General features: G+C 42.8%; 3 protein-coding genes across 5 annotated transcripts in view; 1 reads left to right on the forward strand and 2 right to left on the reverse strand.

Moving 5' to 3' along the window:
• Positions 1–23567, reverse strand: part of LOC126291979 (uncharacterized) — a 63886-nt gene extending 40319 nt beyond the window's left edge. Inside the window, exon 1 of one of the 2 annotated variants that reach the window (XM_049985734.1) lies at positions 23422–23567. In XM_049985734.1, coding sequence (XP_049841691.1) covers positions 23422–23490 — 69 coding nt within the window. In that variant the 5' untranslated portion in view covers positions 23491–23567. Of the gene's footprint in view, positions 1–23237 lie in introns of both variants that reach the window. The other variant, XM_049985736.1, reaches the window with a different exon arrangement.
• Positions 23568–56619: 33052 nt separating this feature from the next.
• LOC126291807 (uncharacterized) lies at positions 56620–165371 on the reverse strand. 2 transcript variants are annotated; one of them, XM_049985504.1, is made up of 8 exons: positions 165111–165371; positions 157371–157433; positions 125476–125589; positions 108952–109065; positions 99386–99470; positions 73515–73600; positions 61995–62092; positions 56620–57291 (listed from the first exon to the last, which is right to left on the reverse strand). In XM_049985504.1, the coding sequence occupies exons 1-8, from the start codon at positions 165111–165113 to the stop codon at positions 57222–57224; spliced, it is 633 nt and encodes a 210-aa protein (XP_049841461.1). In that variant the 5' UTR covers positions 165114–165371; the 3' UTR covers positions 56620–57221. The 2 variants fall into 2 exon arrangements, with proteins under 2 accessions (XP_049841461.1, XP_049841460.1); XM_049985503.1 differs by having other exon boundaries at positions 61939–62092.
• A 35433-nt stretch (positions 165372–200804) lies between these two features.
• On the forward strand, positions 200805–257278 carry LOC126291513 (uncharacterized). The gene is made up of 6 exons (XM_049985018.1): positions 200805–200878; positions 211524–211699; positions 223345–223472; positions 232250–232425; positions 234475–234686; positions 255813–257278. The coding sequence occupies exons 2-6, from the start codon at positions 211642–211644 to the stop codon at positions 257276–257278; spliced, it is 2040 nt and encodes a 679-aa protein (XP_049840975.1). The 5' UTR covers positions 200805–200878; positions 211524–211641.
• The last annotated feature ends 31080 nt before the right edge of the window (positions 257279–288358 follow it).

The raw sequence follows: 288358 nt of genomic DNA on the forward strand, positions 1-288358 counted from the left end.
CGGCATATCCCACACGATCAGCAAATTTAGATCCATCAGTGTAAAAAAAAAGCATCCTTAATCTCCCATAAAATTCGGCGGAAAAACAACAGAACGCCATCGGGGAATGAAGTGTTTTGAACCTTGGCAGAGATCCAATCGGAATCCAGGGCCGATGAATTAACCAAGTGCGGTTGTTGGGGAGGGAACATGGGGGACAGGACAAAGAAGGAAGCTGAAAATCATGGAGGTGCAAGGTGGAGTACAACCAGTAAACCCATCTGAGGGTGGGAATCAGGTGGGCCACGTCCTTGGCTTCAGAATAGGATCGAATAGGAAAGGTGAGTGGGAGCGGAACAGACAGTGATTGCATAAGAAACCAGAAGCTGGGGCCGCTGAACAGAAAGGGAGTTATCCCAGCTTCAACCAGCACACTAATCAGGGCTAGTAGGGAAGTCACTAGTGGCCAAAGAGATACCACAATGGTGGACGGGATCCAGGAGGCACGGTGTGGAAGGAGCAGCCAAGCCATAAACTTGATAAGCATAGTCCAAGTAAGATTGCACTAAAGCCCAATAAAGCCAGGGAAAAGTGGAACTATCCGCACGCCAAAAGGTGTGGGCAAGAAAGCGAAGGTAATTGAGTTTACAGAAACATCCCACGTTCAGAAGTCAGATATGAGGCAGCCAAGTGAACTTTATCGAAAAGAAGATCCAGGAAACGAAACTGTGGGACCTCAGGTAATCATTGTGCATTGAGGTAGAGCTCTGGATCAGGGTGGACCATAATATAGCGGTGGAAGTGGACCACACGCGATTTTCAAGGAGAGAATTGAAGCCTGTGTGAGAGGGTCCATGCAGAGGGACGCCGTACAGCACACTGGAGTTGCTGCTCTGCAGAGGCCATCGAAGAGAACTAACCCAAGTACAGAAATCTTCCACATACAGACCAGGGGTGACCGAAGGACCGACGGAGGCGCCAAGTCCATCTATAGTAATTAGTAAAAGAAATACACTGAATACAGAACCCTGTGGGATGCCATTCTCCTGGGTCTGTGGAGAACAAGAAACAGTACCAACCCAAACCCTGAACGACTGATGGAACAGGAACTGGCGGATAAAAATCTGGAATGGGCCCTGAAGACGCTAATCATGAAGTGTAAGTAAGATATGATGCCACCAAGCCGTGTCAGAGGTCGTGTGAAGGTCGAAAAATGCTGCAGGCAAATGGCAGCGCTGAGAAAAAGCCTGCTGAACTGTGGATTCCAATCGAAGTAAATAATCGATCAGAGACTGTCCCTCTCAGAAGCCACACTGGTAGACACTAAGCTTCGAGGACCCAATTGAGCCAACAGGCTACCATCCTTTTAAGTAATTTTCTAAAAACGTTTGTCAGACTGATTGGCCCATAGCTTTCAACAAATGGGGGATTTTATCAGGCTTAAGGATGGGAACCACAATCCTATCCCTCCATTGAGAAGAAAAGTCACCCTGGAGCCAAATATGGTTAAGCACATGGAGAAGATGTTGTGGAGTACTGAGATGCTGAACGGAGTCTGGGCCAGGAGAGATATCATGAGAAGAAGAAAGAGTGAAAGAAGTTTCCATTCAGTAAAAGGGTCATTGTAAGACTGACTGACAAGGGGAGAACATAAGGCAGAAGCTTTGGCCTGCTGTTTCTAGAGAAGGAAAGCAGCTGGATAGGAGGTTGATACTGACACTGTAGCAAAATAAGTCTCAAGATGTTCTGCGAGAACCAACAGGTCTGTGCGAAGGCCATCTGGGAGGGCAAGGCCCAGGAGGGTAGACTGGCAATTGCAACCTTGGAGAGTGCAAAGTTTAGCCCATACCCGTGACACATGGACAGTGGAACTGAAGAAAAAGCATTCCCAACACACCTTTTCTCCTTTTGATGAAGTAACGATCTTTAGCGAGAAGGCATTTAAAGGTAATTAAGGTAATAAAGGTGGAAATGGATGGGCGCCTCTTAAGGTGTTGCAAAGCTCGACGACGATCATGGATGGCAATGGATGTACTCCAACACGGGACTTTCTGGCCTCCAAATGGTCCAGATGAGTGTGGGATAGCAAGGCTAGCAGCGTGAACAATCGCATCAGACACGTCACACAGGATGTTATCAATCAACCTGAGAAAGAGTGAGAAACTGCCTGTGCAGTATATAGAGGCCAATGGGCGCGTAATCCGTCCATTGGGGAGCAGGAAATGAGCGAGATAATCAATGGGAAATTGTGACTATCGCAAAGGTGGTTGTGTGACGACCAGTGTAAAGAAGGGAGGAGGGAGGGAAATGAAAAATATCAATGGCAGAAAAGGTACCATGACGAGCACTGAAATGGGTGGGGGAGCCATCATTAAGAAAGACAAGTCGCCGTGTGCAAAAAACTGGTCTGTGAGAAGACCCTGACTAGATGGAAATGCACTGCCCCCACAAAGGATGACCATTGAAATCCCAAGGAGGAGGAAGTTGCTCAAGAAGCGCAGTTAAATCAGCAGGTGTAAGACTCCTGTCAGGAGGGCGATAATGATTGCTAACTGTGACCCCAGAGTCCAGGTGGACCATAACAGCAATCGCTTCCAATGTAGTTTGAAGAGGAACCCATGAGCTAGTATTGTCTGTTTGGACCAACATACAAACGCCACCAGAGGCCCATAGGGGGCCAACCAGATTTCGACAGAAAGCACGGAAACCACAGAGGGTCGGTGAGTAATCAGTAAAATGAGATTGCTGTAGAACCACAGAAGTTGCAGAGTAAAACGAAATAAGAGATTTTAGCTGTGGAAGGTGACGGGAATATCCATTATAATTCCATTGGATAACCACAGAACTATCATTCAAATGGGGGGTGAACAGGCTAAAGCCAGTCATGGCACCAGGTCACGACCAGTCACCAAGGAGGAGGGGAGCGGGGGCACATCCATGAACAGCAGGTCAGAGGCAAGGTGTTAAAGTGGGGATGAGACCCCTGGCAACACCAGAGGGTCCTTGTTCTGGGACTTACGTTTCTTTCCTGTTTGAGATCGAGGAGGGCTGTGCTGCAAAAAGGAGCCAACTGCAGCAAGATCTGGAACAAAAAGAGCAGGCGACCTGCAGGCCCACAGACTGTCGTTCTCATGGTGGTCGTGTGCCAGTAGACCTTTGACCTGCAAGGCCATGGTAAGGGGGATCCAGGAGGGGCGCCCTTAATCGGCAGACGTCGAAGAAATGGGACATTTCTCTGGCTGTAGAGGGGGAGTGGCTCCCAGAGGGGAGGGTGTGGGAACTGCAGGGGAGGGGGAGAGGAGACGAGTTCGGGACTGAGGTAAGGAATGGGAATGAAGGGGTGATTTAACTAAAGCACATCTAGACATCATGGACACAGGATGAAGACCTGCATACTTCTTATGAGCCTCAGTGTAGGTTAGACGATCCTGTATCTTTTCCTTCTTATAAGGCAGGCAATCTGGTGAACGTGGAGAATGGCTGCCATGACAATTAACACTCACATAGAGGGGGGACACAGGAACACCCTCATGGAGTGGACGTCCAGTCAACACAGGGGGTTTGTGAACACTGAAGACATGTCCAAAATGCAAGCACCTCTAACGTTTCATAGGTGGTGGGATATTCAGCTTCACATCGATAAACCATAATCTTGACCTCTTAGGATAAAGGCACCAGTACCAATGCAATGGTCGTTCAGGACCTTCTGAACACACCAAACAAAGTGAACATCCTGCTGTCCTAGGTTGCCTCTTAGTTTATCAGTTTGAAGGATGAAGTCCCTGTGAAAAATTACACCTTGAACCATATTCAAACACTGGTGGGCGGTAATGGACACAGGAATTGTGCCAAGATGGTCACAGGCACGAAGGGTGGCAGCTTGGGCAGCTGAAGCAGTTTTCATCATCAACAAACCCAACCATATTTTGCTCAGAGAATATACTTCGCTAGACTTGTCTTCAATGTGTTCCACAAAAAATAAAGGTTTGGTATTGGTGAAAGTATCTCCATCAGTCATGGTGTAAACCAAATAGCAGGGGAAAGGTTTTGTTTGCCCCCAGCCTGATCCTCCTCCCAGGAGGAAAGGAAGGCCAAAGGGGCAGAAGAGCCAGCACTAAAATATTCATTTCCACTCAAAAACAGCTGTAGAAGAACAGCCAGAGTTCTTAACCTGTATGCATTTCATTTGCATAGCATCTGCCCTGATACCACCCACTCTGATCAGGGGCTCTCCCCACAGGCTCCACCCAGACACAGCAGGGGGCCATCTGGCACAGTGGCCATTGCCAGGAGTTGAAGTGGTCTAGGATGATCAACCACTCACAGCTCAGGTTTCAGAAGTGTGGTACCTGTGTTTTCTGGAGGCTCAATGGAGAGGGTACATAGCAACCCCACCACATGGGCTGGCTACCGTGCTGCCTATGTACCCTAGCATCAGTCAATGACGAAGTGGAAGATGGAAGGAACTAGGAGGGCACATGATGGAGAAACTAGGTAAGGTGCTCTTCCCCAAATGGCTCACACTACGGAATAGAAATTTAGTAATAGAGCTGAAGCCCAGAGGGGGACCACAGAATGCCAAGAGGATGAGGTAATTGCTCAACAAAACCAAATCACAAAGCAAACATAACCAGGATGGTAGCGGGGCCAGCATTAACAAGGACACCAAGAGGGGGAGAGGAGAGGGCGGAGGGGAAGGAGCAAGGACAGGAAAAGAGGGGAAGGGAAGTGCAACCCAGGAAAGAAGGTAGGCTGCAATAGCTCGGGGCCCTGTGCTCGCCACACACTTTCTCACAGGACTGTTAGCCCCCTGGGGGTTCAGCATTGTATTCTATCTTGCCCTTCTTAGAGACTGCTGATGCCGTATGGTCACCAGCAGGAGATGACAGTCCACTTCATTGCAGATCATCTGCCCTGATGCCACCCACTCTGGTCAGGGTGTCTCCCCACAGGCGCCACCGAGGCACAGCAAAGGCCAACTCGCATGATGGCCGTTGCCAGGAGTCCTGATGCCCCAGAAAGACAGGCATCTACTCCTTGGCATATGTGGGGAGTTTACAGCTCAGTCATCAGCAGTGCTATCCGCGTGTTGTCAGAGGGCTACCACCAAATGGGTACATGACTGGCCCACCACAACGAACTGGCTACTGTGCTGAATATGGGTGCAGAGAAATCCAATATTGTCGCAAGGGTGAAAGAGGATAGGAGACAACATAAGATGACATATACCAGAAAGTGTCCTTATCAAAAAAGTTGAATTGCAGGTGGAGACGCAAAGCCATGGCAAAGATGCAGGAGATTGAATCTAAGGGCAGTCATGCACCACGTAAGGTGTCCTTTCCCATATGGCCCGCACTTTTATGGAATTTCGAAAGTGGCAGGTCAAACTACAGAATGGGACCTGAATTCGTAGAGGCGAAAAGTGAGACTAGTCGCCGCTTGCGACAGGCAGGAATACTTCGCGCCTATTCTAACCACAGACCTGCAGGGGGTGTGCGCATCTTTGGTTATCATGTATGACGAAATACGAAATGAAAGTGCCAGACCCACGATTCGGGATCGAAATACATCAAGAAAGAATGCCGGAGAAGGAACTGGCAGGGAACTAAACAATTGTTGTGGCAGTTTGGCAATAGCTGTGAGTGGTTGATCATCATCCTAGACCACTTCAACTCCTGGCAATGGCCACTATGCCAGATTACCCTGCTGTGTCTGGGTGGAGCCTGTGGGGAGAGCCCCTGATCAGAGTGGGTGGTATCAGGGCAGATGCTATGCAAATGAAATGCATACAAGTTAAGAACTCTGGCTGTTCTTCTACAGCTGTCTGAGTGGAAATGAATATTTTAGTGCTGGCTCTTCTGCCCCTTTGGCCTTCCTTTCTTCCTGGGAGGAGGGTCAGGCTGGGGGTGAAACCTTTCCCCTGCTATCTGGTTTGCACAATGACTGATGGAGATACTTTCACCAATACCAAATCTTTATTTTTTGTGGAACACATTGAAGACATTTCTAGCGCTCTGATTAGAGGAAACCAGCTCCATCGAGTGAACTGTCAACTATGACGTCATTTTAATCACATTATACGGTTGATTGCAGCATTACCGATGGCTACCAGGAACACCCACAGGGGAGGGGGGGGAGGAGGGGGGGGGGGAGGAACATATTCTGATGAATGCAGCAAGGAGACAGTTATGTCCACTGGCAGACGCGGCGCGCGAGCAGGGATCCAGTAGTTACCCTAACCAGGCGGAATGAGCTAATTAAGCACAGAACTGTGTACCAAGTGCTAACCGGCCGAAAAATGAACCCCAAAAAGGTAAACCGACAAAACACAGATCATAGCACATCAGAGAAAACTGAAAAATTCTGTTCTATTACAGCCATGGCGATTTGTTCTCAAACTATTAGAAACAACGCTCTAAGTGTTTTCATGTGACACCCTTTAAAACGACGGCGTATCACGATTTATTTTCACCGATCAGTTTAAGCTGAGCTTTTATGGTGCGTTTAGCATATGGCTATTATACCTTGCATCGTCACCAAAATATTTCGCCGCAATGTTGCCTGGTCACGCCAACTGCCGCTGGGGATGGCGGTCATCGCCGATACAACCGGTTTTCGTTTGTATCTTTTTTTCCACGCCATATTAAGCTATTTAAATTATTCAAATTTCTGAAATGAGAATCAAAATATTAAATTCAATAGGTAAATAAAACATAGTCCATCACCGTTCACTGCTACTCTCGAAAAGCGTTAAGCGCTTGAGTACAAAAAACCACCAGCATTCTCCTGTTTCAAATTTTTTGAACCGCTGTTCATCATGGATATCGGGGATTGTATCCAAATTTGGGTACCACGAAAGTTCAGTGCTAAAGGACGGACGGTGAGGTTTAAGGACTTTTTGGTATTAATTTGTCCTTTTTCAGGGGTTACAAGCATATATAGCCGTATTATATAGACACACGCAGCAGATTAGCTACTTTCTATTATTGTATACTAGAAATTTTTAATTTTTTAATTTATTACTGTTACCATAATTTACTTCCCCTTATTTTACAGAAATGGCAGACAAATCTAATCTTTTAAAGCAAAGTAAGCATTGTATTTCAGTGCTACGTCATTTCGTAATATTTCGAGATTAAGGTTGGTGCCATTCTTCAATACAACGGCAGTGGGGTGGGAGGCTACCATGTAGATCAATTGCGGGGGGGGGGGGGGGGGAGGGAGGGACAGTAGACGCTTAACTTAAGCAAAGACATTCGGCAACAGGGGCATGACTGCCTGGGCAGTGCTGTCCCAATTCTTGTGCCACGTGGATGTTGCTCGTTTGTTATTAAAATACGTCTCTTCCCTTATTCTATAATACAGCACCCAACTCAAATTTAACGAAAAAAGATACTTTTTAAGAAACATTTAGAAACGAAAAATTTTAACACTACTGCTATGGCTATCGATATTTTGGTTTTAACTGTGTTGCTAGTAAAAATTAGTGTTATAACCAACAGGAAATAAATATCCAAAAATACCACTCGTTCAGAACTAAAGTACCAGTATCGATCTTAACCGGTCAGTTTTCCCCGTCCCTAATCGCAGCCGTGTATAGTCTGTCACCCGGCAATGTCTGCGGCAACAAATTTACGGGCCAGAAGTGTATGAGCTACACTATGGCCGGAAGGACTAAAGCCAGTTATACAGAGGAAAAGAGCGCATCCTCTTGTCACATTTCACAAGAAAAACGGCGAAACAGGGGTAAATCGGGTCTTGTAGGCTCTTTAAGTGAACTGCTTCCCAAACTGATGCTAGGCGCACACCTGTTCCACAACATTTAAACACGATTTTTAATTTATCGTAACGTCAAGTGTCAAGGAGTTGAAATATCAGGATGAATCACTATAGCAGTTTACAACCATACTGGTGACAATCACTGTTTTTGCCTACTGGTGGTTCATGTAGAAGTTTGATATGTCACTTTGAAGCGCACTTACCTATACGCTTCTGGGACCCAGATGTTTGCTACGCTTTGGAAGGACGCAAGGAATTCACAAATGAAATACTCCAGAATTCCATTCTGGAACTGCCAACATGAGTAACTTAGTAGGTATCGTCGGTGTAGCGGAGTAGCTTGTGATATTTAAGGAAGGCAGCGCTTGGGGGTGCAGATTGCATACAAGTAATGTCTTTCGGATTATGCTGATACAGTAGCCCCATACTTAGGCCTGTGTTACACTAACATATTTCTTTGTCGAAGTTGATATGTCAAATATTTGTCAGAGAAATTTGATGCTTTAATAGGAAACGCAAGTCTCGCCTGTCGTCAAATTTGATCAAATCTAGGACCTCGCATTAGATTCGATCAAAAGTAGTTTGTCTTCTATTCACTGCAATGTGAGATGTAATCGCTTAGGGAGCTGGCATCGTTACAGCTATTTGACGTCTAAGTAAACATGGTTTCGAAGTTTGTGTGTTCCTTTGACTCTTAATGAACTTGTTTCGACTAGGGTGGGGGAAGTGAGCAATGTGCACAGTGCATGCTAATAATTGTGTGTTGTTGAGCGGGTGGAATATGCTGCAGACGACATACAGTATATCCACAATCAAAACTACGGACACTCACCTCTACATTTTTTCATAAAGCCAGATTAAACTACGTGGTCACACTAAAATAAATTCTTTCTTAGCTTTCCAGTGCGCTTTATTTTTTTAACTCTGGATGCCACAAGCTAGAAAGCGCTTCATCTCTTTCGTACTTTTTATTAATTTTGTGATTGTTGGAACAGATTCCATCTATTATTCAAAACCAAAAATAGTTCTTACTGCCCATATAGTATACTAAACATTTATTTACCTTCACATAATCCCTTCAGTGCTTTATAAATCGCTTCACACGTTTTTGGAATTTTTTGGTTATGTGCAATGTGATATTCGAGTGCTGTGTTGTATGCTGGAGTAGCTCTCATGTATCAAGAAATCCCATCATCACAGTTTGCCTGTCTTCTGCAGGTATAGTTTTATGAAGAGTATTCTATTTTGTAATTCGAGAAGCCACTTTACTGAGCAAATACTGAAATATATGCATCCATTCGTAAGTAATCTATATATAGGTGTCAATGTCCTCCACTGGCAGCTCTAAAATTTTGCTGCATGCTTTTACTATCTAGACGTAATACCTATGGCTTCATCAAAGTGTTTCCTTTTTTCGTCGCTTTTCTTCCAAATACACAAAATTATGGTACTAGCAACTGCAGCACATAAGTTATCGGCAATCTTGAAAATTGACAAAAAATATGACGACGGTGTAATAGCCATTTTTAGCGGTCCCTCAAAGGTCTTTGTCAAAGACATCATCGTGTAATACCGGCCTATGCAACTACTCGCTCGTAGCATGATCCGCACCTGAAGTTGCCAAACTCACAACAATACTCAAGAAAGGAAATAGGATTAATCCGCTGAATTACAGCACCGTTATCACTAACGCCTATTTGCAGTAGCATTTTGAAACGTACTGTGCTCTAACGTTTTGAATCTTCTCAGGAAAGCATTTGTAGAAAAATAGCCAACACGGATTTAGGAAGTACCGTTCTTGTGAAACAGCTAGCTCTTTATTCTCACGAAGTAATGAGTGCTATTGACAGGGGACGTCAAACTCATTCCATATTTTTAGATTTCCAGAAGGCGTTTGACACCGTCCCTCGCAAGCGAATTCTATTTAAACTGGGTGCCTATGCAGTGTCGTCTCAGTAAAGTGACTGGATTCGTTATTTCCTGTCTGAGGTCACAGTTCGTAATAACTGATGGAAAGCTATCGACTATAACATAAATACACTCCTGGAAATTGAAATAAGAACACCGTGAATTCACTGTCCCAGGAAGGGGAAACTTTATTGACACATTCCTGGGGTCAGATACATCACATGATCACACTGACAGAACCACAGGCACACAGACACAGGCAACAGAGCATGCACAATGTCGGCACTAGTACAGTGTATATCCACCTTTCGCAGCAATGCAGGCTGCTATTCTCCCATGGAGACGATCGTAGAGATGCTGGATGTAGTCCTGTGGAACGGCTTGCCATGCCATTTCCACCTGGCGCCTCAGCTGGACCCGCGTTCGTGCTGGACGTGCAGATCGCGTGAGACGACGCTTCATCCAGTCCCAAACATGCTCAATGGGGGACAGATCCAGAGATCTTGCTGGCCAGGGTAGTTGACTTACACCTTCTAGAGCACGTTGGGTGGCATGGGATACATGCGGACGTGCATTGTCCTGTTGGAACAGCAAGTTCCCTTGCCGGTCTAGGAATGGTAGAACGATGGGTTCGATGACAGTTTGGATGTACCGTGCACTATTCAGTGTCCCCTCGACGATCACCAGAGGTGTACGGCCAGTGTAGGAGATCGCTCCCCACACCATGATGCCGGGTATTGGCCCTGTGTGCCTCGGTCGTATGCAGTCCTGATTGTGGCGCTCACCTGCACGGCACCAAACACGCATACGACCATCATTGGCACCAAGGCAGAAGCGACTCTCATCGCTGAAGACGACACGTCTCCATTCGTCCCTCCATTCACGCCTGTCGCGATACCACTGGAGGCGGGCTGCACGATGTTGGGGCGTGAGCGGAAGACGGCCTAACGGTGTGCGGGACCGTAGCACAGCTTCATGGAGACGGTTGCGAATGGTCCTCGCCGATACCCCAGGAGCAACAGTGTCCCTAATTTGCTGGGAAGTGGCGGCGCGGGCCCCTACGGCACTGCGTAGGATCCTACGGTCTTGGCGTGCATCCGTGCATCGCTGCGGTCCGGTCCCAGGTCGACGGGCACGTGCACCTTCCGCCGACCACTGGCGACAACATCGATGTATTGTGGAGATCTCACGCCCCACGTATTGAGCAATTCGGCAGTAAGTCCACCCGGCCTCCCGCATGCCCACTATACGCCCTCGCTCAAAGTCCGTCAACTGCACTTCGGTTCACGTCTACGCTGTCGCGGCATGCTACCAGTGTTAAAGACTGCGATGGAGCTCCATATGCCACGCCAAACTGACTGACACTGACGGCGGCGGTGCACAAATGCTGCGCAGCTAGCGCCATTCGACGGCCAACACCGCGGTTCCTGGTGTGTCCGCCATGCCGTGCGTGTGATCATTGCTTGTACAGCCCTCTCGCAGTGTCCGGAGCAAGTATGGTGGGTGTGACACACCGGTGTCAATGTGTTCTTTTTTCCATTTCCAGGAGTGTAATAATTGGTGTTTCCAAGAAAATGTTAGAGGCCTTTTGTGGTTTCTGAGCTACATAAACAATTTATGAGAATCTGAGCATCCTTAGACTGTCTGCAGATACTGTCATTCACCGTCATGTAAAGTCAGGATAATGAAAATGAACTATAGACATATCCGTATGCTGCAAAGAGCGGAAATTGAATATGTAAGGTGTGGAGTCCTCCACATGTGCACTAAAATGAATGCGCCAAATTTCAGTTACAAGGTAAATCTGAAGGCTGTAAACTCAACTACGTGCTTAGGGATTACAATTCCGAACAACATAAATTACAGAAATTGAGAGGAAAGCAAACCAATGACTGCGATTTATCGGCAGCACACACAGAAAATGCAGCAGGTCTAAGACTACCTACACTACGCTTGTTCGTCCTATAATCACTGTGCGATGTGGAATCAGCATCAGATAAGAAACGGCGGACATCGGGAAAGTGTCAAGAAAGGCAGCCGGTTCTGTATAATCGCGAAATAACAGAGCGTTATGGATTGTTTGTTGTTGTGGTCTTCAGTCCTGAGACTAGTTTGATGCAGCTCACCACGCTACACTATCGTGTGCAACCTTCATCTCCCAGTACCTGCTGCAACCTACATCCTTCTGAATCTGCGTAGTGTATGCATCTCTTGGACTCCCTTCTCTTTACCTTCCACGCTGCCCTCCAGTATTAAATTGGTGATCCCTTGATGCCTCAGAACATGTCCTACCAACCGATCCCTCCTCCTGGTCAAGTTGTGCCACAAACTTTTCTTCTCCCCAGTTCTATTCAATACCTCATTAGTTATGTGATCTACCCATCTGATCTTCAGCATTCTTCTGTAGCACCACATTTCGAAAGCTTCTGTTCTTTTCTTGTCCAAACTATATCGTCCACGTTTCACTTCCATACATGGCTACACTCCATACAAATACTTTGAGAACCGACTTCCTGACACAAAAATTTATACTCTATGTTAACAAATTTCTCGTCAGAAACCCTTTCCTTGCCATTGTCAGTCTACATTTTATATCCTCTCTACTTCGACCATCCTCAGTTATTTTGCTCCCCAAATCGCAAAACTCGTTTACTACACTCCTGGAAATAGAAAAAAGAACACATTGACACCGGTGTGTCAGACCCACCATACTTGCTCCGGACACTGCGAGAGGGCTGTACAAGCAATGATCACACGCACGGCACAGCGGACACACCAGGAACCGCGGTGTTGGCCGTCGAATGACGCTAGCTGCGCAGCATTTGTGCACCGCCGCAGTCAGTGTCAGCCAGTTTGCCGTGGCATATGGAGCTCCATCGCAGTCTTTAACACTGGTAGCATGCCGCGACAGCGTGGACGTGAACCGTATGCGCAGTTGACGGACTTTGAGCGAGGGCATATAGTGGGCATGCGGGAGGCCGGATGGACGTACTGCCTAATTGCTCAACACGTGGGGCATGAGGTCTCCACAGTACATCGATGTTGTCGCCAGTGGTCGGCGGAAGGTGCATGTGCCCGTCGACCTGGGGCCGGACCGCAGCGACGCACGGATGCACGCCAAGACCGTAGGATCCTACGCAGTGCCGTAGGGGACCGCACCGCCACTTCCCAGCAAATTAGGGACACTGTTGCTCCTGGGGTATCGGCGAGGACCATTCGCAATCGTCTCCATGAAGCTGGGCTACGGTCCCGCACACCGTTAGGCCGTCTTCCGCTCACGCCCCAACATCGTGCAGCCCGCCCCCAGTGGTGTCGCGACAGGCGTGAATGGAGGGACGAATGGAGACGTGTCGTCTTCAGCGATGAGTCGTGTCTGCCTTGGTGCCAATGTTGGTCGTATGCGTGTTTGGCGCCGTGCAGGTGAGCGCCACAATCAGGACTGCATACGACCGAGGCACACAGGGCCAACACCCGGCATCATGGTGTGGGGAGCGATCTCCTACACTGGCCGTACACCTCTGGTGATCGTCGAGGGGACACTGAATAGTGCACGGTACATCCAAACCGTCATCGAACCCATCGTTCTACTATTCCTAGACCGGCAAGGGAACTTGCTGTTCCAACAGGACAATGCACGTCCGCATGTATCCCGTGCCACCCAACGTGCTCTAGAAGGTGTAAGTCAACTACCCTGGCCAGCAAGATCTCCGGATCTGTCCCCCATTGAGCATGTTTGGGACTGGATGAAGCGTCGTCTCACGCGGTCTGCACGTCCAGCACGAACGCTGGTCCAACTGAGGCGCCAGGTGGAAATGGCATGGCAAGCCGTTCCACAGGACTACATCCAGCATCTCTACGATCGTCGCCATGGGAGAATAGCAGCCTGCATTGCTGCGAAAGGTGGTTATACACTGTACTAGTGCCGACATTGTGCATGCTCTGTTGCCTGTTTGTATGTGCCTGTGGTTCTGTCAGTGTGATCATGTGATGTATCTGACCCCAGGAATGTGTCAATAAAGTTTCCCCTTCCTGGGACAATGAATTCACGGTGTTCTTATTTCAATTTCCAGGAGTGTACTTAAAGTGTCATTTCCTAATCTAATCCCCTCAGCACCCGATTTAAATCGACTAAATTCTATTGTCCTCGTTTGCTTTTGTTGATCATCTTATATCCTCGTTTCAAGACACTATCCATTCCGTTCAACTGCTCTCCGAAGTCCTTTTCTGTCTGATAGAATTACAATGTCATCGGCGAACCTTAAAGTTTTTGTTTCTTCTCCGCGGCCTTTAATTCCTACTCCATTTTTTCCCCTTTACTGCTTCCTCAATATACAGATTCAAAACATTGAGGATAGGATACAACCCTATCTCACTCCCTTCTCAACCACTGCTTCCTGTTCGTGCCCCTTGATTCTTGTAACTGCCATCTGGTTTCTGTACAAATTGTAAATAGCCTTTCGCTCCCTGTATTTTACCCCTGCCACTTTCAGAGTTTGAAAGCGTTATGGGTATGACACACGAATTGGGTTGGCAGTCTTTAAAACAGGCTTTTTTCGGTGCTCCAGGAACGACCTCACGAAAATTCAGTCTCAGTGACAAAGTTTTCTTGGCGCTCACCTACATAGGGAGAAATGGTCAAAGTAAGAGAAATCAGAGTTCGCAGGGAAAGATTTAAGTATTCGTTTTTCCTGCACTCTGTTCAAGAGTGGAACGTTAGAGAAGTAGCTTAAAGGCAGTTCGGTGAACCATCTGTCAGGCAGTTATTTATCCAGTACCGGTAATCATGTGGATATAGTTCGAAATGTTATTTTACTGAGGCCGCTAGCACAAAGAGGGCACTATTTCATAAATGCAATGTACAGTCGTTGGCCGTGTGCACGAAGACTAACGGTTAGCACAAGTTGTTTATATGAACACGGAAACGCGTGTGATGAAACAAAGAAGTCTACGTATATAGAACAGATTTGTGACTCACTGCTGCAGATCTATTACGATTGTAGCAATGAACACTGTTTCAGATTGCTGGCTTCGTACACATTTTATGTTTCATAACGCTGCGTTCAGCTGTAGTTATGAAATTTACCCACTTTACGTTCTTCCAGAGAATGCTAGTAACTGCTACGTTCGCTCGTCGACTTCAGAAATGAAACGAAATATTGTTTCACCGCCCAGCTTACTCATCTACTCTCGCATTTTTATTAGAGAGACGAGTTTAAGCTTTTATTACAAGTGAACCAATGTACCTTTCGCAAAATGACATTTTTCTGCTATTCTGCTTTAGGCTATGTAGAGCAGTTCGTTTTTAATATATATTACTGTAGCAAGGATCGCTTTGTGGCGTCTCCTATGAACTTCTGCCCACTTTCCAGCTACCAGGTGATCAAAAAGTCAGTATAAATTTGAAAACTGAATGAATCCAGGAATAGTATAGATAGAGGTACAAATTGACACATGCTTGGAATGACAAGGGGTTTTCTTAGAACCAAAAAATACGAAAGTTCAAAAATTGTCCGACAGTTGGCGCTTCATCTGATCAGTATAGCAATAATTAGCGTAACAAAGTAAGACAAATCAAAGACGATGTCCTTTACAGGAAATGCTCAATATGTCCATTATCATTTCTCAACAACAGCTGTAGTCGTGGAATAATGTTGTGAACAGCACTGTAAAGCATGTCCGGAGTTATGGTGTGGCATTGGCGTCGGATGTTGTCTTTCAGTATCCATAGAGATGTCGGTCAACCACGATACACTTGCGACATCAGGTAACCCCAAAGCCAATAATCGCAGGGACTGAGGCCTGTGGACCTGGGAGGCCAAGCATGACTAAAGTAGCGGGTGAGCACACGATCACCACCAAACGACGAGCGCAAGAGATCTTTCACGTGTCTAGCAATACGGGGTGGAGCGCCATGCAGCTTAAACATCGTACGTTCCAGCAGGTGTTTATCAGCCAGACTGGGGATGATGCGATTCTGTAACATATCTACGAACCTCTCAACCGTCACGGTAGCAGTTACAAAACCAGAATTACTCATTTCCTCGAAGAAAAAAGGCCCGATAACGGTATATGTAAAACCAACCCATACCGCGACTTTCTCGTCGTGCAATGTAGTTTCCACGACAGTTCTAGAATTTTCGGTAGCCCAAATTCTACAGTTGTGGGCGTTGATACACCCTCTGAGCGTGAAATGAGCTTCGTCGGTCCACAACACGTTATTCAACCAATCATCTTCCGCCATCTTTTGAAACGCCCACACCGCAAATGCCCTCTGCTTCAGTAAATCGCCAGGTAACAGTTCATGATACCGATGGATTTTGTACAGATAGCATCGGAGGGCACGCCTAAGTGCCAACCAAACAGTAGTGTATGGAATGCCGGTGCGACGTCCGACCGACTACACGAGCGCTGACTTTCCCGTGCATAGACGAACCCGCTACAGTCTCCATTTCTTCCTGAACTGTCTCAGCAGCGTTACGCCTTGTGCTCGGTCGGCTACTACGGGGTCTATTGTCCAAACCGTGGCTTCGAACTTCGAAATCATTCTCGCCACAGCTGCATTAGTCGACGGACCTTCACCCATTCGAATCCCCCTCCTATGGAGATAGGATCGTAACGCTGAACTAGCACATTTCCCATTCTGATAATACAGCTTCACTAAAAGCACCTTTTCAGGGAACGTCAACATGCTGTTGGCTCATCTGTTTTTTTCTTTATTGATTTTCAATTCCCCCGAAGGGGGGCGGGCTGGCAGCAGCTTAGTACGCTGCTCTACAGCCTACAGGCTTTTTGGTAAGAAAATGAAGAAAGAAACAAGGAAAAACAGGCGATAAAATGATGACTTAAAGTTTAAAACGGCGAAAAATGCGGAAAATTAAAACAAAGCAAAAGGGGTTGGCAATGTCGATAAAATACACTGGAATCGGAGAAGTAACATAGTAGACACACAATTAAAAAACATGGCGACCGTCTGGTTTCTGTTCGCAAGAGAAAAAAATCACTCAGCGACAGTATGATGGATGTTCGCTACAAGTCCCTATAGACACCACGGAACACTCAATGGAAAACACACACTGTAAAACACTGCACGAAAAACTGTGGCACAAATACGACACTCGCGAGCCAAAGGCAGATGGGGGGTGGGACCTGGAGGAGGGGAAAACCAAGGAGGGAGGAGAGGAAAAACGAAAGGGGGGAACCAAGGAGGGAGAAGACTCATAAGGGAGGAGAGGGGCAGGGCAGACGCGAGAGAGAATAAGAAGAGGCAGAGGAGGGAAATGCAAAAGGACTCAGGGGAGAGGAGGAGGCAGCGAGAGGGGAAGTGGGGAAAAAAGAGGAAGGAAGGGGGGAGAGGGAGCCCAGGAAAAGGACAGAAGACAGGAGGGGGAGTGAGGAACAGAGTTGATAGGAGGGATAAATGGAGGAAGAGAGGGCATCATCTGGGGGGGGGGGGGAGTTTATGAAAGCCACCTTGGGAAAGGAGATGTAGGGTGTAGAGATGTAGGGTAGGGGGGATACAACAGTGAAGACGTGGTAGGGGACGGGGATGGGAGAGGAGCAACCAGAGGGTGAGGGGTGTTCAAGGCGGCGGGGGGTGTAGAGGATGCTGATATGTTCGAGGAATAGGAACAGATGGGGGAAAGGGATGAGATCAGAGGAGCCGCATGGGGACGGGAGGCGTATGCGGAAGGCGAGGCGGTCTGATTCTCTCATTACAGCTCCTTTTTTACACAACTGTCATGTGCAGTCACTGACGTTTTGCTATCCAGCGCCATCTGTCGGACATTTTGTGAACTTTATTTTTTTTCTTGTTTTAATAGAACCTTATGTCATTCCAAGCATCTGTGTAAATTTTTACCCCTCTATCTACATTATTCCGTGGTTTATTAAGTTTTCAAATTTATACTGACTTTTTGATCACTCAGGATATAGCGTGAAATGTTTTTGCCCAGTGTTAAATTCTGATACGTTATTGGGACGTACATTGATAGCGGAAATCGCGAGTCAATTTTGTATTACCGAACAATGATTTTTCTGAATTAACCTTTTTCTTAGTGTAGGATAAAGATGTACCAGAGAGGGTGGGTTTGTTTTGAAGGTCTCGTGGTTGTAAGAAGCTACAGCCATTGTGACCGTTGAGTGATAGGGATTTTATAAAGAGTGATATTTAATACTGGTACTGTGCATGTTGGGCCGTGGGGATAACAGCAGGTGCGGGGGTGGAATCTGTTGTCAGCCACCGGCAAAGCTTTTTCCAACAGCCTGGGGGTTCGTAGCTATTAATCGCGAAGTTCAGCACGCACTGAACCTATCAAAAATTACTGTTTATAAAACCCGTATCACAGTACGGTCAATGGCTGCAGCTTGTTACAACCGCAAAAGACCTTCAAAGGAAATCCACGCTGGGACGACGGAAGCGTCCGATCCCATGCGTAAGGGTGTGGGAGACATTATGACGGCGCAGAGTTTGGTTTGAGTGTGGCGTGTTTGTAGATATGTGTTGTTTTTGTGCGCTCTGGTGGTTTATTCAGGGTTTTCGTGTATGTGGTGTAATGGGCTCAGTTTACTTTTGCTCATTATCCAGAATTGTTCGAGTGTCGGCTGTGTTTGTAGTGAAATTCGTTTCAGTGAGTTAACGATTTTGTGTTAAGGTTAATATAGTCTTGTTCGCTGTACGTCGTGTGGTAATTTGAGTAAAATTAATCGGTTGTTTTTGTTCAGGAATGGAGATGACGGATAAAATTAACAGTGCGCAAGTCAAGGGAAGCGTCGGATTCCAGATGATATTGTGTTTAGTGGTATTTGGGGAGTTTTGCGATGTCTTTTCTTCGTTTGTGTGGTTTTGTTTGGGGGTGGGTCCCTAAATTTGTTTATATTTAGTTTCCCCCCAACCAAAAAAAAAATTTCTCGCCCTTGTCCCGTTACTGCCATTAGGCTTTTTGTGGAATTTTGCGTGCGCGTGTTTTTGCGTGCGCGTGTTTTTGCGTGCGCGTGTTTTTGCGTGCGCGTGTTTTTGCGTGCGCGTGTTTTTGCGTGCGCGTGTTTTTGCGTGCGCGTGTTTTTGCGTGCGCGTGTTTTTGCGTGCGCGTGTTTTTGCGTGCGCGTGTTTTCGTCCTCATGATGTGTACGTGACGACTTTATAGGCGCCATATTGGAATCTTAGTTTATGGTCGTTTCCGCCATATTTGTGACGTTAAGGGTCAAAGCAGACGGGCGGGCACGGACGCTTCCGTATTTCCCCCACGCTTCCTATTATGTGTTTCTTTGACAGAAGTTACTTTAGCGAAAGCATAAGAGCTTTTTTGTGGGTGATTGAAAATTCTATAACTATACATGTGTATATCCCATTTAAAACTTCATTAACACTTTACAAATCCATTTCAAGTAATATAGTTTTGAAGTGAGCAGTTCGTAGCGAAGACACTAAAAACCGGAAAATCCTCACTACAGTCTAAAACATTTAGCTTTAAAACAATTTCTCCGTGTATGATAACGTAGAATATGACAAAACTATTGAAATAACTCATTTTGCAGTAGAGGTACTGGTTTGCTTTTAATTAAAAATTAAGCTCAAGTCCCCACAATAAAAGATACAATAAAAGATACCATAGTAGGCACTGCAGCGCTGTCTGACAAACGAAAACTGAGGCGAAAGGGGATTATTTACAGAAGAATGCTAAATAAAGCGAAATAGCTTCCACCAGTGGTGAAAGACCACAAATAACAGGTTTTCCATACTATGGTAAACTACCGAAATATTCGCAACAAAGTGGCAGAGTTTGAGGCACTCGTAAAAAGCGGTTAACCTCACAATACCAGGTATAGGAAAGTGGTTGAAACCTGAAATTGATAACAGTGGGGTTTTTCGGGAAAGTTTGTATCGAAAGGATAGGCAAATGGAAAATGGAGGTGATGTCTGTTGCAATAGACAGATCCACTGAGGTAGACATTGAAGCTGCAAATGAAACAGGCAAGATTCAGTATCAGGGAGCCTTCTATTTTCCACCAGGCTCATTTCCTGATGTTATCTAAAACTTCAGAGAAAACCTAATTTCACTTGTACACAAATTTCCAATTTTACTATAATCACCAGTAATCATGCAACAATAAATTGGGAAAATAAAATTTTGGTAGTTGCGGACATGATACACATCTGATGAAACTTCAGTAAATGCCTTCTCAGAAAACTACTTAGAACAGGTAACAAGGAATCCTACTCATGATGGAAATATATCGGCTTTAATGCAACAAAGAGACGTGACGTCTGAGGAATTCCACATTGAAATGTATCAGTGAGCCTGATTCATTTGTGGCTACAACGGTTATCGAACTACAAAGGACAAAAAACAAGCAGAAAGGTATGTATGGTCCGTAAACGAGACAAAAAAATAGTGTCACGTCAGTGAGGAACTTAAAACTTTCAGCACAGGTCAGGAACATGTAGAGGAACTCTGGCTCAAGTTTTAAAGAATCGTTGACCATGCACTGGCTAGATCTGTACTCTACAGAACAGCTTAGAATGGGAGGAAACTATGGTATACAGTCCCTGAAGAAACTTCTAAAAAACATACTACATAATGTATAAAACAGAGCGTAGGGCTATAGACCTGGTGGATGACATCGGAAGTTCACTGAGGCTTTTTGCAGATGATGCTGTGGTGTATCGAGAGGTTGCAACAATGGAAAATTGTACTGAAATGCAGGAGGATCTGCAGCGAATTGACGCATGGTGCACGGAATGGCAATTGAATCTCAATGTAGCGAAGTGTAATGTGATGCGAATACATAGAAAGATAGGTCCCTTATTTAGCTACAAAATAGCAGGTCAGCAACTGGAAGCAGTTAATTCCATAAATTATCTGGGAGTACGCATTAGGAGTGATTTAAAATGGAATGATCATATAAAGTTGATCGTCGGTAAAGCAGATGCCAGACAGATTCATTGGAAGAATCCTAAGGAAATGCAATCCGACAACAAAGGAAGTAGGTTACAGTACGCTTGTTCGCCCAATGCTTGAATACTGCTCAGCAGTGTGGGATCCGCACCAGGTAGGGTTGATAGAAGAGATAGAGAAGATCCAACGGAGAGCAGCGCGCTTCGTTACAGGATCATTTAGTAATTGCGAAAGCGTTACGGAGATGATAGATAAACTCCAGTGGAAGACTCTGCAGGAGAGACGCTCAGTAGCTCGGTACGGGCTTTTGTTGAAGTTTCGAGAACATACCTTCACCGAAGAGTCAAGCAGTATATTGCTCCCTCCTACGTATATCTCGCGAAGAGACCATGAGGATAAAATCAGAGATTAGAGCCCACACAGAAGCATACCGACAGTCCTTTCCACGTACAATACGAGACTGGAATAGAAGGGAGAACCGATAGAGGTACTCAGGGTACCCTCCGCCACACACCGTCAGGTGGCTTGCTGAGTACGGATGTAGATGTAGTAGATGTAGATGTAGATAGACGCAGAATGAAATGCATTTAGATGAGAATACGTGATGCCGTCAATGACTGCCATAGCAGAACATTGTCACAGAACCCAAATAAATTCTGGTGATATGTAAAGGCTGTTAGTGGCACCGAAGTCCCTAGTGAGTGAGACAAGAAATGAAACTGGGTAGCGACGTAAACGCTGAAATGCTTAACTGTTTTTAAATGTTCTTTTTCAAAGGAATATCCTGGAGAACTGCCAATTCCACCTCTGTACCAGTGAAATATGAATAACGAACATTAGTGCGTATTGAGAGAAACAGCTGAAATCGTTTGAGCTTAAAGCTCCAGGGTTCCTATGCTGTCTGATTCTATACTGAATTCCCGGCTGGGTTAGCCCCTTTTCTAACTAATGTGTCGTTCTAGGGAGAACAAAAACAGTTGCCAATTCTTGGAAAACGCACATGTAACACCAGTCTGCAACAAGGGTAGTAGAAATAATCTACAAAATTACTGTCCAATATCTTTGACTGTTTTGTAGTAGAATCTTAGATCACATTCTGAGCTCAAACATAATGAGGTTTAACAATGGCCTCAATGCCAACCAGCAGGGATCTCGAAAAAACATCGACACTGAAAGCAAACTTACTTTTCTCACATGACATACTGAAAGCTTTGGCCCAAGGCAACCATGTACATGCCATATTTATTTCCGAAAAGCATTTGCCTCAGTACCGCACCTACGCTTATTGTCAAAAGTACGATCATATGGGGTATAAAATATTTCTGACTGGATTGCGGACTTTTGTAGGGAGGACACAGTATGTTATCTTGTACAGAGAGACATCTTCAGACGTAGAAGTAACTTCAGGTGTGTTCCTGGGAAGTGTGCTGGGATCCTTGCCGTTCATATTGAAGAGAGCGGACAATATTTATAACCCGAGTCTCTTTGCAGATTTGCAGTTATCTACACTCAAGTACTATCTGAAAAAAACTGCATAAATATTCAGTATCAGTTTCAACGTAGTACAGAAATTGGTAACTCTGCTCTACATGTTCACAAATTTAAAACTTAGCACTTCGCAAAACTAAAAACTTTATTATCCTAAATGAATAGGAACGAGTTACTGTTGTAAACGGCCAGCCCATACAAATGCCTGGGTGTAACTCTTTGTAGTGATAAAAGGAATGATCAAGTTCAGTCTGTGTGAAGTAGGTGGTAGACAGATTTATTGGTAGAACACTGAGGAAGTGCAATCAGTCTACGAAAAATATTACTTACAAATCACTTCTGGAATATTGCTCAAGTGTGTGGAACCCTAACCCAATAGAGTAACAGCGGAAATTTAATGTATTCAGAGAAGGGCAGCACGAATGGTCACAGGTTTATTCCCTGGTAGTGTCTCATACTGAAGGAATTTAACTGGAAGGCACTTGACATGTAAACTATATCGAGAATAACTATCAATATTTCAAGAACCGGTTTTAAATGATTACTCTAGGAATATACTATAAACCCCTATGTATCGCTCACTAAAGGATCGTGAGGATAAGATTAGAATAATTACAGCAAGCACAGAGCCATTCAAATAGTCACTTTTTCCCCGCAAACCATACTTGAACGAGTGAAATACGTATCCATCTCTGTACCTAAACCTGTAAGAGCCAAAACAAAGCTGTGAAACAAATATTGTAGAATATTTCACCACTGTGTTTCGTTCATAACTTCACTTTATCTTACATAATCCACGGAAGTGCAATGCGAGGGAGGTCCACTATGTAGCTTACTAAACTTGTGACAGCCAAGATTATGAATTTCATTTCAGCTGATCACAGTCTCAAATCAGCGACTAACAGTAGTAATACACATCAAAATATTTGAGACACTCAAATATAAGACTGAACACGTCACGTTGACTACCGTATACTGTCACTTGATTTATCAAGCAAGTTAAGTGTCCCCTTTCCTCTGAAGAAGTATTTGTACTCCACGTTCGTATAAATTTTTCCTCTCTTAATCGTGGAACAATTAAATCAGTTGCTTTTGGATGTCCCTTCAGCTTAGTAACTTAATGTGAGAAGACCATTTTCCTTAATATGTGTACCAGATTATAACGTTTCCTGCATTTCAGTTTCTCACCTCACAGCGCCAACACCAACGGAAAGGAACAAACCTCCGTCTTGCGAACTGCATTTACTACTAAAAGCACGAACTAGTGACTGCAGAAGCATGCAGTGACTGGGCGTGTCTGCCAATAAACTAACTGACACATTCGCTTGACTTTGATTGTGCAGTCAAACTTAAATCACTAGAAATTACTTACGGCACCCATCCCGCCGACCCCAACTTTGATATCATATCCTAATATGTAGGCAGCAAGTATGGAGCACATGTTGACAGAATCAGACGCGCCGTAGCCCTCCCCTGGTTGGCTAGTAGAAGAAGTAAACAGACTCGTTCCACACACCTGTTTATGGGCAGCTTTCCAAAGATAACGCCTTCGCCATCTCACGGCTGGAGGAATAACTTCTACCAAACAATGTCCTATACTTCTGTTATTTGCTTCATTGAAAATTACTACCAATAGCTTAGTATAAAAAAACGTAAAAATCTTATCAACCTATATTACGGAAACACTACCCCGGACTGCCAATACCTTAGTACAAAAAAATGTAAAATCGTATCTATATTGCTAAACGACTATCCAGAGGAACGTTGACGTACCTACAGAGGCACCAACTGACCGACCGACCAACCGACCGACAAACTGGACGAGCGCAGCCTTTTGGAGAGGTAGGCCAAGGGACTTTCCTTGTCGAGATGTCTGGTGCGTAGGACCACCAGACAGTCGACTCCCCCCTCCACCTCATCCCTCCCCCCCTTTCCACACCACCCAACTAATGGTGTCGTGTGTAACGCTGTTGTGCTGAACGCTGGGCAAAAATTCATCTTGATTCAATGCTGTTCTACGAACGAAACTTTGAAAGGGTTTTTGAAGAAATTTCAAGACTAGAGATGGTTGGGGGTCACGTCATGCGAGGAATATGGCAATAGATAGGCAACAAATAAAGCACTTGTGTAATATTTTAAGGAACCCATAATGGTTTATGTGGCACATAGAGTGAAAGTTAAATATTTTAAGAACTGAAGTCCGTCGGCCTCCTCTATTTTGGTTTTAGGCCGGCGAGTGTGGCCGAGCGGTTTTAGGCGCTTCAGTCTGGAACCGTGCGACCGCTACGGTCGCAGGTTCGAATCCTGCCTTGGGCATGGATGTGTGTGATGTCCTTAGGTTAGTTAGGTTTAAGTAGTTCTAAGTTCTAGGGAACTGATGACCTCAGATGTTGAGTCCCATAGTGCTCAGAGCCATTTGAACCATTTTTTCGGTTTTAGGTTTTACTTCCGATACTTGCAGGAAATGAAATGTAAGGATCGAAACACAGACCGATTAGATCTTAGATTTCATTTATGATACGTATAGGAAGTAAAACGAAAATACACAGAGCAAATGGATTTTTATTCATAGAATAATTTCGTTTCATTGTTATAGGAATTACAAAAGTCCACCCTATATCCAATCCTTCTGCCTTGAAGAGCAAAATGTTGGTCTTATTTTGCAGTTATTAAATGCTTCATTTTTTTATATATCTGTTCTATATCTACAACCATACTCTGCATGTGGCGGAGGGTACCTTGAGTACCTCTGTCGGCTCTCCCTTCTATTCCAGTCTCGTATTGTTCGTGGAAAGAAAGATTGTCGGTATGCTTCTGTGTGGGCTCTAATCTCTCTGATTTTATCCTCATGGTCTCTTCGCGAGATATACGTAGGAGGGAGCAATATACTGCTTGACTCCTCGGTGAAGGTATGTTCTCGAAACTTCAGCAAAAGCCCGTACCGAGCTACTGAGCATCTCTCTTGCAGAGTCTTCCACTGTAGTTTATCTATCATCTCAGTAACGCTTTCGCGATTACTAAAGCGCGCTGCTCTCCGTTGGATCTTTTCTATCTCTTCTATCAACCCTATCTGGTACAGATCCACACCGGTGAGCAGTATTCAAGTGTAAGTAGGCTGTTTAGGTTTTCTTATTGGTAACGCCGCTTAGCGCTCGGTATGAAAAATCACTGGCTGTGCTGTGCACAGTGTGTGTTTAGTTTGCATTGTTGTCTGCCATTGTAGTGTTGGGCAGCGGCAGCTGAATGCTAACAGCGCGTAGCGTTGCGCAGTTGGAGGTGAGCCGCCAGCAGTGGTGGACGTGGGGAGAGAGATGGCGGAGTTTTGTAATTTGTAAGACTGGATGTCATGAACTGATATATATATTATGACTATAAAGGTAAATACATTGTTTGTTCTCTATTAAAATCTTTCATTTGCTAACTGTGCTTATCAGTAGTTAGTGCCTTCCGTAGTTTGAATCTTTTATTTAGCTGGCAGTAGTGGCGCTCGCTGTATTGCAGTAGCTTGAGTAACGAAGATTTTTGTGAGGTAAGTGATTCTTGGAATGTATAGGTTAATGTTAGTCAGGGCCATTCTTTTGTAGGGATTTTTGAAAGTCAGATTGCGTTGCGCTAAAAACTATTGTGTGTCAGTTTAAGCACAGTCGTGTATAAATTTTTCAAAGGGGACGTTTCATATGTCGACCCTTAGCCAAGGATACCTCACTGGAATCTTCTGATTTTTTCTTGTAGTTTGTGTAGTTAGTGTAGCCTTTGTTTATTGCTAACGCGTAATCATAGAGAGAATTTCCTTTGTAGTTGCAGTCTTTCATTGTTGTACAGTAAAATAGTTGCGGCATGCATGTAGTTTTGCACGAAGTATTTCGCAGCTGCGCTTGCAATTAACTAGATATTATTTTCAGTGCAATGTTAATGTGTTCTCTTATTTTTGTTCTTCCAATTGTGTTTTTCTGTGTTGTCGTGTGAAAAATTGTGACAATAATGGCGTGTGAAAATGTAACACTAGGCTTCCTAAGTAAACTGAGAAATGACAGTGAAGACGAAAGCAGTGTGTTAGCGTCACCATGTAATGAATTCACTAACGTTCAAAGTAGTAATTTGGTAATAGCGCATAGGGAAATGGAGCGGGCTGCAAATAATGGTGTAGGCAGTGAAACAATTAGTGAACAGGGAAGCATTATCGATCGATCGGTCGGCAACAGCTCGCCTCACGATTCCGAAATGACAGGACACAATCTTGCAAATACTGTAGATTCAGATTTTGCGTCCTCACCGTTTTCTCAAATAAATCAGGACACATTTTCTGTTTTTCAAACTGCGAATATTGGCGGTTCAAATGCATTGCCGAATAGCACTAAGGAACATGTTTCAGACACCAGTGCACTGTTATTACAATTAATGCAACAAATGGGACAAAAGCTTCAAAAGTTAGACACAATGGAACAAAATCAGAGACAAACACAGCAACAGTTGGACACAATGGAACATAATCTTCAAAAGTTAGACACAATGGAACAAAATCAGAGACAAACACAGCAAAAGCTTCAAACGTTAGACACAATGGAACAAAAGCTTCAAACGTTAGACACAATGGAACAAAAGCTTCAAAAGTTAGACACCACACTTGAACAAACACGTGAAGATTTAACTAATGAGTTACATAACATCGAATCGAAATGTCAAAAAGTCTGTAATGACGTAAAAACACAAATTTGTGAGCATTTCCAACCTATTTTTTCGCGGCATGAAAATGCATTACAGAATCACGAAGCAGCCATAAAAGAACTGCAAACTATTGTTCATGAAAATCATGAGACCTTGCAAGCTAAAATTGACTCAGTTGCATCTACCGATTCGGTTACGCAACTTGCAAAAACTCAAGCGAACTTAAAGGACACAGTAGATACTCTGAAAATTGGTTCAGAAAGACACACAGAGTAAATAATTTCACTGTCGGATAAAGTAGCCGAACTTTCAGATCAGTTCACTAACTTATCTACGAAGGTAGATGATGATCTGAATGACACAAAACCTGTAGCCTTCACTGACACTGAAGAGTATGAACAAATTAGGAAATTCAAACAGAATCAAAATCAAATCAACACACAGTACAAAAGAGAAATGCGGGAAGTACAAGATCAGTTGACTCAAGTAATACAAGAATTACATATTTCAGAGTACACTCGCGCCCCAGTATGGGAAGAGGGACATAGCAATACAGAACAACCACAAAATAATAACACAGGGCATTTCGGAAATCATGAAAGTAATTGACAAGGTGCACCGAATTTTGAGATGGAACCGCCAATACGACGTAACAATGACCGATATGCTACCCGCCGACACGATGATTTTGACTATAAGCTGTTCATTACTGCACGTAAATTCAAAACATTTAAGAATTCTGGCAACGACATTCATCCACAAGCGTGGCTCCATCAATTCTCTCATTGTTTTCCTCCCAACTGGTCATTAGAACACAGATTAGAATTTATGTGTGGCTACTTAGAGAATGAACCAGCTGTAAGAATGCGATCGGTCATTCACGATTGCCACAGTGAAGGAGAATTTTACCATGCCTTCCTCTCAGCATATTGGTCCCAAGCCACACAAGACCGAGTAAAACATAGCATCATAATGATGAAACATTTCGAACAATCTGAATTTTCCAGTCTTGTCAAATATTTTGAAGACATGTTACATAAGAATCAGTATCTTTCAAACCCATACAGCCCCTCAGAACTCATCCGCATTTGCTTAATCAAATTACCTGAACATTTACGACAGATTATTTTGGCAGGACGATGCAAAGACGACATTGAAGCTTTTCAGGGACTGTTACAAGAATTAGAAATTGACACTGACAATCGCGGAACGCGAAAACAGGAACACAACAATTACAGGTCACATCCGTCGCAATTCCGCGATGAAAGAAATAATAACTGGACACGACAAGGCTATTCTTACAATACAATTCGTGACCAAAACAGACACCACCCTTATGACAACCGTTGGCAGAGTAGTAATAATTACAGGGAAAGGTCACCTCTCCGCGGTAATGACTATCACAGAGACAATCAGAGAAACAGACAAGATGGAAACCAAAATAATTATTATCAAGGGAGACGGAATAACTTAAGACGCAACGGTCCAGCGCGCAGTTACGATTCCAGGAGAAATTCTCCACCACATGACCGACAAACAAGAAACTATGTAAACTACCTACAAAACGACAGAGCTGAATTCCATCAGAACTGGGGAGCTTCAAACAGGTCAGGGCCTTCTCGTCAAGGTGAATTTGTAGAAGCTAGGTCTCCTAATCCCAATAACGGCGCGCGCCAACAAAGAGACAGACAAAGACTCGCACCGCAGGCAGCCGCGTGCGCCGGCTGGCTCAGAGAAAAATAACATAAGTTAACCTTGAGCAGAATTCCAGAGTTCCTTACCGACGTAACCACATGATAATTGCTTTTCAGTTGCCAGTCTGCGTACTAGGAAGAGTAAAGGTTTACAGCACATTTTACATGTAAAACCGTTTATTGAAAGATAATCTGCTTTTTAACTTTGTCTTTGCCATAAAACATTTCACTTCACATTTCTAGTATGCTTTGTCACACTTAGAAACTGTTAACATGCAACAATGTTTTGAAGTTCACTATCCAGTCTAGAACCTACGGAACATATTTAGACAGTATTTACGAGTGCATTGTTATAGTGAACAGACATCACTGTGTTATTTCGTGTGTACATTCTTGCTTGTTAGTTGCACGATTACGTAACGACTATAAGGCTCACATGCTTAGAACATTTACCAGTATTGCTAATGAGATTTTAATGCAACATTTTGGTTTACTTGAAAATACATTCTGGATTTAAAGTACTTTCTGTGAGATACCAGATGATACAGTGGTTAGTTTATGTGACAGCTACACGATTTTATCACGACGCTACTAATGAGTGACAATTTACAATGTTGCTTTTGCAGTTTATCTGTTTTATATCTGCACAGTTTTTCTGAATTTTTCTGGAAAGTAAAACATGTTTTAGTAGTAACTTTTGTGGTATAGCTACAATGAGACAGCCTTTTCTGTAGCACAACAATACGTACAGTACAGTACTTACTTCATCACGGCAATAAGCGTAATAACTAAGATATCTATACGCAAAGCATTTCAGTTTCGTTTATCATGAGGTAAGTACATTGACTTCTGCAGAACTTAGCTTTCGGAGGACAATAACTACGACACTTCCACAGAGATTGTCTTACAGCAAGACGCACATTTAGCGCTACAGGACACGCATTAAACTATTTATTTTTCAACATATTTGAATTACAAAGAAAGTTTTCCGTGATACATTTCATTCCATTGCTGTAATCTGTAACACCTGAGGATATAATTACATTAATCCTCAGGGGGGTACACGCTTACTTTGTGTACCATGTGTTTGGCAAGCACAAGGAGCCCTAGCTAATATGGTAATTGTTTATACAACTTTACACATCGGTACCATATTTATCTAACACATAAATTACACAGCTATCTGATCATTTAACTGAGAGAGACAAACATTTACTTTACTACATCAGTGACAGATGTTTACCTAATTACAGCATTGGATAACTTCACACTTACGAAGTTGTATTTTGTGAACTGTTCATATTTTTTCGGAACCATTGTGATACTATGAGAGCTTTGAATGACATATTTGGTATGGGATCACGATTTTTAAAGTACGTTTGAGGCAGATGACACTTTTGACATGATCAGAGAATTTGTTTTTAGGTTTTGAAATTATTGGAGGAAGCTACGGAGATTTTGAGAATTTGACTGTGGTGTTATGACGTTATTATTACGACGACGATGTGAATTATGCTGCTGAAGTATGCTTAAGCTGATGCTATATGAGTTATTTGGTTATGCTACGTATCTGTTATGATGACATATTGAAGAAGTGTCGACGAATATACGTATGTGTAATAAGGTAAGGAATAATGAGTAGTGGTTAGGGACTCTGGTTTGTGAAAAAGGATGTTGGAAACCAAGAATCGTACTTTAAGAGTTATGAAATGTGTGTATACGCGTGAATGTATCACAAGGCCGCCAAAAATTTTTGGACACTGTTATATTAATAGAATTTTGTTTCTACAGATGTGTAACGCAAATTCTTGACCTGTGAAATTTTTTACATGAGACTGCCACTGTAGCGGAAACTGGTGTCGTAAATATTTCGTTAAGACAGTTAAGTGACCGCCTGCACGTAATGCGTCGTGGGCACCCAGCTGCGCGACAACCACCTGACAAAAGAAAGCCATGAGTGTGTGCCTTTCAGAGGCACAGGTAAAAAAAAAGGGGGTCATTATCCTCGCTATTGACATTTCTTTGTAGAAAGCGTCGCAAATACGACACGCCCAAACTTGAAAACATATGATTACACTTTGGAGTTCTTAATTTATGATATTTACTGAAATGAAATGATGAGAAACATTTCATGTCTATTGTCTTGCTAGTTGGAAGATTGTTTACTGCATTATGAAATGACTTATGGCTAGCGAATGATGTTTCACGCCTTGCTTTGCCTATTTTGTTTAATATCTAGTTTCTAGCTGCACTGCAGCATTGGTTACAATAAAATTTAATGGATGTACTAATATAGATATTTTATGCCTACAGATACAGTAAATAATTATGATGTACTTAAAAAAAACGAAGGAGCACAAAAAGACTTCCCTTCACAGGAACTGCATACATAATTTTCTTTTCAAGTACTTGGTAATTTTTATCGTAGAATAAGTTGTGGTGCACCACTTTAATTATATAGACATTAAGATGTGAATCGACCTCTCCCTTATCTGCATTGTTGTCTTTACTGTAACATTTTTTCTGCTTGAGCTTTGTCATGTTTAGTTATAAGCTGTTGCATTTGCTTCTACTGTGTGCCAGGCATAGTGCTACTGAATTTGACTTTGTATTACTCTGTTAAGCCCGTTTTGTTATGGATTTATTTTTCTTGTTTGCTGTGCATTGCCTTATATTAGTTATAATATTGTGTTTACTTTGCTAATTTATGCTGCTTGCTTTGACAATTTGCATTTTTTTGTCATTGTTGTTTGTATTAACTGTTTTGTGCTGCTGCTGCCTTGTCCCTTAGTTAAGCATCTGAGGTCAGTAGATTTAAGTTAGCTTAAGAGGGGGTAGCCTATATAAGAGAATGAGTTGTGATGAATTTCAAGAAATGCACTGAGAGGTTATACGAGAAAAGTACAGAAAGCAGGTATAGATAGGACTTTTTGGAAATAATGAAGAACAAAGGGAGATCTCCGAGAAGTAAATAAAGTTTTGTTTGCAAAATACTGCAGTAAAACAAACCCTGTCCTTTCCTTGTGTTATCCCACTATGTGTTTGTGTACCCTTGTGTATTTGTTTTCTTCCTATCTCTGTGTGCTGTTTCATAGAATTTTTTCTCTTCTAATACTAAGCTACATTCACTATGATGAGGAATACTGTTATCGTCAAATATAATTTGCGTTAATAACATGTTATCTACTTTCGTAAACATGTTTACACATAATTTATTCTGTTTTGTTTTAATGCTCATGTGTGAAGTTGATGTTTCAAAAGTTATTCTGATCGTTTATGTATTTACTTGTGTCATAATTCCCGTAACACTGATGTATATGTTAATTTCTATTGTTTTGTAAAGCCTGTATTACTGCAAATGTTATCTGTACTGTCATGTTCTTTAATGATGTATTTTGTACCTTTGTTATTGCATTCTTATGTTATAAAATTGTAATTGACACCAGTTCATAAAATTAAGTAACTTGTAACAAGTTTCTGTTGGTCATAGTATATGAACAATATGTGAGAAGTAGGGACTGATAGTGTTTGCACGTGTGTTAATAATTCAGTAAGGGACTGGATAACCGCATTGCTGGTTCTAAGGACATTTCAAAAACAATTTTTGTGAGTGCACAATTGGTGGTCATATGGACTTGCTATATTATCCGCAAGACTCTTCAATGGTGATTGTGCGCCTGCACAGTCAAACAGATGGCTGCTGGTCATCTCTACAAGGACTACAGTGGGTCTACACCTTTGATGACCCACCAATACGATTATTTCTACAAGGCCTACAGTGGGTCTACACTTTTGATGACCCACCAATACCATTATTTATACAAGGACTGCAGTGGGTCTGCACCTCTGGTGGCCCACCAATACCGTAATCTGTACCAGGACTACAATGGGTCTACTCTGTGATGACCTACCTACCAATATTCTTCAAAACTTCGACTGACTCTGCTGTGGGTTTGCTCTGTTGTGGCCCATTACCTGTCTGCATGTCAAGAGTCAGCACTGTCTTTCGTTGGAAGGACAACACTACTTCTTCAAGACTGCTTAGAAATCCACTACTTCCGTGTGCATTTTCTTTTACTACTCAGACTTTGAGAAAAACACTGCAATTTTACATTGATGAATGATCATGATTGTCTTTATGGACTGTGAGAAAATTTTAGCTTTTGATCAACATTGTATCGATAAGTGTGTGCATTTCATTTCTTTGTTATTGTAATTATGAAAAAAATTTTTAAATCTGTATTGGCCACTGCCCAAAACCATTTGTAAAAATTTTTTTGTGGGGAGCATGGGGGCTATGTAAGTAGGCTGTTTAGGTTTTGTTATTGGTAACGCCGCTTAGCGCTTGGTATGAAAAATCACTGGCTGTGCTGTGCGCAGTGTGTGTTTAGTTTGCATTGTTGTCTGCCATTGTAGTGTTGGGCAGCGGCAGCTGAATGCTAACAGCGCGTAGCGTTGCCCAGTTGGAGGTGAGCCGCCAGCAGTGGTGGACGTGGGGAGAGAGATGGCGGAGTTTTGTAATTTGTAAGACTGGATGTCATGAACTGATATATATATTATGACTATAAAGGTAAATACATTGTTTGTTCTGTATTAAAATCTTTCATTTGCTAACTGTGCCTATCAGTAGTTAGTGCCTTCCGTAGTTTGAATCTTTTATTTAGCTGGCAGTAGTGGCGCTCGCTGTATTGCAGTAGCTTGAGTAACGAAGATTTTTGTGAGGTAAGTGATTCTTGGAATGTATAGGTTAATGTTAGTCAGGGCCATTCTTTTGTAGGGATTTTTGAAAGTCAGATTGCGTTGCGCTAAAAGCTATTGTGTGTCAGTTTAAGCACAGTTGTGTATAAATTTTTCCAAGGGGACGTTGGACAAGCAGTGGGCGAACAAGTGTACTGTAACCTACTTCCTTTGCTTTCGGACTGCATTTCCTTAGGATTCTTCCAATGAATTTCAGTCTGGCATCTGCCTTACCGACGATTAATTTTATATAGTCATTCCATTTTAAATCACTCCTAATGCCTACTCCCAGATAATTTATGGAATTAACTGCTTCCAGTTGCTGACCTGCTATATTGTAACTAAATGAAAAGATCTTTCTTTCTATGTAAACGCAGCACTTTACACTTGTCTACATTGAGATTCAATTGCCATTCCCCGCATCATGCATCAATTCGTTGCAGATCATTCTGCATTTCAGTACAATTTTCAATTGTTACAACCTCTCGATATACTACAGCATCATCCGCAAAAAGCCTCAGTGAACTTCGAGTCTCGGTCGGCACAAAGTTTTAATCTGCCAGGAAGTTTCATATCAGCGAACTCTCCTTTGCAGAGTGAAAATCTTATTGTCGAAATATTTTGTTTTGTTTATTTTGCCTTAACATGATGTATTTCCTAACATAACCATGAATCATGTTGCAGGTTTCAGGAGTTATGTATGTAATAATTGTAGGGATAAAACAGCACTGACTTTGAGGTTCTCATAAGTTCTGCCACAGGGTAGAAACTGTAATGCAGCCAACAGCCTCTCCTCATAGGTTAGAGCCTCTCGCATGACTGTTTTCTTTTCCCATAAGAATAGTTTCTTGATATTCAGCAGCTCCGAAATGCATGTTCTATCCATTCTTAAATAACTACGAACATCATCGGGTCGCATCTCCTTGCGTAATAGAGAGCAGGTGAATTTCTTTCTTTGCATTAGCCACATCTTTTCCTACAGCTTTCTCTAGGCTTTTTTGGCCTTCTTATCTCTAAAACAGCTAAGGCAACAAGGCAAAACCAAATTTTTGTTTCTGTGTAAAACCAAAGGCGATCTCGTAAAACAAAAGAACTCAATGAGCTTAAGATAAACTAATCAGGACAACAGAGCGGTGCCGGAATCGCTGAGTGCAATTGGTCGGCACGTGTGTAGGCTGACACGAAATTGATCGGTCGGACGGTAGGTCGATAAATTGGCCCATATCCATTTGTAGATTGGGTATCTAAAGGGCCCTATCACGTACCCATCGACAAATTGGTACAGTTTTTGGCCAATCTACCGACCGACTATTCTCGTCGGGCGTTCGATTGTGAATCACTCAGGAAATCGTGCCGTGTGCAGCATTGTCGTGCTAGCCGCCCGACATAAGTTCATCTTCTATAATTTCGCGCGAGAGTAAACGCTGTTCAAATGTGGCTAACACGACAGAGTGCGAGACGGGCGAAACTCTCAGCACGCACTTTCTGAAGTTGAAAGATTGGAGATGCTTGTCAGACATATCGTGTGAGGAGTATGGCAATAGAGATGCAAGAAGTAAAGCAGTTGTTTCATTTTTTAACGAATCCTCAGTGAAAGATACAAATTTTATGAATAATAATCCGTCGACTATCTGTATTTCGATTTTAATTTTTGTTTCCGAAATTCTTTGGAAATGAAATCTAAAATCCGAAACACAGACAGATTTTAAATTAATGTCGATTTTAAATTAATGTCCGATAAATATCGCGAAGGAAACACAAAATCCCGAAATACAGCCTGTTCACTGACTTGATTCATAAAATATACTTGCACTCTTAGAAATGTTAAAAAGATCCAGATGATCTCTGTGCCCTCTGCTGTGGAGAACAAAGTGTACGATTTTTTTTTACAGACCTATGAGTTGCATGCTACACACTCCATTACTTGTACGTCTTCTGCTGTCTTTACTACATAATGTGTCACCACCATTTTTAATCTTTCTTTATCTAATTTTAAATGAGTTTCTTAAGCTTTTAGGGGACATCTGTTATCCTAGACAGAATGTTCATAAGAACGTAATTTTTTATTTCCTTTGCTTTATTGAAGGGTATTTCCTCATGCAACTATAAATTACTTTTTAGATTTCCAGAATCATTTTAGATAATAATTGTCAGGGTACAACTGCTGTGAATTAGAGGTTTTCGTAACTTCTGCCAGCAGGTAGAAAGCGTAAAGTATGAGAGCGAATTGAAAGGAAATTCCTCCGAATTATTTATGTGAAAACCCTTAAAACTTTTTTAATAAATAAAATTTAACTAAAATTCTACATCTTTATTCTTCATGTGTACATATTTATTTCTCAACATAGCCACTCTGCTGGCAAACACATCCTCCCAACAAGAGACCAGTTTGTTAATACGTCGCTATAGAATGTTTGATTCGTTGATGGAGCAACAATCACATCTCTGCTTACATTGCTTCATCACTATCAAAGCGAAGTTCTCGAAGGTGTTCTTTAAGTTTTGGAAGCAGGCGAAAATCTGTATGGAGGATGGTCAGTGACAGAAAAACTATTGCATCAGATTGTTGCAAATGTCTCAGCGCTTGCATGTCGTCTGGTATTGTCATGGTGAAGTACAGGGCGCGCCATGTGTGCACAAATTTTCACATTATCTTTTAGTTTTCTGAGCTGTTTCACACACACGAACATGGTTACGTTACACACGACCATATAACACGCTACAATTAGGAACTCTCTACTGTCAGAGGGATGAAAATATCTTGGTGCCAAGAGAAAAATTAACATGTTAATAATGTTTGTTATATTTGAAAAGCTTCGAGTTTTCACATAAAAATTTGGAGGCATTGCTTTTCTGTATGACCTCATAGCTAGATTTGTAAAGTGACTTTTTTATATAATAATAATAGAGAGACTGATTTTTGATTGTGATTTGTACTTTAAGTCGTAACTGGTACCTGAATTTTGGTTGCTGCCTCCTTGAATGATAAGCTTCTGCACCAGTTGTTGACATTTTGCAATTTGGAGGAAGTTATTGTTCTTTAAGGTTTAAAATACGACTCTGTTAGTTACTTGGCCGTATTGCGGGTAGCTTTGAGCCCAAGTTTTCATAGCTTTTCATACCTAAGGGACCACTGTTGTAAGTAAGTAAGATCAAACAGCAATCTGCTTTTTGTGGGAAAAGGAGAGTGCTTGGCACACGATCTTCCTTCAAACTACATGTCCCGCTACATCAAAATTTGTCAGTGGAGTTCAGCACCATACTATTTTACAAGAACACAATCCAATTACTGTAATTAAGCAATTATGAGAGGTTGTTACTTATTGAATGAAAACTATGTAGAATGCATTTCTTTTCCTGTATTTTGGTGAACTTTGTACACATTACAAGTCTGTCAATTGATAGATACCGACGACAATGAAGTTCACCTCCTTTTCCAAAAACAAGATATTTCTATTCTTCACTTCCAGAAAACTTGTATACATTAATGTTTGGCAACTCTTACACATACTTCACTTCGTTTTACCACTAAAATATAAAGTTTTATTAAATGTAACAATAGGTTCTGAGCGATGGCCTAGCAACATGTCCTCTTTCCACAAGATACAGATTAACAGTCCTTTTTTAATGAAATCAATTGACTTTTTTTTTAGATTCTCTAATACTACCGTTGCGGGGATTGTGCACTAAAGAGTTTCTTGCTGTCCAGCTGTGCTTCACTTCACTTCAAGTACTTTTGAATTACCTTTACATTTTAGGTATTTCGATACATTAATGAGCTTCTCAGAATAAAATCAGGCACAAATTAGTTAAAGAAAAAAATCAGTGGGGCACACATAACATCACAGACTCTGCACAGAATAACATGGCCAGTACACACGTAATCGGTAGGGCATATGTGGGGAGAGCGATGGTGGTGGGGGTTGAGAACAAGAACTGTAGGCGAAATGCCGAGTGCTGGAGGGAAAGTGCCAATCTAAATGGAAGCATAAGTTCAAATCTCTTATAAATATTAAGTGGAGAACCTCCACATCCACAACTACATGTTGACTATTCAAGAAGATCTGCTTTGGTTAGTACCTAAAAAGAATTTCACTAGTAGTGAGTGGGTAAATTAAGTGCAGTTCGGGGAGAAAAAAAAGACTATCCCTTGCGGTAAAGATAATGATTCGGGGCAGCAGACCAGCAGTGATTAAGTGTAACGACATTAAAAAAATTTCAGTTAAGCTAAAATACCAAATTGTGAAATTCGTTATTATTATTTTTCATTTTCCTCACTACATTGAATTTCAGGTTAAGCTGTTGTAATGTCCCCTTTGCCCTTTTGTTGTCGCTGTTGATGTTGAGCCACTACTGCTGCAGCTCAGTCAGTGGAATGGAGACACGACAAGCGGTGGTGGTTGTCCCTGTCGGATAAAGTGGAACAGCACCTGAAAATCTCTAAAGAAAATTGTTCCTCGGGTACTGTATGAAATCTGTTTGCGAGTCCGCAAAGTCTTCTGAGCAATGCAAACTGCTGATTTTAATTGCTGTTATGATTTTATGAAGATTCGCTATGCCCAGTTACTTAGTTATTGCAGTATTGAGTGAATCATTCATCACTGGTGTCGTTTCACACCATTGAAGCGAGGAAAAATTCATTTGCGGTTCAGTATCAGTAGTTGTAGTTACGTTGCTAGGCAGAATTCTTTACTATGGCACGACGCAAATCCAGAGATAATCTATAATACTATCTTGCTTTTGTGTGTCATAATATTATTTCGGCAAAACGCTCCTTTCAGTGCTCAATGTTCATCAAGACACTCTTTCAATTGAAATGTTCACATTTAATTAATTTTGATCTTCAACTATCACACAGTTTAACTAGTGATGGAGCCAACACTTGAGATTTTCATAACTGATGGACAATTTTTATTGTTCCTTCTTAGCAGTTAGTTTGTAGTCATCACACCACACACAGTTCGGTGATCGTGACAATTGTGACAACTTTTACAATCGGCGTATTTGCATTATCTTCGTGTGGTCATGTTAATGTTTCCTACTCAAGGCTAATCCAGTATTGCAATCTTTGATAATTTGTCCATTCTACGCTGTAACTGTTCACTTTGATGAAGGTTGAGTCCAACAATAATATCTCCAATTATTAAATTTCATTAACTCGTCGTACGCTATAAGAATATCACTTCAGTTCAAGTTCTCAGGTCAGAATAACTGAGAACAAAGTCCGCGCATCTCTATCATGCAATAGTACTTTTTTTGAATATAAACAATCTCATAGTGTTCCGTTTGTAGTACTATAATAAACGGTGCTCTCTCATGACTTGACAGCAAGCAAGCTAGCAAGCGACTGACATATCCATGATCGAGCATTGTAGACCTATCGAATTTCCTTTTCGCCACGTTTACAACTCTCTTTAACAATAAATGTTATCTCTGACTGACATATTACTTTGGACTTAATTTTCATTGTAATGATTTGCAGTTATTACTGAGATGTTTGATAGTTAATTAAAAATAACCTTCTTTCTTTCTACCTTTATATCATGAGATACTCAGTAATTATTGAAACTGGTGATCATCAAAACTTTAAGATGTTATATTATTGTCAAAATTGTCATATCTGTCAGGATAACACTGTTCGCTACTTTCAATTATCATGACATTCTTATTAGGATTTTCGGGTTTCTTGGGGTGTTACACTGTCTTTCTTCAAAAATTTGAAAATCCCAGTTAGTAATTAATTTCAAATAAGTGTTTGGTAACAAAATGTTAAAATTGTTAATAAGTCCCATACAAGTTTTTTCTCTATATCAAGTATTAAAATATTCACATCCAGTAACGTCATACAAAAAAATTAACCTCTACCTAATTCATATTTTAAACAAATTAGAATTGATTGCATTATTGAGATGGGATTCCATTTAGATAGAGCATATTTTTATTAAGATTAAAAAAAAATATGTTAAAACACTGACAGCAAATACAAAATTACTCAAGCTATTGACTTGATTTTTTTAAAAGAAAAATTATTCAAATGTAAAGGAGAAAATAATTGCAACCATACATTGTTTAAAAAAGAATTGTGCTCCAAAACTCTGATAAAATAAACAAAATAGAAAAACTTTCTTATTCTCATATAGAACAGAAAAATGATTATAGGAAATGACAAAAAAACTTCAGAATAACCAAACAAACTCTATATGCCAAACATTAATATTTGTATAATAATTATATGTTTGTTCATTAGATGAAGAAGAAAGTAAACATTATGTACACTTAATATAGCCTGATATATTTAAAAAAAATATTTGTTTTAGGTTAGTTACTTTCTGACTGATTTCGATTCTTCATGTGATTCTCAAAATTATGAATGAAAAAGAAAACTAAAGAGGAAACAGATTTGGAAAACAGAGACTACAATAAAGCATTACTGCATTTATATAATTATTTCAAAGAAATTCCTTTTAGAATTTTTATTTTTGTGGTGGAAGATACAGAAAACTTAGTTTCATTTTTGATAGCCAATGTCACTTTATCATAATTTTCTAGAACTTCTCTTTTATGGTACTGAAATAACAATTCTTTCTTAACTTACTTGTTAATTAATTTTTTTGATGTTAAAGTCTCTGGTTATCTGGTCGTACTCTAATTGAACTTTTGCTTTCACATCATTCACAGTCAATCTTATCATAGATTTGCTAATCAGCTTTTGAATACTCTTATACTCTAAAGCAATCTCCTTCATCTTCATTACAGTAGTTCTATCATTTTTCTCAAAATAGTAAATTTTAGGTCAAGTTAATACCCAATTTTTAATCCACCATTCCATTCACTCAGCATACAACCTGTTTCCAAAGCATTTTAACCATCATTGGCATATACTATGCTGTCTGCATCCTAAATATATGACTGATTCTCCTAGCTGAAATAACATATCGTAAAACCTAGGACATGCATTTGATGTAGCGAATGTTGCTATAAAAAGTTTTGTAGATTTGTTATTTTCCACATAATAATCCTTGAAATTGTATTTCATCTGCACCATATTCTCGTCCATAAGATTGATATCTGTGTTATCTGACAGAATCTCATAAAACTGTTGTAAATCTGTAACAAACTCTGTTTCACTAATACTTTGTTATTTTTCTCCATCTTAGCAATAATTCATTTTCCCAAATTTCACTTTATCTTATCATAATCGAATTTAATATTCATCTTTTGTTCTGCAATTTTGATAAATAACTGTCTGGATTCAGAAGCATGAGAACAGGTTTCTAATTATATTTTCATAAAGTCTTTTACATAATTTTGAACAACATGTTACGTTTCTATAACTCCACAGTTCATAAATGTCTCTATTTTATATCCTTTTACCAGAACTTTTTATTTAATCAGTTGCCCAGGTTCCAGTAAAATGTCTTTTGTCATCATTTAATTTTTATCTGTCTTTATTTGCACTGGCAAAACTGGATGATCCAGTCCTCTAGATGCCAGTACTTAAAATTTTATAAACCTATCCGTTTTTGAGTATGATAACTTGACTATATTTTTGTTTGATGTCGCTCAGGATAAAAATTCTAATATTGTGCAGACTACACACACTAAATTATTTTTTTTCTAGTAATGCTGTCTGCTTTGGCTCTTAATTTTATTGTTTTGATGCAACCACCATAAAAGGCATCTCTTGCATTCGAAGTTTCAATAACTGTAGGTAACTGTTTTAATTTCTTAATTTTTTATATTCTGCTGAATTAATCCACTCACATTCCCAAATCTCTACTAAATTATATTCAGAATTTCGTGTCTTTGTAACTCTCTTCAGTGTCTTTCGATACAGGTCGTCTATTGATTAGTTATTTATGTTGTTAATCTTTTAATTTGTACAACATTTTTACTACCATACCAAAGACAACCATGATACTAATAAACAGTATTGATTTCTTTATCAAAACCCTTTTTATGATCTCTTCCTACACTTGCTTCACCGCCATTGGAAGTGTGTTGAAGATTGTTACTGTTAAAACTGTTTAGCCGAGTATTAAACACTTTACTATAATTTTCTCTTTATTCTCTATCCAATACAGCAATTCTTACATTAGGCGAGTTTTTAGATATTCATACAGCTATACAAATTCCAAAAATTGTTAAACAACGGAATGGCCTATATTATCTGTTTCTAGGAATTGTTTTATTAGTCCTGAACAACCTCTTTTCAATGTATATACATCAGAAATACAGTAGTCACTAATTTGTTTCTTTACATTGAATACATAATTTTCTTGAACTTTTTGATTATGTCATTCAATAAATATTTCTCTATCTATTGGTTTATAGTTTCAACACATTAATATTTAACACCAGGAATAGATCCTGTTTAATTTTCGTTTTCTTGGGTATTGAAAAAATGTGGAAAGTAAACTCTCTTCATTTCTTTCAAATCAAATGATTCTGGGAAGCTTCTTGTACCAGATTCCTGCTATCTATAGATTTTAGTTCGAAGTACTTTACCTCCAATAACATCAGCTTAGTAAACAAGATATGGTTTTATTGTATTTTCAGCACAGTATTTCAGAAATTTTTACGAATCATAACCTTTAGCATGATTAGCTACTAATGTATAATTCTGATGATTATCAAATACTTTCAACCACCTTTTTGCATTTTGTGTTGCATGTAAAACTGATGTTTTTTTATTTTTACTACTTATTGCAGTTTCTACATTTTGAAATTTATGTCCTACAGATCTCAAACACATGTGCTTACATACTTCTCATTTATAACCTGCACCAAAAACTTCTTGGTTATGTAACAATTTGGATTTCTGCAGTGTTCTGTTCTACCCTTTTGTGTAATATACAAACTTGGCTTTCCGTTTTGCGCATATGTTTCTTCTTGTTGTTACATTTGTCAATGAAATACCATGCAACTAAGAAAACTGACATACTGTTAATTACATAAAAATGGTTTTGATTTTTATACAGATATATTTTATTGTAGTCACGTGACCGCTATATAGATAAGTGAATTGGAATTCTCAGATCATTTCTTTGGATATCTAATAGTTGCTCAACTTTTTTAATATTGTGAAAGTAAATTCTTCATCATTGTATTCTACTAGTATTTCCATAATACGTCAGTTAGCTCTCTTTGTTATTTGTATTTATGTCCTTCTCTAACTTAATTAATCTCACCTGTAGCTAGTTCCATATCCAAGACAATATTTGTGTGATATGATAGAGCAACTGTTATTGCTCTAAAAAACACAAACTAGAATTATTATTAAATCTTCTAATACGTCTTTTAGTCTGTTTGTCATCAAGGAATTGCTAACATCTGCATATCAAATGTGGTAGCTGCAATATCATTGCACTCATCACATGATAATATATCTTTGATTTTATTGTTGAGTGGGAATCGTTTTTAGAGTTCTAGTTGTTATATTTAACTAATCTCCTTTTTTGAAGTTCTATTACAAAATTAAGTGCTTTCATTACATACTCTGTTTTTTAATTAATGGCATAGAGTTTACTAATATTAGTATCATGAAATATAATATTGTACTCACAGACCATGCCTTAAATTTTTCATTAATTGTTGATTTTGTTTCTTAAATATCAAATACTTCCTATTTCGGTGGTTTATTCTATTAACTTGTTCAAATGGCTTACTATTGACTGAAAAATCTAGTCTCACTATTTTTTCTTTTCCTTATGGTCTAGATTATGCAGAAATATCATCATCAGATTTGTAATAGGTAAGAGGTTTGGTCTTGATGCAGTCTTATTGGAACCATTTTTTCTGAAAAGGAAACTCCTGTAACGTAATTGAATTAACTAATTCAGATTTATTTAATTTGTTGTAGCCTCTAAAGCCATTATTTTTAGCTAAAGTTCCAACATCCACTAATTTCATGGTACTGAGAATATTTACATTTGTAAGGATTGATTGAATTGTTATATGATCCAATTGTTATGTGATCCAATTAAATTAACTAGACCATTTTTCTAAGCTTACTATATCCTCTTAAAGTATTTCTTCTCCAAGGATCACAAAGTTGGGCAAGTGTAAATGGTCTCACAGCTTACTCTATTTAAGTAGAAAAATTATTATTAAGTTTGTGCAAAAATTAAAATTAAATATAAGAAGAATATTTACTTGTTACTTGTATGTTTTTAAGTAACAGTAAATGTTTTTGATTTCTATTTTACTTATTTCCTTCCCACAGAAAAGAACCCAAACTTTTAATTTCTTAACATTTAATTCATTTTTACCCCTTATTTGTTATTAATCATCATCATCATCACCATTATCACGAATATCATGTTTCATTGATACAATATTTTAGAATGATCACAATTGAAAACGCATTGAAATGCTTCTTATGATAGTGAGCAGAAACATATTTACCATACGCATAAAGAAGTTGTTGATTATTATACATATTTTATGGTGACTTTTATCACATTCTTTACAAATACAATAATGCTTATCCTTTGTGTAAATGTGTGAATTAAAATTATCAGTTCAATTCTCCAGGTCAAATTTTTTACATTTTTTGAATTTGATGCAATCTGTATTTTCCATTTATATTGAAACAATTGTATTTAGATTTAAATAAAATTAATGTTTAATAAATACAGTAGAATATGTAACATTGTTAGAGTTGTTAGAGAACAATCTGAGTACATAGAAATTAAGACCACATCATTGCGTTATCGAAGAGAAAGAACTCGTAAAATATTATGAGAAAGAATTTGGAAAAATAAGAAAAGCTGTTATATCAAATATTCCTCAAGAGAACATTAAACAATATAAAAAACACTAAATTTTGTGAAAACGAAAATGAAAATTATTTTAATTGTTATAAAACTGTTAATTATTTAACTGGATATTTTCTAAATGAAGCAAAATTGCTAAAATTAGAAAATTTACAAAATTCCTATCGTCAACCAGTAATTATTATAGCTTAAAAGTTATTCGTGAATGTAGTGTATCATTATACATCAGCTTCATGCAATTTACGTGTATAAAATACACCTGTAAAGTGCTACGTTAACAGATAGACACCTGTCACGATTTCCGCAAGTTCTTCATCGATTAGTGTGTGAATTTATTTGTATATTCAATTAGCCTTTACCCCTGGCTGCAGCCATATATCAGAGGTATTGTTATGGTGAGTAAGAACCGGGGAGCACAGTTCACTATGTGCGCCAAGCCTCTGCTGCTCCATCGCAGGAAGTCAGGTGTCACAAGCTTTTCCATGTGTATGGCATCACAGCACCTACACAAATGCATCGATTTCCAGGCTGACGTTTTATTAATTTGAAATGTAGTCTAATCAGAACTGTCTTGATGCATTTAAAATGAAATTTTGTTCAGGCGTTTAAAGATATTCTGCTGCATAAAATAAAAAGTTTGCTAACAGAAACACGCTGCCTAATCAATATGTGGTACATAATTTGATGCCATACCCGACTGGGAAAGTGTGCTGCTCCCCACCATGAATCCGCCCAGCGGATTAGTGCCAGCCAGCCTGTGGATGGTTCTTAAAGCTATTTTACATCTGCTTCGCCGAATGTGGGCTGGTTCCCCTTATTCCTCTTAAGTTACACTGTGTCGCCGATTGCTGCGCAAACACTGCCTCCACATTCGTGTACACCACAATTACTCTACCATGCAAACACTTGGTTTGGTTGGGGTTACACTCGTCTGCTATGAGACGTTCTATGGAGGGGAGGGGGGTCCACTGGAGGACTAAAAGCTCAATAACCTTGGGTTCTGTGTGGGGCGGCGGTGGGGTGGGTGGACTGCTGTGGCCTGTTGTTGGGTTGTGAATTACTGAGCGTTTCGCCGGGACGAAGACTCTCCGTCGGTTCTAGGTCCCCAGTTCAATATAAACAAAACATGACACAAGATGGATTCTTTATCTACATCTACATGACTACTATGCAATTCACATTTAAGTGCTTGGCAGAGGGTTCATCGCACCACATTCATACTATCTCTCTACCATTCCAGTCCCGAACAGCGGGCGGGAAAAACGAACACCTAAACCTTTCTGTTCGAGCTCTGATTTCTCCTATTTTATTTTGTTGATCATTCCTACCCATGTAGGTTGGGCTCAACAAAATATTTTCGCATTCGGAAGTGAAAGTTGGTGACTGAAATTTCGTAAATAGTTCTCGCCGCGACGAAAAACGTCTTTGCTTTAATGACTTCCATCCCAACTCGCGTATCATGTCTGCGACAGTCTCTCCCCTATTACGTGATAATACAAAACAAGCTGCCCTTTTTTGCACCCTTTAGATGTCCTCCGTCAATCCCACCTGGTAAGGATCCTACACTGCGCAGCAATATTCTAACAAAGGACGAACGAGTGTAGTGTGAGCTGTCTCTTTAGTGGGCTCGTTGCATCTTCTAAGTGTCCTGCCAATGAAACGCAACCTTTGGCTCGCCTTCCCCACAATTTTATCTATGTTGTGTTTCCAGCTGAAGTTTTCGTAATTTTAACACCCAGGTACTTAGTTGAATTGACAGCCTTGAGAATTGTACTATTTATCGAGTAATCGAATTCCAATGTACTTCTTTTGGATCTCATGTGGATCACCTCACACTTTTCGTTATTTAGCGTCAACTGCCACCTGACACACCATACAGCAATCTTTTCTAAATCGCTTTGCAACTGATACTGGTCTTCGGATGACCTTACTAGACGGTAAATTACAGCATCATCTGCGAACAACCTAAGAGAACTGCTCAGATTGTCACCCAGGTCATTTATATAGATCAGGAACAGCAGAGGTGCTAGGACGCTTCCCTGGGGAACTTCTGATATCACTTCAGTTTTACTCGATGATTTGCCGTCTATTACTACGAACTGCGACCTTCCTGACAGGAAATCACGAATCCAGTCGCACAACTGAGATGATACCCCATAGACCCGCAGCTTGATTTGAAGTCGCTTGTGAGGAATGGTGTCAAAAGCTTTCCGGAAATCTAGAAATACGGAATCATCTTGAGATCCACTGTCGATAGCGGCCATTAATTCGTGCGAATAAAGAGCTAGCTGCGTTGCACAAGAACGATGTTTTCTGAAACCATGCTGATTACGTATCAATAGATCGTTCCCTTCGAGGTGATTCATAATGTCTGAATACAGTATTTGCTCCAAAACCCTGCTGCAAACCGACGTCAATGATATAGGTCGGTAGTTCGATGGATTACACCTAATACCCTTCTTAAACACTGGTGCGACCTGCGAAATTTTCCAATCTGTAGGTACAGATCAATCGGTGAGCGAGCGGTTGTATAGGCTTGCTAAGTAGGGAGCTATTGTATCAGCATAATCTCAAAGGAACCTAATTGGTATACAATATGGACCTGAAGACGTGCCCGTATCAAGCGATTTGAGTTGCTTCGCAACCCCTAAGGTAACTACTTCTAAGAAACACATGCTAGCAGAAGTTCGTGTTTCAAATTCTGGACTATTCCATTCGTCTTCGCTGGTGAAGGAATTTTGGAAAACTGCGTTCAATAACTCTGCTTTAGCGGCACAGTCGTCGGTAACAGTACCATCGTCACTACGCAGTGAAGGTATTGACTGCGTCTTGCCGCTTGTGTACTTTACATACGAAAAGGATTTCTTCGGTTTTTCTACCAAATTTCGAGACAATGTTTCGTTGTGGAACCTATTAAAGGCATCTCGCATTGTAGTCTGTGCCAAATTTCGCGGGTCTGTAAATTTTAGCCAATCTTCGGGATTTCACGTTCTTCTGAACTTCGCATGCTTTTTCCGTTGCCTCTGCAACAGCGTTCGGACCTGTTTTGTGTACCACGGGGGATCAGTTCCATCTCTTACCAATCTACGAGGTATGAATCTCTCAATTGCTGTTGCTACTATATCTTTGAATTTGAGCTACATCTCGTCTACATTTGTGTAGTCAGTTCGGAAGGAATGGAGATTGTCTCTTAAGAAGGCTTCTAGTGACACTTTATCCGCTGTTTTAAATACAATTATTTTGCGTTTGTTTCTGGTGGGTTTGGAAGAAACGGTATTGAGCCTAGCTACAACGACCTTGTGATCACTAATCCCTGTATCAGTCATGATGCTCTCTATCAGCTCTGGATAGTTTGTGGCTGAGAGGTCAAGTGTGTTTTCGCAACCATTTAAAATTCGCGTGGGTTCGTGGACTAAGTGCTCGAAATAATTTTCGGAGAAAGCATTTAGGACAATCTCCGAATATGTTTTCTGCCTACCACTGGTTTTGAAAAAGTATTTTTGCCAACATATCGAGGGAAGGTTGAAGTCCCCACCAACTATAACCGTATGAGTGGGGTATTTATTTGTTACGAGACTCAAATTTTCTCTGAGCTGTTCAGCAACTATATCATCGGAGTCTGGGGACCGGTAGAAGGAGCCAGTTATTAACTTAGTTCGGCTGTTAAGTATAGCCTCCACCTATACCAATTCGCACGGGGTATCTACTTCGACTTCACTACAAGATAAACCACTACTGACAGACACAAACACTCCACCACCAATTCTGCCTAATCTATCTCTCCTGAACACCGTCTGAGACTTCGTAAAAATTTCTGCAGAACTTATTTCAGGCTTTAGCCAGCTTTCTGTACAGATTTCAGATTCTGTGCTTTCTATTAGCGCTTGAAGCTCAGGGACTTTCCCAGCACAGCTACAACAATTTACAACTAAAATTACGACTGTTACTTGATCCAAGCACCTCCTGTATTTGCCATGCACCCTTTGAGATTTCAGCCCACCCCGCACTTTCCTAAGGCCTTCTAACCTAAAAAACTGCCCAGTCCACGTCACACAGCCTCCGCTACCCGTGTAGCAGCCAACTGAGTGTAGTGGACTCCTGACCTATTCAGCGGAACCCGAAACCCCACCACCCTATGGCGCAAGTCAAGTAATCTGCAGCCAACACGGTCGCAAAACCGTCTAAGCCTCTGATTCAGACCCTCCACCCGGCTCTGCACCAAAGGTCCGCAGTCGGTTCTGTCAACGATGCTGCAGATGGTGAGCTCTGCCTTCATCTCGTAAGCAAGACCGGCAGCTTTCACCAAACCATATAGTCGCTGGAATCCAGAGGGAATTTCCTCAGATCCAAAGCGACACACGTCATTAGTGCCGACATGTGCCACCACCTGCAGCTGGCTGCACCCTGTGTTCTTCATGGCATCCGGAAGGACCCTTTTCCACATGAGGAATGACTCCATCCGGAATGCACACGGAGTGCACACTGGCTTTCTTCCCCTCCTTAGCCGCCATATCCCTAAGGGGCCCCATTACGCGCCTAACATTGGAGCTCCCAACTACCAATAAACCCACCCTCTGTGACTGGCCGGACCTTGAAGGCTGAGAATCATCGACTGAAACAGGGCAGGCAGCTGCATCTGGTTCAGCCAGAGACAGTGCCTGAGACCTGTTTGTCAGACGCACTGGGGAGGCTTTCTGATCAGCCTCCGGGGACGCCTTTCGCTGCCTGCCACGCCTTGGAACGACCTCCCAATCAACCACAGGCGAGGGCTCATCCCCACTGCGGGCAGCAACCGGGGCAACCACAGCGGCAGACCGATCTGGGGACAGACGGGACGAGGTTGACATCCCCGTGATACCCAAGTCCGGCTCCCCACAGTGGTGCCCAATGGCAACAGCCTCAAGCTGCGCGACCGAAGTCAGCGCCTCTTGCAAGTGTGAGCGAAGGGATGCCAACTCAGCCCTCATCCGAACACAGCAATCGCAGTCCCTGTCCATTCTAATCGATGTTTAACAACAGTTACTGAAACACGAGTCCGTGCCTAGATAACGCAAGGGAAACACGCAAAGAATGTATTAACTAACCTGTACAAATGCCTAACGACTGCGCTACAATCTGCCTGAATTTACGATTACAGTAACTAAAAGTCGAAACTACACCTCCTATACGAAACTCACACGCAATTTAAGTAAGAATCTACGAAGTAAACACTAAAGCGCGATTTAACAATGCAAGTACCCAAAAACACGCAAAGAAATTAAGAATTGAACTATGTAACAAATAAGTAAGCTAGGGGTATACGACTTGTTGCTGCAGCTGCTTATCCAAAGGCGGCAGGGAGCACACTTTTATGGTTTACCCACAGTCACGGTTTTTAACTCTGTCGAACTCGCTAGGCTATAAAAAGACGAAAATTATTGTACGAGGGTTGCCCAGAAAGTAACGCACCGCATTTTTTTTCACAGCCGAAAACAAAGCTACTAGTGGGAAACGTGACATATGTATTACTTAAAGTCTCCTGAGTGAGCGCGCTAAGCTTCTGTCACTTTGTACAGATAGCCTAGCTTCAGGACAGTGTCAAAACGACGTCTGTAGGCGATTTACGTTACAAAAAACTTGCCGTCATTGCATTTCTCACTCCAGAGAAAGAAACTATGGGGAATATTGACAAAAGCTTGTGCAAAGTCTATGGAGCATCTGCTGTCGACAGAAGTATAGTTAGTCGCTGGACACGGGGGGTGAGGTCATTAGAACGCTGAGCTCCACGATTTGCAGCGGTCGGGGAGACCATCAAAGGCGAGGAAGGCCATAGAACGGGATGGAGATTACGAGGGAAAATGGGATGTGTGGGTAAAACACCATTCTGTCGTGTGTGTAGTTCTCATTATGTTCAATAAAGAACTGTTGATGAAAAAAATGCGGTGCATTACTTTCTGGGCAACCCTCGTAGTGAACCGTAAAAGCTAAGCATACGCTCTCATGGACTTTCCAGTCTGGCGTAGCTCTTATCGTTTGCTCCATGTACAGTGAGAGAGTGCACTGTCAACAAAGATTTTACAGCCTTGATTCACTACTATCGCTATTGTCGCCACTGTCCAGTGATTTAATTTTTTTTAAGCAGCTCAAGTTCTTTCTCAGCGTTTAAGCTATCTGCGAAACAAACTTCATCAAATTAGATTTAGTCATTTTGCCGTGAAAAAGTGACTGACGAGTTACTTACATTTATGATATAAGTGCCCTATTGATTACTCACTGTCCCTTTCAACAATAAGTGAAGTTCTGTATCATGACTGAAATACACTGTCTCCCAATGAAAACGCCAAACACCACATACGGTGCTATTTGACAACAACAGAACTTTGGCGAAAGGTCAAGGCACATGGAACAACAATATACTGACTGGTGGAAGCCTGACGATAATGGAAAATCGAAACGTGCAGCTTCAAGCAAGAGTTTGTAGTAGTAACTCGTGGCAGTACCGTATCCTACTACCTAGGAAAAGAACCCCGAGAGATCAAATACTTACCGAAAATAATTGAATGTGTGAACCAGAACGCAGGCCTAGAAATGTACAGATTTTTCACAGATTAAGAGATTTAACGCAATAGCTGGCTTATCAGCTAAGCAGTCACAAAATGATAAACGACGTCATGTTTTATTGTACTTTTATTGTGATTTCTAACAAAAAAAGAAAAACAAGAAGACATAACACAACAAGTCATACGTTCCATTAATTTCAGGCTTTCTGCCATTTTTAAACTCACAGTTACATACTGCTCGTAAGTAAAAATTTTGATTATGCCGACATTCGCTGTCGCTGCCTTCGCCCTCTCTCTCTCTCTCTCTCTCTCTCTCTCTCTCTCTGTCTCTCTGTCAGGCGGAGGGGGGGGGGGGAGGGAGGGAGGGAGGCACGTGCCCCCCATGCCGCCCCCTCCCCTCTAATCCGCCCTTGGACAGCATCACACAAGATCTGACGGTTTTAATGGTGTTTCAGAGTGGTGAGAAGAATACTGGATATGTGTCTCTTTCTTTAGATGTAGTTATGTAACACACAGCAGTATTTATAACTGAAATGTCGTTTAAAATATGGATGATGAAAATCAGGTTTAATACTGAAACCCATGTGAATCTTTGCTAGCTGATTCTTAAGTGATTTATGTTTTGTATTATAGTACATGTCAAGTAACTTTTCCCTTATAGCTAGTAAGTAATTATTTAGCTTTCTATACTCTCCAAGCTAGAAACGTTTGCCGTTCTTACACAAAGTAAGGGGGCAATGTAGACAGCCATCTGAAGTCTATGTAACCAAGAAAGTGTATGGAAGATAATAGTCTGCTTCTCTTAAGAAAAGTGGCTGTTTCTTTCTGAAATCCAAAGCTCACCTTAATAAAACAAGTACTCTTCCTAATAATGCAGGTTTCAGAGCAATGTCTACAAATTACTTTTAGCGCATCTAATAAAACTGCATATTTCTCTTGTCTAATGATGGTATTTGCTATTGCTACTGTTCCACTATTAGAGTTTTATTTGAGAAGTGGGGACAGACCCACGTCTGCCTACATGTGTTCAAAGTAGTAATACTGCAACATGAACTGTTCTGTAAAGCAATACGGACACTATAGCCGCAAGCCGCGTGTGTTGTACTTGCGGTCTCGTTATCGTGTTCTTGTCCGCAGCGAGAGTAAGACACGCGCGACGTATAATTCTTTTCAACATTTTATTTACACGAGAAGTTTATTTTAAGCTCACATAACAGCAGAAAAAACATTATAAAACATTTCCAGTGCAACTAATGTTACCAGTTTTCGGTAAATAAGTGAAGAAAACAGAACGGTAACAGGAATACTAAAAACACCAAAGCAAATTAATGAATTTTATGTAGATAGAAAACAACAGCGGACCTACCACACTTCCCTGGGGCACTCCAGATGATACCCTCACCTCCGATGAACACTCACCATCGAGGACAACGTACTTGGTTCTATTACTTAAGAAGTCTTCGAGCCACTCAGCAATCCCATATGCTCATACCTTAGTTAGGAGTCGGCAGTGGGGCACCGAGTCAAATGCTTTCCGGAAGTCAAGGAATATGGCATCCGTCTGATACCCTTCATCCATGGTTCGCAAGATATCATATGAAAAAAGGGCGAGTTGCGCAGGAGCGATGCTTTCTAAAGCCGTGCTGGTGCATGGACAGCAACTTATCTGTCTCAAGGAAATTCATTATATTCGAACTGGGCATATGTTCGAGAATCCTGCAACAAACTGATGTTAAGGATATTGATCTGTAATTTTGAGGATCCGTCCTTCTACCCTTCTTATATATAGGCGTCATCTGCGTATTTTCCAGTCGCTTGGGACCTTACGTTGGCAAGAGATTCGCGATAAATGCAAGCTAAGTAAGGAGCAAATGCAGTAGAGTACTCTCTGTAAAACCGAATTGGAATCCCATCAGGACCTGGCGATTTATTTATTTTCAACCCATTCAGCTGCTTCACAATCCCAGGGATGTCTATCACTATGTCCTCCATACGGGAATCTGTACGAGACTCAAACGGCTGTATGTTTGTACGATCCTCCTGCGTGAAACATTTCTCAAATGCTAAATTTAAAATTTCAGCTTTCGTTTTGCTGTCTTCCGTTGCAGGCCAAACTGATCAGTGAGTGACTGCATGGAGGCATTAGATCCGCTTAGCGATTTCATGTAAGACCAGAATTTCCTTGGGTTTTAAGCAAGATCTTTTGCTAAGGTATGACGGTGGTAGGCTATAGTTGAAGTTATAATAATAGTCGTTTATCGCATTATTCGACTTGTGAGCTGTGTTAAACCATTTCATTATATGACGATGTCAACAGTGAGTAAAAACTCGGGAAAGTGCATAGTTCGAATATCTCCTTATCTCCAGCTTTCACAGGTGAATGTTCAACCACCTGAAATAGCGAAGCACGAGTCAAGACAGAAAGGTACTGGCAGGATCCAGGCTCTTTGGGCAGGTACTTGGATAGGTAGGTGAGTGAGCACTTGCCGGCGAAAAGCAAAGGAGCGCGGCTTAAGTCCCGAACCAACAAACTGCTGCAGTCAACAGGAAGATGCCCACTCCATTGCAGTGTGAAACTACATTACGGAAATAAGTCCCCCATAAATGGCTAGAAAATTTTCAAAAAAGATAGAACAGCCACCATTTCAACAATCTGATCAACATCAGGAGTAGGAAGTATTCAAGGCTCATTGCAGAAAAACAGTCGCATGCAAGTAACTGACAAGTACATACAGTTGGTAATAAGTACTTTTTTGTTGAGTTACGTGTTTAATACACTGAAGACCCAAAGAACACCTGCCTAATAACGTGCACGGCTCCCGCGAGTGTGCATAAGTACCTCAACTCGACGTGGCATGGAGTCGACTGATGTCTGAAGTAGTGCTGGAGGGAACTGACACCATGAGTCCTTCATGGCTGTCCATAAATCCGTGAGACTACGAGCCGATGGAGATCTCTTCTGAACAGCACGTGGCAAGGCATCCCAGATATGCTCAATAATGTTTATGTCTGGGGATTTTGGTGGCCAGCGGAAGTGTTTAATCTCAGAAGAGTGTTCCTGGAGTCACTCTGTAGTAATTCTCGAGGTCGCATTGTCCTGCTGGACAACTGTTCGTCTGAATGCACAATGGACATGAATAGATGCAAGTGATCAGACAGGACGCTTACGTCCGTGTCACCTGTCAGCGTCATATCTAGGGCTCCCACATCACTCCAACTGCACACGTCCCACACCATTATAGGGCCTCCACCAGCTAGAACAGTCACGTGCTGACATGCAGAGCCCATGGAATCATGAGGTTGTCTCCATACCCGTACACGTCCACCCTCTCTACACAATTTTAAACTAGACTTGTCAGATCAGGCAACACGTTTCCAGTTATCAACATTCCAACGTAAGTGTTGACGGGCCCAGGCGACGCATGTAGTCATCAAGGGTACAGGAGTGGGCTTTTCGTTCCGAAAGCCCAGATCGGTAATGTTTCGTTGAATGGTTCTCACACTGACACGTGTTGATGGTCCAGCACTGAAATCTGCAGCAATTTGCGGATGGGTTGGTCTTCTGTCACGCTGAACGATTATCTTTACACGTCGTTGGTCCCATCTTGAAGGATCTGTTTCCGGCCGCAGCAGTGTCGGTGATTTTATGTTTTAGCGGATTCCTGATATTTACGGTACTCTCGTGAATTTGGTCGTACGGGGAAAGCCCCACTTCATCGCGACCTCTGAGGTGCTGTGTCCCATCGCTCGTGTGCCGACTATAACACCACGCTCAAACTCACTCAGATCTTCATAACTTGCCATTGTAGCAGCAGTAACCGATATAACAACTCGCCAGACACTTGTTGTCTTATATAGGTGTTGCCGACCGAGCGCCGTATTCTGCCCGTTTACATATCCCAGTATCTTAAAATGTTATGCTGTGAATTGTGCAATTCAAATAGCACTCATACATCGTTCCTTCTGTTTGAAGAAGCAGCAGACGAGAACCTTCCACCAGCTTCTATTTTATATTTTCATCTTTTCTGACAAAGTCTGACTTGCGTATGACACTTCTCTCCACTCCACTAAACGAAAGTCATGGTCATTCACAGGGTTCATCCATTTACCTTTGGTTTTTTTAAGAACACTTAGTTATCTGATACACCTTCAGAACCAGTAAGCATCTGTTCCCCCCTGATTGTATCTGGAACATTCCACAGTGTTTCCATCTGTATGCTATTAACTGACTGCTTATCTCTGTTCCGGAACTCACTTTTTATGCACAATTAAGTGTATGGTATAAATCACATTAATCTCCATCTTAACGTTTCTGCAGAGTACCAGAAATTTTATTTTTTATTTTCAGAAGCTGATTATAAAAGAGTACTATGCCTGTCTACCTTAGTCTTTTATAACGTAAATTCAGAGTTACTATTGGGTAGTGTAGATTGTTTTGCCTTCTTCTATGTATATGTGAATCTGAAATATATACATTATTTTAAAGTGTGTTGTCGAGAAAAAATTACACCAAACCCTAATTGTGTGGTGAGTCATTTGTTAGACTTAAACAAACATATAGGTGAGTATTGTAGAGCAAATATAATAGTCTGACTACAAATGTGTTATATGTGATGAAGAATAGACACATGTATAAGAGACATGCAGTTCATAATGCTTAAAGTGTGAAGTAATTAGTTTAGAAAATGTTGTCGCTGTAAAACAATATCCGTCTTTTTTTGACGCACTTCGGTTGTTACTTCCCTCTTCATTTTTTCTCCTGATAACCACAATCTTTTAAGACACATGTATCGATGTAGGTTTCTTTAAGTCAGAATAATCACTCATTATTGTTACAGAAGTGTGGTTTTGTTTTATTTTGTACCATGAATACTCTTGGTATGTTATAGATCGGTTGTACTGTGGAAGTATCTGTGAGACTGATTATAAGAAGGCGAGTGTGCGGCCATCATCACGGCTGTCCCACTAAGAGAACTGTAGTAATTTATTAGAACCTGCCTGCTATTTAGTTTACGAAGTCGGATTTGTTGGTGCGAACAAAACTGGTACACTTGAAATTCGATGTTGACACGGTCACGAAAATAAGACACCAGGCCAGTTATTCCGGTAACTTACGGTATTTCGAGCAAATTGAAGAACTTCTATTCATCGTCAGTTTACCTCTCCAGCAGAGCTAAAACGCCATAAGTAATTTTAAATCTTAAAATTTATTCGAATCCGTTGTGGTGAGGTGCTGCAGCAACCTTCTGTTGTGATAAATATTAGAGGACAGTCGTGTGTTGGAGAATGCTCTTATTGGCTGAGAAACAACGCTTTTTACCCGCTTGTAGCATCATCAGGTTATCACGTGCGATGTGGGTCATCACACATAACAGTGCGGAGTAAGACCACTCTCACAAAATTGTAAACGTGTCCGCGGCAGTTGGTTCCGTGGCTATATTTAAAGTTTCGTGAGGGTGGTCTTACTCTGCGCTGTTGTGTGTGGCGACCCACATCGCACGAGATAGCCTGATGATGCTCTACTTATGTCAAACGCGTGGGGTTTTGGCCAGTAAAGGGAATTGTTAGCCTTGTATTTCTTTTAATATTAATAATTCGAAATTCTTTATTTTGCACAGTGATTATGTTGCGCCTTACTGAAGAACTGCCTGTGTTATTTTATTCATTTATATGTACCAAAACTAGGCAACTCTCTTACACTAGAATTAGTTCAACCTCCTCGTTTTCGCATAAAGAACTGCTGACTTTATTGTTGGTGTACCCCATTTACCAAATATTATTTTTCATGGTTCAAAGTTAAACCAAGTTCAGCCAAGATACATACAACAAGAGCAATAGAAGATCCTTGATCAAACCTTATAATTTCTTCCCTTGCAAATAATGTGTGAATTAACTGAATAACGTAACATTCTTTAATCTACTTCTTACACCAGATGACTATACACAGAATTTTTTTAAAAATTTCTAATAGGTGCTTGACTGGTTTTATTATTGAGGTACAGTACTATTAACTTGAAGATAAAATAGCTTATATTGTGCAAACACCGTAATTGTTTGTCAGTTCCTTCTGTTCTACTGTCTGACAGATGACTGCTAATTACTTACAAAAATCAGTAATTTCATGACAGAGACTTAATTATAGAAGGAAATTAGCAGATTAGCGGAATAGAACATTTTCATTTAATAATTTCAATGAAAATACATTTAACCATTATTCTTCAGTTAACAACATCATACAGTAAAATAGTCTTATTTTTTACTTACAGATTACACAACATGGGATGAAGATCATTGAGTTACAAAAATTGAAATTCAATGGCGGAAATGCACATAATGAAAATAAATATGTATCTTTTATCCAACCACATTGAATAGCAAATACTGAACTATGCTTTGCTAGATTCAACAGTTGAAGGTTATATATAAAAAGTTCCTTGCGAAACACTGAAAAATAAGTTCTTGTACACTTCAGTAGTCTCTCGAATTATTTATGAAATGCTCCGTTTATGAAAACAGAAGCAGTAAGTTCAGTCGGAGGTATAAAGCGCAGACACTGTTCGTAGTAACTATAGTACCTGGATACAAGATTCCCTGTCAAGATCAATAAATAATAATGACAACCTTTCTTCCTTCAACATTGACGGATGTCCGAAGCGGTTTCATGAGCTAAATGTTCCACAGAATTAATGTTGATTCAAACTGCCAACAGTGACAATCCTGCTTCACATCTATACATTCACACTATCAGGTACCAGCCTGTCAGATTCTTGTTTCTTTCGGAGCGTCCAGTAGTAGCTGTACACGACTCGCAGGAAGAACACGTTGGGCACTGGTAGAGAAAAGTGAGAAATACACAGAGGCTGTAGGCAGATGTTAAACAATTCAAATGAAATGAGGTATTACTGAGAAATGAAACAGAAGCGCCATATATGATAAAATGAAAGGTTTTGTTTAACCAGAAATACACTGTACCGTACAGCAGAATGTCAAATCATACATCAGTTACGTTGTGCACATCCTATCAGGTAGCAGCACCTTCAGGGATACCTTAACACAAAGACAAATCGTAGGAATTTAACCCATATGCTGTATTAACTGTACTGTTTTGCTATACTATTTAATGTTATTCATGTTATTCATGCTTATGATAGCTATATTTATTCAACTGCATTAGAAAGAAAACTGCTACTTTTGAAGAGGCCATTGCCTCTTCAGTTGTACTACGTAACTACTGTTTACTTCCTACTGACAGCTCAGAAAGAGTTACAAAAATGGATCAAATTTCTCGAAGGACTATGGGACATAACATCTGAAGTCATCAGTCCTCTAGGCTTAGGAGTAACCTAAGGACATCACACGCATCCATGCTCGAGGAAGCATTCGAACCTGCGACCGTAGCACCAGTGCGGTTCCAGACTGAAGCACCTAGAACCGCTCGGTCACAACGGCCGGCAGCAAGAGTTACACACGTAGTCCAGCTTTGCAGTTACTGTGGGAAGTATGTATGGAGGTTCATACACAGCAGTCTGTTTAATAGCATGGTTACAGGGATTTGCAAATCCTGATTCAACAATTCCGTTCATTTTACAAGGTATGACTAATAAGGCCTCACTTCACGTAGTTTTAATTATCTGGAGGCTCTGCATTTTGTACTGTGTCTATTGATAACTTTTTAAATCAAACAACGGAAAATCCAGAATAGAATAATGAAAACATTATAAAAGCAAAGACTGCTACTCACCATGTAATGGAGATGGTGAGTTGCAGAAAGGCATGGCAAGAAGACTGCTAAACAAGTAAGCTGTCAGTTAAAAGGTGGTCTTCTGAAGAAGCAGATGACACACAACCCTCCCCCCCCCCCCCCCCCCCCACACACACACACACACGCACAACTCACAGGCACATGACCGTTGTGTCTAGCAGCTGAGGCGAGAATGCGATCATCTGTGCATGATGGGAGAAACATCTGGGTGGCGAGGGTAAGGAGGAGCCTGATGTGGGGAGGGGGAGGGATGGCAGGGTAGGGGTGCAGGACACTAAGGTGCTGCTTATGGGAGCACACAAGGATGTGGCGGGGAGGCGTAAAGCAGGCGGTTGCAGAAAGGAGGTTAGATAGAGGGAGAAAGGGGAGTGGAAAAACAGAGAAGAAAACGGAGGTTGCAGTGGTGGAATAGAAGTCTAGATAACGCCAGAGTGACGACAGGAAGGGGATAGGTGGATGAAGGATAATGACCAACGAAAGTTCAGGCCAGTGAGATTATGGGAAAACAGGGAGAGTCTCTACATGTGCATTTCAGAAAAGATGGCAGGGAGGACCAGCTGGCACAGGCTATGAAGCAGTCGCCGAAGTGAGGAACGTTATGTTGCGCAGTGTACTCAGCAGCTGGGTGATCCAGCGGTTTCTTGAACACAGGTTGCCCTTCATGTGGACAGACAGCTTGTTGGTTGTCATGCCCACGTAGAATGCAGCACAGTGATTGCAGCTGAGCTTGTAGACCACATGAGTGCATTCACAGCTAGCCCTGCCTTTTATGAGATAAGTGATGCTTATGACCAGACCAGAGTAGGCGGTAATGGGAAAATGCACAGACTAGATATTGTATCTTGGTCTATTACAGGGACAGGAGCGATGAGGCAAAGACCTGCGATCAGGTGTGGAGTAGGGATGGAAAAGGATATTGCGTAGGTTCTTCAGTGGATGGTGGTGTAGCACTGTGGGAGGGCATGACGAGAGGTAGTTAAAATCCTGGTGGAGAATGCCATTTACTTGCTCTGGTCTTGTGTGGTACTGAGTCATAATGCTCCTTTGCGACGTGATGGTGAGACGTTTGGTGATGGCTAGACAAAAAATGTGTACGACTTATAAAAATATCTGCCAGTCTGTTAACAATACAACTGCCATTGCAACACCATCTCGTGTGAATATATCTCATCTTGGAATTTAAAATAATAGAAAGATAAGGTCAGTTGCAACAACTAAATAGTTTTCTCAATTTCGGCTATTTCTATTTTTTGTGTTTGAGTAAGTTCTTTTTATAATGTATATTATTAGAACACTGGTGAGTATATTTAATACATCAAATCGTATAAATTTTCCTTCTCTAGATGTAGGTATATCTTTAATCTGGGTAACCCTGCATCAGTGGCATTTTGAACTTCATAGCCTGTTTGAAAAGTGTAATATTTTTTTTAATTAGGGAATGAGGTTTCTTACTAATTCTGCATGCAGGACTATTAATGTAATTCACTACAGGATGTGTGGTATATCTGATCTTAAGGAGGTTGAGCATGGAGTGCGGGTGTTCGTGAGTTCACAACCAAACATTCATTAACCTCCCTCTATGAAAGGATGGAATTACACTTTTTAAAGCTTTGCTGATTAAAGCATTAACTCTATTGGTAGGACCTCTATTTTATTTAGTAATACTATTAGTAGTAATAAAGCGTTTTACCTTACTAACATAATCATTCTCATTTATATTGACTGCACTAGCCTTCTTACCTGCTTTCAGGGCAATAGATTTGTCTAATGATAATTTCTCGTTAATTGCACTTATGAATGTCTAGAGCTATTTGTATGTTACAAAAGCAACAATGTTTTTTATGCACTACCGTTCATGACTGGTGCTACATTGTACTTTAACCCTTTTTCATAAATATTCATTTCAGCTGTAGTAAAGTTAATATTAGTTAGTGTTGCATGTGAGTTCCACATCTCCACGTTAACTACTGGATTGGTTTCCACCAAACTTCGTATACAGACCACTGTGGGGTTAAAATTACCTACCTATCAACGCGCAAATACCAATACTTTATTCATCTAGTATTTTAGAATGAATGCATTAATATACTTCCAATAAACTTGATAAACATTATTTCCAATTTTAAGGAAACTTTCCCTTTGCTGGAAACTGCCACCAAATGATGAAAGAAAAACACTTTATCGCTTAGTACACTTTCATGGAGTAAAACTGCTGCAAGAAACATGACGTTATAATTTACTACTTCTTTACATCTAACTGCATTCGTAACCCATTTTACAGACAATATTCATTGTATATCACTGTACGGCAAAAGTTCAGAACGGGATCCATGAGAAATACGGGTCTGCAACAAACTTGTGACATCAAACTAGTCGTCTTGTCCGCCATACTTTGCGAACACTCAGCTCCTTGAAGGACCCGTAGGAAATCAAGTCGTCAATAGAAAGGTACCCACTAAAGGCCTTAGCCTCCCCATTTGCTATAGAGAACTTGTATGCATTTAAACGTGCATTAAATAATTAAATAATTATTAAACTGGTCTGAAATAGTTGCTGTGCTGTGACGTACGCATCACAGCCTATCTTTCTCGTGGGCCTCGGTTTAGTAGATACAACATAACGTTTTTATTTATTCTTTTCTTACTGCAGACTCTATTCACAACACATTTCGCAGACATTTGCCACATATACCACTACATGTGCCTGCAAAATTATAACATTTTACAGCACATTTCAGAATAGACAACGTCATAAACATTGAACTGCACCAAAATGAAACTGCAAGGCGAAATTCGCTAATAATACAGGTTAAAAATATGTGCAAACCACATGCGAAATATGTTAAATATATGTAATATATATTTGGCGTACGTGTGCACGAGAAAAGCAACGGTAAAAAGCTCATCCTCAACCCCTGATCGATTTAAATCAAATTTGGTCACGTATTGGTAACAGTGTGGAAAGAAATACTAGAAGGGCAAGAACAACCAACCTCCAACTGGGGCAAAAATTGTAACATGGAGATAGTAGAGGGGAGGAGAAGATGGGTAAAAATAGGGAGGGGAGGAGATGGATAGATAGAAGAGAGAGGAACAGAGGTAGAAAAATGGCAAAAAAGGGGTGTTGGACAGAGTAAGGTCTAGGAAGAGATGGACAGAGAAAGGAAAGAGGAGGAGACAGAGAGGGCTGAGTGAGAGGTGGACAGAAGGAAAGTAGAGGAGGGTGATGAATATAGGGAGTGGGAAGAAGAGATGGGCAAAGCAAGAGGGAGGCCAGATGGATTTAGAGGGGGAGGATTAGATGAACAGAAGAGGGAGCAGAGGGCCATAAGGGGCAGGAGAAGATGGACAGATGGGAGAGGGGAGATTGACAGAGAGATGGGGAAAGTGGAGTAGGACAGAGAGATGGGCAGGAGAGGGCTGGGGCAGATAGAAACAAAGAGGGTTTGGGGGAAATGGTCAGACAGGGAGTGAAGGATGAGATGGACAGAGAGCGCTGATGGAGGAGATGGACTGATGGTAGATTGGAATAAATGCTCAGCTAGTTAGGAAATAAAATTTGTGTAAATAAAGAGATTGAATTAGTATTGAGTGCATTGTGAAAATGGATTATTTGGATGTTTGCAGCACCATAGGCAATAATTAAACACGAACATGAATAGCTGTAGCTAGAGCTGAGCGTCTTCTGCACCAGTCAGTATAATAGTATACTTACACAAGTAGATGACGCACATAAAAAATATAGTAATGGCGGCGGAAGGACGTTCATACCAAAAAACAGCAGACCAGGCGATAACAGCTATTACAATCACTGCTACGTCCGTCAGGGCTTTTACAATCAACCATGGTAAGAGCATGGCAGAGCTTCCCTGAAATGTATAAAAAGAAACTGACATTAGAAGTACAGATCTGATTTCTTAATTTAATGCATGTTTTGGTGGTAGCTCATCATGAAAATAAGCTCACCTGAGATACACTGATAAGTCATTTGAACAAAACTAATGAAACGTGATTCTTACCAAAATCGGATACTGTAAGTGGATGCTACGCTGATTCTGGTCCAGTGATTTACAGTGAGTCATCCTTATTTCTTCAACAATTTGTGTCCCTCAACCCGCTCCCATTCTTCTCTTGCGCTCCCCTTCCACACTACTACACCTCAATTATCTTCCATATTAATGGTGCACTGTTATCCTGTGGGATAGGGGATAAATAAGAGGCTTTATTTGTGACAGTTATTCTTATTCCTGATATATTACCCACTTAGGATAATCTGTTATCCTGGTATTCCTATGAGGATAATTTACGGCACAATAAGACAATCTAAGAGGGTTGCTACTATCCCCAGTCACTGTTATCCTTATCTCTCACTTAATTAGGATAATTTATTACCCAACATGGCGCCCTTCTCCACGCCACAGCCACACAGGGGAGACTCAGCGAGGTAAAGTAGACAGAGGCGCAGCCACAACCGTCCATAGTTAAAGTCAAGGCGGGATATGATAACCAGAAACGAAGTGTGTTACACAGCACTGGATTACCACGGTCATATTCGTATCAGGTAATATAGCTGCATAATACATTCCTATTTGCTGGTGCTCGGGTTCTGTAAGGTTCTGATCTGCTGCCACACATCTTGCACCAGGTCTGAATAAGAACCATGTTTGTACGCCTTTGTCCTGTGGTGGATGGCACTCTTACCATGAGCATTAAGAGTTTCATTGCCCCTTATACCATGGCATCACATTATCCACAGCATAGTGATTTTCTTGTTATGACACGGTAATGCTACAGTACAGTCTGTGATTTGGTACATAAATTAATTTTTTGCGTCATTGATGAAATGGCTCTATATGAGGAGTAATGGTGATTGTGAGTCTGTAGCTAGGACACCAGCAAATTTGTGAGCCTCTAGAATTGCGGCGAGCTCCGCTGTAAGTACTGAGGTTTCTGGAGGGAGCTCGAAGTAGGCATTATGTTCTATCTGTTCGACGTAATTTATCCTTTCAACGCCATCTGCATCACTGTGTAGAGATGGTGTGCATGTTCCCAACCACTTAAAAAGTTTTTTAACAGTTGCGGTATCATATTAACTTCCATGTGTTGTGTAGCCAGTTGAATGCCTAAATCTGTTATCAGATTCTTATAATGTGTCATGCAACATGGATGGTGTGACACAGTGATTTATTGACACAGTGGTGAAACATCGTAAAAGAGTGAAAGTTCCTGACAGATTAAAACTGTGTACCGGACCGAGACTCGAATTCGGGTCCTTCGTCTTTTGCGGGCAAGTGCTCTACCAACTGAGGTACCCAAGCACGACTCACGCCCCGTCCTCACAGTTTTAATTCCGCCAGTACCTGGTATCCTACCTTCCAAACGTCGCAGAAGCTCTCCTGCAGACCTTGCACAACAAGCACTCCTGGAAGAAAGGATATTGCGGAGACATGGCTTAGCCATGAGTGATTAAAGTTTCTTTATAAACCAGTATCTACCAGTAAAGCGTTTCTCTGCCAACATCCAAATTTTCGAAAACAAATTATTTTGCCAAAATTATGCACATTTGAGCAGAGATCCAATGTATTTTATTCTGAATTCTACCAAGGGGTCATTAGCTTCGACAAGAAGAGATTCGTAGGGGTTTACTGCAGAGCACCCAAGCTGTACCTGATGGCTTTGTATTGGCATCTGCCAAGCATTTGTAGAGCAGAATGAATGGCCAAACTGTAGAAAATGAAACCGCAGTCCATATATGGCTGGATTAGCATATGATACAAAGTCGTAAGCTGATCACCCACAACATTATGACCACCTACCTAATAGCCGGTAAGTCCACATTTGGTAAGGGTATCAGCGGCGACGCATCATGGCATAGAAGCAATGAGGCCTTGGTAGGTCGATGGAGGAAGCTGGCACAACTTTAGCACACAGAAGTCTCCTAATTCCCGTAAATTCTGGAGATTGGGACGATGAACTCTGAGGCAATGTTCAATCACATCCCAGATGGGTTCAATTGGGTTCACATCTGGCAAGCTGGAGGGCCAGCACATCAACTGGAACTCGCCACTGTGTTCTTCGAACCACTCAATCACAATCCTGGCCTTTGAGTCATGGTAAGATTGCCATTGGGAAACGTGACCGTCCTGAAGGGGAGTACGTGGTCTTCTACCACTGTGTGATACTCCCTAGCTGTCATAGTGCTTTGCACATGCTCCTATGGACCTATGAATGCCCACATAAATGCCCTCCTTCCCCCAGAGGATAACGAAGCCGCTGCCAGCTTGTCTGTCCCACAGCACAGGTGTCAAGGTTCCCCTGGAAGACAACTGCTTCGCGCTCTTCCATCAGCATGATGGAGAAGGCACCGGAATTCATCAGACTATGTATCGCTCTGAAATTGTGCCAACTTTCAATGCTCCCATATCAGTTGTAGTTGACAATGTTGTGGTATTAAGATTTTGTCGTTGTTGTGGTGTTATCATCATTGGTATGTACGCGGATCGTGAAGTGTGGAGACCCATCGTTAGGAGTGTTCCATGCACTGTCTGTTCAGACATACGTTTACTCTCCTATTCATTAAACTCTGATGTTAGATCCGCCACAACTCGCTGCGTGTCCTGTTTTACCAGTCTGCCCAGCGTACGACTATCCAAAATCTGTAATGATGGGTGGCTGCTCAACCCCACAACATCTGGACGTGGTTTCACCTTGGTTTCATCAGATGTTGAAGACACTCACCGCAGTCGTGCTGTTTCCAAAATGCTTCTGCCAAGCCTCCAGCCATGACAATCCGCTCTTATTCAAACTCGGATATATAGTGCACCTTCCCCATTCTACACACAGACTGCACTCTCACTGACTGTACATCAGTCACACATGGGTCTGACTAGCAGTTATTCTCTTCAGATGACGCTGCTATCGCCTTGATGGCTTTATGTCGATAGTAAGTCAGTGGTCATGACGTCCTGGCTGACCAGTCTACATACTCTTGGGTAGGCACCCCACCAACATACCTTGATTGAATGTGTGGTATTAATGGACTTTCACTTTTTTGTAGGAAGTACTTCAGATGCTTTGATCAAGTAATCTTCTGGTCAATATAGGGGCCGAGATAATTGGTGATTTGTTCAAGTGCTGTAGGAAAACGACCCAGTAACATCGTTGTTGGCGCTTGCCATCTATGTCACTTGTATATTGTAGCTGGAGATTTGACTGGTGATATTTCCAAGGAATTCTCATGCCACCAATCTTGAAATTTTTCCATGGCGAGAGATAGCTGGAATTATATTCCATGAGGTTCATGTATTGTAGAGGCAGAGATCATCACGTGTTGTATCACTTTGACATTACTTAGCAAAAGTGAATGAAGATCAGCAATGTAAAAATTGAACAATCGATAAGAGCATGAAAGGGATCTAGGCCTTTCCTAAAACCGTACTGTTCGTTTGGAAGAACATTCTGATGTTGCACCCAACATTCCAATCTGTGTTTAATCATGCGTTCTAAAGTTCTGTAAAAGAATGACAATTTTGAAACTTCCTGGCAGATTAAAACTGTGTGCCCGACCGAGACTCGAACTCGGGACCTTTGCCTTTCGCGTGCAAGTGCTCTACCATTTGAGCTACCGAAGCACGACTCACGCTCGGTCCGCACAGCTTTACTTCTGCCAATATCTCGTCTCCTACCTTCCAAACTTTACAGAAGCTGTCCTGCGAAACTTGCAGAACTAGCACTCCTGAAAGAAAGGATATTGCGGAGACATGGCTTAGCCACAGCCTTGGGGGATGTTTCCAGAATGAGATTTTCACTTTGCAGAGGAGTGTGCGCTGATATGGAACTTGAGTCGTGCTTCGGTAGCTCAGATGGTAGAGCACTTGCCCGTGAAAGGCAAAGGTCCCGCGTTCGAGTCTCGCTGGGGCACACAGTTTTAATCTGCCAGGAAGTTTCATATCAGCCCACACTCGGCTGCAAAGTGAAAATCTCATTCATGACAATTGCATTCGCCTTTATGATGTGGCTTCTCCGCGTGGCTTCCCATTTTTGTAACAGGGGAAAATTCAATCAATTTTCAGCAACAGAAAGTCAGTATGAGTGAACCACACTGGGTGATATAATCCGAGCATTAGCCGTTTTCCCACCTCTAGATGCAGTTAAATCATAGTGCAGAATATGCTGCCCAGTCTGGGAGCAGTTTTCGTATGCTGTGCTAATGTCCTATGGAGATACTTTTCGCAGAATCCCCCTCCTCGCAGAGTGGTTCATTGAGAAGATGAGGTAGGTCATCCTCTGGTTGGCCGTCTTCCATATTGTGTTCCACTGAATCCGTCGCGACAGAATGTAAAATAGCAGTCAGAACGTGCGGTGAGTTCTTGACGAATGTGTCAGCATCAGGGTCAACGCTTTGGGTGTCATGTAATATTTCCTACTCGCCAAGTGAGACATCAACATTGCTGATAGTCTCTCGCTTTTGTAGTCACTCTTCGGAATATTTGCTTCCAAACTTCGCTCTGTCCACATTTTGCTATCAAGTAGTTTGTTCGCCACTAATCCTGATTTTGTTCCAGTTTGTGCACGACGTCTCCCAGCAATAGCCATTTCATTTATGTGCTAACAGCGATAATTAGCGGTTTCTGTAGCACGACTGTAGGCGACGGAGTGTAGAACTGGGTCTCTTGCAATACATCATCCTGGTTAGTGTCTTCACCCATACATACTTCCTCCAGTAGTGGTGTATTCCTGAGCTGGTACTGAAGCATTTCGTCCGTCAACATCGAGTCTGGACATTACTCATGAATGGCAGAACTGATGATCTCTCCAGTGTCTGGGGGGTCGTTCATGGCAAGGGAAGTTAGTATCCACCGGTCGTTTTCGCTATGTGTTGATAACACCAGTAAAGTTATTTGAATGAACACGAAGCATCACACCTGTCGCAGAACATCAACTCGCGACCGCGTGGAGCGCACCGCCTAAGACGTCCAAACTCCACGAGAAGACGGAAGTAAACTGCTAAACAGATATTTCGTGAGTGCATTAAAATAATAAACGAAATATCTGTTTAACAGTTTACTTCCATCTGTCTTGGAGTTTGTAAGCCACGTGTGACGACTTCCCAATGCTGTTTACGGTAAATGTAAATATCTTGTATTCCCGAATTGTACGCAGAATTTTCCATACGCTCTGTTTAAAGTTATCTGTAAGCTGTGCTTGCATCTCTGCAATGGCCTGCTCTTTACCCAGAAGCAATGTATGTTCTTCCTTTTTGCGACGGTTGTTTCCGCCATAAACTCCAGTCTTCGTTTGTCGACTCCAGTTTCCTCCATTTCTTATTTTCTTCCTTGTACACAACATTAACTACTTCTAAAGGAGTTATTTCTTCAATTGGGAATGGCTTAAGTCTGTCTGGCACAGTGGGTCTTTCTGTTGATTGTCTAGAAAATTTGCTTGTACATACATGTTTCGTTCGTATTTTCACATTAGACTTATTGCAGAACAGTGTTAAACACAACGCAGCAACTCATTTGTAAGCGATCAGTAATTTATATTTGACACAGGTTACTGTGGAGGTGACTGTAAATACCACTTGTTGACATTTGATACATTTAGATAATCTTCCAAAGTATTGCACACACCATCCGTTTCACAGTTATAAATCGTAGCTTCTAGCCTGGTAATATGTTCTTTAGCCAACGAGGTAGTAAAAATTTCTAACAACATCGTATCAGAGCACTTAATAAATTGGACAAGATACTCACAGATAACTTTATTCATACCTACGCATGTGATTTGACATTTAAATTTGTTTATTGTACACCTGCAGCTCATCCATGTTTGACAGCGCATTACAATTCTCTTTTCGTTCACACTGCAACAGTGTGCGATGATATGAAACTTCGTGGCAGATAAAAACTGTGTGCCGCACTGAGACTCGAACTCGAGACCTTTGCCTTTCGCGGCAAGTGCTCTACCCACTTTTTTTTTTTTTTTTTTTTTTTTTTTTTTTTTACCAAATCAGCTACCCAAGCACGACGTACCCGCCGTCCTCACAGCTTTACTTCTGCCCGTACCTCGTCTCCTACCTTCCAAACGTTACAGAAGCTCTCCTGCGAACCTTGCAGAACTAGCAGTCCTAAAAGTTTCTCATCAGCGCACACTCCGCTGCAGAGCGAAAATCTCATTCTGGAAACATCCCCCAGGCTGTGGCTAAGCCATGTCTCCGCAATATCCTTACAGCAGCGGTCGGCTACATTTTGATATAAATGTTGAGTCTTTAGTTGATGTTTAACAATGCTCAAACTTATAACGTTTAAGTAATGTAACAATGCTCAAAGTTAAAAAGTTCAAAAAATGTAATAAAAATACACTACTGGAAATTGAAATAAGAACACCGTGAATTCATTGTCCCAGGAAGGGGAAACTTTATTGACACATTTCTGGGGTCAGATACATCACATGATCACAATGACAGAACCACAGGCACATAGACACAGGCAACAGAGCATGCACAATGTCGCCACTAGTACAGTGTATATCCACCTTTCGCAGCAATGCAGGCTGCTATTCTCCCATGGAGACGATCGTAGAGATGCTGGATGTAGTCCTGTGGAATGGCTTGCCATGCCATTTCCACCTGGCGCCTCAGTTGGACCAGCGTTCGTGCTGGACTTGCAGACCGCGTGAGACGACGCTTCATCCAGTCCCAAACATGCTCAATGGGGGACAGATCCGGAGATCTTGCTGGCCAGAGTAGTTGACTTACACCTTCTAGAGCACGTTGGGTGGCATGGGATACATGCGGACGTGCATTGTCCTGTTGGAACAGCAAGTTCCCTTGCCGGTCTAGGAATGGTAGAACGATGGGTTCGATGACGGTTTGGATGTACCGTGCACTATTCAGTGTCCCCTCGACGATCACCAGAGGTGTACGGCCAGTGTAGGAGATCGCTCCCCACACCATGATGCCGGGTGTTGACCCTGTGTGCCTCGGTTGTATGCAGTCCTGATTGTGGCGCTCACCTGCACGGCGCCAAACACGCATACGACCATCATTGGCACCAAGGCAGAAGCGACTCTCATCGCTGAAGACGACACGTCTCCATTCGTCCCTCCATTCACGCCTGTCGCGACACCACTGGAGGCGGGCTGCACGATGTTGGGGCGTGAGCGGAAGACGGCCTAACGGTGTGCGGGACCATAGCCCAGCTTCATGGAGACGGTTGCGAATGGTCCTCGCCGATACCCCAGGAGCAACAGTGTCCCTAATTTGCTGGGAAGTGGCGGTGCGGTCCCCTACGCACTGCGTAGGATCCTACGGTCTTGGCGTGCATCCGTGCGTCGCTGCAGTCTGGTCCCAGGTCGACGGGCACGTGCACCTTCCGCCGACCACTGGCGACAACATCGATGTACTGTGGAGACCTCACGCCCCACGTGTTGAGCAATTCGGCGGTACGTCCACCCGGCCTCCCGCATGCCCACTATACGCCCTCGCTCGAAGTCCGTCAACAGCACATACGGTTCACGTCCACGCTGTCGCGGCATGCTGCCAGTGTTAAAGACTGCGATGGAACTCCGTATGCCACGGCAAACGGGCTGACACTGACGGCGGCGGTGCACAAATGCTGCGCAGCTAGCGCCATTCGACGGCCAACACCGCGGTCCCTGGTGTGTCCGCTGTGCCGTGCGTGTGATCATTGCTTGTACAGCCCTCTCGCAGTGTCGGGAGCAAGTATGGTGGGTCTGACACACCGGTGTCAATGTGTTCTTTTTTCCATTTCCAGGAGTGTATGTAGTAAGCGTTTTAACAAGGAAGCTGTTTTCTAGTTCTACATCTACGAGGGTTGGAACTTTAACAGTGGCAATTATTTATTCGCAACTGATACAGAAGTGTTACATGTTTGCAGCTGTTACTGTCCTTCAAAGTAGTCACCCACGTTGTGTAGAACCAGTTGTCAGCGATGTGGAAGGCGTAGTGTACCGGTAGCAGAGCCTGTTCTGTTGATGGTGCGAATGGAGCGGTCTACTGCCTGTCGAATCTCTGGAACATTTCTGAAGCGAATACCACGAAGTGGTTCCTTCATCTTCGGAATCAAAGTCACAAGGACTTAAGTCTGGAGAGGATGATGGATGGTACAGCACTTCCCAGTCCCATAGACCGAACAGAGCAGCCAAAGCTTGCGCTGTATGCGCCAGGGTATTCTCGTGCAAAATGATGAGTGGGCTGCACAGAAGTGTCGCAGCTTCATCCGCAAAGCTAGGCGCAGGTGATGCTCCAAAAACGAACAGTAATACTGGGCACTGACGGTCTGCCGTGGAGGAACGTAATGCGTTATGGTAACACCATCACAGTCGTACACGTGAATCACCTTAACTTTCACCATACTGGAGCTCTGACGCGCTTTCAACTTTAGCGGCGACCCATAGTGACGCCATTCGTTGGATTGGCGTTTCAGTTTTGGCTCGTGGCTCGTACGACGTGGCCCATGTCTCATCCAGTGTTACGATACGGCGTAAGAAAGCCTCTCCTTCTTCTTCAGAGACGCTAGGACGACCTGCCCGATGTATGTCTGCCACAGTTTGCTGACATTCGCTGAAGGCTTTTACCCAGCGTGGCACTGTTCTGTACGGCAATGCCGAATCCGCCCACGCCTCTTGAACACTTTGATGACACTATCGTGCTGCACGACCTCTGGCACATTCAATCTTGATACAACTCCATTATTCCTGATTCGGAATTATAGCGACACCGTTGCGTTAGACTGCTCGCTCACAAGTGACTGTGTTTCCCTCGATTGTGGCCACGCCGGTGACGTGGGCAGGAGAGTCCATTTGCTCAGAGGTAAGGCAGGTATGTCAACAAAGAGTGCTTTCAGCGACAATCATAGATTCCGTTGCATAGTGTCTCCACAGCAGTGTTGCCACTATTTAAGTAGATACTATTACATGGATGCTCTGTAAATCATATTTAAGTGGCTGGCAGAGGGTTCATTGAACCACCTTCGTAATTCTCTTTTCTTCCGATCTCGTATAGCTCGCGGAGAGAACGAACACCTCTATCTTTTCGTACGAGCTCTGATTTCCCTTACTTTATCGTGGTGATCGTTTCTCCTTATGTAGGTCGGTGTCAATAAAATATTTTCGCATTCGGAGGAGAAAGTTGGTTATTGGAATTTCGTGAGAAGATTCTGTCGCAACGAAAAACGCCTTTCTTTTAATGATGTCCAGTCCAAATCCTGTATCATTTCAGTGACACTCTCTCCCATGTTTCGCAATGGTACAAAATGTGCTGCCCTTCTTTGAATTTTTTCGATGTACTCCGTCATTGCTATCTGGTAAGGATCCCACACCTCATAGCAAGGTTCTAAAAGAGGACGGACAAGCGTAGTGTAGGCAGTCTCCTTAGTAGATCTGTTACATTTTCTAAGTGTCCTGCCAGTCTTTGATTAGCCTTCCCCACAACATTTTGTTTTGTTGGTCTATTCATTTTAAGTTGTTCGTAATTGTAATTCCTAGGTATTTAGTTGAATTTGCGGCCTTTAGATTTGACTGACTTATCGCGTAACCGAAGTTTAACGAATTCCTTTTAGCACTCATGTGGATGACCTCACACTTTTCGTTATTTAGGGCCAGCTGCCAATTTTCGCACCATTCATATATCTTTTTTAAATCGTTTTGCGATTTGTTTTGATTTTCTGATTATTAGTAGATAAACGACAGCATCATCTGCAAACAACCTAAGACGGTTGCTCAGATTCTTTCCAAAATCGTTTATATAGATAAGGAACAGCAAAGGGCCTATAACACAACTTTGGGGAACGCCTGAAATCACTTTTGTTTTACTCGATGACTTTCCGTCGATTACTACGAACTATGACCCCTCTGGCAGGAAGTCACAAATCCAGTTACATAACTGAGACGATATTCCATAAGCACGCAATTTACTTACAAGCCGCTTGTGTGGTACAGTGTCAAAAGCCTTCCGGAAATCCAGAAATACGGAATCGATCTGAAATCCCTTGTTAACAGCACTCACCACTTCATGCGAACAAATTGCTAGTTGTGTTTCACAGGAAGTATGTTTTCTAAACCCACGTTGACTGTGTCAATAGACCGTTCTCTTTGACGTAACTAATAATGTTCGAACACAATATATGTCCCACAATCCTGCTGCGCATCGAAGTTAATGATATGAGTCTGTAATTTAGTGGATTGCTCTTATTACCTTTCTTGAATATTGGTGTGACCTGTGCAACTTCACAGTCTTTGGGCACGGATCTTCCGTCGACCGAACGCTTGTTTATGATTGTTGAGTATAGAGCAAATGGATCAGCATACTCTGAAAGGAACCTAGTTGGTATACCATCTGGACCAGAAGACTTGTTTTTATTAAGTGATTTAAGTTGATTCACTACTAGGAGGATATTTACTTCTTTGTTACTCATGTTGGCAGCTGTTCTTGATTCGACTTCTGGAATATTTACTTCATCTTCTTTGGTGAAGGAATTTCGGAAGGCTGTGTTTAGTGACTGTGTCTTAGCAACACTGTCTTCGATAGTATCTCCATTGCTATCGCGCTGAGAAGGCATTGACTGTTTCTTGTCGCTAACATATTTCACATACGAGCAGAATATCTTTTGATTTTCTTCCAGGTTTCGAGACGAAGTTTCGTTGTGGGAAGTGTTATAAGTATCGCGCATTGAAGTTCGCGCTAAATTTCGAGCTTCTGTAAAAGATCGTCAATGTTGGGGATTTTGCGTCTGTTTAAATTTGGCAGGTTTGTTTCGCTGTTTCTGTAACAGTGTTCTGACACGTTTTTTGTACCAAGGAGTATCATCTCTGTCATCTGTTAATTTATTTGGTATAAATACTATTTTATATTTAGCACAAGTGGACTATGTAAGATTGTGACATCATAGTGTCTGCCATCTTGGGCCTGACGTATTGGGGGAAAGTTTCCAAACTAACTCACTGGCAAGGTTAGGGGTCATTAATCATGTTTCTTATCAATTCCTCAGCAAATATGATGGGAAGTGGGAGGGAGACGGTGGAGGACAGAAAGGGAGGGGGAGCGGTATCAGGAATAACTGATAATGGAAAATAAGGATAGTGGGTCAAAAATAACTGGGCCAGAATCGGTATAGCCCCAGTACTACTGTAGAGTAAGTGGTAATAAGGATAATATAAAGATATACACTAACGTTATTTTATTGCAAACAGCAGGAATGGAATAAAAAGCTTTAAAGAGCTGAATGTTATTCCGCTTCTGATGAATATATAGTATTTCTGTAAACACTTTACCTTAACAGCCCCAATGAAGAGAAATATGTCACAGATAGCCTCGATAATGTGGTATATAAGGAACACAGTCACCACTATGTCAAGAGCTGAAATAGACACAAGACAAAGTTTTAGTTTTCTTCCTCATAACTAAGTTATTAATATAAAAAGGAATTAAGAATTCACAATGAAAATAAACTATAGTGCCATTCATTCCATTAAAACAGTGAAGACTCTCGGTTTGTATTGTATAAACCCGCTGGGTTTCAAGTTCAATAGACGGCATTGATTACGCTTGTTCACACATCTGAGCTCATAATTGTTTCGGCATATTACTTATTTGACATTTCGCTCCATCATTACAAATGACTTCTCCATTGTGGTAGCTATGGTCTTTTATTGAACTTTAGAATCTAGGTTCATATAAACGTCAGGAGAGACGAAATGGATGGTTAAGTGGTAAGAGGAGAGTGGGAAACAAACACAGATTATTTAGGAAAGTTTGGTGGAGGAACTTGAAAAATGAACTACATAGAACTTAGTAATGTAGCTCAATCCAACACAAATAATGTTCTACAGTATAAGGACTGCAGTGACGCTTCCTTGTGATAAGCGGCAAATCCTGATTTGAGTCCTGCTCCGACACAAAATTTCTTATGTCACTATTTGTGAGTAAATCATGCATGAATTTCTAGACGACTGTGCAGCACAGCATCCCAGCACCTCGCTTGAGGACGATGAGTACAAAACTTATAGAAACGTTGCCACCCGTCGGCTGATCACCCGTGAAGAGATCATAACTGTCTTTTCCTTCCTAGTTTCAGGTGTATACTTTCCCAGTCGAACTTCATGTTGTTACCACTTGAGACAACTCACCATACGACAGACAACACACGTGATCCATATAAACAGAACCCAACGTCTTGAAACGGACCTCGTTGTACCGTTCCAATGTTTTATTAAATTTCTAGCACGCAGAAATTATTAGCAAGAGTTTCTTCTCTTGCAGGTAGTACTCCAGCTGGTGTCCAAAAGGAGAGAATGGACTAAACAGTGTTATTTATTGAATTTTTTCCTATTGTGTACCACGTTTCCCATTTTCCTTTGCTTTGTGCGGCCTGGACGGCATAAATGAGTGAGTGTGTGAACTAGCAGAAAGCTTTAGGCACAGATTGTAGCACTACATGAATGGTCGTTCTGGGGTAGGGTAGTGCCAACCCCCCAAGCGTGAACAAGTTTAGGACACACCAAGTTTGCAGATCAGGGCAAAGATGACTCGTAGGCGCGCGTATTGGCTCTGTCAGGTTGACGCGCCACCCCCACCACGTTTGTAAGCGGAACGGTTAGGCGAATTCGGTTGGAAGAGCACTTGTTCCTGGGTCGTGGTGCTGGACAGACATGCAGACGCAGCTCTCGTTTTGGTAATGTTAACATAGGTATTAGATTGTCTGAAATCTGCTCTGTAATGAAGTCCAGATGTTGAAATCAGGTGCGAAATTACCACTGAACCCCATAAGGGAATGGATTTTCTTAATTTACTCGAAGTTCAGTAGACCTTGCGTTAGTGCCTTGTTCAGGCAACGCACCATGTGCCTTAAGCTCACGGTCACGTTATTGCTCTGTGCTTAACGGAAATTCACTCATTCAATGTATTTTAATCTGCTCTTCCATTTACACTAATATTTTGGGGATTGTAATTTATTTTCCATATGTTTTCTTTGTGAACTTGCTTTCGCGCCACGTGGCCGGTTGGAGCAACAGCCGCATTGATAAAGTGTAGTTTCGGTCTGAAAATATATTGTACACGATGAAGAATCATACGATAGTGAGCAAGTGTAAAATAAGGAAGGAATAATCGTGAGTGTCCATATTTTTCTGGGTTTCTGTTGGCTACTGAAACTTGGCCATGTGGGTTGAACAGCACTGAAGTGATGTTTCTTGTGCACCCCCATAACTATTTGATTTGTTGGCGATGTTGTGCGTTAAATAAAATACTCGTTACGATGGGAAAAGTATCGGATTTTAATGCCCAATGTTTGATAAAGATTTGCGAAATACTCTTCCACCCTGACCTAGTTTTGCTTGTAGCGTCTTTGCGGAACTTGTTCTGAGTAATCTATAGCAACTGAATGTAATAACCGTGAGTTTAGGTATAATTGTGGGGTTGTATAAAATTACAAATCTTTAACATAATGCAGCGCGTACAGCAACCGTGAAATGTACAGAAAATAACCAAGTTTTCCAGCCTTCAGTTGCAAGGTAATTTTTACTCGTTTACCTAGGTTTCGATTCCAGTAATGGAATCGTCTTCAGAACCTATAAATTAAACAACATACGGACGTATATTACTCACTGAAATGCATCATCAGTCTAATGATTGAATAATAAAGAAATCGTGATACTTACAAAAAATTAAATTATTTTGAGAGCCAAACACTGGCCATGTCACGGATTAAAAATTAAAACAAAGACGCATAATAAGATTATGTCTGTCAAAATTAAAACCATTAAGGCGAACATGGAGCTACGCCGGCCAGATATAAGGACCACACGTGAGCGGCACGGAAACTAGGCGTCGCGAGCAGTTTCGCGGCGAAGCTCGGCCGAAACCTAGGTAAACGAGTAAAAATTACCTTGCAACTGAAGGCTGAAAAAATTGTTTATTTTCTGTATAAAATTACATTGAAGCCAGGTCTGCGCTCCTCTGTCCCATTCCATAATTACGTGGCGAAACTGAACTATGTTAACTAGAGACCGGTTTTGATGATGTAGATTGCAAGAGAAACACGACTAGTTGTTGAAATACCATCGATCCTGAATAAATATCAATTAATCTTTACCCTCGACCGATTATTTACTCCGTCCATCATAAAGAATAGGTGGCAGTCAGTACCACAGTCGAATTATGGGCCATAAAAGCAAATAAAAGCTGTATACTGCCTATTAAGCACTGTATCGGTGCCTTCTGTAGTGGTTCAACAAAATAAATAAATAAATAATAAATAAATAAATAAATAAAAGCGTTATCCGTTGCGTTCAAACTTTTACCAGTTCGTTAAAACCTTCCGCTAGAAATTATTAATACCCAGCAATAACTCGCAGGGGCCAGTAATTTGGTGGACCACACGAATTTAAGAAACCAATTACTACAGACAGTAGCTTGCAGGAGCGGTAGGACATTTCAAAGCGACGGTATTCTACCTTCTTGGGTAGACTTTTGCCACCACCAGTACTGGAAGGGTACGTTGCAGTCTAAATAGAGTAATTCAAATTGACTGGAGCTCCGCACCCGGATTGTCTGTTCATGACGTAATATTCATGATTTACCAAGTATCCAAGGAACGAAATGCAAGTGGCGACGTTTAGAGGTCTTCAGTTGTGAATGTGTATGAGGTTAAAGCTAATCCGTGTGGTATTTCTCGCCAGGTGGTACACAGGATACCTGTATATAAACAGCACCCTGCTTCATATAATCGTCTCGTCCACAAGCAGCCATGCACATGAATTATTCAGTTTGTGAGAAATGTAAGACTCTTGCGTGTCCACTAGTTAACAGTGGATTTTAACATGGCCACCGCCTAGTGGAAAAAAATCTACAGATCAACCTCTAATGCTTATTGATGGCGTAAGTGAGCATTTAGCCACTTCAACATGCTAAGTTGACCAGTACACAAGAGCTGGTAAGTTTAAATACGGTCTGAGTTTTAAGCTTTAATACGGCCAGGGTGTCATTTCCACGAATACACTTAGCACCAGCAGGAGACAATGATATTACAGTATAGGTCATCAGTTTCCTAGTCAGTCCAGTATTTTCCAGAACAATGGACATTTTTATCCATCCTCAGACCTTTCCAAGAATGTGGATTCACGGACTCTTAGAACTATCACTCAAAAAGGAAATACAAGCTGTTGTGGGTTCTACCAGTATTACCCTAGGATAAAGATTACATAGTTCTTGGTATAATGAATCTTGGCTGCAAGAAACTTTGTAATTCAATGAAAGTGTTCGAGTCTCTATAAATTTAGACCTGGCGTGAATAAATTTTAATACTTAAATTATATATCCCACAACTAAACAGTTTTGCGTACATTGATCACCAAAAACTATTTTTCTAATAATATAATTTTATTTTTCGTATCGATCCATTTAGCAACATTGGTCTTGAACCATGAAAATTAGTGATAACCACTGTTAACTTAAATGAGTCAATACCATTTTACAGTGAAACTAATATTAATATGCTTTAGTTTTCACAAGCAAAATTTATGCTTTCAATTATAACTTTTCTAATTTCATTATCGATAATTTAATCGGCAATTAGACAAAGACAGGAAATTTTCAACCTTCATTATTAATTATTAGGCACCTAAATCTTTATATAAATAATTTTTTCCAGAAAACATTATGCAAATTGTATCTGTAAAGTAATTAAGATCGCCATGATAAAATTCATTTGAACTACATCCTGTTCTAGAAGGATCTAAAAGCTATGAACATAATAATTATAGAAATTTTAGGCGACAAACGTGATGTAATAGCTTCAGTTGTCGAGATTGGTCAATGAACTATCAAGTTCTTTGTTGTGTTGAAGTGTTGCACAATGCATTTACTTTACAAGTAGTATTGTATAAAGTGTCAATAATTTACGAATAACTACTGATGATGTCAAAAATGAACAATATTCCAGTGATTTTTATTGAAAAAAGCCTTTGACCTATTAACTGGGAAACACAAACAGTAACCAACATCCTAGATAAGAATACAGCTATAACAAGATAAGTAACATTTATCTGTTAAATTAATGTTTCTGCAATTATGAAATTATATAATCATTGATAACACTTGAATTGCTAGTTCAAAGTAGGGTATTTACTTGCCATACATCTATGAACATTTTGATAGTAAGGGATATGTAACATTATACTGTAGAGCATACTAAGTACTTAATATTATATAACCTGTGAAATGTACACCAGTCTGGATTCTGGAAAAAGCATAGCATGATGACTGCTTTGATAAAAGCGGCTGACCAATTGAAGTACACATTAGACAAACAAAGAATGACTACTCTGCCATTTTTGGTCTTCAGCATAGCTTGCAACACTCTAATTTGACATTACACTTGCTAAACTTACAACTCAAAAATTGTCTTCAAATACTGTACAACAATCACACCTTACATCTTACCAGTAGCGCATAAGTGTCAGAACTAAAGGTTTTCAGTGGGGTGATAGTGACCGACTTAATATTTGTCTGAGTAGTAGTCTTTTTGATTCTCGTTGGACGGAGAGTTTTGCTTTATTTTAATCTGGGGTGTCGGGGCCAGGCGAGTGCACATCTGATGGGGTAGCAGGCACGCAAAGCCACATGCCGAGGCGTGTGGTACGGCCAAGTTAAAACACTGTCGAGACGTGTGTCAGATCCGCGTAGTAGCGTGCACAGAGGGATAGACTGTATTGGAAACAATTGAGAATATGCAATGCAAAATTTTGTAGCTACTGCAAAGGTCGACCCATCATGTTAAGAACATAATAAGATGCTTCTGTGGATATGTAGATATGGTTCTGAGATGATAAGGTAGGGAAGTTAAGGTGGAAGGAAGATTTAATGAGCAGGAAAATAGTAAATTATTAATGACCATTACACTTTTCATTGCACAAAAGAGATCAACATATCAAACTATAGTGCTGGTCCATACACAGACAGATAGCCATATGTTTAATTAATTAAGTAATCTGTGAGATATATTTTAACTGAAATTTGGATTGAAATTAGTGCTTTTTTAAAATACAAGACAGCTATACTAATAGTAAAGGAGTAAATGTTGGCATAAGTAAGTACACAACAATCTAAAACATTTAGTTTTTAAGATTTTTGGTTTTGTTATTTTCAATTAATTGTTTATTAATTTGTACAATTTTATATAAAAGTCAATAATGGTAAGAGATACATTAATTATGATTGTAGCAGTGGAAACAGCAGGACATTTCCTATAAAACACTAATTGCCATATTAGTCTGTACAGTAACTATTGAAAGCACAGTTTTCATGAACTGATTTTGAACTGCACAACAAAAATTTACTTTTGTTTTCTATTAATTTGTATGGACAAACGACTATGACATCGCAAATCTGTTTAGATTTTTAGCATGCATAAAATGGCAAATTCAGATTTATAGTTAGATACATGGACTTTCCAGAGAACAGAGTCACTGAGGGAATATTTAGATGGTGGCCCTTTTGCTCATTTACACTGTTCTGAATGGAGTTGGAAAGCCAACACCTGTTTCAATTCTGGCTGTGGTTTAGCCATGAAGTTTAGTACTTAGCAGTTTTTCAGTATTGTCGGTCGTGATACCAAAGAATGGGATGGTGAGTGCTGGGACCAAAGTCTCCAGAGGAAGTGCCGTTAATAGTTACAAATGACATTTATTGACTTCAATACATCACATATTCAGGTCGGCATGCCTCTTCCCATTGTCCCTGGCTTGGGCCGATGAATGAGTGACAACTTCCACCTGGAGATGCTGAGCCACAGCCCTGTGAGGCCAGGTAGTATTTACAGGAGACGTCAGTGGCGCTGTGTGTTGTTCTTAAGAAATCGCTCCTAATCTTCACATTTGGCCATGGTGGCGGTGTTTGGAGTCTGCCTTGTATGGGGTACAACCCGCTGCCTTCAGGCAGAAGTTGGACAGTGGCTGATGCTCTGGCGCAATGTCTCAATACAAACTCAGCTTTGCTGGTAGCAGGATGCAGGGCTGTCACATCATGTACCACGAAGGACTTAGTGCGGACAGCAAGCGTCGAACCCATGGTTGCTGCTGGCAGAGCCCAGTCATCTCACAGCCTGGAGTTGCTCTGGCATCGTGGTGATGCTGCTGGTTTCTGGTGACGAGAAGGGATCGCTGCCCTAAAATCCAGTAATACTGATATTCTGTGGTGCCCATTTGTTTAACTAAAACTCAGCACTTACATTGCTACCACAGTAGACTCGACCTGGTATGGTGGCTATGCACCACTTGCTAAACGGTTAACAATGCTCGGCGCCATGTATCAGTGAGTTCTGTTATCCTGGTTTCGCTCGGGCCGTTGTGACCGAGCGGTTCTAGGCGCTTCAGTCTGGAACCGCTACAGTCGCAGGTTCGAATCCTGCGTCGGGCATGGGTGTGTGTGATGTCCTTAGGTTAGTTAGGTTTAAGTAGTTCTACGTTCTAGGGCTGATGACCACAGCAGTTAAGTCCCATAGTGCTCAGAGCCAATTTTGAGCCCTGCAAAACCCTACATTTCAGCAGGATAATGCACGACCGCATGTTGCAGGTCTGTTTTATGTGTTGGGAGCTCGAGCATTTTGCAATTCACTTAAGTACATAGCAAAATTTGTCACTAGCCTACGAATTTTAGCATCATTCGAGAACAGTGAACTTAGTTTGTTTAAATTTAATCTGTATTTGGGGCATGTTATTTATATTTTGCTGCACCTACCATAAACCCAACATTATTTTAAATCTGATTAGTACATCACAGATAATTCCAGCACTTTATCGATTTGTTATTAACGTGACAATAAGTGGAAAAAAAGTCATGCGTGCACTAAGATAACTCAAGTACAAGACTGTCACAGTTGTGGCCTCAGTTCTTGGACTTACTTTGCGTCTTCAGCGAGCCATAGCAGCAGCCAACTCGTCATCCCATCAACACGCCTCCAGAGCAGCAGCACAATCGATGTACTCTCCAAGGGCCCAGCATCTGCTGCAGCTTGCTATGTGCTGTCGATCGGTGAGGCCTGCCGCGAAGTCGGCGTTCGAAAAAGTTCCGGGGGTGTTCTATAGGATTTAGGTCAGTCCATTACAGCGATGTTACTGTATTTTAACCACTCAGCCGCAGCCCGTGCATTGCTAACAGGTGCTCGATCGTGTTGAAAGATGCAGTCACCATCCGCGAATTGCTCCTCAACAGTGGGAAGCTAGAGGGTGCTTAAAACATCAATGTAGGCCTGTGCCACGCAAAACGACAAGTGGTGAAAGCTCCCTCCAAGAAACACACGACCACACCATAACACCACCGCCTCCGAATTTCACTGTTGGCACTACACATGCTGGTAGATGACGTTCACGCTGCATTCGCCATACCCACACCCTGCCATCGGATCGCCCTATTGTGTACCGTGATTCCTCACTCCACACAACGTTTTTCCACTGTTCAATCGTCCAATGTTTACGCTCTTTACATCAAGCGAGACGTTATTTATCATTTACCGGCGTGATGTGTGACTTACGAGCTGCCACTCGACCATGAAATCCAAGTTTTCTCATGGCCCGCCTAACTGTCATAGTACTCGCAAAGGACCCTGATGCAGTTTGGAATTCCTGTGCGATGGTCTGGCTAGATGTCTGCGTATCACACATTACGACCCTGTTCAGCTGTCGGCGGTCTCTGTCAGTCAACAGGCGAGATCGGCCTGTACTCTTTTGTGCTGTACGTGTCCCTTCACGTTTCCACTTGAGTATCACATCGGAAGCAGTGGACCTAGGGACGCTGAGGAGTGTGGAAGTCTCGCGTACAGACGTATGACATAAGTGCCATCCAATCACCTGACCACTTCGAAGTCCGTGAGTTTGGCGTAGCGACCTATTCTGCTCTCACTCGATGTCTGATGATTCCTGAGGTGGCTGATATGGAGTACCTGGCAGTAGGTGGCAGCGAAATGCACCTAATATGAATATGGTTTTGGCGCTGTCCGGGTACTTATTTTTTACCAAGAAACTACCAATGTTGTGCCAGTGCAGCGCTATGTGTGGTAGAAATGACAACACATGCTCCTAGTTCTTAATATTTATAATGTCATCTCAGTTATTTTGAAGTGAAACTGATGACTAATTGCAATATTTTCTAACAATGTTTTTGGTAAGGAATCGATTACGAAAAAAAAAAAAAATAACGAACAGGACGAGAAAATCCAGCCGGCCGCGGTGGTCTCGCGGTTCTAGGCGCGCAGTCCGGAACCGTGCGACTGCTACGGTCGCAGGTTCGAGTCCTGCCTCGGGCATGGGTGTTTGTGATGTCCTTAGGTTAGTTAGGTTTAAGTAGTTCTAAGTTCTAGGGGACTGATAACCATAGCAGTTGAGTCCCATAGTGCTCCGAGCCATTTGAACCATTTTGAGAAAATCCAGAATGTTTTGAGGAGCTTAGCTCTAAGGTTAGTTATGGTTCAAATGGCTCTGAGCACTATGGGACTTAACATCTGAGGTCATCAGTCCCCTAGGCTTAGAATTACTTAAACCTAACCTAAGGAGATCACACACATCCATGCCCGAGACAGGATTTGAACCTGCGATCGTAGCAGTAGCGCGGTTCCGGACTGAAGCGCCTAGAACCGTTCGGCCACAGCGGCCGACGGTTAGTGATGTCGAAAAGCAACTGGCAGACCGCTTTAATGAGATGGAGAGGGATCTTGGGGAGATAATAGATTCTGTGCGGACAGGGTCTGGTAACACGACGGCAGAAACGGAGAACGCACTAAAATCAATATCTACCAGTGAAAGGCAATGTGGCGTAGTGCCAGACGAAAGTTAAAGCAGACCTGGCCTCTGTGAAATCAAAGGCGAGTACTCTGAACACTGCTGTATTTAAGGAGGCAAAGGTAATGAGTAAGGGATGGGCAGTGGAGGACATGTCGGTTGATGACCAAATTAAATTGGTTGAGTGGACAGCCGAGGTCAAACCAAAATTCTGCAGCGTTCTGGGATTATGCCACGTCTGCAGTATTTTCGCCTGACAAAACGTCGGCAATAGAGAAGCACTTGCAACTGCAGAATGCCTTTCTAAACGGACAATGTTATAATAGCAATAGAGGCAGTATGAGTGATTTTTGTCAGTCGATTTGCAGAAGTTAGTTCAGTTTTGGTTATGAAATGTAGATTAAACCTAAAGAAACTGCGAGAAGGTGGGAATTTCACGAGGTATGATCTGGATAAACTGAAAGAACCAGAGGTCGTAGAGAGTTTTAGGGAGAGTATTAGGGAACGATTGGCAAATACAGGGGAAAGAAATACAGCAGAAGAAGATAGGACAGCTTAGAGAGATGAAATACTGAACGCAGCAGAGGATCAAGTAGATAAAAAGATGAGGGCTAGTAGGAATCCTTGGGTAACAGAAGAGATATTGAACATAATTGATGAAAGGAGAAAATATAAACATCTACATCTACATCTACATCCGTACTCCGCAAGCCACCTGACGGTGTGTGGCGGAGGGTACCCTGAGTACCTCTATCGGTTCTCCCTTCTATTCCAGTCTCGTATTGTACGTGGAAAGAAGGATTGTCGGTATGCTTCTGTGTGGGCTCTAATCTCTCTGATTTTATCCTCATGGTCTCTTCGCGAGATATACGTAGGAGGGAGCAATATACTGCTTGACTCTTCGGTGAAGGTATGTTCTCGAAACTTTAACAAAAGCCCGTACCGAGCTACTGAGCGTCTCTCCTGCAGAGTCTTCCACTGGAGTTTATCTATCATCTCCGTAACGCTTTCGCAATTACTAAATGATCCTGTAACGAAGCGCGCTGCTCTCCGTTGGATCTTCTCTATCTCTTCTATCAACCCTACCTGGTGCGGATCCCACACTGCTGAGCAGTATTCAAGCATTGGGCGAACAAGCGTACTGTAACCTACTTCCTTTGTTGTCGAATTGCATTTCCTTAGGATTCTTCCAATGAATCTCAGTCTGGCATCTGCTTTACCGACGATCAACTTCATATGATCATTCCATTTTAAATCACTCCTAATGCGTACTCCCAGATAATTTATGGAATTAACTGCTTCCAGTTGCTGACCTGCTATTTTGTAGCTAAATGATAAGGGACCTATCTTTCTATGTATTCGCATCACATTACACTTCGCTACATTGAGATTCAATTGCCATTCCGTGCACCATGCGTCAATTCGCTGCAGATCCTCCTGCATTTCAGTACAATTTTCCATTGTTGCAACCTTTCGATACACCACAGCATCATCTGCAAAAAGCCTCAGTGAACTTCCGATGTCATCCACCAGGTCATTTATGTATATTGTGAATAGCAACGGTCCTATGACACTCCCCTGCGGCACACCTGAAATCACTCTTACTTCGGAAGACTTCTCTCCATTGAAAAAATGCAGTAAATGAAGCAAGTAAAAAGTCATACATGCGTCTCAAAAATGAGATTGACAGGAAGTACAAAATGGCTAAGCAGGGAAGACTAGAGGACAAATGGAAGGATGCAGAGGCATATATCACTAGGTGTAAAGCAGATACTGCCTAAAGGAAAGTTAAAGAGACCTTTGGAGAAAAGAGAACCACATGTATGAACATCAAGAGCTCAAGTGGAAAATCAGTTTTAAGCAAAGAAGGGAAATCAGAAAGGTGAAAAGAGTCTATACAAGTGCGATGTACTTGAGGGCAGTATTATGGAAATGGAAGAGGACGTAGATGAAAATGAAGTGGGAGATAAGATACTGCTTGAAGAGTTTGACAGAGCACTGGAAGACCTAAGTCGAAACAAAGCCCCGGAAGTGAACAGCATTCCATTCGAACTACTGGTAGCCTTGGGAGAGCCAGCCCTGACAAAACTCTACTATCTGGTGAGCAAGATGTATGAGACAGGTGAAATACCCTCATACATCAAGAAGACGATAATAATTTCAATTCCAAAGAAAGCAGATGTTGACAGGTGTGAAAATTACCCAACTATCAGTTTAATATGTCACGGATGCAAAATATTAACACCAATTCTTTACAGATGAATGGAAAAAGAAGCCGGTTTCAGGAAGGATCAGTTTGGATTCCATAAAAAATGTGGGAACACGTGAGGCAATACTGAACCTACGACTTAACTTAGAAGATAGGTTACGGGAAGGTAAACCTACGTTTCTAACATTTGTAGACTTAGAGAACGTTTTAGACAATGTTGGCTGGAATAATCTCTCTCAAATTCTGAAGGTGCAAGGGGTCAAATACCGGAAGTGAAAGGCTATTTACACATCGTACAGAAAACAGATGGCTGTCATAAGAGTCGAGGGGCATGAAAGGGGAGCAGGAAGGGATTGAGACAGGACTGTTATTCATTCTGTTTATTGAGCAAGCAGTAAAGAAAACAAAAGAAAAAAACAGAGTAGGAATTAAAATCCATGGAGAAGAAATAAAAACTTAGAAGTTTGCCTCCGACATGGAAGTTCTGTCAGGGAGAGCAAAAGACTTGGAAGAGCAGTTGAACGGAATGGACAATGTCTTGAAAGGAGGATATAAGATAAAGATAAACAAAAACAAAACGAGGATAATGGAATGTAGTCGAATTAAATCAGGTGTTGCTGATGGAATTAGATCAGGAAATAAGACACTTGAAGTAGCAGATGGGTTTTGCTGTTTGGGCAGCAAAATAATTGATGATGGTCGAAGTAGAGAGGATATAAAATGTAGACTGGCTGTGACAAGGAAAGCATTTTTGAAGAATAGAAATTTGTTAACATCGACTATAGATTTAAGTGTCAGGAAGTCCTTTCTGAAAGTATTTGTGTGGAGTGCAGCCATGTATGGAAATGAAACATAGACGATAAATAGTTTAGAGAAGAAGAGAATAGAAGCTTTAGAAATGTGGTGCTACAGAAGAATGCTGAAGATTAGATGGGTAGATCATGTAATTAATGAGAAAATTCTGAATAGAATTGGGGAGAAGAGGAATTTGTGGCACAACTTGACTAGAAAAAGTGATCGGTTGGTAGGACACATTCTGAGGCATCAAGGGATGACCAATTTGCTATTGGAGGGCAACGTTGAGGGTAAAAATCGTAGAGGGAGACCAAGAGATGAATAACCTAAGCAGATTCAGAAAGATGTAGGTTTCAGTAGTTACTTGGAGATGAAGAAGACAACAACAACAGCAACAGTTCATTTACACAAACAGTTGGCACTCTTACAAAGTTTTACTGTCAGTGGGACCTTTTTCACCTCCCCAGGGAAACAATACATGGTTTTCTTGGTTTTTTGAAGCCAACGGACGATGTCTTATGTTACTACAACAGAGGAAACGGACCATATCAGATCATAGAGATGGAACGTCAAGTTGCAGCTGCCAATGGAAGACGCTCTTGAGCATGAAGGAAGTGTTATGCTATTTAAAGGAGCTATGGACGCCTTGCCGCAAGTACCAATGTCTTTGCCAGTGCAGTAAGTTGAGCGAAGGAGGAAAGGAAGGAGGTCGAGTGGAAGCGATAAACGAATACAAAACGAGCCTTTTGCGATCACATCGAGCCGTGGAATGACTGAATGACATGAGTCTGTGAAATGTTGTTATCCAGTATACGTGAGATAGTTTTGTATGTCACTGTTCTGATATATGCATAACATACTAAGTCGTTATTTTCTTATAGTGGAATGCTGAGTTTTGAGTTATTTTTCTTTCCTGGTAGAGTTATAAGCTATAATGATAGGATGTAGGATATTGTCAAGCAGTTTGATTATGACAGTAACTGGCAAGCACACACTTTTTGAAAGAGGGAGGGAAGTGAAAGGATTCTTTGCTCCCAGGTGGCATACCTTCAAGAGCACGCTGTACGGCTGTCAAAATCCTTAAGATTCTACATCTATGCGTGGGAGGAGTGGTGAATGCATTACAATATCAGCCACCAGAAGCAGGCAGACGTCCTATTTAGTGGCCACAAGTGGACACAGACAGTAGCCTAAAATGAGTGGAAAGTAAGAAATGATGTATAGTTACAGGAAACTTTCACAGAGCTACAACTGGAGGTAGGGAATGGAGCAGTGTTGACAGAAGTACCAGGGGTATATCAAGCATTACTCATTTTTGTAGGAGACGTTGAAGGGACAGCTACGTGACACAGCAGACATGGCTCCATAGACGTTGGTATGTTGGTAATGAGGATGGTTAGATACAGGCAGAAAAGTAATAAAGACAGTATTCGGCGCTGCAGACAGTGAGGTCATTCTGGACTTGGACAGTACTGTGGGAAATGTACAAGCAGTAGCAGATGAAAATGCAGAAATTGTGGAGTAGCATACGGCACACTTCACGAATCTGGACGGCAAAGTACTGAACAGTGCCAAGGTACTATCAGAGTTAACTGTGGAGGTAGTACTACGTATAATGAATACCATGGGAATGGTGAACAGCGACTTGCTTGGAATACAAAATAGAATTGGCTAAGGAGAGAATGGTTGCAAAAACATTGTTATGGTCGTTAGCAGGCAACCTACGAGTAAGTGACAAGAATTGGATTAGTGGCGTTACGAAAAGCTGTGTTTCATGCAATATGTCGGCACTTAAATCAAACGTTGCCACAACCACAATTGTTTTTAGTCGGACTACAAAATGTACAAAGAAGAATGACATCAGAATTCCAGTATCTGGTATAACCGATGAAGCAAACTTTTGTCGCTATTCTACCACTTGATAACCTTTGGAATTCGTTCGAATGAGACTACATGTGCTGGAATTATTTGCAGTACCTAGTGTTGATCCACACCACCATTGATTTACAGTGAAGTGCAAACCAGAGAGAAAATGGGTATGAGTAAAGTCACGAAAGTGTTATTGGTGCAAGAGTAATGTGATAATGTCATTACAGGAGTTACAGAGTTGCTAAAGTGAGAGTCTTATAGATGTCTACAGATCGACTGGGTAGCACGTGGTATTATGTTGAGGTGCTCTGAGGTGAATGGAGAAAATGTGACAGTGCAAACTAGTGACACACACATATACACTTTATTGTGCTGTGATACTTAACTAAACTTTAACAATAACTATTTATGTGCTTGTGGACTGATACAAGTAAGCAGTGGCTTGTGAAGGCATGCGTTACTGAATACAAAGTCAACACGACTGTGTCTGTCCTGGGCGCCACACTGCCGATCACTCTAATAAACACTATGTGAAAGCTACAGGCGACTCCACTTGTAGACTAAATTTCGCATATCCGAAAGAACAGACACCGTATCCATGTAAGTATATAGTTCTGGCAATACCGGCCATGACCTTCCTCTTTTGTGCGGATGCACACACATATTATCCGAACTCTTACGGGATTTGGTATGAATGTCTTCCACCAGTAATGAGTGTGTTGGGTAGGGACACTACGAACGTAGTGTGTGAACATATAAGGTCAGAATGTGGGTCACGCGGGAGGCGTGCGCGAGATATCCCTGCAGTCGCACTATCCTCTGTGCCCTCGGTGGCTCAGATGGATGGAGTGTCTGCCATGTCAGCAGGAGTTTCCGGGGTAGAGTCCCGGTCGGGTCACACAATCTTTCGGGCATGTTCGAAAGAACAGACACCATATCCGTATAAGTACACAGAAAGTATGTCTATCATAGCTGTTGCCAGAAAATGTGACTTCTGTCTCCGAATTTTTCTTCAACCATGTAAATAGCAAAGACGATGTGTAGTACCCACCTACTGGCGTAAAGCTTAAAACGGTAACCGGATGTCACAGTTTTTTGTTGTGGTCTTCAGTCCCGAGACTGGTTTGATGCAGCTCTCCATGCTACTCTATCCTGTGCAAGCTTCTTCATCTCCCAGTACCTACTGCAACCTACATCCTTCTGAATCTGCTTAGTGTATTCATCTCTTGGTCTCCCTCTACAAATTTTACCCTCCACGCTGCCCTCCAATACTAAATTGGTGATCCCTTGATGCCTCAGAACATGTCCTACCAACCAATCCCTTCTTCTGGTCAAGTTGTGCCACAAACTTCTCTTCTCCCCAATCCTATTCAATACTTCCTCATTAGTTATGTGATCAACCCATCTAATCTTGAGCATTCTTCTGTAGCACCACATTTCGAAAGCTTCTATTGTCTTCTTGTCTAAACTATTTATCGTCCATGTTTCACTTCCATACATGGCTACACTCCATACAAATACTTTCAGAAAAGCCTTCCTGACACTTAAATCTATACTCGATGTTAACAAATTTCTCTTCTTCAGAAACTCTTTCCTTGCCATTGCCAGTCTATATTTTATATCCTCTCTACTTCGGCCATCAGCAGTTATTTTGGTGCCCAAATAGCAAAACTCCTTTACTACTTTAAGTGTCTCATTTCCTAATCTAATACCCTCAACATCACCCGACTTAATTCGACTACATTCCATTATCCTCGTTTTACCTTTGTTGTTGTTCATCTTATATACTCCTCTCAAGACACTGTCCATTCCATTCAACTGCTCTTCCAAGTCCCTTGCTGTCTCTGACAGAATTACAATGTCATCGGCGAACCTCAAAGTTTTTATTTCTTCTCCATGGATTTTAATACCTACTCCGAATTTTTCTTTTGTTTCCTTTACTGCTTGCTCAATATACAGATTGAATAACATAGGGGAGAGGCTACAGCCCTGTCTCACTCCTTTCCCAACCACTGCTTCCTTTCATGCCCTCGACTCTTATAACTGCCATCTGGTTTCTGTACAAATTGTAGATAGCTTTTCGCTCCTTGTATTTTACCCCTGCCACCTTTAGAATTTGAAAGAGTATTCCAGTCAACGTTGTCAAAAGCTTTCTGTAAGTCTACAAATGCTAGAAACGTAGGTTTGCCTTTCCTTAATGTTTCTTCTAAGATAAGTCGTAAGTGTTTCAGTATTTCTACGGAATCCAAACTGATCTTCCCCGAGGTCGGCTTCTACTACTTTTTCCATTCGTCTGTAAAGAATTCGTGTTAGTATTTTGCAGCTATGGCTTATTAAACTGATTGTTCGGTAATTTTCACTTCTGTCAACACCTGCTTTCTTTGGGATTGGAATTATTATATTCTTCTTGAAGTCTGAGGGTATTTCGCTTGTTTCATACATCTTGCTCACCAGATGGTAGAGTTTTGTCAGGACTGGCTCTCCCAAGGCCGTCAGTAGTTCCAATGGAATGTTGTCTACTCCGGGGGCCGTGTTTTGACTCAGGTCTTTCAGTGCTCTGTCAAACTCTTCACGTAGTATCGTATCTCCCATTTCATCTTCATCTACATCCTCTTCCTATTCCATAATATTGTCCTCAAGTACATCGCCCTTGTATAGACCCTCTATATACTCCTTCCACCTTTCGGCTTTCCGTTCTTTGCTTAGAACTGGGTTTCCATCATGTCACAGTAGGCGGATTAAAAGTGAAGCCATTTTAGGAATGACTATTAACATGGTCATTTATGTACACGGTGTTTTCATAGTGCGAAGTCTGTGTTCAAATATGTTAATAGGAACTCTTTCTCTCGGTGGTAACATTTATCAGCATAAGTTTATTGAATTAAACTCTGGAGCCAATCAGGACCACATTGATTTTGAAGGTTCACTTGCTAGTGAATGACTGGTAACTAGTATGCCTAGTATGTACAGATGTATGTTGCAATCATGTTTTATTATGGTATTTATGTTTATTACCTTCACTGTGAAGTTAATCTAGCGAATTAATTCTGGTGCAAGGAAGCGGCTGGATTTTATGATTTCACTGAATTGTGTTAGTTTAAGGTGATAATTAGGTTTGTTTGTCATTATTGTGTTTTTTCAATTGATGTGTCTTTCCATTTGTTTGGTTACGCTGCAAGAGCCTTCTTTGACATATTTCTATTCTCTTACGAGTGCAGTGTTGTGGCCTGTTCTTTTCTAAATGAAAATGCAGATAACAGCATCAAAAGTTAAAATTGCAATTGTATGTCTTGTTCTTGGCACTTTGTTGCACATTTATTTGGTACTCTACCCTAATCATGTTTAGGTCATGAGAGTTTGGTCTGCCAAGTGTGGGTTTTCTTAGCCTCACCTTTAGGGGACGCACTTAGGTTAGTGGATAAACTGACTCATGGTTTGCTTGTGTTTCTTCGTCAGAGAATGGCCCAGCCGGAAAGATGTAAGTGCAATGCAGCAACGCTGGTGTACTGGGGCTGTCACCACTGCGTGAATACACCCACGAAAGCCAAACTCAGCAAGGAGTTCACGAAGCCTTGCGTTTCTCTGAGTGAGTGTTATGTAGTAATAACACTTTGGGTAAACAAATTTCAAAGTACTCCAAACAGCAATTGTGCACCAAACTGTAAGACAGAGGCCCTTAATGGGGAGCTATTTATCTCTTGTACGTTCATCTTCTGCAGTTTATAATCACTTCATTTGGGGCACAGGAACTGGTTTCTAAAATTTAGTGGTTGATCTGTACTTAAAAACTAACTGAGTACCCCTCGTTGCCCGGGTATGTATTTATTCCCGTCTTCTATTAGTCCTTGCCTTCCTTCTCCGCCTCCGTGTCTGTCTCTTCCTCCACCACTGTCCATCTCGTCTTTTCTTTTCTCTTTGTCATCTCCTCCTTCCTCCACACTCTGTCCATGTCTTCTTCCTCCTCTCTCTGTCCCCATCCTTCTACCTCTTTCTCTGCTTATCTGTTCATCTCCCCTGTCTCTGTCCATCTGTTCCTTCCCACCTCTTTTCATTTTCTCCTTCCCCATTTAATTCCGTCATCTCCATCTCCCTCTCTTTGTCCATCTATTCCTGTCCTCACTTGCTGTCCATTTCTCCTCCGTCTCTCTCCGTCCATTTCCACTTCTGTCCATTTCCCTCCCTATTCATCTCCTCCTCCTCTTCTCCCTTCCCATCTCATCCTCCCATATCTCACCCCATCTCCTCCTCTTTCCTTTCTCTGTCTGTCTTTTGCTCTCCCCTCTCTCTGTTCATCCCCCCCCCACCTCCTCTCCACCACTCCTATCAGTGTCCAGCTCTTCCTTCTCACTCTTTCTTGGGCCATCTCCTTCTCCTCCCCCTTTTCATCCCATGTTATCACATCCAACCCAGTAGGCGGCTGGTAGTTCTAACCCCAAAGTATTTTTTGCAGCTCGTAAATGTGTGTATCAAATTTGGTTGAAATAATTCCAGAGTTTTCAGATGAGCTTCTTACCCATGGCTTTGACCGCATATGCACTTGTCAAATGTATTTCATATGCAAGTACAACACTTCACATAGATTTGTACATTTATTTCACCTGTAACTCTAGAGAATGTCTCCCTGCTGTTTCATTTTCTCGCAGCTCAATGTCTGTACGTCGAATCTCCTGAACTGCGTGTTGTACAGTTATATTATTTACCTGGTACGTTCATGGATATACTGTCTGAAAAATGTACCACGAAAACATTTAGCACCAGAGAAGATAATAAATGAAAACTTCATACTTCAAGCAGCAGTTTACTGCATGAACAACGAAAATGTAGTAAGCGATAAACTTTTTTCCTTTCATCATTTTTTACGGGTTGTCAGCGAGAAAAAATTTAGTAAGCTTTGAAACAAGGCGTAACGTTTGTTACAAAAAATAGTTCAAATGGCTCTGATCACTATGGGACTTAACTGCTGAGGTCATCAGTCCCCTAGAACTTAAAACAATTTAATCCTAACTAACCTAAAAACATCACACATCCATGCCCGAGGCAGGATTCGAACCTTGACCGTAGCGGTCGCACGCGGTTCCAGACTGTAGCACCTAGAACCGCTCGGCCACTCCGGCCGGCAAAGTTTGTTACAAGGTACTAAGTGCTCTCATTCTCAAATAATAGATTAATCAAGTTCGGTTAATCACATGTCGAGAGTTACAAAGTTTTCTACGCTCCCCCCCCCCCCCTCACTTCTTTGATTGATAGATGGTTTTTAACTCCACAGTGATTCTTCCAAGGCAGTAAGTGATACACTACGTGACCAAAACTATCCGGATACCTAGCTGAAAATGACTTACAAGTTCTTAGCGCCCTCCATCGTTAACTCTGAAATTCAGTGTGGTGTTGGCCGATCCTTAGCCTTGATAAGATCTTCCACTCTCGCAGGCACAAGTTCAACCAGGTTTCTTGAGGAATGGCAGCCCATTCTTCACGGACTGCTGCACTGAGGAGAGGTGTCGATGTTGGTCGGTGAGGCCTGGCATGAAGCCGGCGTTCCAAAAGATCTCAGATGTGTTGTATAACACTCAGGTCAGGACTATGTGCAGGCTAGTCCATTACAACGATGTTATTGTCGTGAAACCACTGCGTCTCAGATCGTGCAACATGACGAGGTGCTCGATCATGTTGAAAGATGCGGTCACCATCCCCGAATAGCTCTTCAACAGTGGGAAGCTAGAAGGTGCTTAAAACATCAATGTAGGAATGTGCTGTGATAATGCCACGCAAAACAAGGGGTGCAAGACTTTCCACGAAAAACACGACCACACCATAACACCACCGCCACCGAATTTTACTGTTGGCACTATACACGTTGGCAGATGACGTTCACCAGGCATTCGTCATACCCACACTTTCACATCTGATCGCCACATTGTGTGCCGTTGTTTGTCACTCCACACAACGTTTTTTCCACTGTTCAAACGTCCAATGTTTACGCTCCTTACACCAATAGAGGAGTCGTTTGGCATTTACCGGCGTGATGTGTGGACTATGAGCAGCTGCTCGACCATGACATTTCTCATCCCCCACCTAACTGTCATAGTACTCGCAAAGGACCCTGATGCAGTTTGGAATTCCTGTGTGAAGATCTGAACAGATGTCTGTCTATTGAACATTACGACCCTCTTCAATTGTGTACAGTCGCTGTCAGTCAACAGACGAGGTCGGCTTGTACGATTTTGTGCTGTACATGTCCCTTCACGTTTCCACTTCACTATTCCATCGGAAACAGTGGACCTAGGGATGTTGAGGAGTGTGAAAATCTCGTGTACAGGCGTATGACACAATTGACACCCAATCACCTAGTGACACCCAATCACCTGACCACGTTCGAAGTCCGTGAGTTCCGCAGAGTGCCCCATTCTGCTCTCTCACGATGTGTAATGACTGCTGAGGTCGCTGATACGGAGTACCTGGCAGTAGGTGGCAGCACAATGCACTTAATGTGAAAAACGTATGTTTTTGATCACATAGTGCATGTGACGCAGGTTTCCCTGAAATCGGTCCATTGGTTTAGTTGGAGATGTGGAACATACCGACACACATACATACATTTTTCTAATATGTATGCATTTTATTTTGCGTACAAAGTGTTTCTCTGTCACTCGCGAAAAGGTACACGTGAGCTTAATTTCGTTTTGAACGCTGAAAACGCAATGCACATGCTGACCGCGTCAGTTCACAAAATGTTACACTTTTATATTTATGTATTTTACTCTCGCTCATTTTGGTGCTGGTTTCCATACCTGAGCTTTAGGTACTGTCTATTAGTGTTTGACTTTGGTCAGACAGCGCATTTGGTTTGCACGTGCTGCGGCGCTGCCGCCGTGCTAGGGGACATCTGACGGCAGGCTCGTAGTGATGGCAGCTAACATGGCACCATGGCTGGACCATGCGGAACAGTCTGACTTAGACAGTCTCCACACATGACGACAGATCCGTTCGGTAGTGAGCACAAGGGAATAGATTCACTTTTACACGTCTGTGCATGTGCAGCGCCATCTCTGTCGTTACTGCAGAGCACGAACCGGCACGCAAAAGATCAGAAAAGTCAATTCTTTGTATACGTAGATATAAATAATTAATACCTATTACAGTTTTAATTGCACAAAAGAGATCGTTGTATCAGTCTGGAGTGCCAGTCGATATGCATCTTGTGAGCTAGCCACAAGTTTCACTATTTAATTAACCTGTGAGAGACATTTTAATTGAATTTTTTGATCAGAATCAGCACATTGGCAACGCATGACAGCTATTCTAATAGCAAGGCAGTATCTGCTGTCATAAATGTAAAACACTTACAAAATTTAGTATATAATTTTTATATTTGTAATGGTTATTTTTAATTGTTTGTTTATATCTTTACATACATTCTGTATAATTAAGTTTAATTGTGGCAGTGGATACAGTAGGGCTGTTACTATGAAATACAGCTGCCTGTAAGTGTCTGTACACCATTTATTGAGGGCACAACAATTATGACCCGATTTTGAATACTGAAACAATCATTTACATTTGTGGCGAAATTACTGCACGTAGAATCAACTGTGATATTTCAGTTGTATTTACATTTTTAACATACATCGAATGGCAAATTCAGATTTAAGATTTTAGTGTTATATAAAAAGTGGTAAGAAAGCTAGGTGATTGCTTGAAGTCAGTAAGTGATGTAGAGATATAAAAACTCTGAGGAAGATGGCGACCAACCTGCCCAATGACACTGTTGTGGATCGAGCTGGACAGACAGGAACTATATCAGATTCCACGGTGGTTTAGTCGTACGGTTTAAGACATAGAAATATTTCAGTGACAGTGTCACGATACTTTAAAAGTTTTAGTAAATAGTTATTGATGATTAAGACCTATCTGCTACGAGTCAGATTTCAGTTCAGTTTGTGGGTGGTGATGTTCATTAATTTTCTTAACTGATTGGCTCTTGGATTATGATATTGTATGTCTGTCAGGCTCTTATTTATTTGCATTAGACTGAAGGCAACATTGAAAACTTAGCCTGGACACGGCATGTGGTTTAGAGCTATTTAACTTTTAGGCTTTAGGGGCTTGCGCTATTTCCATTTCACTTAACTCGGTAGCCGAGTTTATCACCTCTCTACGAACATTTGCGTAATTTAATAACAATAAACTTTCTTTGCAATATATCGACCGTCTTTCCTTGACATTTGTTAGGTAGATTTGCTGCACCTATGATAAACCTACTATTCTGTTGAATCTGATTAGTACGCCAGACAGAATTGCAGTATTTGATCTGTTTATAACTGTAGACACACCACTGAACCTCTAACACGATTCAGTTAAGAAAGTCGCCAGGTGTAGTACCAGATGTTCCGCAACGATCACTATTGGGCCCATTACATTTTCCATTATACGCTAATGATGGGTGACTGTTCTCTACCACGCATATGTTATTCATATGCTGAAGACTATCAGTTATACACAACTGCCACTCCGACAACCTGTGGACAGACATCCAGCATGTAAATGCTGAGATACATGCTTTATCAGACATGGCGAAAAACAAAGATTTGAATGTTAATGCACCTAAAACACAAGGAGCCTTAGTAGATTAATAAAGATATGTTAACCCTAAATTCCACCCTCAATACTAGACTGAACGTGATGGCTCTCCATCTTCCACCATATTCGAGTCCATCAACATGAGGTGGCATTAAAATTGCTACACGAAGAAGAAATGCAGATGATAAACGGGTATTCATTGGACAAATATATTGTGCTAGAACTGATATCTGATTACATTTTCACGCAATTTGGGTGCATAGGTCCTGAAAAAATCAGTACCCAGAACAACCACCTCTGGCCGTAATAACGGCCTTCATACGCCTGGGCATTGAGTCAAACAGACCTTGGATGGTGTGTACAGGTACAGCTGCCCAGGCAGCTTCAACACGATACCACAGTTCATCAAGAGTAGTGACTGGCGTATTGTGACGAGCCAGTTGCTCCGCCACCATTGACCAGACGTTTTCAATTGGTAAGAGATCTGGAAATGTGCTGGCCAGGGCATCAGTCGAACATTTTCTGTCTCCAGAAAGGCCGTACAGGACCTGCAACATGCAGTCGTGCATTATCCTGCTGAAATGTAGGGTTTTGCAGGGCCCAAAAATGGCTCTGAGCACTGTGTAACTTAACTGCTATGGTCATCAGTCCCCTAGAACTTAGAACTACTTAAACCTAACTGACCTAAGGACATCACACACATCCATGCCCGAGGCAGGATTCGAACCCGCGACCGTAGCGGTTGCGCGTATCGAGACTGTAGCGCCTAGAACCACTCGGCCACACTGGCCGGCTCGCAGGGATCGAATGAAGGCTAGAGCCACGGGTCGTAACACATCTGAAATGTAACGTCCACTGTTCAACGTGTCGTCAATGCGAACAAGAAGAGACAGAGACGTGTAACCAATGCACCCCATACTATCGCGCCAGGTGATTCGCCAGTATGGCAATAACGAATACACACTTCCATTGTATGTAGCCAAACACGGATACGACCATCATGATGCTGTAAACAGAACATGGATTCATCCGAAAAAATGACGTTTTGCCATTCGTGCACCCAGGTTCGTCGATGAGTATACCATCGCAGGCGCTCCTGCCTGTGATGAGTGTCAAGGGTAACCGCAGCCATGGTCTCCGAGCTGATAGTCCATGCTGCTGCAAACGTCGTTAAACTGTTCGTGCAGGTGGTTGTTGTCTTGCAACGTCCCCATCTGTTGACTCAGGGATCGAGAAGTGGCTGCACGATCCGTTACAGCCATGCGGATAAGATGCCTTTCATTTGGACTGCTAGTGATACGAGCCCGTTCGGATCCAGCACAGCATTCCGTATTACCCTCCTGAACCCACCGATTCCATATTCTGCTAACAGTCATTGGATATCGACCAACACGAGCAGCAATGTCGCGATACCATAAACCGCAATCGCGATAGCCTACAATCCGACCTTTATGAAAGTCGGAAACGTGATGGTACGCATTTCTCCTTCTTACACGAGGCATCACAACAACGTTTCACCAGGCACCTCCGGCCAACTGCTGTTTGCGTTTGAGAAATCGGTTGGAAACTTTCCTCATGTGAGCACATTCTAGGTGTCGCCACCGGCGAGAACCTTGTGTGAATGCTCTGGAATGCTAATTCCTATAGTACCCGTTCTTAGCAAAGTAAATTCCTATTCCTGCCATGTTGTCTAAACTATTTTCTGTACTAGGAAAGCGACATTTGAACAATCTTCCATAAAATACTAGAAAATTAATTTCCTTTCAAACTTCAAGGAACAGCTTGCGGTCCATCTTCTATGACACTAATACATCTTCTATATTCATGTCTGCTGCTCATTCTCGTCTGCCCTCCCTCCCACACCACTTTTCCCTCTCCATTATCTACAGAGTTCTCTACTGTTCTTTCTTATCAGCTACTGTCACAAATACTTCAATCTTCTCTTTTCCACTATCCCTTCCACTGCTAAACATGGATAATCAGTATTTTCAAAATGCCCTTTATTATTACTGTTATTAATAGAAATTATCATCATTGTGAACATTATGTAGTACATTTGGTTTATGTTGTTCGTGGTGAGAGGTACGACGGGGGCTTAGGGCCTTATCTGAGTAAGCTACATAAGCAATAAATAAATAAAGAGAAAAGAGGTAAATTTGTAGATAATTGCAGTAGAACATTAAAAGCGATGCAGAACCTTGGAAACGAATACTGTTGGTTCATGTGATCATACTAAGTGTAAATACAACGCAAAAAAGAGAATAACCTCTCAGTTTCTTGATATTCACCCCTTGCCGAAGTGAAAAACTGATATAAGAGGCAAGTGAATGCACGAAAGTCTGAAATAGAATCATGCTTGCCATTTAAAATTACATGGGAAGAGAAAAGTGGAGGAATAATTTCGAGAAAAGAAAGAAACAAAACAGAAAAGAATTATGATAAGAAGCCAAAGAGAAAAATCAATTAATTGAGAGCGTGAAATAGAAGAAGAAGAATAAAAGCTGAAACTGTATTAAGTCAAAACAATACACCAACTGCCACTTGACGAAACAAAGAAAAGCAGTAGAAGAAACCTTTTGCACTGGCTACAGAAAGAGCTTTGAATATTGTTGAGTGCGGACAGAATCGGCAATGACAACACGAGATGTGTTCTAATTGTGCAGGCTCAGGACTTTATGTTTTTGGTCAGCGTTGAAGTTAAAAAGTTGCACAGTTCTAACTGTACCCTCAGCTGACAAGGCAGGTATGACAACACAAATGTAAACTTAAGAAAAACTATTAAAACAAAAAATGTTTGTTGGATTTGAGTTTTAATAAACTTGATAAAGTGAGGGTATTGGATAAATTGCATATTGACTAGGTTATTTCTTTTTGAATAAATTTGATTTTTCGTAGCATAAAAATATTAAATGAGGATTATTACCTGACCCGTTCGTATATAAAGGGACAAAGATGCCCAGGGCGAACAAAAAGAATGACGATACCGCTATCTGCACGAGGCTCCAAAGCTGTATTAACAAAAAAGAATGTACATTTGTACTCAGACAATTTAAGTTGTTCTTGACACATTGTAATAATATTTTTTATTAAAACATAGTGTCTAGTTGCTTACTATTCTAGATCCAGTTGTTTAGTATATTAGATGCCTCGCACGAGGAAGTTAAACCCTCTATGTAAGTGTGACAGGACATAGACTCACCTCGTCAATCAGCACTTTGCGTGTGGATATAAATAGCGAAACAATTGACGGGAAAGACAAGCAAATGGCAAACAATATGATTTCTAGTCTTGTTGAGGCACTTCACAAACCACGGTACTCAGCAAGCAGTGGGATTCAAGGAGACACTTTATATCATCTACTAAAGTACAATATTGAGCTAAACTAGAAATATTTTCAGGCTGGCCTAAGGAGAACAGAATGCGAACGTTCATGTCTAACAAATGGTGGGTAAGTACAAGAATCAAGTACCAGATATTTAAGATACCAGCCAGTATGCTGTGGAATGTTTTAATGGGTGGATATGAAAACCTTCTGTAGCTCCTGGGCAATCAAATATTTATCTGATTGAGAGCTTTGTATGGTACTGACTATAATGAAATAAGCCCACAGAATAAAACGATTTCGCTAGCACGGCGATGTACGAGGGTCGTTCAGTAAGTAATGCTCCATTTTTTTTTAAAGTCATCAATATACACAGACAAACGTCCTTGGTGCTGCTTCACATTTGATATTTGTACGGTGCGCTGGTCAAGTTTCGAACCGTTCTGGCAGATGGCAGAGCCGTAGTACAGCATCAAAATGGCGTCTACATTCGACTACTCACGTTGGTAGCAGCATGCCATTATTGAATTTTTCTATGCAGAAAAAGGAACCATGGTGAACATCCATAAATATTTGTGTGCACTGTATGACAATGCTGCAGTTTATGGGAGTACAGTTGGGCGGTTGGTAAAGAAAGTTACTACGTCAGCAAATGCAGAGACAGAGTTCCATGATCATCTACGCTCGGGACGTCCTGTCACAATCACAGCTCCAGTCATGCTGAATCGTGTGGATGCCATTATTAGTGCGAACTTTACGAACTTCCATTTATTTGGGCTGCTTAAAGACACTCTACGGGGAACACACTTTGAAGATGACAACAGTGTCAGTCATGCAGTGAAAACATGGCTATGCCCTCAGGACCAGAGCTTTTACCAGCAGTGAATGCACGCTCTTCCACAACGTTGGCGCACGGCCATCGAACGTGACAGAGACTACGTAGAAAAATAGGACATGGACAATACATGTTGATGTATATTGTCATCTAATTCTGACTCATAATAAATATGTTCTGAGAAGAAAATGTGGGGCATTACTTATTAAACGACCCTTGTAAATTAAAATCAAATGAGGAACATGACCAGCATGTCCAGAAATAACAGCCATAATACGATAACCAGCATGTTGAGACTGCATGGGGTTGAGACTGGTGGGGTTGTTGACATTGCACTGAGAACTGCACAATGCCGCCACAGACCGGAATGGATAATCAGTTGATGTACATCTTCAGACAAGCCATGGCATTAAAGAGAACTGAAATCGTATTTCTTACTTCTATAATGTACGTAGTCACATTAAACCTCTGTCATTATTTAGGCGAGAATAAACAGATGTTAGTTAAAGTGGGCCTGGCACAGTTCCTTCGAGCACCTACCACGACGAATCCTGAATTTAGTTGATATTTCTATAGCAACGCCCCGTGCTGCCGAGGGTTGTCTGCAACTATGGCCATACTGGCGCCGCCTGAAAACTGGCAACATTGCTTCCAGATATCAGAGACTTTCTTCCGCCAGTACAGCTAGGCTCAAAAACCATTTACCCACACTCCAAACATTCACGAAAAAGCAATGAAACAGCACTTGTCTCACGAAATCGAATACTTTGACATCCTTCAAGTTAATGTGCACTTCTCATATAGTTGTATATAGGACAGACTTGTGACATATATCAATGTGCATGGGGAACTACATTTGGCAGGATGTAAGAATGACTTTGGAGAACTGTGGAAAGGGATGGAAAGCAACACTTAAAACAGAATACAACTTGAGGGTAAACATAACAAAGACGGAGGTGATGGACTGGATGAGGAACAGTGACTTTGTTAACACCAAACAGGGAATGACGAAGCGATGTAAGCTAGATGATACACCTTTCCACTGAAGTATGGAAGATTAGCTAGGACACTCAAAACAAAGGAGACCGCCTTGCTTAAGTAAAATAGCTTTTTTGCACAAGGTAATGATCAAGAACTGAGAAATCACAGTACTGAAGAATACATGTGCAAATCATAAGAAGTACAAGACTTCTATTAAAAACAGCTGAAGTTCAAATTGGACAAGTGTGCTCTGAAAAGAATAGGAGGGGAAGGAAATCTGCTGAAGCACTGAAACAAAAGAATCGAATGGTTGGTGGAATATCTGACAGATAACCGAGGAGTAGTTCATCTGGTACTGCAAGCAGCAGCGGAGAGAGATACGAAGGGTGTCTGAAAAGTCCATGTAAAAATGAAAACTACTTAGGTGTTTGGGGTGAACCTTGTTTATTTTTCGACATAGTCTCGTTTTAAACTTATACATTTCGCCCAACGCTGTTCTAATTTGTTGATCCCTTATGAATAATAGGAATTGTCCTAGTCTACAAAATAGCTATTAGATACCATCATCACATGTTTGTCCCATCAGCCATTTATTCAAGTTGGGGAACAAATAATAGTCCGAGGCAGCCAAGTCTGGAGAATAGGAGGGATGTGAAACGAGTTGGAATCTTATTTCCATTAATTTTGCGACGCAACTGCTGAGGTGTGTGCTGGTGCGTTGTCGTGATGGAATAGGAATTTTTTGCGGTCCAATCACCGGCGGTTTTCTTGCAGTTCGGTTTCCCAACGGTCCAATAACGACTAATAATATGCACCTGTAATAGTTGTACCTTTTTCCAGATAGTCGGTGAAGATTATCCCTTCCGAATCCCAAAAGACAGTAGCCATAACCTTTCCCACCGAAGACATGGTATTCGCCTTTTTTGATGTACATTCTCCCCTCGTAACCCATTGTTTAGATTGTTCTTTAGTCTTAGGAGTATAGTAATGTATCCATGTTTCCCCCACAGTGACAAAGTCCTGCGGATTCTTCCTGAACAGTTGCATACCATCCTTGCAACACTTCACACGATTCCGTTTTTGTCAAGCGTGAGCAATCACGGAACCCATCTTGAGAACAGCTTTCTTATGTCCCAATGTTTATGCAAAATATTATGTACCCGTTCATTCGAGATGCCCACAGCACTAGCAATCTCACGCACCTTAACTCTTCTGTCATCCATCACCATATCATGGATTTCATCAATGATTTCTGGAGTCGTAATCTCCACAGTGCGTCCAGAACGTTCAGCATCACTTGTGCCCATATGGCCTCTCCGAAAATTTTTGAAATCACTTATAAGCTGTTATAATCGAAGGTGCAGAGTCACTGTAATGTTTATCAAGCTTTATTTAGTCTCCTGAGACGTTTTGCTTTGATAAAATAATATTTAATCACCACACGAAACTCTTTTTCGTCCACTTTTTGACAATCACCCGACTTTCTGATTCACACGAATGTCAAACACAAATAAATAGACCAATATGGCTGAAACTTGGTGTGCATTCTTTCCAAAGATGTTACTAACTAAACATGACCTCGATATGCGCCGGTGGTGCCATCTCTCGAACTTTGCACGGACTTTTCAAACGCCCCTCGTATGACTGAGGTGACAAGAGTCATGGAATAGTGATGTGTATTTATGTGAATGGCGGTAGAACGTCGTATACAAGATATAAAAGGTCAGTGCTTTGTCAGAGCTGTCATTTGTACCCAAGTAATTTATGCGAAAAAGTTTCCGACGTGATTATGGCCGCACGGCAGGAATTACCAGACTCTGAAGGAAGAGCGGTGGTTGGAGCTACACTACTGGCCATTAAAATTCCTACACCAAGAAGAAATGCAGATGATAAACGGGTATTCACTGGGCAAATATATGTGATTACATTTTCACGCAATTTGGGTGCATAGATCCTGAGAAATCAGTACCCAGAACACCAACTCTGGCCGTAATAACTGCCTTGATGTGCGTGGGCATTGAGTCAAACACATCTTGGATGGCGCGTACAGATACAGCTGCGCATGCAACTTGAACACGATACCACAGTTCATCAAGGGTAGTGACTGACGTATTGTAACGAGCCAGTTGCTCGGCCACCATTGACCAGACGTTTTCAGTTGGGGAGAGATCTGGAGAATGTGCTGGTCAGTGCAGCAGTCAAACATTTTCTCTATCTAGAAAGGACCTGAAACACGGGGTTGTGCATTATCCTGCTGAAATGTAGGGTTTCGCAGGGATGGAACGAAAGGTAGAAAAACAGATCGTAACATATCTGAAATGTAACGTCCACTGTTCAAAGTGCCGTGAGTGTGAACAAGAGATGACCGAGACGCGCAACAAATAGCATCCATACCATCACACCGGGTGATACGCTATGGCGATGACGAATACACGCCTCCGAAGTGCGTTCACCGCGATGTCGCCAAACACGGTTGTGACCATCATGATGCTGTAAACAGAACCTGGATTCATCCGAAAAAACTGACGCTTTGCCATTCGTGCACCCAGGTTCGTCGTTGAGTACACCATCGCAGGCGCTCCTGTCTGTGATGCAACGTCAAGGGTAACCGCAGTCATGGGCTCCAAGCTGATAGTCCATGCTGCAGCCAACGTCGTCGAACTGTTCGTGCAGTTGGTTGTTGTCTTGCAAACGTTCCGTCTTTTGACTCAGGAATCGAGACGTGGCTGCACGATCCGTTACAGCATTGCGGATAAGATGCCTCTCATCTCGACAGCTAGAGACACGAGGCCGTTGGGATCCAGCACGGCGTTCCGTATTCCATATTCTGCTAACATTCATTGGATCTCGACCAACGTGAGCAGCAATGTCGCGATACAATAAACCGCAATCGCGAAAGGCTACAATACGACCTTTATCAAAGTCGGAAACACGATGGTACGCATTTCTCCTCTTTACACGAGGCATCACAACAAGGTTTCACCAGGCAACGCCAGTCACGTGCTGTTTGTGTATGAGAAATCGGTTGGAAACTTTCCTCATGTCAGCACGTTGTAGGTGTCGCCACCGGCGCCAACCTTGTGTGAACGCTCTGAAAAGCTAATCACTTGCATATCACAGCATCTTCTTCTTGTCGGTTAAATTTCGCGTCTGTATCACGTCATCTTTGTGGTGTAGAAATTTTAATGGGCTGTAGTGTATATGCACGGAGCATACCAGTATTTACGAAATTCAATACCCCGAGCTAAACTGTGTCTAGAGTGTGTCGATAATACCAAATTTCAGGCTCATAGACAAGCAACACTACGTGAAATAACCGCCGAAAGCAATGTGGGACGCACGTCGAACGTACCTGTTAGGACAGTGCGGAGAAATCTGGCGTTAATGTGGTATGGCAGCAGACGACCGCCGCGAGTGCCTTTGTTAACAGCACATCAGCTGCAGCGCCTCTGGGGCTTGTGATCATATCGATTGGACCCTAGAACGACTTGAAAACAGTGGCCTGATCAGATGAGTCCCGATGGTAGGGGTCGAGTGTGGTGCAGGCACAAATCCATGGACCGAAGTTGTTAACAAGGTGCTGTGCAAGCTGGTGGTGGATACATAATTGTGTTGGCTGTGTTCACATGGAGTGGACTGTACCTTCTGGACCAAATGAACCGATCATTGACTGAAAATGGTTATATTTGACTACTTGGACAACATCTGTAGCCATTCATGATCTTCATGTTCCCAAACAGTGATAGAATTTTTATGGATGACAATGAGCCCGTCAGCGTGCCACAGTTGTTCACTGTTGGTCTGAACAGCATTCTGGACAGTTCGAGAGAATGGCAAGGCCTGCCATATCGTCCGACACGAGTTCCATTGAAAATTTACAAGGCATAATCGAGCGGTCAGTTCGTGCACAGAACGCGGCACTGGCAACACTTTCGGAGTTATGGACGGCCATAGAGGCAGCACGGCTCAATAATTGTGCACGGAACTTCCAACGACTTGTTTGGGGTCTATGCCGCATTGAGTTGCAACACTACGCCAGGCAAAAGGCGGTCCGACACGACACTAGGAGGTACCCCATGGCTTGTCATCTTAGTGTAGTACTCAACTGAAACAATAGAAATGGTAGAATTTCAAAGGTACTTTGTAAACTGTATTGCGTGTAGTAATTACGTGGAAATGGAATGGGTAGCAGAAGATAGGAAAAGATGGAAGAGCGTCGAACAAGCGGAAAGGCTGACGGATTCAAAACAATTATAAGGTTGTGTACCACAATATTTCGGGCGATCTGCCAAATGTTTGCAACTTCCTGCACTAATATTTTGGCGCAGAGACTTCTGGCCATCTTCAGGTGACAGTGGCGAAAATCTTTTTTTTTTCTTTCTCTTTATTTGACTCCTTACAATAAGGTGGGCTGGCAGCAGCATACTACGCTGCTCCTCAGCCACAAGTTTTACAAAGAAAATACAACGGAGACACAGAAGACACAGAACAAAGAGGGGGGGCAAAAAACAGTAGACACAGAAACATATAACATGAAGCCGTTCACACTAGACGAAAAAACGCTAAAAACGGTCGGTACTGCGCACAAACACTGACGACTTAGGTGGTACAAATGGCTCTGAGCACTATGGGACTTAACATCTTAAGTCATGAGTCCCCTAGAACTTAGAACTACTTAAACCTAATTAACCTAAAGACATCACACACATCCATGCCCGAGGCAGGATTCGAACCTGCGACTGTAGCAGTCCCGCAGTTCCGGAGTGCAGAGCCTAGGCCACCGCAGCCGGCTTAGGAGGTACAGCTGAACGAAGGAGCGTGACGGCGAAAAACACTAAACCACAAACACAATGGCACACACTCGAGAAACTGATGGCGATGATCTCCAGCGCGCGAATGTCCACTTAATGTGTGCAAGTCCGGGGACCTGCCAAGAAGGGAAGAAGGGGGTGGGGGATGGAGAGGGGTGAGCAAAGATGCCAACAGCAGAGGAGATGGTAGGAGGAATGAAGGTATGGGGGTAGGGTAAGCCCGGGGTAGAAGTGGGGAGAAAGGGAGAAGGGAGGGAGAAAGGGAGGAGGGAGGCAATGGGGAGAGAAGGGAGAGAGGGTGCCCATAGGAAAGAAACATAGGAAGAGGGAGGGAGTATCAAAGATGTTAGGAGGGGTAGATGGAGGGGAGAAGGGCATCATCAGGGGGGGGGGGGGGAGCTGGCGGAAGCCACCTTGGGAGAGGGAAGGAAGAGTGGAGAGATGGAGAGCAGGTGGGACGTGGGAATACAGGCGTGGCAGCAGTTGGGGATGGGAGAGGATGGGAGAGACAAGCGGGTGAGGAGGATCGAGTTTATGGGAGGTGTAGAGGATCCGTATCCATTCGAGAAAAAGGAGGAGGTGGGGGAAAGGAATAAGGTCGTACAGGTATCCGGGTGGGGGAGGGGAGACGGGTGCGATAGGGGAGGCGAAGAGCATGGCGTTCTAGGATCTGAAGGGATTTGTAAAAAGGTAGGGGGAGCGGAGATCCAGGCAGGGTGGGTGCAGCGAAGAGTAGGGCGGATGAGGCATTTATAGGTGTGGAGGATGGAGGGATCCAGACCCCATGTGCGGCCAGAAAGGAGCTTGAGGAGATGGAGTCGGGAGTGTGCCTTGGCTTGGATTGTCCGGAGATGGGGGTCCAGGAGAAGCAACGGTCAAGGGTGACGCCAAGTTACTCAAGGGGTTGGGGTGAGGGCGATATGACGGCCATACACGGTGAGATAGAAGTCGAGGAGACCCAAGGAAGGGGTGATTTTACCTACAGTGATCGCCTGGGTGAAAAGTCCCTGAGCTCTGGTATTTAAGGCCCCTGCAGCACATGCGTGATGGATTCACTTGGCGTTGCGCGTTCGATTCTGCTGCGCCGCGCGCCCTACGCGGTGGGAACTCGCCGCATCGATATCAATTCGATTGTATTCCCGCGGTTCCATCACAGAACTACGCCGGATACGGAGGACACGAAGTTTTTCGACGACTGGATTCCATGCCGAATTCAGTTGGTAACCGCCGTCACGATTAATAAGAGACTCATTGTCAGACAGCCGTATTTCCACGGATTCATCAATAATAGAACTCCAAAAGTTATACGTATGGGCCACAATTTTTGTCTAATTGTAATTCATGGCATGACCAGTGGAAATACAGTGTTCGGCGATGGCAGACTTACAAGGCTGAGGAAGGTGAGTATGCCGCTGATGTTCTACAATACGATCGTGCACAGTACGCGTCTTTGCCCTATATAAGATTTGCCGTATTCACACGGAATCCTGTGCACACCTGCCTTGCGCAGCTCTAGGTCGTCTTTGGCAGATCCCAACAGCTACGAAATTTTTGAATGAGGGCGAAAGATTGCTTTCACTTTATGTTTTCTTAGTAATCTGCCTATTTGCGCTAAAATATTAGCAATATATGGTAAATAGGCAGTCGTTTTAAAGGCCTCTTCCTCTTCTTTGCTCCGTCGTTTACAGGTCTGCAGCGCTCTCTCCACTTGCTGAGACGAATACCCATTCTTCAGAAATACAGTCTGCAGGTGCTCCAGTTCGGTTTGCAAACTATCAGTGTCAGTGATGACGTGGGCTCGGTGAATAAATGTCTTCAAAACAGCCATCGTTTGTGCCGGATGGTGGCAACTAGCGGCTTGCAAGTAAAGGCCTATGTGAGTGGGCTTTCTATATACCGAATGACCAAGTATGCCATCTCTCTTAACGTCGCACCAATACGCATAAGAACGGCAGGCAACCCTCCTTCTCCAACTCAATAGTAAATTTTATGTTTTCATGTATGAGTTCAGATGTTGTAGGAACTCTCGCAGACGATGCAAACCATGAGGCCAAATCATAAAAGTAGCATCAACATATCGCTAAAATACTGTTATTTTAAAAGTGGCTGAGGAAAGTGCTCGCTCCTCATTATCTTCCATAAAAGATTGGCCACCAGGGAAGACAAAGGACGCCCCACGGTGACGCCGTCTGATTGCTCATAAAACTCGTTAAATGAAAAATATGTAGAGGAGAGGGTGTGCTCAAACAGCGCTGTAATGTCAGCTCCAAACCTATCGCCAATGAGGTATAGTGAGTCCACAAGAGGTACATTTGTAAAAAGTGAAACTACGACAAAACTGACCAACAAGTCATAACTTTGCAGCTGCAATAACTTAAGTCCGAGTAGTTCGCCCGAAATTTTGTGGAACAATATGTAGGCCGGGAAAGTTTTAAATCTCACAATTACCAGGTGAAATTGGAAACTAGATCGCTACTGAAGTACAGCACCGAGGTGAACTACTCTAATCGCTATCATGGTTTCTTTTCCAATGCACTCACCAAAAACAAGACACCTGCGATGGTGGCGCCCGTCTCAAGGGACAGTCCACAGCAGCAGTCGTTCAAAACTACCACCTCTGCTACAGTGGTAGGTTTTCTGGCTCGGGAGCTGCTCTGTAACAAAGGGATGATGGTCACATTTCAGTCAAAAGCTTGAAGCACGTTCAGGAATTAATGGCCAAATACAGGGTGACACACGGGAGATGGACAGTTTTTAATAAAATAATACTCAGCCAACATTAAAATGAATGCATGTTTATTTACAAAAAATCAAAGCTCACTATTAGCCATTTTAGTTAACACTGTTACTTGTGAAAAATAATGTCGTCAAGGTGATGTCATTTAGAATGCAGGACTCAAGTCTCTTCTTAAAAACCTCCATCACACGGACTAAAGTCTCTGAGGGATGGCAGCAATATCTTGAATGACTGCATTCTTCAACTCGTCCAAATTTCGTCGTTTGTGGTTTTAGACACAGTTCTTAAGGTACCCCCACAGAAAAAAGGCACATACTGACAAGTCGGGAGACCTGGGAGGCCAAGGAACATTGCCAAAACGTGAGGTAATCCGGCCAGGAAACATGCGTCTAAGAACTGTCATTGAAGTGTTTGCGGTGTGCGATGTTGCCCCATCCTGTTGGAACCAAACGCGTTTTAAATGGATTCTTCGTCTTCTTAGTTCTAGTTTCAAGGATGTTTCAAGTATACGAATGAGAAGAACCGAATTAACAGTAACTGCGGCCACGTTCTCTTCAAAAAAAAAAAAAAAATTAAGTCAAATAGTGCCAACAGAGCCAAGAGCACATCGGACTCAGTGTAGAGGACGCTGGCGGATAGGGTGTGGATGCTCTGGAGCCCAGTAACGTAGGTTTTTCTTTTTCACGGTTCCGTTTAAGTGAAAATGAGCTTCATCGCTCATCAATATAATTTCATTCGATCCCAAAATTACTTGCATTCAGTAAGCGAAGTCTTCTTGTACAGCAAAATCAGTTTCTTTAAGTTGTTGGACAATGAGCATTTTGTAGGGATGGAATTTTAATTCTTTATGCAAAATTCGTCTAACCGATTCGTAACTCACTAGCATGACGTCTAGCTGACAGTCCTGGGCTTCTGACTGCCGCTTGCCTTCGAACATTTTCTGGTGTCGTTACTCTACGTCTCGGGCCAGGATGCTTCTTATCCATTATGCTTCCAGTTGATCTGGAGTTTTCCACCCATCTGAGGATTGTGTTACGACTCGGAACAGCTCCACGTCGGCCGACATTAAACCGCGCACGAAAAAATCGCTGCATAGCAATAATAGACTCAGCACTTTTCACGAAACTGTCATAGAAAAACACTCGGCGTTGCAAGTCCCACTGCTCCATAGTGACTGAGTAAATGAAATGACGTCTTGTGTGGATCAGAACTCTCCCCACCACCACCATCTCCCACCACCGCGCCCTCAGTACTACGCAGTTTAAAACCGTCCGTCTCCCGTGTGTCACCCTTTACTTATGAGACGTGATTGGCCACACTGATTATACTGCACGTGCTTAGAAGCTTTGTTATTGCTCTCATTGTTATCGATCTAGTATTACTATTTCTCTGAATGAGAACTATGACGTGTGTGAGCACAAGAACGCTGCCTTTGTGTAGGCACAACGCAAACAGGAAAAATAATCTGCAGTACTAGTAAATCTATCTTCGGCAAAGAAAGGAGTGCAATATTGTGGCATAAAACTTTTTTAAAATCTGCTGTCGGTTTAAGAACTGACACCTCGACAGATGGACCCATGTGACATTGTAAATATTTATAAAATAATTTACTTGGCTGGATCGTCTATTTCTTAGAAATACAAACATTATTGGACTGTTCAGACTGTTTCTCCAGTGTGACACTATGGTGCATGTTTTACTAGTGTGAATTATACTATTTTCATTATAACGAATAGCTTATACCAGGAGTTTGTATAAGGGGCAATAAAAAAGTTTGCGTTTAAGGGCGTTGTTGCAGCGTGTATGCAACACAGCACGACTGAGATGCAGAGCGTGATGTTTTACCAAATAGGTACATCTACGTCTACATACATACTCCGCAAGCCACAGTAAGGTGCGTGGTGGTGGGTACTATGTACTACAACTAGTCGCTTCCTTCCCCATTCCACTCGCAGAAGAGCGAGGGAGAAACGACTATCTACGAGGTGCGACAATATAGTAATGAGACTGATGTGAAAAAAAAGTTACTTACCGTTTTAGTCAAGTTTACTGTTGTGTTCTTCAAATTAATTCCCTTCTGATTGCACACACTTTTTTCAGCGTGTCTGCATTGATGGTAACATTTCTGGAACACGTCTTTTGTAAAATCCTCCAAGATCCTCATCACAGCTTTTTGGACATCTTGTGTTGTTTGAAAATGGAGTCCCTTGACCACCGTTTTCACTCTTAGACATAGAAAAAAGTCGCATGGAACGAGATTTGGTGAATAAGGTCACTGTAGTAGTACTGAAAATTGTTTTGAGGTTAAAAATTGCTGTACTGACAGGAGTATGGAGGAGGAGATTTGTGTTTATCGTCCCGAGGTCATTAGAGACAGAGTGCAAGCTCGGGTGAGGGAAGTATGGGGAAGGAAATCGGCCGTGCCTTTTCAAAGGAACCATCCTGGCATTTGCCTGAAGCGATTTAGGGAAATCACGGAAAACCTAAATCAGGATGGCCGGAGATGAGATTGAACCGTCGTCCTCCCGAATGCGAGTCCAGTGTGCTAACCACTGCGCCATCTCGCTCGGTACAGAGCAGTATGGGATGGGGCATTATCATGATGCAAAATCTAATTATCAGCAATGTTGGCACGGACACTAAGAACTATTTTACGAAGTGTTGTGTACGTAGTTCCACGTAGTCAGCACGTACACAACTTTCCCACTAGAGCGTGCCCCGCTAAGCACAGCAGCGCCGGCGCAGCGCTCGTCCGTCTCCACACTACAAGATGGCGCTGTCTTAGAGACGGACCAAATTCTGCTTCTGCCGCTCCATGTATTAATATGTAATGCAGCCAATGAGATTGCTGCTAACGTAGAACCTTTTCTCCTCGCGGATCACACTCGCGCTGTGATACCTGAATGCGTGAGGAATTATAACGAGTGTACAGACCTCCGATTAGTCAGTCTGCATTAGTCTACATTTGTCAGTACCAGTCTATAGTCAAGTTTCCGTCTGCCACAGTAAGGTAAATGTATAGACACTTTTTCAAATATCAGAGGTATGTGAGAATAAGATAAATGTACCAAGACCAAAGGAACTTCAGATTGTCAATTGTAAATAGCATCCAGAATCAAGTTAAGTAAAGTTTATGATTGTTATTATTTTAATAAATGTGTGTGAAAATTAATGACGTTCTGTTTAAAGTTGGTCACTGTCAATCTGCTACTCTAAGAGTGCAAGTGGCATTTCTATCGTCTGACCTAATGGCAGAAGATAATCACACCATGACAAGACCACGAGCCATATTGCTGACACTTGCCTACTTCGCTAGAGCGACAAGTCATGTAACCGAAGGTCTTACAGACGCACACCACACAAAGTGTTTTTAAAATTTCTTTGTAGTAATACTCGTTAACTGTTTGTCCAGGAGGCATCCACACTTTATGAACAATTCCCTTGGAATCAAAGAAGCACACAAGCATGGATTTCACTTTTGACTTTGACATACGACCTTTTTGGTCTGGGTGATCGCTTTGAACACCATTGCGAACTTTGGCGTATTGTCTCTGGATCGCATGTAAAAACCAACTTTCATCACCAATGGCAAAACGGCTGAACAATTCTGGACTGATTTCCGTTTGCTCTAACAGATCGGCTGCCACATTTTCCCGTGTTTGTCGCTGTTATGGTTCGAGATTTTTGGGGACCATTTTTGCACAAATCTTTCTCATACCAAGATCTTCAGCTATTATTAGACGAACCGTGTCTCTATTGATGTTCAGTTCTTCTGCAATCATTTTCACGGATAATCTTCGATCAGATCGTACGAGTTCACGCACCCTGGCCAAGTTGACATCCCTCCATGAGGTTGATGGTCGTCCACTGCGGTCTTCATCTTCAATATTCTCTCTGCCTTCACTAAGCTTTTTCTTATAAATCATGCAGCACAGAGTGGCTACCAAATCACGATATGCACATTAAATTTCCTAAAATTCAATCGGTCCAAATCCTTTGTTGCGCCGGTCCCAACACCAATCTGAGACCATTGTCTTGAAATAACCTCCTCTCCAAAACCCTTCTGAAGCTTAACGTAACTTGTCGTCGCGTTTTCACCACATTTAACGCAAAAAGAAATGGTATACCATTGAGCAACATTATGCGGTTCCATTTCCGTGACGAGAGACACAAACATGTGTTAACTTACTACAGCACAACTGATCACTGAGCAGTTGCATCGATGTGCCACTTGGACTAGAAGCGGCTTATAGTCCAAGGTCAAAGATATTGTGCTTACGCAAGCCTGCAGGGTTGCCACGTCTTGCAAAGAAAATTAGTCTCATTAGTTTCTTGTCGTATACATACCTCCATATGAGTCCTTGTTTCTTGTATCTTTGTGGTCCCTACACGAAATGTATGTTGGCTGCAGTAGAATCGTTCTGCAGTCAGCTTCAAATGCCGGTTCTCTAAACTTTTTCTGTAGTAGAAATGAATGTCTTCTTCCTCCCTCCAGGGATTCCAACTTTAGCTCTCGAAGCAAGTTTTGCATCATATATATGGTCTACTTTTCATATGAACCACACCTTCCCAAAATTCTCCCGATAAACCGAAGTCGGCCATTCGCCTTCCCTACCATAATTCACAAATGCTCGTTCCATTTCATATCTCTTCGCTACTTATACCCAGATATTTAAACTACGTGATTGTGTCAAGCTGGACACTACTAATGCTGTACCCGAACATTACAAGTCTGTTTTCCCTACTCATCCGCATTAACTTACATTTTTATACACTTAGAGCTAGCTGTCATTCATCACATGAACCACTAACTTTGTCTAGGTCATCTTGTATCAGACTACTGTCAATTACCTTTGGCAACTTCCTGTACGCCACAGCATCATCAACGAACAAAAAATGGTTCAAATGGCTCTGAGCACTATGGGACTTAACATGTGAGGTCATCAGTCGTCCTAGAACTTAGAACTACTTAAACCTAACTAACCTAAAGACATCACACACATCCATGCCCGAGGCAGGATTCGAACCTGCGACAGTAGCGGTCGCGCGGTTCCAGACTGTAGCGCCTAGAACCGCTCGGCCACATCGGCCGGCGATTGAAATAGAGAAGGTAAAAACGCATAGTGGTAACAGCAAGATCTAAGATAAATTTAAATATTGGGAAGTATTTTCTGCACGTATTAGTCTAGATTGCACTATTTGACGGAAATGAAACTTGAATAATAAATAATTCAGACAAGAAGAGAATGTATTTTTAAATACTGCGCCAAAGAGGATGCTGGAGATAAATATGCGCAACAAATTAGGTAGTGCTGAATCTAATTCTGGAGGAGAGAAGTACGAGGGCTTCCAGAATAGTATTGTCCCTGAGTTCTCTATGTCAAAACCCATAACCCATTTTTTAAGTAAAACAAACTTCATTAACAGTCTACATCTTTATGCTTGACGTCTACATATTTATTTCTCAACATAGTCATCCTGGCGAAGAACACATTTCTCCCAAAGGAAGACTCTCACTACAGAATGTGTCGACTCTGTTGACGGAGCCACAGCCTGACCTGTACTGCACCACTTCAGCACTATCAAGATGATGTCCTCGAGGAGCCGGCCTGGGTGGTCGAGCGGTTCTAGGCGCTACAGTCTGGAACCGCGCGACCGCTTCGGTCACAGGTTCGAATCCTACCTCGGGCATGGATGTGTGTGATGTCCTTAGGCTAGTTAGGTTTAAGTAGTTCTAAGTTCTAGGGCACTGATGATCTCAGAAGTTGGGTCCCATAGTGCTCAGAGCCATTTGAACCATTTTGTCCTCGAGGGTGTTCTTTAAGTCCTGGAAACAGATGAAAGTCGGGTGGAACCAAGTTGGGACTTGTATTACCCCCTTCCTAAACAACTATCTTTTGTGTAAAACATTTATATAAAGATTGCGACCACAGAGTCGATGTTCATATTTGTGCTGCCTGTGTAATGAAAGAAGATGCAACCTTTCAATCATTTGAGAGCAGCTATACCGAGCGAGGTGGCGCAGTGGTTAGCACACTGGACTCGCATTCGGGAGGACGACGGTTCAATCCCGTCTCCGGCCATTCTGATTTAGGTTTGCCGTGATTTCCCTAAATCGCTTCAGGCAAATGCCGGGACGGTTCCTTTGAAAGGGCACGGCCGATTTCCTTCCCCATCCTTCCATCACCCGAGCTTGCGCTCCGTCTCTAATGACCTCGTTGTTGACGGGACGTCAAACACTAATCTCCTCCTCCTCCAGAGCAGCTAGGAGAAGCTTGGCTGTTCGCACATGTTCTTTTTGTTTTCAGCTATGGGCGAGTAAGTACTGTGAAGAATAATTGTAATGATTTCACAATAGACTATCTTGAGTTGCTTAAGTGCTTCTCTGTTATTTAACCACTCCACATACTTATTCCACTATTCATTGTATTACGAGTTTTATTTTTCAGCGTTTCTTGCAGAGAGGACGCAACACTTTGATGTGACACCAATATAGGGTGATCAGAAAATGTGTGAAATGTTAAGCAAGGGACTCAATTTTGCACCTACACCTACAGCACCGCCATTAATAAGTATTTTGAGTGGTGGTAAAGAAGCTGTACGACGTCTTCCTTTGCATGGTGCACACGAAATAAGAAGGGGAAACTTGCCGTGCTCTGTTGAAGGCTCCTACTCAACTCAGTAATTTAACCTCTGCAGAAAGGGCTGCATTACGAAATCTGAGAGAGGACCCTGACGTAGTGGTATTGAAAGCTGACAAAGGTAATGCAACTGTTTTGTTACCTCGTGGTGTGTATAAAGATAAGATGTATGGTCTGCTAAGTGACTCTACCTATAGGAGGATTGATTACGATCCTACAGGACGTGTGCAACGAAAAACTTCTGCACTATTAAATTCCTCCTCCTTACCGCAAGAGACCAAGAGGTTAAGACCACATGATTGTGTACCTCCAAGACTGTATGGCCTTCCAAAGATTCATAAAGAGGGTCTTCCTCTACGTCCAATAGTGAGCAACATTGGAGCTTTTACATATGATTTAGCTAAACATCTCGCTTCCTTACTGAGACCTTTCGTAAGCAAGTGCTGACATCACATACGAAACTCAGCTGATTTTATCAATAGACTGGGGGCTCTTCGTCATTGCAATGTAGACCTTCTAGTAAGTTTTGATGTGATCTCACTTTTTACAAAAGTTCCTCTTGCAGATTCTTTGACACTGATTGGTAACATGTTTCCTATTGATATCACTGCTTTGTTCAGGCACGCCCTTTCCTCAACTTATTTTATGTTTAATCAAGGATATTTTGAACTGACTGACGGTGTCGCCATGGGTAGCTCCCTGTCTCCTTTGGTGGCCAACCTTTTTATGGAGGATTTTGAAGAGAGAGCGCTTGAATCAGCTGCCCTGAAGCCAACAGTTTTTTGGCGGTATGTGGATGACACTTTCATAGTGTGGCCTCATGGAGAAGATAAATTAATGGAGTTTCTACATCATCTCAACTCCATTCATAGCAACATCCTGTTCACCATGGAAATAGAGAAAGATGGTTGTTTGCCTTTCTTGATGTCCTGGTTCGAAGGAAGAATGATGGTTCTCTAGGGCATTCAGTTTACCGGAAACCCACTCATACTGATTTGTACCTGCAAGCATCGAGTTGCCATCACCCATCGCAAACCATGAGTTTGCTTAAAGCACTTGTTCACAGAGCTCATACTGTCTCAGATCTAGATAGCTTACCTCAAGAACTTGCCCATCTAAAGACAGTATTCAGCAAAAATGGGTATTCCATCCGGCAGATTAACAGGGTACTAACAGTTAAAACTAAGAAGCAGGAAGTGAATAAAGAGGAGAACATGCCGGAGCAATCTTTAGCTTTTCTTCCTTTCGTTGGCAACACTTCGTTTAAAATAGCAAGAATCCTCCGAAAATTTTAGGTAAAAGTGGTTTTCCGCCCACCATCAAAGATTGCGGCCCTTGTGGGATCAGTTAAGGACAATCTGTTACTACGAAAGGCCGGAAATTAACAAGATACCGTGCCAATGTGGTATGGCTTACATAGGTCAAACCACACGCACCGTGAAAGTACGCTTCACTGATCTTCAACGTTACACCCGCCTTTTGCAGCCAAGCAAGTCCGCTATTGCTGAACGTTGTATTTCTACTGAACATTCGATGGAGTATGAGAAAACAATGATTTTGTCCACAGCAACGTCTTTCCGGGACTCCATTATTAAAGAATCCGTAGAAATACGACTGGCGGAAAATCTGTTAAACCGTGACAGCGGCTACCAGCTGGACAATGCACGGAATCCCATCGTCTCCACGATTTGCTCAAATCGAAGACGACAGAGTGCGTCGACGGCCGTGGCAAACAGCAACGCGGAGGGCGACTGAGTTCTGCTATTCCACCAGCGAGGGCGCTGCCGGCGGGAAGTGTGGTTCATCTATGAAGTTTTTGACGCATGTACAAAATAGTTACAGTACTCTATACATTGCGGAACGGAGGACGTTTTCGCCAGTCTGCGACGGCTCACCTGAAGATGACTGGCAGGTGCCCAGTTGAAATATCGTGCGAAGTATTGAACGACGACCGGTTGCAAGCCCGAAATTTGTTTGAACAATGTGTGAAATGCTTGTAGGGATGTTACAGGGCAGGTTGTACTGAGACAAATGTTAAGAAAGAAATTCGATACGCTGCTCCGTTTCCTAGTTATTTAGCGTAGAACTTAGCCAATCGGGACGTCGCGCGCTCACATTCAAGCGGCCTGCCAGGGGCGGTGTTGCCCAACGAGTGCTTTGTCTCGCTACTGGAACTCTAATTTACGCGTGCGACGATCTGATTGGCTAACTTCAATGCTAAATAACTCGGAAACGTCGCAACGTATAGATTTTTTTTTTGTAACATTCGTATCTCAGTACAACCTGCCCTGAACATCCATACAAGCGTTTCAGACATTTTCTGACCACACTGTATATATATACTAATTTTCAATGTCCGTTCTCGCTTATTGTATGTGTAAAACCTGGAATCATTCAGAAAAGAAGTCTGAAATTTTTTAAAAAAAAAATCAGTCATGCAGCAGAGAGTGGCTACCAAATTAAATTTCCTAAAATTCAGTCGGTTCAAATCCTCTGTTACGCCGGTCCCAACACCAATCTGAGACCATTGTCTTGATTCTGGTAACGAAATTTTAAAATATTTGAGTTGACGGAGGTGGGAGCTGAGTTACAGACTATATGGTGCATCGATCTATGACAGTGAATGAAGTTGTGGATTGTTGGAGATGTCCCAGCAGTCACATCTTGTCTGATATTGTCACGGTGAAGAAGAGGGAGCTCCGTATATGGACTAAACATTGGAATTCATGGTTTCAGTTTCCTAATCTAACTTAACATGAGGACTGATGGTCACGAAGTAGATGAAGTTACGGAATTCTGCTACATAGGCAGCAAAACAACCAGCGACGGACGGAGCAAGGACGACATCAATAGCAGACTAGCACTAGCAAAATAGACATTCGTGGGCCATGAGAAGTCTACTGGTATCTAACATAGCTCTTAATTTGAGGAAGAAGTTAATGAGAATGTAAGTTTTGAGTACAGCATTGTATGGTAGTGAAACATAGACTGTGGGAAAACAGGAACAGAGGACCATCGAAGCATTTGAGACGTGGTGCTACAGACGAATATTGAAAATTAAGTGGACTGACAGGGTAAGAAATGAGGAGGTCCTGCGCAGAATAGGAGGGGAAAGGAATACGTGAAAAACACTGACATGGAGAAGGGACACGATGATAGGACATTTGTTAAGACATCAGGGGATGACTTCCATGGTATTAGAGGGAGCTTGTGAGGGCGAAAACTGTAGAGGAAGACAGAGATTGGAATACATCCAGCAAATAATTGAGGACGTGCAGGTGCTGATGTGAGGTGAGAGGAACTCGTGGCCGGCCGCATCAAACCAGTCAGAAAACTGAAAAAAGAAAAGCTATTCCTCACGCGACGACATCGTTAACTTACAAACCGTCACGTTACAGGCTACAATTAGATGCCCTGTAGCAGCAGAGGGTTGCAGCTTGCGTCAACGAAGTGGAAAGACGACCGAGTAATATATACACATAAAAAAAAGGTTTTGCGTCACCCCAGTTCGGAGAACTGCTGAAGATAGACGTTGACTGTGGATATTGCATCACAGACGTAGTCCCTTTGACTGTTCAGGGATGTCACTAAACCCGGCCAAAGGTGTAAACAACCATGAATCAGCAGAGCCTATTGGACGGAAGGGGTCCGAAATCCGATCAGTTCCAGTCATTCCACAAGGAAGGAGGTACACGACTCGTTTTGTCTGTAGTCAATGCCGCGGTTAGATCGAGTCCGCGCCGGCCGCGGTGGCCGTGCGGTTCTAGGCGCTGCAGTCCGAACCCGCGGGACTGCTACGGTCGCAGGTTCGAATCCTGCCTCGGGCATGGATGTGTGTGATGTCCTTAGGTTAGTTAGATTTAAGTAGTTCTAAGTTCTAGAGGACTGATGACCTAAGATGTTAAGTCCCATAGTGCTCAGAGCCGTTTGGACCATTTCGAGTCCGCATTGTTACCATGTGCCAAGAAGGGCTCTCAACAAGGCAAGTGTGCAGGCGTCTTGGAGTGAACCAAAGCGATGTTGTTCGGACATGGAGGAAATACAGAGAGACAGGAACTGTCGATGACACGCCTCGCTCAGGCCGCCCAAGGCCTACTACTGCAGTGCGCCTACTAGTGCAGTGGATGAACGCTGCCTACGTGTTGTGGCTCGGAGGAACACCGACAGCAATGCCACCATGTTGAATACTGACATATGTTTTTTTATTCCAGTCTTTGATGACAATATCAATTCCTTAGGCGATGACCGGTTTCAGTCCGTAATGACCATCCTCAGATCTACAATATACAAATATATACACCTAGTGAGCAGTGTGTCTTTCAACATAATACAGCAACACGTATCACAATATACTATCATACAACAAGGGAAATGTACAGATAAAATACGGTGAAACGTACCTTTTTTACACCATGTCCTAAAGTGATAAGGCCATAATGGCATAGTCAAAACATAGACATATAATCAGCACAGCATCGTCATATAGATCTAAAACAAGGTGTAGAACAAGCCACATCGTTTACACAGTGATTATTGCAACTCGCTATTGAAGTAACGGTAGTTACCAGAAATCTGTTTGTCAACATCCTCCCTAGATGTCGCTACTGTGAGCTTAAATTAGATTAGATTTTCGTTCCATAGATCCGTGTTGAGGAGATCCTCGTGGATGTGGAACATGTCAACTTTTTTTTTCCTTTCTCTCTCTCTCTCTCTTTTTTTTTTTTGAAAGAAAGCTGATATAACAATACAATACAATGAATATATACATCATTTGTTTCTATTAAAAAATTTGTCAATGGAGTAGAAGGAGTTGGCCACTAGTAAGTCTTTCAGGCTCCTTTTAAACTGATCTTTGTTTGTAATGTATGTAGTTATCATTTGCGTAATAAACATACTTGGTTCAAATGGCTCTGAGCACTATGGGACTTAACTTCTAAGGTAAAGAGTCCCCTAGAACTTAGAACTACTTAAACCTAACTAACCTTCGGACATCACACACATCCATGCCCGAGGCAGGATTCGAAACTGCGACCGTAGCGGTCGCGCTGTTCCAGACTGAAGCGCCTAGAACCGCTCGGCCACTCCGGTCGGCTAAGAAACATAATCTGATAAAAACACATTAGGTAAAATTCATGTAGCAGACCTTTAAAATTGATAACTATCGTAGAAACCAATTGTGATACATTAAGAAACGAATACAGTCACCTACATAAAATTATTGAAATGAATTATATGAAGAGAATAGGGCCGACCCATGTTATGGTGAATTTACGGTCAACAACTAATACACGTACTACATTGCCTGTAGCAACCTACAAATTGCCTATGAAAGATAAAACGTCTGTATGACAGCTGAAAAAAGACCAATGATCAGCGTCCTGTGTTGGGTCGGCCGCGTGGATGTTAGGTAGGGCGCACCGATCGTAAGAACTTAACCACTAGAGGGCTTACATACATCGTGGCCAGCCGGAGTGGCCGAGCGGTTGTAGACGCTACTGTCGGAACAGCGCTTCCGCTACGGTCGCAAGTTCAAATCCTGCCTGCCTCGGGCATGGGTGTGTGTGAAGTCCTTAGGTTAGTTAGGTTTAAGTAGTTCTACGTTCTAGGGGACTGATTACCTCAGCAGTTAAGTCCCATAGTGCTCAGATCCATTTGAACCATACATCGTGATACGTAGCTACTGTACGTCAGTAGCCAGTTGCAATAATCACTGTGTGGACAATGTGGCCTATTCTACACCTTGTTTTAGATCTATATGAAGATGCTGTGCTGATTATACGTCTATGTTTTGACTATGCCATTATGGCCTTATCACTTTAGGACATTGTGTAAGAAAAGTACGTTTTTCCGTATTTTATCTGTACACTTCCCTGTTGTATGGTAGTATATTGTGATACGTATTGCTATATTATGTTGAAAGCCACACCGCTCACTAAGTGTATATATTTCTATACTGTAGATCTGAGGATGGTCATTACGGACTGAAACCGGTCATCATCCAAAGAATTCATATTGTGATCAAAGATTGGAATAAAAACATTTGACAGTATTGGATCACTGTTCGTATGCGCGACTATGTCGCACTTGGTGAAATGTTGAATAATGCTTTTCGTACTGCCACAGGACTTCGTGTGACGACTTAAACTGTGCGCAATAGGCTCCATTATACGCAACTTCACTCCCGACGTCCATGGCGATGTCCATCTTTGCAATCACGGCACCATGCAGTGTGCTACACATGGGCCCAAAAACATGCCGAATGGAGCCTTCAGGATTGGTATCACGTCAACTTCACCGATGAGTGTCACATATGCCTTCAACCAGACGTCGGAGACGTGTTTGGAGGCAACCCGGTCAGGCTGAACGCTTTAGACATACTGTCCAGCGAGTGCAGCAGGGTGGAGGTTCCCTAATGTTTTGGGGTGACATTATGTGGGTCCGGCGTACGTCGCTGGTGGTCATGGAAAACACCATCCTCCTACCGTTGCGCAACCATATTGGCAGTATACTGGCGAGGCATTCGTGTTTATGGACGACAATTCGCGCCCCTTCGTGCAGATCTTGTGAATGACTTCCGTCAGGATAACGCCCACGCTCGACCAGAGCGGCCAACATGTTCTCCAGACATGAACCCTATCGAACATGCCTGGGATAGATTGAAAAGGGCTGTTTATGGACGACGTGACCCACCAACCACTCACAGGGATCTACACCGAATCGCCGTTGAGGAGTGGTTCAGAATGGTTCAAATGCCTCTGAGCACTATGGGATTTAACATCGGAGGTCATCAGTCCCATAGAACTTAGAACTACTTAAATCTAACTAACCTAAGGACATCACACACATCCATTCCCCGAGGCAGGATTCGAACCTGCGACCGTAGCTGTCACGCGGTTCCGGTCTGATGCGCCTAGCACCTCTCGGTCACCGCGGCCGGCTTGAGGAGTGGGACGATCTGGAGCAACAGTGCCTTTATGAACTTGTGAATAGTATGCCACGACTAATAAATGCATGCATCAATGCAAGAGTACGTACACTTGGGTATTAGAGGTGCCGAAGTGTACAGCAATCTGGACTACCACCTCTTAAAAGTTTCGCTGTACGGTGGTACAACATGTAATGTGCGGTTTTGATGAGCAACAAAAAGAGCGGAAAATATGTTTATGTTGCTCTTATTCGAATACTCTGTACAGGTTTCGGAGTTCTCGGAACCGAGATGATGCAAAAACTTTTTTTTGATGTGTGTACATGGCATGTACTTCAACCGACATTAAGAACAAAACTGAAAGACGAAGGAATTACTTTTCAGCACGCCATTGTATATGTTACAATTTGACTAAAAGGAGGGGTCAATAGATAGAATACATCCCAAGGCAGAAATGAATTGTCAGTTTGGTAATGGCACGAAGCGTGTCAATAGGAAAGGCGGGAGGTCGGAAGTAAGGTACCAGTACAGTAAGCAGGTTGAACTGGACGTGGGCGGCAGTGGTTTTGCAGCAGCCATGGGGCTTCCACAGCTGGGAGAGCTGCGTCAAACCAGTCATCGGACTGTAGACCACAGTAAGAGCCGGCCGCTGTGACCGAGCGGTTCTAGGCCTTTCTGTTCGGAACCCCGCTGCTTCTACGGTCGCAGGTTCCAATCTTGCCTCTGGCATGAGTGTGTGTGTGACGTCCTTAGGTTAGTTAAGTTTAAGTAGTTCTAAGTATAGGGGACTTATTACCTCAGATATTAAGTCCCATAGTGCTTAGAGCCATTTGAAACATTTTGAGCCACAGTAAGAAAAAAAATTCTTCTTACTTGGTCCTACCGTCATAACCTGTACAGTGGCAGTGTTGCGTCCTAACAGTTGACATCCTAAGGAGGGTACACTACTGACAAAATTGCTACATCAAGAAGAAATGCAGATGATAAACGGGTATTCATTGGACAAATGTATTATGCTGGAACTGACATGTGATTACATTTTCACGCAATTTGGGTGCATAGATCCTGAGAAATCAGTACGCTGAACAACCACCTCTGGCCGTAATAACGGCCTTAGTATGCCTGAGCATTGAGTCAAACAGAGCTTGGATGGCGTGTACAGGTACAGCTGCCCATGCACCTTCAACACGATACCACAGTTCATCAAGAGTAGTGACTGACATATTGTGACGAGCCAGTTGCTCTTCCACCATTGACCAGACGTTTTCAATTGGTGAGATATCTGGAGAATGTGCTGGTCAGGGCAGCAGTTCAACATTTTCTGTATCCAGAAAGACCCCTACAGGACAACAACATGCGGTAGTGCATTATCCTGCTGAAATGTCGGGTTTCACAGGTGTCAAATGAAGGGTAGAGCCACGGGTCGTAACACATCTGAAATATAGCGTCCACTGTTCAAAGTGCCGTCAAAGCGAACAAGAGGTGACCGAGACACGTAACCAATGGCATCCCATAGCATCACGCCGCGTGATACGCCAGTATGGCGATGACGAATACACGCTCCGAATGTGCGTTCACCACGATGTCGCCAAACACGGATGCAACCATCATGATGAGGTAAACAGAACCTGGATCCATAAAAAAATGACGTTTTGCCATTCGTGCACCCAGGTTCGTCGTTGAGTACACCATCTGAGGCGCTCCTGTCTGTGATGCAGCATCAAGGGTAATCGCAGCCATAGTCTTCGAGCTGGTAGTCCATGCTGCTGCAAACGTCGTTGAACTGTTAGTGCAGATGGTTGCTGTCCCCATCTGTTGGCCCTGGGATCGAGACGTGGCTGCACAATTTGTTACAGCCATGCGGATAAGATGCCTGTCATCTTGACTGTTAGTGATACGAGGCCGTTGGGATCCAGCACGGCGTTCCGCATTACCCTCCTGAACTCACCGATTCCATATTCTGCTAACAGTCATTGGATCTCGACCAACTGGAGAAGGAATGTCGCGATACGATAAAACGCAATTTCGACTGACTACAGTCCGATCTTTATCAAAGTCGGAAACGTGATGGTACGCCGGCCGGGGTGGCCGAGCAGTTCTAGGCGCTACAGTCAGAAACCGCGCGACTGATACGGTCGCAGGTTCGAATCCTGACTCTGGCATGGATGTGTGTGATGTCCTTAGGTTAGTTAGGTTTAATTAGTTCTAAGTTCTAGGGGACAGATTTCCTCGGAAGTTGCATCCCATAGTGCTCAGAGTCATTTGAACCATTTTTGTGTGATGCTACGCATTTCTCCTCCTTCCACGAGGCATCACAACAACGTTTCCCCAGGCAACGCCGGTCAACTGCCTTTTGTGTATGAGAAATCGGTTGGAAACTTTCCTCATGTCAGCAATTTGTAGGTGTCGCCACCGGCGCCAACCTTGTGTGAATGCTCTGAAAAGCTAATCATTTTCATATCACAGCATCTTCTTCCTGTCGGTTAAATTTCGCGTCTGTAAACGTCATCTTTGTGGTGTAGCCATTTTAATGGCCAGTAGTGTAGAACAGAGAAAGTACATTATAGAGTATGTTCAGCGTAGTAGTTACGCGGGAACTCAAGTGATGACGAAAAATAGGAAATGGCGAAATAGCATAAAAACATTATCAGGTGACATTGGAGATGAGATCTCTACTGAAGTACAGCGTGTGGGTGAGGTTCTCAATGCAAGAGAGCTGTCGAACTTTAAACACCCACAATTTGTTTTCTGAAGTACTCACCAGACACAAGAGAGTATCGATGACAGCGGCCGTCTTGAGAGAGAAATCACAGCAACAGTCTTTGGGAAGTGCCCCCTCTGCATCAGTGATTGGTTCTCTGACAGGGAAGTTCATCTGTAACAAAGGGATGATGGTCAGATTTCACTTTGAAGCTTGAAGCACATTCAGGAAATATTTGCCAGATACTTATGAGTTGTGACTGACCACACTGATTACACTGCATATGCTTAGTACCTACAGCTGGACATCCGATTGTGGAGCTTTTTGTTGTTATCGATCTATGTGACATGAGAAGCGTAGGCCCGTTTTGCTATTTGTGCAGGAAAATAAATTGTGGTGGTCGGAATAGAGAGGATAAGATGCAGAGTGGCAATAGTAAGAGAAGCATATCTGCAAAACGTAAGTTCGTTAACATCTAATACAAATGTTAGGAAGTATTTTCTGAATTTGTAAGCCTAGAGTGCAGCCATGGAAGGGAGTGAAACGTGGGTAATTAACGATTCGGACAAGAAGCGAAAAGAAGATTTTGAAATATTGTGCCAAAGGTAATGCTAGAGATGGATAGATTGCATAGTTAATGAGTAGTGTATGAATCTCACAGGGCTAGGGTATGCTGAACAGTATTGCCTCTGAATTTTGTAAGTGAAAACCCATAAAAGTTTAAAAAATAAAATAAACTTTATTAACAGTCTACATTCCATTAGAACTACTGACAGCCTTGGGAGAGCCAGTCCTGACAAAACTCTACCATATGGTGACCAAGATGTACGAGACAGGCGAAATTCCCTCAGACTTCAAGAAGAATATAATAATTCCAATCCCAAAGAAAGCAGGTGTTGTGAAAATTACCGAACTATCAGTTTAATAAATCACAGCTGCAAAATACCAACGCAAATTCTCTACAGACGAATGGAAAAACTGGTAGATGACGACCTCGGGGAAGATCAGTTTGGAGTCCGTAGAAATGTTGGAACACATGAGGTAATACTGACCCTACGACTTACCTTAGAAGAAAGATTAAGGAAAGGCAAACCAACGTTCCTCGCATTTGTAGACTTAGAGAAAGCTTTTGACAATGTTGACTAGAATACTCTCTTTCAAATTCTGAAGGTGACATGTGTAAAATACGGGAAGCGAAAGGCTATTTACAATCTGTACAGAAACCAGGTGGCAGTTATGAGTCGAGGGGCACGAAAGTGAAGCAGCGGTTGGAAAGGGAGTGAGACAGGGTTGTAGCCTATCCCGGACGTTATTAAATTTGTATATTGAAAAAGCAGTAAAGGAAACAAAAGAAAAATTCGGAGTAGGTATTAAAATCCATGGAGAAGAAATAAAAACTTTGAGGTTCGCCCATGACATTATAATTCTGTCTGAGACAGCAACGGACTTGCAAGAGCAGTTGAACGGAATGGATAGTGTCTTGAAAGGAGGATATAAAATGAACATCAACAAAAGCAAAACGAGGATAATGGAATGTAGTCGAATTAAGTCGTGTGATGCTGAAGGAATTAGATTAGGAAATGAGACACTTAAAGTAGTTAAGGAGTTTTGCTATTTGGGAAGCAAAATAACTGATGATGCTCGAAGTAGAGAGGATATAAAATGTAGACTGGGAATGGCAAGGAAAGTGTTTCTTAAGAAGAGAAATTTGTTAACATCGAGTATGGATTTAAGTGTCAGGAAGTCGTTTCTGAAAGTATTGGACAAGAAGAGAATAGAAGCTTTCGGAATGTGGTGCTACAGAAGAATGCTGAAGGTTAGATGGTTAGATCACATAACTAATGAGAAGGTATTGAATAGAATTGGGGAGAAGAGCAGTTTGTGGCACAACTCGACTAGAAGGAGGGATCGGTTGGTAGGACATGTTTTGAGGCATCAAGGGATCGCCACTTTAGTACTGGAGGGCAGCGTGGAGGGTATAAATCGTAGAGGGAGACCAAGAGATGAATACACTAAGCAGATTCAGAAGGATGTAGGCTGCAGTTGGTACTGGGAGATGAAGAAGCTTGCACAGGATAAGCATCGAAAGCTGCATCAAACCAGTCTCAGGACTGAAGACCACAACAACAACAACAACATCTTTAATCTTTTCGACTACACATTTAATTCTGAACTTAGTCACCCTCGCGACGAACACATTTCTCTCAAAGGAAGACCATCACTGCAAAATGTTTGACTCTGTTGACGGAGCCACAACCATATCTCTGCTTGCATTGGTTGAAAACTATTAAAGTGAAGTCCTCGAAGGAGTACTTTAAGTTCTGTAAACAGATGAAGGAGCACCCGTGTGTGGTCTCACATTGTCATGCTGAAGGAGAGGGAGATCCAAGTGTGGACGAAACCTTCGAATTAATTAGGAGTTCTCCAGCAACAGAGGGTTGCTACTTTGATCAGCGAAGTGAGCAAGTTGACCGAGTAAAAGGCATGGCACGTAATACTTCGATGGATATTGAGAACAAAACAAAAAATTTGAAGGCATTACTTTACAGCCCCCTCCCCCCCTACCCCCTCTCCCCATGTATGTTACAATGTGACTAAAAGGAGGGATCAGTAGATAGAACACCTGCTGATGCATCAGAGAATTGTTAGCTTGGCAATGGAGGGAAGCGTGTGGTGGAGAAGGGAGGAGGGTGGAGGGAAGGAGGGGAAGAATTAATAAGGCAAGCAGGCTCAAATGGATGTGCGCTGCAGTGCTTCCTCAGAGGCGAAGAGGCTTCCACAGGATACCCTAGCCTGGAGAGCTGCATCAAACCAAGCTTAGACCTGTATACCACTTCAATGAAAAGTAACAAAACCTTTTGCTCAGCCATACCGCCGCAGTCCGTACTGTGACATTGTTTCCACCTACATGATTTCAGTTGACACCGTAATGTGACAGCGCCACAAGTGTTTTGGCCTGAAAGGGCAGCTCCTGGAGCCACTGGAGTTTGGGACGTCAAGCCACCCTGTTGAAGTATCAAGTTGGTCGCAGGTAGAAACCATGGTTAACTGTTGGTAAGGTTCTGGGAACGGAGACATTTCACGTTTCTGCACATGAAAGATGGGCAGGCTATCTCAGACGGTTATTTATTGTGGATGGCTGTACGTCGTAGGTTACAGAGTGGGTTATTCTCTGAACAGAGGCCCCAGGTGTTTCGCTTTCGCGGTACGTGTGCAATACGGTGCGCGCCGCGTACAGCTGCTGTCGGCCGACTTACTTTCTTTCTGCATCTACATACATATTCCGCAATCAACCATACGGTGCGTGGCGTAGGGTATGCACCTTCTCTCCCTGTTCCACTCCCAAACAGAACGAGGGAAAAATAACTGCCTATATGTCTCTGTACCAGCCCTAATCTCTCTTATCTTATCTTTGTGGTCTTTCCGCGAAATGTAAGTTGGCAGCAGTAAAATTGTACTGCAGTCAGCCTCAAATGCTGGTTCTCTAAATGTCCTCAGTAGCGATTCACGAAAAGAACGCCTTCTTTCCTCTAGAGACTCCCACCCGAGTTCCTGTAGCATTTCCGTAACACTCGCGTAATGATCAAATCTACCAGTAACAAATCTAGCAGCCCGCCTCTGAATTACTTCTATGACCTCCCTCAATCCGACCTGAAAGAGATCCGAAACGTTCGAGCAGTACTCTAGAATAGGTCGTATTAGTGTTTTATAAGCGGTCTCCTTTACAGATGAACCACATCTTCCCAAAATTCTACCAGTTAACCGAAGACGACTATCTGCCTTCCCCACAACTGGGATTACATGCTTGTCCCACTTCATATCACTCTGCAGTGTTACGCCCAAATATTTAATCGAGGTAACTGTGTCAAGCGCTACACTACTAATGGAGTATTCAAACATTGCAGGATTGTTTTTCCTATTCATCTGCATTAATTTACATTAATCTATATTCAGAGTTAGCTGCCATTCTTTACACCAATCACAAATCCTGTCCAAGTCATCTTGTATCCTCCTACAGTCACTCAACGACGACACCTCCCCGTACACCACAGCATCATCAGCAAACAGCCGCACATTGCTATCAACCCTACCCAAGAGATCATTTATGTAGATAGAAAACAACAGCGGACGTACCACACTTCCCTGGGGCACTCCATATGATATCCTCACCTCCGATGAACACTCACCATCGAGGACAACGTACTGGGTTCTATTACTTGAGAAGCCTGTCTTGGAGCATTGAGGATACAGGCCACTCATGAGGTCACTGTCTTGAAATATGTCGATCACCTGACTCGTACAAGCCTACACTTTACGGACTACTTCTGAATTACTGCTCAAGATTTTTAACATGGCTGCGCTTCAGCCGTTGTGCGTGCAAGAGCTTCAGTGAGTTAGAAAACTGCCAAACGGTTGCAAAAAACGTTTATTAAAGCTTGACAATGGTTTCAACGGTTTTAAAATCGTTTTCTTCAGAAAATGTAGGACATAAAATCACATTACCTACAGTCAATGGCGGAGTCTTTTACTCTATTTAGTACATCCCACCCACTTAATCACCATTTAAATGTAGTATATAAAAATGTCTTCAGTGTTTACTAAAGTTATTGAAAAGGCTGTGTATGTAAGGATAATTGACCATTTTATGTCACACGATTTACTATCAAATGTACAGTTTGGCTTTAGAAGTGGTTTAACAATGCTATATTCTATTTTCTATGCGAGGCACAGGATGCGTTAAACAAAAGAACGCTAGGCATATTTTTTGATTTAACTAAGGCGTTTGATGGTGTTGATGACAAAATGTTGCTCCATAAGTTGGACCATTACAGAATACGGGGAGTAGCTCACAATTGGTTCACCTCTTACTTTAGCAATAAACAGCAAAAGGTCATTACTCGCAGGGTCTGAGTGGGGTACAGTACATGGCTCTGAGCACTATGGGACTTAACTGCTGAGGTCATCAGTTCCCTAGAACTTAGAACTACTTAAAGCTAACTAACCTAAGGACATCACACACATCTATGCCCGAGGCAGGATTCGAAACTGCAACCGTAGCGGTCGCGCGGTTCCAGACTGAAGCGCCTAGAACCACTCGGCCACTCCGGCCGGCTATTTATATGAATGATTTGCCCTCTAGGATTATGGGTAACTCTAAAACATTTCTGTTTGCTGAAGACACTAGGCCGGCCGGTGTGGCCGAGCGGTTCTAGGGGCTTTAGTCTGGAACTGTGCGACCGCTACGGTCGCATGTTCGAATCCTGCCTAGGGCATGGATGTGTGTGATGTTCTTAGGTTAGTTAGGATTAAGTAGTTCTAAGTTCTATAGGACTCTTTACCTTAGAAGTTAAGTCCCATAGTGCTCAGAGCCATCTGAACCATTTTTTGAAGACACTAACTTGGTAGTAAAGTATGTTGTGTGTAACATTGGCTCGGTTACAAATAGTGCAGTTCATGACCTAAGTTCATGGCTTTTAAGAAACAGACTAAGTCTAACTCACATTAAGATTCAGTTTCTACACTTTGTAACACACGATTCAACAGAACCCTTACGTTTTAATTTCATTGAATGGTCATATGATTACTGAAACTGAACAGTTGATATTTCTGTGTGTTCAGATAGATAGCACACTGTCGTGGAAAGCCCACGTTCAGGATATTGTTCAAAGACTTAATTCTGCCGTTTTCACTATAAGAACAGCATCTGAAGACAGTGATTGTTCGACAAGAAAATTAGTCTACAATTTTCATTCGCATATGTTGTATGGTATTATATTTTGGGGTAACTCTTCCAGTTCTAATAGGATATTTTTGGCTCGAAACGGGCGGTTTGGGCATAAGTGGTGTAAGTTCACCACCTTCTACATCTCCCTTTACGTTTCCACTTCACTATCATATCGGAAACAGTGGACCCAGGGATGTTTAGGCACGTGGAAATCTCGCGTAGAGACGTATGACATGTGACAATCACCCAACAACTCTCGAAATCCTTGAGCTCTGTGGAGAACCCCATTCTGCTCTCTTACTGTGTCTAATGACTACTGAGGTCGCTGATCTAGAGTACCTGGATGTAGGTGGCAGAGCAGTTCACCTAGTATGAAAAACGTATGTTTTGGGGGTATCAGGATACTTTTGATCAAACAGTGTACATTAGCGTGAAGACAGTGTAAGTGTGATTCGCATCAGTTTGAGTGGAGTGACAGAAAATATAAAGAATTCTGCAAAAGTAATTAAGGGAACTGTAACCACCGAAGTCAGTCAGCTTACCAGGAGGATTGAACCCAAACTAAAATAGCAGTGTGACTGGGATAAGAGAACATTGTCATTAGGGAATGTGATGCAGCAGGCTGCATCGCTGTTGACGTGGTGTGTCAACAGAAACTCTGCAGTCACTGATATTAATGCATCACTTAGAGGTAAACATTATAACTATGTGGGCACAACGAAAAATATTCCAATGGGTTACGTCTAAATTTAATCTCGCAAGTGACCACAGTGGTTAACAAAAGTAGACGAAGTGTTGTTGATTTGCAGGTAAAGGTAGTAGCTGGCAAAAGAAAATACGATGTTGTAGCGTTGCAGCAAATAAAGTATGAATACCAACCTCAGAGGGCATTGCACCTTTTGAAAGCTAGTATCCGATGGCTATCTAGCGCTCGAGTTATTGGCAACATTATTTAATCTGCTTTTCCTACTGCCAATCATCCTACTCTTTCGTTCAGAACTAAATCTGTCATACTGACGAAATCTTCTGGGGCTTCCATGCGGGTAGTTGGGTCGAAAATCGGCGACGTTTGGATGAGTGTCCTTATCATCTTCTGGCGAAGTGTCGATGGACTGCGGCCGTTACCTATACAGGGTGTTACAAAACGGTACGGCCAAACTTTCAGGAAACATTCCTCACACACAAATAAAGAAACGATGTTATGTGGACATGGGTCCGGAAACGCTTAATTTCCATGTTAGAGCTCATTTCAGTTTCGTCAGTATGTACTGTACTTCCTCGATTCACTGCCATTTGGCCCAATTGAAGGAAGGTAATGTTGACTTCGGTGCTTGTGTTGACATACTACTCATTGCTCTACAGTACTAGCAACAAGCACATCAGTACGTAGCATCAACAGGTTAGTGTTCATCACTAACGTGGTTTTGCAGTCAGTGCAATGATTACAAATGCGGAGTTGGCAGATGCCCATTTGATGTATGGATTAGCACGGGGCAATACTCGTGGCGTGGTACGTTTGTATCGAGACAGAACGAAGGTCTCCGGACAGGAAGACGTTCGAAGCAACTGACCGGCGTCTTAGGGAGCACGGAACATTCGCGACTGGGGAAGAGCTAGAACGACGAGGACACCTACAACGGACGAGGCAATTCTTTGTGCAGTTGACGATAATCCTAATGCCAGCGTCAGAGAAGTTGCTGCTGTACAAGGTAACGCTGACCACGTCACTGTATGGAGAGTGCTACGGGAGAACCAGTTATTTCTGTACCATGTACAGCGTGAGCAAGCACTATCAGCAGCTGATTGGCCTCCACGGGTACACTTCTGAGAATGGTTCATCCAACTATGTGTCATTCTTAATTTCAGTGCAAATGTTCTCTTAACGGATGAGGCTTCATTCCAACGTGATAAAATGGTAAATTTTGACAATCAACATGTGTGGGCTGACGAGAATCCGCACGCAATTGTGCAATCACGTCATCAACACAGATTTTCTGTGAACGTTTGGGCCGGTATTGTTGGTGATGTCTTGAATGGGGCCCACGTTCTTCCACCTAAGCTCAATGGAGCACGTTATCGTGATTTCATACAGGATACTCTACCTGTGCTGCTAGAACATATGCCTTTATAAGTACGACACAACTCGTGGTTCATGCACGATGGAGGTCCTGCACATTTCAGTCGAAGTGTTCGTACGCTTCTCAACAACAGATTCGGTGACCGATGGATTGGTAGAGGCGGACCAATTGCATGGCCTCCATGCTCTCCTGACCTCAACCCTCTTGACTCATTTATGGGGGCATTTGAAAGCTCTCGTCTACGCAACCCCGGTAGAGACTCTTCGTGCTCGTATTGTGGACGGCTGGGATACACTACGCCATACTCCAGGGCTGCATCAGCGCATCAGGGATTCCATGCGACGGAGGGTGGATGCATGTATCCTCGCTAACGGAGGACATTTTGAACATTTCGTGTAACAAAGCGTTTGAAGTCACGCTGGTACGTTCTGTTGCTGTGTGTTTCCATTCCATGATTAATGTGATTTGAAGAGAAGTAATAAAATGAGTTCTAACATGGAAAGTAAGCGTTTCCGGACACATGTCCACATAACATCTTTTCTTTCTTTGTGTGTGAGGAATGTTCCCTGAAAGTTTGGCCGCATCTTTTTGTAACACCCTGTGTATAGCTGGTCAGCGGCACGCCGCGGCCGTCCCTCCCCACCACTCCAATCGGCGCTGGGCCAGTGAGGGGGAGGGGGGGAGGGGGGTGCACCGCGCGAAGCTAGGCGAAGCCGGCCGTCTGCCACATTAGTCTAGCTTAGAATCGCGAAACGTTAGCAGGTGAGCACGGTCTCAGCATATAGCTGCTATCGAAGGGTTCCACGCAGAGCTTAAATGGTAGTCCTCGTCCCTGTTGACGAGATTCGAATCCTGCCTCGGGCATGGATGTGTGTGATGTCCTTAGGTTAGTTAGGTTTAAGTAGTTCTAAGTTCTAGGTGACTGATGACCTCAGAAGTTAAGTCCCATAGTGCTCAGAGCCATTTATACCATTTGTTCACGAGATTGTCATGTAATCTCATTTCGACTGATTCCTTGATGACGCTCTCCCTGAAGCCACTGCCTACGCACAACATTTTCGTTTCTTCACATTGAAAGATGAGTCCCTCATCGAGGCTCTGTTCTGCCACGGCCGATTTGTCCTTGTGCCCCGGCTGTACGCATGTAATGTGTTCCTGGCAGCGGTGCGAGATGCAGCGTTGTGTTTGCCCAAAGGAATCGAGCCCGCATTCGCACGGTATACTACACTACTACCCATTAAAATTGTTGCACCAAGAAGTAATGCAGATGATAAACGGTTATTCATTGGACAAATATATTATACTAGAACCGATATTTGATTACTTTTTCACGCAATTTGGGTGCATAGATCCTGAGAAACCAGTACCCAGAACAACCACCTCTGTCCATAGTAACGGCCTTGATACGCCTCGGCATTGAGTGAAACAGAGCTTGGACGGCGTGTACAGGTAGAGCTGCTCATGCAGTTTCAACACGATACCACAGTTCATCAAGAGTAGTGACTGACGTATTGTGACGAGCCAGTTGCTCGGCCACCATTGAACAGACGTTTTCAACTGGTGAGAGATCTGAAAAATGTGCTGGCCAGGGCAGCAGTCGAGCATTGTCTGTATCCAGAAAGGCCCGTACAGGTCCTGCAATATGCGGTCGTGCATTATCCTGCTGAAATGTAGGGTTTTATCAGGGATCGAATGAAGGGTAGAGCCAAGGATCGTAACACACCTGAAATGTAACGTCCACTGTTCAAAGTGCTGTCAATGCGAACAAGAGGTGACCGAGACGTGTAACCAATGGCACCCCATACCATCACGCCGGGTGATAAGCCAGTATGGCGATGACAAATACACGCTTCCAATGTTCGTTCACCACGATGTCGCCAAACACGGATGCGACCATCATGATGCTGTGAACAGAACCTGGATTCATCCGAAAAAATGACGTTTTGCCATTTGTACGCCCGGGTTCGTCGTTGAGTACACCATCGCAGGTGCTCCTGTCTGGTATGCAGCGTCAGGGGTAACCGCAGCCATGGTCTCCGAGCTGTTACTCCATGCTGCTGCAAACGTCGTCGGATTGTTCGTGCAGATCGTGGTTGTCTTGCCAACGTCGGCGTTCCGTATTACCCTCCTGAACCCACCGATTCCATATTCTGGTAACAGTCATTGGATCGCGACGAACGCGAGCAGCAGTGTAGCGATATGCTAAACGGCATTCGCGATAGGCTACAATCCGTCCTTTATGAAAGTCGGGAACGTGATGGTACGCATATCTCCTCTTTATAGGAGGCATCACAACATATTTTCACCTGAGAAATCGGTTGGAAACTTTCCTCATGTCAGCACTTTGTAGGTGTCGCCACCAGCGCCAACCTTGTGTGAATGATCTGAACAGCTAATCATTTGGATATCGTAGCATCTTCTTCGTGTCGGTTAACTCAATGCCCAGGGGTTTCAAGGCCGTTATTACGGCCAGAGGTGGTTGTTCTGGGTACTGATTTCTGAGAATCTATGCACCCACATTGCGTAAAAATGTAATCACATGTCAATTCTAGTATAATATATTTGTCTAATGAATACCCGTTTATCATCTGCATTTCTTCTTGGTGTAGAAATTTTAATGGCCAGAAGTGTATTTTGCTGCAGGATTCGGCCTACAAGAAGCTGAAGAAAGATACAACACCGAAGATAGCAAGGAAACCCATAGCTTTGCTCAGCCAATCGGATATAACAAAAGAAGATGTGAGACGACTCTACCCCTGGGCCCAGCAGCTTCCCAAGGTTCAGAAGGATGGGGTGCCTCTTCGCCCTATAGTGAGCAACATTAATGCATCTACATACGGACTAGCGAAACATCGTACCTCGCTTCTAAAACCTATAGTGGGCCACTGCAGTCATCACGTGAAGAATTCGGCCGTATTTGTAACTACGCTGAAGCAGATGCGGCTGCAGAAATAAGATCTCCTTGTGGGCTTTGACGTAACATCCCTCTTTACACGTGTACCACTTCAGGACGCCTTGGTACTCTTGGAAGAGCACTTCGAGCCCAAGATAGTAAAATTGTTTGAACATGTTCTCATCACAACCTGTTTCCAATACGACGGAGAATTTTATGAACAGGTTGATGGGGTAGCCGTGGGTTCGCCACTTGCTCTAGCGATTGCCAATCTCTATATGGAGCACTTCGAGGAGTTGGCACTAGAAACGGCACGGCTTAAACCTAAACACTTCTTCCGTTACGTTGATGGCACGTTCATTGTGTGGGAACATGGAAGAGAAGCCCCAAATGAAAGCACCTGAACAGCACTCACAAAAACACCCAGTTCACTATGGAGTTAGAACAAGAATCATGCCTTCCATTTTTGGATAGTCTTATAAGGAGAAAAGCAGACGGCCCTCTAGGACATGCAGTATAAAGAACGAAGACCCACACAGATCTTCATCTCCATTCTTCAAGCTGCCATCACCCAGCGCAGTGGCGCACTCCCCTAACGACGCTGGTTCACAGAGCAGGAGCCATCTGTGACAAAGACAGCCTTCCAGCTGAGCTGCAGCACCTTGAGGATGTGTTTCGTCAGAGTGGTTACAGCGAAGCGGACATTAGACATGTATTGAGGAAGAAAAAGAGTGACACACCCATCCGTAAAGAAGAGGAATAGGAAAAGAAACTCGCCTTTTTGCCCTGCTTTGGGCCCCCATCAGCGAAAATCGCGAGAATAATGGGGGAAAACAACATTGAACCGTGCGTGGCTCGTGTTTGTGCCATTTCTTATATTACATCTTCTTTTTAGCGTACTGCCACCTCGTTATGTTAATTTTCAATTACTACTGCTACTGAGTTGCTACCTTGCCTGCTCGTGAACGGCAGCAGCAGCCTTTATCGATATAGGCCCTGCCGTATTATCTTTTCTGGACTGCTATTACTTCTCGGTCGTCGTGTGTTGTTTGAGTTAGTTCGGACCTGGCAGTGTTTGAATTGGCATGCGGCACAAGTTCAGTCGGGGCGCGGCATCAGTGAGGTCCGGACCTCCGTGACTCGTCTGACGGTTGCCGACACACATGACTGCAGTGGCGACGACTTTGGTTGGTCGTCGGTCGGTCGTCTGGCCGGACGACGTGTATTTGGCCGGCGATCGCTAAAGGTTGGCTGTGTGTGCTGAGTCATGATTGGTCACTGTTATTGTACAGTCATTGCCTTTAGCAGTGCAAGTGTTCGTGTAGTTTGTGTGATTTTAATAAAGTTCTTTTAAATGTTGTCGGCGTATTGGTTCTTAGGAGTCGGTCGGTTGGGGTGGAGCAGGGAGGAATTCTCGACGGGGCGAAGATTGGCTGGGCCCGCTGGCGGTCTCTACGCGGTGTCGGAGAGTATGGCGCTGATCCCATTGCTATGAGGTCCGTGGTTGAGTTTTGATTTAACCTATCAGAAAGACAAGAATGTTCATATTGTGCCGTTTGGAGTTCGTTGTCGGCTGTTGGATATTCCCGCGAGCATCAACGTCGTTTTCAAGTTGGAAAATTCTAGCCACCCTCCGGTGGAGTTTCACTGTATTTGGTTATTTGAATTGAAGTGTACCAGCGGAATCTTCTGCCTTGTGGCCGTTAACGTTCCGGTTACATGCCTGGCCGTTGACGTAAATTTCAGGCAGTGTAGTTTTCCAGTACGGTGTGTAGTTTGACAGCTCCGTGTACGATTGGTTGTGGGCGGCAAGATATTCTACGTTGTTGTGTTGAACTCCCTATTGTGCCCTGGTCGGGTGTAGTGGAAGTTATCTTGTCGGTGGGTCCGATGACTGTCAAGTCGTTCGGTTGGGTTGTTGTCGGATCGTGAATGGTCGGCCCGACTGCCTGTCTCACCTAAGAGAGCCTTAGTGTTTGAATTACAGGCCGACCCTCGAACATCTGGGCGCCCTTGGGTGTACTGCCTTATTTTTTAAAATTTGTTCTTGTTGTTGGTACCTGGATGGCTTCTAGCCGTTTTGTGTTTTACATTAGAGTTAGTTTAAAATACTGTTTCACGTAAGTCCTCTGGCACTAAATTTTTTTTTGAATTTTTAAGTATTCGGCCTTCAGCCAGTTTGAGTTTTAGTTGTTTGTTCTTAAGGCCTTCAGCCAAAATAAAGAACTGTTTCACGAAAGGACTTCGCTAATTTTTTTAAAAAAATTATGTTTTGGAGTTTTAAGTTTTCGGCCTTCGGCCGATTTCAATTTAACTTGTTTACTTCAGCCTAACCAAATAACTGTTTTAAGATAAGGCTTTCCCTTTAAATTTCTAATTATTCTTACATTTGAAGTTATTGAACTTCAGCCATTTTGAAATTAAAGTGGCTTTCAGCCGGCAATTAAGTACAAAACAATAAAGCTGTGTGTTTAAAAAAATTTTTGGGCTTTTGTAATGTTTGATCAAATAATAAAGTTGTATCTTAGAGTGTAACTGACAGCCCTTTATTATGGCCCCTTTTCACAATTTATTCTATCTCTCCTGTCCTGCTGGTAAAGGAGGGCGTTTCAACATCAAAGCAATTTTTCGACCACCTCCAAAAACGAAAGAGTTGCTAGGCTCGGTGAAGGACAAATTGCTCAAGTTCCGGTATATACAGGATGGTCCATTGATAATCGGGCCAAATATCTCACGAACTAAGCATCAAACGAAAAAACTACAAAGAACGAAACTCGTCTATCTTGAAGGGGGAAACCAGATGGCGCTATGGTTGGCCAGCTAGATGGCGCTGCCATAGATCAAACGGATATCAACTGCGTTTTTTAACATAGGAACCCCCATTTTTTATTACATATTCGTGAAGTACTTAAAGACATATGAATGTTTTAGTTGGACCACTTTCCATCTTTGTGATAGATGGCGCTGTATTAGTCACAAACGTATAAGTACATGGTATCACGTAACATTCATCCAGTGCGCTCGGTATTTGCTGCGTGATACATTACCCGTGTTAAAATGGACCGATACGAATTGCGGAAAAGGTCGATATCGTCTTGATGTTTAGCATTTGTGATCAAAATGCCAGAGGGGGGTGTGCTACAGTTGCTGCTCGGTATCCTGGACATTCATATTTCTTTACATACTACACGAATATGTAATAAAAAATGGGGGTTGCTAATTAAAAATAAAAACGCAGTTGATATCCGTTTGACCTATAGCAGCGCCATCTAGCGGGCCAAACATAGAGCCATCTGGTTTCCTCCATCAAGCTAGACAAGTTTCGTTCTTTGTAGTTTTTTCGTTTGACCCTTATTGCGTGAGAACACGATCAATGGACCACCCTGTATATAGTACACCCTGCGAATATGGGTTCCAGTGCATGGTCAAACACAACGCTGCATCTCGCAAGGCTGCCAGGAACCCATTAGATGCGTACGACTGGGGCACAAGGACAAATCGGCCGTGGCACAACACACCCTCGACGAGGGACTCACCTTTCAATTTGAAGAAACGAAAATGCTTTGCCGAGCCAGTGGCTTCTGGGAGAGCGTAATCAAGGAATCAGTCGAAATGAGATTACATGACAATCTCGTCAACAGGGACGAGGGCTACCATTTAAGTTCTGCGTGGAGCCCTGCAATTGGAGCTATATGGCGGGACCGTGCTCAGCTGCTAACGCTTCACGATTCTAAGCTAGACTAACGCGGTAGATGGCCGGTCTCGCCCATCCACGCGCGGTCCCCTCCACCCCTCCCCCCCCCCCAGCACCCAGCGTCGGTGGAGGGGTGGGGAGGGATGGCCTCCGCGCGCCGCTGGCCGGCTATATATAGATGACGGCCGCAGTCCGTCAAATACATTGGTGTCTGGCTGGACCGGAAACAACTCTGGGGGGGGGGGACCACATTCAACACGTGACCAACAAAGCAAACGCGAGGCTCAGACAACTCTACCCTAAGCTTAACGGACGTGGTACACTGAATAGGAGGGTGTCTAGATCCATGTACATGACACTTATTCGACCTCTGATGACGTACGCAGCCCCTGTTTGGGGATAAGCTGCCCGCACACGCCTGCGCCGTCTCAAACAGAACGAAGTACTCAGAATTATAAGCAGAACTCCGCGTTGCACATGAGCCGCGGATCTTCACCGGGAAATCGACTAGATACCATCTTGCAGGTATTCCAAAAACTCTCCACACTACTGTAAAAAGAAAAAAACGTCGCGCAACCCGTTTATCCTTTCTCTGGGTAACTACGACCACAACCATGGATGGAAACATAATAGACCAAAGGCACTATTGGCGAGGAATTAAACATCTATCCTCCACTGTACGCTAACTCGACAGTACTGGCGAGCCCTTGCAACACAACTACTACTGGTAACCCCAGATGCTCGACCGGAAAAAAAAAATAAAAAAACCGGCAACCGCAGGGAAACCATACTGTACACAGCACGCAAACCAGCCACACACACCCCCTACACTGTGAGCAGATCTATGACCGATGGCACACTACTGTATGACGACCTTCAACTGTTACAGTGACGCAGCAACTGCAGCAAGCCCCACAACGAGCTCCTGCAACGAGAAAGGTAACGATGCACGATACCTCGCACTAACATAACCTCACCTTGCATGCACTGTCGTAGACACCAAGCCGCTACTGCCCTTACTACCCGTCCTACAGTCGCAGAGGTTTGTTTCCCTTGGCGCTTGCCTTGGCTCTTTTCTTCATCTGCCCTTACAACCGCTACCCTTCGATCGCTTGCCTCCACTTTCTATCTCCTGATGGACCATGTTAATGAGTAATCTTGTTGTTGTGGTCTTCAGTCCTGAGACTGGTTTAATGCAGCTCTCCATGTTTATCCTGCGAAAAAAAAGGTGCACATGGCTCTGAGCACTATGGGACTTAACATCTATGGTCATCAGTCCCCTAGAACTTAGAACTACTTAAACTTAACTAACCTAAGGACATCACACAACACCCAGTCATCACGAGCCAGAGAATATCCTGTGCAAGGTTCTTCATCTTCAAGTACCAACTGCAACCTACATCCTTCAGAATCTGCTTAGTGTATTCATCTCTTGGTCTCCCTCTAAGATTTTTACCCTCCACATTGCCCTCCAATGCTAAATTTGTGGCCCCCTGATACCTCAGCACATGTCCTACCAACCGGTCCCTTCTTCTCGTCAAGTTGTGCCACAAACTCCTCTTCTCCCCAATTCTATTGAATACCTCCTCATTAGTTATGTGATTTACCCATCTAATCTTCAGCATTCTTCTGTAGCACCACATTTAGAAAGCTTCTATTCTCTTCTATTATCGTCCATGTTTCACTTCCATACACGGCTACAGTCCATACAAATACTTTCAGAAACGACTTCCTCGCACTTACATCTATACTCGATGTTAACAAATTTCCCTTCTTCAGAAACGCTTTTCTTGTCATTGTCAGTCTTTTATATCCTCTCTACTTCGACCATCATGAGTTATTTTGCTCTCCAAATAGCAAAACTCCTTTACTACTTAAAGTGTCTCATTTCCAAATCTAATTCCCTCAGCATCGCCAGACGTAATTCGACTACATTCCATTATCCTCGTTTTGCTTTTGTTGATGTTCATCTTATATCCTCCTTTCAGGACACTGTCCATTCCGTTCAACTGATCTTTGAAGTCCTTTGCTGTCTCTGACATCGGCAAACCTCAAAGTTTTTATCTCTTCTCCATGGATTTTAATCTTACCCAGGCTAAATCAGAGCCCGCATCCTGTGACTCCTGATTCAAAACTAACATGTTATACGGAGGTGCTAGTAGAATTTTTGGTTTGGTCACCACGTAGGTGTGGGAGTGGAGGGGCCCCATCCCTTATGGAAAGTCCATTCCTGTCTGGGTCTGCACGCCGCGCACCGCACGCACGCACCGCTACGCTCGCTTAATCCACTAGCCCAACGGCGTGTCCGAACGCGGAATGGGAGGCAAGTTGGCTCTTGTGGCCGAGCTCCTGCTCACGCTGGGGGGAGATGGCCGGGGCAACAAGAAGAGGCGAAGCAGACCGCAGCAGAATGGAGAATGTTGCCACTGCCAGAAGGTCGGGCACGTCGCCAGGACGTGCAGGGGCACAGTCGCGTGTTTGAAGTGTGCCAAGGCGCATGACACACGAGACTCCGAAAGACCGCGACACGACACGCCCACGTGCGTGAACTGCGGTGGCGCGCACGCTGCAAACTCGCGCAGCTGCGCGTACCTGAAGCAGCAGGCATCCACCAGTAAAGTTTCTTGCAAGGAAGTCATCACCTTCTCGTTCAAAGCGCAGAAGAAGTTCTTGACAAGCATCAACACGTCGTTCTCTCATTTGAGGAGTCATCTGCGGTGACACCCATGTTTCAGACACTTTGTGAAACTGGAGCACATCATGTACAATGTAGTGTGGTGACCCGTGACTAATCTATAAACATGCTGCAATGTCATTGAGTGTCACTCGGCGGTTTTTCTTCACTATGGCTTCAACTGCAGCAACGTTCTGTGGAGTCACAACTCTACATCTACATCTACACGATTACTCCAATTCACATTTAAGTGCTTGGCAGGGGGGTTCATCGAACCACAATCGTACTATCTCCCTACCATTCCATTCCCGAACAGCGTGCGGGAAAAACGAACATCTAAACCTTTCTGTTCGAGCTCTGATTTTATTTTGTTGATCATTCCTACCTATGTAGGTTGGGCTCAACAAAATATTTTCGCATTCGGAACAGAAAGTTGGTGACTGAAATTTCGTAAATAGATCTCGCCGCGACGAAAAACGTCTTTGCTTTAATGACTTCCATCCCAACTCGCGTATCATATCTGCCACACTCTCTCCCCTATTACGAGATAATACAAAACGAGCTGCCCTTTTTTGCACCCTTTCGATGTACTCCGTCAATCCCACCTGGTAAGGATCCCACACCGCGCAGCAATATTGTAACAGAGAACGAACGAATGTAGTGTAAGCTGTCTCTTTAGTGGGCTTGTTGCATCTTCTAAGTGTCCTGCCAATGAAACTCAACCTTTGGCTCGCCTTCCCCACAATATTATCTATGTGGTCTTTCCAACTTAGGTTGTTCGTAATTTTAACACCCAGGTATTTAGTTGGAGTGACAGCCTTGAGAATTGTACTATTTATGGAGTAATCGAATTCCAACGGATTTCTTTTGGACCTCATGTGGATCACCTCAGACTTTTCGTTATTTAGCGTCAACTGCCATCTGCCACAGCATACAGCAATCTTTTCTAAATCGCTTTGCAACTGATACTGGTCTTCGGATGACCTTACTAGACAGTAAATTACAGCATCATCTGCGAACAACCTACGAGAATGCTCAGATTGTCATATATATATATATCTCAGGAACAACAGAGGTCCCAGGACGCTTCCCTGGGGAACACCTGATATCACTTCAGTTTTACACGATGATTTGCCGTCTATTACTACGAACTGCGACCTTCCTGACAGGAAATCACGAATTCAGTCGCACAACTGAGACAATACTCCATAGACCCGCAGATTGATTAGAAGTCGCTTGTGAGGAATTGTGTCAAAAGCTTTCCGGAAATCTAGAAATACGGAATCAACTTGAGATCCCTTGTCGATAGCAGCCATTACTTCATGCAAATAAAGAGCTAGCTGCGTTGCACAAGAACGATGTTTTCTGAAACCATGCTGATAACGTATCAATAGATCGTTCCCTTCGATGTGATTCATAATGTTTGAATACAGTACATGCTCCAAAACCCTACTGCAAACCGACGTCATGATATAGGTCTGTAGTTTGATGGATTTCTCCTACTACCCTTCTTAAACACTGGTGCGACCTGCGCAATTTTCCAATCTGTAGGTACAGATCTATCAGTGAGCAAGCGGTTGTATATGATTGCTAAGTAGGGAGCTATTGTATCAGCGTCTCCGACCGCGTCAATTGCTTAAAACTACACCAACTTTCGGCCAAGGACTCCTTGGCCACTGTCAGGTGTTATGACTGCCAGTGGGCTGTTGGTGCGCCCTTATATACGCTAGCTGCCGACTGTGACGTCACTGGTGCCCGTGACATTGCCATATATGGGCATGTTTTGAGTCTGCGTTCGATGTGCCCTCTTCAACCGCGCGATCGCTGGATCCCACGCAGCGCTGAGCTGCAAGCCACCGTCTCTATTCAGGGTGTTTACGATAGCTTCCTTTATTAAGCTGTCCCAGAAGCCGTTAGTGCGAGCCACGACAATCGTCAAATTTTGTGTGGTGATCGTTTTCTAACGCAAGCTCAGATAACGCAGATTTCTCTGGATAGCGTAGGCAATGATACCTCTCGTGTTCTTTCCTGCCTTGTTCCACAGTACGCACTGTTTGTGCGATGCACTTCTGGCCACACTCACAAGGTATTTAGACTCGAGGTGTTCTGAGACCTACTGCGTCTTTAACTAGTCTCAGTAACTGACGGATTTTCGTTGGAGGCTTGAAGATTGATTTGATCTTGTCTCTTTTCAACAGGCGGCTCGTCTTGCCCGACACAGAGCCACAGATGGACAGCAAAGCAAGTTCCATTTCCTGCTCTTCGTCGGTGGTCTTATTCTGATACTTCCCAGAAATCACTTCTTTCACTTGATGGGCGGTGTAGCCGTTATTCCCGAAAACCTTGCATAGGTGGGTCAGTTCATGGGGCAGGTTATCGTCGTCTGAAATTACTGTTGCGCGATGCACCAAAGTTTGTAACACTGTGCGCTTCTGTGCTGGACGATGACGGCTGGTGGCGTGCAGGTACAGATCTGTGTGGGTGGGTTTTCTGTAGACGCTGTGGCCGAGGCACCCATCTCGTTTACGGTGGACAAGGACGTCGAGGAAAGGCAATGCATTATCTTTTTCCACCTCCATTGTGAACTGGATATTACTGTTGATGACATTGAGGTGTTCCAAAAACTCGTCTAGCCGGCAGCTAGCGTATATAAGGGAGCACCAACATCCCAATGGCAGTCATAACACTTGACAATGACCAAGGAGAGCTTGGCCGAAAGCTCACGTAGTTTCAAGCAATTGACACGGTTGGAAACCCGAGAACATGTTATTAAATCATGCTCTAATTCGTCAGGAAAAGGGACCTGCACACCGTGAACACGAACCCTTTCTTCACGCCGTGCGACTGGAGGAAGCAGTCGCCCGGTTACGAAAGGAGATCTGCGATGGCAGAAAATCCTAAGAAATTTTGGTCTATGTCGAAGCGGTAGGTGGATCAAAACAAAACGTCAAGACACTCTGTGACTAAAATGGTACTGAAACAGAGGATGACAGGTTAAAGGCCGAAATACTAAATGTCTTTTTCCAAAGCTGTTTCACAGAGGAAGACTGCACTGTAGTTCCTTCTCTAGATTGTCGCACAGATGACAAAATGGTAGATATCGAAATATACGACAGAGGGATAGAGAAACAATTAAAATCGCTCAAAAGAGGAAAGTCCGCTGGACCTGATGGGATACCAGTTCGATTTTACATAGAGTACGCGAAGGAACTTGCTCCCCTTCTTGCAGCGGTGTACCGTAGGTCTCTAGAAGAGCGTAGCGTTCCAAAGAATTGGAAAAGGACACAAGTCATCTTCGTTTTCAAGAAGTCACGTCGAACAGATGTGCAGAACTATAGACCTATATCTCCAACGTCGATCAGTTGTAGAATTTTGTACGAGTATAATGACTTTTCTGGAAACTAGAAATCCACTCTGTAGGAATCAGCATGGGTTTCGAAAAAGACGATCGTGTGAGACCCAGCTCGCGCTAATCGTCCACGAGACTCAGAGGGCCACAGACAAGGGTTACTAGGTAGATGCCGTGTTTCTTGACTTACGCAAGGCGTTCGATGCAGTTCCCCACAGTCGTTTAATGAACAAAGTAAGAGCATATGGACTATCAGACCAATTGTGTGATTGGATTGAAGAGTTCATAGATAACAGAAGAGCAGCATGTCATTCTCAATGGAGAGAAGTCTTCCGAAGTAAGAGTGATTTCAGGTGTGCCGCAGGGGAGTGTCGTAGGACCGTTGCTATTCACAATATACATAAACGACCTTGTGGATGACATTGGAAGTTCACTGATGCTTTTTGCGGATGATGCTGTGGTATATTGAGAGGTTTGAATAATGGAAAATTGTACTAAGATGCAGGAGGATCTGTAACGAATTGAAGCATGGTGCAGGGAATGGCAATTGAATCTCAACGTAGACAAGTGTAATGTGCTGCGAGAACATAGAAAGATAGATCTCATATCATTTAGCTACAATATAGCAGGTCAGCGACTGGAAGCAGTTTATTCCATAAATTATCTGGGAGTACGCATCAGGAGTGATTTAAATGGAATGATCATATAAAGTTGATCGTCGGTAAAGCAGATGCCAGACTGAGATTCATTGGAAGAATTCTAAGGAAATGCAAGCCGAAAACAAAGGAAGTAGGTTACAGTACGCTTGTTCGCCCACTGCTTGAATACTGCTCAACTGTGTGGGACCCGTACCAGGTAGGGTTGATAGAAGAGAGAGAGAAGATCCAACGGAGAGCAGCGCACTTCGTTACAGGATCATTTAGTAATCGCGAAAGCGTCACGGAGATGATAGATAAACTCCAGTGGAAGACTCTGCAGGAGAGACGCTCAGTAGCTCGGTACGGGCTTTTATTGAAGTTTCGAGAACATACCTTCACCGAGGAGTCAAGCAGTATATTGCTCCCTCCTACGTATACCTCGCGAAAAGACCATGAGGATAAAATCAGATTAGAGCCCACACAGAGGCACACCGACAATCCTTACCACGAACAATACGAGACAGGAATAAAAGGGAGAACCGATGGAGTTACTCAAGGTACCCTCCGCCACACACCGCCAGGTGGCTTGCGGAGTATGGATGTAGATGTATATACTTCGTATGAAAGTGACGAAGTACTTTCTAAAAGCTCTACTTTTATCGCCTATTTTTGATGAGAACTAGGTATTATTTTTCGTTTACTTACATTTTGTGAACAGAGACTGCATATCAAAAACACGTAAATGTAATTTTGAGCATCAAAATTAAAATTAAAATTAAAAACAAAGGAAATTATGTCGAAAGTGAAGTATGTTACCGTATTAACTCTAATGGAACCGACGACACAACCATCTATTAACACAATTTGGAATTAGCGCGTGAAAAGCGAGCTGGACGTATCAGGAATTCAGCTAGTGTAAAGAGGTTGTGCGACACTTTCTAATTGCCACCGCTGTTTGGAGATAGCGCGTTGAGCGTGGTCAGTTATGTTTATCTCAAAGTCAGAGGTCACACGTAATCAGCTCAGCTGCAGCCGCTGGCGGCTAGCCGGTTCATTCAGAGCCTCTGAGAGAGGAAGATCTCTAAAAATTTTCTATTAGTAGTCTGTGTTGTGCATCGTATGTCAAATTTCTCTTTCCATACATCACAACATATGAGAGAGGGTCATTAGGAGGTTTGTAGATGAAAGTCGCATGGTAGTCTTCTGTGAAGTGACAACGTCCTTTTTACGCGCCATGTTAATGACATAAATCGGATAATTCATTATAAAACTAAATGGGCCGATATCGATGTCTGAATTTAGTACAACTCGTTTAAAACCGAGAAATGCGTCGTATGCTTTGAGAAACTTATCTGGTGGGTTCCTGTTCCACATCTCCTGCGGAAACACTTCATTTCGACTATTTTTCAGGTATATGTTCTGAAGTTTAACGTGATCGAATATTGAAGAGTCAACTAACTGATTATTTTTTCGATTTGTCTGAAATGTGACAAAAACGAAGTAAGGCATGTCGAATTCTACCGAGTTACAGCAATTTGTGATACCGAGTTCAAAATTATTTTTGGCAGATGAGCCAGATAAGCCTTCGACAGTATGAAGCTCATAAAAAGAAATAGGAATTTTCTGGTTTTTCAGAATGTTTTCTCGCTTTTCTAGCTCGTAATTTGGTTCATATTTGACAATTGGAACTCGAATTGCCTTCGATTCTATAACAATTTTTCCTTCTTTTGGAAGAGTGTCTTTTATTTCAATTCCAACATCATTTTTGTCAGCCCATCGAAGAATTACTACATGTAAAAATTACAGTTAAATAACCATCGATATCGGATAAAGGACTTCTCTTAAATTTTTATTTTTCCATTATTAAGAATATGTCCTTCTAATCTTATTTTGTCAGTAACAGATAAAATCAGATGCAGTAAAACTAATGAGGAAATGAAAGGATATTCAATTCTAGACAAAATATTATTGCCCATCCTTATCGTTACGAAGTGAAACAGTTTTGCTATGCAATTATCGATTAACCGCTTGATTTCCCGTCGTACGTTGGATAATCCGTTCCATCAGTTCCAACAACACTGAAAGTCATATAAAGTTGTGCATGATTCGGATGAAGCCATCCATCACCAATATTTATTTCCAATTTCTGTATCCTTATATGGCACATTTAAATTATTTTTAGTCTTCTCATTCATGGGGAATAAGTAGAACTGATATCTCTCGATTTTATTCATGGTCGCTGATTTATTAAGCAAAATTTTTAAGCCGTTTCGAAAAGAACATTCACATTAGCTCCGTTAAAGTCGATCAAATTATCATTTTCGTCAGTTACAGCAACGTTTAAATCTTGAATTGGATCAAAAATTGGAACATAAACAGGAAAATGCGGTTCGTGGATTATTGGTCCACCAAATTATGCATTAGGCTTGAATGAGGCGCTAATATTAGTTTCTCAGTGAAAATGATCAGTAACCTTTACAAACATCCCACCAGCAATGTTTTTTGGGACCGTTTTTAGCCACATATTTTTGTTTTAGTCTCAACAACTTGGTTACTAAAACCAAACATATTTCCAATGCTGTCTTTTATGTCCATGTATAATTTTGCATCACTTTCAATAACAACTGTTTAAAATTTCATCTGCTGTGATGCGAATATCTGGCTTCTTCGAATGAATAAACTTTTCCAAGTTTTTCAAACTATACTGACCAGTTGGAATTTCTACCGTTTCTCCATCGCAGCAAAGTTTATTATTTCTCGATGTGATATTCGGAGCTAGAAAAGTTGAAATAAGACTTACAGAAAAGAAGTCGAAAAATAAACATGGTAAACTTTTACTAAATTCTATTCGATATGCAATAATTGGGCCAAGCGCATGCGGAAAGACTACATTATTGATCGACAGTTATAGTCTACCTCCAGGGTGGCTGAACTGGAAAAAAATTAATCATTTGCATGTCAATTCCAAAAGCTTATATCAGCCAAAATACTTACAATTCATAAAAAATGTGCAAAAAATTGAAATCCGGCAACAGCAGTCCGAAAAAATTGCTACATTTGTCGAGAATAACGACGACATCGTTTCATTGGATCAGTATCAAGACAATTAAGTTGTTGTTTTCGATGACTTAATTCTTGAGAACCATGATATCGTTAGAGAATATTTTACGAGAGGCAGACATAAAGAAAAACCTTGTTTTTAATGAGCTCAAACGTATTCAAAAATACCTAAACAGTTAGAGACAATCTCAGGTTGACACAAATCTAAATCTCATTTACCACGAGTTCGTTAGTGGTAATTTGAAGAAGTTTGATGAGTTTAAAGAAATGCGCAGTACGTGTTGGAAAGATGACTTCGGATTTTTTACGAAAGGCATGACTAGGAAACCGAACAATGGCAAGTTTAGGAACAAAATGCAGCATTTTATTAAATTTTAATTTATCATTATATGAGAGGTAAAACTGCATATTAGACCACCGCGGCGATGTTTCACCGGAACAAGTAAGTGAATTTAAAGAATCTCTTGATTATTTGCAAAAATATGAAAAATTAGATGAAGTTGGCGAACATTACAGCAATTGCGTATGGTCTGATGAGGATGCTACATGCGGTCCAGACACATGCGGTTGTTATAACTTTAATAAACTTATGGCTAGAATACGCCAACTAATTAAATTTTATTATGAATGTAATCGTTCAACACAAACGTTATCGTTCCTCTAGAGCGTTTACTGTTTTTTCGTCCTTAGTAAATGTTTGCAAAATACGGTGAGGAGTTTGTTAAAGAAGCCAAACGCAACCGAAAGAAAGCTGAAGAACTGGAAGAACACTACAGGCTTTGGAAAAAAGCAGCCACGTACAGAATATGAAAAATATAATAAAGAAGACTAACCTGTTATCGACACAATCCAACAAGTGAAACAGGGAATCGAAGGATTAGGTGATAATGTTCTGAAAGCGATCGAGGAAAACAGGTTGAAAAACAGATGAGTCCTTATCGTCAACACACAAAAAGACTTTGGAGATGTATCCCCAAAACAACTACACGATTGGTCTGACGACGTTCCTGGCAAGTATGACTACACATTAAGCGTATCAGAAATTGAAGACGCGTTGAAAAAATCTGAACGCAGTTCAAAGCCTGCTTCAGCTGGCGCTGACGTTAGAAAAATAAATGTTAGTGAAAGAATGTCAAAGTTCATTAATCACAGCGAAGGAAAATTTTTCGGATTGAAACCTGTTGGTACACAAATTCGTTTGGCGTTTTCCTGTTGAATTCGATGGCGATAAATTAAAAATTGGTGGGAAAGAGTACGATGGCAGGGATTGATTAATTAATCTCTTAACTAAAAAACAAATTACAATGGATGATTTGAATAATAATTTCGATGGTGAAGATTTGTCAATTTATGCGGATATATTATTCTGTTCAGGAGCCTTGTATTCTGAAACTAACCCGAATACAGGAAAATCAAGTAGAGGCAAAAAATTCGATAAACTGATAATAGAAATTGTTAGCGTCTATTTTCCAAAAGTGTATCAAGTACCGTCAGATTCAAAATCAAATTCGGCTGAAAGCAGTTCGCCTGAGAAAATGGGCGAAGGCTTAATAAAAAAGTATACAGGTAAACCGGTTGAGTATATTTGGACGAAGGATGTTCGGCAGTTAATCGACAGATTACCAGTCACTCATGGCGAAGAACTAGCGCGGAATAATTAGCGATTTCATCATCAACAATCCTAAAGGGATTCCTTACTTCATCGGATTTTTTGACGATCTTCCACACACGTCCTGGACAAGTGAAAAATATGGGAAAGGCCTCGTAAACACTTTGATCAACAAATTACCGTTAGAAATGCATCTTCCAGGCTACTCGTTCTGTGGTCCGGGAACTAAATTGGATGTGCGACAAGCTCGCGGTGATCCGGGAATTAATACGCTAGACGAGACCCGTAAAAAACATGATATCGCTTACAGAGATCATAAAGATTTAGAAAAAAGACGTGAAGCAGATAAAGAACTTCAGCTAGCCGCGAAAGAAAGAATGCATGCGAGTGATGCTTCTGTACGTGAAAAAATTGCTGCAACTGCGGTTAGAGGAATAATGTATGGAAAGAGAAAGTAAGGAATGGGCGTCGCTGGTGCTGGTTTAGGCGTGGATGAAAATGGTTGGGGAGTTTAATCTTTATAAATTATTTAATCTGTGTAAATGAATAACTTTTCGATCGATTATACTTCGCTGCCCAGCGGCAAACCAAGCCAAGATCAATTAAATTTAGGTTGAATAATGACCAGCTAAATGCGATTCACCCATTTTTAACTGATGCACAAAAAAGAAAGAAAGCTAAAGATGATGGTAATAGTTTAGATGGGCACAGCCTTACGGATGAAGCTCTGTTGAGAGAATAATTAATGTCATTTCATTTCAGCTAACGTACAATCTCAAGACAACTGGCGCGTTAAGTGACGAAATATTAAATGCTATGAAGAAACCTAGATGCAGTGTAGAAGATTCGTTTGGGTAGCTATAGAACTACTATGTATGAATGGAATAAGAAGAATATAAAGTGGTTCTATAAAGGAGCAGTTAAAGTCTTAGAAATAACAGAAAAAGCATTCCACGTATGGGAAAAATATACTGATATTAAATTTCACCTCAGCATTAATAATGCCGACATATTAATTTCAAATAAAAGACGGCTACATGAAAATGAATTATACGGTCATCGTTGCCCAAATGATCTGGACGGAAACGGAAATGTGTTACGTCATGCACTTTTTCCAAATAAGAATATTGATCCGATAGAAATTCACATGGATGATGATGAGTTATGGTACATAGAAATTGACAAAAATACGCCAAAACATCTGACAAATTTATTTGAAGTCTTAATTCACGAAAATGGCCACTCGTTAGGTCTCTATCATTCGGATGTTTACGAATAAACAATGTATGCATATTATAATGGCTCACACATAGAATTATTTCAAGATGATATTGATGCAATCCGAAGTTAGTATGGAACTACACGGCCAACGATACCGGCTCAGCCAGAATCAACACAGCCTTCTATACCAAATGAACGAATTGAGTCATTATGTCAAATGAAAAAGTTCGATCACTTACTTTTTGTAGATGGAGCTTTATATATTTTTCATAAGAACTGGGTTTCGACAGGTGTCAACAAGCCACGATTGATAACTAGATGGTTAACATTCTTACCCCAAAATATCCGAAAAATTGACGATATATACCAAAGAGCAAGTGGCGAAGTTGTGTTATTTGTTAACAGTACAATATACATGATGAATTTACACACACAACAATTAATTCCAGGGTATCCAAAATCAATATGTATTACAGGATTACGTAAAAAATTATTAACTCCTGTTATCAACACTTATTCAGGAAGACCATTTTTATTCTTTAATGAACTTTTCTACGCGGATTTAGATGAATGTAGCTTTACATATAAATCGCGAGCAGCTATAAGTAGAGAATATCCAGGATTACCAACTAAAATAACTTCTTCATTTCGGTACATTAATGGATTCATGTATTTTTTCATGGATGAAACTTTTTATGAATATAATGAATTCCAAAAAGAGTTGTTAGAGCTGACACAAATGATCTTTCTTTGTTTAGTGTTGAATGTAGAGAATTGGTTCCCAAGGTAATAAATGTTCTGAAAGATACATTGCAGAAATTAGAAAATTTTACTTTGTTCTAACGAATTTTTTCTACATAAATGGAAGCGCAATCGCAGTCTGAATGCAGTTCTAAGACTGGTGATGCTGACAGAACTAATGTAAATATTGCAATACTGAGCAAACAGTTGATAAATTTGAAACAGAAATACACGAAAGATGGTTATAGACGAATGTGTTAAGAGTGTTCAAATAAATTTCAAGTAAAAAACTAAAATGAAAATTGAATTCCTTGGGTATGTGGAAAAAAACATTGCTAAATATTACTGTAAAGAGCACTTACGGTGAATTCCGAGTGAAGAACATTCGGAAGTATTGTTGTCGATGGGAGCGGATAAATCATCTGCTGAAGCAGCTGCAGTGCTTCATCCATCCTCAAAAAAATGTATTGGTTGTCAAGAAATTAAAGATCGAAGATGTTTCTACAGAAATCCTTCACATAAAGATAAGCATGATAGTAGGCATAAAAAGTGAGTATTAGAAAACATGAAGAATAAAAGACAAAATAAGAAATGAATGTGTGAGTCTTGTTTTTAATAAAGACGCTAAAAGAGACGACCAAATGGAGACGCAGTATTCTGAAAGTCGTTAGATCGAAAACATCACAGCAGTTCAACATCGCGATTACTGTATGAGAAATAATTTACGTGGCTATAGTAAATTAAATAAATTTGATCTAATTAGCTTTCTTATTCGACATCGGCGGCCGCAGATGCAGTCTGCAGGTGCGGTGTAAGACAGGCAGATCAATCTTTGGAAGTAGTTACCTTTTTGTAAAACATGAAGCGATGATGAGATTTTCTGTAATAATGGAGAAAAATTGTTCCCTTTCTATAAGGATTTATTTGAGAAACCGAGAGAAAGACGCACGGCTAGAGATTATGTGGTCGATACAGTGTTTGCGAACAGGCTACAGACAAATTTTGAGAACAACGGCAACTCTATTGAGCCTAGTCCCTTCTTGGCTGCAGTGAAATGGAAAATAATGCGAATTATCAAGCATAATTTAAGAATACATCGCGGATTGAATGTAACTTTTAAACTTTTTTGCGAGTACCAGACGTAGAGAGATGGAACTGTTACCGAGATCAGCTCCAGACAGAAATTTTCTGCGATTGGTCGCCTTAACCATTATGCTATTCGTGCACGCCTCCCGCACTGACTGAGTTCCGTTTGTAAGAGCGTCAACATCACTATACCCTAGTCTCCTACATTTATCACGAAATGCTTGCAGGCTTACTATGTATTACGCATCAGTGAGAAACGTGACACAGGGACAAGTTTGTGTCGGTCTGCGGCATGTGCGCGAGTAGCCTAATGGTTAAGATGACCGCTCGCGGTAAGCGGGAAATCTGGGTTTGCATCCCGGTCCGGCGCAAATTTTCATGTGTCACCAATAATTAGCACATCTGCCCATAATACAGCTGAGGCCAGGTTATTCGAATTCAGCGAGTTTTTTTGATTTAAAATGATATCACGGAAAACTAGTCAAAATTATATCACGTTATCACAAAAGAAAGATTTGCAAAGACTGAAGTCGGCTGAAAGATGCTGAAACAAATTTTGGTAACAAAAAATCTGAAGGTGGCTGTCAATTTATTTTTCTCCTTTCTGGAAGTGGAGTATTTATTACTGTCAGAGTAGTTTGCTTTGTAGCGAAATTGTTCGTGTGAAATGGCATGGGTAGAGGTTGTACCTGACAATCGGACTAAACTATTAACTGGATCGTTTTACCGACCCCCTACTCAGAAGCTCTAGTTGCTGAACAGTTAAATGAAAACCTGATTCTCATTTCAAATAAGTACACAGCTCATACAATTATAGTCGGAGGTGACTTTAATCTACCCTCGATATTCTGGAAAAATTATACGTTTGAAGCCGGCGGCAGACATAAAACGTCATCCGAAATTGTACTGAATGAGAAAATTAAGTTGAACAATTAGTTCAAGAGACCACTCGAAGCGTAAATAGTTGCGAAAGCATACTTGACGTTATAGCAACAAATAATCAAGGACAAATATGGAGAATCAAGACGAATACAGGGATTCGTGACCACAAGGGAGTTGCTGCTAGGCTGAATACCATAACCATCAAAAAGAAACGCAAAGTATATCTATTAAAAAAAAACGGATAAAAATGCTCTTAATACCTTTTGGTGAGACAGTCTTCACTCCTTCCGATCTGATCATGTAAGTGTAGAAAAGTTGTGGAATGTTTTCAAAGAGATAGTATCGACAGCAATTGAGAGATATATACCACATAAATTAATAAGTGATGGTATTGGTCCCCCATGGTACACAAAACGGGTCAGATCGTTGTTGCAGAAGCAACGAAAAAAGCATGCCAAATTTAAAAGAACGCAAAATCCCCAAGATTGGCAAAGTTTTACAGGAGTTCGAAACACTTCAAAGCGAGATGCTTTTAATACGCAATTTCCACAACGAAATTTTGTCTCGAAATCTGGCAGAAAACCCAAACAGATTCTGGTCATACATAAATCACACCAGTGGCAGGACGCAATCAATACCTCCATTGTGCGATAAAAACGGTGAAGTCACTGATGGCAGTGCTACTAAAGCAGAGTTATTAAACACGGTTTTCCGAAACTCCTTCACCAAAGAAGACGAAGTAAATAGTCCTGAATTCCAACCACGAGCAACTGCCAAGAAGATAAACATAGAAGTAGATATTCTCGGAGTAACGAAGCAGCTTAAATACCTTAATAAAGGCAAGGCCTTCGGTCCGGATTGTATGCCAGTCAGGTTCCTCTCAGAGTATGCTGATAAAATAGCTCACAGAAAGATCCGTACCTAAAGACTGGAAAATTGCTCAAATCACACCAATACTCAAAAAGGCAAGTAAGACTAATCCGCTGAATTACAGGCCTATTTCACTAACGTCGATTTGCAGTAGGGTTTTGGAACATATACTGTATTCGAATATTATGAAGTACCTCGAAGAAAACGATTTATTGACACATAGTCAGCACGGTTTCAGAAGATATCGTTCTTGTGAAACTCAACTAGCTCTTTGTAGCTCATGAAGTAATAAGTGCTATCGACAGGGGATGTCAAATTGATTCCATATTTTTAGATTCCTAGAAGACATTCGACACCGTTCCTCACAAGCATCTTCTACTCAAACTACGTGCCTACGGAGTATCGCCTGAGTTGTGTGACTGGATTCGTGATTTCCTGTCAGAAAGGTCACAATTTGTAGTAACAGACGGTAAGTCATAGAGTGAAACAGTAGTAATATCCGACGTTCCCCAAGGAAGTGTTATAGGCCCTCTATTGTTCCTGATCTATATTAACGATATAGGAGCCGTCTAAGATTGTTTGCAGATGATGCTGTCATTTAATGTCTTGTAGAGTCATCAGATGATGAAAACGACTTGCAAAATGGTGCGACAAGTGGCAATTGACCCTGAATAAGGAAAAGTGAGAAGTTATTCACATGAGTACTAAAAGAAATCAGCTAAATTTCGAGTACGCGATAAGTCACACAAATCTGAAGGCTGTAAATTCAACTAAATACTGAGGGATTTAATTACAAAAAACCTAAATTGGAACTATCACATAGATAATATTCTGGGTAGAGCAAACCAAAGACAGAGATTCATTGGCAGAACACTTAGAAGGTGCAACAGGTCTACTAAAGAGACACTTTACACCACGCTTGTCCGCCCTATTCTGGAGTATTGCTGTTCTGTGTGGGATCCGCGTCAGGTGGAACTCTCGGAAAAAGTACAAAGAAGGGCAGCTTGTTTTTTATTATCGCGAAATAGGGGAGATACTGTCACAGACATGATACGTGAATTGGAGTGGCAATAAAACAAGGGCGTTTTTCGTTGCGACGGGATCTTCTCATGAAATTTCAATCACCAGTTTTTTCCTCCGATTGCGAAAACATTCTGTTGGTACCCACCCACATAGGGAGAAATGATCATCACGATAAAATAAGAGAAATCAGGGCCCGCACAGAAAAGTTTAAGCCCTCGCTTTTCCCGCGTGCCGTTGGAGAGTGTAACGGTAGAGAGACAGATCGAAGGTGGTTCATTGAACCATCTGCCAGGCACTTTATTGTGTATAGCAGAGTAATCACGTAGATTTAGATGGATACGAGTCGTTTTCTTATTACTTTTGAAATGTTCTCCACAAACTAAATATAACTGCTGATATTAATATTACTTACTGGCCCTTGTCCGATTGTAGTCCCACCACAGGCAGAACTTGTTTGTTGGTTTGGGGGCGTTTCCTGGAAGAAAAAATATTTGAAGACATAGTACAAAGAACAAACCGTGAACAAAGCATACACAACAAAAATTAGGTAAAATGTTCTAGGTCTTCGGACACGGGAATTCTAGCCTGTATTTGAAATGTAACTGTTTTATTTGCCGAAAGCTTTAACAAACTTATAATTCTTGAATGGAAGTTGGCAATTAAGCCAGTGCTAATTGTTCCATACATGCTTAGACCCAATCGGTAGGGAACTCAAGTTTATAGTTATTTTCCATTTTTACTCCTAGAACCTAGATTCTTTTTATAAGCTGTCTTTACATACAGAACAGCTAAATTCATATCACACTAAAAGGACTATTTTGTTGGCTACTCATTCTGTAAACTATTTATTTATTTATTTCATCCAAGAAATTATTTTTAGTGCACTGTTTGTATATATCACATGGGACAAGTCAGTGATAATATACACTACCATATAAAGGCAAGTTGTAGTTTGAAGTTGTTACCAAAAGTCTCCAAAAGTTATTGGCCGAATTATTTTTTATTTTCACACAATACACTAATAAACTTTCGGACAGACATAGGCTAAATTTTTAATTATGTATCGTTAGTAATATATATGTAATGTATAAAGGGGAAACACTGTTAGCAAAAATCATGAAAAGGTATTGACCAATTTATTTCAAATTTTTGCATGATGCTCTAATAAACATTCAGACAAAAAATGGCTATATATTTTTTAAGTATATGTAATATATATAAGTATACATATTTAATATATAAAGCGGAAAAATTGTTAGCAGAAGTCTAAAATGTTCCTAACAGTTTTACTACAAATTGTTAAATGATATTCCAGTGACATGCAGATGGACATAGGCTTTGTATTTATTTTAAAAACTAAAAACGTACCGATTTTCTGTCAAACCCGACTGCAGGAAAAGAAATACTGTGTCATGAAAACGTGCAACTTCATTTCTTTTTTCGCAGTCTTTTTTAACAGATATCAGGGTTGTACTGCATTACACAAATTGTTCCTTCCACATATATTCTTACTCCATATATATAATAATAAATAAAAATTGTATTCGCAACAGTGTGCTGTTTTGTTTCCTCCATTGCACATTGATTTAAGAGGAATGTTATATTCATGGTTAATCAACTTATGATTAGAATGCTACTCTACTATTAAATCTAAGTCACTCGAAACTTTGCTGTTGTAACCATTCTCGGATTAAAACTACAAGAAATAATCTCACTGACGCTACCATCCTCACTGATCCCGGAATGGACGTCTCTCTCCTGCACCTGTTGTATTAATGATCTCAATAGATTTATCCATTCATCTTAACTGACTTCGTTTCCCAGTTGAGGTTTTGTTTACAACAACAGTAAAGAGAGAGAGAGAGAGAGAGAGAGAGAGAGAGAGAGAGAGAGAGGGAGAGAGAGAGAGGGAGAGAGGGAGGGAGGGGGGGTTAAGAGGGGGAGGGGGTTGAATCGATGGAGAGGGGGGCAGGAGGAGATGGACAGATTGTGGGGTGAGGAGGAGATGAACCAAGAATGGGAAAAGAGGAGATGGGGTGGGAGGGGAAGGAGGAGATAGACAAAGATAGTGGGCAAGAGGATATGGAAACGAAAGGGGCAGGGGGAGATTGACACAGAGATGGCAGAAGGAGATTGGGATGTATATGCAGTGGCTACAGGGACTAAATGATCAGCAAAATAAAAGTAAATAATAATATAAATACTTTAGGGGTAAAGGAGACACTCACCAAAAGCAGAATGTTGAGCTTACAACAGGACACACACAAAGAAAAGTGAGAAAACTAGCTAGCTTTCATAATACATCCTTTCTTGAGCTAAAGCATATGGCCATATTCGCATCCCCCTCCCCTCCCCCCCCCCTCCCCCCCACACCCATACACACCTCAGTTTCCTGGACGAACAACGCCAGGAGTACAGTATGTCAGATGGACTGGGATGGGGTTTCCATTGTCAGTTGGGATGGCTACAGGGAGAGAGAGGTGGGAGGAAGGAGGAGGGGTTGGCAAGAGTAGCAAGCAGCTCAGAGAGAGGCAGCCAGTTTTCTGTCAAGGAATGTGTGAGGGATGGGTGGCAGCGACATGGGCTTTGCGTTTGATTTAGGTTGTCAGAGTCAGTCGAGAGCAGTGCAGAATGATGGTGATGTGGAAATTTTGTGTGTGTGTGTGTGTGTGTGTGTGTGTGTGTGTGTGTGTGTGTGTGTGTGTACTCTGTCTTGTGGGGGAATGTATTCTGAAAGCTAGCAATTTTATCCTTTTTTGTGTGTGCTGTTGACAACTGAATGCTTCCAATTTTCAGTGAGTGACCTCCATTAGTACTAAAATATTTACATTCTACCACAACGTTCTGATTATAAATAGTAATATGATGTGTTATAGCTAAAAACAACATAATTAACAATATTCAGTAAATCAGGTTTACTTGTAATGATGTTCCAAAAATTAACAGACTAGAAGCAGTTGTCAAATAAAAGCTATTTCACACTACTTTAAATGTATTCAGTGTCAGTACATATTTTAAGTAAAACATATCATTATATAACATAACACCAATATAATATACTCCTCTTTTGCACTAATTTGTACTTTTATTTGCGAATTGTTGTTAATATTGTAAGAAGCCAAGGTCAACACATACGTCTCATCACTATTTATTTTGCGCCCGTAATGATATTTGACTATGTAGCATTAAACGTCTTTCTTTTCATGAACCAACGCCATTGTCATCACTGTCTGTCTTGAGTTTGTCTAATTGAGCTATTTTATTTTAAGAGTGTGTTTACATATTAACTTCATCATTTTGTGCTATTCTGCTTTTTTGCGATTATGTTTCTTTGGCACTTTATAACCATTGTTGGCTGTATGGACATTGTAACCCAAAGCCAAAATAAAAAGACGATAAAGGACATGTTGTATAGCCATTAGCAGTGGTTCGTTATAGCAGCATACTATTGGAGTGTATGTTTTAGTTTGCTTATATCCGTGACGATTCTACCCAATGATGTGAGTTTTCAAAACGCGGTCTCTGAACGATTCTCCCTATGTTCACAGTGTTGAATCTCACTATAGTCTACAAAGTTTTCCTTCTGAAATGCTTCAGTCAGTCTCATCTCTTCAGTTTTGTGTGTGTTTAAAGACTGTATTCCACCTTCCCTTTCGCTGGTAGTTTCCCCATGATTACAGAACTCCCTTTGTGGGAAACACTTCCTTACTGATTATACTGAGAAACAATCAGGTCACTGTTGTTATTATATTGTACACAATTTCTACAGCTTAAAAGTTGCAGAACAGCTCAGTATTATAAACGGTATATATTTAAGAGCAAATGCTCCATACAGGAAATAGCTACCCTGCTAATTAAGACATTTCAGTTGTGAATAGCAACTGCCTTTACCGCTCAAAATCAAACCAAGTTGGAGTAATATATATATATATATATATATATATATATATATATATATATATATATATATATATATATATATATATATACTCCTGGAAATGGAAAAAAGAACACATTGACACCGGTGTGTCAGACCCACCATACTTGCTCCGGACACTGCGAGAGGGCTGTACAAGCAATGATCACACGCACGGCACAGCGGACACACCAGGAACCGAGGTGTTGGCCGTCGAATGGCGCTAGCTGCGCAGCATTTGTGCACCGCCACCGTCAGTGTCAGCCAGTTTGCCGTGGCATACGGAGCTCCATCGCAGTCTTTAACACTGGTAGCATGCCGCGACAGCGTGGACGTGAACCGTATGTGCAGTTGACGGACTTTGAGCGAGGGCGTATAGTGGGCATGCGGGAGGCCGGGTGGACGTACCGCCGAATTGCTCAACACGTTGGGCGTGAGGTCTCCACAGTACATCGATGTTGTCGCCAGTGGTCGGCGGAAGGTGCACGTGCCCGTCGACCTGGGACCGGACCGCAGCGACGCACGGATGCACGCCAAGACCGTACTATCCTACGCAGTGCCGTAGGGGACCGCACCGCCACTTCCCAGCAAATTAGGGACACTGTTGCTCATGGGGTATCGGCGAGGACTACTCGCAACCGTCTCCATGAAGCTGGGCTACGGTCCCGCACACCGTTAGGCCGTCTTCCGCTCACACCCCAACATCGTGCAGCCCGTCTCCAGTGGTGTCGCGACAGGCGTGAATGGTGGGACGAATGGAGACGTGTCGTCTTCAGCGATGAGAGTCGCTTCTGCCTTGGTACCAATGATGGTCGTATGCGTGTTTGGCGCCGTGCAGGTGAGCGCCACAATCAGGACTGCACACAGGGCCAACACCCGGCATCATGGTGTGGGGAGCGATCTCCTACACTGGCCGTACACCTCTGGTGATCGTCGAGGGGACACTGAATAGTGCACGGTACATCCAAACCGTCATCGAACCCATCGTTCTACCATTCCTAGACCGGCAAGGGAACTTGCTGTTCCAACAGGACAATGCACGTCCGCATGTATCCCGTGCCACCCAACGTGCTCTAGAAGGTGTAAGTCAACTACCCTGGCCAGCAAGATCTCCGGATCTGTCCCCCATTGAGCATGTTTGGGACTGGATGAAGCGTCGTCTCACGCGGTCTGCACGTCCAGCACGAACGCTGGTCCAACTGAGGCGCCAGGTGGAAATGGCATGGCAAGCCGTTCCACAGGACTACATCCAGCATCTCTACAATCGTCTCCATGGGAGAATAGCAGCCTGCATTGCTGCGAAAGGTGGATATACACTGTACTAGTGCTGACATTGTGCATGCTCTGTTGCCTGTGTCTATGTGCCTGTGTTTCTGTCAGTGTGATCATGTGATGTATCTGACCCCAGGAATGTGTCAATAAAGTTTCCCCTTCCTGGGACAATGAATTCATGGTGTTCTTATTTCAATTTCCAGGAGTATATATATATATCGAAGTCTTTGACCTGAGCAGAACAATTTCTGGTTTTCCTAATGTATCTCAGTTAGTGAAACTGTGCATGTTGTGAATCAGTTCATAGTTTTGATAGTTTGGGAAAACCTAGCAAACAAATTAAAAATGCAGGTAACAATATTTATTGCATACCTGCTATACTGCGGAAGATGGTCAGTGAGATTAACAACACAGAGTGTAGTTAAGTGAAATATGGGGACACCGACTGATGATGGCGTCACTTCATTTACAAGTAAAGAGAAAATAAAAAAACTGAGTTTTGGTCAAAGCAGAATATCTCTAACGCATTTGAACCTTAGAGAACGTGGGTAACAAGATACCGATACCTTAGTTTAGTTAGCTTTTCAAGCTCCACTTTTGCGAGCCACTGAGATAAACTGCCAAAACTATGGTACATATTAGTATAATATTCACACACTGACTGATGATTTTTATCAGATACCAAATTCAAGTTAAATTTAGCATGTAACACATTCTGGGTAATACAGTTAAAGCCGGTTATAACGACATCGAAGGGACCGACGGTAGACATTGACATTTAGTCTTCCATCCAGTTTCTTTAACTTGAAATGCAATACAATAAGCATACTATAGTAGACTGCCCTACTTAACTGCTTTTTGCGTTTAAAATGTGAGTGCGCATTTTGCATTCGTTCTAACGCCTGATTTGCAACCAACACTCTGCAGTAAAAAAAGTTTAAAAATAAATGTTTCATTAATGTTTGTAATTCCAAATACGTAACAAACAAAAATGAGCTAGGACGTTATCCATATCCATGCTTTCCATACTAATATTGTAAATGCGAAGGCAAGTGTCGGTTACGCTTTTGCAACTACACCGCTGAGCCGATTTCGATGAAATTTGGTATGAAGATAGCTTTCCGCTGGGGAAGAACATAGGCTACCTTAGAAAGTGTTTAGAGACTTTTGTTAATTTGAAGAAAATAAAGCAGAATATGGAACAATAATTACTCTTTGAAAAAACTACTTTCTCCTTGACTTTTGAACTTTGTTATATCTACGAATTTGCGTTTATTGTTTGACGCGTTATATACAAGACGATTCAAGATAATAAATAAAACACTAATACAACCCCCAACGTCTGTAATCCATACTTATATTCTAATTTCAGACACAAGCCCATCGCATTTTAGTCACTGAGCGTCTCGCGTCCCTTATAGCTTCTGGCACGTTTGAAGACTCACAACTATGTTCTTTAAATGATGTAGGACAGAGAGACGTTGTGCCCTTAGATGTAGCATGGGGGAGGCTTCTAGCGAGGCTGTATTTGATTATATGGAAGCGTAGCTGCGTATAACAGGCAGAATCGTGAGGGTATCTGACGTTATTGCCCATACAGACGTAAAATTTGCACTTCACGCAAATTATTTTCTTTCTTCCTCAGTTTAACTGTATTCAATAATTTTAGGAAGTTCGTACTTTACTTTAGTACCGCTACCATCACTCATCGCAAGAAAAGTACTTATAACTGGCAACAAATCGTGGTATTTTTCTTAGCTTTGCCCCATCCCTGGCAGTATCCTCAACCGGGCCGGATTCTATGCGCTTTGGACTGACCGCCCACGTGCGTGCGCGCGCTTTGTGTGTGTGTGTGTGTGTGTGTGTGTGTGTGTGTGTGTGTGTATGTGTGTGTGGTCATCATTTTCTCATCAAGAAAAGTAAAACGAGGATCATGGAATGTAGTCGAATTAAGTCGGGTGGTGCTGAGTGAATTAGATTAGGAAATGAGACACTTAAAGTAGTAAGGGAATTTTGCTATTTGGGGAGCAAAATAACTGATGATCGTCGAAGTACAGAGGATAAAAAATGTAGACTGTCAATGGCAAGGAAAGCGTTTCTGGAGAAGAGAAATTGAAATTTGTTAATATCGAGTGAAGATTTAAGTGTCAGGAAGTCGTTTCTGAAAGTATTTGCATGGAATGTAGCCATGTATGGAAGTGAAACATGGACGATAAGTAGTTTGGACAAGAAGAGAATAGAAGCTTTCGAAATGTGGTGCTATAGAAGAATGCTGAAGATTAGATGGGTAGAACACGTAACTAATGAGGAGATATGGAATAGAATTGGGGAGAAGAGGAATTTGTGGCACAACTTGACAAGAAGAAGAGAGCGGTTGGTAGGGCATGTTCTGAGGCGTCGAGGGAGCACAAATTTAGCATTGGAGGGCAGCGTGGAGGGTAGATATCGTAGAGGGAGACCAAGAGATGAATACACTAAGCAGGTTCAGAAGGATTTAGGTTGCAGTAGGTACTGGGAGATGAAGAAGCTTGCACTCGGTAGCATGGAAAGTTGCATCAAACCAGTCTCAGGACTGAAGACCACAACAATAATATCAGCACTCAAATCGCCGAATTAGCATAAAATAAAAAGAATTACTTGCAGCAAGTGGCCGAAAACTCTAATGCCTCCTGGGCAATGAAGCTATACGAACAATTCCTTTCATTTTACTGACAAGCGAATGCAGCTGCGAGAAACAGCTAGTAGCAGGTACTTTTCTCCGAAAATGGAATGAAGAGTACGCCGTTTGGTAAGATAACTTGCAATAAGCGACATCGATTTTTTAAATATACCGTTTATATACAATTTAGACGGTAGCGTTAGATTTCGCTGTTATAGCCAATGCGATATTATATACAACATGTACTACGCAAAAGTTAGTTGTTAAGCCAAAAATACTATAGTTGTTGTTACGATAAAACTAACCATTTCCAGCGTGAATGGATCCGTTCAGGTTATGTCCTTCCAAATGTGAGTTCCCTTTCACAAAAACAAGCCAGAACTGGATCACAGTTCCGCCTCCCAGCGCACGATGGGCCGTTCTTATTTTCTGTTTATTTTAGTTGTCTTCACTATGTTCAGTGCTTCACAATTTTGACAGCGACGACCAATGAGGCAGCGACGATAGAAGTAGGCCGTTGCGTCTGGCTGCGGCGGGACTGGCGTCGACGTCTGATGCTGATTGGGCGTCCATTGCCGCAGCGACGCCACGCATCTCAGACGTAGTACAGCCGGCGGCCGCAAGGGGGCAGGCGCTTCCAGCCGGCGGCGCTATAGAGAGCCTAGTTGCCAACCGTAGGGACGTAACTATGCGCAGGGACTCTTGGCTCCTTCTTCCAAAACGCAGGGGCGTAGGAATAGATTCACAATTCCTCTGTAAAACTCGGGAAATAAATGAGAGAGATGTTTCCTAGTGTGCACACACACACACACACACACACACACACACACACACAAGACGTATACATCCACCTCACCCCTCCTGGTATGAAAAGAAAAAATCCCACGCTGACTAGAAGTCAGGTTGTCCCACCTCAAGTTCGTCTGGAGGAAACACTGAGTTTCCAGAATGAGATTTTCACTCTGCAGCGGAGTGTGCGCTGATATGAAATTTCCTGGCAGATTAAAACTGTGTGCCCTGCCGAGACTAAACTCGGGACCTTTGCCTTTCGCAGGCAAGGTCCCGAGTTCGAGTCTCGGTCGGACACAAAGTTTTAATCTGCCAGGAAATTTCATATCAGCGCACACTCCGCTGCAGAGTGAAAATCTCATTCTGGAAACTCAATCAGTGTTTCCTCCAGACGAACTTGAGGTGGGACAACCTGACTTCTAGTGAAAATCTCATTCTGGAAACATCCCCCAGGAGGTGGCTAAGCCATGTCTCCGCAGTATCCTTTCTTTCAGGAGTGCTAGTTCTGCAGGTTCGCAGGAGAGCTTCTGTAAAGTTTGGAAGGTAGGAGGCGAGATACTGGCAGAAGTAAAGCTGTTAGGACCGGGCGTGAGTCGTGCTTCGGTTGCTCAGATGGTAGAGCACATGCCCGCGAAAAGCAAAGGTCCCGAGTTCGAGTCTCGGTCGGGGACACAGTTTTAATCTGCAAGGAAGTTTCACTGATTAAGTTCATAATCTTTTGAAAACTGAGCATCATTTCCCATGCTGAGCTATCACTTAAGGGCTGAACATTTCTAAACGAAGTATTCAGGACATTCGCTAGAATGTTTTGAAGCAGAGAAAAAGTCTGTGAAAAGTTTGTCCCACACACGTCGACTCCAGAACAAAAGCAACCGTCCGTGGGCACCTGCTGTGACTTGATTCAAATGCAAACAGCAGACAGTTCTTTTCTGGAAAAAATCATCATGGGTGACGAGACTTGGCATTATCAATATGAACCTATTAAATGGTTCAAATGGCTCTGAGCACCATGGGACGTAACTGCTGAGGTCATCAGTCCCCTAGAACTTAGAATTAACCAAAGCACATCACACACATCCATGCCCGAGGCAGGAGTCGAACCTACGACCGTAGCGGTCGCGCGGTTACAGACTGTAGCGCCTAGAATCGCTCGGCCACTCCGGCCAGCGAGCCTATTAAAAGACGACAAAGTGTAGACTGGATCTCTCGTGGTTTGCCTAGACTAAAGAAGGTGCGAATGACAAAATCCAAAGCAAAGATAATGTGTGTCGTATTTTTTGACGCCCACATCATTATCTACAGTAAAATATTCCCACTGGAACCAATATAATTTTGGTGTTGTGGTATGGTTGTGCAAAAGGATTCAGAGGGTTGTATTCAAAATGGGAAGTGAGGGATTTCTCCTCTTTGCATATCAATGAACTCTCCCATGCAGCTGCAATTGTGGTAGAGTTTGCAGCGGCGAAAACATGTATCAGCTCTTAACTAATCCCTATATTAACAGGTTATCAGCAGCAGTTCGAGGACAGAACAGATTATAGGGTGTCTTATATCGACGTCGCTGATACAGCTTCTGGGGCATCATGTTACACTTGAAGCAAACATGCGAGCTATATTAGAAGTCACTCCCTCCCTCCCCTCTCCCTCAAGATCCTTCTGCCAACCTTTCTCATTCATAACTAGAGCAATTGTGTGAGTTTTGTCATTCAAGACCTGTACACCATAGTGAGAGGATTCGGGTTGTTTGAGAAGATGGTGTGGGTAGTTGCTACAAATAATGATGCTAATAAATATTTTATTATTATTGAAACGCGAGTTCCTTCTTTGAAGGTGTAAGTTAGGGGACAGTGTGTGTGTGTGTGTGTGTGTGTGTGTGTGTGTGTGTGTGTGTGTGTGTGTGTGTGTGTGTGTGTGTGTGTGTGTTTTATAAATAATAATAATCGTAATATAACGTTCTTTAACAAAGATGAAATAATAAACGTCACTATCACCTTAAAATGCGATCTGATCTATGAAATGAGTACTGAACTCTATTTGTTGTGTTGCGTGTTGTAAGTGCAAGTGGAGTGCTTACTCTGTGTTATTGTTAGCAAAAGTTTACACGAATTGATTGGGCAGTGCAACTCCCAATGCCAATAAAAAAACACAATCACTGCAAGATACATTCAGCCCCTTAGGCACTGAATCATCTGGACCAGTGCAAAACTGATAACTTTGGTCCCTGTGCACACAACAAAGACATTAAATTGTCCTAACTCTAGAGCAGCAACTGTGGAGCGTGATATATTCTGGTCTGTCATAAACAAAATAACAAATATGCTGATTACAGGCTCAGCGGTGCAGTGATGACCGTAATACTTTCGAATGTACATGAAATTCTTTTAGCTGATAAATGAGAACATTTAAAAAATGCAACTTCTTTGAAAAAAATATATGACCTGGACAGGGAGGCGGTACTGATTGTGGTGAATTACTAACACTGATTTTTTTGTGCAATTATAAGTACGGCATTTCAAAAATATTTCACAGCTGAAGTTACATTGATTACAAAGAAAAAAAAAGAATCTATAGTATCTAGTAAATAACCCACAAATAATGAGATTTTTACAGCGAGTATGATATGACCTCACTAATCCAGCATAAATGCAAATTATCAAATTACACATAGCTCTGTTAAGAAGTCTTAGAAGCATTACAAAAGTGATATATCTAACTAGCCTTTTCATTAATCAGTTTACGTACATTCTGGGTTTACTCAAGAATTACAAATTATTAGCCAGCTCATCTGTACTAACGTTCTGGCAAATCGAAAATTATAATTATTTAACATCTTTACCTTGCTTCGTGCAGATTTCTGCTTCCGAGTTCTCATAATTGATACATTAACACTTGGCGGCTTCACAGAGCATACCACAAAAACTGTCTACTCCATCGTCTGTCGCTGACAGACAGCTACCTACAACTGTGCGCCCAGGATGATGGATGGATATGGTGTTATGGGCGCTCAACAGTGTATGCGCCCAGGAAGCAATATCTTTGGCTCTGCGGTGGTGCGCAGTCAGCGATCCGCATTATATAGCCTATCAGAGACACACATCGTTTATAAAATCATTTACTAGGTTCATTTTAGTTTACATTAATAATATCGTATTCGGTGAGCCACATACAAGTGTGGCCCAGTAGACTCCTTTCAATACCTATTACAAAATTAATGCTTCATTTGTGGTCCTTGGGAAAAATACGTACCACAGCTTAGGGGTAACCCAAGGGTTTTGGGAATACGTTTTACCACCTCTGTCTATGCCTGACATCTTGTGGTAACAGGCTGCACGAGGTGTACGAAAACTGCTACAACAATCAGATTCAGTTTCTCGTGGGGATTACTGCTGTTGTCAGAATACATTGCTTCGCTTGTGCAATATACATTATTGTGACCTGTATCAGCTCATACCTTTATTGGGTGATAAAGTTTCAAGGACTGTTTTCACATGGTGGTAAGTGAATTTTAATATCGGCAACAAATATATTTTAAATAAAGTAAAAGCAACGTAAAAAAAGAAAACACTGTTCATTATTTTTTACGTGTAATGGCAACACATAACAGCACACAAAAGGGAAGTGAGAGATCCATTTACCAGTAGTTTTAATACCACCCAAAAGTGCCAAGGTGATGTATATACGTACCATCATAGTTTTTGATGCGAAATCGCAAAAATAAAATTATCAAAAAATTGATCACATTACTAATAAGATAGCGGATAGCAAACATAATTACCTTCGCAGAGTTGCTACAAAAATGCTCCTGCGAAAAGGCTAAAGGATCTGAACTTTATCTATGTGAGAAGTTTATCTTTTACTTTCAAGATGTGAACACACAGCCAAGACAAAATTACAGTCACCGCTGCGGAAGTTAAGAATATAACGGTGGAAGCAACAATATTGTCTTCTATTCAAGATTGTTACTAGAGCCGCGGTTTCCTGAACAGTCGCCATATTTATTCTGATCATTGCGTTGTATTGCTAGGTTAGTTTAATTTACGTTCTTTGCTGCAAACAAGTACCGTATTTGCAAATGGTTGTCGCGTGATGCTCATTACCTCGGTGCGAAATTTTTGCGTAAGAGGCAACAGATTATCGACGCTAGGAGCGCTATGCCACAAAAACGTCATTATTTCCCCAATCACATAACTCGTTGCGTCCCTGAGATAGGCCCTTATAGGTCAATTTTCCATACACAATATTTACAGACGAATACAGTGTTTAATATTTATAGAGTTCGGTAACTTTTTCTTTTTCAATTTCAGAATTTTTCCATGACCATTTGATGGACCAGTAAAATAGTAGTCTAGTGCAATATAAAGTTTATCAATATATGTTAACAGGGACATAACACAACGAACAATCATTGTTCCAGCAGGAAGTTACATACTACTCTGCCCCACACTATCTGCTGTCGCCATGCAGGAGCGCTTCTTAGTTACTACCGAAGTACTTCAAAGCAATTTTTTATATTGCCTCTCGAGGAGTGAAAAAACTTATTCCAAAGTGTTTCAGTTTTGTTATATTCTATGCAAAATATCCCTTTTAATTACGATTCCTTTAAATTTGCATTTTCCCCCATCTCTTGTACTGTAAACCGAATTCGCTACAAGTTGTTTGTTTTCTGTGTTTCAAGAATTTTTGTAGCCATGTGAGTTTCTTGTTTTACTTCGAGGACTGCAGAAGTTCTGTTTTGCATAAACAATGATAAAACCTGCAGAACTGCTAGAGCCTCATAACGCACAACTAATTTCGTTACAAGGAACCACTTTGTGAGATATTTTAGCTACTCTCAAATTTTAGGTGTGTCAAGAGTTGATAATGAACAATCATGACTCAGTTTTTCATAACAAATGACAAGAGAACTGCGACTTTCAAGTAAATATAGAACAGCATTAAATTATGGAGCAACCCAAAGTACTTGTTAAACTTGGCCTAATTTTAATAGCTGAGAGGATATATCTTGTGAAAGATCTTGTAGTAGTCTCTTATACTTTAAACTCCCAGAGAACACGGAATAAAGGGAATTTAAAAAAGTTAATTGATACATTTCTGATGCATCATTCAAGACACAGTAGTTCCTTTCTATGGTTCATACAAGGCACGACAATTAAGTCCATACGTAAATGAACATACAGCAAAGCGGAAAGCGGCTCCACCAGTGCATGATGCAAGCATTGTTGATGCACCATATCTCGATACCCACAAATTGCTTCTTGATACAGCGTATTTAATGTTGAAGAGCTGCTATTATTGTACTGAATATACCTTCTTTTGTTCCACTTTCTAATTCAAAAATATCGAAAAACTAATTGTAAGCAACTCCCTCAAACGACAAACGCATGTATATTATTGATCAGGATTTATTGGAAATCTTTGTATTTGTGTTCTTCATGATACTAAAGTTTGCATGCGATTCTACGGGGTGACACAGGGAAGACGTACATTTTCGAACGTGACAGTAGTGAAAGTGTAGTAGAGGAAGTAGAACTTGGTGATGATAGTTCGTTTCCGCACAAGGCTCCTTTCCAATTACAATGGAGAAATGGGACTTGGAACATCGTTTGTTCGTCTACGACAGTTTAGTTAGAAACTGTGAGTCTGTTATGGCTGCGCAGCGAATTTTGCATGTATAATTCAGTTTCGCTCAACAGGGGTTTGTTACGAGTCTTAGCACAATCCTCAGGTTGGTGGAACTCTTTACATCAAATGGGAACATAGTGAATAAGACGCGGACTAGTACAGGACCGAGACGAAGCATAACGCCGCCAGAAAGTGTTGCAAGGATAAGGGCAATGATAGTGAGAAGCCCAGGCGGTCAGCTAGACGTCATCTTGGTCACCTAGCAATAGATTGGGAATTGCTTACACGAATATTGTACACTCCTGGAAATGGAAAAAAGAACACATTGACACCGGTGTGTCAGACCCACCATACTTGCTCCGGACACTGCGAGAGGGCTGTACAAGCAATGATCACACGCACGGCACAGCGGACACACCAGGAACCGCGGTGTTGGCCGTCGAATGGCGCTAGCTGCGCAGCATTTGTGCACCGCCGCCGTCAGTGTCAGCCAGTTTGCCGTGGCATACGGAGCTCCATCGCAGTGTAAGACTGGTAGCATGCCGCGACAGCGTGGACGTGAACCGTATGTGCAGTTGACGGACTTTGAGCGAGGGCGTATAGTGGGCATGTGGGAGGCCGGGTGGACGGACCGCCGAATTGATCAACACGTGGGGCGTGAGGTCTCCACAGTACATCGATGTTGTCGCCAGTGGTCGGCGGAAGGTGCACGTGCCCGTCGACCTGGGACCGGACCGCAGCGACGCACGGATGCACGCCAAGACCGTAGGATCCTGCGCAGTGCCGTAGGGGACCGCATCGCCACTTCCCAGCAAATTAGGGACACTGTTGCTCCTGGGGTATCGGCGAGGACCATTCGCAACCGTCTCCATGAAGCTGGGCTACGGTCCCGCACACCGTTAGGCCGTCTTCCGCTCACGCCCCAACATCGTGCAGCCCGCCTTCAGTGGTGTCGCGACAGGCGTGAATGGAGGGACGAATGGAGACGTGTCGTCTTCAGCGATGAGAGTCGCTTCTGCCTTGGTGCCAATGATGGTCGTATGCGTGTTTGGCGCCGTGCAGGTGAGCGCCACAATCAGGACTGCATACGACCGAGGCACACAGGGCCAACACCCGGCATCATGGTGTGGGGAGCGATCTCCTACACTGGCCGTACACCTCTGGTGATCGTCGAGGGGACACTGAATAGTGCACGGTACATCCAAACCGTCATCGAACCCATCGTTCTACCATTCCTAGACCGGCAAGGGAACTTGCTGTTCCAACAGGACAATGCACGTCCGCATGTATACCGTTGCCACCCAACGTGCTCTAGAAGGTTTAAGTCAACTACCCTGGCCAGCAAGATCTCCGGATCTGTCCCCCATTGAGCGTGTTTGGGACTGGATGAAGCGTCGTCTCACGCTGTCTGCACGTCCAGCACGAACGCTGGTCCAACTGAGGCGCCAGGTGGAAATGGCTTGGCAAGCCGTTCCACAGGACTACATCCAGCATCTCTACGATCGTCTCCATGGGAGAATAGCAGCCTGCATTGCTGCGAAAGGTGGATATACACTGTACTAGTGCCGACATTGTGCATGCTCTGTTGCCTGTGGTTCTGTCAGTGTGATCATGTGATGTATCTGACCCCAGGAATGTGTCAATAAAGTTTCCCCTTCCTGGGACAATGAATTCACGGTGTTCTTATTTCAATTTCCAGGAGTGTATATACTGAAATTCCGGCCGTACAAACTTCTTACTGTGAAACAATTGAAGACAACTGATTTTGCCGTATGTGAAGACTTAGCTTGCAGAATGCAAGTGTTTTGAGTGTTAATGTGATTTAATTGATGAAACTCCTTTTCATTCAAGTGGGAACCTCAATAAACATAACCTGCATCACTCGCGTCCTTAGCATCCACACTTTATTCATCAGCTACTCTCGGAAAAAAATCTCAATGTGGTGCTGTTGGCTTCTTCCACTGTATTGGACAGTATTTTTTCTAATAAAATGGCGCCACAATCACTGTTTATTCGGATCGATAAATTAATACGCTTGAAATTTGAAACCAGAACTGAGAAGACGAAGAATCTCTTTAAAAAATACTTCATTTCAGCAGGGTAGCGCTACATCACACACTATGAATGCTTCAATGGCATTCCTTCGACACTTGTTTCCTGGACAGATGATCTCACGTTTTGGCAATGTTCCTTGGCCACACAGATTTCCCCACTTAGCAGTGTGCTACTTTTTTTTCAGTGGGTGTACCTCAAGAGCCGCGTATATTAACCACAAACCTCCAACATTAGACCATTTGAAGAATGCAGTCACTGTAGTAATTACTGCCAGGGACGTTGGCCTGTTTGATGCTGGATACGGAGAAGAGTCTTGACGCGTGCATTTGAAATTATGGCCATCACATAGACTACTCGATTTAGCCATAGAAAACGCAGATCTGAACAACAAAGCAGTTGTGATTACATTTTCTTTATTTTGTTTTCCCCACAACTTTTCACTTTCACTCACGCATTGTTCTATACTTCGCGTTTCTTTGCTATATATGATTTCTATGCATTTCATGTGTGATTAACACTCCGCATGATCAACGATTTTATTGTCAAGTTTCTTGGCATCATTAAGAGAAACACCAGCACAAAACGCCTCATCTTCACGCTCTAAGCTTTCCATGTTAAATTCGTGAAATTCTGAACTCTCCGTGAATGTTACCAAGTTCTTTTTGTCATAAACAGTGACCGCTTGGTCTTCTGTCACGTTTGGAAACATAAGGAAATACAATTTGTCACTAATTTCATGCCTACTCTTACTCCCATTCCTGCCTAGAGACTTCTCGCAGTTTTCAGTTCCCGAAGATTCACCAATTTTATCTTTGTTAGCACCGTCATTAGAATCACCATCTATTTTCTTTCAACACCACTGTTTGCATCCTGACTGTCAATGCTTGCACATGCTTACAGTAATGCACTACTTTTAAAATGTGACGAATTTTTGGAAGGACATTCTGAAGTACCGTAATTCTTACAGGCCCGCACGCACGCAGTTCAGTAATGTTTCAAATGGCTCTAAGCACTATGGGCTTAACATCTGAGGTCATCGGTCCCCTACACTTAGAACTACTTGAACCTAACTAACCTACGGACACCACACACATCCATGTCCAAAGCAGGACTCGAACCTGCGACCGTACCAGCAGCAGCGCAGTTCTGGACTGAAGCCCCTATAACCACTTAACCACAGCGGCCGGCAGCTCGTTAGTAATGCTACTTGGCTCGTAAGCTCACAAGTCACGAATTCGGAGCTTAGATTAAAGCAATAGTGACTGCACGAAAAAGAGATCCATTTTGACATGTTTAAATATGTAACTCCTCTTCCAAAACTAATGAACCATGTTACTACGAAAATTCACTCAGGTTCAGGAAAAAGAATACCTTGGACGATTAGAAACAGGACGTTCATATTCACAGGACACGTACATTAGCATGTACTGAGGAAATGATTACCATTTCAGTCACCTCGTTTCAGCATGTTTCCTGTTGTATCGTAGGCACAAGGTCCGCCAGGGTGAATATGAACGAACTATTTCTAGTCGTTCAAGGTGTTCTGTTTTTTCTGAAGGTGAGTGTAGTATTAGTGTATTACAGATTCTATCTATGGTTTCACAAATTTAAATTAAATGTTCTACTCACTGGGAAATATTCATAGAAACTTTACGTGTCAGTGTAGACATCCATCCCATTAAGAATGTTAAACAATTCGTTAGGCTGCAGGGCATACGTTATCTTTCAAATTTTTCTTTCTGATTTTATTCCCAGCGTCAATGACGCCTGTACATGGGGACAGGAGATAATTTAAAACCAGATTATGCGACATACCGGGGTGGGGGGACGACAAACCCCCAAATCACTCCCTGCGTCTCGCTGTCCAAGAACGACACCTGTCCTTCAAAACGTTTAAACCACTCAGACACTGGTGCACGACTTAAAAAAAAAAGAAAACAACATCGCAAGCCTCTTTACGGACTCTGACGTCTCTGTAGTCCTTTTAACGAAGACAACGTAAAATCTTTGTACTATTCATCGGTCCATCGCGATTTTGTATTTTGTGATACAAAACCGTCAGCCACTATGGTCAAACACATTTGTGCTGTTATAGTTACTATTTGAAGCTCTAGAATTGCCTAACAAATCGAATTTAATGGACGTGCGTGGTGACACGTAACGTTTCTATTTGATGTTACTCGTTTTTGTATTTTTATGCTTTCATTTGGAGTCTGATTGGCCTGTATGTACACAACAGTTGGTAAGGTAATATCAAACTGTTAAACGATTACCACCGCTAACCGCTAACAATGGCCGATATAGAAGCCGTGTTTTTGTTATTATTGCCGGCCGGAGTGGTCGAGCGGTTCTAGGCGCTTCAGTTTGGAACCGAGCGACCGCTACGGTCGCAGGTTCGAATCATGCTTCCGGCATGGATGTGTGTGATGTCCTTAGGTTAGGTTTAAGTAGTCCTCAGTTCTAGGGACTGATGACCTCAGATGTTAAATCCTATCTTGCTCAGAGCCATTTGAACCATTTGGTTATGAACTGGAGCTTAGTTAGCCATACTGCCAAAAAATATAAAAACAATATAAAGTGAATTTACAATATAGACGCGACAGTGCTCATTTAGGTGACTAGGTGACATACTGAACAACACGAATGTTTGCTAGATTGCGCTTTATACTTTTACAGCACAGTACTCCAAGTTATCGAAACAAAACAAGGAAATAACAATGGGTCGTTTTACAGCATTTCCACATTTCAGCCCTGCTAAACCTCATCCCCGCTCCTAAGGGTAGTGGGATATCTTACTCTCAAAGCATTTTTGCACAGCCGGCCGGAGTGGCCGAGCGGTTCTAGGCGCTCCAGTCTCGAACTGCGCTACCACTACGGTCGAAGGTTCGAATCCTGCCTCGGGCATGGATGTGTGTGATGTCCTTAGGTTAGTTAGGTTTAAGTAGTTCTAAGTTCTAAGTTCTAAGGGACTGATGACCTCAGAAGTTAAGTCCCATTTTTGCACAAATAATGAGTCACGTAGATGCCACGTTTGTTTGAAACTGCTCTAGGCGCTCTAGAGCTACGGTTCTGTCGATCATTTTGTAGCCCAAACTCAGTCATAGGGGCGGTTGAGATGCCTCACTGTCGAAGTAGTTTTTTTTTTTTTTTTTTAAAAAAAACAAAGGTTCAAATGGCTCTGAGCACTATGAGACTTAAGTTCTGAGGTCATCAGTCCCCTAGAACTTAGAGCTACTTAAACCTAACTAACCTAAGGACATCACACACATCCATGCCCGAGGCAGGATTCGAACCTGCGACCTTAGCGGTCTCGCAGTTCCAAACTGTAGCGCCTAGAACCGCTCGGTCGCCCAATCCGCCCCATAAGGGCTGAGTGCACCACGCTTGCCAACAGCGCTCGGACGACTGGATAACAACTCTTGTCAGTGGATTAAAATTCCAACAGAGTGGAAAAATTCATACGTGATTCCCATTTTCATGGAGGGGAATAGAAGCGACACTAAGTGCAGCAGGGTCATTATTACGAAATGCACGATGAGTCGCTTTCTTGGCAAAATTATATATGTGAAAATAACGCAGAGTGCTAGCCAACGACCTGGCGAAGACCACAGTAAGTTTAGACGGAACAGATCCTACACAGATTAGCTCTTTATTTTACGACATCCAATACAAAAATTTATAGCAATAGAGAAAAACTTACACATTGCCCTTGTAACATTTAGCGTAAGCTTAAAACGCGATAGCTATAGCAAAACTGTGGGCAACTATAAAAAATATGGACGTGGATGACCAATTTTTACAGTTTATTATTGATGTGTGCTGAGATAATAAGGTACAGTTTAAAAGAGGGTCAAAATCATCAGAACCTAGTAATATCATAAAAGGGTGAGACAAGGTTACAGGATGTCACTCGTCTTGTTCAATTTATCTTTGAAGCGTCTCTTTGAAAACTCAAGGTTGTTGAGGAATGGGAGTCCTTGTTAATCAGTAGCGATGTTTTAGTTTTGCTGATGATAAGGACATTTTAGCACATTTCAGGAGGTTATTTTCCTTCTCTCTTTGCAACTACAAGACAATACATGTTTTTTCTCACGACACTTTCGCTTTATTGACGTAAAGCATCTTTCGTGGTGTGTAATTAAAAAAGGACCCCGACTTCAGGCCACAAGTGGCCCATCGGGATCATCTGACCGCCGTGTCATCCTCAGTTGAGGATGCGGACAGGAGGGGCGTGTGATCAGCACACCGCTCTCCCTGCCGTTATGATGGCATTCTTGACCGAAGCCGCTACTATTCGGTCGAGTAGCTCCTCAGCTGGCAACACGAGGCTGAGTGCACCCCGAAAAATGGCAACAGCGCATGGCGGCGTGGATGGTCACCCATCCAAGTGCTGACAACGCCCGACAGAGCTTAACTTCGGTGATCTCGCGCGAACCGGTGTATCCACTGCGGCAAGGCCGTTGCCCCGGTCTGTAATTAAAGATATTAATAATTTGTTTTATTTTTAAGATCGAAAAACAGTTCGTTAACAATATGTAGCTTTTTATTTACGGTGATTTCAGCACTCGTTTCTCGCCTGCATCGGGAAATGCCGCCCGCTAACACATTTTTGGAGTTTTTCTTCGTTAGTTACTGGTACTTGTAGTTTAATTTTTACTTGTTCTGCAAAACTATGCATTTCTCAAATTTTACGCAGCACATTTTCCCGCTACCACTATTTTCTGTTAATTTTTATACTTTTAAGTATGTGTTGCGGTTTGTGCAGTCAAGCAAAAGATGAAGACTGTCGACCCAGCCGAAAATATTCTCGTCCGTACAATGATAATTTATTTACTTTCTTCCAAGAGGAGACCGAGTTGACCCTATCACAGATAAAATATTTCACCTTATTATAACATAGAAGTGAAGAATTACTTTACTTTGTACAATCCGTTTCCACAGGTGTGTCGTCAATATTTACAATTGTCTCTGAACATCAATGTATCATCTGATGCTGAGAAAATACAGGTCTTCCACTCAGAGTACATATACCAATAACTTTCACGTACATTTCTACCTCATAAACCGATAATACTGCTGGCCTACTAGAAGGTGATGTTATCGCATTATTCGCTGACTGCGGAATGCGCTGAGCGGTACTGCGATCGATCGTTAAGCAGAAGAGCCTTTGCGGTGGCGTGGCGAAACGTTTGTGGGCGTGGCTTTGCCTGTGATGCTCGTTCGTCAATACGGTTTGCAGCCACTATCTTTCCTCGTGGCCGCGTTGTGAGGTACCAACCTGGCTTCAGCGCCTCAGTTTTCGGACGACACCACAAATATGAACTTGAGATAATCATACGACGTTTGTATATGAAATTTGACAAATGGTGAGTGGGGGTGTGTCCAACAGAAACCGGATATGCAATAGAGAACAATGAGACTAGATTTGGAGTTCAAGTCAGTGACAGAACAGTTATTTGACAGGTGCAAGTATTTAAATGCTTAGGGGCATGTATTGACAAAAGTTGATTGGATAATACATAAATAAGTTAAGGAATGTAGCAAACCAGAAAAGTATTAGGGTGTTCGAATTCGTTTTCGTATGACAATAACTTTTCTGACAACAATAAAAAGAGCTTCCAGTTGATAGAACAATAGCTGCGTCAAAATGATTCCAGATATTATAGTCGCATCTTGCGGTAACAAACTGTTGACGTAAAGAAGGTAAAATAACAGTAATTAGAGGTACTGTAACAAATTACAGAATTAATAGAGACTGATAAGCGAGATATACAGACCTTTCTACACCTAAATCTGCATCTACACTACTGGCCATTAAAATTGCTACACCACAAAGATGACGGGCTACAGACGCGAAATTTAACCGTCAGGAAAAAGATGCTGTGATATGCAGATGATTAGCTTTTCAGAGCATTCACACAACGTTGGCGCTGGTGGCAACACCTAAAACGCGCTGACATGCCAAAAGTTTCCAACAGATTTCTCACACACAAACAGCAGTTGACTGACGTAGCCTGGTGAAACGTAGTTGTGATGCCTCGTGTAAGGAGGAGAAATGCCTACCATCACGTTTCCGACTTTAATAAGGGTCGGATTGTAGACTATCGCGGTTGCGGTTTATCATATCGCGACATTGCTGCTCGCGTTGGTCGAGATAAAATGACTGTTAGCAGATTATGGAATCGGTGGGTTCAGGAGGGTAATACGGAACGCCGTGCTCGATCCCAACGGCCTCGTATCACTAGCAGTCGAGATGACAGGTATCTTATCCGCATGGCTGTACGGATCGTGCAGACACGTCTCGATTCCTGAGTCGACAGATGGGGACGTTTGCAAGACAACAACCATCTGCACGAACAGTTCGATGTTAGCAGCAGCATGGCCTATCAGCTCGGAGACCACGGCTGCGGTTACCCTTGACGCTGCATCACAGGAGCGCCTGCGATGATGTACTCAACGACGAACCTGGGTACACGAATGGCACAACGTAATTTTTTCGGATGAATCCAGTTTCTGTTTACAGCACCATGATGGTCGCACCCGTGTTTGGCGACATCGCGGTGAACGCACATCGGAAGCGTGTATGCGTCATCGTCATACTGGCGTCTTCACGCGGCATGATGGTATGGTGTACCACAGGTTACATGTCTCAGTCATCTCTTGTTCGCATTGACGACACTTTGAACAGTGGACGTTACATTTCAGATGTGTTGCGACCCGTGGCTCTACCCTACGTTGCAGCCATGTGAAACCCTACATTTCAGCAGGATAATGCACGACCGCATGTTACAGGTCCTGTACGGGCCTTTCTGGATACAGAAAATGTTCGACTGCTGCCCTGGCCAGCACATTCTCCAGATCTCTCACCAACTGAAAACATCTGGTCAATGGTGGCCGAGCAACTGGCTCGTCACAATACGCCAGCCACTGCTCTTGATGAACTGTGGTATCGTGTTGAAGCTGCATGGGCAGCTGTACCTGTACACGCCATCCAAGCTCTGTTTGGCTCAATGCCCAGGCGTATCAAGGCCGTTAGTAGGACCAGAGGTGGTTGTTCTGGGTACTGATTTCTCAGGATCTGTGCAGCCAAGTTGCGTATTATGTAGGGTTTCGCACGGATCGAATGAAGGGTAGAGCCATGGGTCGTAACACACCTGAAATGTAACGTCCACTAATTCAAAGTCCCGTCAGTGCGAACAAGAGATGACCGAGACGTGTAACCTGTGGTACACCATACCATCATGCCGCGTGAAGACGCCAGTATGACGATGACGCATACACGCTTCCAATGTGCGTTCACCGCGATATTGCCAAACACGGTTGCGACCATCATGATGCTGTAAACAGAACCTTGATTCATCCGAAAAACTGACGTTTTGCCATTCGTGCACCCAGGTTCGTCGTTGATTACACCATCGCAGGTGCTCCTGTCTGTGATGCAGCGTCAAGGGTAACAGCACCCATGGTCCCGAGCTTTCCCTGGCTCTGGGCACTATGGAACTTAACTGCTGAGGTCATCAGTCCCCTAAAACTTAGAACTACTTAAACCTAACTAATCTAAGGACATCACATACATCCATGCCCGAGGCAGGATTCGAACCTGCGACCGTAGCTGCCACGCGGTTCCAGACTGTAGCGTCTAGAACCGCTCGGTCACCCGGTTGGCCGTGAATGTTCCCCTGGTAAACCCTGTCCTTCAGGTAGCCCCCAACCAGAAATCTCAGGGAGTGAAATCAGATGAACTTCCTGCCAAGCATTTGGAAACGATCGGCTGATAATTCGATCGTTTCAAAATGTGTTTCAGATAAGAAGTTGGACTTCACGAGCGATGTGCGGTGCGGTCCCGTGTTGCATGAGAAGTGTTGAGTTCAGTGCGTCTCTCTCCTGTAGGGCGGCTACGATATGCTACCGAAGTATATCTCAGTAACGCTGGCCAGTCACACTGCACGTATTTGGTCCCTGAGCGACGAACTTTTCAGAAAAGATGGGCCAAAGATGAACGTAGCCGTGAAGCCACACCATACGGTGCCATGCTCAACATACAGAGGAAGTTCATGTACAGTGACTGGAAGTGGAGATCTTCATTCTCGATATTTCACCAGTTGGAGAAAAATGAGCTTCGTCTGTCCATAGGATGCTCCAGAACTAGCCCTCGTCAACTTCAATCCTTGCGAGAAAGTGGAGAGCGAATTCAACGCGCCATTGTGCGTCCTGTGGTGTTAGCTGCTGTACGATAACGATCTTGTACGGATACCATGTGAGACTGGTTCGAAGCACCCTTCTCACAGTGGACCACGGGATGTTCAACAATCGTGACACTGCATGCGCACTGCCTGACGATTGGAAATTGGACATAGCGTTGTTTTCCGTAACGACAGCGGTTTCATCAACCACCTATGGTGCAACCGTTCGTCGACCTCTTCCAGGAGTGACGCCCAGTTCTCCAGCCGATTCGAACCTCTTCATCATGCTCCGCACAGCTGGTGGAGAAAGAGGACCCTTCCGTAGTCCTTCCAGCCGGCGATATTCTCGAAGTACAACTGTAGCATTACTGTTGTTTTGATAAATAAATGAAAATGTCGTGTGACTAGGGTCTCCCGTCAGGTAGACCGTTCGCCGGGCGCAAGTCTTTCAATTTGACGCCATTTCGGCGACTTGCGCGTCGATGGGGATGAGATGATGATGAGGACAACACAACACCCAGTCCCTGAGCGTAGAAAATCTCTGACTCAGCCGGGAATCGAAGACGGTCCCTTAAGATTGATATTCAGTAGCGCTGACCACTCAGCTACTGGGGGCGGACTCAATAATAATGCCCTGGTCCTGCAGTCCATACTCTGGATATTAATGCTACCAAGTTCGATAGTCGTACGGTAATTAGTTTCCGTGTCATAGTGGTTAAGTTAAAGGGAAAGTTTAATTATTCATAAGTGAAAGTTTAATTATAAACAGCCGGTAGTTGCTCTTTGGTTTACTTTCTGTTAGTAATTCCCTGTTTTACATTGTGGAAGCATTCATGTTTGCACATATTTGGTGAGACAGACCCACAATGATACATCCACGCCCCACTGGCGCCTGTAACTTCCTCGCCAGCCGCGCTGGGCTCGTTCCCACACGAGAATGAATGACTCACCACTCTACAATTGAAGCGGATGCCAGCAGCGCAGTCAACAGGATAACTACAAAACTCTCACCATTCTGGCAGCATAATCCTCTACTACGGTTTGTCCAGCTAGAAAGTCAGTTCGGCCTCGCAGAAGTATCAGCGGACGACACTAAATACAGCTACGCTGTCGCATCACTCACGGAGGATCTATACTTCGATCATCGTAAGAATAAACCTCATGTAAACCCTACACTACGTATTCTTCCACGTTTCTGGGGCCTTATAGGATTTCATTTCACGTGGAACGGTAGCCAAGCTGTTGAGAGTACAGTCAAATACGATAATGAGGATATGTTGTATGTTGTACGTTAGCGTACATCGACTCAGCGGTGATTCGACGCAGCAGCTTTAACGGCGCGTTTAAGTTGGACAGCACTGGCCAGCCACCTGGTCCAACTAACCTGCAGTGTTGTAAAAAATGTGCAGTGTTGTTGTTGTTGTGGTCTTCAGTCCTGACACTGGTTTGAAGCAGCTATCCATGCTAATCTATTCTTGTGCAAGATCCTTCATCTCCCAGTACCTACTGCAACCTAAATCCTTCTGAATCTGCATAGTGTATTCATCTCTTTGTCTCCCTCTACGACTTTTGCGTTCACCGCTGCCCTCCAATACTAAACTGGTGATCCCTTGATGCCTCAGAACATGTCCTACCAACCGACCCCTTCTTCTAGTCAAGTTGTGCCACAAATGTCTCTTCTCCCCAATTCTATTCAATACCTCCTCATTAGTTATGTGAGCTACCCATCTGATCTTCAGCATTCTTCTGTAGCACCACATTTCGAAAGCTTCTATTCTCTTCGTGTCTAAACTGCTTATCGTCCATGTTTCACTTCCATACATGGCTACACTCCATACAAATACTTTCAGAAACGACTTCCTGACACTTAAATCTATACTCGATGTTAACAAATTTCTCTTCTTCAGAAATGCCAGTCTTCATTTTATATCCTCTCTACTTCGACCAGCAGTTATTTTGCTCCCCAAAGAGCAAAACTCCTTTACTACTCTAAGTGTCTCCTTTCCTAATCTAATTCCCTCAGCTTCACCCGACTTAGACTACGTTCCATTATCCTCTTTTGCTTTTGTTGATGTTCATCTTATATCCTCCCTTCAAGACACTGTTCATTCCGTTCAACTGCTCTTCCAAGTCCTTTGTTGTCACTGACAGAATTACAATGTCATTGGCGAACCTCAAAGTTTTTATTTCTTCTCCATGGATTTTAATACCTACTCCAAATTTTTCTTTTGTTTCCTTTACTGTTTGCTCAATATACAAATTGAATAAAATCGGGGATAGGCTCCACCCCTGTCTCACTTCCTTTCCAACTACTGCTTCCCTTCTGTGTCCCTCGACACTTATTACTGCTATCTGGTTTCGTAAATAGCCTTTCTCTCCCTGTGTTTTACCCCTGACACCTTCAGAAATTGAAACAGAGTATTCCAGTGAACACTGTCAAAAGCTTTCTCCAAGTCTACAAATGCTAGAAACGTAGGTTTGCCTTTTCTTAGTCTAGCTTCTAAGATAAGTCGAAGGGTCAGTATTGCCTCACGTGTTCCAGCATTTCTACGGAATCCAAATTGGTCTTCCACGAGGTCGGCTTCTACCAGTTACAGTAAAGACGTAAAAAGAGACGAGTAGAGAAACGTTATAGCTTTGAATGTAATTTAACTTTTAAACAGAAGGAAATATAGCTTTGAAAATCGATTAACTTTTGAATAGAAGGAAATAATACGCTGAAGCTCCAAAGAAACTGGTATAGGCATGCTTATTCAAATACAGACATATGTAAACAGGCAGAGAACCGCCCTGCGGTCGGAAACTTGTATATGAGGCAACAGGTGTCTGGCGCAGTTGTTAGATCGTTTACTGCTACTACAGTGGCAGGTTGTCTAGATTTAAGTGAGTTTGAACGTGGTATTACAGTCGGCGCACGAGCGATGGGACACAGCATCTCCGAGGTAGCGATGAAGTGGGAGTTTTCCCACACGACCATTTCACGAGTGTACCGCGATTATCAAGAATCCGATAAAACATCAAATCTCCGACATCGCTACGACCGGAACGGGACAATCGACCATTGAAGAGAGTCATTCAATGTGACAGAAATGCAAGCCTTCCGCAGGTTGCTCCAGATTTTAATGGTGGGCCATCAACAAGTGTCAGCGTGCGAACCATTCAAAGAAACATTTTGGATATGTGGTTTCGTAGCCGAAGGCCCATTCGTGTGGCCTTCATGACTGCACGACACAATGCTTTAGTCTCCCCTGCGTCCGTCAACACCGACAATGTACTGTTAATGACTGGAAATATGTTGCCTGACCGGACGAGTCACGCTTTACATTGTATCGAGCGGATTGTATTGAGCATATCTGGGATGCCTTGCAAACGTGCTGTTCAGAAGATATGTCCACCACCTCGTACTCTTACGGATTTATAGACACCCTACAGGATTCATTGTGTCAGTTCCCTCCTGCATTACTTTAGACACTTGTGGAGTCCATGCCGCGTAGTGTTGCGGTACTTCTGCGAGCACACGATTACCCTGCACGATATTAGGCTGGTGTACCAGTTTGTCTCTTCAGTGTATGTGGCAAAACTCAGCGATACGCTTCTTAGGTGGCCCGCCAGGAAACACAATGGCTCTCCATCTTAGCGAACATAGTTTTTTTTAACTTGCTTGCTGATCCGCTCCAACCGACAGAATGGCTGCATACCGCCAAGCCGGCACTATAAACACCAGACCAAAGATGGTATACAGTACAAATATCGATACACACCACTGCTGCCACATGTAGAAAGAGGAAGAACCATGGCATAACCGCAATAACTGCGGGAAACCAAACGCAGAGTAACAGCCAAGATTCAAAGCAACGCAAAAGCTGGGGTCCTCTGAGGCGGTGGTGGAGAGAAACTACATTCGCCACGGCCAGGTGGCAGAACTTACTGCACTCCCAAGTCTCTTAGCCCTTATTTAAACCACTGTCCATATTTGGAACTTCTCTATATATTTCAAATATATATATATATATATATATATATATATATATATATATAAAGTGGGTCAAATAAAAGTGGCCTAGATGAGTGGATATCTACATCTACATCCATACTCCGCAAGCCGTCTGACGGTGTGTGGCGGAGGGTACCTTGAGTACCTCTATCGGTTCTCCCTTCTATTCCAGCCTCCTATTGTTGGTGGAAAGAAGGATTGTCGGTATGACTGTGTGGGGTCTAATCTCTCTGATTTTATCCTCATGGTCTCTTCGCGAGATATACGTAGGAGGGAACAATAGACTGCTTGACTCTTCCGTGAAGGTATGTTCTCGAAACTTCAACAAAAGTCCGTACCAAGCTACTGAGCGTCTCTCCTGCAGAGTCTTCCACTGGAGTTTATCTGTCATCTCCGTAACGCTTTTGCTATCACTAAATGATTGTGTAACGAAGCGCGCTACTCTCCGTTGGATCTTTTCTATCTCCTCTATCAACCCTATCTGGTATGGATCCCACACTGCTGAGCAGTATTCAAGCAGTGGGCGAACAAGTGTACTGTAACCTACTTCGTTTGTTTTCGGCTTGCATTTCCTTAGGATTCTTCCAATGAATCTCAGTCTGGTATCTGCTTTACCGACGATCAACTTTATATGATCATTCCATTTTAAATCACTCCTAATGTGTACCCCCAGATAATTTATGGAATTAACTGCTTCCAGTTGCTGACCTGCTATATTGTAGCTAAATGACAAGGGATCTTTCTTTCTATGTATTCGCAGCACATTAGACTTGTGTACATTGAGATTCAATTGCCATTCCCTGCACCATGCGTCAATTCGCTGCAGATCCTGCTGCATTTGCATCCGCAAAAAGCCTCAGTGAACTACCGATGTCATCCACAAGGTCATTTATGTAAATTGTGAATAGCAACGGTCCTACGACACTCCCCTGCGGCACACCTGAAATCACTCTTACTTCGGAAGAAGTAATTGAGAATGACATGCTGCGTTCTGTTGTCTAGGAACTCTTCAATCCAAACACACAATTGGTATGATAGTCCACTTTGTTCATTAAACGACTGTGGCGAACTGTATCGAACGCCTTGCGGAAGTCAAGAAACACGGCATCTACCTGGGAACCCGTATCTATGGCCGTCTGAGTCTCGTGGACGAATAGCGCGAGCTGGGTTTCATACGATCGTCTCTTCCGAAACATCTTTTTCGAAACCCATGCTGATTCCTACAGAGTAGACTTCTAGTCTCCAGAAAAGTCATTATACTCGAACATAATACGTTTTCCAAAGTTCTACAACTGATCGGACGTGAACGTATGCATATAACCACATCCCTTGACGCGCACAGCACGTGTTTGCCCGTAATATGTTCCACTCCGTTTCCTTGGTGGTCGTTCACACAATCTTCACGCCTAACAGAGTTGTTAGCAGAGGTCGATCTGGTCGCGGCCCTAGCTGACCACCCAGCTCACCTGACAGTGTGCGATTACTATGTGTGGGGAGCCCTCAAGACTAAGGCGTATCGCGGCAAACCTCATAGTCTTCCAGAACTTCAGGGGAACATTGCGGATGAGATTGCAGTAATTCCAGCAACTTCTTGATTACGGCCCGAAAGTGTCAAGAGGTGAATCATGGTCATTTTGCAACATCTGTTATAGTTAGATTAGTACTGCGTTTTGTTTCCTCTGCTGTGGTTCTTTGTACCTTGGAACTCTGATCTCCAGGCTTTTATTTGCCCTAGCCAGTACACACGGCGTACGTATGTAAAACTCTTTCGCAGACTGCTGTAAATGTCTCTTAATATTTAATATCTATTGTGAAAATGTCTAACAATTCATTGACGTACACACGTGTTACCCCTTACCAAGTCTATGACGACAGTACGAAAAACGAAGACACGAGTATGAAATGTATCCCCTAAGTGGGGATTAATCATTAAAATATATTTACAACAGTCTTCCATAACTCTAAAAAAGTGAATGATGAACAAATATTAGTTCAGGAAAGAAGGTTGCCATGACCAAAGGAATACACAAGTGCATCACTTTCTCGTCTCAGAAGCTTAACAGTGACGTTGCTCTGTGCCCAGTTTTCTTTAGACGGAGCGCGCATGTTTCTTCTTGATGAAGTCGGAATAAACAAGAATACAACCATTTCGTTTTCACTGGACAAGCTTTGTATGTTTTTCGCCTGAAGAGTGGACTTCAGCATCGACTGCCTGCAATGGAACACACTGTAATTGCAGACTGTGCTTCAGTTACTTTTCATCTTATACCGTCCACAGTGTCACAAAACACAGCTTCGTTAGAACCCATCTGATCCAGGCTATCGGTCATTTCGCCCTGTCGGTGCCACTTTACAATAGAGTGATCGTGCTCTCAACTTCTGTAGTGCCACGGCTTGCCTCACTCCAGCATGCTTCACTAAGAGAGAACGAGTGTACGTGTCGGAAGTATCAACGTTCTCGGAGTAGTTACAGTCACGGAACTGCAGCGGCAAGGAAAAATCCACTATAGCATTAACGTAACAACCGCACATCGAATTCTAGTGTAAGCAATTCTCAGCGTTGGATTCTAAGTGCAACATTTCTAGTCTGTAGTTATGATACCATCCGTCGTCGCCCATTCATTTTGAATCCACCTCATTATCTGCAGAAATTTCATTCTATCTTTTTGCCCATACTTGCGTTCGCAGACTCCAAAGCTATTGTGAAAGAGAACATTATCTGTAGTACACTTTTTTCATACATTCGTCGTACGATTAGCCTATTTCGACACTCAGTCACTTTCAGCCACCTACAAGACGAGTATTACAGTAAACATACCCACTGAAGAGCCAAATAAACCGGCACAACTGCCTAATATCGTGCAGGGCCACCACGAGGACGCAGAACTGCCGCAACACCACGTGGCATGGACTCGGATAATGTCTTAAATAGTGCTGGAGGAAACTGCTACCATGAATCCCGTAGTGCTGTCCATAAATTCGTAAGAATACGAGGGGGTGGAGATCTCTTCTGAACAGCGCGTTCCGAGGCATCTCAGATATGCTCAATAATGTTCATGTTTGGGGAGTCTGGTGGACAGCGGAAGTGTTTAAACTCGAATGAATGTTCCTGGGACCAATCTGCAGCAATTAGGGATGTGTGGGCTGTCGCATTGCCTTCTGGAATTACCCAGTTTTTCCACAATGCACAATGGACATGAATGAATGCAGGTAATCAGACCGCATGCTTACTTACGTGTCACCTCTCAGAATTGTATCTAGACGTATTAGGGGTCCCTTATCACTTCAACCGCACACGCCCCACACCATTACAGAGCCTCTACCAGCTTGAACAGCCTCCTGCTGACATGCAGGGTCCATGGATTCATGAGGTTGTTTCCATACCCGTACATGCCCATCTACTCGATACAGCTTGTGACGAGACTCGTTCGACCACGTAACATGTTTCCAGCCATCAACAGTCCAATGTAGGCGTTGGCGAGGCCAGGCGAGGCGTGAAGCTTTGTGTCGTGCAGTCAGCAAGAGCACATGAGTGGGCTTTCGGCTACAAACGTCCAAATCGATGATCTTTCGTCGAATGGATCTCACGCTGACACATGCTGATGGCGAAGGATAGACATCTGCAGCAATTTGCGAAAGGGTTGTGCTTCTATCACGTTGAACGATTCTCTTCAGTCGAAGTTGGTCCTGTTCTTGCAGGATCTCTTTCTGGAAGCAGCGATGTCAGAGATTTGATGCTTTACCGGTTTCCTGATATTCACGGTACACTCGCGAACGGGAAAATCCGAACTTCATCGCTACTTCGGAGATGCTGTGTCCCACCGCTCGTGTGCCGACTGTAACACCACGTTCAAACTCACTTAAATCTTGATAACCTGCCATTGTAGCAGCAAATCTAACAACTGTGCCGGAGACGTATTCTGATTGTTTACATATCTCCGCCGGCTGCAGTGGCCGAGCGGTTCTAGACACTTCAGTCTGGAATCGCCCGACCGCTACGGTCGCAGGTTCGAATCCTGCCTCTGGCATGGATGTGTGTGTTGTCCTTAGGTTAGTTAGGCCCCTTCAGTCTGGAATCGCCCGACCGCTACGGTCGCAGGTTCGAATCCTGCCTCTGGCATGGATGTGTGTGTTGTCCTTAGGTTAGTTAGGCTTAAGTAGTTCTACGTTCTAGGGGTCTGATGACCTCAGATGTTAAGTTCCACAGTGCTCAGAGCCATTTGAACCATTTTCGTACATATCTCCTTATTTGAATACACATGCCTATACCAATTTCTTTGAATCTTCAGTGTAGGTACACCATGGAAAACCAATAAAAAGACCCACAATTCTCTTTAAATCAGTACAAGCAGTCTTACTTACGCAGCATGTGCAATATGTCGTAAGTGGCGTGGCGTACAATTTAAAACTCATTCTATATATTAATTCATACGTGAAATATTGCACAAAAATCTAGTCTAAAAACGAAAAAATCCCCATAGACGCACATAAGCACGTCTTATCAAACGTGAACGGCAACACTTCCACGGCGGTCTCCGCCAGAAATCAGCTGTTTTGATTTCTACATATGGGAAAGAAGCTTGAGAATCTTTTAGATGACGATCAGTTTGGCCCTAGGAAACGTTGGGGTTGATACACTGAAAGCAAGACTGAGGAAAAATCAAGACACGTTCGCAGGATTTATCGAACTGGAAAAAGTTTTCGACAGTGTAAAATGGTGCAAGAAGTTCAAAATTCTGCCAAAAATACGGGTGCCCAATAGCGAAGTACGGGTAATATACAATATTTACAAGAATACAGAGAGAAAGATAAGACTGGAAGGCGAAGAAGAAAGTGCTCGGATAAAAAAGTGTGTAAGAAAATTTAGTCATCGAGGAGCAATGATGAAAAAAAATGAAAGGTTCAGGAGTGGAATAAAAATTCAAGGTGAAAGGATGTTAATGACAAGATTCGCTGATGGCATTGCTCTCCTCAGTGAAAGTGAAGAAGAATCGCGTGATGTGCTGAATGCAGTGAACAGCACAGAGTATGGACTGGAAGTTAATCGAAGAAAGACGAAAGTAATGAACGTAGCAGAAATGAGAACAGCGAGAAACTTAACATTAAGACTGATGGTCATGAAGCAAACGAAGGAATTGTGTTGCTTAGATAGCAAAATAATCAATGATGGATGGAGCAAGGAGGACATCAAAAGCAGACTAGCAATGGCAAAATGGGCATTCCTGACGAAGAGAAGTCTACTATTATCAAACATAGATCTTAGTCTGAGAAAGAAACTTCTGAGAATGTACGTTTGGAGTACAGCATGACATAGAAGTGAAACACGCACTGTGGGAAAATCGGAGCTGAAGAGATTCGAAGCATTTGAGATGTGCTGTTACAGCTAAGGACTGAGGAGGTTCTGCGCAGAACCGAAGAGGAAAGGAATATGTGGAATACACTGACAAGGAGAAGGAACAGGGTAATAGGACATCTGTTAAGACATATGGGAATAACTTCCACAGTTCTTAATTGAGCTTTAGAGAGTAAACACTATAGAGGAAGACAAAAGATTTGGATACATACATAAAATAATTGAGGAAGTACGTTGCAAGTGCTGCTCTGAGATGAGAAAGTTGACACAAGAGAGAAATGTGTGGTGGCCCGCATCAAACCAGTTAGAAGACTGGTTTCTAGTGAGAATATATTCAAAGATAACATGGGTAATTGTCGATATCGTACATCTTTGTGTAGTACATGCTCAACTTGAGTGCCAATAACTGTAAGTTAATCTACCAATAACTACGCGGCCGTATGTCAGGTTGCGAGACCGGACTCACTACTTCTCACTGAAGTAGCTCCTCAGTTTTCCTCACAACGGCTGAGTGCACCCCGCTTGCCAACAGCACTCGGCAGACCGGATGGTCACCCATCCAAGTGCTAGCCCAGGCCGACAGCGCTTAATTTCGATGATCTGACGGGGACCGCGGTTACCACAAGGTTCAAGAACGACCTAGCGTTTTAATAATATACTACGTACATAATCTTAGTTTTGTCCCAAAGATGAGAGAGGGATGGGTGAGGGCTGTACCGTATGTTGTCACACTGTTAGTCTAAAATGTTCAAAAAATGGTTCAGATGGCTCTGAGCACTATGCGACTTAACTTGTGAGGTCATCAGTCGCCTAGAACTTAGAACTAATTAAACCTGACTAACTTTAAGGGCATCACACACACCCATGCCGGAGGCAGGTTTCGAGCCTGCGACCGTGGCGGTCGCTCGGCTCCAGACTGTAGCGCCTAGAACCTCACGGTCACTCCAGCCGGCAGTCTAAAATGTAATACATGTATTATTGGTATAGAAACACATCACTGTAGTGTGTGTGGGTGTGGTTTGAGGTTTACGGGCGCTAAACAGCGTGGTCATCAGCGCCCACCCATCATTGTAGTCAAATAAGGTAAATGTGTGCAACGCTTACTATACACCTATACATATAAATGCAGTAGTATGACTGTAGAAGGAGCCTTTTACTTCTTTTAAACGTCCTTTACATTTTGCATTTAATGGTTTCAATACAGTGCCGGCAAATGACATTTTTCGACAGGGTACTTTGAGTATGCCCCAAGAGGAACCGTCACGAAATGGCAACGATATCAGTCCTCTATCTTTTGGAGTTAGACAGCGTGGTCGGTGTTTCCTCTTTGAATATATATCTGGAAGTGAGGACTTACGTGAGGAGGCGCACGGACCAAAATGGAGACTGCGGCTTTCCTTGACGGAAGAACAGCTTCTGGGTACGGTCACGATTGCCAAACATTCCGTCGCTTCCTGCAAGCAGAAGTCCACTCTTCGTTCTGGCAGAGCTTGCTTGTGTCTCACAACTGCACCTTAGTTCTGTTTACGCATAATGGCTGAGTGATGCGCCTGTCGGGTCAGATGTGTGTGCTGTTGCTGGTGCTGAAAGTTTCGGCAGACAGCATTTTGGTCCTCCAGTGTTTCTGCCACCATCCCGAACTCCTGAGCGACCGCGGCATTATCACTAGGGAAGCGGACTCTGACGTCAGGAGTTACTGTGACGGTAAGTACCCTCTGTCGCGCAGGTGTCGTGTCGCTACTCTCGACAACTCTCTGTATTTTTACTTTTCCGGGGGCAATAATTCTTCTGACTGATTTGATGCGGCAAATGCAACTTCTTCAGCTGACTACCCTGGCTCCTTTGGCCGAGCGGTTCTAGGCGCTTCAGTCCGGAACCGCACTGCTGCTACGGTCGCAGCTTCGAATCCTGCCTCGGCCATGTATGTGATGTCCTTAGTTTAGTTAGGTTTAAGTAGTTCTAAGTCTAGGGGACTGATGATCTCAGATGTTAAGTCCTGTAGTGCTTATCGCCATTTGAACCATCTCAGAACGGAGATTACTACGCACTATGTGTAATTTTTCGGGACTAGGTTATCACATTATGAAGTTCTACAGGGCGATTGTTTCCAGGGTGTACAAAGTCCTAGGATTGATCGATGAGAGTATGCGGAACAAAAACGGTCTAATGAACTCATATCCGGAAATGCATGGTATCCATGCTAGAGACCATTTATTGAATCATACTTTGTTACAGAGACTGCGGTCTAATACCCGCTGTACCACGCAGCCACAGTTACTGTATGAATGCTTCCCTCTTAGAGGGTGGTACAGTTCCTCATACGGCATGCCCTAGGGGCCTCTCCTGCCATAGTAATTGGTAATGTTGTATCTGATTCACTTTTCGTGCTGACTCACCTCGTGGTGGATATGCTACGGCGTTCTACACAAGGGTTCCGCATTGAAATAGAGAGCTTGCCGGCATGTTGTTTTTGCTTACGGAAAGGCAAATGGCAAGGGGTGGAGGGCAGGAAAGCTGTGTAGGAAGACCCATCCCCGCCGACAACAACCACAGCATTCAATGTTTGCAACAGTGTTTCGCCATTCGCCTGAGACAAGGCCGTTTGAGGAAGCAGGAAATCATGAAGAACGTACCCGAAATGCTCTGACACCAGACATAGACGCAAATCTGATGAACACTTTGGAAGGCGACCGCCGTTTCAGTACCAGGCAGTTGGCCCGCTATTTCGGGGTAAGCCAGACGACCGTGGCAGTGGTTACTAGCCTTGTCACTTACAGCGTGTGCAGGGCTTACCAGCGACAGACCTTCCACATCGGGCGTAGTTTTGTCACTGGTTTCTTGACCAGGCAACCACGATTCCACGATTTGTGTCACCCATCCTATTCACAGACGAGGCCACCTTTAGGTGGAGTGGTACCTTCAACTTCCGTAACACTCATCCTTGGGGTAGCATGCAGGACCCCTAGGGTATGGTGTCACGAATCATCAGCATCCGTGCAGCCGGTATGTGTGGGCAGGCATAACTGGTGTACGTATTTTGGGACCAGTCTACCTTCCACGTCACCTAACAGGCCGGAACTGTCTGTGTGTCTTGTGGGTGACTTTGCCTCCCTTTGCTGGGAGAAGTGCCATTGGTTGTTCGGAGCGTTATGTGGCTGCTACATGAAGGTGCACCAACCCACATCGCCGTAAACGTCCAGACGCATCTCGTCATCCCTGGTCGATGGATGGGACGAGGTAGTCCAGTTGCATGGCCTGGTCGCTCACCAGATCTCAACCCGTGCGATTTCTGGTTATGGGACCATATCAAAAGTACGGATGCGGAAACTTCAAAGTAGGAGGACGTCTCATCGACACCATCAAGTATGCAGACGACCAGGTAGTGCTCGCCAAAAATCAGAGACAGCTGCAACAAATGATGAACAATTTGGTGAAACGGGACTAAAATACGGCATGGAAATCAACATCGAAAAATCAAAAGTGATGCGCATATCAAAACGTGAGAAACGGTTGAAGACAACTGTTGACAATCGGGAACTGGAAAATGTGGATCAGTTCGAGTACCTGGGAAGTTTTATCACAATGGATGCCGACTGCACCAACGAAATCCGAGCAAGAATCTCGACGGGCAAAGCTGCTTTCAACAAGAAGACGACTCTGCTGACCAGCAAGTTGAGTTTGGCATTGAGGGAAAAACTGATAAAGATCTACATTTGGAGCATTGAACTGTATGGAGCAGAGACATGGACCATGAGAAAGAAGTAGAAAAAAGAGCTTTGAAATGTGGTACTAGAGGAGAATGGAAAAGATCAAGTGGATATATCGCATAAAAAATGACGATGTACTGTGGAGAGTAGGAGAGAAGTATTCTGCGTACAGTTCTTCAGAGAAAGGCCAACTGGATTTGGAAATGTTCTGAGGCACGACGGATTACATGATGTCATCGAAGGGAAACTCAGAGGAAACGCAGGACGAGGAAGAAGAAGAATTCAACATCTGGACGACATGAAAGATGGAAGGGAATACAGCAGACTGAAGGAAGAAACTGAAGACAGGGAATAGTGGAATTAGAAATTCTCCGTACGAAGACATGGACCTGCCACTAGGCAGAATACTAAATAATAATAATAATAATAATAATAATAATAATAATAATAATAATAATAAGAATCAAAAGTATCGTGTATGCAGGGCCCATTCCAGTCATGGAGAGACTGGAGCAGCGTATTCATGCTGCCTTTGACAGTGTTCCAATGGAAACTGGCCGATGTGTGCTACATTGCGAACATACAAGCATTGAGACACATGGAATGTATCTTCAGCACTCGCTGTAACTGTAGCTGCATGGTAGCTCATGTTAGATCGCAGTCTCTGTAACAGTGTGTGACTGCAACCATGCATTTCCGGACATAACTTCACTAGATCATTTTTGTTCAGTATCCTCTCACCGATCAATCCCCAGACTTTGTACGCTGTGGAAATATCACCCTTTTTATGACAAGTCAGTGCGGCCGATACGCTCACTAAACAGAAAATTAGGCACTAGTAAAGAAATCATTACGAGAATCATTTAATATCGTGTAATTACGCCCAAGGGCTTATAACCGCCTGGATTCGGGTAGTGTTTCCTAGTCACGTGTGTTAAGGCATTGCTCGAAGACACGTTGAAGAGTCTGCCGCGAAAAGCCAACACGTGCAGGAACTTCACACACCGCATGATTACGGCAACGGCCAAACACGAATGCCCTTTTCGCCACTCTGTCACATCCTTACATTTACCCATGCCCACGTACAATGTCCGTTTGAATGTCTGTCTTATGCTCCCGTACAGCCAGTTCACACGCTATTAAGCAAATCTCTACGCCATCTGTAGAGGCATAACCATTCATCTGTGCGTGCGCACTGGAGTGATTAATTTTTTTGTCCTATCAGATTTTACAGTGAGTCCAACGAGGAGAGGTCAATATTCAGAGATGCCACAGGAGTGAACACTCGAAGAAAAAGAAGCTCTACCTTAATAGCTATGACCGCTTCTTCATCTTCGGTATTATGAAGCCAATCCCTTCGACTTGAAGCTCCTTGGTTTCCGCATTTTAGGACGTAGTTGTATGGACCAAAACAAGGAAAAAAGTCTAGTAAACATAGGTTTTAAAATGTACGTCCTAAGAGCTATGTTTCACAGTAGCGAAGATGAACCAGGTGCCGGATATCGTCTCTATTTTACTGTGTGTGTGTGTGTGTGTGTGTGTGTGTGTGTGTGTGTGTGTGTGTGTGTATGTGTGAAATATTATGGGACTTAACTACTAAATTCATCAGTCCCTAAGCTTACACGCTACCTAACCTAAATTATCCTAAGAACAAACACACACACCCATGCCCGAGGGAGGACTCGAAACTCCGCCGGGACCAGCCGCACAGTCCATGACTGCAGTGCCCCGACCGCTCGGCTAATCCCGCGGGGTCTATTTTACTCAACGGCTTTCCGTCGATTACTGCAAAGCATTATCTTTCTGACAGGGAATCATGAATTCAGTCATGACTAAGACGATATTTCATAGGCGCTCAGTTTTTATTAAAAGCCGCTTGTTCGGAACGGTATCTTGCGCCTTCTGGAAATCTAGAAACATGGGATGAAATCGAGAGACTTTGTCGACAACACCCATTTACTTCATGTGAATAAAGGGCTGGTTGAGATATACGAGAAAGACATTTTCTGAATCCGTGTGAACTATGTGTTAATAATTGTTTCCTTCGATGTAGTTCGCAATGCTCTGAAACAGTACATGTTCCAAAGCTCTACATCGCATCAACGTCAATTATACGGGACTGTAATTCAGCTGATTACTCCTTTTTCCATTGTTGGGTAGTGGTGTGACTTGTGCAACTTTCCATTGTTTAGGTATGAGTTTTCCGTGGAGAGGGCTGTTATATATTATCACTAATTGGTACACAAATATTGTTGTGTGTCCATCCCTGTGACTGGATGTCTGAGGAACTTCAGCCGTTCGTTTATGTAATAAATTAGAACACCTACAGCCGTCCTTATGATATTATTTTTAGTATAGCATAATTTTAAGTATGTGACAATGAAAGTATCTGTTGGTTTTGTCAAATGATTACAGTAAATATACTTGTAGAGTTTTATCATTGATTCTTTTTCGTGTATATAGATTCTTCCGTCACTTCTTGGTAGAACAATTCCATATTGAGGGTTGAATAACACTTAGGCGTTTTTTTTTGTACTGCTGATTTTTATTTGTATGAACTAATTTTCGGTTTATTAGGCTATCTTCAGATAACTACTGGCTATTGTTTACAGGGAGTTTGAGTTCTTACGAACCAAACATTCTGGACTAAGATACAACGCACTCACATACGACCTTTAGTTGTGATATAGTCTTTGGAATTGTCAAGCGGGTCGTTTGACTTTTTGTTCTGTAAAACTTTTCTTTACATAATAAATCACATTTTATGGTTTGTCATTACCATGAATAACAACAATTAGAATTATTTAAAATACACATTATTACAAAATTACAATTTTTTGGTATCTGTTGTGAACAGTTGAAATGGAGACTAATTTTTGGTTGTACAATAGCGATGTTTTATTCGGAGGTTAAATTTTATTAGAAAATTTTTCTTTAACGTTAGTGTATTAATAAATAGCAAATATTACATTGTTACAATTGTGTTACAGTTAGGAATGTCAACACACAAGGGGTATTACATTATCTTGGGGTGTGAATTTGTTTACTATTGGGACACTTTGTGGTTAGTAGCAGTTTTACTTGATTGTGTAAAGCTTAAGAGTGGTGATGTGCTCAGTTGCAATTGCTCATTTAAAACCAGCTGGCGGTTTAGGGCTGAGTCTTTGTTAATTTCAAGTGCTTCTAGTAACCTGAGTTTTCTGCCTGTGTTGGCTATTCGTAGAACTTTTGTGTGTGTTGGATATTTGTGTCCTCCTTTGAGCACATGTTCAGCAATAATGGAGTCTGATTTATTTAATCTCCAGCTACGTTCATGTTCAGCCAGCCTTGTTGCTATGGCCCGGCCAGTTTGACCAATGTACAGGTTATTGCAGTCAGTGCATTTTATTTTGTAGACCCCACTGTTGCTTGGTTTATCTGTTTTGTCCTTGCTGTTGAATAGGAGATTAGCTCTAGTGCCTCTTACATTAAATGAACTTTTATAGTTTTGGGATTTCAGTGTTTTGGCTAGTTTGTTCGATAGCTTACCTAGATATGGAATAGTACACCAGTTGGTTTTTTGTGTCATTGTTATTACAGAGGGGGCATAAATGTAGGGCAAGATATTCCTTCTTTGTTTATTGTGCAGGATTTTGTCAACTAATTCGGGGTTATAGCCATTGTTATATGCAATATATTTAATGATTTATTCTTCTGTTTGGAAATTCTGTTTTGACATTGGTATGGATGTGAGGCGATGCACCATGGAATGGAAGCTGCATGTTTGTGTGGGAATTGGTGTTTCTGTTTTTAAACTGTCTCCGTATTACGTGGTTTGTAAGTTCATGATGCTATCGTTACTGTTTATGGATACAGGTATGAAGATGGTGCACTGAAGCACCGAAACTGGAAGCCATACAATAAATGACATCATAAGGATGTCCGTAGGTGTTGCACACTATTACATAACTGGTATACGGTCTGGGCCGGAGACCGTGCCTTTATTGGTTTAACCTGCTTCGCTACACCGAGGGTATCTACTTCTATGTTACACGTCTTTGCAGTTCATTATTCAAATTATGGAATATTTACTTCTTTTGTGAAGGTGTTTCGGAAAACCGTGTTTAGTAACTGTTTTAGTGGTAGCGCCATCAATAACGTCACCATTGCTATCACGAAATGCCACTGGTTTACTTTACATACGAACAGAATCTCTTTGGCTTTTTGGAGTGTTTCTTGGCTGAGAGTTTCGTTGTGGAAACTTCTCAAAGTGTCTCAGATTTAAATTTTAATTTAAGAAAAGCATTCTTCCAGTTACGGCGACAAAAAGGTGGAATTGATTAGTATTTTTTTAACATACAAGGAAGTCGGCTTCTGTACGTTCTCGTCATATGATGTCAGGTAATTTTCAAGAACCTTTATTTAAAAAAGACAGTGTAACCATTGTGTTACCATCATAGCATTTCTTGATGGGAACAAGAGAAAAAGAGAAGACAGATTTGGAAACGAACAAGGACATACAGAGAGGCAATTTTTACTCTATCTGTACTGTAATGGAATAGGAAAGGGAATTGGTAATAAACTACTGGCCATTAAAATTGCTACACCATGAAGATGACGTGCTACAGACGCGAAATTTAACCGACAGGAAGAAGATGCTATGATTTGCAAATGATTAGCTTTTCAGAGCATTCACACAAGGTTGGCGCCGGTGGCGACACCTACTACGTGCTGACATGAGGAAAGTTTCCAATAGATTTCTCGTACACAAACAACAGTTAACCGGCGTTGCCTAGTGAAACGTTGTGATGCCTCGTGTCAGGAGGAGAAATGCATACCATCACGTTTTCGACTTCGATAAAGGTCGGATTGTAGCCTAACGCGATTGCAATTTTTGGTATCGCGACATTGCTGCTCGCGTTGGTCGAGATCAAACGACTCTTAGAATATGGAATCGGTGGGTTCAGGAGGGTAATACGGAACGCCGTGCTGGATCCCAACGGCCTCGTACCATTAGTAGTCGAGATGACAGGCATGTTATCTGCATGGCTGTAACGGATCGTGCAGCCACGTCTCGATCCCTGAGTCAACAGATGGGGACGTTTACAAGACAACAACCATCTGCACGAATAGTTCGACGACGTTTGCAGCAGCATGGACTATCAGCTCAGAGACAATGGCTGCTGTTACCCTTGACGCTGCATCACAGACAAGAGCGCCTGCGATGGTGTACTCAACGACGAACCTGGGTGCACGAATGGCAAAACGTTATTTTTTCGGATGAATCCAGGTTCTGTTTACAGCATCATGATGGTCGCATTCGTGTTTGGCGACAACGCGGTGAACGCACATTGGAAGAGTGTATTCGTCATCGCCATACTGGCGTATAGCCCGGCGTGATGGTATGGGGGCCATTGGTTACACGTCTCCGTCACCTCTTGTTCGCACTGACAGCACTTTGAACAGTGGACGTTACATTTGAGATGTGTTAGGACCCCTGGCTCCACTCATCATTCGATTCCTGCGAAACCCTACATTTCAGCAGGATAATGCACGACCGCATGTTGCAGGACCTGTACGGGCCTTTCAGGATACAGAAAATGTTCGACTGCTGCCCTGGCCAGCACATTCTCCAGATATCTCACCATTTGAAAAGATCTGGTCAATGGTGGGCGAGCAACTGGCTCGTCACAGTATGCCAGTCACTACTCTTGATGAACTGTGGTATCTTGTTGTAGCTGCATGGGCAACTGTACCTGTACACGCCATCCAAGCTCTGTTTGACTCAATGACCAGGCGTGTCAAGGCCGTTATTACGGCCAGAGGTTCTGGTATTGATTCCTCAGGATCTATGCACCCAAATAGCTTGAAAATGTAATCACATGTTAGTTCTAGTAGAATATATTTGCCCAATGAATACCCCTTTATCGTCTGTATTTCTTCTCGGTGTAGCAATTTTAATGGCCAGTAGTCTATTAGTATGACGTATCCTCGTCCACATAGTTCTTCGTTGTTCATCTACTTGCCAAAAACCAAACTTGATGTAGATTTCAAAGCCCAGGAAAGCGTGTCACCCTCTCGCACAGAAATCGCCCTCGGGATTTTCAGCGGCACTCTTGTTTCTAGCTGCTGCCGGCATGATCATCAGCTTGAATCACAACACGACATGTGACGACGTCATGCGCAACAGAACTTTCATCACCACTGCCGGAGAGCTGGTGAGAAGAATCGTGCAGAAAGGCATCAGGAAGCCTCGGAAGGACGCATCGGTCCCAGGTCGTGACGTATGTCATTCTCTGCTATTGAAGATGAAACCCGTTTCCAAACCCAAAGTCAGAGCGTTGCTGTGCCAAGCTGCGACTACCGAACGAAGAGTCCCCTTCGTCCACTGGTAAGTGTTTGTGCAATTCTTTAAAAACAAATCATTATTTGTTTATTACTTTTAAATTACCTGTTGTTGTGGTCTTCAGTCCTAAGACGTTTGACACTGCTCTTTAGGCTAATATATTTATTTATTGCTTATTTATCCTGACCAGATTGTGGCCTTAAGGCACTCTCGTACGTCTGATGAGGAACAACATATACCAAATACTTCACAAAACAGTTTTCAGTAATAATAGGCATAATATTAATAATGATAATAGTAACAGTTGACACTATCAATAATAATTATCAATAATAACGAGAATGATAGCAATAATAATAATAATAATAATAATAATAATAATAATAATAATAATAATAGTGAATGGCATAAGGAATTACTTAGATTATTTTCGTACATTTGAGTCCATGATTAGCTTTATAACGAGTGAAAAGAATATGGATGAAGGAGAAGATTGAAATGACAGTGAAAGTAGGAAACAATAGGTTGGTTGGTTTGTGGGATTAAAGGGACCAGACTACTATGGTCATCGGTCCCTTGTTCCATAAAAAAAACCACCCGAAGAGAATAAAAAACGAACAACAGGAAAGACAGCAGACGAAACTGGACATGAAATACTCTGACAGAGACCAGACAAAACAAATTAAAACACACAGTGTGACGGTGGTTGGCCGACTGTAGAGAAAAAGAGGAAGAGCCAACCACCAAGAACACTGTAAAAACTCAGTTTAAAATCAGAGGCTAAAAGCCAGAATCAACACTAAAAAACTCAGATTAAAGGATAAAAACCGCCTGCCCGAATAAAACACAAAACCAAGTCCACCATGGCAGAGTCATCTGATAAAAGAGCAGATAGCATTGCAAAAGTCTGCCTGAGCACGGTTAAAAGGGCGCACTCCGACAGAATATGGACCACCGTCAAGGACGCCCCACAACGACAAAGAGGGGGATCCTCACGACACAGTAAATAACTGTGCGTGAGTCGGGTGTGGCCAATGCGGAGCCGACAAAGGACGACTGAGAGAACTTTGCGGCGTAAGACTGCCCGCAAATCAGCCGCCAGAGATGGCGCACTGGAGGCCTCTTTCTCCATGCAGTCAACAGTTTCATTGCCGGGTATACCAACATGGCCTGGGGTCCAAACAAAGACCACAGACCTGCCGCTACGGGCGAGAGTATGCAGGGACTCCTGGATAGCCAGCACCAGACGAGAACGAGGGAAACATTGGTAGGAAAAAATAAAATACAAATAGATAACACTTAACAAGAGGGGAAGAAGGGGTGGGAGTTGTGGGGTAGAGGGTATTTGTGAGAATAAGCTGCCCATCTGAGTATGGGATAGACGGCTGTTGCGACAGAAGGTGGACCATTAGTTGTATTTTGAAGCTTGGAAGGTATTTTGTTTCTCTGATATTTTGTGGAAGATGGTTTCAGTGTGGGATTCCTGATACAGAGAATGATCTAGAGAATATGGCAGTGTTATGTGCTGGTACATAGAGGATTTTACTGTGTTGAGAGCGGGTGTTTCTGCTCTGCTGTTCAGATGGTAGCGTAAAAGTTGTCGATAAATAAGAGGGAGCGCAGTGATTGAGAAGAAGATAGAGCAAGCATAGGGTGTGATAGTCTCTGCAGTTATTGGCACGTAGTCAAGATAATTGTTTGTAGGCAGGAGTGATATGGTCGAGAAAGAGAATGTGACAAATGTATCGTGCACAAACGTTCATCGCCAGTTTGCTGCGTGAGTTTTCGTATAAAGTCCTTAGAGAACAGCATCAACATAATCGAGTATAGGGAATGTGACTCTGCAAGCCTCTTTTTAAATGCGAAAGGAAACAATTTCTTAAATTTCTCTAGAGAGTGAAGTGACGCTGGCACCTTCTCACAGACTGCAATTGTGTGTTCAGTCCAGTATAGGGGTGATGGTGCAAAACTATCCACAAGTTTTTTGCAGTTTAGGATTAATGGTGGAAGAGATTTCTGTATTGAGAGGTACTTAGTCTTTTATGAGCGGCTAAGTTTCAAACCTAATTGCAGAGCCCAGAGCTAGTAATACACTCCTGGAAATGGAAAAAAGAACACATTGACACCGGTGTGTCAGACCCACCATACTTGCTCCGGACACTGCGAGAGGGCTGTACAAGCAATGATCACACGCAGCAGAAACCGCGGTGTTGGCCGTCGAATGGCGCTAGCTGCGCAGCATTTGTGCACAGCCTCCGTCAGTGTCAGCCAGTTTGCCGTGGCATACGGAGCTCCATCGCATTCTTTAACACTGGTAGCATGCCGCGACAGCGTGGACGTGAACCGTATGTGCAGTTGACGGACTTTGAGCGAGGGCGTATAGTGGGCATGCGGGAGGCCGGGTGGACGTACCGCCGAATTGCTCAACACGTGGGGCGTGAGGTCTCCACAGTACATCGATGTTGTCGCCAGTGGTCGGCGGAAGGTGCACGTGCCCGTCGACCTGGGACCGGACCGCAGCGACGCACGGATGCACGCAAAGACCGTAGGATCCTACGCAGTGCCGTAGGGCACCGCACCGCCACTTCCCAGCAAATTAGGGACACTGTTGCTCCTGGGTTATCGGCGAGGACCATTCGCAACCGTCTCCATGAAGCTGGGCTACGGTCCCGCACACCGTCAGGCCGTCTTCCGCTCACGCCCCAACATCGTGCAGCCCGCCTCCAGTGGTGTCGCGACAGGCGTGAATGGAGGGACGAATGGAGACGTCTCGTCTTCAGCGATGAGAGTCGCTTCTGCCTTGGTGCCAATGATGGTCGTATGCGTGTTTGGCGCCGTGCAGGTGAGCGCCACAATCAGGACTGCATACGACCGAGGCACACAGGGCCAACACCCGGCATCATGGTGTGGGGAGCGATCTCCTACACTGGCCGTACACCTCTGGTGACCGTCGAGGGGACACTGAATAGTGCACGGTACATCCAAACCGTCATCGAACCCATCGTTCTACCATTCCTAGACCGGCAAGGGAACTTGCTGTTCCAACAGGACAATGCACGTCAGCATGTATCCCGTGCCACCCAACGTGCTCTAGAAGGTGTAAGTCAACTACCCTGGCCAGCAAGATCTCCGGATCTGTTCCCCATTGAGCATGTTTGGGACTGGATGAAGCGTCGTCTCACGCGGTCTGCACGTCCAGCACGAACGCTGGTCCAACTGAGGCGCCAAGTGGAAATGGCATGGCAAGCCGTTCCACAGGACTACATCCAGCATCTGTACGATGGTCTCCATGGGAGAATAGCAGCCTGCATTGCTGCGAAAGGTGGATATACACTGTACTAGTGCCGACATTGAGCATGCTCTGTTGCCTGTGTCTATGTGCCTGTGGTTTTGTCAGTGTGATCATGTGATGTATCTGACCCCAGGAATGTGTCAATAAAGTTTCCCCTTCCTGGGGCAATGAATTCACGGTGTTCTTATTTCAATTTCCAGCAGTGTATATGGTGTCAAGTCTCTCCAGCTCAGTGAAACTGCTACAAGATCCCACTGAACTTACTTAGCATGAGAGGTTCCATGCCCTCTTTTGCATATCGCCTCTCATTTTCATTAATTTTATTAATGTTCTATGTCATTGAACGGTAGTAACAGACCGAATAAGGTTATTTTAATGAGAGTATTTCTACTGAGAGCTTAAAAAAATATTTCAAACATCGAAGGACGCGGCACACTACACATTTGGTTGGGGGGCTGCACCTCCCTGGATTCTGAGGGTTTCGTACAATAGGCTTAAGCGCCTGTCGGAACGACTGCCATTGATTGAGTTTCGCCTATAGTATGCAGGGCGGACCTACCTGTGAGACGTCTGAGTGTCGCTGCAGTTTGTGTGTTTATCGTTCCGGCGCGTCCGGAACGAAAATCACTGGCACTGACTGACTGCATTGTCTTCTTGATTCTGAGAGTACTTGGTGACTGTGCCCTGCTGGATGCGAATGTCTGGCACCGGATGGCCGGTGGTCTAAGCAGGTTGTTTTCGTAGGCGATCAAACGGCAGGTTCAGTGCCCTCAGCTGAATAGCAGAGGCGTGATTGGTCAACTTAAATTGAGGCTAGTTGACTTCATAAAGCCCTGCTCTAAATTGGAGAGAACGGTCGCTATTGGCGCGAATGATGTTCCGAGACAGTGTGGGGGAATTTTGGAATCAGCACTGAATGCTGGTTTTCGAGTAGGAAGTTGAGCAATGCGAGCTTCCCTCTTGCATTGCTTCACAGTGGGATTCGGGATCTGATCTTCGACAGAGTCTGACAGTCTTGCGACTTGGTCCCTCTTTTTCGGCAGAACTTAGAATTCTCGGACAGCCTTTGAGGCCAGGGGTTGACACACGGCAGAAGTCGGCGCCTACATCATCAGGACGCTGCCTACCGACGACGTGCTGCAGATTTCAGTACTGGTACAGTATTTTGCGACTCCGGCACTGTAGTACCTTATCAATTTTATACTGAATCCCTCAGCAACACTCGCGTTCGCTTTGCTACAAGTCCACCTTGCTTGTTTCTCCATGTGATCCCATTTGAGCTCTCATTACTAATTGCGTACTGCTAAATAGTCGCGAGAGTAATATTTGATTCTTTAGGACATCCAGTCATTATCGTCAATCTGTTGCATCACAGAGAGTAGGAGCCCCTTGCTCTCGAGCCAACTCTTATTCTCATAATATTTCAGTACACACTATCTTTTAACCCACTGTGTGCGTCTACAATTACGTGCATTTATGTTCCGATGTATAATAAATCTCATTGTAATATTTAATCCGCATATTTCGTAGATATAGGCAGAATCCCGTTTCCTATTGTTTATTATGATAAAGTTCTCTTTTTTGAATAGATTACGATTTTTATTAAATTATTGAGAGTGTGCACTCCTCATTTTACCAAGTAGCAGGGTCCACCATTTCCCTTCGTTACCGTTGTTCACATAGTTAATTAGCTAGTAGATAAGGAGGGGGTCTAGTGCCTGTCTCGTTTTCATGCAAAATTTGTCTGAATTGAACAGGTACAAACTCTTCTCCACCCCGGCACCTCGCAAGCATAGTCAAGCCATGATCAGTCTCTGCAGTAGTTATTATTTCAACCTTTTCCCCCGCACCTAGCGATTACATAGTGTCATATTACTGTTTCTAAGACTCATTTTCAGACGTCTGCACACCCTAGGCTTCTAGCTTCGGCTCTAGTGGTAACGTCTTTGACTAATAATCAAAACTTCTTAGTCTCGGTTTTAAACTGAGCCAAGTCTTAAACTTTTAATAAAATTCATCGGCAATGACGGCCGAAAAGTTCCTGTATATCGAGTCACCTTTCACTACCAACGGTCTTGTCAAGAAGGCTCTAGGAGCGGACAGAATTTCAGGACAACTTCCTGGCTTGGGATGAGAAGATACCCCTAAAAGGCGGAAGAATTAGCGATAATCAATGGCATGATGATGTAGAAGGCATTAAAGAGACAGAGGAAATGTGGTCTGTGATTGAAAGGAGTCTCCACTGGCAAAAGATTCTCGATTAATTACCCGTCTCGATTTCTGGCAGGAGATTAAAAAGGGGAAATGACTCTGAAGAAAACATCGAAAAACCAACAAAAAAGACGTTCTATAGGAGGGGCGTCGAACGTCAAAAATTTGAACGTGCTAGGGAAGCTAGAAATTCCGAAAAGGGTAGTGCTTAGGCTCAGTCTAAATGTAGAGGGAATCAGTGAAGTGTGGTAGAAAGAATATCAGAATTTCTGGTCAGATGGTCAGACAAATGTTGGGTAATATCAACAGCAGTAGAAAATGTTGTAACGGGAGTAGGATTCGTTATGAATAGGAAGGTGGGGCAGCCAGTGAGTTACTGTGAACAGTTCAGTGATAGGTTTGTCCTCATCGCAGTCGACAGCACACCGACGACAACAACAATAATAATACAGGGATATATGCCAGGACCACAAGCAGAAGATCATCAGAGAGAGGAGAAAGTACAGGACATTTAAAGGGGAATGTATGTGAAAGGATATGATGTTCAAATAGTCATGGGGCACTGAAGCAGTGTTGTAGGAGAAAGGAGAATTTGGGGCTGGTAGTAGAAATAAGATAGGTGAAAGACTAAATCAGTTCTGCGGTAAATTTCCGCTTGTACGGTCGCAGGTTCGAATCCTGCCTCGGGCATGGATGCGTGTGATGTTCTTACGTTAGTTAGGTTTAAGTAGTTTTAAGTCTAAGGGACTGATGACCTTAGATGTTAAGTCCCATAGTGCTTACAGCCATTTGAACCATTTTGTCAATTGGTGGATCAGTCACAAGGCCTACTGCTAACTTCTTGATGCTAACTGCCTTGCGTCAGCTGCATTATGGCACTTACTGCACATGCTGCAGAGGTTGTGTTTAAAAGCTAGCCTCAGATTGGTGGGGCTGTCACATCGACTACTGCCAACTTCTCAGTATGAACTATCTGGTGTAGAATCGAAAGATAATGAAAACACGAGTCACATATCTGTTGGACCAAGTTGGCTGCATAGTTGCACTAGCTGTGCGTGGTACGCAGGATGTGTCTCATTGTTGTCTGTGGCTTGGTTGGGCAGTCATGAGTTACTGCCAACGTCTGCATGTGGAACTCCTGGTATGGTATTGAAATAGACGACAGAGGGATAGAGAAACAATTAAAATCGCTCAAAACAGGAAAGGTCGCTTGTCCTGATGGGATACCAGTTCGATTTTACACAGAGTACGCAAAGGAACTTGCCCCCCTTCTTGCAGCGGTTTACCGTAGGTCTCTAGAAGAGCGAAGCGTTCCAAAGGATTGGCAAAGGGCACAGGTCACCCCCGTTTTCAAGAAGGGACGTCGAACAGATGTGCAGAACTATAGACCTATATCTCTAACGTCGATCAGTTGCAGAATTTTGGAACACTTATGTTCGAGTATAATGTCTTTTCTGGAGACTAGAAATCTACTCTGTAGGAATCAGCATGGGTTTCGAAAAAGACGGTCGTGTGAAACCCAGCTTGCGCTATTCGTACACGAGACTCAGAGGGCCTTAGACACGGGTTCACAGGTAGATGCCGTGTTTCTTGACTTCCGCAAGGCGTTTGACACAGTTCCTGACAGTCGTTTAATGAACAAAGTAAGAGCATACGGACTATCAGATCAATTGTGTGATTGGATTGAAGAGTTCCTAGATAACAGAATGCAGCATGTCATTCTCAATGGAGAGAAGTCTTCCTAAGTAAGAGTGATTTCAGGTGTAAGCAGGGGGGTGTCATAGGACCGTTGCTATTCACAATATACATAAATGACCTGGTGGATGACATCGGAAGTTCACTGAGGCTTTTTGCAGATGATGCTGTGGTGTATCGAGAGTTTGTAACAATGGAAAATTGTACTGAAATGCAGGAGGATCTCCAGCGAATTGACGCATGGTGCACGGAATGGCAATCGAATCTCAATGTAGACAAGTATAATGTGATGCGAATACATAGAAAGATAGGTCCCTTATCATTTAGCTACAAAATAGCAGGTCAGCAACTGGAAGCAGTTAATTCCATAAATTATCTGGGAGTACGCATTAGGAGTGATTTAAAATGGGATGATCATATAAAGTTGTTCGCCGGTAAAGCAGATACCAGACTGAGATTCATTGGAAGAATCCTAAGGAAACGCAATCCGACAACAAAGGAAGTAGGTTACAGTACGCTTGTTCGCCCACTGCTTGAATACTGCTCAGCAGTGTGGGATCCGCACCAGATAGGGTTGACAGAAGAGATAGAGAAGATCCAACGGAGAGCAGCGCGCTTCGTTACAGGATCATTTAGTAATCGCGAAAGCGTTACGGAGATGATAGATAAATTCCAGTGGAAGACTCTGCAGGAGAGACGCTCAGTAGCTCGGTACGGGCTTTTGTTAAAGCTCCGATAACATACCTTCACCGAAGAGTCAAGCAGTATATTGCTCCCTCGTACGTGTATCTCGCGAAGAGACCATGAGGATAAAATCAGAGAGATCAGAGCCCACACAGAAGCATACCGACAATCCTCCTTTCCATGTACAATAAGAGACTGGAATAGAAGGGAGAACCGATAGAGGTACTCAGGGTACCCTCCGCCACACACCGTCAGGTGGCTTGCAGAGTATGGATGTAGATGTAGATGTAGATGTATTGATAGTGGTGTGGTATCGATAGTGCGCTTCATCACACTAACAAATTTGATAGATTAAGTCGGCTTTGGTGTTAGCCCCACATGCTACAGAGAGTGTGACTCAGAGCTGGACATGGAATGGTGGGAAAGTCACATAAGTAACTGCCATCTTATATATGTGGTCTACGTAACATGTTATCGGTAGTGTACGAAACCACAGTAACATATCTATTATGGATTATGGTGGTTGCATCGTGACACTAGCTGTGTGTGCTGCACAAGGTATATCTTGGAGCTGGCCGTGGATTGGCTGGACAGTGACACGAGTTACTGCCAACTTCTCTATGTGGACCGCCTAGTGTGGTATCAATCGATTATGACACCACAGTAACAAATTTGTTGGATTAAATCAGCTTTGTTGTGATGCTAGCTGCGCATGCTGCAGAGGGTACGTCTTGGAGCTGGCTATAGATTGGATGGCCATCCCATAAGTTATCGTGAATCGATGTTGATACCCCCCCCCCCCCCCCCCCCGTGTTACCAGTAGTTTACGACACACTGTGCAACTAAGCTATAATTTTTCTTCTACTTGTAAAGATCATCAGCTACTTAATACCAGCACAAAGACATGTAGTCGCGTTGAGATACTCAGTTTTTTTTGTGTCTTTGCATTACTCACATTAAAATATCGTGCTCTCCTTTATTGGACAATTCGTATTTTAAAGTATGTAATGGTTTAATTCAATAACACGACTAATACAATAGTGTTTGGTACATTTTTGAGAAAGTTGTAAAGTCAGTCTTCTTAGTTACATCAAAGATCCAAAACGTTATGGCCACATACCACCATGAAACTGAATGCCACCTAGTGGCACACTAAGGGAAGTGCGGGGGCATGCTAAAAGGCAATGCCTTTAAAATTTTTATGTGAAAACTCTTAAGGCTTTTCAAATGAAACAGATGTTACTGACATTATGCGTCATGCCTTCATATTTATTTCTCAACGTAGTCACCGTGGCGATATCACATTTCTCCCAAGTGAGATACCAGTTTGTTGATACCATCACTGTAGAATGTTTGAAGCTGTTGACGGAGCCATAGCTTGCATCGCTCCATCACTATCACATTGAAGTGTTCGAAGATGTTTCTTAAGATTCGAAAACACGTCAGTGGCTCGAAGACTTCTAAATAATAAAATACGTTGTCCTCGACGGTAAGTTTTCATCAAAGAGAATTTTATCGTCAGGACACTCTGTATACATAAGCGATCTGGTGGGCGAGGTGAGCAGCAATCTGCGACAGTTTTCTGATGACGCTGTGGTGTACGGGAAAGTGTCAGCATCGAGTGACTGTAGATGGATACAAGACGACCTAGACAGAATTTCTAACTGTTTGCAATGGATGACAGCTTCTTCTAAATATGAAAAAGTATGCGTTGTTGCCAATGAGCAGGGAAAACTTTCTCATAATGCTCGACTACAGAGTTAGTAGGGTGCTGCGTCACGTAGTTGTCTTGATGAAATATCTAGGCGTAACGTTGTTCCGAGTGCTCGGACCCTCGTTAACACTCTGTAATTGGCCATCGTGCCAAACGCTTTTGGGGAAATCTAGGAATATAGAAACTGCCTGTTGCTCTCCATCCATCGTTCTCATGATATCAAGCGAGAAAACGGCAAGCTGAGAGTCGAGAGAGCGGTGCTATCTAAAATCTGCTCTGATTCGCGTGGAGAAGATATTCGAATTCAATGTACTCAATAATTCTGCAGTGACCATTGGTAAGGATGTTGGTCAACAATTTTAGGGTTCCGTTGTTGTATCCTTCCCATATATAGGAGTGAACTGAGCTTTCTTTCAGCCGCATGGAACATCGCATTGGGCGAAATATTCGCTAAGTACGGAACCAATAACGTAGAGTACTCTATGGAAAAATCCGAAATGGGATTCCATCCATCTTGCTAGCTTGTTGCGGTGTGAATATTCTTCATGTTTTCTTTCAATTGTATATAGAGACCTGAAGATGGTAGGTGCATTCAAACTTTTGTTAAAAAATTAAACTAAAATAAAATAAAAATTACCAGCAACACTTGTCAAGTCACGACGTTTTCAGAGTGTTGAAACTTGTTTATGCCATCAGAAATTGAGTCATTTATTTTCCTGTTACAACAGTGAAATATTTATGGATATATTGCTACAGGTTGTGTGTTAAAATCAGCAACGTATTAGAGGTGCTGCTTTTTGCTATTGTACGTTGATGCTTTTCTAAAGGCGTTAATAATGTCTGTAATAAACTTTATTTTTCCTGATAGCGTTTTTAAGTTCTGTCGGCGCACTCATGGAGACTAAATCGTAATAAAAATTTTAAAATGATTGCTACATTTTCAGCTAACTTCCTCTCATTGCTTGTTAGCCTCTGCTTACAGGCTCCAGCATAGATATCAGTAGTTCTCCCAAGGGTTTTCTCACCCAAGCCACTTTTAACTAGAATATTAGTAGCGGCGTGCTAGGAACTGTTTTCGTCTTTTTGTTTTTAAGGACAAACAAGACGGAATGGAACGAACAGGACCTTAAAAATGATGACCAAAGGAATTGTCTCGTAGAGCGAGTGCTGGATATTAACAGTCGCATTTCAGAATCCATTACAAACAACGTCATGTGTTACCATCTGAACAAGGCGGAGTTCGACCTGGGCGAAAGCACGATGGCTGCTGGTGAGTATATTGTTACATGATAAAACTTTCGAAGTGTATGGACTGGCGGCTTTTTATTTAACTAACCAAAGCTGTTCTAAAGCCAATGTTTCCTCTGAGCATCACAGCGCTTCACTAACCATGAGCCGTGGGAGCCGGTACGTCAGTGCATTCCTTCAAATTCTGAACTGACGTGCCCAGTCATTTAAAATGGAAATTTTCGCTTTGACATGGGCCCAAAACCACGGTCCATCACGGTATTTTCTCATTTAGAAATAATGGTCAGACAAGTAAGAAATGACAAGAAACACAGAAACTGATGTACATATGGATCTGTAAACTGACACATTTTTGACACATTTGTGGTTTTTTGTCCTGTCATTCAGGTTCTTCCCTTTCTTTTCCTCCTTCCTTCCCCTTCACCGCTGTGTTCGTCGTCGGAGTGGCATTCTCAAAAATAAAATATGTGAATTCTACTCCTGTGGGGTTCCTAAAGCTGTTGCCGCGTCCCATGTATCAGTAGCCATCGTTTCCTACCTTCTGATTGTTCCTTTTGCATTTATAATTTTTTCATGGTCTCCTCTACACTATCTAACCACGCAGCCTTCCTTTCTCCCCTAGGTTTTCGTTGGCCATCTGTCATCTGTCAGTCGCATTACATGTCCAAACCAGTTAATCTGCCATTCTTCTATTCCATCTGCAATGCTTTCTGCAGTGTGGATCATTTCTCTGTAGTTCTATTTCTTATGTGGCTACGCCGAGACGTCCTACACGATTTTCTGAGACAGTTCGTTTGTACAACTCTCGGTTTGTTTTTGTTTTATCCAGTCACCTTCCAGTACTCGCATCCATAAGTTGTTATATGCCCTGCAGTACTTATACCATCTTGTAGAGTTTCAGTTTATCTTGTAAGACCATAACAAAGAGTTTAGCTTCAGGATTGCTGTTTAGCCGTGGTCCACCTCTTGCTGTATTTCCCAATTACTTGTTCCACATTCCGATAGGATGCTGCCAGAATACTTAAATATTTCACGTGCCTTAATGTGCTAGCCATCAACTATTACGCTTCTACATTTCCTTCAATGCACAGGTATGATGAAATTTGAAAATGTAGTCTGCAGATTCTAAGGAGAAATAGATAAAGAAGAGTCGTTCGAGTTAGATTATGGTGAACAGAAGATAACTAGAAAGTTATTTTGAAGAAAATATGACGTTATCAAACAGCTCATCAATTGGTTGATATTGCCATGGTGTCCTTGTGATGCCAGTTTCCATACATTGTTTAATGTGACAGTAGTTGGATTCAGATGATATCTAAATAGACAGTTCAGAAAGAGCATTTTGCAGCAGATACTGACTCTAAGAGTGTTTTCCATTTCTCGATTAACACTGACCACAGTCAAAGGAGATGGCTTAATCTGCATGCTTCGATCATTTCCTTGAATTCTCCAGGTGTTTCCATGAGCGGCTTTGCGCTCTGTAATCCAGAATTTTTATGGCATTGTTAATACGAATGGCGTCGCAAAGGAATGTAATTCAGCCAAGTAAATTGATGGAGATTTGCATAATGAGTGACAGGAAAGACAAAGATTTTATTTTGAGCACCAACAGATTCACACAATAGACAGGATGTATCAGGAGGAATGACCAGTATTCAGTGATATCTCAGGAATGATTATTTGAAGCAAAACAGGACTCTAAACTGCACACAGTAAGAGCTATGAGCACTTGTACATATTTCCTACGTGAAAGACACCTCTTGTACGAAACTAGCGTCTGTAGCTGTTAAATATGCATTTTAGAGCCCGTATTTACTAGATTGTTTTTGCTTTAAATGATCGTTCCTATCTTATCCTTGAATACTGAACATTCGTCCTGGAACACCCTAGATGGAGATCTTCAATGTCTTACACTAAGGCATGACTTATGAAGGGAAGAAGAAATGATGTCACTTCAAGTTGCTGCTTAAAGTAGGCGGCATTGGTTACCGTATTTGAAGGGATACATTTTTTGCAAAGCCATTGCAGATAGACACCTATTTGTTTTTCCTTGCCTTCTGTTTACTAGGAGTAGTATCACAAATAGCTCCAATTTCATAACCCGTGGTCTAGAGTGAGCGTCTTTTATTAGTAATTAGAACATGATAAATCCAGGTTTCGAACCCTGCCGTTGTTTAAATTTTAACAAATATCAACAGCATTGGCGGCCGAAGTCTTCCGGCATGAGAAGTCACCCTCCTCCTGCCAGCGCCTTCGAGGAGGAGAGGAAAGAGGTTCAGCGCACTCTATTACCTTTGGGATGGGAGACTGCCCTTAAAAGTCGGAAGAAACATCAATGATCAAAGTCATGAGCATGCAGAAGCCATTGCATTAAAGACATGTGATGTGTATCCACAGGATATGTGGCCTGTTACTGAAGAACTATCATGATGAGCTCTCCGTTCACAAAAGATTCCATGTTAGTCCCACATTTGGATCTTCGATTGTAGCCTTCCAAGGGGCAGGTGACCATGAGAAAAAGATGAAATAATCAAAGACGGGTTAACACTCTACGAGATGGAGCGTGTAGTTAGAAGTCTAAGCGTGGCAGGTAACCTAAAAGAAAAATCTGGGAATGGAAATTCAAAGGCTCAATCTAGATAAAGTGGTAGTCATTGAAGTGAAATGGACAGAAGGCAGGGATATCTGGTCAGACAACAGATATTTCAGAGTCTCACAGTACCCGTCAGCGTTAATTGTGGTCCCAGCGATTCAGCTCCGACGACGAGGTGAAAAAAGAGGTTCATAACTTTCTGACCAGCATGGCGGCGAGCTGGTATGACATGGGCATACAAAAACGGCCACAGCGTCGACAAAAATGCATAGACAGAAATGGTGATTATGTAGAAAAATAGCTAAATGTTCAAGTGCAGACTGATGTAAGCCATTGTAAAAATGAACAGGTCTATGTACTTATATAAAAATAGGAGACCTTACTTTTGCGATTACCCTCGTATATATATACACTACTGGCCATTAAAATTGCTACACCATGAAGATGACGTGCTACAGACGCGAAATTTAACCGACAGGAAGAAGATGCTGTGATATGGAAATGATTAGCTTTTCAGAGCAATTACACAAGGCTGGCGCCGGTGACATGAGGAAAGTTTCCAAGCGATTTCTCATACACAAGCAGCAGTTGACCGGCGTTGCCTGGTGAAACGTTGTGATGCCTCGTGTAAGGAGGAGAAATGCGTACCATCACGTTTCCGACTTTGGTAAAGGTCGGATTGTAGCCTATCGCGACTGCGGTTTATCTTATCGCGACATTGCTGCTTGCGTTGGTCGAGATCCAATAACTGTTAACAGAATATGGAATCGCTGGGTTCAGGAGGGTAATACAGAACGGATCCCAACGGCCTCGTATCACTAGCAGTCGAGATGACAGGCATCTTATCTGGATGGCTGTAACAGATCGTGCAGCCACGTCTCGATCCCTGAGTCAACAGATGGGGACGTTTGCAAGACAACAACCATCTGCACGAACAGTTCGACGACGTTTGCAGCACCATGGACTCTGAGACCATGGCTGCGGTTACCCTTGACGCTGCATCACAGACAGGAGCCCCTGCGATGGTGTACTCGACGACGAACCTGGGTGCACGAATGGCAAAACGTCATTTTTTCCGGTAAATCCAGGTTCTGTTTACAGCATAATGATGGCCGCATCCGTGTTTGGCGACATCGCGGTGAATGCACACTGGAAGCGTGTATTCGTCATCGCCATACTGGCGTATCACCTGGCGTGATGGTATGAGGTGCCATTGGTTACACATCTTGGTCACATCTTGTTCGCAACTGATGGCACTTTGAACAGTGGACGTTATATTTAAGATGCGTTACGACCCGTGGCTCTACCCTTCATTTCAGCAGGATAATGCACGACCGCATGTTGCAGGTCCGGTACGGGCCTTTCTGGATACAGAAAATGTTCGACTGCTGCCCTGGCCAGCACATTCTCCAGATCTCTCACCAACTGAAAACGTCTAGTCAATGTTGGCCATGCAACTGGTTCGTGACAATAAGCCAGTCACTACTCTTGATGAACTGTGGTATTGTGTCGAAGCTGCGTGGGCAGCTGTACATGTACACACCATCCAAGCTCTGTTTGACTCAATGCCCAGGCGTATGGAGGCCGTTATTACGGCCAGAGGTGGTTGTTCTAGGTACTGATTTCTCAGGATCTATGCACCCAAATTGCGTGAAAATGTAATCACATGTCAGTTCTATTCTAGTATAATACATTTGTCCAATTAATACCCGTTTATCATCTGCATTTCTTCTTGGTGTAGCAATTTTAATGGCCAGTCGTGTGTGCGTGTATTTTTGAATCGATTTCAATCAAACTTGATATGCATATCTCTTATTGGTTGAAAATCAACTCTGTGGGTGTAAAAAGCTCCTACCTATCAAAGGCGTGGTGTGGGTATGGAAAAGCAATGTAATCCACAGCGTGTGAATGCCCATAATTTAGTCTCCAGTATTTGGGAATGAGAGAACTTAGTGACCTGCAACTGCAAGGAAGTTTGTACATAATTTCAAATCTTTACGAAAATTTTTTTCGCTGAGAACTTCCACAAAGTGATGAAAGGAAGAAGTTTATCACTTACTACAATTGCATTTTTGATGCAGTAAAAATGCCAGGCAGAAATTATGTGTTAATTCATTATTTATATGTTATTAACAGTATTTGCGAATGGAAGAATTATATCATTGTAGGAAACGTAGTTCAGGAAACATGTCAAATATTGAGATGAGAGAAAAACTGTGGCATCGTGTACGACATTTTAATTCATTACTTCTACACTAGTAATTCTACTAGCACCACATTTCGCAGACAGTGCCGACACATCCCTTTTTATGTAACTAGAAAAATACATCATTGTATGACAGGTAGTTCAGCATCATGCAAGATGTTTGAATTTGGTACTTCGTTGCTACTAACTCCATTCACAACATGTTTCGCAGACAGTAGCCGGTATAACACTGGATGCATCTGCAGAATTATATCATTGTACAGCACATAGTCAAGGAGACATCACATCATAAACATCGAGCTGCGTCCAAATGAGAATGCAGGGCGAAATTTGTTAGAGATACAGGTGAAATGTGTAGAAATACGTGTAAAATAAATTAAATGTATGTGAAATGTATCTGAAATTTGCGTATGCGGCCAAAGCCACGGGAAAAACTTCATCTTAAACCCATGGAACGATCTCAACCAAATTTGGTGCACGTATTATTTACGATCTGGAAAGAAATACTCTTGGGAAATTTTAACCAGCCTCCCATTGTGGTGAGCGTGATTTGGAGAGACAAAGGGAAGGTTAGGAGGAATTTGACAGAGAGAGCAGGAAGGAGGAGCTGGACAGAGAAAGGAAAAAAAGGAGAAGATGCACAGAGAAAGGGAGGAGGAAATGCAGGTGAAGTATATTGACATTTGCGTATGTGGCTAAAGGCACAGGAAAAAGCTCATCCTAAATCCGTGGAACGATTTCAACTAAATTTGATACATATATTAGTACTCTGCAGGAAATTATCACCAGCTTCCCAATGGAGCGAGCGTGATAAAGTGAAGAGAGAGAGACAGAGAGAAAGGGAGCGGAAAGTTGACAGTGAGAGCAGGAAGGAGGAGTTGTACAGAGAAAGGAAAAATGAGAAGATGGAACAGAGAAAGGAGAAGATGGAATAGAGGAAGGTGGAAGAAGAGATAAGCAGAGAGAGAGGTGGAGGAAGAAATGACCATAGAGAGAAGGAGGAGAAAATGGAAAGAGGAAGGGAAGAGGAAGAGGCGGTCAGAGGGGAGAGGGCCGAGGAGGCGATCAATAGGTTGAGGGGGAGGATGAGATTGATAGAAGGCAAAAAGGATATGGATAGAGAGAGGGAGGCGGAGATGGATAGAGCGAGGGTCGATGGAGGAGGTGGTCAGAGAGAGGCAGTGGAGGAGATAAATAGAGAATGGATGAAGGAGGAGAGGACAAGATGGACTAGTAGAAGACTGGAATGTAAACATAGGTAGACAGTGCTGGGTACTCAGCTAGTATATGAACACATTTGGAAGTGATTTGGGGGTAAACAGGACGTGAAACGGCAGCAGCGATGAATGTAACCAGACTGGGCTTCAAGCTGAGCTGAGCTTGGATGACATACATGGGTACATTATTCTATACAGGCTCATCTCTATGCCAGAGTCCATCAGTCATAGTGGATGGCATTATTGTGTGCCAGCCTGTCTGTCCATAACCAAATGTTTTCCGCAGGTACTAATCTGAAGAATATGCTTATCTGGGCAAAAGTCGAACACTGTGGGGATACGTCGGAAGAGCACGGGCACCAAGTGGCCATGCACATTGTTGTCGATAAACAACGGCATGGGGACATCAAGGGCACGCATCGTCCTTAGAATTGATATGTCAGCAGTGTAACTGCTGCTGTCCAAAAAACAGGTATGAGAACTAGAGATGATGATGAAAATGAGATCGTGTGGATAGGGCCTCCCGTCGGGTCGACCAGCCGCCTGCTGCATGCCTTTTAAGTTGACTCCATTCGGCGACTTGCACTTCGATGGGCATGAGATGATGAAGACAACAACACCCACTCCCTCAGAGGAGAAAATTTCCGAATCGAACCTAGGACCGTTATCGTGGCATTCCGTCGCGCTGAGCACTTTTTTCGGTGCAATAATCTTTATTGAACAAACTATATATATATATATATATATATATATATATATATATATATATATATAAACAGTTCTTGAAGGAACCATTTAAACATATACAAAAGATTGTTAGTTAAACAAAAATATTAGAATAACATTAAATGTAACAAAATATAACATTGTTTTTTTTCTTCTTCTTTTTTTCGATGCATGTGAACATGGATAAGGGTGTTGCCTCGTGTGATGTGTAGGTATGGCACACCCCAACTTTGAGGGGTGTCAAGGAAGACGCTGCGGAGATAACCGGCAAAAGTTGGTCGGTAAGATGGTCTTCGGGTGAGGGTGCTATGCGCGGTCACAACTTTGTACCAGAAGTCAAGGACTTAAAGAGGCACAGCCTGTCCTCGAAACCAGAAGAGTGTATGGTGCTTAGCAAGAGGGTAGTGAAATGTCTGGGGCGACAACAAGAAATCTGGGGTTATCGTCGTTGGTGGGGCACAGAGGTAGAATCCCACAATTCGTTGCATGAGGAGCCATACGTTTCGTTTGAGCGGACACGTAGGACGGTGCTCGTCGGTGCCTTCGAGCTGACAGTCAGGGCAGAGTGGGGAGTGGCCAGTCCTATGCGATAAAGTCAACTATTAGTCGGGAATCTGCCATAGACTAAAACTTACCAGAGTGCAGATGCAGACGACGGTAAAAAGGGTGCATGCACACACCCCCAAACCGTTCGACAATTAATGTTAGGGTGCCGTAGCACCATGGGGTCGCAAGGGTTGGACAGCATAAACAAACGATAATAATCTTTTGTACGGGGAGGGCGGGGACCACTCAGGTACTGAGGCGGACGCAGTGATGGTGTTTTGTATTCAGTGCATCTCATACCATCCTGCCAGGTTCTGGACTCGCGTAACGATGATGGATGCAATCCGGTCACGTTCATTCTCCTCAGAACCTCTACACGTGGATGTGTCCGTTATGAAGCTCTACACAGAACTGGGCTGCTGCTGCCATCTCATGAAAATGCGGAACAGTGGTCGCTGTGCTGACTCTTGGTAAGGCATTAGTTTACTCAACTTGAGCTTGGGGGGGGGGGGGATCTGCAGTTATTACTCAAGAGAAGAAAAACTTCTTAGCTGAGAAGACTTTGTTGTAGACAACCAGTTTCGGTAAAACTAAGTTACAATGTTCAGGTCTTCATAAAGATTATTACAAACATCTTGTGCCAGCTAAATACAAAATCTTTCGATTGAATTTACAGGTACATCAATATCAAACATCAGAATTAAAATTACTAGGTACATCACAATTCCCCGAAACATAGTTCCCATAACACCACAAAGGGAAGATCTTGTGTGTAGCTAACACAAGATGTTTGTAATAACCTTTATGAAGATCTGAAAAAACTTAGTTTTATCGAAACTGGTTATCTACTATAAAGTTATTTATTGCGATCTCTTCACTGTCTGTCTGGATACGCGTCTTATTGTGCAACAGGTCTACCAAAGAGACTCCTTACACTACTCTTGTCCACCTTATTCTGGAGTACTGCTGTGCAGTGTGGGATCCACAGCTGGTGGAACTGACGGATGACATCGAAAAATGTACAAAGAAGGGCCGCTTGTTTTGTATTATTGCGAAATAGGGGAAATAGTGTCACAGAACATGATACATGAATTGGAGTGGCAATCATTAAAACAAAGGCGTTTTTTATGCAACGGGATCTTTCATGAAATTTCAATCACCAGTTTTCTCCTCCGATTGCGAAAACATTGTTGGCACCCACCTACATATTGAGAAATGATCATCCCGATAAAATAAGATAAATCAGGGCTCGCACAGAAAGTGCTCGCTTTTCCCGCGTCCTATTCGGCAGTTGAACAGTAGAGAGACAGCATGAAGGTTGTAATGATACTTAAATTACGTAACCATTACGGCACCTCACCTCAATCTCTCAATACCATCAATATTCTACTGTCTTTCTATAAAATAGTTAACATATTTCTGTGCCAACGTTCAGGTTTGATTTCATTAATGTAGAGGTACTTCGATACATCGATATGTATATATTGCAATGATATTATTCTTGTGTGTATTCTATCTTTTGTCACTATGATTGACGCAACTATGATTTTTGGGCGCGTAAGCGGTTATTGGAGAGTCAAGCTTTGGTCGTCATGTTAAAAAGACAGTTCATGAAATGTAAACTTTAAGAGTGAGGAAGATATTTTCAAGTATGTTTTATATTGTGAAGTGATGTTTTGGAACGAGTTACGTGATATTGCAACAAAAGTAATAAAGAAGTGTAACTTAAATTCGGAGTGCTGATTCCTTTTTTCATCACCATTGTCCTAACTTGCAAAAGTCCAATCTTCAAGAATCGTTTATGAAACATATCTATAAAACTTTTGAATATCGCAGAATAACACCTAGGCTTCTTTGCATCCGAGCTTGGAATCATCACTACCTACATTTTCGACGAATGACCCTTGAGTTCACAACGAGACCAGCATGGAAAACACGAATAGATGGAGTGCCTAGTTTATCCATTATTTCAAAAAAATGACTTCATTAACTGTGCTCTAATGACACCTGCCACATAATATAACTTCGTTTTTGCCCGATAATGCAATATTTAGCAGCGTGAGCAACACTACAATCATAATTTTTGACCTTTGTTGTGGTAGGGTTGTTAGAAGGTGGTTGATTGAACCCTCTGCCAGGCACTTTATTCTCAATAGCAGAATAATGATGTAGATGAGACTGTAAACAAGAGCTTCTACTGACAAGGAGCGTGATTCTCTACAGCAGAGTGGGCAATCTATTCTCTGGTGGTAGTCACGTTGAGATTAGATTCTGCATAGCCCTCCTGAACACATATATTCCATACTAACAGTTATCCGCAGCTGCCCTCACATATTAGTAAAATGAAATGAAAAGTGTGAGTAGCTTTCTTTACTAGCCAGAAGCTTCCATTCGGGAAGTTCTGGCGATTGGTGCAAGTCTATCTGGCGCCATTTCGGCGACTTGAGCGTGGACGATAGAAAAATTATGATGATGAAAACGAATGCATATCCAAGCGCGAACTGAAATAGTTCAAGCCGGCCGGGAATCTAACCCAGGACTGCACAAGCAGAAGAAAGCTAACCTCATGATCACCAACAGCTGACGCTTCTGATCACGTGTCTTAGAAACTAAAGTGACGCGCGACGCTCAGTGGCTAAAATGCAGTGGGTTTCATGCTGATATTAGTATGGACGTACTGGTTAAACACATGCACGACTGTATAAGCATTGTATTCATCACATTCAATCGCATTGTACAGACTGGTCCGATCACGGGGCTCACAACCAGAACCACACGCCACTGTTAAGCACTAATGAAGGACTGGGTCCCTTACTTCGATTGCACGTAATTCATTAAGGTCAATCCAACACATTTACTTCAAATAACGTAAATGAAGTTACATTTGAATCAGTCTGACATTAAAGAGGAATAAAGAAAACAATTTCAATGTCAGCTGATTTAGTGCGTGAAGCGCGAGTTAAGCCAATAACCAGATAAACTAAACAATTCAAAAGAAAGAGAAAAACCAAATTGAATCAATACACCCCACTGACAAATATCCAAAAAACCTTACAATACTACTCAAAAGAAAATATTGAAGTGGGGAGCAGCCATTCATCGGACAGAACACTTCAAAATGAGTTCAATAACACAGCTGCGTGCCCCAGAAAACTGCAAGACATTAAATACACTTCATTTGACCAATAACAAATACTCATTAACATTACGCCACTCCTGTTTGAACTGCAGTGTCCCAAAGAAACAGGCGCTTATTCTGAAAGAACAATTTTTTATATGTTTAAATTACAGCATTAAGGAATTCCAAAATATGTCCAATCGAACACTCCCTCCCCTTTTCAGTTGAGGCACAAATCTTTCCCTTTTTTAGGCGGAGGTTGAGCCAGAAACACAGAATGCCACAAAAACACAGTTTTGCTGTGAAATCCTACAGGACACTCGGAAGCCGTAACAGACAAGGCATCGACACGCACAAGTAACACAGGCTAAGAGTCAGGCTGGGAGCACATCCTACAAGAACTTGTTCACTTTATGCTCACCACAAACTGTAGACATTCCGGCCGAACATCCGCTTGCGGTGGCTGCCAGAAGGACGAAGCAACCGACAGCCCCACGCCGTGCTTCTCACGCAGGCACCTCAATTCGTACAAACATCTAGGCCAACATCAACTCCGGACTCCCCTCTCACTGCGAGGCTTGGCACAGTTTATATGAAATGCCTTCCAGGCAACCAGTGACCACCGCAGGAGTTTCACGATTAGCAAACAGCCCCAGCGTAACAGACGTCACACGTGTGCTTACGCTCGAGCCACAACTCCGCAGTGTGACTGGCCTCTCCAAACCGACTGCCTCTCGCCGTCCCGCGCGCCCCGGCCGAAAAAGCAAAGATGCTCATGCCCGGAGAAGCGGCAAAGATAACAAGCCGATCGCTGATGATCGACCGGCGATCTGGCTCACAGACCATATCAAACAATGAACGGATATTCACAAACATAACAAAGTTCAAAAGCTGAAAACTATCTAGCTTTCTTGAAGAGTAATTATTGTTCTTTATTTCGGGTTATATTCTTCAAATAAACAAATGTGTTTGTGCTAATACTTTCGGATTTATAACATTAACATGGATTCGTATGAATGATGTGTGAGCACGACCCACACAAACAGCAATATTGTAGAATGATAATCCCTAGTCGCAGTATGGCATGAACGACGACAGGTCACGAATTGCTCATATACGGACGACGAGTGCAAGATTGTGTTAATAACTATGGAGCAGTGTGAAGTACCAACTTCACAATGATTTGCTTAGTGCGCATGTATGTCTAAATTTACTCCATCTGCTCGCAGTTCATTCTGCACAACAGGTATCTTTGTTTCAGAGGTGAAGATATTGTCCGACCACTATCATCAGTACATGACCACACTGGTTCAGCACCGCGCTGAGTTAATATCATTTGGAATAAACAACACTATGCACAATTTTGTCCCCCTCGCCCTCGAAGGGATTGTAAGTATAAGTTCAATATTCAACTGTATGGCAAGTCATGTGTTACTGTGGCACTTGAACCTTTAATATTAAGCAATAAAAATGTTTATTTCTTTAAGAATTTAGATTTAGGCATATATTTATTCCGACTGCTAATATTAAGTAAGTGCCACTGCACGACAGACGTCCAGCATTTGGTAAACAGCAGCCAACTTCTCTTTCGACGGTGGCCACCAATCATGGTGTAATGTCTCTTGCAGCGGTCTCTCCACGATATTTTCAGATTTTTTTTATAAATTATATAACTCAGTACATACCTCGAAATATCTCTTCTTATCTTACCGATCCCTAAACTTAAAATATACGATGATTATCAATGCAAAGTAGTTTCAAGCCCTATTATTCCTTGGAGCGTGCTTTTACTCCATGGAATAGGTTCTCTGCTATCTATGTTTTCTCTTATGAAAAGAATGATTGAGATCTTGCCGATTAGCCATGAAAGAAGGAAGATGTATATGTATGTATTGTTGAGCTAGTCGCCATCTTGATGAGATTCTGTATGAGAAGGAATTTAAGACATGAACTAAACCAAAGTAAGTGTGTTCGCGTATTATTTAACTGATTATTATTGACAGTGTCTGCTTACTACGCTATGTTCCACGGGATCAGTGGAGAATGTGTGCTTTACACTGGAGGAACCTGCCGTTTTGTACGCTCAAGATATCCAGTTCATTGCTTTCAATAAATGGGCTAAGACGGTCTTACCAGCAGATATCCGGTCTTCCCCATGTGATCACCGAAAGTTAATAATTAATACATATAATTTTAGGAGATCGAATTACAATTTTCGTCGCACCGAGACTTCGAAATTGCTTCACTGCCTTATGGAATTTAAGTTAAGCTCAGTTTAATCAGGATAGAATAGTATTGAACTGTGTGATGTGATAAGCCTGCTTTGTGAATGGAAATTCCCCTAATATACGTATGCTTTTTACTATCCTGATCAGTGACGCTGAATCAGGCCGGTGTGAGAGAGGTTTTTAAGTTTCAGATCCCACAAAAAATATTAAAATGGCACATAGCCCAAGGGCCAATAGGCATCAGGGGTTACGTTCTCCCTCCTCCGCAAAAACCTATTAAAATAAAGTCTCCTCTCCTCCTTCCTTAACCCTCCGTTGCTCGCGCAGATGTCACTCGCCATCCCCGTGACTTTTCACCTCAATTTTTTCTGACAGGGCTGGTTTGAGTTCGCGCCATTTTCAGTACCTTTCTGTTAACTCTCCAGGTGTTAGCTCCAATCATTGTTGGCTTTCAGTTACGAAAGATACATTGTCTCTGATACATTATTACAGTCTGGAGGACACTTGTCATACGTGCGAGATCTGCTGCCACAATCTGAAACAAAGTCTGTATTACTTTATCACTTTCCTAGAATCAATCGATCTTTTATGTGTCTAAATTTAGACTTATTGAAACTAATTGCAGTCACCCATGATTCAGGAACAGACCAAGAAGTGTCAGAAAGTCAGCAGCTCGTGGTCGTGCGGTAGCGTTCTCGCTTCCCGCGCCCGGGTTCCCGGGTTCGATTCCCGGGGGGTCAGTGATTTTCTCTGCCGCGTGATGACTGGGTGTTGTGTGCTGTCCTTAGGTTAGTTAGGTTTAAGTAGTTCTAAGTTCTAGGGGACTGATGACGATATCTGTTAAGTCACATAGTGCTCAGAGCCAATTTTGAAGAAGTGTCAGAAAATGAGAAATATGAATCACAGGAAGAAATAAATCAAGAGGATGCATTTTTTAGGGAAAGAGGGAATAACTATAAGGAGGAAAAATAAAATCCTACAAATGTTAGAAGCAGATTTTGTAATATCTGGACCAAAAAATCTACCTCGTATTAAAAAAAAAAAAAAGGAATAGAAATTCTGGATTTGTTCTTGGATGGAATCATACTGATTCTCGCAACGTGCATTAATATATACATCAATTAAGTTTGTGGTAACTTCTCTAGGGAAAGGGACGCTAAAGAAACAGATGTGATAGAGATCAGAGCTTTCAATGGTGTGTTACATCTGCATGGATCTTTGAGATGTTCTAAGAAGAGTATATCGTAATTGTGGCATAAGTCAAAGGGAAACGGACTTGAATCGTCATATTTATGCATAAGTGAAAGCCGATTGAGGATACTGTTGAGATGTCTGAGGTTTGATAATATCCCTGACAGAGGTGTTCACAGAGAGATTGACAAGTTGGCTGTTATCAGAGAGGTACTTGAGCTATTCGCTAACAATGGTCAAAAGTATTTTTCACCTAGTTAATACCTTACTGTTGACGAACAGCTTTAGGCATTTAGAGGGAACTGCTCATTCAGGGAACATATTCCTAGCAAACCAGCAAAGTATGGGTTAAAAGTACACTCCTGGAAATTGAAATAAGAACACCGTGAATTCATTGTCCCAGGAAGGGGAAACTTTATTGACACATTCCTGGGGTCAGATACATCACATGATCACACTGACAGAACCACAGGCACATAGACACAGGCAACAGAGCATGCACAATTTCGACACTAGTACAGTGTATATCCACCTTTCGCAGCCATGCAGGCTGCTATTCTCCCATGGAGACGATCGTAGAGATGCTGGATGTAGTCCTGTGGAACGGCTTGCCATGCCATTTCCACCTGGCGCTTCAGTTGGACCAGCGTTCCTGTTGGACGTGCAGACCGCGTGAGACGACGCTTCATCCAGTCCCAAAGATCCGGAGATCTTGCTGGCCAGGGTAGTTGACTTACACCTTCTAGAGCACGTTGGGTGGCACGGGAAACATGCGGACGTGCATTTTCCTGTTGGAACAGCAAGTTCCCTTGCCGGTCTAGGAATGGTAGAACGATGGGTTCGATGACGGTTTGGATGTACCGTGCACTATTCAGTGTCCCCTCGACGATCACCAGAGGTGTACAGCCAGTGTAGGAGATCGCTCCCCACACTATGATGTCGGGTGTTGGCCCTGTGTGCCTCGGTCGTATGCAGTCCTGATTGTGACGCTCACCTGCACGGCGCCAAACACGCATACGACCATCATTGGCACCACGGCAGAAGCGACTCTCATCGCTGAAGACGACACGTCTCCATTCGTCCCTCCATTCACGCCTGTCGCGACACCACTGGAGGCGGGCTGCACGATGTTGGGGCGTGAGCGGAAGACGGCCTAACGGTGTGCGGGACCGCAGCCCAGCTTCATGGAGACGGTTGCGAATGGTCCTCGCCGATACTCCAGGAGCAACAGTGTCCCTAATTTGCTGGGAAGTGGAGGTGCGGTCCCCTACGACACTGCGGAGGATCCTACGGTCTTGGCGTGCATCCGTGTTTCGCTGCGGTCCGGTCCCAGGTCGACGGGCACGTGCACCTTCCGCCGACCACTGGCGACAACATCGATGTACTGTGGAGACCTCACGCCCCACGTGTTGAGCAATTCGGCGGTACGTCCACCCGGCCTCCCGTATGCCCACTATACGCCCTCGCTCAAAGTCCGTCAACTGCACATACGGTTCACGTCCACGCTGTCGCGGCATGCTACCAGTGTTAAAGACTGCGATGGAGCTCCGTATGCCACGGCAAACTGGCTGACACTGACGGCGGCGGTGCACAAATGCTGCGCAGCTAGCGCCATTCGACGGCCAACACCGCGGTTCCTGGTGTGTCCGCTGTGCCGTGCGTGTGATCATTGCTTGTCCAGCCCTCTCGCAGTGTCCGGAGCAAGTATGGTGGGTCTGACACACCGGTGTCAATGTGTTCTTTTTTCCATTTCCAAGAGTGTAGTTTGGGCAATAAGAGAATAGAAGCTTTCGAAATGTTGTGCTACAGAAGAATGCTGAAGATTAGGTGGGTAGATCACATGAGGAGGTATTGAATAGAATTGGGGAGAAGAGGAGTTTATGGCACTTGACATGAAGAAGGGATCGGTTGGTAGGACATGTTCTAAGGCATCAGGGGATCACAAATTTTGCATTGGAGGGCAGCGTGGAGGGTAAAAATCGTAGAGGGAGACCAAGAGATGAATACACTAAGCAGATTCAGAAGAATGTATGTTGCAGTAGGTACTGGGAGATGAAGAGGCTTACACAGGATAGGGTAGCATGGAGAGATGCATCAAACCAGTCTCAGGACTGAAGACCACAACAACAACAACAACAACTCGTCATTTCACAATCCTTCAGTCCTCCGCAGCTTACGGTCTAGTGGCTAATGTTGCTGCCTTTGGATCAAAGGGTCCCGGGTTCGATTCCCGGCCGAGTTGGAGATTTTTCTCTGCTCGGGGACTGGGTGTTTGAGCTGACCTCATCATTTCATCATGATCACCATCATCATCATTCGTGACAGTGGCTAGACTGGATTGTGTAAAAATGACATTGTGTCAAATTTGGGACTTCGTACGGGCGCTGATGATCGCGCAGTTGAACGCCCTACCATCCTTCAAATACATTCCATAGGTGCTCACGACAGAAGTACGCCAGGAGGCGACCAGCTTAGCCGTCTCGACGGTTCTCGTTTCCAGCCGCTGCGCCACAACAATGTACGCTTTGTCAAAAACCGTTTATGTCAGTGGGTTTACGGCCCGTATCTGCCCATTGGCCTGTCTTCCGCTCACATTATTTTCTTACTGCATCACGTGCCCGCAACACCATTAGGAGGCATTCAGTGGGTAAAGCAGTGGCTGCCATTACAATGTTTTAGCTCATCAGTATATAGCGGCCATAGCCGGCCGAGGTGACCGAGCGGTTTTAGGCGCTTCAGTGTGGAACCGCTCGACAGCTACGGTCGCAGGTTCGAATCCTGCCTCGGTCATGGATGTGTGTGATGTCGTTAGGTTAGTTAGGTTTAAGTAGTTCTAAGTCTAGGGGATTGGTGACCTCAGATGTTAAGTCCCATCGTGCTTAGAGCCAGAGCGGCCATGTTTCGTCCAAACTACGGTGAAACGTATCAACGAATGAAGGCGGAGTGCATAGTACGGAGAAATATGTCTACCACTGGGACAAAAACGCTACGGTCGCAGGTTCGAATCCTGCCCCTGTCATGGATGTGTGTGATGTCCTTAGGTTAGTTAGGTTTAAGTAGTTCTAAGTCTAGGGGATTGGTGACCTCAGATGTTAAGTCCCATCGTGCTTAGAGCCAGAGCGGCCATGTTTCGTCCAAACTACGGTGGAACGTATCAACAGATGAAGGTGGAGTGCATAGTACGGAGAAATATGTCTACCACTGGGACAAAAACGCAAATGAAGATTGTGAAATATGCTACAGTATAGGGTTTAGAGCTGTAGATTCGTTGCTAGACTAATAATACATATCCGTCGTTGCTATTTACGTTTATAGTAAATGGATTTCGTACAGCGAATATAGAAACAAGTAAGGTTCATGCACAATATTGCTCTGAAGCTTGCTCAGGAGAGAAACTACAAGCCCAACAAGAACATAGACTGAAGTGATATCAGGTGTTCCCCAGGGACCTCTACTGTTCCTTATCTATATAAATAACCTGGGTGACAATCTGAGCAGTTCTCTTAGACTGTTCGCAGATGATGCTGTAATTTACCGTCTAGTAAGGTCATCCGAAGACCAGTATCAGTTGCAAAGCGATTTAGAAAAGATTGCTGTATGGTGTGTCAGGTGGCAGTTGACGCTAAATAACGAAAAGTGTGAGGTGATCCACATGAGGTCCAAAAGAAATCCGTTGGAATTCGATTACTCCATAAATAGTACAATTCTCAAGGCTGTCAATTCAACTAAGTACCTGGGTGTTAAAATTACGAACAACTTCAGTTGGAAGGACCACATAGATAATATTGTCGGGAAGGCGAGCCAAAGGTTGCGTTTCATTGGCAGGACACTTAGCAGATGCAACAAGTCCACTAAAGAGACAGCTTACACTACACTCGTTCGACCTCTGTTAGAATATTGCTGCGCGGTGTGGGATCCTTACCAGGTGGGATTGACGGAGGACATCGAAAGGGTGCAAAAAAGGGCAGCTCGTTTTGTATTATCGCGTTATAGGGGAGAGAGTGTGACAGATATGATACACGAGTTGGGATGGAAGTCATTACAGCATAGACGTTTTTCGTCGCGGCGAGACCTTTTTACGAAATTTCAGTCACCAACTTTCTCTTCCGAATGCGAACATATTTTGTTGAGCCCAACCTACATAGGTAGGAATGATCATCAAAATAAAATAAGAGAAATCAGAGCTCGAACAGAAAGGTTTAGGTGTTGGTTTTTCCCGCTCGCTGTTCTGGAGTGGAATAGTAGAGAGATAGTATGATTGTGGTTCGATGAACCCTCTGCCAAGCACTTAAATGTGAATTGCAGAGTAGTCATGTAGATGTAGATGTAGATGTAGATTTGCGTGTTGTAACATTAGTTTTCAATATAAAGTGTAAAAAGTCACTCCAGACAATCGTAATCCCTCGTTCGTCTGCCGGCCGCGGTGGCCGTGCGGTTCTAGGCGCTTCAGTCCGGAACCGCGGAACTGCTACGGTCGCAGGTTCGAATTCTGCCTCTGGCATGGATGTGTGTGATGTCCTTAGGTTAGTTAGGTTTAAGTAGTTCTAAGGTCTAGGGGACTGATGACCTAAGATGCTAAGTCCCATAGTGCTCAGAGACATTTGAACCATTTTGAACCTCGTTCGCTTCTGACGGTTGCGCTGTTCTTCCTCTACTGAAGTCAACTACAAGCTGCCTGCGACAAATTGTCTGATGGATAAGGACTTCTGTTTCTTACGTAGTTGCCGTTGTGACCGTGTGTAGCCACTCCGCAAGCACAAACCGTAGACTAACGAGGAATTAGACGAACCCGCTTTCATATTCATGCAAATAAAATCTTGTGTTACATTCTTCTTAAATTGTTGTGCTCTTCAGTACCAGGTCCTCTTAACCAACAAGAAGGGGATCCAGCGATATTTTTGGACGTGGAATGCTGAATTCCGTTGTTGGGAAACAGAACGTAACTTATGAAACAAATGAAATATCAATACATCGATATTCACACAGTTAATCTCGGGTAGCAATGTCTTCTGTCCCACACATTTTGTATGAAAGTTTGTTCCTATAAGTCATTTCAGAGTCGACAGGCGTCTAAATAATCGACTACAATTTGATATCACGATCTGAATTTCAGATTTGCAGACAGAGGTAACACTCTCACTAACAATCGGGATAATGCGTGCTAATATATTAGCTCGGTGCTTGTTGTAATGGGCTTAAACAGCAACAGAAAACGTATAACATTTGCAATTCAGTACTATAAGTTCTTTACCAAAGCCTAAACGCAGTTAAAAGTCAATTAAAATCACTCAGGGTAGTTCTTTGTGTTATTGTGGTCTTCAGTCCTGAGACTGGTTTGATGCAGCTGTCCATGCTACAATATCCTGTGCAAGCTTCTTTATCTCCCAGTACCTACTGCAACCTACATTCTTCTGAATCTGCTTAGTGTAGTCATCTCTTGGTCTCCCTCTATGATTTTTACCCTCCACGCTGCCTTCCAATGCTAAATTTGTGATCCCTTGATGCCTAGAACATGTCCTACCAACCGATCCCTTCTTCTTGACAAGTTGTGCCACAAACTCCTCTTCTCTCCAATTCGATTCAGTACCTCCCCATTAGTTATGTGGTATACCCATCTAATCTTCAGCATTCTTCTGTAGCACCAAATTTCGAAAGTTTCTATTCTCTTCTCGTCCAAACTATTTATCGTCCACGTTTCACTTCCATACATGGCTACACTCCGTACAAATACTTTCAGAAACGACTTCCTGACACTTAAATCTATACTCGATGTTAATAAATTTCTCTTCTGCAGAAACGCTTTCCTTGCCATTGCCTGTCTACATTTTATATCCTCTCTCAGGGTAGCTCACACACACGGAAATCGTAATCCCGTGAAATAGTTATTTGGCACATTTTAACTATTAATTCACTATTATTGATAGTTAAATGAGACTCTGCAATTCAGGAAACCTCTTTTGAAGTTCATTACGTGATTGTATGGTGTAGTGCTAAATAAGAATCAAGCCTTCTCATTATTTATGTCAGAGATAACATTTTTATTTCTGAGCATACACAGAGGTGGTAGCATTTATTGTCGTCAAACTTCCAATTAGCTTCGTGAAGACTTCATAAGAGCTGTGAGAATTTCCATGAAAGTTGCTTGGCGATTTTTCCTGTACCTATAAATCTCAAAAAAATTAGATACCCTCGTATATCGTATCTGAAATATCACTATAATTCTTGCGAGAAATATTTACGTACATTCAATTAGCAACTAACACATGTCGGGTAAAACATAAATTTGTGATCTTCACCATTAGACATCAGATACAATAGCGAGTACAATTCATCAATTCATTTTATAGCAAGACATTTTTAGTAAGTAAAATTGTGTCTCGACAATGCCTTTCAGGTCGTTGGCCACCCACAAGCCGGTGATTGGTTTCCAGTAGCGTCCGCTATATTCCTGCTGAGTCGTCAGAACACCTTTAGAACAAGTTGTTTGGACTCGATCGTGGATCATTAAACAAATAACAGACAAACATTCCTATTACTTAACATAAAATCTACAATGGATAAATTATAACTTTTTCATAAACTTATTGACATAGTGGAAACATTTCCTATATCGTCAAAAAATTTGACAATCTGATAAACTGTTTTATTCTTGCTCGTATTATTAACAGTGCTCTAAAGACACAAATTTCAATGTCTGCTCCGCTAAATGTTAAATGGACACAGTAAGATCTCTATTTCTGTCTGTAGGGTAAAACATTGCCTAAAGAGCGGCTGCAGGTTTGGGTGAGGCAGATGGGAAAGCTTGCAGACTGGTTCCGTATGAGACTGAATGCAGTGGTGGAAGACATCGTTGCTATAAATGAGGAAATGGACAGAATGAAACAGGACGCAGTCGACCCAAACCCGGGGCGTTACGCATTTCCGTGAGTATGAAAAGTCTTCCTGGTTTATATTCTCTTTCCCAAAATAGAAAACGAGTGTTTTATATTTATTTCCTCTCTTATTATTTTTACCTTAGAGGTAACCTCGGAAGACCTGCCGTATGGGTGAAGTGAGTGTCTTTGTTTCAAGTAACATGGCTGCATTACAAATCAACAGGCTACTTTTCTGTGTTAAAAATATCGTTGCGATTGTTGTTATTCTGATTAAAGATTTGGTCACGTGATCGAAAATCCAAATTTTTATTTGCCGTGAGTCAGAAATGTGAAAACTGTATTACCTGGCGAGTGCGCCGGAAGTACTGCGACATAGCAGATGGCTGATGTGGTTGACCAAATGCGGTTTTGAACCGTCGTCCCCCCAAATGCGACTCTAGTGTGCTAACCACCACACCACCTCGCTCCGTGGTCGGCTCTATCACGCAAACCACACAACCACACGCTCTTATTTGATAATGCGACCGTAGCGGTCGCGCGGTTCCAGACTGTAGCGCTTAGAGCCGCTCGGCCATTTCTATGTCCTGGCATCGAAGCCCGTAGGCCATATCCTGGAAAAATGGATATAAATTTCTAGAACGTCAAGGCGTCTGCTAGCAAATCTGCTTATATGCCGAAGAGGGATTTAAAAGTCTTCCCAGAACAAGTGATGCTGGCACATGTACACAAAAAAAGTCTTTTTATTTCGTTGACTCCTGAACAGCCATCATAGATGACAAACTATACAACTCTCCAGTTCCTGAAGGCTTTAAATTCACCAAGAGGCTGACCAGCAAAGTCCACAGGTATCGTGCAACATTGCACACAGTGGCACCGCTTTATCTTTTCAGACAAGTGCCGTTGCTGTGTTCAGTTTCACTATGGATGTGTCCATAAGTGGAGGTCGGGTAGCACCCATGATAGCAGACCGATCATCTTCGTAACGAGCACCAGCTATCGTGTTGGTATGAGGTGCCGCTGCGTACGCAAGCCGGATCACCTGTAATTCACATATCCAGTAATTTGGATAGCGGCTTACTGGTCTGTCACCACTCCACACAGCCATCACTCAGACACATGTTTGAAGCAGCACGAAATGACGTTCACAAGTACATTACCTTATAAACCCCCGCCCCCCCTCCCGACACCCATTAGTGATCTCTGTGATGAACACTGCTGGAGACACTTTAAACGAGCTGTTTCAACGCGGTATGGCCCATTCTTCCTCAAGAGCCATAACAAGACAAGTTCGTGATGTTAGATGTTGGGGTTTTAACCTCGATGTTCATAATCGCCCCAAGGGTGTTCCATAGAGGCTCAGGTCGGGACTCTAGGTATTGCTGACGTTTTCTTCTCCCGTCCACACAAAAATTTTGTGAAATTGATTACAGATACAGTTATAGCATGACAACAACATAAGTTATAGAGACCACTTCTTACGCCTTCAGTCGCTTTTGTATTTCCAATTTCCGGTGACACGATTCCCCAACTTAATCAGATCTGAATGTTTTCGTCGGCGCTACACCAAAGACCTCCTTGTTCTATTTCAAACACCCTTGCGGTACTGCTTCGAAGAAGGGTAAATGGAAGAATGTTTCCATGAGAAATGTGACCAACCTGTTTTCATGAGCATCCTGCGAAAACTGTTTATACACTGGCGACGCTGTTATTGCTCAGTTACATATTTTTTGCCTCCGATAGTGTAGTCCAGTAAGTATTTTCTGTTAAAGAGCTTTTCATGTCATATTCCTGACTATTTGCCTCAAATAATACATTTTTGCACTATATCATTCGTACTTATGGTTTTCTGGTCTTAAATTTGACGGCTGATATCTAGTGTTCTAATCGTCCATTTTTACGCTGTATGTCTATTTTGTTACTAACTGCACCTGGTATGAATGTGATTCGCGCGACAACGCATTGTGATTTTCACTTGTCAGTTATTCCATACAATGTACATGCTCTATGTAAGAGTCTGGGTCGAGTGTATTCAAAAACTAGTTATTTCTCATTCAATTAGAGACACTCTTGAGGATGACATCGTATTTTATTTTGCAGGCTAGCGCTGCTGAGTGAGCGATTACTGACTTATCATAGACGGCCATTTCCTCTTCAAGAGGCTTTTGGAAAGCAATGTGGAAAGCAGATACCCGAGGGGGCTGAAATGTTGCAGCTGATTGAAACACTGCACATGTATCTTATTATTAACTGGTTCCAGCTAATACCTTACAATCGAGGATTTACGCTATCCAGAGATTTTACAATTAAAGGTGAGCATAGCGTAAGTTCTTTTCGATTAAAGTCCTCTTTTATTTGACGGTGTCCGTTAAGTTACCAATACCGAGTATCAAGAGTTGAAGCTTCCTTTGAAAAGTTACGGGCTCAATTGCAGCAATTGACGGAAGCAGTCCCGCGATCACCAATACGGAAGAGAAGAAGCTGGAAAGACGCAGGTGGGTAGCTGTGTTTGGAACAACAGACAACGTGATTGTACTAAGTTTGAATGAGACGACAGGAATCGTATATGAGATGGCAGAAGATACAAAAACAACAGTAGGTTGGCACACGAGACATGTAGCAATGAAGGGACAGGGGATAAAAAATGGTTCAAATGGCTCTGAGCACTATGGGACTAAACTTCTTAGGTCACCAGTCCCCTAGAACTTAGAACTACTTAAACCTAACTAACCTAAGGACATCACACACATCCATGCCCGAGGCAGGATTCGAACCTGCGACGGTAGCGGTCGCGCGGTTCCAGAGTGTAGCCCCTAGAACCGCTTGGCCACTCCGGCCGGCCGAACAGGGTATAATGAATGTTACCAAAACAGTGGGGAAGTTAACAACAGAATTAGAACAATACACACACAGCACCGTAGGTGCGCTATATAAAGACTGAAAAGGGGTGCAAACTCACCAGAGTGCGCTTGATGAGAGAATGGCAGTAGCGAAGTTATTGCGGTCATTAGCAGACAGCTTGGGGGGATGCATGAATCGAAATTGGGGTCGCCACAAATGGACTATTGTCCATTGGTACTGCTAAACCTGCAAACAACAAGCTCAAAAGAACTTTCCCACAGGGTTGGGGTACGTCTTACCTGTAGCAGAAAAATATAATCTTGGTTCATCACACATCTGTTGTTAAAGTTAGATATGATAAAGCTAGTTTATATATCATCATATAATTTTCGGTAGCAGGCGTAAATGCACAAGATATATGTTTCACGATCCATGCATATCCGTTTAAGTAGAACTCAATCAATAAATGGGTACAAGTAAAGGCTCAGGAAAAGTTATTGGCCTCAGAACAAAAAGATTACCATAGCAGAAAAGTTATTGGTCTCAGAGCGAAAAGATATCCATTGCAGATACAACAACTGTGTCAGAACATTTTACCATTTTACAGCCAGGTAGATGAGACCAACGAACACGCATGCGAAATGAAAGTATTTATTCGGAAAATGGAAGCATTACAGTGTAAAATGGAAGAACTCGCCCCATGACCATAATCCAGTAAGTTGGTTATCGCTGAATTTACTCCATATTTTCATCAGAAAAGTTGACTGTCAACTGTTACACAAGAACAGATAATCAGCAGAATTGCGTAATTCTAGATTACTAATCAACAGAGCCAAGTGAGCCGTAGCCAGAACAGGGTTTCATCCTCCAGCTACTATCACAGGGACAACAGTGATTATTTTTTCTGGACAAATGTTGGATTGAAACTTCCTAGCAGATTAAAACTGTGTGCCGGACCGAGAGTCGAACTCACGACCTTTCCCTTTCACGCCCAAGTGCTCTACCATCTGAGCTACCCAAGCACAACTCACGACACGTACTAACAGCATTACTTCCACCAGTACCTCGTCTCCTACCTTTGAGCACTTGCCCGCGAAAGTCAGAGGCCACGAATTCGAGTCTCGGTCCGGCACACAGTTTTAATCTGCCAGCAAGTTTCATATCAGCGCACACTCTGCTGCAGCGTGAAATTTCATTCTGGAACGTTGTATATTGGAAGTAAAATTAGCGACGAATTTCTTAAATAAATGTGGAATGTTACGCCACAGGGTAGGAAAGGGGCAGAAATTAAAATTTTTCTGAAATTTACACGGGCACAGCCACTGGGGATATCAGGCACAGGGCATGTACATTTTGTTGTCAACTGTACACTATAAGAATATAATTCGCGCGAGAACATATCGCGACTTTCTCTTGTCAAATATTCCATACGCTGTAAAAGCTGCATTTAATCAAATTTATTTAAGTTAATGGGCATATGCCACTATTGGGAAGAACTTGAAAACAACAGCAAATATAGAGTACACATACCAATGTGTCCTAATTGAAAGTTCTTCTGCAGAGTAGAAGAATATACCCAGAAGAAACAACTTCAGAGTAAATAGAATTCTTTCCTGCTGGTCAGATGATTTGTGTTGTAAAAGTGGTCTCAGATTCTTTCAGGCCACACATACTGCATCCGTTTCCGAAATTCGCAGAGTTTTAGCGATGACTGGTGAATTTATTTTTCTTACACTTTTGTAGGTTACACCGAAATTATTTCTATGTAATGAGGTACTCTAACATGCTACACCTCATTAAAGTGTAGAATAGAGTAAGTTATACCTGTTTATTGATTATTTTTGATTGTGATGCGGGATATGATGTCAAGAGTAGAAGTAAATAACCTAGGTGTCTGATATGTTCCATAATAGATACGATGTTTTCACTGAAATGTATACCCTAAATATTGTATGTACGTTGCTCTTCCTTGCCCTTTGTCTCTGTAATATAATTACTGTTTGTGTTATTATATATGTTGTATAGGAACGGTTTTCGGTGTTTTTTTGGAATTTAGGAAGAATCAAATTGTAAATACCAAATTAAATGTCTTGAAAATAGTGTTAACAGTCTTTTTTGTGTGGCTTCCTCTCCAACATGATTACTTGTGACACGTGAGTACTCGAAAAAAAAAAAACGCTCCTCTTTGATATAGTAGGTGGAAGGTGATTCGCAGTCGTAACGGAAGAGTGGACTCCAAAATCAACTCTGCATGAATGTGTTTATTGTTTCTGCTAGTCTTTCACGTTCTTATACACTCCTGGAAATTGAAATAAGAACACCGTGAATTCATTGTCCCAGGAAGGGGAAACTTTATTGACACATTCCTGGGGTCAGATACATCACATGATCACACTGACAGAACCACAGGCACATAGACACAGGCAACAGAGCATGCACAATGTCGGCACTAGTACAGTGTATATCTACCTTTCGCAGCCATGCAGGCTGCTATTCTCCCATGGAGACGATCGTAGAGATGCTGGATGTAGTCCTGTGGAACGGCTTGTCATGCCATTTCCACCTGGCGCCTCAGTTTTACCAGCGTTCGTGCTGGACGTGCAGACCGCGTGAGACGACGCTTCATCCAGTCCCAAACATGCTCAATGGGAGACAGATCCGGAAATCTTGCTGGCCAGGGTAGTTGACTTACGCCTTCTAGAGCACGTTGGGTGGCACGCGATACATGCGGACGTGCATTGTCCTGTTGGAACAGCAAGTTCCCTTGCCGGTCTAGGAATGGTAGAACGATGGGTTCGATGATGGTTTGGATGTACCGTGCACTATTCAGTGTCCCCTCGACGATCACCAGAGGTGTACGGCCAGTGTAGGAGATCGCTCCCCACACCATGATGCCGGGTGTTGGCCCTGTGTGCCTCGGTCGTATGCAGTCCTGATTGTGGCGATCACCTGCACGGCGCCAAACACGCATACGACCATCATTGGCACCAAGGCAGAAGCGACTCTCATCGCTGAAGACGACACGTCTCCATTCGTCCCTCCATTCACGCCTGTCGCGACACCACTGGAGGCGGGCTGCACGATGTTGGGGCGTGAGCGGAAGACGGCCTAACGGTGTGCGGGACCGTAGCCCAGCTTCATGGAGGCGGTTGCGAATGGTCCTCGCCGATACCTCAGGAGCAAGAGTGTCCCTAATTTGCTGGGAAGTGGCGGTGCGGTCCCCTACGGCACTGCGTAGGATCCTACCGTCTTGGCGTGCATCCGTGCGTCGCTGCGGTCCGGTCCCAGGTCGACGGGCACGTGCACCTTCCGCCGACCACTGGCGACAACATCGATGTACTGTGGAGACCTCACGCCCCACGTGTTGAGCAACTCGGCGGTACGTCCACCCGGCCTCCCGCATGCCCACTATACGCCCTCGCTCAAAGTCCGTCAACTGCACATACGGTTCACGTCCACGCTGTCGCGGCATGCTACCAGTGTTAAAGACTGCGATGGAGCTCCGTATGCCACGGCAAACTGTCTGACACTGACGGCGGCGGTGCACAAATGCTGCGCAGCTAGCGCCATTCGACGGCCAACACCGCGGTTCCTGATGTGTCCGCTGTGCCGCCCTCTCGCAGTGTCCGGAGCAAGTATGGTGGGTCTGACACACCGGTGTCAATGTGTTCTTTTTTTCATTTCCAGGAGTGTATTTCTTATATTGTCTTCTGAATTATCGAACGTAGCATTATGCGTTTTTTTTTAAACGTAATATCCGTTGCAGTGTTCAAGTACACCTTGCCATCTTCAGAGTATATACCACTATACACGATGAAGCTAAATTCCTATTACGTTCTACGTTGACGGGTCACTTACTCCAAAACAAGAAAAAAAGTTTGGCAAACATGGACTGTAAAACCTATACCTCAATATCTGTGAGTATTTGCTCAGTAGAAGGCGTCCGCAGCTTTGAAGGTATTCATATTAGAGCCCATGGTCAACGGACATTTTTCTCTTGTTATGGTCCATACTTCCTCCTCTACAGAATGAAATGCATAGAGCCTGCAGTAGGAGAGATTTGATTACAAGTTTAAACGAAAGACTTAGTTTAATATTGTTTCCTTAAATCACGACATTTTTTGACAGGTATCCTTAATATTTTTACACTGTATTCTAGTAAACAATGGAACGGATGTAGATTACACACCTGCCTGGGCATCTGAGTGGGTCGTGGCCCATGATTTGCGCATGCGAGGCGCTTGACCGTATAGTGATGTAGTTTGTGTACTTGTGCTCCCCGCCCGCCGCGAGCGTCCGTACTCGTCGTACAGGGAAGCTCGCACAGTTTCACAGCGTCCGGCTTCCCGTGCAGATAAGGTGGCGCTCGGCTATATAAGCGTTGACCGCTTCCGATCTCGCGGCCAGTCTGGATCGGGTTGCTGCACAGACAACTGCTGTTAACGAATCAAGAGGTGTGTCATTGTGGGAGGAGCACGCACTTACGCCCCAATGTATGTAAAGCAAATTACTACAGAGAATATGCTTACCAAGAGAAAAAAGGGAGCTGTGAGGTACTCATTCTTTAACTGCAGTGGAGGGACCGTGTCTTTTTATAGCAGTGATACTGAATTTAGCGTTAACGAAACTGATACGTTCTCTCGTAGTAGTGGTTGGAAACGCTTTTAGCAAAAAAATAGAGAAGTTCTTTGATGTATTCATATATTTACATGATGCTCTAACTTTCAGATGGACAAAGGATACATATATCTTAACAACAATATACATACAGGGACATTTTTAAAACCGTGTACAAACTCTAAGGGTTGATCGATGACAGGATACGGAACAAAATAGGTGTAATGAACTTAGGTCCAGAAATACATGGTTTCTAAGCTAGAGACCAGTTATTCAGTCACACATTGCTTCAGAGAATGCGGCCAAATATGCGCTGTACCCTGCAGCCACAGTTGCAGTTGTTGTTGTCTTCAGTCCTGAGACTGGTTTGATGCAGCTCTCCATGCTACTCTACCTTGTGCAAGCTTCTTCATCTCCCACTACCTACTGCAACCTACGTCCTTCTGAATCTGCTTAGTGTACATCTGCATCTACATTTATACTCCGCAAGCCACGCAACGGTGTGTGGCGGAGGGCACTTTACATGCCACTGTCATTACCTCCCTTTCCTGTTCCAGTCGCGTATGGTTCGCGGGAAGAACGACTGCCGGAAAGTCTCCGTGCGCGCTCCAATCTCTCTAATTTTACATTCGTGATCTCATCGGGAGGTGTAAGTAGGGGGAAGCAATATATTCGATTCCTCATCCTGAAACGCACCCTCCCGAAACCTATACAGCAAGCTACACCGCGATGAAGAGCGCCTTTCTTGTAGAGTCTGCCATTTGAGTTTGCTATACATCTCCGTAACGCTATCACGCTTACCAAACAACCCTGTGACGAAACGCGCCGCTCTTCTTTGCATCTTCTCTATCTCCTCCGTCAACCCGATCTGGTACGGATCCCACACTGATGAGCAATACTCAAGTATAGGTCGAACGAGTGTTTTGTAAGTCACCTCCTTTGTTGATGGACTACATTTTCTAAGGACTCTCCCAATGAATCTCAACCTGGTACCCGCCTTACCAACAATTAATTTTATATGATCATTCCATTTCAAATCGTTCCACACGCATTCTCCCAGATATTTTAGAGAAGTAACTGCTACATGTGTTTGTTCCTCCATCATATAATCATACAATTAAGGATCCTTGTTTCTATGTATTCGCATACATTACATTTGTCTATGTTAAGGGTCAGTTGCCACTCCCTGCACCAAGTGCCTATCCGCTGCAGATCTTCCTGCATTTCGCTACAATTTTCTAATGGTGCAACTTCTCTGTATACTACAGCATCATCCGCGAAAAGCCGCATGGAACTTCCGACACTATCTACTAGGTCATTTATATATATTGTGAAAAGCAATGGTCCCATAACACTCCCCTGTGGTACGCCAGAGGTTACTTTAACGTCTGTAGACGTCTCTCCATTGATAACAACATGCTGTGTTCTGTTTGCTAAAAACTCTTCAATCCAGCCACACAGCTGGTCTGATATTCCGTAGGCTCTTACTTTGTTTATCATGCGACAGTGCGGAACCGTATCGAACGCCTTCCGGAAGTCAAGAAAAATAGCATCTACCTGGGAGCCTGTATCTAATATTTTCTGGGTCTCATGAACAAATAAACGAGTTGGGTCTCACACGATCGCTGTTTCCGGAATCCATGTTGATTCCTGCAGAGTAGATTCTGGGTTTACAAGAACGACATAATACTCGAGCAAAAAACATGTTCTAAAATTCTTCAACAGATCGACGTCTGAGATATAGGTCTATAGTTTTGCGCATCTGCTCGACGACCCTTCTTAAAGACTGGGACTACCTGTACTCTTTTCCAATCATTTGGAACCTTTCGTTCCTCTAGAGATTTGCGGTACACGGCTGTTAGACGGGGGGCAAGTTCTTTCGGGTACTCTGTGTAGAATCGAATTGGTATCCCGTCAGGTCCAGTGGACTTTCCTCTGTTGAGTGATTCCAGTTGATTCTGGACACTTATTTCGATGTCAGCCATTTTTTCGTTTGTGCGAGGATTTATAGAAGGAACTGTAGTGCGGTCTTCCTCTGTGAAACAGCTTTGGAAAAAGGTGTATTTCAGCTTTACGCGTGTCATCCTCTGTTTCAATGCCATCATCATCCCGGTGAGTCTGGATATGCTGTTTCGAGCCACTTACTGATTTAACGTAAGACCAGAACTTCCTAGGATTTTCTGTCAAGTCGGTACATAGAATTTTACTTTCGAATTCACTGAACGCTTCACGCATAGCCCTGCTTACGCTAACTTTGACATCGTTTAGCTTCTGTTTGTCTGAGAGGTTTTGGCTGCGTTTAACTTGGAGTGAAACTCTCTTTGCTTTCGCAGTAGTTTTCTAACTTTGTTGTTGTACCACGGTGGGTTTTTTCCGTCCCTCACAGTTTTACTCGACACGTACCTGTCTAAAACGCATTTTACAATTGCCTAGAACTTTTTCCATAAAGACTCAACATTGTCAGTGTCGGAACAGAAATTTTCGTTTTGATCTGTTAGGTAGTCTGAAATCTGCCTTCTATTACTCTTGCTAAACAGATAAACCTTCCTCCCTTTTTTTATATTCCTATTAACTTCCATATTCAGGGATGCTGCAACGGCCTTATGATCACTGATTCCCTGTCCTGCACATACAGAGTGGAAAAGTTCGGGTCTGTTTGTTATCAGAAGGTCCAAGATGTTATCTCCAAGAGTCGGTTCTCTGTTCAATTGCTCGAGGTAATTTTCGGATAGTGCACTCAGTATAATGTCACTCGATGCTCTGTCCCTACCACCCGTCCTAAACATCCGAGTGTCCCACTCTATATCTGGTAAATTGAAAGCTCCACCTAAGACTATAACATGCTGAGAAAATTTATGTGAAATGTATTACAAATTTTCTCTCAGTTGCCACTAATGCTGCTGAGTCGGGAGGTCGTTAAAAGGAGCCAATTATTAACCTAGCTCGGTTGTTGAGTGTAACCTCCACCCATAATAATTCACAGGAACTATCCACTTCTGCTTCACTACAGGATAAACTACTACTAACAGCGACGAACACTCCACCACCGGTTGCATCCAATCTATCCTTTCTAAACACCGTCTGTACCTTTGTAAAAATGTCGGCAGAATTTATCTCTGGCTTCAGCCAGCTTTCTGTACCTATAACGATTTCAGCTTCGGTGCGCTTGAAGTTCCGGTACTTTACCAACGCAGCTTCGACAGTTTACAATTACAATACCGATTGCTGCTTGGTCCCCGCATGTCCTGACTTTGGCCAGCACCCGTTGAGGCTGTTGCCCTTACTGTACTTGCCCAAGGCCATCTAACCTAAAAAACCGCCCAGCCCACGCCACACAACCCCTGCTACCCGTGTAGCCGCTTGTTGCGTGTAGTGGACTCCTGACCTATCCAGCGGAACCAGAAACCCCACCACCCTATGGCGCAAGTCGAGGAATCTGCAGCCCACACGGTCGCAGAACCGTCTCAGTCTCTGATTGAGACCCTCCACTCGGCTCTGTACCATCTCTTGGTCTCCCTCTACGATTTTTACCCTCCACGCTGCCCTCCAGTAATAAATTGGTGATCCCTTGATGCCTCAGACCATGTTCTACCAACCGATCACTTCTTCTAGTCAAGGTTTGCCACAAATTTCTTTTCTCCCTAATTATATTCAATACCTCCTCGTTAGTTATGTGATCTACCCATCTAAGCTTCAGCATTCTTCTGTAACACCACATTTCTAAAGCTTCTATTCTCTTCTTGTCCAAACTATTTATCGTCCACGTTTCACTTTCATGCATGGCCACTCCATACAAATACTTTCAGAAACGACTTCCTGACAGTTAAATCTATACTCGTTGTTAACAAATTCTCTTGTTCAGAAACGCTTTTCTTACCATTGCCAGTTTACATTTTATATCGTGTCTCCTTCGACCATCATCAGTTATTTTGCTCCCCAAATAGCAAAACTCATTTACTACTTTAAGCGTCTCATTTCCTAATCTAATTCCCTCAACATCACCCGACGTAATTCGACCTCATTCCATTATCCTCGTTTTGCTTTTGTTGACGTTCATCCTATGTCCTCCTTTCAAGACACTGTCCATTCCAGTCAGCTGCTCTTCCAGGTCCTTTGCTGTCTCTGACAGAATTACAATGTCATCGGCGAACCTCAAAGTTTTTATTTTTTCTTAATGGATTTAAATTCCTACTCCGAATTTTTCTTTTATTTCCTTTACAGCTTGCTTAATATACAGATTGAATAACATAGCGGTGAAGCTACAACCCTGTCTCACTTCCTTCCCAACCACTGCTTCCCTTTCATGTCCCTCGGCTCTTATAACGGCCCTCTGATTACTGTACAAATTATAAATAGCCTTTCACTCCCTGGATTTTATCCCTGCCACCTTCAGACTTTGAAAGACAGTATTCCAGTCAATATTGTCAAAAGCTTTCTCTAACTCTACAAATGATATAAACGTAGGTCTGTCATTCCTTAATCTCTTTTGTAGGATAAGTCGTAGGATCAGTATTGCCTCACATGCTCCAGCATTTCTACGGAATACAAACTGATCTTCGCCGAGGTCGGCTTCTACTAGTTTTTCCATTCGTCTGTAAAGGATTCCTGTTAGTATTTTGTGGCCAAGGCTTATTAAACTGATAGTTCGGTAATTTTCACATCTGTCAACATCTGCTTTCTTTGGGATTGGAATTATTATATTCTTCTTGAAGTCTGAGAGCATTTCGCCTGTCTCATACATCTTGCTCACCAGATGGTAGAATTTTGTCAGGGCTGGCTCTCCCAAAGTTATCAGTAGTTCTAATGGAATGTTTTCAACTCCCGGGACGCTGTTTTGACTTAGGTCTTTCAGTGCTCTGTCAAACTCTTCACGCAGTATTATATCTCCCATTTCATCTTCATCTATGTCCTCTTCCATTTCCATAATATTGTCCTCAAGATAAGCGCCCTTGTATAGACCCTCTATATACTCCTTTGACCTTTCTGCTTTTTTCTTCTTTGTTCACAACTGGGTTTTCATCAGAGATCTTGATATTCCTACAAGTGGTTCTCCTTTCTCCGAAGGTCTCTAATTTTCCTGTAGGCAGTATCTATATTACCCCTAGTGAGATAAGCCTCTATGTCCTTACATTTGCCCTATAGCCATGCCTGCTTAGCCATTTTGCACTTCCTGTCGATCTCATTTTTGAGACGTTTGTATTCCTTTTTGCCTGCTTCATTTACTGCATTTTGTATTTTCTCCTTTAATCAATTAAATTCACTATCTCTTCTGTCCCCCAAGGATTTCTGTTCGACCTCATTCTTTTACCCACTTGAGGCTCTTATGGCTTCACTATTTCATCTCTAAAAGCTCCCCATTCTTCTTCTACTGTAATACTATAAGCGCAGGTATTTTAACATGTACACACATCATTGTGTTGGTTGTTCTTTCTCTGCATAGAACATTCTTTCTACAATACAAGCAGGTCACATAATTTACTGCATTAACGCATCCATACTTCTGATGCCCAGGGCATAAAAACCACTCTTGTACTTGTTCTTGGAGGTACTAACCAACCTAAAAACATATGATTTGTAACAGTTGTAGTTATTTGCCTGTAAACGAAGTAAAATCTGATCTGATCTTGTTACGTACACTGTTTGCAGTCATCAACAAAAATGTCTATACGTATATGTATGGGATCCCCCGTAAACCATGGACCTTCACGTTGGTGGGATGAATTGCGTGCTTCAGCGACACATACAGATGTACTGTACGTGCTGCCAATCTGGAGGCCAGACAAACGTGTAGTTCCTCAAGAAGGGAAGCAACGTTTTCAGTAACTGCAGGGGTAAAAGTCTGGATGGTTGATTGGCCTGCCCTTGTAACATAAACCAAAACAGCACTGCTGTGTTGCTACTGCGAATGGCTGAAAGCGAAGGGAATCTACAGCCGTAATTTTTCCAAAGGGCACAAAACTGTACTGTATGGTTGAATGATGATGGCATCATCTAATCAGGAGTATGAAATCACGTGACACAAAACTTGTATTCTATGGACTAGAGTGTGGTAGGATTGACCCCTTAATCGTGCAGGTAGGCTGGAAAATTTTAGAAGGGAAATGAATATATTAAAATTAAATAGTACTGGACGTGTGGACAGATGAACACAGGGTTATAAATACAATATCAGTTAGGGGAATGCAGGTGTGGGCTTAATAATGAATAAGAAAATAGCAATCAGATAAGCTACTAGGTTCATCTTAGGGAATGCATTATTGTAGTCAAGAAAGACATGAGGATCACGTTTACCACAGTAGTACAATTTCATAGGCCAACAGATTAGGAAGAGGTTAAATAAATGTATGCTGAAGTAAAAGAAATTATTTGGATTGTTAAGGGAGACGAAAATTTAATAGTGACAGGGAACTGAAATTTGATAGTAGGAAAAGTAAGAGAAGGAAAAACAATAGCTGAACATGGACTCGGGGTAAGGAATGATAGAGGAAGCCACCTGTTAGAATTCTGCTCGGAATATAATTTAATCATCATTGAAACTTGGTTTAAGAATCATAAAGGAAAGAACTACACGTGGAAGAGACCTAGAGTCACTGAAACATAAGTCAGAACCAGATTTCAAATTGTAAGACTCTATCATGGGCAGATTGGTTATGAACAATAGCTTGAAACGGAAGAAATTGCAAAAAAATGTAGGAAATTAAGAAGATAAGCTGAAAAGGACTAGATGTTGTTGAGAGTTTCATAGGACACATTAGGCAACAGTTGACAAGAGCAGAGGAATGGAATACAGTGGAAGACGAATGCTTAGCTTTGAGAGATGAAATAGTCAAGGCAGCTGATTATCAAATAGGTAAAAAGACAAGGCATGGTAGAAATCTTTGAATAACACAGGAAAAATAGAATTTATGAAACGAGAGAATATAAAAATGCAGTAAATGAAGTAGGTGAAAGGGAATGCAAACGTGTAAAAAATGAGGAAGTGCAAAATGGCTAAGCTGGAATGGCTTGACGACAAATCTAAGGATATAGAAGCACAATTCAGTAGGGGAAAATGAATGAGCCTTTGAAGAATAAAGAAGCAACCATGTGAATATCAAGGGATCAGTAGGAAAACCAGTCCTAAGCAAAGAATGGTGGAAATAAAGGGTATATCCAAAGGCGACGTACTTGATGGAAATATTATGGAAATGGAAGAGGGCGTAGATGATGGTGAAATGAGAGATATGATATTGCGAGAAGAATTTGACAGAACATTTAAAGGCTTAAGTCGAAACGAGGCCCTGGGAGTAGACGACATTCCGACATTTTGTCAGAACTACTAGTAGACAAATCTCTTCCATTTGGTGTGCAAGACGTATGGGACAGATGAAATACCCTCAGACTTCCAGAAGAATCTACTACTTACAATTTCAAAGAAATCAGATGGTGATAGGTGCGAATATTAATGAATTATCACCTTAACGAATCATCGTGGTAAAATAACAACACCAATTTTTCACAGAAGAATCCAATAACTGATAGTAGCCGATCTCGAGCACGATCAGTTTGGATGATGGAGAAATACAGGAACACATGAGGCGACACTGACTCTACGACCTACCTTAGAAACCAGGCTAACGAAAGGCAACCCTATGATTATAGCATTTGTTGACCTAGAGAAAGCTTTTGATAATGTTGAATGGAAGACTTCCTTTCAAATACGGAAGGTAACAGGGATAAATTACAGACAGCGAAATGCTGTTTACAAGTTATACAGAAACCAGATGGCATTTATAATAATCGAGGTCTATGAAAGGGAAGCAGTGATTGAGAAGGGACCGAGACAAGCTGCAGCCTATCCCCGAAGTTATTCAATCTGTACTCTGAGCAGGCGGTAAAGGAAACTAAATAAAAGTATGGAGTATGAATTAAAGTTCAGGGAGAAGAAATAAACAGTTTGAGGTATGCGCTGATATTGTAATTCTATCAGAGGCAGCGAGACACTTGGTAAAGTTGAATAAACGGACATGTAGGACATAAGACGAACATCAACAACAAAAATGAAATTTTCTCGAATTAAATCAAGTAATACTGAGAAAATTAGATCAGCAGACGAGACATTAACAGTCTATCTATCTAAGTAGTAAAATAACTGATGATGGCAGAATTAAAGAGGATATAAACTGTCGACTGGCAGTTGTAAGAAAAGCGTTTCTGAAGAAAAGAAATATGTTAACATCGAAAATAATTTTTAAATGTGGTACTACTCTTCTGACTGGTTTGATGCTGCCGTCCCGAATTCCTGTCCTGCGCCAAGCTCTTCATCTCAAAGTGTCACTTTTCTCCACGACTTTTACAGCTTCTTCTAGCACCATGGATGTTATTCCGTGATGTCTTAATACATGCCTTACCATTCTGTACCTTCTTGTTGTCACTGTTTACGTATGTTCCTTTCTGTGCCAATTCTGTGGAGAACCTCCCCACTCCCTACCGTATCAGTCCATCTAATTTTCAACAGTCTTCTGTATCAATACATCTCAAATGCTTCGATTCTCTTCTCTTCTGGTTTTCCCACTGTCCATGATACACTACCATACGATGCTGTACTCCAAAAGTATATTCTCAGAAATTTCTTTCTCAAAGTAAGACCTATGTATGATATCAGTAGACTTCTCTTGGCCAGGAATACCCGCTTTCCCTGTACTTCTTATGTCGTCCTTGCTTCGTCCGTCAAGGATTAGTTTGTTTCCTAGATAGCACAATTTCTTAACTTCGTCTACTTCGTGATCATCAAATTTGCTTTTCTGTACTTTGGTTTTTTACGGTTCACTCGCTGAGGACAGCAATTTCAGCAGCGGATCTTATCACTGTCCTCCTTTCATCCAGAACGTCAATGCCACTCTTGAACCTTACTTTTATTTCCGTCATTGTTTCTTCGCTGTGTAGATTGAACGGTGGAAGCGAAAGGTTACGCCCCTGGTTTACACCGTTCTTAATCCGAGCACATCGTTCTTCGTAACTTTAATCACTGTAATACCACTGGTCACTGTATTCCAGTGTCTCAGAGCTCACATACCAAGATGTAGGAGATCGTTTTCCCTATGTGCTGTTCGAAAGAGGAACACTAGGGAAATACTCCGAAATTGGTTGTATGCGGACTCTGTTGAGCATTTAGGTGCGAATGAAGTAGTGAGGAAGTAGATGATGAAGAAGCTCTTAGGAAAATATGGCAAGTAGATCTTGAATATGAAAACAAAGAAAACTGAAATCACGATAGCAAGTGGTGACATAGAGCGTGAATTAGGTGCTGGAAATTTTATTGTTGTATGTTTTTCTTCTTTTAAATATCTATGCGTGACTACATCTGCCAGTGGAAAGACTGAAGAAGACATCAACGCTAAGAGTGGACAAGAAAAACGTTTTATTCCGCCGTCAAATTCAATCCCCTGGAGTAACAGGATCACAAATAAAACTAATAATGTTATGTAGAAAACTACGTGGGAATCGTATGTCTATATATGTCAGAATTTGGGAAATAAGAAAGAGAAAATAAAATCAAATGCTGTATTGTGGAAATGAATTACTGGTGACAAAATGCTGAAGTGTTGGGCCACAACTAAAATGAAGAAATCTGGAAAGTTAGGGAAGTGGCAGGGAACATAACTGAAGCTAACGATACGAGGAATTTACTACGGAATAACCATTTAGAACGAATTAGTGATAATATATGACAAAAGGAGAGAAAAAGGAAACGGGGTCACCCGTCTAGAAGGTGGGTAGCCTAATCAAGGAATCTGTTGGCTCCTGGAACACCAAAGAAGGGACTGGACAGAATATAAACTGTGGAGGTTGAAAAGCAACAAACGGCATTAGCTCCAAATCACTCGTCGATACGTAAATATTTATACTTAAAAAGTAAAAAAACTATATTTTATACAATAAAAATACGAGGTGTCTACAAACTACCGTTTTTTAAAAGAATTTTGTTTATGTGTCTACATCAACGTTCTCTTTTCAAAATGATCCCAACAGATATTATACACTAATGCCACCACTTTCTCCGATCCCTGAAACAGTCCTGGTACTCCCCCTTTAGGACGGATAATTCTGTCGGTTGTGCTTTTTAGTCTCATCTTTGTTTGTAGAATGACTGTGCTTCAAGGTTTCCTCCACTTTCCGGAACAGAAGAGCACATGGGGCTGTATCTGCAGAATATAGGGACTAGTGCATCATTACAGTATTGATTTTGGCCAATAATCCACAAACAAGAAACGATCTGAAGTATACAGGATGTAACAATAGCTATGGTGAAACTTTCAGAAAAAAATTCATCGCACATGCAAGAATAAAGCGTGTTAGATGGACATGGATCCTGAAACGCTCTACTTCATTCATCTTTTACTTCTCTTCATAATCACATTATTCGTGGGCAACACAACTGATTTCATTCATACTTAACAAACAGGATGCAAAATGTTGTGAAGGAAGTCCAACAAGGTTCCGTTTTTGGCCCACTTCTATTGCTTATTATAAGCTGTCGGAAATCCTCACGAAATTTTGTAATCCGGTGATTAACAGAAATTGTGGAATCACATCATCAACAAAGACCTTTTGTCAATATTTGAGCTGTAAACCTTTGCGAGTGTTTCTTATCTCACCCAAGCCCAACGGAGAAACTGATTTCTTAGAGGATACTCTACCTGTTCTGCTGGAACACGTGCCACTGCTAGCGCGACAAAGCTTGTACTTAAAGCTGGAGTTTCTCGTCATTTCAATTTTAATGTTCGTGGGCTTCTAAATAAGCGATTCCGTGATGGATGGGTGGTAGAGGTGGCTTCTACTCTCTTCGGACCTAAACCCACGAAACTTCTACTTTTGAGAAGATTTTAAAGCTCTTGTGTACGGAACCCCGTAGCAAGATGAACTGGGTCTTCATTCCCGTATTATGGAAGGCTGTGAAACAATACGCAATTCTGCAGGGATGCTTCAACGCATAAGAGATTTAAGGCGACATATAATTGCTCCATGTACTCTTGGAAATAGGAGGACGTTTTGCATATTTAATACTGCACCGATACGTTATTTTCCTCGTGTTTCCCACAATTATTGACATGAAAGTTGTAGAAATTGTGCTCTAACACGGAAATGAAGCGTTTTCAAACCCATGTTCATATAATATATTTCCTTCCTCTACATATGTGTGTCAGAGATTTGATTCTCGCAAAATGCGAAATAATTTCATGGCATGAACAAATTGATATGCCAGCTCACCAGCGACTTCTATGATTGTGATTCGGCGAACGATCATAGGCATTTTCTTAATTTATTTCCACGATTACATCGACTGCTTATGTGCTGGATCGTACAGTGCGGTCGTTGTCTTCAGAATCTTCACAGCCTTCCCTGAAACGCTTACACCAGTTGTAAACCCTAAGGTTAGTGGTAGCAGACACATCAAAAGCAATATTTAACGTTACTAAAAGTTTGCTTCCCTTTATTCTGTTCTTACAGCAAAATTTGACGTAATTTCTTTCACTCATTTTTATGTGGCTAACACTTTTCACATGCTTCAGTTTACCAAAACAACGACGAAAAGAATTATGCGAATCCGACTAGTGCAACACACGAAATTACAAAATTCTCGTTAGTTTTTTAACAATCGTTGAATTTCATTGGTTTTCCTTTTTGGTGTAAGACTGGTATGAGTAGTACAGGAATAATAATTATGCGAGTAAACTGGATAATCATTTGATAAAGCTATAAATTATATAGAAATCATGGATTAAGGGCAACTGGCAGATTCCATATTCCTAGGTTCCCGGCAGGCATTTGACACGTTGCCACACAGCAGACTGTTAACGAAGGTACGAGCTTACGAAATAGGTTCCCAGACATGTGAATGGCTCAAAGACTTCTAGAGTTGTTTTTTTCGTTTTCGTAAATTACACTGTAGGAATTATTGCAACGAGTCACAAGTTTTTTTGAAATGATTTTCTTGTACCATTACTAGTTTCGAGCTTGAGACTATCGTCAGTTGGTAGCGTCGACTTCTTTGCAAATTTTACATTGCCGTGCTAAAGTATAACAAAGTTTTTGTGATTGCATAGTTTGGAGAAGGTTTTAAATTCGCCTCATAAAATTTAACAAAGTTTTTTTTTGTTATGAGTTTTGCATCTGCCCATGCTCTGTGCATTGTAGTTACTTCTCAACAGAATACAAATAAATCACTTTGGACACTGAAGAAGAAGAACTAAAAACAATCAGACTATTAGCGCACAATATTCGTTGCAACCCTGACACTATCACTAAGCTTCACAATAGAATTAAACATAATTACAGTAAGAAAGAAAGCTCTATGTCCATATCAAACATCAGTTTTGCACAAATAGTTCTTCAAAACTCTGTGAAACACGTCTGCATACCGATCATTGGTAAAGTGCCTTATCAGATTCAAAACTTATTCCGTGCCAAAAATATGAAACTTAGATTTTCCACGAACAACAAATTTAAAGTCAAAATTGTTTGCAACTGAAACTGAAAAACTGAAGTACACGACAGGTATGGCATTTATAAACAAAAATTGTTCTGAAACTTCCTGGAAGAATACACCTGTGTGCCGTACCGAGAATCGAACTCGGGACCTTTGCCTTTCGCGGACAAGTGCTCTACCAACTGAGCTACCCAACCAAGCACGGCTCACGTCCCCTCCTCACAGCTTTACTGCTGCCAGGAAGTTTGACATCAGCGCACACTCCGCTGCAGAGTGTGAATCTCATTCTGGAAACTTTCCCCATGCTGTGGCTAAGCCATGTCCCCGCAATATCCTTTCTTTCAGTTGTGCTAGTTCTGCAAGTTTTACAGGAGAGCTTCTGTAAAGTTTGGAAGGTATGAGATGAGGTACTGGCAGAAGTAAAGCTGTGTGGATGGCGCGTGAGTCGTGCTTGGGTAGCTCAGATGGTAGAGCACTTGCCCGCGAAAGGCAAAGGTCCCGAGTTCTAGTCTCGGTCTGGCACACACTTTTAATCTGCCAGGAAGTTTCATATCAGCACACACTCCGGTGCAGAGTGAAAATCTCATTCTGGATTAATAGGGAAGTCGGATGGGCGACTTCGGATTATGGATTGAATTTTACGGAAGTGTAGCTCATTTGCAAAGAACACTGCGTATAGGAAAACTAGTGCGACCCATTCTTGAGTACTGCTCTAGTGTTTGGGATCCCCATCAGTTCGAGTTAAAGGAAAGCATCAAAGCAATTCAGACGCCTACTGCTAGATTTGTTACCAGCAGGTTCGATCGATTTGCGACTATTACAGAGAGGCTTCGTGAATACAAATGGAATCGCTGGAGAGAAAACGGTGTTTCTATCGCGGGACATTATTGAGAAAACTAAGAGAATCGGCATTTGAAGCTGACTGCAGAACGATTCTACTGCCAGAAACGTACAAGGTATTTCGTGAAAGGACCGATAAGGTATCATTTTTTTCGGAGTCATCCTTCTTCTGACTGGTTTGATGCGAACTGCCAAGGAATTCCTGTCCTGTGCCAACCTCTTTCTCTCAGCTATTCACTGAATGTATTCCAGTCTCCCTCTACAGTTTTTACTCTCTCCCTCTCCGTCCAGTACTTTAGAAGTCGTATCATCCAGTTCCTTATTAATTGCCAGTGTTTTCCATATATTCCCTTCCTTGCCGATTTTGCGGTTAACTTCTTTATTCCTTACCTTATCAGTCTACCTAATTTTCAACATTCTTCTGTAGCACCGAATCTCAAATGCGTCTATTCTCTTCTGTTCCTCCGGCCGGAGTGGCCGAGCGGTTCTTGGCGCTACAGTCTGGAACCGCGCGATCGCAACGGTATCGCGGGTTCGAATGCTGCCCCGGGCATGGATGTGTGTGATGTCCTTACGTTAGTTAGGTTTAAGTAGTTCTAAGTTCTAGGGGACTGATGACCTCAGCAGTTACGTCCCATAGGGCTCAGAGCCATTTGAACCATTTTTTATTCTGTTCCGGCTTTCTCAAAGTCCATAGCTCAGTGCCATACAATGCTGTGCTCCAAATGCAAATTCTCAGAAATTTCGTCGTCAAATTAACACCAATGTTCGATACCAGGAGACTTAAGTTGGCCAGAAATGCCCTTTTGGCCAGTGCTAGTCTGCATTTGACGTCCTCCTTGCTCCGTCCTTCATGGGCTATTTTGCTGACTAGGCATCAGAATTCCTTAACTTTATCTACTCATGATTACCAATTACGATGTTAATTCTCTCGCTGTTCTCATTTATGCTACTTCTCATTACTTCCGTCTTTCGTCGACTTACTGTCGATCCGAATTGAGTACTGATTACACCATACCATTCAACATGTTGGGTAATTCTTCTTGATTTTCACTGAGCACAGCAATTTCAAAGAAGAGATAAGGGAAATTGTTGCTTGAATGGAGGCACATAGACATTCGTTTTCTCCCATGCTCTGTTTGAAAGGGAAACGGGAAAGGGAATGATTAGTAGTGGTGCAAGGTACCATGCTCCAGGCACCGTATGATGGCTTGCAGATTATAAACTACAGGCCATTAAAATTGCTACACCAAGAAGAAATATAGATGATAAACGGGTATTAAATGGACAAATATATTATACTACAACTGACATGTGATTACATTTACACGCAGTTTGGGTGCATAGATCCTGCTAAATCAGTACCCAGAACAACCGCATCTGGCCGTAATAACTGTGTTGATACGCCTGGGCATTGAGTCAGAGCTTGGATGGTGTGTACAGGTACAGCTGTCCATGCAGCTTCAACACGATACCACAGTTCATCAAGAGTAGTGACTGGCGTATTGTGACGAGCCAGTTGCTCGGCCACCATTGATCAGACGTTTTCAGTTGGTGAGAGATCTGGAGAATGTTCTGACCAGAGCAGTAGTCGAAAATTTTCCGTATCCAGAAAGGACCGTACAGGACGTGCAACATGCGGTCGTGCATTATCCAGCTGAAATGTAAAGTTTCGCAGGGGTCGAATGAAGGGTAAAACCACGGGTCGTAACACATCTGAAATGTAACGTCCACTGTTCAAAGTGCCGTCAATGCGAACAAGAGGTGACCGAGACGTGTAACCCATGGCATCCCATACAATCACGCTGGGTGATACGCCAGTATGGCGATGACGAATACACGCTTCCAATGTGCGTTCACCGCGATGTCACCAAACACGGTTGCGACCATCATGATGTTGTAAACAGAACATGGATTCATCCGAAAAAATGACGTTTTGCCTTTAGTGCACCCATGTTGGTCGTTGAGTACACCATCGCAGGCACCCCTGTCTGTGATGTAGCGTCAAAGGTAACCGTAGCCATTGTCTCCGAGCTGATAGTTCATGCTGCTACAAACGTCGTCGAACTGTTCGTGCAGATGGTTCTTGTCTTGCAAACGTCTCCATCTGTTGACTGGGGGATCGAGACGTGGCTGCACGATCCGTTGCAGACATTCGCATAAGATGCCTGTCATCTGGACTGCTAGTGATACGAGGGCGTTGGGATCCAGCACGGCGTTCCGTATTACCCTCCTGAACCTACCGATTCCATATTCTGCCAACAGTCATTGGATCTTGACCAACGCGAGCAACAATGTCGCGATACGATAAACCGCAATCGCGATAGGCTTCAATCCGACCTAAATGAAAGTCGGAAACGTGATGGCACGCATTTCTTCTCCTTACACGAGGCATCACAACAACGTTTCACCAGGCAACGCCGGTCAACGGTTGGAAACTTTCCTCATGTCAGTATGTTGTAGGTATCGCCACCGGCGCAAACCTTGTGTGCATGCTCTGAAAAGCTGATCATGTGCATGTCACAGCATCTTCTTCCTGTCGGTTAAATTTCGCATCTGTAGTACCTAGTCTTCTTGGTGTAGCAAATTTAATGGCCGTTAGTGTATATGTAGGCTTAGATGCAGCTGTAGCTTTATTTCTAAAAATCATCAATCTTTCTTTTTTTTAAAGGTGAAAAGTCGATACTGGGTGACCAGAGCAATATTGTCGTGTCTGTGGATGCGAGCTGTGTGCAGTTGATGGTGGACATGATAGCTTTGCCCACATGTCCAACGGAGGATCTACCTCAGGGGACCGTCAACAGACAGAGAGAATGTCGGACTCGGTTGACGAGTAACCTCGTCCACAGGGTCTCGCATATTCCAGTCACCAGTTACCTCGCCTACACGCAGAGAGTGAACATAAACGTCTGTCTGCTCTCCTGGATAGTGTCCAATGAAAGGAGCATCTGTCACGACGTCCCTACTGGAATCGTCAAATCGGTGAACGATATGTACTGCGTACTTTCAAACTCGCGTGAGGAAGTTTGTGCACAGTTCAACGCCGAAGATGGCATCTGCTCGATTTCGAGATCGATGTTATGGCTGATGTGTCCGTCCTTCCACAGAGACAGCTTCGAGTCACTATTCCCACGTCGAGACGACGTAATGGTGTTTTCCGTCGGTACTGGTCCATATAAATGCGAACCGTACTGGCGGCCCTCAGAGTTTACCAGTATCTACAAATGGAGAAGCAACGTAGTGAAATACATGAGTCTTAAGACTGACTTTCTGCAGCCTTTAGACGTTACACTGATTTCTGTCAATGTCGTCTTTCGAGTTTTAACTGCGGGAGTGTATGGTTGTATCCCAAAACTACGTAACGTCCCCGGGAAGCTGTTGCTGTGCTTCCAGATCACGGGGTTGGTACAGATCGTGCTCTCCGAGATTGTCCACCGCTTTGCGAACAGCTTAGACCTCCCGACGACAGTACAACTCGACAGCTCGCTCACCATTTTTACTTGCCTCTGGCTCAACTCGTTCTGTTACGAGATGTTGAAGTGCGTTCGACAGCTCAGTCTTCCGGACCAACTGAGCCAGGGCGAAGCCCGTCGAATATTCCGAAAGCACCTCCTGTGGGTGTCCAGTCTCTGGACAACGGTGTCGACGGCAATGATCGTTCTGGAGCGTGTGGACGACACGTACATATTCCATAGCAGGGTACTGTTCCTCGTCGCCGTCTGCTTATCGATTCTCTTCAACTCAGTGGTACTCGTAATGGTATGGGACCTATACCTTCGGAACCGGTCTTCCATGAAGCAGCTGGATGTTACTTCGAAACTGAAGTTGGGCAGCAAGAGACGGTTAGCCTTCCTCATAGCCAAGATGTGTATCTTCAGCGGACTGGGCGTATTTATTCGCGTGGCCTTCCACCAGGTTGAAGGACTTCCACAGGCCATTTACTACGTCCATCTGGTGAGCATGCTTCAGGGCCCTGCCTTTTTCGTTCTTATTGTCTGCAACGATACCACGCTCCCTCTCCTTAAGAACAGTCTATTACAGTGGTGGAAACCAGGTGTCCAGAGACCGGACCGAGAGCAGGGGTCTGCAGCAATGAGGAACTGGCAGAGGCGCAAGCGACTCACGGAGGCAGTGTGAGTCTGTATCATGCGTCTTCATTGCCACCCTTAGATCTACTTCCTACGTTTGTATAACAGGTCTTGGTAACAAGACATTCTTAGAACTTCTTACATAATGTAATGGATAACAAAAATATGTTTCAGCAAAGTAATGATTATTAATAATAAAGCATTATGTTGCGATGTGCCGGGGTGGCGAAGAATTTGTAACTCTTTAATTCTGAAAATTTTTGCATGAGAAAGAGACATGTACTCGAACCCCTCCTTACCTACCACCTAATTAATTATGCGCACAACGGCAACGAAGGGAAATGATGGTGGAACCTGCTAGTTGGTAAAATAAGGGGTGCACACTCACAATAATTTAATAAAATCGTAATCAGAGAAAAAAAGAAAGAGAACTTTATCATAATAGAGGACAGGAAATGGGACTCTGCATATATCTACGAAATGAGAGTGGTTGTTGTTGTTGTGGCCTTCAGTCCTGAGGCTGGTTTGATGCGGCTCTCCATGCTACTCTATCCTGTGCAAGCTTCTTCATCTCCCAGTACCTACTGCAGCCTACATCCTTCTGAATCTGCTTAGTGTATTCATCTCTTGGTGTCCCTCTGCGATTTTTACCCTCCACGCTGCCCTCCAGTACTAAATTGGTGATCCCTTGATGCCTCAGAACATGCCCTACCAACCGATCCCTTCTTCTAGTCAAGTTGTGCCACAAACTGCTCTTCTCCCCAATTCTGTTCAAAGCCTCGACATTAGTTATGTGATCAACCCATCTAATCTTCAGCGTTCTTCTGTAACACCACATTTCGAAAGCTTCTATTCTCTTCATGTCTAAACTATTTATCGTCCATATTTCACTTCCATACATGGCTACACTCCATACAAACTCCTCTTCTCCCCAATGCTATTCAATACCTCTTTATTAGTTATATTATCTGCCCATCTAATCTTCAGCATTCTTCTGTAGCACCACATTTCGAAAGCTTCTATTCTCTTCTTGTCTAAACTATTTATCGTCCATGTTTCACTTCCATACATGGCTACACTCTATACAAATACTTTCAGAAACGACTTCCTGACACTTAAATCAATACTCGATGTTAACAAATTTCTCTTCTTCAGATACGCTTTCCTTGCCATTGCCAGTCTACATTTTATATCCACGAAATGAGATGCAGCTTAAATACTACAATGAGATTTACTATGCATCAGAACATAAAGGCACATGATTATCGACACAAACAGTAGGTTAAAGGACAGGATATTTTGAACTATTGTGCGAATAAGAGTTGGCTCGAGAACAAGGACTCCTACTCTGTGTGACGCAAGAGCTTGACGATAATGACTGGAGGTCCAAATGAATTCAAAAATGGTTCAAATGGCTGTGAGCACTATGGGACTTAACAGAACTTAAAACTACTTAAACCTAACTAACCTAAGGACAGCACACAACACCCAGTCATCACGAGGCAGAGAAAATCCCTGACCTCGCCGGGAATCGAACCCGTGAACCCGTGCGCGGGAAGCGAGATCGCTACCGCACGACCACGAGCTGCGACTCCCAATCAATCAAATATTACTCTCTCGAATATATTGCTGTATCGAAATTAGTAGCGAGAGCTCACATAGAATCACATGCAGAAACAAGCAAGGTGGACTTGTGGCAAGGGGAGCGCCCGTGCTGCTGAGGACTTTAGTATAAAATTAATCTCTCAGTATCCGGAGAAGTGCAGGCCCCAACCGGAAACGCAGTGCGCCACGTCCTCCGATGCTAGCCTCGCACAGGCAACACAGGGAAGCAACCCAACATGCATAAGAAACTAGCGAAAAGTATTTTGAGCTCTCAGTACAAATACTCTCGTTACAATAACCTTATTCGGTCTGTTACCACAGTGCAATGACATACAACATTAATGGAATTGACGAAAATGAGAGGCGACATGCAAAATAGGGAATGGAAACTCTCACTGTAAGGTACTCATTCTGTACTGTATGGTTGGAAATGAAGAACTTGCTTCGTAAGCTACAATCGCAGTGTGGACGCTTTTATTGTTCCACGATGACAGGTTTCAGTCCTACGCTGCCATAATCAGGTCTAAGGGGGAAAATTAAGATAATGAGGAGTGAGAGGGAGGGAGGCCACAATTTCACTAATTTTATGAATTAAAAAATTCCACGAACTTTATGGAACTTGTTATAAAATTGCCATGTTACATTACATGAAGCCAAAGTGTAAAAGGCTCTCCGCATGCACACATATCTTGATAGAAACCCAGATGATAGGATGCACATATTTGATAAAATGCACACAGTTGATAAAATCCTCAAACCACCCACGCATATAGCGGAGACGGAGACTCTTCAATCTTCCCTTTCACCACCACAGTGCCGGCGAAGCGTTAACTTAGAGGCGGCAGGGATTTCAGATCGATTCCGTATTTCCGGAAGGCTTTTGACACTGTACCACACAAGCGGCTCGTAGTGAAATTGCGTGCATATTGAACACCGTCTCAGTTATGTGACTGGATTTGTGATTTCCTGTCAGAGAGGTCACACAATTCGTAGTAATTGACGGACAGTCATCGGGTAAAACAGAAGTGGTTTCTGGCGTTCCCCAAGGTAATTTTATAGGCCCTCTGCTGTCCTTATCTATATAAACGATTTGGGAGACAATCCGAGCAGCCGTCTTCGGCTGTTTGAAGATGACGCTGTCGTTTATCGACTAATGAATTCATCAGAAGATCAAAACAAACTGCAAAACGATTTGAAAAATATAACTGGATAGTGCGAAAAGTGGGAGTTGACCCGAGTAACGAAAAGTGTGAGGTCATCCAGATAAGTGCTAAAATGAACTCAAACTTCGGTTACACGATAAATCAGTCTAATCTAAAAGCCGTAAATTCAACTAAATAACTAGGTATTACAATTACGATCGACTTAAATTGGAAGGAACGCAAAGAAAATGTGGTTGGGAAGGCTAACCAAAGACTGCGTTTTATTGGCAGGACACTGAAAATGTGACAGATTTACTAAGGAGACTGCCTACACTACGCTTGTCCATCCTTTTACAATACTGGTGCGTGGTTTGGGATTTTTATTTGATAGGACTGACGGAGTACATCTAGAAGGTTCAAAGAAAGGCAGCACGTTTTGTATTATCGCGAAATATGGAAGAGAGTGTCACAGAAATGATACAGGGTTTGGGCTAAACACCATTAAAAGAAAGACGTTTTTCGCTGCGACGGAATCTTTTCACGAAATTACAATCACCAACTTTCTCCTCCGAATGCGAAATTATTTTGTTGACACCGAGCTACATAGGGAGGAACGATGACCACGATAAAATAATGGAAATCTGAGCCCGTACGGAAAGATATAGGTGTTCATTCTTTCCGCGCGCTATACGAGATGGAATAATAAAGAATTGTTCGGTGAACCCTCTGCCAGGCACTTTGATGTGATGTGCAAAGTATCCATGTAGATGTAGGTGTAGATGATACCGAGTTACGCGTGTCGCTGCTGGATTGTGTGCAAGCAATGAATAGCGTTGTACTAGAAAAGTACAGGTGCTAAAAGTGGCCAAGATAACAATTCCAAATGCCAGTGACTACACATATGAAATTATCGTAGACTTAGGGTCCAATTAAAGTCTGTAGTACTTGCATAATGCGTGCTTATTGACAGTGAGATTATGGGTGATACTTTACATGACCCCACCAGGTCTGGTATGTATAGCAAACGCATTCGCACCAGTACGGTTTCTTTTTATGTCACGCTGCTTCGTAAGTGAAAGATGTAGGCTAATTTTTTAAATTTTTTTGATTATTATTGTCTTCTTCTCACTATCGATAAGCACATATATTTTATATGGACCATACGCCCATGGTAATTTTGTCTATATGGTCAATGGCATCATAAATGTTATATCGGGTACTCTGAAATATCCCCCCTCATCTCTGGTGCACCGCCATTCACAGTTTACAGCCACAGCATGTGATCATTTAGATTGGACTACATTCGCCATACATACGCCATACTTTACAGTGAATCTGCAGCCTCTATGTTTACATTCCGCCGGCAGCACCGTGATGTGTGACATGCTTGGGAGGCTCATGTTCGCTCCGATATGCACAGTCGACACGAGAAACTCATCAGCTGTGTGCATTGTGCCAACTGTCTGTATTTTATCAACAGGGTTTTCATCAGGATATGTATATGCGTGGAGCAGCTTTTATGTTTTTATTTCATTTTAGAACAAGTTCTGTAAGGTATACGGAATTGTGTATTTTATATAATCGTTGAAATTAATTGTAATCTCCCTCCCTCCCTCTCCCCTTCATTATCTTCCTGTTTTAGACAGAAGTCAGATGATGGCAGCATACGACTGTTAAAACCGGTTATCTTGGAAGAATAAAAGCGTTCAAATGGTTCAAATGGCTCTGAGCACTATGGGACTTAACTTCTGAGCTCATCAGTACCCTACATTCAGAACTACTTAAACCTAACTAACCTAAGGACATCACACACATCCATGCCAGAGGCAGGATTCGAACCTGTGACCGTAGCAGCAGTGCGGTTCCGGACAGAAACGCCTAGGACCGCTCGGCTACAACAGCCGGCTATAAAAGCATTCACAGTGCAGTAGCGGCGTACGAAGTGTGTTCTTTATTTCCAAATAAAATATTTCGCTGCGTACTGAATTAATTACATGACCAGGACGGCAGCACCGTAATGGTTACCCCCAAGCACCAGCGAGTGGAGCTACAGGGTGGGGCAAATAAAATCGGTCCAGACATTAGCGGTTTACATTGCCAATATTTTCAAACTATTTGCGGCAGCATTGCCAGAAGAGGAAAAGACATACAGTTACTTCCAACATCATGGAGCAACTGCCCATACAACTTTGTAATATATTTACACAGCCTACACGCCTGACAGAGTTGTTAGCAGAGGTAAGTCTGATCATGGCCCTAGCTGGCCACGCAGGTCACGTGATCTGTCAGTGTGCGATTGCTTTGTGTGGTCTAAGGTGTATCGCAACAATCTACATACTCTACAAGAGCAGCAGCAGAAAATTTCCGATGAGAGTACAGTAATTCTAGGAGTCCAGCTTCGATATGCGTCGAGCAACTTGCTGACCAGGACCCAAAAGTGTCAAGAGATGTTTGAGCGGAGGTCATTTTCAACATTTGCTATAGTCAGGTTATTAAAGTATGGCCTTTCTTCTCCTCTCTCTCCTTGTATCCTGGAACACTGTTCTCTGGGCCACTTTATTTTCCCCACCCTGTATTATGTGGACACTAAACACTGCAGTTTCAGATGGAGGGATGTTTTGAAAGATGACTGAGGAAAGGTGCCTTTAGATGGGCCTTAAATGATGGAAATATCTGGCTGCAATAGTCTTGTTATCAACACTGCTGCAGCGTGGCTGCACTAGGTGGCAATATTATTGTACAGCTGGGCAATATTGCTGTTTTGCCGGTAGTTCCCTACAATGCTGCCGAGCGGTTTTGCTGGTGTTATCCACCAACAGTGGAGAATATTTCATATAACTGGTCAATATCTACCTCTCTTATTCTCTGTATACACTGGTAAACCAGAACGTTATGACCACTGCCAACTGCGACTTTGCGTGCTGCCTGGTGGCCATTTGGGCACGTGACGCGATAACAAAAGTATGTAAGCGAAGTAGGCACGGACAGTGGATCATCATAGCGAAGATATGGGCTGCAAATGATAAAATCCATTGAGATAAGCGTCTTTGACAAAGTAATGGACGAGTACCTCGAAAACGGCGATGCTGGTAGAATGTTCATCTACATCTACGCTCACATCCATACTCCGCAAGCCACGTGACGGTGTGTGGTAGAGGTTCAAAAATGGTTCAAATGGCTCTGAGCACTATGGGACTCAACTGCTGTGTTCATTAGTCCCCTAGGACTTAGAACTACTTAAACCTAACTAACCTAAGGACATCACACACATCCATGCCCGAGGCAGGATTCGAACCTGCGACCGTAGCAGTCGCACGGTTCCGGACTGCGCGTCTAGAACCGCGAGACCACCGCGGCCGGCTGTGGTGGAGGGTACCTTGAGTACCTCTATCGGTTCTCCCTTCTATTCAAGTCTCGTATAGATCGTGGAAAGAAAGATTATCGGTATGCCTCTGTGTGGGCTCTAATGTCTTTGATTTTATCCTCATGGTGTCTTCTCGATATATACGTAGGAGAGAGCTATATACTGCTTGACTCCTCGGTGAACGTGTGTTCTCGAAACTTCAACAAAAGCCCGCACCGAGCTACTGAGCGCGTCTCCTGCAGATTCTTCTACTGGCGTTTATCTATCATCTCCGTAACGCTTTCGCGATTACTAAATGATCCTGTAACGAAGCGCGCTGCTCTCCGTTGGATCTTCTGTATGTCTGTTATCAGCTCTATCTGGTACCGATCCCACACTGGTGAGCAATATTCAAGCAGTGGGCGAACAAGTGTACTGTAACCTACTTCCTTTGTTTTCGGACTGCATTTGCTTCGGTGTCTTCCAATGAATCTCAGTCCGGCATCTGCCTCACCGACGATTAATTTTATATGGTCATTCCATTTTAAATCACTCCTAATGCCTACTCCCAGATAATTTGTGGAATAAACTGCTTCCAGTTGCTGACCTCCTATATTGTAGCTAAATGATAAACGATCCACAATCTCATTTATTTATATTATGAATAGCAATGGTCCTACGACACTTCCCTACGGCACACCTAAAATCATTCTTACTTCGGAAGACTTCTCACCATTCAGAATTATATGCTGCGTTCTGTTATCTAGGAACTCTTCAATCCAATCACACAATTGGTCTGATAGTCCATATCTCTTACTTTGTTCATTAAACAACTGTGTGGAACTGTATCAAACCCCTTGCGGAAGTCAAGAAACACGGCATCTGCCTGTGAACCCGTGTCTATGGCCCTCTGAGTCTCGTGGACGAATAGCGTGAGCTTTGTTTCACACGATCGTCTTTTCCAAAACTCATGCTGATTCCTACCGAGTAGATTTCTAGTCTCAAGAAAAGTCATTATACTCGAACATAATACGTGTTCTAAAATTCTACAACTGATTACGTTAGAGATATAGATCTATAGTTGTGCACATGTGTTCGACGTTCCTTCTTGTAAACGGGGATGACCTGTGCCCTTTTCTTTCGTATCTACAGAAAGAGGTAGAAGGACAATGAAACTATCACTTGCCGCTAAATGGTTGGATGTCCACGATGCTTCACAGAACGTGGGGTTCGGAGGCTTTGTAAAGTAGGATAGATGGTGGTTTGTGACATCTGTGCTCAACGAGTACAGTATTGGTGCATGCACAAGTATTTGAGAGCACACCATTCACCATACATTGTTGAGCATGGCGTTTTACTCCAGACCAGCCCTACGGTTAATATGTTGACCCGATGACATCGTCAATTACGATTGCAGTGGGCACTGGACCATCGAGATTTGACCGTCAGTATGTGGAAACGTGGCGCCTAAACCACATTTTTGCTGCACTAGGTCCATGGTCGTCTGCACAAACGCTCTAATCAGGTCAACGGCGGCTCAAAACATGCAGTACACTATGGACACAGGCTGCTGACAGCAGTAGTATGCTATGGGAGACATTCTCCTGGGGCTGGTAGTTGTAGCTGAGCCGTTCTAGGTGCTTCAGTCTGGAACCGAGCAACCGCTACGTTAGCATGTTCGAACCCTGCCTCGGGCATGGATGTGTGTGATGTCCTTAGGTTAGTGGGGCTTAAGTAGTTCTATGTTCTAGGAGACTGATGACAGATGTTAACTCCCATAATGCTTAGAGCCATTTGAACCATTTTTGACGTCACGTCGAAAACCGTCTCCTTTCAATAGATCCCACACACGCTCGACTGAGTTCATGTCGAGGGAACAGGCAGACCTTTCTGGCAATCATAGCATGCTGGAGGAATGTGTTCACGAGGCTAGCACGCTAGTTGTTATTCATCAAGATGACATTGTCAGTAAGATGTTATCGGTATGGACCCACTATTAGTTGGAGAATCTAGTCCCTGTACTGTTAAATAGTACGATTACCACCAACAACTACGAGACGTGTACGGTGGCGCAATGGAGTACCAGCCCCAGAGCATCACTCCACCACCACATTGTTGCACTCAATGTTGGAGGTATTCTATACTACCGCCGACCGTTGTGGCCGAGCGGTTCTAGGCGCTTCAGCCGGGAATCACGCTGCTGATACTGTCGCAGGTTCGAATCCTGCCTCGGGCATGGATGTGTGTGCTGTCCTTAGGTTAGTTATGTTTAAGTAGTTCTAAGTTCCAGGAGACTGATGACGTCACATGTTGTCTCAAAATACGTCGTCACCGATTATCAGGGCACAAACAGATGCGAGGTTTGTCCACAAACATCATACGACGCCAGTACTTTGGCGTCTGTTCTGCACGGTTTCTGACCCACCTAAGAGGAAGTCCACGGTGTCGTGGTGTGCCATCTATCACAAAACGAAAAAAGTTATCCAACTAAAACATTCATATTTCTTTACGTACTACACGAATATTTAATAAAAATGGGGGTTCCTATTTAAAAAAAGACGTAGTTGATATCCGTTTGACCTATTCAGGCGCATAAAAAGATGGAGAACACTTTGCTTACCTGGGTTTGATCCTGTGAGTATCTGGCTGTCAGAGGTTTTTTGTGTGGAAGACGGATGTTCTCGGAAGGTCCTGCAAGGTAGTCCACGTAAACGTGACTACATCGTATGTTGGCTATCCGCTCTACGCCAGTACCGACGAACTGTCTACGCCCTTGCGTGGCGCGAACCTTACGACTGTCTCATTTGTGCAACGCAGACTTGACCGCTAGCGGAAAGCCGGAGACAGACTGTTGCCTACACGACAGAATTGTGAAAATCCAAATGATATAATTAAAACGAACATCAAATACAAATACAGAGACGAGCTGTGTCTTATGCAGATTTTCGTAAGATGTTACATTTTCCTGGCAGTTCTTGTGGTGTTTGACTAAAAGAAGACCGCGTCCGTGAATAAAAGAGGGCGGATTGCTACGATATAGTAGAACTTCTTAAAATCGCTTAGGAGTTATCATTAGATACAGGGTGGTCTATTGATAGCGACCGGGCCAATTATCTCACGAAATGAGCATCAAACGAAAAACTACAAAGAACGAAACTCGTCTAGCTTGTAGGGGGAAACCAGATGGCGCCATGGTTGGGCAGCTAGATGGCGCTGAGATAGGTCAAACGGATATCAAATGCATTTTTTTTAAAAAATAGGAACCTCCATTTTTTATTACATATTCGTGCAGTACGTAGAGGAATATGAATGTTTTAGTTGCACCACTTTTTTCCTTTTGTGATAGAAGGCGCTGTAATAATCACAAACATATATGTACGTGATATCACGTAACATTCCGCCAGTGCGGACGTATTTCCAAATGCACTGAGGTTGATGGACATCATTTTGAGCATTTATTGAATTAATGTGATATTTACAGGTAATCAGGCTGTAACAGCATGCGTTCTCAGAAAAGGTACATGTATCACATTGGAACAACAGAAATAAAATTTTCAAACTAACCTACGATCTGTATTTTAATTAAAAAAAAAAAACCTGCCTTTTACCAGCTGTTCGTCTAAAATTGTGAGCCATGTGTTTGTGACTGTTTCCGAGCCATCTATCACAAAGCGAAAAAAGTGGTCCAACTAAAACATTCATATTTCTTTTCGTACTACACGAATATGTAATAAAAATGGCGATTCCTATTTTAAAAAAACGCAGTTGACATCCGTTTGAGCTATGGCAGCGGCATCTAGTGGGATAGCCCCCTTGAAGTTAGACAATTTTCGTTCTTTGTAGTTTTTTCGTTTGGTGCTTATTTCGTGAGATATTTGGCCCGGTCACGATCAATGGACCACCCTGTATATAAATGTAATACAAATTTTCATATTGTTTTAGAAATGAAAATCTTATATTGTTTTGGTTTTAAAATGTTTCTTTCAACAAAGCCGTCTCGATTTGTGAAAAAGATTCGGTGATTACCCCATACAATCGTCTCACGATCCAGGCGTATGTGGATAATTTGACGAACACCTAAATGACGTCCTGGTCGACTCGTAACACCCAGGAACAGTTCGAACAAGAAATATTCTGGATCAAATCCCGATAAGTTGGAACTGTCCGCCAACCTCTGACGCCTCCTGTCGTCTATCTTCGCTGAGCAAGTGTTCCACCTTTTCACCGATCATTGGGAAAAGAGACTGAGGCAATTAATCTAACGTTCTTAAATGCTGAAACGTAAACAGGAATGCAAAATTAGTCATTCAGAAGAAAGAAAGAAAGACAGAAAGAAAGAAAATTTTTTCCTGTGTGTATGAACAGTTTCTTCCTATGTAAATGAAATCAGTATATTTGTTGATTTTTGTGAAACAATGTACCAAGTGCATGAGATGTATTCGCAGTTGCGAACTTGAGCAACCATCAGCTGTGTAATGGGACGACAAGAATGAAAATTTGTGCTGAGCAGAGACTCTTTCCTGGATTTTCTGTTTTCCGAGAGCGGTCGCCTTCCAATTAGGCTATCTGACCCACGATGAAATTTTCCTTTAGACATGAATGCATGTACAAAGGAACAGGCACTGTGATGACTGCAGACCTAATAAAATACGTGAAATGTATTTGCAGTTGAAAATGTGTACAACCATCAGTTCTGCAATGGAATGACAACAATGAATATTTGTGCCAGACTGGGACTCGAACCCGGATTGCACGCTTTTCGCGACTGATCACCTTACCACTAAGCTGTCCAAGCGCGACTCACAGCCACATCCAAACTTCCATATGTCATCGACCATGTGTCTAAATCCTGTACTCGTACATTCATTATGTATATTCCTATACAGGGGAGATATTTTACTAGAAAATTGCTTAACCCCTGTCTGCGAATAAATACGATATTGTTGAGTCTGCATGTGCAAAGGAACATTGCACCCTAATTTGGAACAACATGGGCACTGCTACATCATATCAGGTGTTGTGTGAGTTCAGGAAGAAAAGGAATGAACAGACATTATTCACTGACTTGTTGAATGACATTGTCCAACCTGTGGTGACAAATTGTGCCACGCCATGCAAGGGGACTCTTTAGTCTCAGAATTCCTAGGGCTGTTCGGGAAGTAAGGTCCGACAAGTCACGAAATGGGAACGACAGTTGTTGGGTTGTGTCTATACCTGTCGATCTCGTCAGGTTGCTCTTTTCAGTCCTGAGCACGCGACAAGCACGTAAAGATGCCTGTAACAGTAGTGTCTACAGCCAAGTACGAGTGCCCATTCTGAAATTGCGCCTGATTTCATGCAACCACACACAACATAACTGTCATGCGTTGCGTTTTTCGTGACAGATCTCAGCCGCGTAACGCAGGAGCAAATGAGGACACCTCTGCGGCGTTTCCGATGGGAAGTGTTTGCTCACCATACAGCCTGGACTTGGCTCCCACTGATGTTCGTCTCTCCTTACATGAACTGCTGGCTGTGAAGACAATATATACTGACAGAGAACGAGCTGTGGACCAGCGTATAGAAGTGATAGAAATCACATAAGGCTGCGTTCTATGACGAGGGTATTGGAACGTTGGTACATAACTACGAAAAAACACGTAGCAGCAATTATGTAGCGAAGTAGCTGGAAGGTGTAGCTAACTATTGCAAAATAAGAATAAATTGATTTTCGCTGTCGTATCCATTTCTTACTTTCCAGATAGCCTACATATTATCATCATTACAGCTTCCGGACGTCTGAGATATATCCCATCACATTTTTTTCCCTACGAAGTACTGTCTTCCACTCGCTTGCCTCCTAGCTGTTTTGGTGAACGGATGCGATAAAAATTGGTGTCTTATAACGTTAATTTAAATAAGCTGGGTTACACTAATATGAATATTAATACGAATATTTACTTCATTTATTTGTATTATTTACTTTACTCCTTGTTCTCGTCTGATAATTTTTAATGTTTTCCAGCAAATATTCGTTGTTAGTCGTCTTAATACGATGATGCAGTGGACCGATCGGAAAACAAACCAACCTCCATTCAGTTACATGATAACGAAGTACGATACCGATTTTAGAGCGTCATTTACTTGCAAAGTTAATTCTGACGCACAAAACTGATTAAACCTCTTCCCACGTATATGCATCTTCACATTAAGATAGGCCTACTGAAGAATACTCAGTATTGTAGAACACTCAGTATTATGTCGTTTACTGAAAGTGAACTACACTTCTCGAAAAATCGCTATATACACACACAAAGAAAAGAAATAACACGTAGGCGACTATTCATTAAGAGCATCGGTGAGGTCCGTTGGAGCTGGTCGTAGCTCAGCGAGAAACTGGCTGTACTGCTGCTGCGGTGGTCTTATAACGCCGGTGGAGGTCGGCGGAGTACTCGAACTTTCCCTGTGTCTGTAAGGCGACCTCTGCTGAAAAAGTTCTGCAAGTTCTGTTTATTTTTAAGAATTGTTTTTCTCTTGGTAGCGCCTGAAAGTGCTTGTGTATGTTATATGGTACACAGCGGTGTATTGAGTGTAGTCTGCCTGGCAGGGGCCATCTGTGGCAGACGTAACATCTACAACATAGGCTCCGCCCATTTCCGTTGTTATCATATCATTAGAATCGCTTTTTCTGTCTTTTGCTTGTACTATCTACTACAACGAATATTAACAGCTTACCAAACGGGAAGAACGATTGTACTATCCGTGGTTGTTATCATTCGGTAGGAAAGAAAATATAACAACATTTGGATGCCGTTTGGACGCATTTCAGTACCGTAGTTCACGTTGCCTCGTTGATCGCAAGCGCATCGGAAAGGCGCGAATGCTACAATAATCTCTTTACTACATTTTGATGACTGTGTACCTGGATCGGAGAGCGCTGTCTTGTATGAACGTTGCAGCAACGCCCACAGACATGGACGTCGGAAGAAACATTGCTTCATAATTCGGAATCACAAAGGCACTGCCTCATCGTGCAGTAAAAATGTTCATTCTAACAACTTCCAGACAAATGGCAATATTGTTAATTTTATGGAACCTTAGCCAATATACTCCCAAAATTATGAAGTAATCAGCAGTAGCAGCAGCATAGTACAATTTAAGGAGAAGAGTATGTTGTAGATTTTGAGTTTGTTGATAAATATTTTGGATACCAGTCTCTGCGTTTTGATACGCGAATCCTGTTCGGGATGTTGACATAATCCGCTCCGTCCTATAGAGAGTTACTAGTCAAATTCATCTACAACGCAATTCATATGGATGTGAATAGAACTTATGTATAAGGAATGCCGTCTGCTCGTGTGTGACGGCTGTTTGCTACCCTGCTCCTGCCATCTGTTGACGATGTTTTGCGCTAAAGCAGGCTGGCCGCAGCCATTGCCAGCAACTCCTGCCGTCTACCGGCTGCTGCTGACACTACTTGCTCCGAGCCGTCGCCTCCGGTGCTGAAGTATCTCCAACTGTTCCCCACTCGCAGCGCTACTGTCGTCTTGTTTACCAACATCGTTCGGCTACAGAAGACACGCTTTTTTAAGGACATAAATAGGACAAATTGCATTCTTGTACTGAAACACATGCATCTCCAAACATATTACAGCTAAAATTGTAAAACTTGAGGCTGTTATGTACAACATAATACTTAATATCCTGTGCAATTTTCGTTAGAAAATGCCCATCGACATTTTATATGGATTTGAACTTTTAATTACCATTGTGAGATCTGAGTTTCTCGTGGCGTATATAACTTTCAAATAATTTCCGGGAATTCAGTCAGGTAACACTTTCATCGACCGCCGATATTTCAGTGGGAGAAAGATAACACACACACTTAGCACTTGTGCCACCAAAGATGACCAAAGTCAGAGCTATAGACAGTGAGACTACGAATTCTCAGGTGAGGTACCATTGACTTTGTCCGTCTGTTTTTTGAGCCGGATTCCAAACAGAGTTTAAACAAAAACCTCCATTCCTGTTAACGTGGTTGCTCGCTAATTTAATCTCAACTGCCTCCTTACCAACACTGTCCCAACAGCTGGACGTGCATGCCAGTATCTCGGTGTTATTATATAACATGGGGTGACGAGTGTCCAAGCAATGTTCGGCAATAGCAGATCTCCTTGGCTGCTGACCTCCATCTAAAATTAGCGCGCATTTGAGTTCTGTTAAGGATGATCTTGGTCTGCAGAAGGCGGGTGTATGTCGTATTCCTTGTAGCTGCGGCATGGCATATATTGGTCAAACTATCAGGATCGTGGAGGACAGATGTACTGAGCATAAACGGCACACACGATTGCAGCAGCCAAGTAGATCTGCTATTGCCGAACATTGCTTGGATACTGGTCACCCCCATGTTATATAATAACACCGAGATATTGGCATATACGTCCAGCTATTGGGACAGTGTTATTAAGGAGGCAATTGAGGTTAAATTAGCGAGCAACCTCGTTAACAGGGACGGAGGTTTCTGTTTGGAATCCGGCTCTCTCCCTTGTCAAAAACAGAGGGACAGAGTCAATGCTACCTCACCTGCGAATTCATTGTCTCACTATCGATAGCTCTGACTTTGGTCATCTTTGGTGGCTCTAGTGTTCAATGTGTGTGTTATCTTTCCTGCTCCAGTCGTGAACCGAGGTTTTAAATTTGCATGTACGTCACCTGTCCGTTGCTGTTTGCCTTGAAAATGGCGGGGTGTACTCCCGCCGAAATATCGGCGGTCACTGAAAGTGTTACCTGGCTGTTTTCCCAGAAATTATTTGATAGTTTAATTACGATTGTTTACGTCTGCGTAAGTGGTGAATAAAGGGCGAGGCACAGATTTTTGCTTAATGCCATAGTTGCCTTGAAATTAATTTTTGCAATGTTTCCTTCTGCTGCTTGAGCTTTATACAGTCGCACGTCATCAGTGCTTCTGAATGCCGGTCGGTACAGTTGGACCTTCATGCTCTGTCCAGGTGGAGTTTAGTTTTAGTTTTTATAATAACCAGTACACTAGCACGTTTAATAATTTCACACACGATTTTCTCGAAAAGGATTGAGAGTTGCGTCTTCCAGTTTACATTTGTTGAAGTCCTACTCGTCAGTATCAATCACATATGTATGGAAAGACTGGCAAGGCCGCCTTTTGAGCCATTCTCTGCATCCGTCGACGTGAGAGGCGCTGCAAAATAGTGCGGTACGGGCAGAGATCCTCTGTTCATCTGACGGGAACTGCTGTATCGTCTCGCCGCTTAACGCCTGCTGCTCAGGCAACCCTGCTAACTCTTCTGTAATGCGTGGGGCCTCTGTGCCCCGTGCGTACGATAGTAATGTCTGGTGGACGAGACGTGCTTTAATGACTAAAGAGATAGTATTAGCTCAAATATTAAGATGTTGCAGAAGGTATATATGAGTAAATTCGGCTTGGTAACACCCAATTCCAGGGGAACGAACTGCCTACTGGCTTGTCAGAAGAAGGAATGTAAATGGATGTGGAAGGTGTAGGATATCCACCATCACAGTTATTCTGAGAGAGCTCTGAACGTTTCAAGATGAAATAAGGCAGAAAGTACAGACGACGTTCCTTCGGAAATTCTATAATAGCTGAGGGAAGCGGCAACCAAACGTCTACTCAAGCTGTTGTGTAGAATCTATGAGACTGATGACATCCCGTCACACTTTCGGAAGAATATCATCCACACAGTTTAGAGGATAGCAAAACCTGATAAGAACGAGAACTATTGCACAATCAGCTTAACATACCGTGCATCCAAGTTGTCGGCATCAATAATGTACATGAAAACGGAAAAAGAAACATCTCTGAGGCAACCATCAGTTTGACATTAGGAAAGATAAAGGCACCAGAGAGGCAGTCCTGAAGTAGCGTTGGACGATGGAGACAAGAATTTAAAAAATCTAGAGGTATTATATGATCTGCCAACCTAGAAAGAGAGTTCAATAGTTTAAAATTGTGCGAAATGTTTCAAATTATCTTAAAAAAATGGCCAAATACGAGTACCGGTACCAATCGCGTTCTGAGGTGTCCGTACAAGCATAATTATGGATGTAGACATTTCATCCAACCCGGGCATTCTGAATCTCAACGACTTTTGCCAATTATAGATACCAGTATCGGCAATATACAGGTCCCCAGAATTCCAAGAATTGCGAAATTTTTCGAGGTTACACTTTTTGGCTAATTTCGCATTTGTCATGACAAAAAAAACGTTTGTTACGTGTGATATAATTAGGAATTAATGATTTTTCGGAATTTTCATTACTTATAGCGTGAAATCTTGTGTACTGGCAAATCTCATCATTCTAGGTCACGGGAGCATCAAAATATTTACTTTCTTATTTATTGCTTATTTAACCTGATCAGTTTACAGCATTAGGGCCCTCTCTTACATCTCTCCAGGAGTAACACATACCAAAGATATGACAAAATCGTACGATAATAACAATAATGGTAATAACTGACATACTAACTATAATAATTAAATGTGTGATGTAATTGTTGCATCTTTTGATTGCATTGAGTTAGGAACTTACCTTTTTTTACACAGCCAAGGGAGCAAGACCTCAGTGTGCGATGTAAATTTCTTGTTTAGACTTAACAGACGGACAAACAGTCACCGGGTAAAAAGTGAGACAGAAAAATATTTTTTCATGTAATGTAACTAAATTTTGCGTTTTCGAATTTTTCGTTCATTTTTACTGACAAACCTTACGCCTTGCTAAATTTCATGATTCTAGGTAAACGAGATATACCATACAGGTTTTGAGTTTGGGAGTACCAAATAATGTGGCATAAATGACTGTATCCTTTGACTGCGTAGACTTGGAAGCTTAAATTTTTTACTCCATCAAGGGAGTCAAGGGAGCAAAGGCTACAGTGCATGACATAAATGTCCACTTGATACGCATACTCGTTTCTGAGAAAAATAAAGCGTGCTAACCCTCATACGGACGAACCAAGAGTGATTCGGCAAGGGTCCGTTTTTACCGACTGAGGTGTAACATATAGGGCAAGGTAATATGCGATATGCTTAAGTGCGAGTAAAGGAAATCAAGAAAATCAATAAATAAGTTCTCGGATTAGAAAGGGTGTGAGACAAGTATGCTTTTTTTTTCGTCTACTGTTCAATCTTAGCATGGAATAAACAATGACGAAAATAAAAGTGAAATTCACGAGTACGTTGAAATTCAGTGTGATAGAGTAGCAGTGATGCGATTCGCTGAGACATCGCTATCTTCATTGACAGAGGGGAAAAAATTACAAAACTTACTGAATGGAATGAAGATTCTACTCAGTACACGCTATGGGTCGAGAGTAAACCTAGGGAGGACGAAATCTACGACTAGTAGCCGAAATGAGATTAGTGAGAAACTAAGTATGTAAAGTGGAGAATATGAAGTAGGAGGATTTCTGTTACATAGAAAGCAAAATAAAGCGTGAAGGAGGACATAACGCATGACAGAAGGTATTAAAAATTAGACCAGACCAGGCAACGACGACATCCCGGGCTGAAAAAAGTCTCCTATAATACAGTTGGTGAAAGGAAATCCCTGACAGCTTGTTAGCACTGCTGCCAGGTTTCTACTGCGAAGCGCATATAGCTGCGGAACGTAACAGTGGCTGTCTATAGACCTGTGGCAACACTGAGGCTTTGCCGTAGAGACGTTTGCAATATCTCGTTACGCGATTGGCTGCAGCAGACACGCAAATCAGACCACTGCAACTGATGGGGATCTTCTCTCGCTGACTCCACTGTGATATTTTATGGCTCCTGTATACGGCCAAACTTATTTGACGGTTTAGCTCTTTTCTATCCAACGGTTTTTGTGAAATAAGTTCACGTACACGACAGAGAAATTTGATTATTCAACCTCACTTTCGAAGCAGACTCTGTTCGTGTCGCCAGTTATACTGTGAGGTAATAGTCTGGCTACACCCGTAAATAAGTCGAATGGTGTGACAAATTACAATGGCGTCAGGAATGTGGTGTCTGTAGGTCAGTGATCAACTATGGCGACAGAGGCTGCCATTCTGAAATTCGCCATCTTGGGTTTGGGATACGTGTTTCAAATGGGAAAGGGGTCATGTGGTACATTATTTTGAACTGCCTGTTTGTCAGGAATACACATGTGAAATACGTTTTAAGATATCTTTATTTATATAGGAGGTTTGACCTGTTAAAGTTTAGGACACTTGCCATCATGAACTAAATAGAACCTCAACTGCGCTGGACATACGAACGTAGTCTTTTTCGGCTGTCCTGCTGCACATGTCGCAAGATCTGTGGGTCAAAAGAGGCACACGCCTGCTTAGTACGCCGGCAAAGGTGGGTTACGTTGTTGATATTTACCTCATACACAACTGATTTGAAATGCCCCCCCCCCCCCCCCACAGATAAAAGTCAAGAGGTGTAAGATCTGGGGGCCGTGGTGGGCATTAGACAGCACACCTCCTACCTAACCAGCGACCTCCAGACTGGTCATCCAGAACTGGCTAAAATGGTTCAAATGGGTCTGAGCATATGGGACTTAACATCTGAGGTCATCTGTCCCCTAGAACTTAGAACTACTTAAACCTAACTAACCTACGGACTTCACACACATCCATGCCTGAAGCAGGATTCGAACCTGCGACCGTAGCGGTCGCGCGGTACCAGACCGTAGCACCTAGATCCACTCGGTCACACCGGCCGGCTGTCATCCAGAAACTGACTTCAGTAGCATAGTGGGGAGGTTCACCGTGTTGTTAGAAGAAGATTGGGAAATCACCCTGCGTATTCAACAGCATAGGAGCATGCTAAGATACCTCTCCCCTTTCAAGGATCCATCATTAAACACCCGACCCATGATTCTTGTGTTGACATTCCACGCCAAAACAGCACTTTTTCACCACCACCATCTTTACGGGGATCCACCCACGACGGGTTTGTAACTAACCAGTAACGATGATTCTGTTGATTTACTTTTCCTTGCAGATAAAAATTAGCCTAGGCACTGAACAACATCTGTTGTATGTAGTTTGGATTCCTGTTACACTGATCCAGAGTCCATTCTGCAAACTCCACTCACTCACCTGTCAGTGTCGTCCTTCGAGAGGTGATATTGCGACTGTAACTTGTACTGCTGCCATTGGTATGTGTGTGTGTGTGTGTGTGTGTGTGCAACACACAAAGGATTGAACACACACATCAGATACTGCTGATGACTGCCGCGTACTGCGATTAGGACTTTTCACAAACGATGCCACAACTGCTGTTGCAGTCTCCTTGTCGGTGGCTGTTCTTGGCGTCCACTGCGTGGCTTGTCCACCACGGAACCTGCTGCATCAAATTTGTCCAAGTATTTGGATACTGTCATACGTGAAATGTCGTTTCTCTCAGGATGCCAAAAATTGAAGTCAGCAGCAATCACTCTGGTACTTCTTCCACCACCCATTAACAGAATTCCAATGCTTTCCTGCTGTGTGAGTGCCATTGTGGAACACCTGCAACAATAAACAGAATTGATTGCCTCCTTGCATTTTCAAATTTTAACGGCTCATAGATCCTACACAAATAAAGATATCTTAAGATAGATTTTACTTGTGCATTCCTGAAAATGAGACAGTTCAAAATGATGTGCCACATGACCCCCTTCCCATCTGAAACGCAGAACGCATCCAATAGAGCGGATGACCGCCGACAACGCCATAGCTCCCATAAGTTGCACACTCACCTAGACAGACCCCACATCAGACGCCACTATGATTCCCCACAGCGTTCAACTGACGTAGGGAAATATCGGGGCTTCTGCCTCACCCTGCACTGGGAAAGTCTACCAATGCAGACGAAGTATTTCTTGTAATGACTTAAGCATTGTGTATAAAGGATAATAATAGAACAAAACGCTGGTCAAGGGATTGGTTGAAATCGAGAACTGTTCGGAAAATAAGGCCCGATTGGGCGCTAAATAGAAACAACAGTGAAAAATCCAACGAAGTTTTGTATAGACATGTTGAAGAGTGTCTCTAATCTTCCCACACAAATCGCGTCACGTGGCCGTTTTTCAGTTCTGAGCACACATTGAACTTGTAAAGATGCCAAGAAAATCATATCTCCCGCCAAATATGTGGACCTAGTGAGACATTTCGCCTGATGTTATGCATCAAACATAACAAAACTATCATGCGTTCCTTCTTCTCAGGAATGTGCATGTGAAATCTGTTTTCTGATACTCACGCAATATTCGGTCGCGCTCTAGGGATAGTGGTTATCGTTGAAACTACCTGTTTTCGCTTATACTGTTTTATCCACGACATTTTAACCTGTTTGTTACAAAATCTCAAAATAAACGAGTTCTGAAATAGCTGATTGCGATTTTTTGTTCCCTGTATTTCCAGTAAAAAATTTAGAAATTGAACGAAGACTGCAAAATTTAATACGCAATAAAAGAAAAATTTAGTCCATCCACCGTTCGCTGTTTTTCTCTAAAAGTGGAAAAACAATCAATACTACAAAAAGTAACAATGTTTTTATTCACCAGCGTTCTTATAATTCCAATTTTTACAAACTTTGCTCAAAAAACATGTTGTAATCGGGGATCATACGATTATTTGGGTATTACGAACAGTTAATGTTAAAGGGTGGAAAATGAAGATGCAGGTCTTTATACTTAATTATTCATGCATAGGTGAGAATAATTGGTGAAATACGCGAATCGTGGTTCAAAAACGTAAAACAAGTAAATTGTGTTCTGAGACATACAAAGGCTAATTATAGCCAGTAAAACAAAATATTAAAATATTGTTAATACCATTCTTTTCACATTGCACTCTGTCTGACTTTTGTCAAATCATCTGAGACTAGTTCGTGAAACACGCGAATCGTGGTTCAAAACCGTAAAACAAGTAAATTGTGTTCTGAGACATATAAAGGCTAATTATAGCCAGTACGAAATTATTAAAATGTTGTTAATTTCATTATTCTCACATTACCATCTGGCTGGTTACTGTCAAATCATCAGACCTTTCTGTAAATTACTGTGTGTTAAAATTACTCAAATAAGAATACCTAATTTCCGGAGGACACTTGGGATCGGAAAAAGTTTGGGTATGAAAGCAAAATCCGGGTAACATTGAAGTATTCAAGAGTGCCATCTTTTAAGCTCACGCCATATGTATTTCAAACAAGTGCTAGGTTCATAGTCTCACAATGTGAAAAAAGTCTACACCTTCGATTCAGATTACTTGGACAAAGGAAATGTCAAGAATGAAGTCAAATCTGAATCAACCACAAGCACGTCAACAGTTTGTTTACGTATATTGTGCAAGAATATGAATGCATGCTCTTTCATAGGAAATGGTCATAGCGCTGTCCTCACAATTCTCCATCAATTTGAGATAAGTATATACATTTTTGGTTATTCATTTCATTTATATGTTTCTTCAAGCTTCGCACAGTCATGAGTAGAATATTGCACAATGTGAAGAAGCATAATTTTCGTTCTGGCATGTGAAATTATTATTCCATTTCAGTATCATTCCAAATGAAAAATAGACGTTTTGGCGGGAGTAGCAAGGGACCTCTTAGTCATCTTTAATCTTCTTGAAAATGAAGTAAAGAATTAAATCTTGAAAGTAGTCTGTCACATTCATAATTTTCAGTTCCGAAATTATTTTTTGTTCCCCTATTGTGGTGTAATATTTGAGTAAAATTGAAGTCACAGTCTTTTGATCATTCCCAGATATTTGCCCTATTAATATATGCCTATTATTGGTTCTTATCATAAGCCTTGAAGAGATAATATTCACTGGACTATCATAACTCTTGTGAGTATCTCCCATGTTGAGACGTTACGTTCTTATCTTTGTAGAGTGCGTGATGTTCGAAGCACGGAACTAAATCGCGTTTCCATTAATCGATCTAAATATTAGGGTACTTAAACTCGTCATATTCCTATTACAAGAGCGTCTCTGTAGACATACTGGGATCGATAGATTTTCTTTTTATTTAACACTTCACTTCTTGTGATCTTTTATACCACGTGCTATATGCAGATATGCTGTGAGTGCTATTATGGTTTAATTATATTTTAAAACCGATTACAAGATTTGTCTACTTAAACTTTTTAAAATGATCCGCGATTCCATACCAATATTTTCGAATTCTCATGTCTCATACAATCGAGAGCCACTATGTCTTCGGTATCAGTCAGTTCTACGCCACATGCATTTTGTCTTCAGCACAGAGAGTAATTTTCCTGAATTTTCGCTGTCATCAGTATTATGCATTTCAGTAATAATGGTGAGCAATAAGTTTCATCTATTCCTTTGCACAATTTTACAGCGCTGAGTGTTAGGCAGTTGGTCTATCTGCTGAAGGAGCTGACATTCCATCACTTATATAAAGCGTGACTATTTTACGTCTTAAAACAAACTTCGCTATCATAAGTTCAAGCTATGAAACCGAGTCAGAATCCCCCGCGCACACAGCTTGGTTACAATCACAGTTACATACATGTTACTCATGTTACTTTAGATGTTTCTTACAGCGTAATAGGTTCAAGAAATTCAATTGAACATTTACTTATGCCCATTATAAATACGTTATGCAAAGCAAGCTAATCGTGTTCTTTGTCATATTTAGTTAACGATGCAGTCACATCGATTGCTGTATGAATGTATGGTCCTAAACTTTGTACATGAAACATCTAAAAACCTACCGAACGGATTAAAAAGCGAAAAAATACGAATTCAGTATTTTTTAAATGCTCTCTGATGAGACCAATGTATGAAAGACACCCCTTATTTTCAGATTACCTTTGCAATATTACCTTTAATTTTAATTCAAATGCGGCTGTGGGATTAGATAAATAATTAACTGTTGCACGTGCTTTACTACTCCTACAGCTGAAGGAATTAATCAACTGAAGTAACTAATTATGAAGTTAACTAATACGCAAGCTCCTTAAAATTAAATTATTTCATGACAAAGAACGTTCTAATTAAAGCTCAGCTGAGTTACAATTGTTCGCTATTGTCTGATCAGAAAAAATATAAGCTCAGCTGAGTTACAAGTGTTCGCTATTGTCTCGTTAGAAAAAATGTAAACCCCATTCACTATCTTAAATGTTCTTGTTTAGACTCCTTCCTGCATGTCGTTGAAAATTCAGTACTCTATTTTACGCGCTGTAAGAGACTACAGTGTATAAGCCGCAACTTAAAGCATTTTTTTTAAAAAAAAACACATTTTTAACATTTTTATTATTCGCCACACTAAAAACTTCTTGGTTTACAAAGTCGAACTGAATTTTAAAATCGTCATCTGAACTTTCGTCTTCTTTCTCTTCCTTTTCGTCGTCATCGTTAACCTCTTCATGTATAAGATCTTCACTGGAATCGAGAGCGTTACTTATGTCTTCTTGAAAGATTCGACAATAATATCTACTCTCACTCTAGACCACGACTGTTTTATACACTGTCAATCTTTTTTCATTGTAGGTAACAAAAATGCTGTACTGTTACCGAAAACACAAATCATTTTCGATTGAAGTTCAAGGCACCGTACACTGCAATGACGCGTCGTAGACTAAACGGTGTGCTGGGTTTTTTAATCGCAGGATCAAGCTTGAGAAACCCCACATCTCATGTTGGTCGCATCGTTGTACTGTTACTCCCACTTGAATCCAATGTTGGCAGAGAGAGCGATAGGTTTTCTGCGGCATCGAATATATGGCCATTTTTAAGACTGGCGGGAATTTTGAATCAAACACTGGACATTTTTACATTAATTTCGAGCATGAGACACACCTGAATTTTGGAGGTAATTTTTCGAAGAAAAATGTGCGTCTTGTAGTCTTTAAAATACGGTAGTCCCCGCCGAGAATTGAAAGACAGTAGTTAAAGATGATCGATGTTCTCGTCGTGTTGGAGCAGTTGCAGATCTCCGCCGGACGCCTGTTAAGTTGCTGGTAATATTTGGGACTTTATATAGATGCTTTGGGAGCTGACCAAGCGCAGTTCAGTTACCATATGGCTCGACGATGCTTAGCCAGACAACAGATTACTTCAATCGTCGCTAAAAACACCTCGCGATGTGTAGTAATACCGTGATGCAAATTCGTCAGCAAACGTCACGAAACAAATGTGCAAAGACCCTACAGTATCCTTGCACATATAAACATTCTCGGAAACACACCGTTTACAAAATGAAACTTGTTCAAGTACCGTTTCAACACTGTATGATATACTTGAGGAGACTGTCAGTCTCTTCTCTTCAGTACCTTTAACACTTTCGACGCAATAGCAAAGCAAAATAAAATTGCGATTAATAGCGGACAACAATGAGTTACAATTCTGTTGAAGATTTGTACACGTCTATTCTCGATCGCATACAGTGATAAGAGTGTGTGATCTACCTCTGATTTTTGCTTTATATTTATCTCTCCAAAGAGCAATTGCAGTCCAAAGAGTAAACGCTTCTCTCTCGCAGGTGCAACGCGGCAAGGTGTGTCTATGACCTGGTGTTTAAAACTCCAACATCGTGACGTTCTGGGACAACAACGGAACCGCCATAGCTGTGTAGGATTTCGTGATGGTTTCTTGTTGTACGTTATGGCCCAGTGTCCTGCTAATAAAACTCCAACATCGTGACGTTCTGGGACAACAACGGAACCGCCATAGCTGTGTAGGATTTCGTAATGGTTTCTTGTTGTACGTTATGGCCCAGTGTCCTGCTAATAAAACTCCAACATCGTGACGTTCTGGGACAACAACGGAACCGCCATAGCTGTGTAGGATTTCGTGATGGTTTCTTGTTGTACGTTATGGCCCAGTGTCCTGCTAATGGTGCCACAGAAGGCTTCGAATTTTTGTTTAATTTGCAGTATCAATGTCGTAATAAAAACTTAAAAGAGATTTTAGACAATTGTTCTAAAACGTACTTATCCAAAACAATTTTGATTTTCGTGGACATTATTTTTGTTTTGGTGCTTGAAATTTTGAAGCTGTATTCCTTGCAAATTTCGTTCAGCTAGTATAATGATCTTTGGAGGTCATCTTCATTGTTTTGATGATAGCAAACAAACAAAAGTATATGCAGGTATTCCTCAAAAAAATAAAAAAAGTTCGAATGTGTGTAAAATATTATGGGACTTAACTCCTAAGGTCATCATTCCCTAAGCTTACACACTACTTAACCTAAATTATCCTGAGGACAAACACACACACCCATGCCCGAGAGAGGACTTGAACCTCCGCCGGGACCAGCCGCACAGTCCATGACTGCAGCGCCATAGACCGCTCGGCTAATCCCGCGCGACAGGTATTCCTCATTTGTTGTCTTAATTCCTTTGTATACATTTCCATTTGCTAAGAATGAAGTCGATGTAAATATTAAAAAAGGATAGATGACAGTCGACACTCTTGTGAAACGGTTTTAGATCAAAACATTAAAAAACTACGGAGAATTTAATATAGAGACCCATGTGGCATTTATCGACCTTGAGAAGGCTTTGGACCATGTAAGACTGTGGAAGATTATGTCTGAATGAATGTGGATATCCTTATACCCTAACAGAGCTAGTGAAACGTTTACACATTTTACTTCCTTATTTTCCAGATTTACATTATGTATGACGTTTACATTTTATATTGTGTTTACAGATATCAGTAGCATTCAATAAACGCAGGCAGCACGCAGCACAGCAAGAGACATTGCAGGGAGTAAGCTTTCAGTTCCCACGCTTGCTGAAGTAACCATTTGGTGCTGCCGGTAGACGGTGGGATCAGGAGCAGTGGCTATCTGTGAGAAAGACTGTTACATCAGCGCACGATACGTAGGGAAACCGCAGCCATTCTGGCTGGATGCAGTGATTTGGTTTGAAAAACATTTTCTAATAAAAGCCGTTTTTTCCACTACATATATTAGGAGCTGGCCATAAACATTTTAATAACATTACGATGCGGGAAAGTAGTCATTTCGATGAAGAGATTAACATTGTTTAAAATAACGAAGTTGTCAGAAGAGTTACAATGTTTCACGATTGTAAGTACGAGATGTAGACTGCACACCACTGTGGCCAGTAGCCGATAATTCTGTCATAAGACCAAGCTCTCAGGACATAGCTAGTTTTGAGTTACAAGTGATGGTTTGTTCCATTGTTGTCAGATAACGGGCTTGTCGTAAATAAAAGCTTCATAATGGGAGCCAAGAACTTTAGCTCAACTATAAGTGACGTTCCAAAAGAAACGAGCAGGAGGCATAATTACAGAAACCAGTACCTGTGTGTTAGAAGTATTGACTCTGGCTGTTGAGACACAAGGCGGTGAATGGCTGTCTCATAAAATTCCCGAGGCTGCGATGTTAACCAGATTCGCACATACAGCTGGGCATCGTCGTCCGAGTTGAGTCGTTTGCCCCTCAGAGCCTTTTTAAGGGGACCAAATATGGCGTAATCGCAGGGAGAGAGGTCCGGACTGCACTGAGGGTGGCCGAGAACGTCCCATTTGAATTTCTGCAGGAGTGCCGCAACTGTGTTGGCCGTATGAGGCTTTGCATTGCCGTGTAGCAGAATGACCCCACGGGTGAGATTGCCTGGATGTTTTGATTTGATCGCTTGGCGAAGGGTGGCCAAGACTGGGCATTCACTTTTCTCCCATGCTTCTGGAATCAGAATGAGGCCATCTTACTCAAAGAAGAACTTCAGCGTAACTATTTCTGCACTCGTGTGGATGGCCTTGGCTTTTTTTGGTGATGGTGACCCTGGATGCTTCCACTGGAGACTTTGTCGTTCTGATTCTGGTTCGAAGTGATGGCACCATGAGTCATCTCCAACCACCACTCGCGCCATGAATGCAATCGCTTCCCAAGCATAGCGTTGCAGATGAATAAGACAGTGGGGCATTCGACATGCTTCTCGGTTGAAGACTGTGGGGCACCCATTGGGCATACATTTTGCGCATGTGCAGTCGTACCCTCATGATGGTGTCAGCACTTCCGACGCCCAATCCGACCACGGTGGCTATGGATTTTGTTGTGTTGGTAGAAGAGCCAATACCGTGTTAGTAGTGGAGGCCGAAATGCACGCGTTTCAGCTCACGCAGGCTGGCGTGAGGAGGGAAGGACTATACTGACGTGAGTTCTGGAACATGACAAGGAATTAGAATTCAGATAGCGGACGTAATTAGTTTCATACTTAACTTTAATCCATTAATGATGAACGTCGCTCTTAACGGTACATAAGTCACAATATTATCTGTTCAGAATACATAGTAAATGAATATGGCGCCTTGCTAGGTCGTAGCAAATGACGTACCTGAAGGCTATGCTAAACTGTCGTCTCTGTAAATGAGAGCGTATGTAGACAGTGAACCATCGCTAGCAAAGTTGGCTGTACAACTGGGGCGAATGCTAGGGAGTCTCTCTAGACTAGACCTGCCGTATGGCGGCGCTCGGTCTGCAATCACTGATAGTGGCGACACGCGGGTCCCACGTATACTAACGGACCGCGGCAGATTTAAAGGCTACCACCTAGCAAGTGTGGTGTCTGGCGGTGACACCACAGATTTCATTGTCACTCGGCGGTCCTGGGCAATGAGTGCATCCACCATCTGGAAGATGTCATCCGTAATACAGTGTGGTGCTCCAGACCGTGCATCATCGGCTAACGACAGCCGTCCTTCCTTGGAGCGCTTGTGCCACGCCTTGCCCCGTGCAAGGGACATACAGTTTCGCCGTACACTTGTGACATTCGTCGATGAATGCCCGTTCCTCCTACTCGTTAAGCTGTCAGAAAACGAGCAACACATCTTTGCCCTTCTTTCGACTCAACCACGCCACTGTTTGCAATGCGACTGGCAGCGGTGGAAGATTGTTGTACGCTGTTGCTAGCTCTGTATAGTCGTGTGACGTGCACGAGTGACCTGTAGCAATGGGGTGTTAGCTTCCACGCTCTGGTGGGAACCACACCTCTTTACACACCCCACGATATTACCCTCCTGTCAACGGTTTGCGCATTCCAGACTTCGTCTCGTTTCTTTTTGAACGCCCCTTTGATCGTTTGGAAATTGCGGGATATAGAACTGCATTTTACAAAGGATCAAATGGTGCTGATACTGCTTCTGTGAGAGGCATCAACTAAAAGACATTTGCGGCAAAACAGTTAGGAGTAAATGCTACGCGGCGACCCACTGAGATAATCCAAGGACGAGTTGTCTTAATCTGTGTAAGTCCCGGATGGAAAAGTCCCGTCCTACTGTACGCGGCATATGCCATCCTCTACGGACTCGCTAACCAAACTGAGACACTTGTAGAGGACTGGTGAAAAGCGGGTGGGGGAGGGGGGGGAGTAGGAATATAACATGTTGACCCGCCTACCACACACTCGATGGTGTGGCGGTAGACAACTTTGTAATCTTAAGTAGGGACGTCCCATTTTCATTGTAGAATCACATTCTACGGGAAAGAATACGTAACTTCCGGGTGTAGCAATTTTACCGTTGCGCGATAGATAGCCCTGTAACTGGCAAATAGCGGTTGAGATCCAAACCGGTATTATGTCGAGAAAACGAATTGGATCTGATGGTTTTCCAGCATATCGTTCCGTAGGAGCACGGGAAGTAGTAGGTGGCGTCTAGAGTCATCCGTGGATCGTAAGAGGTGGTCCATTGTCTTGGCCTGCTAGATCATCGCATCTTACTTCACCTGACTTTTGTTCATGGGATTGCTTGAAGAGTGAAGTTCTTTAATGATGGGCCAACAACTCGAGATACACGATTCAGCGTATTACCACAGCATGTCAGCAGGCTACATCGGAAACACCTCTTAGTTGTGTCGAATCACTCCACGCACGGATAAATAAGTACACTAACGTGGGTGGCGAAATTGAGAACTCACTGTGAAATAATTCTTAGAGAGAAGCGTCCCGATTTTGAGAAGTGAGGGTACACACATCAAAAAAAATATGCCATTGATGCGAGGTGAGAGGTAGCACCTCAAATAAGCTTTATTCACAACTAATAAATACGTCTGGTTTTTGTTTTCTTATCGAATATATTTTTGTGGAGATAATACTCTTTCTGAACTCAGTTGTGTTATTTGTCGGTTATAGTCTATTAGAGCCAAGCAACGACAAATGTTATGTACAAAACAGCTGCACACACTATGTGGTCAAATGTATACGGACACCTGGCTGAAAATGACGTGCAAGTTTGTGGCGTCCTCCATCGGTAAAGCTGTAATTCTGTATGGTGTTGGCCCACCCTTAGCCGTGATGACAGCTTCCACTCTTTCAGGCATACGTTCAATCAGGTGCTGGAAGGCTTCTTTATGAATGACAGCACTGAGGAGAAGTATTTATGACGACCGGTGAGGCCTGGCATGAAGTCGGCGTTCCAAAACATCCCACAGGTGCTCTGTAGGATTCAGGTAAGGACTCTGTGCAGGACAGTCCATTACAGGGATGTTATTGTCGTGTAACCGCACCACCACAGTCCGTGTATCATGAACAGGTGCTCGATCGTGTTGAAAGATGCAATCGCCATCCCCGAATTGTTCTTCAACAGTGGGAAACAAGGACGTGCTTAAAGCATCTGTGTAGGCCTGTTCTGTGATAATGCCATGCAAAACGACAAGGGATGCAAGACCCTCCATGAAAAACACGACCATACCATAGCACCACCGCCTCAGAATTTTACTGTTGGCTCTACACACGCTGGCAGATGACGTTCATCGGGCGTTCACTATACTCACACAGTGCTATCGGATCGCCACATTCTGTTTCGTGATTCCTCATTCCACACAACGTTTTCTCACTGTTCAATCGTCCAATGTTGACGCTCCGTACACCAAGCGAGGCGTCGTTTGGCATTTATCGTCGTTATGTGGGGCTTATGAGCAACCGTTCGATCATGAAATCGAAGTTTTCTCACCACCCGCCTAGCTGTCATAGCACTTGACGTGGATCCCGATGCAGTTTGGAATTCCTGTGTGATGCTCTGCCTTTTTCCCATTCCCCCCCTCTTCAACCCTCGCCTTCCTCTGTCAGTCAAGAGACGAGGTCGGCCTGTAGGGTTTTGTGCTGTACGTGTCCCTTCACGTTTCCACTTCACTATCACATCGCAAACAGTGGACCTAGGGATGTTTGGGAGTGTGGAAATCTCGCGTACGGGCGTATGACACAAGTGACACCCAATCACCTGACCACGTTTGAAGTCCGTGAGTTCCGCGGAGCCCCCCATTGTGCTCTCTAAAGATATCTAATGACTACTGAGGTCGCTGATATGGTATTAGGTGGCAGCTCAATGGACCTAATATGAAGGACGTATATTTTTGGGTGTGTCCGGATACTTTTGATCACATAGTGAATCTTTCCCGTAGAATCCGAGTCAGCAACGAATCCCAGATGTTCTTATATAAGAGTCAAACATGCCTCCAGCCTCACCATGTGAGTGTGGAGCAGAGGTGTCAACGTTGTTATCGCTGGGTAGCATTTTGAAAAATATTGAACACATGTTGGTTCATTTTTAATCCAATTTGCGTTTTTTGAGACATTTTCGTTGTATGGAGATAAAAAAAGTCACTGAAAATTATAAATTGTATCAGGGACGCTGTTTATTTGTTAAAGCGGCCTTATGTGTGTGGTTTTTACAGAATTTTCAAAATCTACATGGAAAATATACATGATATAATTAGTAATACAAAAGGTCACATTATATCCACAACAGAACTCGAACATTTATGAAGAACTTTTACCATATATAAAAGCCTTCACTTTAAATATTTTGCATATACTAAACATATTGGTATATAATATCTAGTCATTTGTTGTGAGGAACAGACAACTGCAAACTAATTTCTGACGCTGCATGTGATTTTAAGTGATTTGGCATCTAATGCATCAATGGATTTGTATACTGAACATTACGGTTCAGTTCTCCCTCTCTCTAGCTCTCTCTCTCTCTGTCGCTCTCTCTCTCTCTCTCTCTCTCTCTCTCTCTCTCTCTCTCTCTCTCTCTCTCTCTCCATTTGTGCCT

The sequence above is a fragment of the Schistocerca gregaria genome, chromosome 9, assembly GCF_023897955.1.
Source record: "Schistocerca gregaria isolate iqSchGreg1 chromosome 9, iqSchGreg1.2, whole genome shotgun sequence".
Taxonomy (NCBI): domain Eukaryota; kingdom Metazoa; phylum Arthropoda; class Insecta; order Orthoptera; family Acrididae; genus Schistocerca; species Schistocerca gregaria.

What these genes read in the sequence shown, in the direction of transcription:
- LOC126291807 (XM_049985503.1), bottom strand. An exon ending in TTTATATACGAACGGGTCAG is followed by an intron (nt 73,601 to 99,385) that starts GTAATAATCCTC and finishes TGTCTATTTCAG; the next exon opens with CTCTTGACATAGTGGTGACT. An exon ending in TATGTGCGTCATCTACTTGT is followed by an intron (nt 57,292 to 61,938) that starts GTAAGTATACTA and finishes TTTCTCTACCAG; the next exon opens with TGCCCAACGTGTTCTTCCTG.
- LOC126291513 (XM_049985018.1), top strand. Translation starts at nt 211,642, where the DNA reads ATGTGTTACCATCTGAACAAGGCGGAGTTCGACCTGGGCGAAAGCACG. An exon ending in CCGGGGCGTTACGCATTTCC is followed by an intron (nt 232,426 to 234,474) that starts GTGAGTATGAAA and finishes TTTATTTTGCAG; the next exon opens with GCTAGCGCTGCTGAGTGAGC. An exon ending in CAGAGATTTTACAATTAAAG is followed by an intron (nt 234,687 to 255,812) that starts GTGAGCATAGCG and finishes TTTTTTTTAAAG; the next exon opens with GTGAAAAGTCGATACTGGGT.